This window comes from Conger conger, chromosome 3, assembly GCF_963514075.1.
Source record: "Conger conger chromosome 3, fConCon1.1, whole genome shotgun sequence".
NCBI lineage: Eukaryota > Metazoa > Chordata > Actinopteri > Anguilliformes > Congridae > Conger > Conger conger.
The window spans coordinates 40,141,462-40,368,704 of record NC_083762.1 but is presented as its reverse complement, the minus strand read 5'-3'; the positions used below and the strand labels follow the sequence as shown (position 1 = coordinate 40,368,704).

At 40.5% G+C, this 227,243-nt stretch overlaps 4 protein-coding genes and 1 long non-coding RNA gene across 12 annotated transcripts; all 5 read right to left on the bottom strand.

Moving 5' to 3' along the window:
- Positions 1-1,478: 1,478 nt before the first annotated feature.
- Positions 1,479-99,527, bottom strand: LOC133125038 (sodium-driven chloride bicarbonate exchanger-like). 2 transcript variants are annotated; one of them, XM_061236732.1, is made up of 27 exons: positions 99,393-99,527; positions 95,655-95,684; positions 64,547-64,628; positions 60,010-60,153; positions 59,242-59,380; positions 57,356-57,516; positions 53,844-54,032; positions 47,410-47,498; positions 36,038-36,195; positions 35,305-35,392; positions 33,769-33,915; positions 32,336-32,427; positions 28,651-28,825; positions 25,873-26,006; positions 23,684-23,929; positions 21,887-21,992; positions 19,406-19,567; positions 18,740-18,853; positions 18,388-18,549; positions 15,530-15,781; positions 14,979-15,047; positions 14,716-14,889; positions 14,112-14,234; positions 12,331-12,395; positions 11,864-11,974; positions 6,378-6,415; positions 1,479-5,222 (listed from the first exon to the last, which is right to left on the bottom strand). In XM_061236732.1, exons 1-26 carry the CDS (start codon positions 99,438-99,440, stop codon positions 6,403-6,405), a joined length of 3,273 nt encoding a protein of 1,090 aa, XP_061092716.1. In that variant the 5' UTR covers positions 99,441-99,527; the 3' UTR covers positions 1,479-5,222; positions 6,378-6,402. The 2 variants fall into 2 exon arrangements, with proteins under 2 accessions (XP_061092716.1, XP_061092715.1); XM_061236731.1 differs by lacking the exon at positions 6,378-6,415.
- A 3,631-nt stretch (positions 99,528-103,158) lies between these two features.
- On the bottom strand, positions 103,159-112,014 carry LOC133123110 (uncharacterized). Its single transcript, XR_009708198.1, has 2 exons — positions 111,827-112,014; positions 103,159-104,726 (listed from the first exon to the last, which is right to left on the bottom strand). It is a non-coding gene; the product is annotated as an uncharacterized LOC133123110 (long non-coding RNA).
- Positions 112,015-118,407: 6,393 nt separating this feature from the next.
- LOC133124599 (T-box brain protein 1-like) lies at positions 118,408-124,701 on the bottom strand. Its single transcript, XM_061235933.1, has 6 exons — positions 124,009-124,701; positions 123,302-123,456; positions 122,898-123,019; positions 122,362-122,520; positions 122,162-122,223; positions 118,408-120,182 (listed from the first exon to the last, which is right to left on the bottom strand). Exons 1-6 carry the CDS (start codon positions 124,698-124,700, stop codon positions 119,342-119,344), a joined length of 2,031 nt encoding a protein of 676 aa, XP_061091917.1. The 5' UTR covers position 124,701; the 3' UTR covers positions 118,408-119,341.
- Positions 124,702-127,623: 2,922 nt separating this feature from the next.
- Positions 127,624-158,887, bottom strand: psmd14 (proteasome 26S subunit, non-ATPase 14). Of its 4 annotated transcripts, none has more exons than XM_061236617.1 (11): positions 158,742-158,887; positions 156,467-156,518; positions 144,925-144,996; positions 139,271-139,390; positions 139,026-139,096; positions 138,297-138,447; positions 131,151-131,258; positions 130,022-130,096; positions 128,927-129,052; positions 128,228-128,290; positions 127,624-127,809 (listed from the first exon to the last, which is right to left on the bottom strand). In XM_061236617.1, exons 2-11 carry the CDS (start codon positions 156,512-156,514, stop codon positions 127,711-127,713), a joined length of 933 nt encoding a protein of 310 aa, XP_061092601.1. In that variant the 5' UTR covers positions 156,515-156,518; positions 158,742-158,887; the 3' UTR covers positions 127,624-127,710. The 4 variants fall into 4 exon arrangements, with proteins under 4 accessions (XP_061092601.1, XP_061092602.1, XP_061092603.1 ...); XM_061236618.1 differs by having other exon boundaries at positions 156,467-156,515; positions 158,742-158,877; XM_061236619.1 differs by having other exon boundaries at positions 158,665-158,875.
- An 8,844-nt stretch (positions 158,888-167,731) lies between these two features.
- tank (TRAF family member-associated NFKB activator) lies at positions 167,732-189,444 on the bottom strand. 4 transcript variants are annotated; one of them, XM_061235307.1, is made up of 8 exons: positions 189,254-189,444; positions 187,012-187,153; positions 186,292-186,403; positions 185,947-186,056; positions 179,749-179,816; positions 179,539-179,657; positions 178,350-178,720; positions 167,732-168,191 (listed from the first exon to the last, which is right to left on the bottom strand). In XM_061235307.1, the coding sequence occupies exons 2-8, from the start codon at positions 187,108-187,110 to the stop codon at positions 168,012-168,014; spliced, it is 1,059 nt and encodes a 352-aa protein (XP_061091291.1). In that variant the 5' UTR covers positions 187,111-187,153; positions 189,254-189,444; the 3' UTR covers positions 167,732-168,011. The 4 variants fall into 4 exon arrangements, with proteins under 4 accessions (XP_061091291.1, XP_061091294.1, XP_061091293.1 ...); XM_061235310.1 differs by having other exon boundaries at positions 179,749-179,818; positions 185,961-186,056; XM_061235309.1 differs by having other exon boundaries at positions 185,947-186,053.
- Positions 189,445-227,243: the final 37,799 nt, after the last annotated feature.

Sequence of the window (227,243 nt, the reverse complement as noted above, 5' to 3'; positions counted from 1 at the left end):
AGATCAATTATGGCTGCTAGCGCATTACTGGTAACAACTGGCAGGCGGTCAAGGTTTCCTTTTACTACACTGTCTACATTCTACATGGCAACTCACCCAAATTTACTTACAGCAGTCTAGTCGGTGAGAGTGTATATTCCTAGCCAGACAATACCCAGGTGCTCTGGCATAGGCTTAGAGGAACACGTCCAATAATTGTAAACTGCTTGCCTGCTTGCTTAAATGTACATAAGTACGCTGCAGTAATGTCAGAGCCAGTAGTACAGTATCTGAAGCCTAGAGAGCTCTTGCCCCAACTCCTCATTTGCTTTCTTTGTTGTTGTTGCATTAATACGTCTTACTTCTGAGTTGATCAGAAGTGAAGAACACAACAGGGGTTCTGGCATTGGACCAGGCAAAACGAAAGCCTGAGGAATGGGTCCAGCAATGCAATAATTTTCCTGCTGAAAAAAAACCAGCTCAAGCTAGGCTTTGAAATAGCTGGTAGCTGGTTGATCAGTTCAAGATGTGTTTTGAAACAGCTGGTAGCTGGTTGACCAGTTCAAGATGTGTTTTGAAACAGCTGGTAGCTGGTTGACCAGTTCAAGATGTGTTTTGAAACAGCTGGTTGGTCAGCTCATACTCAGCCAGACCGGCTTATGACCAGCTCATACCAAGATAGAACAGGCTCTTGACAAAGCTTGCCTGTGCTGGTTGACCAGCTCATACCCAGCTGGACCAGCTAATGACCAGGTCAATTTTCAAGGTGGTCAAGCAGGCATAGCTGGATTTTACACCAGTGTTGTTCTCTCGACACATTTAGTCTCATGGACTCATTCCTCCAAGGTCTTCCAGAGAGCTTTCTTATGTTCAGATATCCTCCTAACACCCAGCAATTCATTTTTGTTCTCTGTAGGTGACCTAAGTGGACTTAATCTCAAGAACCACATATTTTATTAGGCTTAACCCTACACTAACAGGACATTTAATAATAAAAAAGAAATAATATCCTAATAGGCCTGTGGAGCTACTTCCCATTGTTGACACTAGAACGGTCCAGATTCGATCTGAGACTGTGAGAGTCATGCATGCTCTGCAGTGTGGCGCCTTAACTGAATTCTTGCCTTTGAACATTCAAAGATAAACAGAGATCCAGGATTGGAAATTCTGTCAGAGAAAGAGAAAGTAAAGAAGACTGAAAACTATAATACTGAACATGGTACAGAAGAGTACCATGGTGCAAACAAAGACAAATGGAGCAAAACGGAGTTATGGCTCCACACAGATATGTTGGTCCTGTTTGCACTAATTGTTTTATATTTTGTAGTTATAGTTATATTTTGAGTTCCTCTGATGCCTAGGCAGCTAGCAAAACCCTTTCTGTTGGAACTCTGCTGTGCTTCTTTTTTTCATTTTAATGTACATCATACATTATTTACTATATAAAAACTGAAACCAACTAATGAGACAGGACAATGGTAATAAACAATAAGCAACCATTTGACTTCAAAGGTTTTTTTATGCATTTTAAAATTTAAAAGTTAGCAACACATTACATAAAGACATTTTATTTAGGTATTTGTTTCAACAAAGGAATTTTACAAAGGAATTCTAGCATTTATTTCATAAAGTACAATAAATGTAATATGTATTTGCCTGAATAGTAAAAATACTATTGCTTCTGTTTCTCTTGCCCTCTCCACATTTACAGTTATTGACTACAGTTAGTTCAGAGCACAAAGCCCCTTATGTCTATTGTTGTTCAAACACAATATGTCAGGCAAAGAATAGTCCTTTAACTAAGGCCTCTATTCAGTATAATGACAATATTCCACATCCTTATCCTTGAGTAACAAATTTAAGCAGTTTTTACATGTTTCTTACACAGCAGTTCAGTGACCATACAATTATTATTAACCAGAAACCAAAAAAGTAGAATTCATTATTCAGTTCTGAACACATAGGTCTAGGTAAACTGAATGGCACAGGTGAAATCTTGTGTCATAACAGTAAACATGGGCAGTTTAAATGATTTATCAAGGATGAACGCTATTGCTGAAAGCTGAACTATGTTGCTGAGGCTTGTACTTTTCCATTGTAAAACAATATTATTATAGAACAGGTATAAACGTTTTCAAAAGCCCTCATAATTGGACAACGCTTTTAGCTGGAAAATGCTCTATATAAAGCTTTATAGCATATTCAAGCAAATACAAACAACAGCTTAATTTGAATATGTAGCTGTGGTGAATGAAAAAAAAAAACCTCACTGGTCTGATCTGGCTAATTTATATGTCTGGATAATTTCCCATTTCTCATGTAGGTATTTGAAAAAGTGTAGCACTGGCACTGTATTCATCAATGGTCAATACAAGTTTGTCTCCTCTGCTTTGTGTGTCTTTACCTGTTGTAAAGAAGATGGTTAGACCAGGGCTTTTATAAACCCATAAAACTCATTTTAAATATACACTCATTGAGCACTTTAATAGGTTAACCACCTGTCCTGTACACCAGCTTCTTAATGCAAATATGTAATCAGCCAATCATGTGGCAGCAACTAAAGGCATAAAAGCATGCACATGGTCATGAGCTTCAGCTCACGATGGGAAAGAAATGTGATCTAAGTGACTTTGACTGTGGAATGATTGTTGGTGCCAGACGAGGTGCTGAATATGTTGAATATCTCAGAAACTGCTGATCTCCTGGGCTTTTCATGCACAACAGTCTCTAGAGTTTGCAGAGATGGTGAGAAAAACAAAAAACTTCCAGTGAGCCGCAGTTCTGAAAAAATGCCTTGTTAATGACAGTGGTCAGAGGAGAAGGGCCAGACTGGTCCAAGCAGTAACCACACATTACAACAGTGGTATGCAGAAGAGCATCTCTGAACACACAATGCATCAAACTCTATGTGGATAGGCTATAGCAGCAGAAGACCAACAATTCTAAAAAATAAGTCATAAATTCCTAATATAGTGCTCACTGAGTGTATTTTCAAAGGCAAGTTAAGTCTTTATTTTTTTGTCATTTTCATCATTGCCTGCTTGAGGTTGATAATTGCCACTTCATTAGCAAATTGCTTTATTTATCAAAGCATTACATCTACTGAATGAATAGCAAAGATTATTTAACAAAACAAAAAGCATATTCATATTTATGTAATTATTATTCTCACCTATATATAACACTTATATAACAAATAAAGCTATGATATATGTATAACTATGAGTATCCTCTTGATATATATTTGTGCAATTTTTACATTTACAGACTTTATGTTAAATTTAATATGCTAAACAATTTACGCTTAAGTGTGGAACAAGAAATTTTTGTCATTATTAGGGTCAGCAGTTTTTCAAAAGCACGTGACTGACAGTGATTTTAACTTGCATGACAGTGAATATATTGGTGAGGTCTCCTTAGGCACTGGGTTAGCAAAAGCATGTAGAAAATTATTATTAGGTGCGACCCTCATAAAAGCAATTTCATTTGTCAACTCATGAAGAAGAAGACTCATTCGATATTCGATATTCAAACAAAGGTATTTCAGTGACCAAGCGCACCTGTATCTGCTGGTTGATTCCACTGCATCACTAATAAAGCACACTACTTTACACATGTTCGAAAATAAAGCTTATGTGAATAACTGTATTATTATTTTAGTTTACAGTATTTATTGTGCACATTCATTCTGGTGCTAATAATTCTGAGCCCACTGGAGATTTTTTTTTTTTTGTTTTGCAAATATTCCACAAGAAAAAAATTCCACAATAAGCATGTAATGGCGGGGAAATCCCCTCTACAAAACCCCATAGGTGGCAGGCAGGTTTAGAACAGGAGTGAAGCAGGTTTGGGACTAGAGAAATCCGAATACATAAAATGCACAAGACAAATCAACTTTAAAAATAAATATCAAACACAAGTTCAGCAGATTCCCAGCACAGTCAAAAGGACAAAAAGCACAATACATAACGATAATCTCCTTGATTATAAACTGACAGCATATTACAAACCCTGATGCACTAAAAAATAAACAGTATCTTTTAGTATCTTCCACCAATACAAAAAATTATTGTGAGAGTGTTTGACCTGAAGTAAATCTAATGAATCACAAATGATTTTCACAAGAATACAAAACTGAAATGACACTCGGATAGTTCTGGGACAAAGGCAAGAAAATCTTTCCAAATGTTCCAGATAAAGCAAAACAATACTTTTCTGTTCCAAACTCCATCAATGCAGAAAGGTGTGCCTCGTCATATGAACAAGTTCACACCAAGCATTGTCAAGCAACAAAAGAAGAGGATAGCATTGAAATCCACAAAGTTTAAACATTTTTATTTAATTTCAGTACATCTGTTTTAATCTATTAGATGCTTTATTATATTACCACTCTTATTGGGGTTAATATACATTAATAATAATATTATTATAAATAATCATCTATTTTGTCATTTGTTTTGTGCAGGTGACATAACTGCACTTATTATGTGTGTAGGTTACTTCACACAGCTTAAATAAATCTTTCACAACACTATAAAAATATCTAATGCTATGGAGTTATGATAACTAATGCACATGGCATTATGGGAACTTTACTGCCAATCATTGTTAAGTGCCAAGAGGTGTAACGTAACTGTCAAGCACATGCAATCAAACAAGGCTCCACTGACCTCACACTCAGGGGTGATTGAAATTAATGTGACAAAACGGCTTTGGGAAAACTGGTAACCCTTGGCATTGTTCATTGGTTTTATAGTATTGAAACTACAGTCGATATGATCTTTTAAAATATTGTCGAAGGTATTTCCAAAGGATAGTGGCTAGTTTCTTGACTTTTGAAAGAAAGAAATACAAAACATACAAAATACATAGTACTTTGTTTCAAATAAAAACAGCTTTAAAAAACATTGTTTTAAGCGAGAGCTTAATCCACCAGGTCCAATCATATGAGGAAATATCCTAATAGCTTTTTCATCTCCAGATATTATTTCCATCGCCATCTGCCCCTTAAAGTTGCTGGTATTACTTGAAATTTACATACACGCACTGAGGAAGAAAAAAAAGGCTTCACACAATACACATACATGGATACAGTACATACTTGGCCTACTCAAATCTATACAGTGCGCACTACATCCGTTAAGGTGAAAGCACAGTGGAAACATCACAGACATGTCTCCCTGTCAAAGCCCTTCTCTTTGCCTGTTGTCTTGTCCGGTCTTCTCAAGATGCTATTGGGAAAACTGCAAAAACAAAAAAAAGAAACAAAGAGATTCTGTTACTCTGCGCGGCTGATGCAATGTCTTGAGGAAGACAGGGCGAATACCTTTTAACGGCCCAGTCCCGGGAGCCCTCGTCTATCAGGAAGCTCCACCATGTTTCAGTTAAAATGTAGGGCTTACCCTCAAACACAGCCAGGCAGTTAAGAGGTACGAAGAGGTACAAATGCCGGTCTGAGGCCTGAGACGATGTCAGTGAAAGGTGAGTTCCACCGCACGTCGAAGAGAGGACTGAACGATTACTGTAAGACCAGAGGCCTCGCGGCAGCCATTTCAGGCTCCGAGTAGTCTGGCTCTGCGAGCTCAGGACGGATTCACCTTTCACCGACATCGGCGAGGCTGTGAGGAGACCGCATGCCACTGGAGCTCCAGCGATAGAGCGCTCGACTCACTGCTCGATGTCGAGAGCTATCACCCACGCCCAGTGCCCAGTGCCACTGCAGCTGCCTCACTCAGCTTGCTCAAATCGCACGTCACTGTGTACATCCTTTCCCACCGGCGACAGAATGAAACCAGCGCCGGCCACGTGTTTGCATTCTCCACACAGCGAACGGATATTTAAATTCAACAAAAAAAAGGGATGCCCTGTTAGCATATCAGTATCAGTCATAGTCAAAATGCTGTTTGGTCTATATTGGGGATCATTAAATCGTGGTCCTTGAGGGCAGAGAACTGGTGGTTTCCCACCCTCCCTTTACCTGGGAGTCAGGTGTGAAGGCCTATCATTAGCAGAATTAACTGTTTTGTTAACTATCTGGGAGAAAAGAAAACTAGCTGGATTTGGACTCAAGGGCCAGATTAGATGATCCCTGGTCTATCTGATAAAAAGTCTTGTTTATTTCATGGTTGGCTTGCCGCTGAACATTTCCAAGTCAGAAACACAAGCCCTGCATGCAGACGAGACGCATGCAAAATTGCAGACAATGCAGAAACACCAGGTAAAATTCACATTGCTGGAAACTGCCATGCAAATGCCAACATGAAGGTAACCATGTTTAAATGTTGTCTTGCATCACACAAAGACAAACAGCATTTTCAGAGTATGAGCAGGACACGATACCAGGTTGACTGTGAACAACAAGCCCGGTCTATGACAGCGTAGAGGGAACGGGGTCTTACCTTTGGGAAATCAGCTTCTAAGAGGTTAGGAAAGGGAGCTTATGGTAGAAATGGAATGAAAAATTCAGTCAAGAAAGGTGTTAATGTTGTCAACCCTAAAAGGGAAGAGCTGCTCGATCTATTAATAACAGAGCACAGCTGAAAGGACAAAGCAGGATTAATACTCGTGTTACTCCAGCAACAGCTAAACATTAAAACTGGTGACTCAAATTTGCGCTGCAGATAAACAATGGAAAATCCTCTTAAATAAATATTCAGAGCATCCTGGGGAACCATAACCTGGCATACAAATTTCTTTGCTGTCAGTATAAGCTTGAGAACAAAAGCTGAAACTGTGTAGTGTGTACAGGTACAATAAACACCTGCACTGAGCCAAGTAGCCCTGGTCTAGAGAATATGATGTAAGCTTCTTCCTTACTTGCAAATTCACTTACAGTACATCTTATAAAGGACATGTATTTCAAAATATTCAACAAATATATGAGTTTATTTTGAAGACACCATTTTGCCCCTGCTTAGACAAACCTGTAAGTTGCTTTGGATAAAAGCATCAGCTAAATAACTGTGATGTAAAAGTAAGTTAACGTTCTCTGCAGCCCGTTGGATTTGAAATGAGACAATGAATATGAGGTACAGACCATCACCTTTAATTTGAGGGTATTTACATCCATATCGAGTGATCCATATACACTGTCCCCATTTTAGGGAACCAAAAGTAGTTGGACAGTTGGCTTCTGAGCTGTTTCTGATTAGTCAGGTGTATTCAGTCGCTTCCTTAGTGCAAGAACGCTTTCAGTATCTAGTCTTGATTAAAGGTGTTGCCTCTGTGATTGGTGTCTGTTATTGGTGTCTGTTAGTGGCAGTCAAGGAAGCCATTATGAGGCATATGAAAAAATGGGAATTAAGAAAAAAACCATTAGAGACATAGGCCAAACAATAGGCTTACCAAAATTAACTGTTTGGAACATCATTAAGAAAAAAGAGAACACTGGTATATGTTTTGGGATGCCTTGCTGTGGGATGAAGCACCATCCAATGGGAGCCAAGTAGCCCTGGGAGCCAGTGGGCCTCTTTTATCAATATTTTCGTGAATCTGTCTGTAAATTTATGTGCAATCGGAAACAAACGAACAAATTCCGCCAGATGTATCAAACATGCATATACACAATTGTTTTTTGTATCTGTGTGTATGTTGATGAATACCAAGTAATCTTACATCAAATGTGCAATCACATAATTGGTGATAAGCATACATTCATACCCTTAAAATATTATACAAGGAGCTTGGATATTTAAAGACATAGTCGAAAAAAGACTAAAGATAAAGCAGAGATTGAAGTTCTGTTAATGGAAGTACAAGCCACATTATATTCCATAGTGTAAGCAGTGGATTGTCAGAACTGGGGAAGGCTAAAGCCAGGCAAGATATAGCCTAGCTGTTGTAAATCCTTGTACTAGGCAAAAGATAAAATGAAAATGGTTTGACATTAAATGGGAGGCAAAAAAGAAAACTTGTACACAAATGAAGCACGTCAGCCACATGGGAAGGTCAGAGTTTGTGTACACTGGAGGAACGCATTGGCCAAATTATAGGAGATGTTGCTGTCTGGAATCCCTGTGGAGGATGAGAGCCTACATTTTCCCTGTCCTTGCACAGAGCCAGAAGGTGTCAAATACTTCAAACAGATCTTCTAATAAAGCAGTAAATGTAATGTAAAGAGGTCACCCATAGCAACCTAGTGTGTTCACATCGTATTGGAATGAGAAATTAAACACCTTCTGAGTTTTAATTCTAAGTAGAAAATATGAAAGCTTTGATGGCTGCGATATCTCCGAGATTCAGACTGTCGGTAAAACCTATACATACTGTAAGTCACGTGAATGCAGCATGAGAAATGGCTTCTATGACGAATTTAGCAACCATTCAAGTTAACAAAATTATGATTTTATTTTATATTTGCACCAGTTCACCTATGCACACTGTTTAGGATTAATTGTAGGACTACTAATAACAGAGGGAGCTACCGTCAGCTGACAAACTGCAACAGAGGCTACATGTAGAACCAGTGTCTATAATCTATAATAAATAAGTCTCGATATTGGATCAAGCACTATTTATCTTTTTTATTTCCCTGTTGTGTGTCCATGTTCATAGATGCCATCACACAACTGCAAATCACATCCATCACATCCATCCCAGCCATGTGCTAGGCATGGTACAATGGCAAATACTCCTATCTTTCCGCTTTCTCCTATGTGACTTGAACGCAGCAAGCTATCACCTCTATAGCTTATTTATTTATATTTCTTATTTATTTATATTCAACTTGTCACGTTCCGTGTTTCATGTTATCTGTTTTGTCTAAGTTTCCGTTTATTTTTACCCTCTGTGCACACCGTAGTCTGTCTGTCAGTTCATCCATTCCCTGTTATTCATTTTCCCACTTCCTGATTGTTTCCCACACCTGATAGTCATTTCCCTCTCATTACCTGTGTATTTAAACCCCTCTGTTTGTGTCGGTCGTTGCCAGATTGTCATGAGCTTTTGCAATACTCCAGCGTTTATTTATGTCTGATCTCCCATGCGACCTGTTTTGATTTCGACTTTTTTGATTTCCCTCTTGCTCCGTTTTGACCCGCTATGTTTGGCCCCCCTTTGGATTTTCGGATTTTGATTTTGGATTTTGTTTCTGTCTGGACAGTCTGTTTGTTTTCCATCTGTTCTGTTTGCAAATTAAGCATCACCCATTTTAATGTTTAATACAGTTGTGATTTTTATATATGTTTATTATAATATCACATTATTGATTCAAATAATTTTGCTACTCTTTTTTTATCAAAATAAAATATGAATGAATGGAATAATGAAAGCAGAAAAAAAGCTTTACAACTGTGTTTTTTCATTTATGAACACAATAACAGTTTAGAGAACTCGTGAAATCCGTTTGGATCCTACTAACAAACTGAAATACAAAAATCCCACATTGTTTGTGTAAATGCATTTCCGAATGATTTATGGTAAAATATTCAGCTCATGTTTGATAAGAGTTTGGAGGCATTTCAGTTAACTTCAGCAGATAAGATGCTTCTGTACATTATCAATGACGGCAAGTGAGCCAGCACCTGTGGGAAGCATACATGCCTATCACATCCCCACTACCACGTTTCACAGCTGAGGGTGGGTGCTTTGGTTCTTGGGCAGCTCCACACTTTGCTCTTACAAATCTCTTACAACAGAATTGTAAGGACAGTCACAGGTTTGTATAACATTAAACTATAATGGCTTCAGCATGTATTGAGACCCCTTCACTTTTTGCAAACTTTATAGTGTTGTAGATTTGACACAAGCTTGAAAATTACATACCCAAATTACATGCCCAAAATAAAATGGTTCATATTCTTGAACCCTACCTTCTGAAAGGTAACCCTTTGGTTTTCTATTACTAAAACAGAGTTACAGAAGCTCAAACACAGTGGAAGTGGAAGATATTTGAAGACTGAAAGGATTTTCTGTTGGATACAGGTTATTGTGGCAGTGCCTGCCGCTTAGAAATACAATGGAGCCACAGCCAAAACACTGGACAAATCCATTTCAAATGTGATAACAATATCTCCAAAAATGAGCATACTGCATTGTTTTTTCTAAACTAAAATACATAACCTCCATCAACACATTCCACAATTTCACAAGCTATTAATTATTCAAAAGTAGGCTTGTTCCTTATTTATAAGCATACTGAATAATAATAAAATATTAAGAGAATATATTTAGATGCTCAGTGATATAAAATGGGGTCACGTCAATGACAATGCCCTCTATGTATATTAGAGCCAAAGGTGTTTTCATGATCTTTCAGAGAAATATTCACTCCAGAATACTCGATTTTTTGTTGTCAAACGTCAACCTTTTCGGCCTTAAAATCTCAAGAATTGTTTTTGCCAGAGCGTAATATTGTCTCAGCGTGCATATCAAATATGCTATAGCTTCATTATGCAGTGTTGTTCTATAAAAGCCTAACAAACATCATTGGAAACTTAATGTCATTAGCTAAAATGCTTCTCAGTCTTTACTTCAATACCACACCACTAGCTGGAGTTATACAGTATTTTTTGCTCACAGATGGGGATCACACCTTTATTGTGCAACTGGATTACCGATACTAGTCAGATAAATTTGCACGTGTGCTCATCCTGTTCAAGAGAGCCTATACAAAACATAGATAAAGATAATTCCTCCAGAGAAATTCTAAGTAAAGATTTTTTTTTTTAAATGCAATCAACACTTCTCTGAGTTCGAGTTATAATTGCATTATTATGCAGTTGGTTCGCTGGACGCTTGCTGTGAAAAGGACACTGACATTTCCTTATTTCGTATAGCATATGGATTTCCAAAATGCAGAGATGGCGAGATCCACCAAATTTTTTGGCTCTATCTCTGACTGATTTATTCAGATTTTTCAGCCCACTGATGGCCTACTTTACTGGCATTGACAATACTTTGGTCATCATGTTGAGAAACAACAACAGAAAATGCAGATGGCACTCATCAAATAAACTCTAGACCTTTTGCTAGCTCTATTATGCATGAAGTAATGATGAAACTTAACACACCCGTCAAGAAACTTTTGAGCAGCCAATTATCCAATTACGTTTGGTCCCTATGTATAGAAACGGCTACAATTCCTATACTGTTCACTCAATATGAATGTAAAAACCCTCAAATGAAAGCTAAATGTCTGCTCTTTAACACCATAGTCAAACAACAAAAGATTCCAACAAGCAACTGCGTGTGTCACTGTCGCAAATTTATTGCATTTATCTGTATATCTAATATATCATATACTGTGAGTCTCATCAAAGCAGCCTCAGTGAAAATCACAACATTACAAAGGGCACCCAAGCTTGGGAAAAATCAGCATCAGATGTGTAGCAACCAAGTAAATTATAAATGTCCATATGGCGTATGTAGACCTACTCTTCTAGCAATTACATATTAGCTAATCCAGTCAAAAATAGAAGTAATTAAATCAATGGGGACACTATAATAATTATCAGAGTGCAGTTTCAAGAATTTCAATGAACAACATAATTACAGGAGGTTGTCCTCTTGAAAAACTTGGATAATATTACTTAGAAAAGATGGTTTCAGGTCATTAGCTGTACACAGGTATCAGAAAATACCATTGCTAATATTCTGTTTGTGAACCATTGCATTAGCTCCAGAAGATATGATTCTAAAGGCAAGCAGAGCCTTACTGTAGTGCGACTCTGGTTTTGAATGCAATAGCAAAGCTAAGGTCAACAAAAAAAAAAGTTTAAATAGTGACATGGAGTTTTGCTTGTCAGATTGACTTTTTTCCTATCTGCATTCTAGTACATTCTATCAGTTAATTAAGGTTAATTAATTATAGATTCATCAAAGCAGATGGATTGACATGGTAATCCAGGCATATTTAATATCCAACAGTAATGTTAAATTTCAAAACCTTTTTGAGCTTGGATCTTTTTGGGAGCTTTCTGAGCCGAGGGCTTTCCAGACGTTCCCGAAAGAGGTTTTGGACATTTCATCAGAGATGTTCACCGTGGAGGGGTCAGCCCTGGAACGAAAAACATAAACACTTTTGGTATTGTAACTGTTTTGGGTCCTGTTTTTCACAATTACAACACAAATGTATACATCTTCAAGAACCAAATATTTATGTACACACATTATTAGGTATTTATTTATCACCTCTGACGTCTCTCATTAACAATGAACTATTCTTAGCAAACTCTAGAGACTAGTGTGTGTGAAAATCAAGTAAAAATTTCCCTAATAAAGTGCTTGGTGGGTATATATATATATTAATTGACAATTGGCACCATCGGCTAAGAACATGAATGTATGTGCAATACTGTATGTTCCAGTGCTCGTTGACACAACACCAGGGGTTGCAGCATCAGGACAGCTCACTTGTAATGTCCTTCCAGTGGCACTTGTACAGTTCCCTCCTCCTCAGCCAGAATACTTTGCTCCTCCTGTAGATGGCAAGAGAGAAGTCACTGGAAAACTTTCAGACACAGTACAATGGGAGTGAATTTAGTAGTCTACTGTTACTGTTGTATTGTACTTGAATAGGTTATGTACTTGTTAAGAGTACTGAGTGAAGTGTATGGGTTTGAATCCTGGCTGAATTAGATGCTGTTGACTCTTGAGCATGGTACTCAACCTCATTTATGCAGTACTACTGTCCACAAGTGGTTAGTAAAGAGGGAAAATTAAATGAATTAACTGAAAAAAGAGGTCTGCTGTCTCGCAAAAACTCTTCCCATATACAGTGGGCTCCAGAATTACTGGCACCCCTGACAGGCAATGCATAAAAAATAATAAGACCAATTAAGGCACCCTATGGAAAACCCATAGGAATCACAATACATTTCAATGGTCATGTGTCATATGATCAAATACAATGCTGACATCGCATCTTTAAGGGAGATGTAATGTGCAGGTCACATCCGTCTGTTAAAGGAAATGTAACGCGCAGGTAGCATCCACCCATAAGGGGTTAAAGAATGTTTAAATGGAACCAACCAAAAACATACATTACTTTAATAAAAAATGTAGTACTTTGTACTTAGTAGTATTCACCTCTGGCAAGAATAACAAGGATACAGAGTATTTTCCTGTGATGCTTGACAAGGTTAAGGAACACATTTTGAGGTATTTTGGGCCATTCTTCTATGCAGATCCTTGCAAGATTCTTCACATTTTTGCGCATATCAACTGCCTTCTTCAGTTCAGTTGGACTGAGGTTTGGCGCCTGAGATGGCCATTGCAGAACATTGATTTTGTTGTCACAGACCCATTTCTGTGTGGATTTTGAGGTATGCTTTGGGTTACTGTCTTGCTGGAAAGTCCAACTACAGCCAAGTCTCAACCTTGTGGCAGAGGCAACCAGAGTGCCAGCCAAAATACCTGCCTGATACTAGGTGGAATCTATTATACCACTCATCTGAACCAGGGCCCCTGGACCTTTGGAATTAAAATGCAAAAACATCACTGACCCATCACCATAATTCGCCGTGGGTATGAGGCGCCTCTCCTTGTCTGTTTTGCTTGTCTGTTTTGACAGATGTTGTATTTGACCAAAAGTTAAATTTTGGTCTCATCTGACCACAGCATCTTCCTTCAATCATAATTTTACCAAATGAGAACAAATGAGGCCGAAATTGAACGTTTTGATCAGATACAGCATATGCATGTTTCAATATATCTATACGCCAACGTTTCCACTCTCCCCTGCAACCCCACTTCTGAGAACATTCTGAGAAATTCAGACCACCGATGCTCTGTTTGTAGGGCTGGGGAGCAGGTGCGTGTTGTGTTGACACAGAAGTCTGCGTTCTCATGTGCTGGACACAAACCCAGGGTGTACAGAGAAATGCTGCTACATACAGTACACATTTTCCACAACAAACACACTTTTGTCTCCCATCTGCCCTAAAGCAGGCTTACAGCATTAAGAAGCTACGCATACCCTCCCCATCACTAAATCAATCCGTCTCGATACCCGTGTAACGAGTTCATACATGTAATATTTGCTCTGTTTCATTGGCTCAGACATTGTTTTCTTCATTTTGACACGTTCCCCAATGTCTAGACAGTATGTTGTCAGTCAATTATTTTTAGAACAGCTGGTGACGAGGTGGTGCTAGGTGCGGACGCCCTGGCGCCTGTGTGCTGCAGGTCACTACCTCTCGTTCGGCGTCCTCCATTTTCTTCTTCTTACTCTCGGGCATGAGGTCATCCAGCCAGCTCAGCTCTCTCTTTGTGAAGAAAAAATCCAGCAGCTTCCGAATAAACACCAGGGCCAGAACCTGAGGAAAAAACCACCGGAAAGATTACACACCCACCAACGGCACACCTGTGACCTATCCTTGCATCAAGGTTTTTCAGTGAGTACAAGGCATGGTCTCTTTTGCCTCACGACTTTTGTGGATGTACGTCCTACTAGCACACCCTCTAAAAGTATGTAATGCTATTGTGATATGTATTTGTTTTGCCATATGCAAGACAAAGGGACACAGAGGCAGCGTGTAGAGTAGAGGCGCAGGTACATGACTGGGACCCAGTTAGTGGTTCAAGCCCTTGTGTAGCCATGATAAGATCTGCTGTTTGGCACTTCAAAAAGCATCAAAAGATGATTATGAGACAAAGGTTTTTATTTCATACTATTTACATGCACATATTTTACAGAAAAAGCTGTTGAGTTGCAGGCTTTATGTGGAAGAGGTCATTGAACCACCCCCTTCCCCAAGAACTGCTCTTACAGCACGAGTGAGTAGCAGGGAGGCTCACCATCATGGGGAAGACAATGGCAGCCCTGGAAGTCTTAATGACCCAAAGCAGGACCAGGCAGCTCAGCTGGATGACAGTGAAGAGGTGGACCTTCCTCAGGGGAACATGGCGCAGGTAGATGAAATCCGGCTGGTGCTTCGCTGGCATGCCAAACAACTTCAGTCGGTCAAAGAACTGGAGAACGACAACCACAAGAAATTCAAAGTGGAAACTCGTTCCACAAGGCCCTTATGATTTTTAAATCCTGACAGGCCATCGCTCACCTGAATCCCCCTGAGTGACGATGCTCCCATGTAAAGAAAAACTCCATACAGCACAGGCATCGGGATGAACTAGAGACACAGGGAAAGGTTCAGCAACACCATTTTCACATAGCAATCTTAAGCACATGAAGATCAGTTCATAATTCTCATTCAAACATTACTACTTTTACAATGTACAAGGAAGTAGTTCAGTGCCCACGTAACTGCATTTTTGCTTACTATACTGTATTTCGTACCATGTTTACAGATGCCAAGTCACGTCCACATTCAAATTTGTATGTTGGAAGAGAATCAAAAGCAATCAACATAGTTGGCAAAACAGCAAAACAAAAACCAACTTTTGGTCAGGTATGGGCTAGATAAGTGGCAGGGTTTTTTCCCCACAATGCCTTTCAATTTCATTGTATTGCGTCTGTTGAACTTCCATTGTAAATGGCTGTGTGACAACCCGTTTATAATTGCTGTCAAACTAAATTAAGATTGATCAATGGGCAAGACAGTCAGCTCAATACGGCAAGCAGTGACATGTCCACTGGGAAAGCAAGGGGGACCTTGAGGACGGAGGTCATGAAGACGGAGCAGCCCATGAGCAGGAAGATCATGAGTCCGGTAAAGCGCTGCTCCCGGATGCCCAGGAACTTGGGCTGCTCTCCAGGGGCAGAGCACTCCGACTCCAGCTTCAGGCTGTTGACGTGGGAGATGGAGAGCACGGTGGCTGCCACGAACCAGGGGAGCCCCATGATCGAGCACACGCCCAGCATAACCCCCACCACAAACAGGTCCAGGTGGTACCCACAGCCTTTCTGCAGGGCAAACCAACAATGGCCAAACAAATTACACCTTTAACTTATTCTCTGAAAAACTGTCCATACACTCTGATAAATAAAGCGGCATTTTTGTTCTTCAAGGACCAGATTTCCCAAATGTACCCTGAACGTACAGTAATGTTCACTTTGGATGAGTACATTTTCCAAGCAAATGGCCTACAGCCTATAGGCTAGTGGCTAGGTTGCTGGACTGGGGCCTGGACGGTTGGTGGTTCAAGCCCCAGCTGTTGGGCCTTTGGGCAAGGCCCTTAACCCCACATTGTTGCAGAGAGGATTGGACCCCACTTAGTCTAATCAACTGTGAGTCACTTTGGTTAAAACATTCGCTAAATAACTGTCAAAAATGTTTACAAATTAGTTACATATTGCTGGCTAGGGGTACAATTTTATGCACCCAATATTGCCCCAGCAACAAGTATTTGTATCTTTTGAGACAGTTTTTGTACCTTTATTTCTGAGTGTTTAGTTTCTCACAAGTCACATTTCATTATGTCGACATAAAGAGACTTTAGAATTGGCATGAACAGAATAGATTTCTGGAAAAATGTTTGTGGAACTTTAATACACCATTAAACAGAAGTTAGAGCAGCACTAGCTTCCGCGATATGATGTATATGTGAGTAAAATGGATCTTTCAGGGGGAGTGACCTGAAAGGACATTAATTGGAGGGGAACAGACAACTGACAGACATTTTCACCAACATACAGGCCCACCAGTACACAATGACATAAAATTTTCATTCAAATCTTTTTTCCGGGAAGTGGATGGAAAAAATCTTTAGATCTGAAAAGTATAACAATTTCATAGTATACTGTATGTTTATGAAGACTTGACTAAATTGAGGAAAAAGTTAATTTTGATTTCAGCTTGTCTAAGGAATGTGTTTAGTTAATAAATAATAACATAATTAGGTTAGAATAATAAATATTATTTGTATGACAATAGGCAGTTATATACAGGTGCGTCTCAAAAAATTAGAATATTGTGAAAAGGTTCTTTTTTTCAATATTATAATTTTTTGAGATGCACCTGTAGTTGCTGCAGAACAAATTGGTCATAGTTTTCTGAATACGTGCAACTTAACAGATATGATATACAGTAGAAGACTTGTGTACTAGAAAGTACATTGGCAATGATTATATGTGTTTATATGTATATATAACACCTTTGCAAGTGATATTGAAAAACCCCCACATAAACAAGAATGGTCTTATTTCTGCTGAAAAGGAAAAGGAAGTAAAAGGAAGTGGGGACAAAACTGTACATATTTACATAATCAGAAGGATTATTACAGTCAGTGAAAGCAGTCAAATTGTATGTTTCCAGAAAATGCTCTCCAAAAAACTCACCCTAATGCTTTCTAACCAACCAAATTAGGTTAACCAGAGCTCTGTTAGCCCTGTTAGCCAGTATAATTACAGGTTTATCTATAACAAGTCCAAATCCTGTAATTACGCATTCCTGATACTCATTCTGCTACGGGAACGCAGCAATATTCCTAAACTGTCCATGACACATTATACCTTGTTGAAAAGGGTAGGAAACCATGTACAAGAACTTTACCATGTTTTATATTTGCTCAGTACTGTAATGACCTTACCTTCATCGTTAGTCAGAAAACAGTCATAGCGTCATAACCAGGTGGGATATTTGGTTCCAAAAATATGTCTGTATCAAATCATTTTGAATAATCAAAACATATTTCTACCAAACCGGAAATATGTATGCCGGACTTGCAATAAAATTAAGCTGAGAAAGAAACCAACATTTATTCATGCAACTTCTGAATTGTATATTTTTGTTATTATATTGGAACATGATTTTTTGATGTGGAGAAATGGTATCAAGCATTCTTAGAATATGCCTTTTACTGTCTGGGTCTGTGGCGAGGTGAGGGTTGTAAACTGTGAGCGTGGTAAGGAGGAGGCTGAAGTTGTATTGCCCTGCTTTGCAAATAAGAGGCTGATAAGAATCTAAACTGCTGTTCTCACTAGCGGAGACTCTTTTTAATAATCTGGCATTGCCATTTTGTGGTTTTATTACTAAGTGCTTTGTATTCTATGAATATGAACACAACAATAACTTGGGATTGCGATGACTCAACCACAAGGGGGCAAAGTGGATAGGGTTAAATACAGCCTGAACTAGGTTTTGTTTTATACGCCTCAACCTATACAAGACTCAACTCAATATTCCATAGTTTGCCCCAGTCACTTAGCAACTTCAATGATTTTACTGCTGTTATCCCATGACAGATAGAGGGAGGGTAATTTGGGTAGAAACAAACAAGTCACTTTTTGCCAAGGTATTGTGTACACTCTGAAGTATTATTCTTATATCTCAATTGAGAGAGCAGTTATCAGTGTTTTGAAGTTACATGATAATGGGGGGGAGGCATGACAAAATAACGAGGGAAGTGGAAGAATTAAAAAGGTTCAGGTTTTAAGCTAAATTAGAGGCTAAAACTGAGATATGTATTATTTAAAAATGGAAAAGGAAACAGGAAAGAATAATTGCATTATTGTAAAACTGGATTTCCTGATTGGATGAATGAAGAAGAGCGTTGATTTTCTGTCCATACCTTGAGTTTGTGCTCCTTCCGGTTGATGATCACAGCTGTGATCTGCTGGTCCATAAAGATAAGTATGGTGCAGAGCAGGGCAGGGATGAACGTCACAAGCGTGGTCCACCAGGGATTGGGGCCCAAGGGGTTCACAAACCAACTGCGGTCATCTCTGGTTGGCTGTGGGAGGTTTGTTATTTACAACAAATTACAATCTGAAGGGATCCACAGTGGATTCCTTTTGTACATTGTGAGCCAGTTTCAGTTTAGCCATGAAGGAAATTTGCACGGCTCCTTCTGAATTCAACAGCAATGCGTATTTATGATGGAACACAACACAACCAATCTTCTGACTGATGACATAGCTCACCTTAAAGTTACTGGGGACTTGGAGTTTCGGAGATGGAACTCCTAAGGCATAGTCAACTAAAACCATTGTGAGGATGGTGATGAAGACAGCAAAGTCACTGATGATGGCTCTCACCTGAGGAGAAAACCATAGCAAAACACTACAATATTTGACCGTCCTGCTCCTCCCTGCCAGGGAAACTGGGCTTGCTCCTGGAAAACAACTACAATTCAATCCTTCAGAAATGTACTGTGCAGTGAGCAATAAACTTGTACACCTGTTTAAATTAATTTAAAGCTTCCAGGAACAAGTATTTTCAAATGACCTCCAGGGAAATGCAGATTGATACTTAAATACTGCATCCATAAATAGCAATGCAGTATTGGCAAACAGACTATGCAACAGTGGTCCTCGCTCCCGGTCCTGCAGGGTGTGGTGGTTTTTGTTTTCGTCTTAATAGCAGCAACCAATTGAGACCCATGAAACCAGGTGAAGTGAGTTAACTGTGTAATTAACTGCTTTAATTGATCAATTAAGTGCTAAGTAACAAAAAATCCAGCACACCCTGTGGTTCTCCAGGACCAGGAGTGAGGACCACTGCTATAGAATCTTTCCTGAACATTCCCAGAATTCAGCACTAGAGGTCGCCAGCAGGCTATGCCATTGAACAGGAGAGACGTGACTTGCTTTGGTGGGGAAGTAGCGGCTTGTCTTGAACTCCTTGAGGAAAGCAGACATGGCGACGGTAGAGAAGAAGAGCACGACGGACCAGAAGAGAACATCAGGGATGTATGGGCCGTGGGGACCGCAGGCGGTGCCCACAAACTCCCCCCGTTTATCTATGCAGTCCTGGAACAGAAAAGGGAACCTTATAGTCTACGTTTCTTCCACTGGGATCCACAGGATGTACAGTACAGGGTGAACTTCCTCATCATCCTTTTAAGAAGATTCTTATGTATCGTTGAATCGATCATATACAGCAAACATTTTTGTGGTGAAAAGAGGCGGTGCGGTGTTTTCCTCAATGAAACAAATAGAAAATATTTTCACATGATTATGAGCCCTTTTATCAATAGTAATTTTCAGTATGAGAAAGAATTGTGATGTGCCTTGTATGTTAAAAACTAGTGAATTCATGTAATAAAATATGGGACAGGTAAAATTGTTTAGGTAAAATTCTGGCTAAAACCTGAGCTATTGTGCATTTAACCTAGTCTGTTTATGTCAAAACATCAAACATCTCAAACTAGATTTCTACCCCTCTTGATGTATGCTCACATCATCAAATGTTAAGTTACTGAAGACACTCACAGCCTCTACTCAACATGCATGTGAAAGCATAAGAGTTTAAAATCTATAGTGCTGTAAAACCACTGAAACATCCACAGCAACCAAATGCAGTGAAAAATGTAGATGCCTAAGTAGAAATAAGTGCTAAATGTCAAGAGCAAAAAACATATGAATATGTATATTGAGGACTATATTTAATTTATGTACATACTGAATGACTGCGGGCAGGTACTGTAAACACGAGCAGATGGGAAGATTACAGAGAAGAAAGTAAGTACAGTATATATGATTAAGAAGAGGAATTGGTTCGTCATTAGCAACAATGCAGACATGCAGTGATCTTGGGGCTGCCAAAATCAGTTGTGTAATTACCTAAACACATTTAGAACATAAAAGATAAGACAAGGCTTCAAATATAGCATACAATATTTATTCAGCAACTTCCAGTGTGTATCATCACAATTAAAGGCACGGCAGCCCAAGGCAAAACAAATGGAATACATAAAATATACTTTTACAGTGATTTTGCATGGCTAATCCTGGGTAATCCGATCCACATGCCCTTAATCTCTTCTCTTGGTGCAGCTCCATCTGGGAGAACACGCCATGCGGAGGCGAAGCTCAGAAAAAGCCCTCTGTGTTTTCAAAACCGTTCCTGACAAGCAGCTTTTAATCTCTAAATAAAATCAGGTGACGGTGTGAAGTCCTTTTCCGGTTGTTAGACACTGCTGAACAATCACTAATATAGAAAAATTTATGAGACACATTGTATCTGTGAGCACAGCAGTGCGCAGCAGATACCTTGTTTTGCTAAGGTTTTATTCTGCATTCAAAGATAGATCACAGATCTGCCCTCATAGATGAGACAAATCACAGGGGCTTGTTTCACCTACAGTACAACTTGTTGGGCGATGTTTACAGAGTGGAAACCCACCCATTTCTGTTCCTTCTCAGCCGGTGCCTTGATGATGGGAAACTATATGTAAACTATCAGGTGCATCAAGGACTAAATCCCAGAGAGCAGAGGCTATTTAAAGTGCATTTTCTTTTTTTACTTTCCAGAAGTAAATGATTTTTAAATAATTAAAGTATACCTCTTTAGTATGCAGACATTAGAATAAATGGCACTGGCTACACGTAGGCTACGTATTACATGAAATACTTCACTGTTGGTAGCCAATAATAGGCTGAATTAGTTTTGTGAATTAGTCTACTTAAACATGTGAAAATGTATAGCCCTAACTTAAAAATAAATTTGACTTGGGCATACACAGCATATATAAAAAATGGTTATGTACCCTATTTTTGTAAGGGGACACTTGAAATGAGATAAGGTCATGCTCCTGTTAGTGACTGACCTAAAGATTTTTTCCAAGAAGGTTGCATAAACATAATATGTCATGCCCTAGAAATCTATATCCTCCATAAGTATTTAAAGAGAGGGCGTGATCACAGAAGATTCTTTCTGGAACCTGCCTCTGTCTGTTTCAGTACTATCAGAGGAAACTTGGGAGGGAAAAATCGCTTCTCCGAGAGGTCTGTAGTTGTTGCAGTTTTATTTGAGATTCGCAAGGGATGCATTTGAAACACATTTTGATAAGATATTGCGATCCTCACAAATTGCTTTGGTGAAACGTGCCCCAGATCTGCACTCACAGATGAGACAGATGACAAATCTGCACTCACACATGAGACAGATCACAGATCTGCATTCACAGATGAGACAGATGACAGATCTGCACTCACAGATGAGACAGATCACAGATCTGCTCTCACAGATGAGACAGATCACATATCCGCACTCACATAAGACAGATCACATATCCGCACTCACATAAGACAGATCACATATCCACACTCGCAGACATGCATTTTTACCTTGACCTCCAGGGCCTCCCAGTAGATCTCGGAGGCTGTGATGTTGTTGTCCTCCCAGTAGGACTGAGTGGCATTGCTGGGGTCCAGAGGCTGCTTACAGGCACACCTGCAGGGGAGGAGACACACCTGGATCACCTGTCCAATGCCATAATCGCCTATATTCGGATTAAAACTGGAAAACACTGCACAAATTTGGGATAAGCTTAGTCTACAACCACATTATGCCTGACCAGTGATGTAGCTCTTATTTCCGAAGTGTAAAATTGGTTTTTCACCCAACATTAGTTTTTCACACTTAAGCCTCAGCTATGTCATTAACTCATTATGATCAGCACTGTGCAGTAGAGAAGGGGGGATCTTCATAAGGATGGTTATGAAGTCAAGGCTGGCTCTAGATCGTCCAGCAAGGGCATGAGTTACAGTGATGCACAGTGACTCATCAGTGACAAAGTGTTTTCGGTAGCATTAACAACAGGTGGCTGAAAGACCTACAGTATACCGAAGCCGTCCCACTGGTGCTAGTTAGCAATGTCTCTCTACAAGACCAGAAAGTGAGCTTCAAAAATGAAACCTGTTGGTGAGAACTGTTATGCTCCCTTGCATTGGACTCTCTGCGTGTCTGGGGCTGGCTCCTGCAGGTGCAGCCAGTTGGCTAACTGACTAATTAGCAATTATGTTCAGCACTTTTCACCTGACCAAAAAGAGTAAAGGTGCAGTCTTAGGACACTTTTGAAAGTGCTGTGGGTTTCAGCTTTTAATTTAATTTTATCTTATTTTTTAGTGTGGTTCTTTCTAGTTTGCAGATGGCCAGGCATGTTCTCTTTTTGTTTGAGAGTTTAGGTCAGGGTAGGGAAGTTAACTTGCGGAAGACTCACACCTTATTGTTTTCTTGCAAGTTAGGGAAAGATTATGTGTTAGGTTAGGAATAGTTTAGCTGCCCTTGGCCATGTTCTGTGCATAGACCATCCGTCCAACTTAATCATGGTAATTCAGTTTTTCCTTTTTTTGAATATTTTGTAACGTTTCCTTTGTATTTTCATTTTTACTTTGGTTTTAGGTTGCGGCCCATTTTGTTCCCCCATGGTACGTGAGGTTGGGCCGTGACAGAACCCTATTCGGTGCATGTTGTCTGCATGTACAAACCACGTCAGCTGCAGTGCACTCCTCTGACACAATGACTGAGAGCTTATGGACAGAGTGAATGTGTAAACAGAGAAAAGAACCAGACAACAGCAGAAGGAGAGCTCCTCCTAAACTGACAGAAGAGGTTGAAACAATAAGACCGCTTTTGGAATAGAGTTGGCCGAATGAGGAGGAAAAAAAACAGAACTGGGTAAATTTTGGCCTGACATCGAAGGCAAAGACACAGCCAATTCACGGACTGTAACTTATTTAGAATTACTGTCAGGTTTGTTGGGCCTATTGAGCCAGGACCTGATGTTCCAGAAAAATTCCTGATAATAATTCCTCCGTTTTTACTAAATAATCATCAGACATTGATTGAAGAGCGCTTATGCATTCCAGAATGTATGAATAATTCAGTGACAGCAGCCATTTAATTGACAGATTGTCACAATGTGCAGGAAAACAGACTGAGCTAATAGACAAAAAAAAAGCCCACAGCACCTAATGATATCAGGCAGCTTGAGCTACCGCTAACCATCGGTAATTGGAGCAATTAATTCAAATTTAAAAAAATTATCAAATTGCGTATAATTATATAAGCGCGGAGGTGATTAAAGCACTTATCTGCACTTTGCGACCAAAGTTCCCATGGACTGAGCCGTGCACGCTTACCAATACTGGGTGAGTTTGTCAAGGTCATTGTTCTTGTTGATGGGGTAGGTTTCGCCCAGGTGCAGGAGTTTCTCCAAGGCCTCGTAAATGAAGATGATGCAGATGAGGGAGGCGAAGGCTTCCTCTGTGAAGCGGGTGATGTAGCAGACGAGAGAGCTAGCGTCCGTGGCCACCAGCACCAAGCAGAGCGCCGCCGTCCACAACCCGATGCACGCTCTCAGCGAGAGGTAGGACAGCCCGTACTCCCTGGAGGGGGGTGAGAGAGGAGGCACGCCACCACTGAATGCCATCTGCCTGCAGCCTGACTGACATATGTACCTGATCAGCGTAGCACGTTCATTGTGTATTACTGCGGCGCTAGGCCAGGCAGCGGTCAGTAACATTGGGTTGCCCTTCCTTTCCTCTATGGCCCGATTTGGCAGCAATTCCAACCCCCCGCTCTCCATTACGTTACAGGCGTTTGGCAGACGCTCTTATGCAGAGATAATAAACAATACAATAAAGTGCCAAATCGTAAGCAAGTGCGCTGAAAAGTACAGTTCCAAGTGCTAGAAGTGACAACATAGATAAAAACGTGATCTTGAAAACAAATTGACCAAAAACCACCAACTGTTTTGGCAAATATAACTAACACTAGGAATAATAAAAGAAGTATACATAAGTGGGAGAATTACAATAGGCAGTATACATGGCTAATTAGACATTACAGAGAGGTAGGGAGGGGAGGGGAGGGGAAAGGTGCAGCCTTTAAAGGTGCATCTTCAGTCTGCGTTTGAAGGTGGTCAGAGTCTCCGCTGTTCTGACCTCCAGACTGGGGCTGGCCAATCCAGCTGTGAAATGGTCAGTTTCATGTGTGAGAGACAGCCCCTCCCTGACCTATGTACACTGGTCATTGTACATCAGTTACACCAATCTACATTACATTACATTACATTGTACACAGTACAGTACAGTACAGTACAGTACAGTACAGTACAATCTAAAATGTGATCTTTTTGTAGATATGCCTCCTGTATGCAGTGACAGAATAAAACTAAAAGCACTGTATAAATATTCACAACTATGAGATCAATAATTCCTCAGGCTTGATTTTAAATGTCTATGTCTACTCCATGTAAGGTACAGACATCAGTGTGCAGCATTATAGGATGAAAGTGAGTTTTAGACTGCTGATTATTATCTGATAAGTGGTAGCAGTTACAGTTTAATTATCCCGTACACAGCCAACAAAACAATCCATATGAATGATAATATCATGTTCCGAACAATAGATCAACGACACGCATAAGGTCACATCCATGACGATGCGGTATGAGTCAGATATAATAGACTGGCTGTCCATTTGATTATTTCTGCACATTTCTTTCTGCACAGCTGAGCTACACAAAATGTGGTGGCACCGACAGAAGCAGCCATTAAACCCTCGTTCACAGCCAGGTTCCACAAGTAGGAAATCTGAATCTTCCCTTCTGAAGTTTATGCATCACAATATTATATATCTGTCACATAGAATTTGTGATTAAGATGAGGCAACTAGGTTACCCTGACATCTAATATTTAGAAAAAAAGAGGGGTTGTTGAAGGATGAAATCCTTGTTTATTTTGACTGCAAAATGTTGTTATTCTTGGCAAATGAATCGCTTTATCATAAGCGTGTACAGCCTCAAAACATATTCCTGTCAATCTGTATTTTGTGGGAGACAAAAAATGCTCTATACGCATTGAGCAGGTTATTTTCACGCAGGTTTTCAAGCATCTAGAGCCAAAGGATTTTTTGACAGCTTGTATCTGAAAAGGTTTTTTCTTTTTTTGTCTTGACCTCTCTTTCACCTGGTGCATGCCTATTATGTTTACAACTCCTATAATGTTTAACTGTTAGAAAAATGTTATGCTCACAGATACAGAACTTGAACCCACCCACACATAACATAATTATAGTTTTTGATGAGATTTGTATGCAAGAAGAAAGCCATTCTAAAAGAGAGGGGTATTTGACAAACTTATGAGCTGTATACACAAGACTAGCTTGTTAACCATATATGTCATGGTCTTTTTAGACCTCTTGACTCTCCTCCATTGTGGCAAATGGGAAGGCCATTTTCTCATGCCGGCTCCTGTGTCTTTAGGGTGTCAAAGCTGAACCCAGGTACACAAGAAAGCATGCAGCTAGACACTTGCAAAAGACTTACTTGCAAAATTTGAACAATATCTTCTCAAATACCAGGACAGGTCCTGTACTGCCCAGTATGGTGAGAGGTTGGCCTGCCAGCAGGGAATATGCTATCCCTGTCATGGAGGCTCCAAACAGGGACTCAATGGCACTCTGGAAGAAAGTCACAACCTTTACACTGTGTATAATATCAGGAAAACAGGGAATGCATATCTACATCTATGAAAAACAACCTATCAATCCAAGCCTGGGGACCACCTTATTACAGCTGGTCTAGCTACTGCTGGTAGCTGGTCAAACCATGTTGAGCTGGGAGCTCTGAGAGTCTGAACTTCTCAACCAGCTACCAGCAGTTTCAAAACCTAGCTTGAGCTGTTTTTTCAGCAGGGATATTTTCTATTACTTTGCAACATTACTGATGCAGTAATGGATCATCTACCATCAGTTTAGGCCAACAGTAGCATAAGCACCCACCAAAATGCATGTAGCCAGCTGCTGCTTCTTTTGATTCTAGTCTAATTGGCACAGCTAAACCACAGGGGCCCACTCAAACAGAAGAGTTATTATTGTGTGATGAAGTGGAAAATCCCCTACAGACCAAAACCCTCCCTCCCTGAATCATTTTTTCTTTCCAATCTTTGCTTTCCAATAAGGGAGGACAGAGAGGGCACAGGTATAAACAATCACAGTCTACTTTCTGCTCTCATTGGCCCTCATGTGAGAACATTTTTGTATTCTTATCTTAACTTTTCTTATTTCATTTGTACGATGGGCTTGTATGAGTGTGCCGCATCAAATGCTCATGATTTCAGAAAACTGTCCTAAATGACCACAAAACATGTTGAATCCCACCAGTTCACAAAAATGGCATAAGGCTAGGCATGTCCAGAAGACTCAGTCGTAAAAATGGCATCAAAAAAGAGCTTTATGCTTTTGGAGACTGAAGTCCTTCTTTCTGCAATCAATAAAACAAAGCACCATTTTTAGCAGTATCGTCAAATAAGGGACCTGCTGAAGCCAAGGAATGGGGAAAAATACTGATGCAGTTCAGACAGGGTTGCTCATACTGTCACTGAAATTAAGAAGAAATGGTTCGATATGAAAATGCCTTCTTCAATCCACTGATAATATTTTACATCCCTGCTGGAAAAAAAAGGATATGTTTTGAAACAGCTGGTTAACCAGTTAGACCAAAACCACCTGGCTACAGTTAATAGTTGACAGGTCGACTACCAATACACAACCCATCTCCATGAGCACCTTGAGTAAGTTGCATCGCAATTATTTTACAGAACAAAGGCCATCGAGCTTGCTTGCGAAAGAGGAAAGCCCTTTAATGCGTAGCAGCCTATTGCTCTTATCATTTTTGGTAATCAAGCGATGGCATGAAATTCTCTCTTAATTTGTATATGTTCAACAGCAGTGAATGGGAATTTGATGAACCCGGGTGAGAGTCTGATGAGGCCTTTGATGACTGGGGGAGCACATGAATAACGAAGGACTCAGAAACACTTTTCTCCCTTTGAAAGGTTTCAGCGGCCAGGAATACCATTGCAGTAAGTACTTGGAGATTTCGTGGAATAGGGTTGGATCGACATGTCTGTCTCCTAAGTTGCGGATCCAGAAGATTACAGATTTGTAGAAGTACTGGCCGTGGAAGTCTAAATTGCAACAATAATCATTTAATACTTTATGCAATCACCCCTCGCAACGATTTGACCGTCAGACAATACCACTCGCTTCCAGCCATAATTCCAATGATGTTTGGCAAACTCCATAAGCTTGGTTTTGTGTATTGTGTTCAGTAAGGGCTTTCGTTGTGCCACCCTTCCAAAGAGTTTGTTGATATGGTGGTAGCCTTTTATGTTTATTTTTGCAAACTGTGATTCTTTATGGATTCCCTCACCATTTTCCCCACTGTCCATGGGGACAGCATGCATTTGCTTCCTATTTTTGGCAAGTGTGCAACCTTTCCATGTTTTACAGGTTTGTATTATTGCCCTTACAGTGCAATGCGTTACTGTATGTTTAACCACTTATGAATTTTTTATGGCCATTACCAGACTTGTGACGGCCATTTACCATCTGCCTCTTTTGAATTGAGTTGTTTGGCTTTTCTCATGCTGATGGATGACAAAGGGATTTTACATGCTTGTTACCTCATTTTTATGATCTAGTGAAACAGGACGTCATTGAAACACAGTATGCTGTAGTTCCTAAATTAAGTAAAAACGTATTGACAACTTTGATTTTATTTGCAATAGAATTTTGGGGGGTGCCATAATTTTGCCATCTATGGTTTTCAGTAAAAAAATATACTACTAAAAATGTAAATATGACAGTACATGTATTGAAATAAAAGTTTATAGTTTTCTTATACACTCACAGAGCACTTTATTAGGAACCCCATACTATAGATTCCACAAGATCCTGTTCCATGTTGACATGATTGCATCACACAATTTCTGCAGATTTGTCAGCTGCACATTCATGCTGTGAATATTCCATTCTACCACATCCCAAAGGTGTTCTTTTGGATTTAGATCCAGTGACTGTGAAGGCCAGTGAAGAACATTGAACTCATTGTCATGTTCATGAAACCAGTTTGAGATGACTTTTGCTTTGTGACATGGTATATTATCATGCTGGAAGTAGCCATTAGAAGATGGGTACATTCTGGCCATGAAGGGATGCACATGGTCAGCAACAATACTTAGATTCAAGCGATGATTGATTGGTATTAACGGGCCCAAAATGTGCCCCACACCATTACACGACACAAGGCAGGTTGACTTACGATGCGGCCCTCTGTGGCCTCCCCGAGCAAGCCCCCAAAGGTGATGACAGGTGACATGCAGGCACAGTACAGGAACAGGAAGGAAGCCAAGCACTGCAGGCTGACTGCATCCGTGTAGTCCGACAGGTAGTGTGGCAGCTTGCGCTTCAGGTCCATGATGAGCCCGCCAAAGAGTCTAAAAACCAGACCACCCACAGCTCATGCATTACCCAACACTAAATATTTAATAAAAGTATATTCAGGGATTAAAATTCAATTAAGATGCTTTATTTTAGGGATTTAGTGAAGGCGGGTCATTTTTTACCATTAGGACAAGGGGAGTATACAGAATGTTAAGACTACACAAGGGTTAAATCACAATGTTCTGAACAGTGCAACTTTCCTGATGAATAAATAGGTAATTACTTCCAGATGATCTTTAGTTTTTGTATGTGTGTAAAACTAATTCCTTCCCCTTTCATAAAAATGTGGTATGAGATACAGTGGCAAGGTAATTGCCGCTCCCCTGTGACAGTGTGGTGGGGAAACGCTCATTGCTTATTTAAAATCTCATCAGTTTTTAATTAATGTTAATATTAACCGAATAATGATTGAATAGAGCTTTTCCTGCATAACAGAGTGCAAAACTGTAGTAGTTGTGCTTCGGCTATGCTGTTCGTAACATAGTGAGCTAACATGGTATTCCAAACACAGGGTAGTCCAGGTTTTTTGTATATTTCTCTATAATTAACTAACTTCTGGCTTCCCCATGTCTTGTTCAGAACACTGTGAGTCATCGTTATACAAAGTACAATGTTAATTATGATGAATTAAATGCCAATTTATTAATCCCTTCTGACACTGTGACATTACATCACAGAGTTCTCAAACAGGGTTGGGGGTAACTTAGCTCTCAAGTAGGAGTAGAGTTAATTCAGCTCTCAAACAAGTGCGGGGTTCACTCAGCTGACAAACAGCGGAGGGATTAACTCAGTTCTCAAACAGGAGCGGAGTTCACTGAGCTGAGAAACAGGATGAACTCAGTTCTCAAACAGGAGCAGGGTTAGCTAACTGCACTCTCCACTCAAAAGAGAAGGCTATTTGGACTGCACAAGTTGATGTTCTCTGCTTTTGTAGTTCCCACTTATCTCTGCAGCATATGTTTATTTCCATCAATTGCGCATTCTTGCGTACGGAAGTCCCTTCCGTTTTAGTAAGTTATCTGTGCGATTGCTGCAGTATAGCTAGCTTCAAGTCCAAACTTAAAACATATCTTTCTGACAGATATTTCCTTTTTTCTATTGCTCTTCAGGCTAGATGTGTGTTTAAATAATTTCATCAAAATAAACTTTGTTTTTATTTGTTATGTGTCATATGTACACATGGGGATCTTCTTACCTATCTGCACGTCAATGTCGGTGAAGCACTTTGTGCTGACTTTGTTAGAAAAGGTGCGATACAAATTTATGAGACTTGAATTTATCATATGATTGCAAGTATGTCATAAATCTAACATGGATTAATACAAAAACAAAATAGACTATTTCCCCCAGAAAACATTAAACCAAAAGAAAGTTTAAGAAACCAAAACCTTCAAAATCACACTACATAACCATGCATTGTCCTCTAATATTTAGGGTTGCGTTAGCATTAATGAGATGAATTATAGCCGGAGCCATCCAAAGAGAATGTCCTCTCAGGCAGGCCTGGCAGGGTTCCAGCTCAGCTCAGCGTTTCTCCTTCTTTTCAGCATTGATCTCAGGAACCTAGAAGCACTCAGAATTCAACCCTCCATGTTCCACAGAAGATGGACACCTGTCAACTTTCACTCGAAATGGAAACTTGCCACAGAAACCAACACTTTATTCAGGAGGGAAACCTATGGTTTTGCAAACTGAAACGGAATGTTCGTAGAGTTCTGCTCTGAATAGTCCACATACAGTCAGGTCCATAAATATTGGGACATCAACACAATTCTCCTCTTTTTGGCTCTATACACCACCACAATGGATTTGAAATGAAACGAACAAGATATGCTTTAACTGCAGACTTTCAGCTTTAATTTGAGGGTATTTACATCCAAATTAGGTGAACAGGATCGTGGTCGGGCTTGTGGCCGCCTGGGGGCGGGGGCCCCGGGACCCGGCCGGGGTGTGCGCGGGGGGCCCGATGCTTGGGGGCCACTGGTTGGCGGGGCCAGCCGCGCCCTGTCGCGCCCCTCACGTCCACCAACATTCCACAGGAAGTGACAAACCTGCTCACGCCCACGTACATGCGCGTATACACACATACCACTTTAGTGAATATTTGGTTCATCTTGATGCTAACCTCTTCTCTTGTTACAGCCAAGTCTTTAGTGTTGTAGTTGTCTTTGTACTGTCTTGAACGTATGTCTTGTTGTGTTTGGTGTCTCTCCCCATCACTTGTGTCCCCCTCCCTTCCCCTCTCCTATGCCACCCCCCCCCCCCCCCCCCTCCCCCTCCGGCCCCCCTCAATCTGCGGCGTGTAATTCCTACACCGTTCACCTGATTTGGATGTAAATACCCTCAAATTAAAGCTGAAAGTCTGCAGTTAAAGCATATCTTGTTCGTTTCATTTCAAATCCATCGTGGTGGTGTATAGAGCCAAAAAGAGGAGAATTGTGTTGATGTCCCAATATTTATGGACCTGATGCATGACACATATTTCATGACTTCATGCTCAGTACTAAACTATACTGGCTGTCAACCCCTTTGGTTGCAATGTAAATGTGAAACATTGGTTACCCATTGAGCCCACTGGTTACAATGTAAATTGGACCACCAAGGCATGTGAAATCACATTCCTGCTGCATGCAAAGACAGTCATGAGCTGTGCGGCAGAGGTTGTCCTAGCAACTGTAAGCTTGACTTCATATCTCAGCTGAACTGCTGCATGATGAATAGATCAAAGTTAAACTGGGCCTTTTCACAGCATTCCGGGATGCACATCTCACTTCAGTCCAGTAGCATCCGGCTGAACACTTTTACCTGTTGAAAATTTTTGAAGTCAGACAGTATGTAACTGAAGCACCCCTCTTCAATGAATAAGAAATGATTACTGTGCCTTTCCTTATTGAACAAGTCCCTGATATATCCTGGAGGCCCATGGCTACCTAAATGCACCATCTTGTCCCACTGAACTGCTTATTAATATGCATTTCCAGCTAGTTTAATATCTCAGATGACTGTTCCTGCACCTGTCCAACCCATTTGATTATTTGCTTTGATAGATGCCTCATTACATTTCTGCTACCATTCCTTTGCTCTTTACTATTACTAGGCTGGACAACAGAGGATTGGCTCCCCCTCTATAGCTGGGTTCCTCTCAGGATTTCCTAGTTTCTTCTTACTGGGGAGTTGTTGTTGTTTTTTTTACTGCACAAGCCCACTTTTTGGGTGATCAGGCCTGCTTTTTGTCCGATTTTCCTTTCGGTTTCTGATGTAAAGTCAACTCAGAAAACCAGAGTGGGAGAAAGAGGAGAGGAGGGAGAGAGAGAGAGTGTGGGCTGCTCATGGCTGAACAGCTGCATTAAACTGCTAATGAGGAGAGCGAAGGGCACAAGCAGCAGTAATAAATAATGTCCCCTCTATTCACACACCCATCCACACAGTAGGGCCCCTTCTCTTCATGCATGCTCCCACACAGTATAATACCCCCCAACCCCCCATCTTCCCCCCACACTCACCTGCCGGTGCGCTGCAGCTCTGGGCCACCGTGCCCACCGTGCTCGTTCAACTCTGCTGTGCCGTTGGGCACAGCTGCGATCTTACGTTTCTCCTGCGATAAACAAGCAGTGCGATAAACTTGGTGTTCTTCTGCAACAGCGCTACTCAACTCCGCGTCCTGTGTGTGAATGTGATCACTGAAGCTGACTGCGGGTCAGCTGCGGTAGACAGAATTTTTCTTCTCTGAATTTGTTCTTTCTACGATCAAAATCTGCCTTGGAAAATACACATAAAGGCATCTGCAGAAGGTTATTTCCAAGAATTACTGCTTGCATATAGGTATGTTAAGTTACAAGAATATTGTAGCTGTGATACACTTGGTTGAATTTGCATATTGTCGGCAATTTCGTGCCAACATTATTATTATATAACATTATTTCTGCTGATTTGTATTTTTGCAGAGATTGGTAGGCTGATTATCCTGTTAATGAATCCCGATGTTCTTTAAAGGAATTGGTCATTTATTCAATGGTATTCAAGCTTTATGCAGTGTGACTATAGACTAGTGTCAAGTGGTTGCAGAAAATCCTTAAAGTAAGCAAAACCAATTAAAGCATGTTTCCTGCTTGAACAGTTCTGCTGATAGGAGAGTTTAGGAAAACAGTTGCAAGATGACATAGGCAGACATAGCTTGACTTGGTTGTGTCAAAGTAATTCTGAGCCAAAAGACCCATAAGGACAGCTTATACATTTTTTAGTATACTCAAGCAGTTGTGCAGATTTATCAACATTTGAGGGCTATTGTTGAGGGCTGCCTGCTTATATACCTATGTCGGTATGCCTTCTACAGAATTACTAGGGTGTTTCCTAATGCATTTCAACATGAACGGTTGTGTGCATTCAATTTACATACAATTGGCATTCATCCCCGGATACACCTGGGATATGCACAAAATCAAAGGCCTGTGCATGTTTCATGAATCCCATGTTGATTTTTCATAGGAACTTTTATTCAGAAGAAAAGCAAGAAGAATTTAATAAAAGTTTTATGAATGAGGCCCGATGTCTTCTTTTCACTTTGCTTTTTTTTGTAGCAACACCTATTATTTGAAAAGGCGTTTAGCTTCCACATCCATTGGGCTCAGGTCTGTAACGGGGACTATCTGCTCAAAACAGAAACCTCCACTGTTACAGAAGTCAGGTCTGAAAGTGAAGCCGTCGATTGCCTCCACTGTAATTTAACAGCATTTCAAATGGAAAAGAGAATCTGTCAGATTGTGACTCATTCTCACACCTGCAGCTGAGAAACAGTTCATTTGAAACATTCTTATTCAAATAAACTGATATAACAGGGATATAAGCAGAATCAAAGCATTTTATGGAATGCAATGAATGATCTCCTGATCTGCTACTTGAAGTCATACAGCCGGCTGAGTGAAGAGTAAACACTGACCTGAGATGGGACATTTTTTGGTGGCTCTATCCTAATGGATGGGTCCCATTCTCCGGGGGGCAGCACTGTCACCTGGTCCAGGAACTCATCGATACCGGCCACCAGATCATTCCGGTCCTTGGCTTTGTACGCAACGTCATGGAAAACCTGAGACAAACATACTTAGACTCACTCTCTTGCACATGAAAGGCCAGAAATGAAGTCAACGTGTCCCGACTCACTAAGAACTGGCTCGAGAGGACAATGGGGACATAACACATAATAATACTGATAATCTTACTGAGTTGAGTTTTTACCTTAACTGGATGAGTGGCAGCTATTTGTTTCAGCATAATTGAATACACATTCAGAAAACTGATCTGAAATACGTGCAACATACACTCAGTGAGCCCTTTATTAGGTATTAGACTTATTTTTTTTGACTTATTGGTCTTTTGCTGCTGTAGCCCATCCACTTAAGAGGTTTGATGCTTTGTGTGTTCAGAGATGCTCTTCTGCATACAACTAATGTATGATTATTTGTGTTTCTGGCACCTTCCTGTCAGCTTTGTCTAGTCTAGCCATTTTCCTCTGACCTCTCTCATTAACAACACACTTCTGTCTGCAGAACTGCTGCTCAATTGATGTTTTTTGTTTCTCGCACCATTCTCTGCAAGCTCTAGAGACTCCTGTGCATGAAGGTCCCAGGAGATCAGCAGTTTCTGAGATACTCAAACCATCCTGTCTCGCACCAATAATCATGCCACAGTCACAATCAGTGAGATCACATTTTTTCCCCATTCTGATGGTTGATGTGAAGTTTAACTGAAGCTCCTGACCTGTATCTGCATGAGTTTATGCATTGCACTGCTGCCAAAGACTTGGCTGATTAGATAATCGCATGAATAAGTAGGTGTACAGATATTCCTAATAAAGCGCTCAGTGAGTTTATATGACTTAAATTTGCAAGTTAAAAAGAAAAAGTCTGTGGAGGTGCAAGGCTCCCCGCTCTAAATGTTCCCAATGCGGTGCCATGGAAAGGCATCAAGTGAGCAGATTTGGATGTCTGTGTTGATCACAAGAAGCGACAACTCATTAGCAGGTGGATGATTCCGCTAGTCATTACAGGACAGATTTGCATCATAATTCCAGGAAACACTTGGTGTTCCTCTTACCACCTCAAGTGTTTTGTGAGATCTGTGAAACGCTTGGGTCTGCTGCTCAGTGTGCACCGAAATGTGTTCTCGTGTGTCTGCTCGCGATGTTCGCTCTGCTCGAATTTAACTCCGCAACGTGCCTCGTTCACTGCACAAAATGTCTGTCTTAACAAGCGTTTTGGTCTTGTATTGAGACTTAAAATCTTATTTCTCTCACATAGAAAGTATTAGCTTGTTAAAAGTTACTGATTGCTTGACAACGGAAATCTTACTCCATTGGCAAATCTTGAAATGAGCCAAACTGTCTCACATCATTGGCAGTCCCTCGGAAACTAACTGCTCCAAAACACTCTGCTAACTGTGAACATGCCTCCGGCAGTTGCCATAGAGAAGGGCTTACCTCGTCTGTCATTAGAGTTGCGATTGATCTACCAATCTCGTGATACTGTGGCCCTTTCCCGAGTGGTCCAAGCAGAATGAACAGGAACCTTTCAGGGACAGAGTGAACAGTCAATCCATTACAACCCACGGCCATGACATTCAAGGTCAGCTTCAATAGGCCACAGCAGTCAATTCAGCCATTTTGTATTTTGCTGTAATATAGAACACAATTTTAAGTGCTGAGTGCAGAAGATTAACCAAACAAGACCTGTCCTAGTCTCACTGTGACCAAATAAACAAAGAGCTAAGCAGTTGTTAACCTTTAAAAAAGCTCTTGCAGTATATACAGAAAGTCCATTTCCAGAAGCACATCCATCTTACAGTAACAGAGTCAAGCAGCACACATAAGGATGTGCAATGTGTAAAGATAGATCTGATCTGGCGAAAACTGTAGGAGTGAGGGATGAAACAAAAGTATTGGCAAAAAAGGTTGTTCTGTCATCAGTCACTGATGAGCTCATCTGGAGTGTGTAGGGTCTGAGGAGTGAGCTCATCTGGAGTGTGTAGGGTCTGAGGAGTGAGCTCATCTGGAGTGTGTAGGGTCTGAGGAGTGAGCTCATCTGGAGTGTGTAGGGTCTGAGGAGTGAGCTCATCTGGAGTGTGTAGGGTCTGAGGAGTGAGCTTATCTGGAGTGTGTCGGGTCTGAAGAGTGAGTTTATCTGCAGTGTGTCGGGTCTGAGGAGTGAGCTCACCTGGTGGTGATGGGAACTTCTGCTAGTCCGTTCAGCAAGACCGCAGGGGAGAGGCGCACAAACGCCACCACAGGATGGTCCAAAAACTCCAGCTCTCCCACCAGGATATTGGACGCTTCAGCGCCCGGGGGAATCTTCTTCATGAAGTGAAGGTCTATCTGCATGTGCACATTGTGAAACATGTGTGTTAATACTTTCTACCATTTAAACTTAACTTAACTTAAACTTAAAGAGTCCATGTCAGACCTGGCTCAAATATGTAATTGTTTATGATTCAAATACTTTCATACACTTTATTGAGCTTGCCTGGTGTATTGGAACAATATAAATTGAGCACAGAAAAGCATTTGAATCCAAAACAATTACTTATTTCACCCAGGTCCATGGTCTGCCAATCTCAAAAGAAACTATCCTAGGCCAGAACAATGGGTCACTAAGTCACTGAGAGTCTAGATCTAAAGTGCTGAAACATTAGTGGCCCTATTTTCACAGTCAAGGTGCAACTGTAAAACTCTGGCAAATGAAAACTCAATTTTTGGCATATCATGATTAGAGCACAGTTGTGAAAGAGGTTGTTTTAACAGGAAGAAATTATTTGTGGATACGGTGGGTATTTGGTTTAATTACAGCCAACCAGGGGGGTATACCACAAAGCAGGATTGCTGTTCACAGAGTAAAGACCGGAACCATTCCATCCATCCATCCATTGTCTTAACCCGCTTATCCTGAACAGGGTCACAGGGGGGCTGGAGCCTATCCCAGCATACATTGGGCGAAAGGCAGGAATATACCCTGGACAGGTCGCCAGTCCATCGCAGGGCACACACACCATTCACTCACACACTCATACACTCATACATATGGGGAATTTAGACTCTCCAATCAGCCTAACCTGCATGTCTTTGGACTGTGGGAGGAAACCCGGAGGAAACCCACGCAGACACGGGGAGAACATGCAAACTCCGCACAGAGAGGCCCCGGCCGACGGGGATTTGAACCCAGGACCTCCTTGCTGTGAGGCGGCAGTGCTACCCACTGCACCATCCGTGCCGCCCCCGGAACCATTCCAAAACTGGAAATCAAACTAAAAAATTGGACAAAAGGGCTACCTGTTCATTGCATCACTGTTGCTAAATTATATAGCAACAGTGTTATATAAATTATATCAAATACAATGCCTGATGTAACTTGCAGTGAAATACAAGATGTGGTCAATGAAGCCATTGAGGCAAAGGAAGAAAAATACATGATCACTCTATGGACACTAATAATTAATTTCAACCTGCCATCTAGTAGAAAGATAGAACAAATAGAGTAAATAGTAGCAAAAGAAATCAAAGATTTGTCAAAAACTAAGGTTTATGACTGTGAAATGTAGTACAATATTTGCAATTATATTACAAAATTTGGGAACAGTAATTTTAGAAACAATCCAATTAAAAAGGTGTGAGCTATAAAAAAGGTACAACACTGGACAAATCCCCTTTCAAATTTGAGCAATATCACCAGGAATTAACATTCTGCATAGTTTTTTCCCTAGTCTATGTCTATGCAGTTTTCCAAAAACGCATTTGGAGACTCCAAAAGGACACATGGAAACTAAATTATATTATGAGTCTTATGAGGTATAAAATACTGCATTTTGTTTACTAAACTATACAACAGTTTTTCCCCCACCTGTCACCCTCCCCTACCTCTCTGTCTCAACCTCCCTCTCCTTGCACCTATCCTCAGAAAGCCACAGGTTGATAAGATCACAAAAAAGTACAATAATCACAATAATACCATCTTGTATACTAATATATTCATTGAGGTCCATTTGAAGTTTTTGTCAAATACCCAACCCCATCAACAAGTCAAACACATTCCATAATTACACATGCAATTTATTATTCAAAAGCAGACTGGGTCCTTATTTATGAAGCATAATGAATAAAATATTTAGAGAATGGGGTCATATGACTGAAAATGCCCTCTACTGTGGGGTCAGTGGGGAACACATCCAAAGGAAGTCCTCTATACAGATGTAGACATTGCAAAATAAATTTTTTGTTGTAAAACGTCAACCTTATTTGGCATAAAATCTCAAGAACAGTTTCGTTCGTAGGTTAATGATCAGATAAGCTTGTCCATGAACTCACAGTGTCCTAGAGCACCTAAACAAAATGTAGATAATGGCATTCATATGTAGAAGTACTTTTGTAGAAGTATGCATCAGCAAAACAGTGCTAATTCCTCCAGAGAAATTAATGAAACAATGGACATTCTATCGATGTTTCTCCTGGGCCGGTGAGACTTAAGGTCCTGTGCCCACTACACTCTTTTTTACACTCAATTGTTTTCCATAGGGGGAGAGCGCATATGGCCGCAGGCAGCGGCCTCTAGAGAAAACACCGAAGCTGCCATCTTTTTTCAGAGCACTCCGCTCAGTATCGGGCGCTTCAAGTTCAAAATAGTTCAAGTTTTCAGAAAGGCGTCAATGTCACTTTTCATGATCCAACCAATCACAGTGAGAGCTTGTTTTAACGGTGTCAGAGTATCCGTACTAGGGCAAGCATCCCTCGGTTTGTCGAACTCATGTAGAAAACGCTACATAAAGAAATAAATAAACAAACAAACAACAAGCGATATCTTCCGCAATGGACGGACAGTATATGTTAGAATGTTTGGTAAGATGTTGTCATAGATACATAACCCACGCTAACCATCTCAGCAAACTGAACTGCTCTGCCAGCACTTTTTCTGCTAGAAAAGAAGCCCGTGGACACCCTAAGGGGTTAACTCATGATTGAAAACTGCCTTCAACAGTTACAGTATGTGAAGTTTTAAGAGTTCTGGCTGTGGCTGCGATATTCTGAACCTCACTCTCTGAACCTATAGCAGAAAGGCATCCACACCTCAGCTATCTGCTCCTATTTGCATTCTGTTCCTGCCTGCACTGCATCAAACAGTTTAAAGAAGCAGTGACACAATTCACACACACCACTGTACGAGCATTACTGTGACCTTTATACAGCCAGCGCACATCACCGCATGCAGAATCACTGCATGTGGACCAGTCTGACGCCACTGTGAACAAACTGCTCCACAGACAGAATGCGCCCGTGACCTGACGTTACTGACATTACTCTAAGTAGGCACATTAAATGCCTTCTTGGCTTATGCACAGACCGCAAGCCGACTAAAAGCTGACCACACACCATGGTGCACGATAAATTTCAGATTGACTGTGAACCTACTGACGCTCACTGTATTTCTAGCCACACAGTATAAAATAAAACCAAATGAAAAATATTAGACATTTGAAATGTCATTGCCAAAGGAAATATTCTAAGATATTTAACAAAGGACTGTAGTGATATTAAAAATAAACTGCATAATGACACTAGCCTGGCCATAGTTATGAACATAAATCATTGAAACACAAACCGTCCAAAGGGTGAACGTACTGTCTAAGACTACAGATCTAGGTCATAGAACTGAATATGGAGCTCAATGCATCTGCATACTGCACATTTGAGAAGTGTTTTGAAGCATTTCAGGACAACCTACTTGCTTCACCTCACTCCACCACCTTACCCCTCCTCCCTCCTTCCTCTCCCTCTTCTGCATCTCTCCATCTCGTAATAAAAAATGACAAACTGGGATGTAACTTCCACTGGTGTCCCTGAGGATATGACCTCAATAATTCCATTACTGACTACATTTGGATTTTAGGTTTAGATTCAACCGGGCTGTCTCCATTCAAGCCTGGCTGTGTTCAATGAGCTGAATCTAATTCTCAATTAAATGTGGTTAATTGGTTGCATAATTAAGTGGGCAATTACTTTTTCACATGGGTTTTTGATAACGTTTTCATGAAATAAATGAATAATTATAAAAAAAAATGGTTTTGTGTTTCCCTTTGTCCAATATTACATTTTGTCTAATTTTGCGAAATATTTCTAAATTTTTGTCCAATCAGAAACCATCCATCCATCCATTATCTTAACCCGCTTATCCTGAACAGGGTCGCAGGGGGGCTGGAGCCTATCCCAGCATACATTGGGCAAAAGGCAGGAATACACCCTGGACAGGTCGCCAGTCCATCGCAGGGCACACACACCATTCACTCACACATTCATACCTATGGGCAATTTAGACTCTCCAATCAGCCTAACCTGCATGTCTTTGGACTGTGGGAGGAAACCGGAGTACCCGGCGGAAACCCACGCAGACACGGGGAGAACATGCAAACTCCGCACAGAGAGGCCCCGGCCGACGGGGATTCGAACCCTTGCTGTGAGGCGGCAGTGCTACCCACTGCACCATCCGTGCCGCCCCAATCAGAAACCACTAAACCTAAACTGGGCCAGTTGTATTCCATTTCATTGAGAACTCACACTACACACATTACAATGTCCAACTATGTCAATATCGAATCCACCTCCATTGAATGCCATGTTTCACAACTGAAACTGCAGATCAGATCAGTCACTGTCATGAAGGATGTGGAAATTTCAGATTAAGTTGTTAGGAGACAAAAAGCTGGTGAAAGTTGTTCAAGTAAAACAATTACAAACATCTGTTTTTAAGGTTTGCAGTAATCTCTTAAAGTGGCAGGACCATGGGGCATAATAACTAAAAAAATATTTGTGGAAGGGCAATGTATTATAAAGAGAAAAGCTTTTTGAATGCAAGTTATAGGAACTTGTGTTCCAGTTATACAGGCAAGTTAAATAATTTGGGAATTGCCAAATAATGGCACTGTGAAGTGCACCAACGGAGCAATGGAGATGTCAGGCTGGCCCTTTCATACAGAATACAACGGTGAGGAAGAGATTTGCCATTTCTCAATAAACATAAGGCACTATGATAAACTTTCAATAACCTACATAGTACAAGCAGATGGATGCATGGATGTAAAGAATTTCACCATAATCAATCATGTGCCTTGAACCAATTTATATAGAGCTGCTTAGTTTAAGCATTGCTTTATTATTATTATTATTATTATTATTATTAATTTAAGCTTGAGCTTTTTAATGAATGTGAATTTTAAAACAGCTTTTCATCCAGCCTGAAATAATATTGCCAGAACAGTAAACCTTCCTACACCGCAAACAGCAATTTTAACACTGTGTGCCAAAGTCAACACAATTTGGGTGTACATGTGGGACAATATAAATATATGTATAATAACACTTTTCTCAGTGTTGATTTGACAACATGCACATGAGTTCATATTTACTTACCAAGGGTTAAACTCCTACACTTAAAAAGTGTTGATATGACTATTGGAAGAGATAAAAGTAATTCCCTAAATAGCAAGTTAATAATCCACCATATGAACTCACATGAAGGTTGCACTAACTTAATTAAACAGACACTGCTAAACTGAAGCAAGTATCTTAATGAATAAAACCAATTTGAACCAGTCAGGAACACACAATTAAGCAGTTATTTAACAGCAAAGTTGTAAACTTTGACAAAAATGTGCAAAGCATTTTGGGTAGTCCTGCAACTGCAGTGCAAGTGATCTGAGAGCTTCATGGTTATATTTTCTAAAATGAACACCATTTTATACACTTATACACTTTTTCACCAAGAATGTAACACATTTGGATTGGCTGTAAAGGAGCACCAGTAAGGCCACTGTAACAAAATATAAAAAATATGGCACAACCAAAACACTACAAAGATCAGGCCATCCTACCAAACTGAGAAAACAGATGAAAAGAGAAACTGTCAGAGAAATGTCCAAGAGGCCAGCTACAACACTGACAGCATTGCAGAGCTCATAGGCAAAAATGAGAGAGATTAACAATCTCTTCTCTGCTTCAAAGATGTGCTCTTTTTGGATTACTCGCAAGATGTGGGAGATTAACCCCTGAGCCAGAGAGGTGTTTTTTGCATTCATTCTTTTTTATCAGGGTGCAATTTTCAATCAATATGGTGTTAGATTTCAGTGTTTTCAAGATGTAACTGAGCTAAAAAGTTGACACGCAAGTTCTGCTCCTATTCAAATGCATATCCCCACAATCACGTTGTTTTCCCCCACTCTATTACATTTCCTTTCCTGGCGGATTTGAGGTCTAGGTGCCGACAACTATTTGTCTGCACAACCATTTGGCCTAACCAGGAAACCTGTCAATAGACATTATCATATCTAAAGGAGTGTTTTGTCACCATGGATGAAGCATTTCCTTTCAGATACTGATATAAACTCTGTCATTCCCAGTAAGGATTGTGTAAGATTGGTGAAAGCTCAGGAGAACGTGCACACTACCTGGAACCACAAATAAAGAGCTGAACTTGTCTTACACCCTCGAATTTCGAGCAACGACTCTTTCTTTCCTGAAACGCGATTCGAAGTACCAGCAGCGAAACAGTTATAGTATTGAAGAATAAACAAGAAGTTCTTCAATGGTAACTGGATATACCCTGTGAAAGCATTAAAACTCACAGCTCTAGCTGTATTTTAAGTTCCTTATTTTGTAACATGTGGGGGGACAAGTGTGGGAGACTTCATCTTCTCTGCATTTTGGAAATCTACATACTACAAAAACATAAGGTAATGTCAGTGTCCTTTTCACGACAAGTGTCCAGTGAACCAAATGCGTAATAGCTTCTCATTCTAAAAATGTGCCAACTCGTTGAAACGTTGATAGAATGTCCATTGTTTATGGCAATTATCACTGGTCTCTGTATTGACATTGTATACTTCTACAAAAGTACTTGTACATAGAAAGCTATTATCCACGTTTTGTATAGGCCCTCTCGAACACATGTAGCCCAAGTACAACCACCTCTGTCCAGTATTTGTAATTTATTGACAGAAAATATCTGTTATCATGTGTAAGACAATTCAGCTCATCAAAGAACCGACTACGGTCATGTTATTGAAGTGACAACTAAAAAGCATTTAACTAATGACATTACGTTTCCAACAGTGTATACTTTGTTACGCTTGCATAAAACAACACAGGATTTCTTCGCCTGCGTAACAAAACTGTAGCACGCGGAGTCTGTTGTGCACCGGCAAAAACAGTTCTTGAGATTTTATGCCAAAAAAGGTGGACGTTTTACAACAAAAAATAATTTCGTAATGCCTACGTCTAAATAGAGTACCTCCTTTGGAGGACTTCCAAGGAATCTCTCGTCTGAGTGAATATTTCTGAGGAAGACAGTGGAAACACAATAAAGGGAATTTTCAGTGACCCCATTTCATATTGGTGAGCATCTGAATACATCCATCCATCCATCCATTATCTTAACCCGCTTATCCTGAACAGGGTCACAGGGGGCTGGAGCCTATCCCAGCATACATTGGGCGAAAGGCAGGAATACACCCTGGACAGGTCGCCAGTCCATCGCAGGGCACACACACCATTCACTCACACACTCATACCTATGGGCAATTTAGACTCTCCAATCAGCCTAACATGCATGTCTTTGGACTGTGGGAGGAAACCAGAGTACCCAGAGGAAACCCACGCAGACACGGGGAGAACATGCAAACTCCACACAGAGAGGCCCCGGCCGATGGGGATTCTAACCCAGGACCTCCTTGCTGTGAGGCGGCAGTGCTACCCACTGCACCATCCGTGCCGCCCACCATCTGAATACATTCTCAATATATTATTATTCAGTATGCTTATAAATAAGGAGCCAGCCTGCTTTTGAATGATAAATAGTATGTGAAATTATGGAATGTGTTTCACTTGTTGATGGGGGTTGGGTATCAATCAATCAATGGACCTCAATGAATATATTAGTATACAAGATGGTATTATTGTGATCCTTTTTATGATCTTCTCGACCTGTTGCTGTCTGAGGATAACTGCAAGGAGAGAAAGTTCAGGACAGAGAGGTAGGAGAGGGTGACAGGCAGGGGGAAGCAATGTAGTGTTTTACACCTCGTAAGACCGACAATATCATTTAGTTTTCTTTTGTTGTCTATTGTGTACTTTTGGAGTCTACAAATGTCCTTTTTGGAAGATTGCCTAGACATAGATAAAAAAAACATGCAGAATGCTCAATTTTGGTGATATTGTCCAGTGATGTATTGCTCCATTGCGTTTCTAAGCAAACCAGCCACAGCTACAATAATCTGTATTCAAACAAAAACAGAACATCTTTTCAGTGAGAAAAAAAGTCTTTTTTTTAGCTTCTGTAACATTGTTTTTGTAATATTTGGAGTAATTCTGACTCTTGGAAAACCTTTCAGAAGTGACCAGGACTATGCCTGTAGGGTTCAAGAATCGTAACCATTTTATTTTGCGTATGTGATTTTTAAGCTTGTATCAAGAAAACAGGCAATACATATGGGGTTAATGAATTCCTATGAAATTACTCCAACATGATTGTGTTAATGAGATTTGACTCCAGGACCAGAGCACACAAAAATACACAGCTCAACCATAGATTCATATTTAATTGTTGTGCAGCACAATCTACTAATTAACATCACAATGTATTTTTCCTTTTCTTTTCTTTGAGAACAATGAATGAGCTAGTAAAACACATTTTAGTTTGAAATCCTTTTGCAGAACATACCCAAAATATCATGCCTATTCTTCATCCTGGCAGTCAAAAGAAAGGTTATTTCTGCTGAGAAAACATCCTGTGTGAATCACATATGAAATGGACCAAAATAAAATGAATCAAGTTACAGCTGCTGAGGCTCTGAACATCCCCCAGGCTACACTGTCATGTTAAATGAAGGAGGCAAAAATGAATGGGGACAAGCAAGACTAGTTTGACAACACCAATAAAGGTAAAGGAATTGCCTTTTATAAAGAGGAACATTGTTATAAAAATGTTGTTGATACTTCACAGAATGATCATGTCAAATGGTTCTTTATGTGTCAGAAGCAGCAATATAGGTAGGCTACACAGTGGGCTCCAAAATGATTGGCACCCTTGAAAAATATGCACACAAATTGTTGTTGACTAAAAAAAGAATACAGTTATTAACATAAGCTTAAAGGTACAATAGGTAATTTTGGATTTCTAAAGATATTTTTTAGGCCTTTTTCAGCTTTATTGGACAGTATATAGTATAGAGAGACAGGAAGAATGGGAGCAAGAGAGAGGGGAAGACATGCAACAAATGTCGGACGGTCGGATTCGAACCGCCGACGTCGCGGCTCGCAATGAGCATGCGGTCAGTGCTCTACAGGCTGCGCCACCGAGACACCCGTAATTTTGGATTTCTAACGGTGGAGAGAGGAACTGCAGCTCAAACCACAACACTGTTTATCACACCCCTTCTCTGTGAACACTCTGTTGAAACGTTGAAACCAATTTTCAACCAATGAGCTTGAATTATTACAGCTATACAATGTTTTGGTACAGAGTGCCGAACAAGAATTCCTAGTACTTTGTTGAATTAATTGTGCCATTGATATTAAATAGTGCCCCTGGACCACTGGCAATGAAACATCTCCAAAACCTACCCATCCCCATATTTGACAGTAGGTATGAGGTTCTTCTCCTTGTATGCATTCTATGTTGCTGGCTCTCTTCCAGTAATAATCCCAATGAGGTTTGGCAAAATCAAGAGATTTGGTTTTGTTTATTATCGCTCAGAGGCACATCACCCAGAGAGTGACATGACTGTGAGATGTGAGACATGAGTCTTGAGTCTTTGATTTGAGTCCGCAACTTGGATTTCAGTCGCACTCAAGTCACTAAACAAATTGCTTGCAGTTTGACGTAATTGATTTGGGGTTTAATTGAGTTTTAAAGTACTTGTTAATCAAAGAGAAAAAACTAAAATGTCAATTTTTTATGATAGTCTTTTGGTGGGCTATTGTTTTCATAGCTGATATGACGATATGATAGATAGTAACATGTAATGTTAATCACAAAGCTGTTTGAGCAGTGCCACTTCACTCATGTTAAACTGTCACCATGGTAGCATGCATGCTTGCGTGTCTATACTGCTTTCATCATTTTGAGCATGTATGTCCACCAGGGATATACCTCAAATGATTGGGTTTGGATGTAAAACTTACCAAACAACAATCGAACGATCATATGTAAAATGTCTTCGACTGAAAGATCTTGGATGGAGGATGCACTAGATCAAACTTAAGGAGAGGCTAGTATTTAGACTCTCCAGACTGATACGACTTAGCTAGCTAATGTTATCAATCAGTTGCTTCAGAAACTGAACAAACGGCAGCTAACTGGTAGCTTTCTAAATAGTATAACCAATGTCATTCTAAAATAAACAGTCTCTCTGCTACAACGCAAAAAAAAAAAATCAAGATGATGAAGAAGTCATGTTAGCTAACATGAGCAGTGAGCTGCAGTATACAGTATGTTGGTTCAGTTGAGTTTGTTTACACAGTTTAATAAAATCTGTGTCCATAGCCAAGTGGTAAGCTAGCCCTCAGTAAACATTTGGTAAAAAGAAAAAAGTTTTACCCATTCTGTAAGATAGGCTACATGAGCTAGCTACATATCTGCCAAAAAAAAGAACCCCCCCCCCCCCCCCCCCCCCCAACAGCGATATCTGGGATATGTAACATTATGTGACATTTAAGCATAAAACCTTCTGGGAAAGATGCTATTCATACATGCCAGTGATTTTGTTGTACAAAGCAACACCATGACAATGGGGTGCAGTCACCTCGTTCTTTAATTCCTTCAGTACATGTTGGCAATGTAGAATGAAGTAAGTAATGCTGAAGGAATTTGGGTTTTTTTCTTCTCAGTTAAGAGGACATTTAAAGTCTGATTTAGAATGAATACTCATAGCTACTTACAGTATTTACAGTAAGTATAAACCTACAAACTAAGCCGGTTCATTCCTTAACAGAAATGCCTCTCGTAATCTGCCCTTACAAAGTTTATTTTCCTTTAAACGGTGGGTCATGCAAAGTCTTTCACACTCTTTCACAAGGCCATAAGTGTTATAAGATTTATAAGTGTTCTAAATTGTGTTTCAGCATTGTCGATCTGGTTAAATGGTTTCCTGTGTAGGGTCGGCAACAGTAGCCGTAGTGTATGGGTGGATTGCCCTCCGCGGCCTCGTTAATCCCCCCACACAAAGCCATTGGATGCCAGCCCCCCCACGATTAACCCAGCCATATCGGCCCATGCTGCCAATCCTCCACCCTCTGGATTTCCAATACAAGATGTATGCCACTTATTCCAACAGTTCCAGGTCTTGTTGACAGACGTTGCTCACTAGTGCCAGTGCAGTTGGCTTCAGTATAGTCCCTTTCATTGCAAGTCAATGGTAATAATATAGTAATTTCTACCCACAAGGAAATGTACCTAAAAACTTCAGGTCACGGTTTCTCACAAGGTTTTCACAAGGCCACGCAAGTCAGCGCAACATAGAGATGACAGCAGGGCCATGCTCTCCCTTGTCTTACCTTGCTGAAGTCCACTGTGCTGTTCTCCCGGCTGACATCACTCTTCCCCTCAGTGGAGAAAAGCTGAGGCTGAGGTGGTATCATTTGACCTGTGTCAAAGAGTGGACGCAATTACTCAAGTTCTGCTCCGTCACCCAGCTACACCACAGTAAAAAAAAAAGCATCACGGAAGTGTTGCCAGTTTTATTAAATCGCACTGATTTTTACATTCATCATTTGAGGGTTTATCGTGATCAGGGTAATGATGCATCTGGTCTGGATCATTTGCTCAGTATGCCTGAAGCATGGCATACTCTATCTAAGATTGGCAGCATCACTTTGATATAGTGAGGATCATAAAGAGAGAAAGCATGTGGATGACAGGTGTGATGTGCGGGAGAGGCCTGCATCCTCAGCTGTCATCCCTGCTTTGACTCTGCTTGAATATTGAGCTGGTGAAGCTGGTCATAAGCTGATCTAGCTGCGAATGAGCTGGTTAACTGGCGTGACTAAGATGGTCATAAAGCTGGTCGAGCAGGATATTAGCTGGCCAAATAGCTAGGGCTGGTAGCTTGTCGGCGCTGGTTGCTGGTCAACCAGGTACCAGCTGTTTCAAACCCTAACTTGACCTGTTTTTTTTTTTATAACAATGTCACAAAGCTTCCAGTTTTGGTACCGTACTGTTATGCTGAAACAGCCTTATTTGACAGCAGAGACAAACTTACATTATAAATATTACAATATAAAGGATTCCTATTTTACAAACGTATTTTCTGCAAACACATACTGAAAGAAAAAATAAGTCACTCCTGTGCTGTTTGTTGGAGAGGTGCAAGCAAGAATCACATCATGTTTAACAGAAGGAAAAACATGTGATAACTCAAATATGGCTGTTTTCATTTGTGTTGAGCATAACAACACACTATAAAATCTCGAAGCTTTGTTAGATTTGCTTTGTGCCATTGCTGTCAATCTTTGTTAATAGCTGCCAGAAGTGTTTCTCCCCCTTTTCCACGATCACAAGCACCTTCACTAGTAGCTTTCCTGCAAGGTTCTATTGTGCTGTGTGCCATTGTTGGCCTGTTACTTCAGAGATTGGTGTCTATGGAGTTCAGGCTTAAAATTGGCTAGAGCTTGCTGGGCTGATTCGGGTTGGGCCATAAAGACATTGGGCCTTGTTTCCTGCTTGATGCAGATCTCTAACCTGTGGGAAAGAGTGACAATAGGGTGGCAGTGTAGTATAATGGTTAGAGAGCTGGGCATCTAACCTGAACAATAAAGGCTGGTTTATACTCCGGAATGTTCAAGAACGTTCTAACATCGGCCAACATTTACTATGCTCGTTGTTTAATTTCAAATACAGTATTTAGGCAGCAAAGTTTTAGGCAGGTGTGAAAAAATTCTGTAAAATAAGAATGCTTTCAAAATGAGAAATGTTAATAGTTTATTTTTATCAATTAAAAGCATCTACGGTCCTCAACGTTGCCCTTTTCTTTGTGTAGAGCTTCAGAGAGCTCAACAGAGCTTGGACTGTCTGCCTGGGAGAGACCTTGCTGATGCAGTATAATTACCTGGTGTCTTGTTGCTATGCTCAGTCTTGCCATGGTTTATGACTTCTGACATTAAACTGACTTCAGCAACCTCACCTTTGAAGCAGAGTTTGGCTGTTCCTCACCCAGTTTTAACCCTCCTACACAGCTGTTTCTGGCTATATGCCTACAAAATCCCTGACTTTGTGCAAGTGTACCTAGAAGAACTGATGTTGATTTGAAGGCAAAGGGTGGTCACACCAAATATTGATTTGATTTTGATTTTTCTTCTGTTCACTCACTTTGCATTTTGTTCATTGATAAAAAATAAACTAAAAAAAAATATTTATATATTTTTGAAAGCATAACTTACTTTACAGCATTTTTTCACACCTGCCTAAAACTTCTGCACAGTGTTGTATGTATCTAATTTATGAAGTATAAACCGAATGTCAGTGGGACTGGCGACGGTTGCCCGACGGAGTACAATCCAGCCTTAAGACACTACACAAACGGTAATATAATCGCTTGATCTGAGCACAGGCAAGTATATGTAGCAACTGAGAGTCACGCCGATTGAGGTGGGGTTTACATGCTAAATTTAACATCAAATCAGTTATGGTTCACCACCCTGCTGAAAAAAAAGATCAAGCTAGGTTTTGAAATACCTTGTAGCTGGTTGATCAGTTCAGATCAGCTCTCAGCACAACATGGTTTAGCTGTTTGACCATTTCAGACCAGCTCCCAGTTTGACATGGTTTGACCAGCTCAAGTTATGTTTTAAAGGATCCATACTGGTTGACCAGCACATACCCAGCTAGACCAGCCTGACCTGCTCAAGTTTTAAGCTGGTAAAGTTGGCATAGCTGGATTTTACAGCAGGGCAGCCAACTGCAATTTAAGCACCCATGAGTAAACACAAATTTCACAACCCCTTTTGATAAAGAGGAAAAACTAATGTGCAACTGAACACAGCATCTTCAAATGCACATTTTTACAACTGTATTAGTCATTAGTCACTGCCCACACCCATTGCTGCTTTAAGCACTGTAGTGAAATGGCCATTGCACAAAATATACAAAAAAGTTCATTAAAATGTTTTTTTCAAAACAAATTAACTGAAAGGGTTTATGTGGTTTTTCATGTGTTGGAATTAGCAGTTGAATCATAAAAACATGGAAAAAACCGGGAAAACCTGCTTCCTAAACATAATTCCTGTAAAAGGTGTTTTGGCTTTTCACCAGATGAGTATTTCAAGCAATTTGCAAGATTCAAAATATTATTTACACAATATCACAGGTTCTCACAATATCATTTACACTGATTACAGCATTATAAAGATTTGTATGATATTAACAGTCATAATAAGCACCATAATCATCAACATTATTATCATCATCATTGTCACGGTCATAATATGAACATCTATAATCATGTGATATGTATAAAAGCTGCCTTGGCAACTTCACTGGAGGATGGCCATGGTGAGATAAATGCTAAGGAAAAATGTCTGGAGTAATTTTAATCTATTCATTTTGGAAATAGGAAATAGAGTGGAATTAGGGGCTCCTACAGTGATACCATCTGTGCAATCACCTGTGGCCTGCAGAGTCCTCAGAGAGGCAGATACACAGATGAGTTCTGCTCTCTCCCTGACTGAGTCTCTGGAAACAGACATTGGCGAGAGGCCTGGCACTACCCTTTACCCCCACAACACAGACGAACACATGGGCAAACTGGGAGAGTACCACCTTCACAAGTTATGTTTTAGGAAGACATAGGAGATACATGGCCAGATTCGCAGACAGATTAAGCCTAGTCCTAGTCTAAATTACACTTTGAATGGAGACCCTGTTGAAAAAAAAAAGCTCACGGTTTTGAACCAGCTGATAGCTGGTTGATCAGACCAGCTCCCAGCTCAACATGGTTTAGCTGGTTGACCAGTTCAGACCAGCTTCCCAGCTAGTTTGACCAGCTCAAACTATGTTTTGAAACAGCTGGGAGCCGGTTGACCAGATACCAGCTGAGAAGCTACCAGCACGAGCTAGTTGATCAGCTCATACACAGCTAAACCAGCTTTATGATCAGCTTAGCCATGCTGGTTGAGCAGCTCGTACCCAGCTAGGCCAGTTTAATAGCAGCTTGACCAGCTCAATGTTCAAGCTGGTCAAGCTGGCATGGCTGTATTTTACAGCAGGGGATTCTCCGTACAGAACTCAATTTAGTCCAGGACCAAGTTTAATGGGTGTCCGTGAAACCGGTCCGAAGTCTGTCAAGGTTTAAGTTGCCTGCATCAGGATGGGCTTCCTCGTCCAGGGGCTGGATATGGGAGATATCCACGGCACACAGGGGGCTGGGACTGCCGCTCGGCGGCCCGTGGTGCCCTTGGGCGGGGGGGAAGTGGGCGGTGGATGAGGGCTGGGGTGGAGTGGAGATGGAGGTGCAGCGAGGGCAACAGAGGGGCCACGGCACGCAGGACAAGACCTGCCTCTCTCCCCCAGACCCAGCTACCTTAAATGAGCCCCACAGGGAGGAGACGAGGGCAGAACACAGAGGTGAGCCTCCTGATAGAGACATACACACACACACACACATGCACACACACACACATACATACATACACACACGCACACATACACACACACACACACACACGCACACATACACACACACACACACGCACACATACACACATACACACACACACACACGCACACATACATACATACATACACACACATACACACACACGCACACATACACACACACACACACACGCACACGCACACATACACACATACACACACACATATACACACATACATACATACACACACACACACATACACACACGCACACGCACACATACACACATACACACACACACACACACACAAACACACACACACACACACACACACACACACACACACACACATACACGCACACACACACGCACACATACACATACACACACAGAGACACGCACACACACACACAGACACATACACACATACACATACACACACACTGAGAGCAGAAAGAGGAAAGACAAAGACCGTGACACTGAAAAGAAGCACAAATATTGACAATGCACAGTACAATGACACAGTACATCGTATAGCAAAATGAAGTGTCATCAGGAATCTTTCAATCTTTCAGGGATACTGATATTGTCATACAGTTTGTAATACCCACAAACATAAACACATATATGCACAGAACTACACATATACACACAAAATACATAGGGTATACATAGTGCTGTGATCCAAGCTAGGAATGACACATTAGCATAATTAAACAGCACTCAACATCGTGGGTGACAATAATATGTCTTTTGTTAAAAAATGCAAATCTGCTGAGTGAACATCAATGCCACTCTGCCCTGAAACCTTGGCTCTAGAACATCAAACACCCTGGCAACACACAGTATAGGCAGCTGGACAGCCAGTCACTGCTCACAGATGGGCGAAAAACTCTTGTATGAACTGCTTTCTTCCTACGCTGCATCTGTGTTTTATTGAAAAACAATAAACCCAGCATGGCGCAAGTGGACAGGCTTGTGACTAGAATGCTGAATTTTCTAGACTTGGGATGGGTAGCATGTACAGTGCTTAATCTGACATACTCTCGCTGAGCACTTTATTAGGAACGACTATCAATCGTGTGGCAGCAGTACAATGTATAAATTCAAGCAGATACGGGTCAGGAGCTTCAGTTAATGTTCACATCAACCATCAGAATGGGGGGAAAAACTCAGTGATTTTGACCATGGCAAGATTGTTGGTGCCAGACGGACTGGTTTGAGTATTTCTGTAACTGCTGATCTCCTGGGATTTTCACACACAACAGTCTCTCGAGCACATTCAGAATGGTGCAAGGAAGCAAAAAAGATCCGCCAATTCTGCTGACGGAAACGCCTCGTTGATGAGAGTTCAACGGAGAATGGCCAGAGTGGTTTGAGCTGACAGAGAGGCTACGGTTACTCAGATAACCACTCTGTACCAATGGTGGTGAACAGAAAAGCATCTCAGAAACACATCCAACCTTGAGGCGGATGGGCTACAACAGCAGAAGACGTTGGGTTCCACTTCTGTTAGCCAAGAACAGAAAGCTGAGGTGTAGCCTGGCCTGATGAATCTGTCATGGACCCAACCTGCCTTGTGTCCAAGCTGGTGCAGTGGTGTAATGGTGTGGGCAATGTTTTCTTGGCACACTTTGGGCTTGTCAATTCCAATCAATCATCGCTTGAATGCAACAGCCTATTTGAGTATTGTTGCAGACCATGTGCATCCTTCATCCTTCATGGCCATAATATAACCATCTTTTAATGGCTACTTCCAGCATGATAATGCACCATGTCACAAAGCAAAAGTCACCTCAAACTGGTTTCATGAACATGACAATGAGTTCACTGTTCTTCAGTGGCCTTCCCAGTCACCACATCTGAATCCAATCTTTCGGATATGGTAGAAGATTTGCAGCATGAATGTGCAGCTGACAAATCTGCAGAAATTGTGTGATGTAATCATGTCAACAGGGAACAGAATCTTAAAGGAATGTTTTCAACATCCATGCCACAAAGAAGTGAGGCTGTTTTGAGACCAAAGGGAGGCCCTACCCAGTATTAGTCGCTAATAAAGTACTCATTGAGTGTACATTATTGACTGTGTACATTTGTCAATGGATGTAGACAAGGTGCCCCAAAACCAGCTATTCATGTTGGTTATCATTTACCTTCGCTGTAACCATGGGCACTGTTAGGTAAAATACTTTTGTAACTGGGGCACTGTAACTCTGAAATACTTCTGTAACCAGGGATGCTGTAACACTGAAATGCTTCTGTAACCAGGGGCACTGTAAGATAAAATGATAAAACACTTCTGTAACCAGGGGCACTGTAAGAGGGTCAGGACCGCTCACCGTTTTTGTCCATGGAGTGGGGCTCTGACTGTTTCTTGCCAATGTCGGCAAAGGAGCGTACGATGGGGATGCGATTGGCCAGCTTCTTCTGGTTCTGGTGGTGGTGCTGCTTGAGGAGTGCATCTCGGATCTTCTTCCGCACAACCTCGTCCAGCTCACCTGAGGACTCCTGCTGGTCCAGGATCATATCTGAGGGCAAGAGAACCCATTTTTTAAATAAATAAAAACATACGCATTGGTGGATTTGAGGACAGTCCACAAATACAGTGCAGTAAACTCTAACAACATTATGACAGAAGGCCACAGTCCTTAATGCACATAGTCCCAAACTTTAGAAGCTCACCACAACACCATAACAGCCTATGAACAGTTTTGATGCAAACACAATGCAGGAGCATTCAATGTCTGTCCTGGGTGACCCCCTGAATGCTGTTTTTTGTTCCAACTATAATTCTAATCCTAGAATTTTAACAAGATCCTAATTTGTATTAATTACGTGCTTTTCATGCTTAGAGGGATTATTTACCCCCTTAAACCACATTACGTCAGAAATGTAGCTTGGCTTGCCATTAAAACAGTCCCAAGTTCACTTTGTGCTTATTGTGCTATATTGCCAAGAACTGCATAAAAATAAATAAATAAAATATTAAACTAATCAAATTCAGGACTGAGGTGAATCAATAGGCTCCTAATTGGGTTGTCAAATACATGTTGTCACATGTTATGTGACTCCCCTGGGAGGAAAGAAGAGCAGGACACAGGAAGATTGGCGGTCTATATTTATGAAGCAGTGGTTAGAGAGAGTGGTGGTTTATGAAGTGGTGGTTAGAGAGAGAGAGTGGTGGTTTATGGAGTGGTGGTTAGAGTTAGAGAGAGTGGTGGTTTATGAAGTGGTGGTTAGAGAGAGCCGTGGTTTATGAAGCAGTGGTTAGAGAGAGCAGTGGTTTATGAAGCAGTGGTTAAAGAGAGAGAGAGAGCAGTGGTTTATGAAGCGGTGGTTAGAGAGAGAGAGCAGTGGTTTATGAAGTGGTGGTTAGAGAGAGAGAGAGAGCAGTGGTTTATGAAGTGGTGGTTAGAGAGAGAGAGAGTGGTGGTTTATGAAGTGGTGGTTAGAGAGAGAGCAGTGGTTTATGAAGCAGCGGTTAGAGAGAGAGAGGGCAGTGGTTTATGAAGCAGTGGTTATAGAGAGAGAGAGGTGGTTTATGAAGTGGTGGTTAGAGAGAGAGAGCAGTGGTTTATGAAGTGGTGGTTAGAGAGAGAGAGAGTGGTGGTTTATGAAGCGGTGGTTAGAGAGTGAGTTGTGGTTTATGAAGTGGTGGTTAGAGAGAGAGAGTGGTGGTTTATGAAGCGGTGGTTAGAGAGTGAGTTGTGCTTTATGAAGTGGTGGTTAGAGAGAGAGAGAGTGGTAGTTTATGAAGTGGTGGTCAGAGAGAGAGAGAGCGGTGGTTTATGAAGTGGTGGTCAGAGAGAGATTTTTTTGGAATACAGTAACCCGACTCGCGTGTAGCTTTTCAGCTGGCTTGAGTCTCGGCTCTCTCCTTTCCTGTGTTTGTTCTCTGGACTCAGATGCCTACTGTGGTAAGAAGCATACTTTTAAAATGTACTGTACTGTGTTTAACTTGATCAGTTAAATCAGTTTGTGATCTCTTTTCATATAGTTGTGTGTAATATAGCACAATAAGCACTATGTTAACATGGGACTTTTATTCTTCATGTGGCTTAAGAGGGAAAATAATCTATCTAAAGATTAAGAGCACCTCATTAAAAAACAGCTTGTTAAAATTCTGGGATTGCAATTGTGGTTGGAATGAAAACCAATATACACAGCAGTCCCCCAGGACCAATGTTGAATACCCTTGCATTAATAGATGTCTCACTGTGATATAATGATGATAATCATTATTTATAAAGTATTTATTTTTTATGGTGATGAAACCACTTTCCTAATAAAATAAGACAAGAAAAGGGAAGATCAAGGAACAAATTATGTAAAAAGAAGAAAATATGAATATTATTGGAATTACTAATAAACTTTCACTGTAAATGAAAAATAAATAATAATAGGTAGGCGCTATGAATGTACAGGCAAAGGATGGGAAAGCCAAGAGGTACAGTATGTGTCTTTATTAATATCTGGTAATTGGAATCAGGAAATAAATCAAGCAAAACTGTTGCAGTGACACAGGGATCTAAGTGGGTGATTGCTAATTTAATGAAGACTTTAGCATCCTATTTCATGAATGGCGAAAAGGCCGTCGTTTTTTCATTATTTCATCATTTCATATGAGGGCAATGTAAGTTTAATGAAGTGGACATTCAGGGATTCTGGCAAATATCACTAAGCCACCTGAATATACAGGAAGGTCAATTCCTTTGTTTTTGCTATACACTGAACACATTTACAGTGACTAGATTTCCATACTTCCATTTCCATACTAGCAATTAAACCCCCAGTGATTTTACCAACTCGGAACTAAATTAAAAAGAGAACTAAAGAGAACTAAAATATTAAAAGAAAGAAAGAAAACCATAACTATAACCATTGTTTTGGAGGCAATACAGCACCAACTCCTTCAGTAGCTTGTAATCATTCATTTCATGGCAAAAAATAATAATGAGAAGTTAATAAAGAGTGAAAAAACATAAACCCTAGGGAGTATTATAATTTAGTAGGCAATATGTTTTCTGGGAAAATAATGTTGTCAATGGCCACTAATATGACCTTTTCATATTAATAAATCTTTAAATGCATAATCCAGACCCACAACACCCAGAATCAAGGCTGGAAGTAGCAAACCGGCTTAATGATGAAATGCTCAGATTTTTCATCTATGTAATGGATAAACAATCATGTTTTAGATTTTGAGATCATGTCGTAGAGTGAGTAGAATGAGTTCTATTCTGTTCAGTTTTTTTCTGTCTTACGAGTTTCATGCCTGAGCTGTCCAGTGCTTTCATCCATCACAGTTTTTATGTCCAAACATTTCAGGGAGCATCGTGCACCATATGTGAGACATATCAAGCCCGGAAACAGCGAGATCAATCTTTTTTTGTACTTTGGCAGTAATGCATCTAATAATGAGGTGGTTCCTACCCTATGCAGTATGTGCAACTGGAGGTTGGCAGCAGACCTGCAGACCTGGGTCAAATATATATTTGTTTTGGTTTCAAATATGGTTCTGTGGTTGACTGATCTTGCATGGTGCAATTAAGCCAACCAAGAGGACCAGAAGGCGGGGTTTTCATAGGTTCCAATACACCAGATATGCTCAGTAAACCACAGAAAAGTATTTGACCCAGGTTTGGTTTGTAGTAGAAGAGCAGGGGGTATTTCACAAAGCTGGGTAACTCACTAAGCTTGACGTCTGCACTAAAACCTGGAACCCCCTCAAATATGGTATATGAACAGAAGTAAAATAGCAATTTGGGGTTTTACTCAGCGCTTTGTGAAATACCTCCCAAGTATCAGGAGCAGTGGGGCGGGGGGTTACTGAAGGGCTGGAAATCCGTACCTGCAATCTCCTCCAGCGAGCTGGCCCTCATGTCCAGCAGCACGGTGCCGTTGAGGATGCAGCTGCGGAGCTCGAACAGGCTGTGCAGGGACAGCGTGGCCACGTATGGCTTGCTCCAGCGCTCCCCGCCATCCTCCACGTCCTCCTCGAACTTCAGCCACCTGCACACGCAGCACAGAGGTCAGCCAGAGGTCAGGGAGAGGTCAGCCAGAGGTCAGCCAGAGGTCAGTGAGAGGTCAGCCATAGGTCAGTGAGAAGCCAGTGAGAAGTCAGAGAGAAGTCAGGGAGAAGTCAGTGAGAAGTCAGCGAGAAGTCAGTGAAAGGTCTCTCAACTCTGGGTCAGGCTCGGTGCTGGGCGCTGAGATCAGTCGGCAAAACGGCAAGCACCAGAGAAAATGAAGCACTGGCATCTGTCCACAAACACAGCCTTCTCCTACAGCCACTGAGGCGAATGGATGAGGAGTTTGTTCTAGTGTTGTTGTTCTAGTTTCACAGTGCTGTCATTAGGATTGTGGACTAGGGTGAACAGTCCTGACCTATGCCTGTTTGAACGCAAATTAGCCACCATTTCGAGTCCCCTTTACATTTTGACTTCCACGCACTCTAATAGACCAATACATTTTAATAGAGCTGTATTTAACCTTCATCTCAGAGGCTAGACAACTCTCTCTCTCTCTCTCTACAACATTAACTCAATCAGGCAACAGCAGCAACAGCTGCTTGGAAGATATCACAGCCATCACACAATCTAAAAGGGTGAAGATCAGATCATTAGAATGAACTGAATTTAGCAATCTGCAGCACATGTTAACATGGTCTGTAAGTAGTAAAAATAATGTCTCCAATAAAGACACATACAAACAGAAATGATGTTCTTTGAACAGATTAGAGCGAGGATCAGCAACTCACGGTCCTCAAGGGCCTCTACCTGGGAGTCATGTGTGAAGCTAGTCTGGCCAATCAGTAGTACAAATTACCCAGGACAAAAATAAAACCAGGGCTGGATTTGTATTGAAGGGCCAGAGTTGATGATCCCTGGATTAGCGTATCACAGTACATAGCACCCAGACTCTTGATTCAGTGAGACCAGAATGTGATTGATGTTTTTAACTGAATTCACCATCATTAGCTTATGAATTCAGAGAATGATTTAACAGGGTAACCCAAATGGTCAACATAAATGGAATTAAGGACCAACAGAAACCAAAAGTAATCTGTTCATAACAGTCAGTTGTACTGACTAGACCAGACATGACAGGTGAGCTAAATGCATGATACACTAATATCAATTCCAAGTCCACTCTCTTTTTTGTGCAGACAACCCCACCCTCCTTTTGCATTTCTTGCTTTATTGAGACAGGGAGCATAAGACAGATATAGAGGGGATGACAGGGATCATGGCAGGGATCGAACCCCTGTCCAGGTTTTGGGAGTTGCATACGGCTCAAGAGTCAGCTGGCCTATGGACTGCACCACACGTCTTGCCCAAGCATGCTGTCCTTTTAAAGTTGGTGGATGAAGCATAACTAACCATTGCTACAGTAGATACTATCTAGTGTTTAGGTAAACTAAGTTTCAGATATACTCTAGTGGAAAGAAAATGGCAGGCATTGTTGAGCTGAATGTCCTGTTCTTGTCAGTATGTTACATTAAGTAACCGCAAGCATGACTCAGTTTATAACCCTGGTGGAAAACGCAGCTATGACCAGCTTGAAATAACCAGCTTCCAGCTGTATCAACATATAGCTTAAGCTGGTTAAATCATGTCGAGTATGGAGCTGGTCTGAACTGGTGAACCAGCAACCAGCTGTTTCAAAACCAAGCTTGAGCTGTGTTTTTCAGCAGGGAAGCACAGGGGCCTCGGGGCCCGGCGTGCGCTGTGCTACCTAGCGGTCTCCCTCCACTCCGCATCCTCCCCTTCACGCAGGCAGATCTCGTCTAGCTCGGTGAAGAGGTCGTGAGGGATGTGCTCTTCATCATCGTCTTCGGTCCCCAAGAGGAACTGCACTCTCTGTGATGGGGTGTCTGCAGTGTGCAGGGAAAAGGCTTTGGAGCCATCACTTAGAAATACATCCAAGGAGCTGTTAAACATACTCAAAAAGGCACCAGGGCACAATGTATTCTTTCAATGATAGATTTATTTTATTTTAAGACCTTGTGCTGTTTTTAAAGAAACAAAATGTATTCACCTTACAATTGTGTCAGTTATAATTCTTATCCAACTTCACTTTGAAATGACTGTTGATGTTTTGTGGATAAACTTGAAAATGACCTCCAAAGTAAAGTATTAAATTAACTATATTTAGTTTGAAGTCAGTTGCGATTAAAGTGCAGTCGTATAAATGTTTGGAACTGCACTGAGTATCAACCCAAACAAGTTCTGTGTTCTCGTAGAACACTTGCTGAATCAATTTACGATGACACGATCACAGTTGCTTTCATGTTTTCACACACGTTGAGTCAGAAACTTCCAGAACTCCAGCACAATCAGCACAACAGCCAGCATGAATCACTGCTGGTTCTCCACAAAACCTTCTGGAATGCGCAAGGCACAGCCTTTTACTGCTGAAGTGAATAACAAAATTCCCCTTTTCATGACTCCTGCATTAGCGCTCGGTTTAGACGCTCAGCACGACATGGGCGCCTGTCCTTACTGTAGCTGGGAGACTCTCGGCCGTCGTCGACGCCTGAGTCCCGTTCCCTGTCCCTCTTCCGGTGCCTGTGGCCATGGTGCCGGTGTCTCCGGTGGGGTTTCCGGCCCAGGGGAACGTGCACTCCGATGTACAGCGTCCGGTGACCTGTGGGTAAGTCAATATGACATTAGCAAATCAGAGGCGCTTTTAACGAGCAAGCCGCTAATGCGGCTCCAGCTCTTCCTCCACGCTAAACTGAAAAATAAAGAGATAAATAAATGAGCTTCGCTATAATCCGGATTTGAAAATTCAAGGTCGCTCCAGGGACGTGTAATTGAAAGCGTATACACCCCGGGCCGCAAAGTGGATTCTCTCCGACATTAACTGGAAAGACATTTGTCAGAAATGATTTAGCTGATGTTGTTCTACTTTCATTAGTTGGCCCTATCTTTATTAAAGCACAGCTGGGGATTGAAATAATGTTTCCTGTTACAAATCCTCTACAACATCTGGTGTCTTTCACCAGCAGGGCCAAAAAAAAGGGACATTCACCTAAAAGCATGGTATAACACTGACAGATCATTTTAAACATGGAACAGTGAAACCTTTAGTTGGGCTTGAATAGTAAATCAGAACAATTTAGGGCACTGCTGCTGTGGCCACATTAAAATTGTATCGTTAATAAATACTGTTTTTGTACCTCTTATACAGTTTACTTATGACATAACCAATAATGAGCTTAATTCTGTTCTGAATTAAGCAAATGGTGCAAAATAACCAGACTCAGAGATCTGCAGCTTCTATAGCATTAGAAACCCTGCAATGTTCCACAGATTAACAAAGAATATTGCACATACACTAATGTACAGTACTGTAAAAAAGAAAGTATACCCTCTTTCAATTTTTGGGTTTTGCATATTAGGACATAAATAACCCCCATCTAGTCCTCACACAGTCCTAACATCAGATAAATCTTACCGCACGTGACAACTAACATAACTAAATTAATTTGAAATGATGTGTTCAACCAAAAATAAGGCATCGTGTAGAAGCCATGTGTGGGAAAAGTCAGTGCTGTACTATAACGGGCTTGACTGTCTTCTGTGGCAGGGAAGAGTGACAGGTGTCACAGCTTGTGAAGGACGTAGCCTGGTGGCCAGTGTCTCGCAGTGACAGCGCGTCGCTTAGACTTCTCTTCGTGCCAACTCTCACCTGGGGGAGGAACACCGCTAAAGGGATCGTGTTTCTGAGACTCTCCAGCGACAAGCAGAGATCCGCAAACCGCTAGCCTCCCCTCGGCAAGCAGCATTACCTCCAGTGTCAGTCAGAGCTAGCTATTCCAAAATCTGTGTCAGAGACACTAGAAGGTTGAACAGAGTTCACTGCAGTACTGTTACATTGAAAGTTTCATTGCTATTGTTCAGTGCTGGTAGACAGCGAATTTGCTAAGTTTTCATTACTCCCAATAACTACTGTATGCCTATGATTGCCCAAGATAAAATGTGATCAGAACCTAATGCAAGAGTGAACCTAATATAGTTTTCGGTAACGCTATATTTTACAGCCCATTAATTACCTAGTACTTACAGTACTATGTAAATACCAGGTACGTATTAGCTATTTTGATTTCAGGTAAGTACTATGAAACAAGCTGTAAGACGTATCTACAGTAGTACTTAAATATGGTACTTACTCATTTTGTTTCATTGTACTTACCACTGAAATCAAAGTAGTTACCTGATACTTACACATGTAGCTGTGTACTTACCCGGTAAATACTAGGCAATTAACGGGCTGTGAAATGAAGCATTACGTAGTGGCTTGTATGTGACTAAAATGTAATGCCCCAAATATATAATATATGCAATGACTTTTAAGCAGTGTTTTGAACGGTTTGGCATGAATTAATGATACACAAATTCAGGTTAGGCTGTGCAGGAGCTTGCTTGGCTTCATCACGCAATGGTGACGTCTAAGAGGATTTGGAACAAGCGGTCGCTCCCCAAAGGAACTTGTATGTCACATCATGCATCACTATCCTGCACGCACGCACGCAATTACCCCCAAAATACATCATAACAGACCTCCCCCATGATCATCAAACACAGTCACATAACCACAGCCCACATACATGTACTAACGCCCATAAATACTCACGCTCCAATAATAATGATCACCATCTACATCCCATTTATTTCTATCTTACAAGAAGTAGATGACTTCCATTTCTCTCTCACACACACACACACACACACACACACACAGATAGGTACACACACACACACACGCATACACACAAAGACACACACACACATATATACAGACACACACACACACACACACGCCCCAGTTTGTTGGGCTCATGTCCTGCTGTACTGGTCTATGTCCAGTATTTCCGTTGTTCAGTATGTCAGTCTCGTGCCATACACACTGCATCCCGCTGGAGTTTGGGGGCTCTGCTGACATCATACTGTGCACCTATGTACAAGCCCACCCACCCCCCACTAAACATGACCCATTTCCATATTTGACAACAGGTACAATATAAGTATGCCTTCCAAAAATGTGCAGTAGATGGTATGTATGACCAAATTCCACCACTGAGGAACCTGAGGCACTGACTTGCCTACCACTGTCAGGACAGCAGAATCCCTCCCCTGCGGACTAAAAAAAAAGACCTTTTCAAGCTGTACCTTAGTCCTACCCCCCTTTCCGATATCCCTATCTGTCTTGTCTAACCCCCCCAAAAAAATATAATAATAAATAGAATTGCACTTATGATGACTGTATGTTTAGAACAGCATTTCATGTGTATTTTACTAGATGTGTTGCTTTAACTTGTGGAAGAACCTATGCACTTGTAAGTCGCTTTGGATTAAAAGTGTCTGCCAAATGACTAAAATGTAAATGTAAATGTAAATAACTCAATCATGGGGACAACATGCACTTGCATCTTCTTCCTGGCAAGTTAGCAATGATCCCATATGTTTAACTTTTTTATTATTATTGCCCTTACGGTGCTAAGTGGTATGTTTAACTGTTTAAGCATTTTTTTGTTCCAAAAATATGTGATGGTCAATTATCATTCCTCTCTTCTGAATCAACAGCTCTTTGGCTTTTCCCATGCTGATGGATAACAAAGGGATTTTGCATGCTTGTTAGCTACATTTTTATACTCTAGTGAAACAGGACGTGATGGAATGACACAGCAATTTCGCCAATTACACTTAGATTTAATTTACAATAATTGTAAGGGGTGCCAATAATTTTGTGGTTTTGAATTTCCCTTATTAACTGTTCTTCTGAATTATGTGCTCCATTTTCTCATATTTAATTGACAGTAAAATATGTTTCACCAATATTTAAAATGAGCAATTAGCAATATTGGTATAAAATAATGTGTGGCAAAATGAGACAATGTGATGAACCAAAAAACGCAAAAAACATAAAAGGAGGCATGTTTCCCCTGTTGTGTATGTGTGGGTGGGAAGATTTTAAAATAGAACATGTCTGGAGGTCGGTGTGGCGCTGACGTCACCACTCGGGGACCAGGAGCGTCGTGCTCTGTCTCATCAAAGAGCCCTGCTCTCTCCCCCTTTATCTGTGTCCTTTAGCGAGACTGTCACACCAACACAGTCCTGCTCTCTCCCCCTTTATCTGTGTCCTTTAGCGAGACTGTCACACCAACACAGTCCTGCTCTCTCCCCCTTTATCTGTGTCCTTTAGCGAGACTGTCACACCAACACAGTCCTGCTCTCTCTCCCTTTATCTGTGTCCTTTAGCGAGACTGTCACACCAACACAGTCCTGCTCTCTCCCCCTTTATCTGTGTCCTTTAGCGAGACTGTCACACCAACACAGTCCTGCTCTCTCCCCCTTTATCTGTGTCCTTTAGCAAGAGACTGTCACACCAACAGTCCTGCTCTCTCCCCCTTTATCTGTGTCCTTTAGCGAGACTGTCACACCAACACAGTCCTGCTCTCTCCCCCTTTATCTGTGTCCTTTAGCGAGAGACTGTCACACCAACACAGTCCTGCTCTCTCCCCCTTTATCTGTGTCCTTTAGCGAGAGACTGTCACACCAACACAGTCCTGCTCTCTCCCCCTTTATCTGTGTCCTTTAGCGAGAGACTGTCACACCAACACAGTCCTGCTCTCTCCCCCTTTATCTGTGTCCTTTAGCGAGAGACTGTCACACCAACACAGTCCTGGCTCCTCCCCAGGTGACATCTGCGAACGGACTCCTTGATTTCCAACCTGTCACCACTGAAACCCCTTTCTTTCGCCTTTCCTCTCAAAGTCATTTTATGACTTTTATTTCCCAAGATATAAGCGCCTTTCCTTTGTCCCTAGAAGTCTTTACTTTGTGTTCTTATTAATTCTTATGTAAATTTAAACAAATTTCCCCCACAAACTGTACTTGCAGGTCAGGGAAACCACGCAGCACATACTGGACAATAACACTTATTGCACTTATTTTCCTGTATAATATTCTAAACACATTGAAAATATCCCTCCAAGATTGCTCTCTCAACAGACAACAGGGATTAGTATGCATACCTTCCAATTCTTCCTTCTCAAAGTTGGTTTTTAGCAGTGACCGGGTCCCGCCTCTATCGACCACAGCCTCTTCATCGTTCCTCTGTAAAACACAACCAGAGCCATATTCAGTCCAGGACACTTCTATAGGCTAATGTGTAATGACACTGCACAATGTCTGTTTTTTTCAATGTTATTGATCAAAAAGACATTGGTCAACCTTATATTTAGGCTCCCAGGTCTTCAAGTGTCGGGCCCATGAGAAACCTTAGCTAAGTTAGAAAGTAATACCCGCACACTCTTCTTAATGATCCCTGGTAATATATTTATGAAAGTGAGCAAGACAACTATCAACCAGTTTGACAAAGACCATTAGCAGCAGTGAGCAGGTATTACTTTTTAGCTTTGTGTTCTTTTTTTTAACCAAGGTAGCACCTGCGCAAAATACTTTGGATGTGTGCTTGCCTCTTTTATATTAGTGAATCCTGAAGTGACATGATCTGATATAAACACTAGCACCTGCTAAAACTACCATGGCTACTTAGTTTATACCAGGTGACCTTTGCATTCGCCGTCCGTGGGCAGGAAGAGCATTCAGGAATACAAACAGTACGTACTTTCTAAGCCTAACTTCCAAAGACAGTTTCCATGGCAACTAATGTGGTCGATGGGAAGCTGGAGAGCCTTTCTCCCCCGAACGCAGATGAAATGGTTTCAGTATTAACGATGCTTCTGTAGCGTGTACCTTGTCCTTACCGATGCTTCACTCTTCAGCATGAAAAAAATTATTTTTAGACCGTATCTGATAGGAAAACACTTTGGTTCAGTCAGCCATCTTGCCGCACACAATTTATGAGACAGGAAGCTCTGCTTATTACATGCATTTCAGTTTGCGGACTGTTGACTATTTGTTTAATGATTGCAGAGACCAGAAATCTTGATTCAAATCAGTACATAATGCTGTATTTTTATTAAATCCGAACAACTGTGATTGCAGCAGACAGGCTCTCGCTACAACGGTCTCATCAAACCTTGCTGCCAGGAGATAGAGGCAGAGATAGGGAGTTGTTTGTCAATACGCAATTTCTCACTTGAGACTGGTGGCTCAGTCTAAAAAACATTGAAATGACAGCATAGTGGAATTTTAGTATTTTTGTGTGTGTGTCTGACTAACAAGTCAACCAGATTCAGGTCAGTATTGAAAAACTGTGGATATGAACAGACCAGTGACTCATATACCGTAACGTGTGCGTGCGCAGAGCATGCTGGGTAATACCTTCAATTTTAGTCAGCAAGGATAATATTTTTAGTTCTGGCAAGTACGTAACTTAAGACCGCTTCACCATGGAGGATGAAGCTTAAAAAATAAGCCCCCGATGAACCCCACTGTGGTGTCACTATGGTTCAATGTTGTACCCAGCAGGGCTTAAGAGCCACAGCTGACACAGGATACTCCAGCGAGAAATATTAGTATCACCTGGGAGTTGTATTGACCGTTGTAAACACACTGACCCACGACCAGTCCGACACAGTGGAATTTAAGCTAACGTGCTGACAAAACGACACTGTCAGGTGAATCCTAATGCTGCAACACACAAATTTTCACAAATTTTCACACAAATTACGAGAGGCAGGAGAACCTTAGGAAGTGTTCTCTATTGTAGCCCTGAACAATCTAATCCTCAGTGCAAGACAACAAAACTAAGGCTCCTAGATTTTCAATCTTTGGATTTGGCATTGCTAGTACCTGGGAATGTGTTAGCTGAATTGATCGCTCACTGTGGCAACAAACACAACTAATTACAGCCACTCAACCTCAGTCAACCTACCAGGTGATTAGGTAGCAAAATCAAATCACCCGGTGTAATCACTTTTTTACTTTTAAAGTATTAATTGATAAGAAATGGATGTATTAAATTTTTGTTAAGTATTTCTGAACAGAAAAGCTAGAGGACTGAGGGGGTGTGTTCCTTCCACTATGAATAATCATATTTCACACTTTTGACAGGCAGCCTAATGAATGAACTCACACTAGTGTTTAGTTAGCTAGCTAAAATGATATGGAAAATGAATCATTGCTAAGATTGGATTCACCTGTACATGTATGAACCAATAGTCAATACCAGTGATAGAAAAATGACCACCCTCACCATCACCAATGGGATTCGCTAAATATCAAAGCATTCATTTATATATACAGCATACAGTATACAGTATAAAGTATAAGGTACCGTATAAAGTATTTAAAAAAGGATTGTTTTGATTCTACAGTGCCTTTAAATCATTTGCTGCCTTGTACAGTACATTTTGAAGACAAATGTATAAATAGCACAACCGTCCATTTAAATAAGGAATGGGAAAGTATTCCTCCTGTAAGTGGGTCATGGACCAGTTTTGGAAGCATAGCAGTGCTGTTCTGGCAGTGGACAAACAAAAATACAGTGGCATGCCAGAAGTAATTACAATAAGAAGTGGGGCTGTAGCTCTGATTAGAGGAAGGACTTTGTAAGATTAATTGCGTTCTGCTGCTATTGCGAGCACCATGCATATGTGCCACTGTGATTCAGTAGGGGGCTTGAAGAGAGTGATGTCAGCAGATGCTGGTGGTTGTGGGGTGGGGTCAAGATGAGCGCAGTTTGAAGCACAGTACAGAACATTTTTTCTTCCAGTACTTTCCTTTATTTGTCATGGAGGTTAACATGTCAATGACATGCTGTGTCAGGAGTCACTTATGGGGGTCCCAAAGCTTTCACTGAAAGTAAACATATTTCCCCTATTCCAGCCCATTTATATTATTCCACACTCTCTACCAAACATGTTGATACGGTTTTCTCTTTAAAAGTAAAATCTCTGTATTTTAAAATATATGTAAAACCATTTCATTTTTCACACATACAGTGCAGCCTGTAAATACTTGGAAAGTGGTACAATTTATGTTTTTTTTGGCTTTGTACTCCTGCAAATCGGATTGAATATGGTTAAAGCGCAGACTGTCACCTTTAATTTGAGGTTATATACATGCATATTGGGTCATCCATGTAAGAATTACATCCATGTTTATACATAGCCCCTACAATCCTTCATCCAAGTAGAAGAAGGCTTTCAGTATCTGGCCATGATTCTAGGCTTTCGAAAGACTTTGGAGTCTGTTCTTGGCAATTGTCAACATGAGGACCTGTGTTGTGCTAATTGCAGTCAAGGAAGCCATTATGAGTCTGAGAAATAAGACAAAAACAGCCAGAGCCAGACCAAAAAATAGGCTTACCAAAACTGTTTGCAACATCATTAGGAAGAATTATCTCATGATGATGAAAAACCCGCAAGCACCTTGTCCCACAGAACAGAAGCACTCTTCAGGAGGCAGAAACTCAAAAGACTGCACTGTGTCTTTGCAGTGTTTTACAGACTCCGTTTAGAATTCGTAGCTCCAAAATGTAGAATGTACATGTACCGTATATTATGTTTTAAAATATTTCACAGCACAACATCACCTCCATTTATGAAAGATACTGGAAAGCCAGTATTGTGTACCTTGGGTGTGAACACTTGCACAAAACAGTGAACTGAGTCCCTTTATCTCCAATCACACTTCATTTAAGTAAGTGTTAATCTATTCTGCCACCCTACTGAGATAAAAAGCATATTGCTGTCTCCATTACAATAATGCTTTTAAAGCACCTTGCACATACCCTGGTTGCACACAGTATTCTTGTGTGGAAAAAAACGTGTGAATATTCAAATAGTCAGAGACGCACAAGGACATCTCGAGGGACGTCTCCCCGCCTGTGACTCACCTCCCCCATCTCCCCGGTGACGAATGAAGAATGCGCTGTTGATAGAACGATCCAGGAAAAAAGGTGGAATGACCCAGGTAAAAGACTGAATTTCAATCCTGTTCATACATACGGACGTCATGTGTCACTCTCCATAGAGGCACGGCGGGGTGGACAGCACAGCTGCAGACATCTTTCATACAGTGAAGCCCCAGATATGGCCACCTCATATATTACATCGAGCAAAGTACCAAGGACTCCTGGGATGAGAGTGCTATGGAGAGCAAGGAGAACAGGACACATGCACACAGACATGCACACACACACACACACACACACACACATATACACATACACATATAAAGTACACACACATGCACACACACAAGCAAACACATACACAACACCATAAAATAATAGCTGATCATCTATCATTTTGTCTCATATTCATCTTTTGATCTCAAATCCAAATTACTTCAGTATAGCAAAAATAATAACATTGCTCTTCCCATGAGTCTGTTTTGGAGGGCACTCTATATACTGTACATATTTTATCAAAGTAAATTACATTTATAACATATGTCAAAAATGGCAGCTGTATGTCACCTACAATAGACATCTCCATCTTAATTTATCTTTTACTCATGTCAAGACTTTGCACAGGCCACTAAATCATGTGGTCTTCTGCTACCCTGCTGTCTCTTTGTACACAATTTCATTCCACAGTCCACAAATGTAGTTCTTCCTCCACTATAACTGCAACGGATGTCAATAAAGATGGCCTTTCTTTCAAGTACACATCCCCAGGAAGATAAACATTCTCCCTGTTTAGAAATGTGCCTCTCACCCATCTGCCTGGATCACAAAGTCAGGCATGGGAAATTCATTGCAGTTCTTTTGTTCCAAGACAAGTGAAAAAAAAAAGTCAAGTAAAATCTGCCTCTAAATAAACCCAGCTGTTTCATCGACACCGTTCAGGCTCAGCACAATGCTTCAAAACACAAAATTCAAACAATGTCAGTTGTAATGGTAATACTCAAAACTGCAATAAATAGTAAAACCAGAAGCGCTGTGTCATTCTGAATGGACTCTTAACTGTGGCTTGAAATTAGCTCTCCACAGTACATTTCAAATCTGTTTATGATGTAAAAGCATGCATAGCTAGCCAGAAGATGCACTCCATATTCATAACCACACTATTCCATAGTGCTACAATAGAGTGGGTGGATTTGTTACCTTTTTCCATCATGATAAATGTTTCAGTCTATAATATTCATATCTTCTGTTAAAACAGACTATTTATTGGATTAATGGCAAGCTAAATTGGTAATATTATTATGTAACCGTCTTAAAATGTTCATACATTCTAAAACATTTCATATACACTCAGTGACCACTTTATCTGGTTGACCTGTAAACCAGCTTGTTGATGCAAATATCTAATCAGCCAATCATTTGGCAGCAATTCAATCCATGAAAGCATGCCGACATGGTCAAGAGTTTCAGTCCTTGTCCAGACCAAAAAATTTGAATGGGGAAGAAATGTGATCCAAGTGCCTTTGACTGTGGAGTAATTGCTGCTGCCTGACACTATTTGCCTTCAGATGGCACACTAAAGCCAAGCAATACACACACATACCACAATTATTTCTCAAAACTATAAACACTATGGACCAGTTTTCACACATTGTTGATCTGTTGAACCCTTTATGCTCTACACATCTCTTCATAAATCACATGAAGCACCATGTTCTCATTTAGGAAGTAGTGACAGGTAGGTAGCTCTGATTAGTGGCCTTTGACTGTGGATTGATTGCGGGTGCCTGACAGGATGGTTTGAGTAGCTCAGAAACTGCGGTTCTCCTGAAATTTTCACTCAAAACACCTCTAGATTGGACAGAGAATGGTGAAAAAAAACATCCAGTGAGCAGCATTTCTGTTGGTGAAAACACCTTATTAATAAGAGAGAATGGCCAGACTGGTTCAAGCTGACAGGAAGGTGACAGAAACTCAAATAACCAGGCGTTACAACAGTGGTATGCAGAAGAGCATCTCTGAACAACACATCAAACCTGGAAATGGATGAGCAACAGCAGCAGATTACCAATACGTCTAAAAAGTCAAATAAATAGCTAATAAATTGGTCACTGAGTGAGTGTATATACATGTAATACTAAACAGAACCAATAAAGGTATAACCATATAGGTAATATTGAATATACATACCCTACATTCCCAAGGGGAATTTTACAACTGTAAAAGTATAGCTAGTTAGCATCATTCTTTTCTATTTCAGCAATAATTTCGCTGTCTGAAATGCATTTCTTCTGTCAAATCTTAAGGAGACGGCAACTGTATGCCATCAACATGGTATTTGCATAGTACAGTTTCTCATCGCTTTGGCTCAGTTGTCGAATGACAATTAACATTCTCAAAACAATATGTCAAAACCTCCACACTATAACATCACTGGTTCACAGCAGAACCCCATTTCTCATTGCTTTCTACATAATTGCAAATATGAAGCACATTCATGCAAATGATTTAAGTACAATTGTCTACAATTGGCCCAAGTATCAATCGCACAAGTTTTGCCGATCAGAATGGATTATGCTGTTTTCTGTTGAATAGTTTTAATCCCAAACAAATCTATGCAAACCTTGGATGTTACTTATGAAGGGAAGTTTCCCACATCTGAGATCAACCAGTCACACCTGCGGTCAAATTACTGCAGAAAATGAAATAAAATGTAGTCATGAAATAAGAAAGAGCACATATATTTCTGAATTACATAACACAGAAATGGCGCAATGTAGCAATACCAAAATCAGTAGTTGGCGAGCCCACTGACATTGCAGTGGCAAAATGGCATTGAGATTGAGGTTTTGAAATGGGAGAGATATTGAGGCTACCGTACTCACTATAATAAACATATGGCACTTTCTTTTGAGAAGGTTCTGGAAAATATAAGAAACGTACAGCAACTCGATTATGCAGGAGAATGTTTGAATACACAGAGATGGGAATGGGAGTAAAAATAATATGAATTTTATTTATATTGAAAGTGAACTTTCAGTTGATCTTTCAAGCTGTTTGTAAAAAGACTGACAGAGGAAATCCACTTATTGGACAAAAATTATTTTTCACAGAATAAAAGTTTGTAAACTTATGAGCTAAATACAACACAAGGCGAAACTTATACTGAGGGTGCTTTGGTCTGAGTACGTCTGTACAATCCTGAGCTTCACAAACTAAACTGGCTGCAGCTATCAATTAAAACTTATATTATATGAAATAGACCAATTTGTATGCGGTGATTGAGGGTAATGGTGAAAGGTGGTATTTGGGGAGATACTGGGAATGTGGTCCATTTCAGTTACAGATGCATTTCCTGAAATTATGCTCCATTTTCCACTAACCCTAACAAAACCAAAAACCTCACATCGATCTGTGGAAACCTCAAACTCAAACAAAATAAAAATCAAACAATCAATCACGTACACACTAAAACTGGTTTTAAGAACAAACCATCCCAAACGATTGCATCAGTTACAAAAAGAAAGACTCAAAGACTCAAAATTATAAACACTATTTGCCTTCAGGTGGCACACAAAAGCCATGCAATACACACACTTCTGAATACCTATACCGATGAGATCTTTTTTTCTCTCAATCAGAACTAAAACTGATTCTATAAGCAAAACATCCCAAACCATTACATCAGCTACTAAAAGGAAAGGTTCATGATTTCTGAAATCTATAAACACTATGCACCAGTTTCCACACATAGATTTGTTGAATCCTTTGTGCAAAACTCAACACATCTCTTCATAAAGCACCATGTTCTCATTTAGGACTGACATTCAATATAATTAACTCAAGTCACCACAACCTTGATTCAACACAATTCTCTAGGTTCAACCATTGCAGCATACTATGCAAGATTTTCAGCATTAAACTATTATAAAACAAACAGTCATTACTGTGATACACTGGCAACCTGTGTCTGCGATTACTTCTACCCAATTATGTGTTTTCATGATTTACTGTATTTTTACAGTAATATACACTCACCGAGCACTTTATTAGGAACATCTTTACTTTATTACACCTACTTATTCATGCGATTATCTAATCAGCCAATTGTGTGACAGCAGTGCAATGCCTACGATCATGTAGATACGGGTCAGGAGCTTCAGTTAATGTTCACTGAGCTTCATGCTGTTGACTATCAGAATGTGGAAAAAAGGTTTAAGTGACTATGACCATGGAATGATTGTTGATGGCAGACAGGGTGGTTTGAGTTTCTCAGAAACTGCTGATCTCCTGGGATTTTCACACACACTAGTCTCTAGAGTTTGCAAAGAATGGTGCAAAAAACTAAAAATATCCAGTGAGCAGCAGTTCTGCTAAGAGAAACACCTTGTTAATGAGAGATGTCAGAGGAGAATCGGCAGACTGGTCAAAGCTGACTGGAAGGAGACAGTAACGCAAACAGCCACACATTACAACAGTGGTATGCAGAAGAGCATCTCTGAACACACAACGTATCATAACTCTAAGTGGATAGGCTACAGCAGTAGAAGTCTAATAAATACCTAATAAAGTACTCACTGAGTGTACGTACGTATGTAATCACATCTCTTTTGTTGAGAATATTAGCGCTAGATGCCATAGACATGCCACATGAGTTCATCTTCATTACTCAATATATACCATTTTAGTGTAACACTGGCACCTTTACATCATTTATGTAGTATTTAGTAGTAGTATGTTGTTTCAAAATGTACACCAATGAGCCATACCACTATGACCACCTGCCCAATATGCCATTCGTCCTCTGCATGCTGCCAAAACAGCTCTGAACCACTGATGCATGGACTCTACAAGACCTCTGAAGGTGCCCTGTGTTATCTGGCACCAAGACGTTGGTAGCAGATCCTTCAAGTAAATTGCGAGGTGGAGCTGTCATGGATCAGTCTTGTTCTTCCAGCACATCCCACAGATGCTCGATTGGACTGAGATCTGGGGAATTTGGAGGCCAGGTAAATACCTTGAACTCTTCGTCATGTTCCTCAAACCATTCCCAAACAAATACCACAGCCATGAAGGTGTACCTGGTCTGCAACAATTCTTAGCTACTGTAGCTGGCATGTGTTAAATTGACATCCACATGAATTCCCGGACCCAGAATTTCGTCCAACCCCCTGTCACCGGTTCATGGTTTGTCCCTCCTCAGACCACTGTCGGTAGGTACTGACCACTGCTGACCGGGAGCACCCCACAAGCCTGGCTGTTTCGGAGATGCTCCGACCCAGTCGTCTGGTCATAACTATTTGACCCTTGTTGAAGTCTACGAGATTTGACTACGAGAACCAACAGTTCTTAGTGTCTAATATATCCCAGACCTTGAAATGTGCCGTTCTTACAAGATAAACAACGTTATTCACTTCATCTGTGAGTGGTCATAATGTTTTGGCTCATCGGTGTATACATCCATCCATCCATCCATTATCTTAACCCGCTTATCCTGAACAGGGTCGCAGGGGGGCTGGAGCCTATCCCAGCATACATTGGGCGAAAGGCAGGAATACACCCTGGACAGGTCGCCAGTCCATCGCAGGGCACCATTCACTCACACCTCATACCTATGGGCAATTTAGACTCTCCAATCAGCCTAACCTGCATGTCTTTGGACTGTGGGAGGAAACCGGAGTACCCGGAGGAAACCCACGCAGACACGGGGAGAACATGCAAACTCCGCACAGAGAGGCCCCGACCGACGGGGATTCGAACCCAGGACCTCCTTGCTGTGAGGCGGCAGTGCTACCCACTGCACCATCCGTGCCGCCACTCAGTGTATACAGTTGATGGAAAATCATATGGTTACTGATTCAGCAAAGCTTTTAAATAGTCACTAGTGTATAGTAAGTATTCAGTAGTGCCTATGCATTTCATGGCTTTTTATGCCATCTGAAGGCAAAGTTTAATTTAGCTGGACACCTGATGAATGCTAGGCACATGTGGCTGTTCGTTGTCTAATGCAAACACTTGGGAAACAGTTGGCACAAAGTATGTATAGAAGGAACATCGCCATGTTTGCTTCATGCGGTCAGTTAGTCATCCGTAAATGCCAACTGTGATGTCCATCAAATCTCTATTTAAGTCCAAACCTTTACATCTCTGACTGGTCCACTTGTGCAATGCAACTCGCTCCTCTCCCCATGCCTGCGTTACACTCATTGCACACGCATTCTCATGCTGTTATGATGGAATAGACTGGGCTGTGATTATGATCGAATATAACACTGCAGACTTCCGGGTGGCTCATCCGGTTAAAGCAGTCAAGACTGTGCCAGTGCCAACCGCGGGGCAACACGCAACTGCTGACTGCATCACTCAGGAAAAGGAGGGTTCAGATGGTTAGGGGTCTCTAGTGACCCCTGATAGTCATTTGGGTGCCTGAGGTCGCCGTGCCAAAGCTCCGCATAGTGATGGACAATATCTTTGGGATCATTTTCAGAGCGATTATTTCAACTGCATGAACGATAAAACACTGACAGCCAATCAATATCTATCTGAATTAACAGGGTGACGCATCAAAAATGGCAGATGACATAGCCCAGAGTCTATTCACAGAATGTTATACTTAACGTTAATGCTCACATCGTTATCGTTAGAGTTATGGTTATAGTTATGGTTATAGTTAGAGTTCTTGTTGTGGATGGGCCTTTAGCTATACTTGATCTCTCAACAAACTCACAGGACTTCACATCAACCTCAGCTGTGACTCTTTACATGCCGGGTCACTGGGCAGACACGCACATATACAGCATCAGGGATCAGATATGAGCATATGCAGCATTACTGAGCAGATTATGTGCACATACAGCATCATGGGGGAGATATGGCCACTGAGGGCGGCATTGGCTCAGGCGGTAAGAGCAGTCATCTGGCACCAACCCTGGGTGTGTCAAAGTGTCCCTGAGCAAGACACCTAACCTGCACCTAATAGGTGAATGATCAATTGTACAGCGCTTTGGATAAAGGAACAATATGAATGCCAACCATTTACCATTTACCATGTGACATTCTAAAACCTACATTATTAACACCTCCCTAAACCACTAACCAGATGGTAGTTTCAGAAGGAAATAATCAGCAAGTAAATCCTTTCAGTTTTACACACACACACGCACACAGAGCAGACTTACATTTTACACACACCCTCACACATGCACATGTATACACCCATATTTAATGCAAAATAACATGTAAAACTACATTAAATCCACAATACACACACACACACCGCTTTATTGCAGAAAAACGCATTAAGCCTCATGAACTTTTCGGCAAAACCGATCAATGAGCACTCTCAACAGGACACCTTGTCCCCTACCAAGAGAGCACAGTATCCCATCTGTCAGACAGTGCTCCATCTCACAGATCCACATCGTCCTTGCAGCAATATATGGAGTTCAGCACAATTATGATCATCTCCCATTCTACAATTACCAGCACTAGAATACCTTCATGCCAAAGTAAACAGCTGCGGCTGTTTGAACTGTATCTCATTCCACTTCGTGGGCAAACCGTAACAATGAAACAGTTTTTGTAAAGGAGGTGGGGCTGGGAGGAACACCACATTCAAGCTGTCTATCAAAGCGCACCTTATTATGACAACAAATACGGTTTAACCTTTAAGTTTTCGCTCGGTGATATTCCAAAATCTAACATCGCTCTACTTTCAGAAATCAGAGATATAAAACAAACAACCTCCACGCTACTAAAACAACCGGCCTCGAAACATCTGCTGAGCCTAAGAGCGCTTCGCTGCTGTACCGAAGAGCACTTTGAAGCCGTGTGACAGAGCGGAGAGCCCTACCTGGCAGTTAAATCGGCCGTACGGGTCCGAGCTCCCCGGCTGCATGGCCTCCCGTGGGATCCGAAGCGTCCTCCTTTTTCAGGTGAGCGCAGGGAAAGTAGCTCAGCCTGAGCAGGGGGCTGGCACACTGCAGAGCACAGCCTACCCTCTCACCATCCCAGAAGGATCTCAAAATGCACCGGGTCCGCCGAACCACACAACCTCAATATCTTTTTGACAAGTGGGCATCCATTCCCCCCACCAATCCTGTGCGAGATTACAGCGGTGACATCACTGATGCCACAGTCCCTTATCTGATGCAGGCTAGCGCTAACGCCATCAGAGTTTCCCTTAAAGGTCGGCTTCGGTAATGAAGCCCTGTAGCGGCTCGCCGCGCTGGCACTGCGTCGCGTCTCCCCTGAGGCATGCTGGGAGTGCTCTCCGCATCAGCAGCCTCGACCTGGTGGATTGGCTCCTGCCTGACCTTGCTTTCAGCCGGATCGAGATGTCGGTAAAATAATACTTTGACGCAGGAGCAGCAGGGAATCACGTGAGGCAGAGCATCGCTCTCATTTCTGCAGCAGAGTATCACGTCCTCGACTATTTTTACCGCACGTCAATGAAACGTGGATCACTCGAGGGGGTACTCCAGGTAACAACGGGACAAAATAGAGGGGAGATGCAACATGGCTAGAAAACCTGCTTCCTGAGGACTGAAGACCAAACTGGTTTAGTCAAGGCAAGCACAACCATCACAGGTTCACATCTGCATGTTGGCTGTTGTGACCAGAGAGAACGGACATTCTGCATATCAATGATGCGTCATGTCCATTTCCTCCTCAGGAGTATAACATTACGCTTCAATAAACAAAACCTGAAGAATATAAGAAGAAATACTGTTGGTTATTCCTCATTTGTTTCATGGGACAAGTAACCTAGATTGATCAATTTACACTTGAACCTCACTAGGGTATAACTATGAAGAGGGGAAAGGATATGAAGTATAAAACCTTTTTGAAAAATGGGATGCATAAGCTATTTATGCGTTGTTCCATTATTATGTAACCTGGACCATATCCAGATTTTGAATTTGAATCTTCTATTCAAATTTTAATTATTAAGCTTAATACACAAATTTTAATTTATTAGTTTAATTGCTTCTGTAAACATTAACCATATAAATATCGGAAGTAACTCACACCTTAATAAGATAATGAGAGGTTATCTAACTATTATGGTACAGCATATTAAAATCAATGTTTGTTACAATTTCGTACACATATTTAATGTCTGGAAAAGACATTGAGCATGTGACCATCTGGGCTGTGAATCTGCATTTTAGCAGTTATCCACAGTGTTCCTGCTCAGCAATAGTTTGCCAAACAGCACAGACACTTGCAGACACATCAGAATGACTTTCCATGGAGCTGTGGAGGACAGTGGCATGGCTAGGGATGGGTTTGGGAGCAGGGAATTGGGAGAGAAGCAGCTCCCCAAAATTCCAAACAGCCCAACTTTGAAGCTTGCTGAAGTGTTACAGTAGTAACTTTTTCAACAAATGTTTTAATTTAATTATGTTTTAACTTTTAACTTTACAGTAATTACATCAACACAATAATATCTCTCCTCAAAATATTTTGTACATTTAAACTATTTTGGCTACTGGGTATAAATATTTTCTTAGTTTCAACATCTACCTCCCCTGTGGAGATGATATACTCTCTTAGTAGACAACAAATGTAATAGGTTAGTACACAGATTAAATTCAGAGTTGAAACTAAGAGGTAGATGCCATCACAAAAAAATATTTATCATGCAAGTGTCAGAAAGTAGGCTATGCATTTTCACACTTTCCTGAAAAAAGGCTAATAAAGAACACAGACTAATATATAATAGGCACATTTTTCCCTTGTGTAAAAATAATGTACATTATTGTACACTTGGAGCCATTTCAAATGTGTGCTGTTCTGCGGGGAGCATCGAGATATATATATAACTGTAGACAGCCTTCCCTTTCTGGTCCCATGGATTCCTATGGGAGCTGCTCAATTCATGGAGGCAGCCATATTGGACTATGGGGCTTTTGGCACCAGAGTATGCGCACTGGGTACATAAACGTGAAGGATCATGGTATACACCAGTAAACACAGAGCAATGATGTGAGCCACGGGGACGCGCAGTGAGAATTGAGTAGAAGTTGAAGCTGTCTGATAAACTGTTGCATATGGAGGCTAGCTATAGGACTTTATGCGAGAAAACAAGCAACTAGCTGTGACAAGGACATTTTTGATGTGGTTGCGCTAATTAGCTAACTCAAGAACTGTTATGTTTGACAAGCTAGCTATTGATCTATAGTTAAAGTCAAACAATAAATGATTGCTGCTTACTGAATTCAGAAGATGGACACAAAGAACAATCTATCAAAACATTCTTTTTAAGTTTGGTTGTCTTTCTTTGGTGAACTGTTATACGATATACAGTAGCCAATAATGTGACAAATACTTTTTTCTTAATTTGGCTCTACACCATACAGTAGTTTTAGAATTGTAATCAAACAATCCAAATGGGGTTAAAGCTTTTATGGCAATTAAAGGGTATTTTTTTACCGGCTACATTTTAGTTTGCAAAACCGAGCAAACTAAAATGTACGCATTAGGCTACAACCGAGAGTAGGCTATGATTTTTCCTTTTTTCAGCTCCCTCCGCAGTATTTGCCGATTGCGTCACAAATCTGAAGCCTATTTAAGTTTGGTGACCCTGGTTACATGCCTAATCATGGCACATTGCATATTTTATTTGTTTTCAAGTGGCAGGTATCCATTTTCGATGTGCATCCAATGACAAAATGGCATGATAAAGTGTTTGCATGATAGCAAAATAAAGAAAACAGTGTTTGAGTGTAGCTTGAGGTGTGTAACTATGGGTTGCTTGCTGAGTAACACGTTTATTATAGCAATAATCAGTCAGTTATCTCCTAGTGGCTTGGGGATTTGCATTTGTGGTGCATTAACTACTCGAAGTCTATGCAGTGGTGGTTGCCTCCTATACTATGACGAGTTTTAACGCACAACTTCCAGCCATTCAGAATATAGTATTCACTGAGAACACAGCATAATGTTATGGTTTTATTTCTGCAGGTATTAAAGGGTTATTGTTGCAACATCTTTCAGCTGCTTAAAATCCAGCCATGATTCCAAGGTAACTTGGGTGGGTTTCCTGATAATATTGAATCTTTGGATTAACAAGTGTGTTAACAAGGTTCTTAATCAAAGAATGTTCTCTCATTGGGTTGGTTACTCGAAGACACATCACTTTACATTATTGTCATTTGGCAGACGCTCTTATCCAGAGCAACGTACAACAAAGTGCATACCCATAACCAGGGAGACACTCGTTAGATGGACCCTTAAAAGGAACTTGACAACAAACTTCTTTGCCATGTATGTTCCGCTATGTGGAGATTCACGTCACATGTTTCTTAGCCAATCAACACTGGAAAATGAAGTGCTCAAAATGTTAGAACATCATTAAACTATTCCCATCTTAAACTAGTTTTTTTTAACTAAATGTAATAGCTACTAAATTAAAACAAAAAATTCCCAGAATAATAGACAAAATAATTACAGAAAATGTCCAGAACATTACCCACCCTAGGTGTCATCTGAGTGGAGTAGCAAAGGAACAACAAAGGCATGCACATCTTCCCGAAATAGCACACTATCATAAAACTTTGTATTGAGAATACCAGAACATAATTGTATAATAGATGTTAGCACTGACACAATAAACAATTAATTATGATTTGATTGGACACATTTTTGTTTGCCAACGGGCAGTAGGCAAAGGCGGGGATCCGGGCGTGCTGATCCTCGGCGTCGCAGACTGGTTCTGGGGACGTGGAACGTCACCTCTCTGGTGGGGAAGGAACCGGAGCTAGTGCGGGAGGCGGAGCGGTACCAACTAGACATAGTTGGGCTCACCTCCACGCACAGTACTGGTTCCGGAACCAAACTCCTGGAGAGGGGCTGGACTCTGTTCTTTTCTGGAGTTGCTCAAGGTGAGAGGCGCCGGGCGGGTGTGGGGATACTCACAAGCCACCGGCTGAGCGCCACTGTGTTGGAGTTCCACCCGGGGAACGAGAGGGTCGCCTCTCTGCGACTACGTGTCGCTGGGGGGAAGGCTCTGACTGTCATTTGTGCTTATGCACCAAATGGCAGTTCAGAGTATCCGGCCTTCTTGGAGTCACTAGGTGGCATCCTGGAAAGGGTGCCACCCGGAGATTCCATAGTTCTGCTGGGCGACTTCAACACTCACGTGGGCAATGACGGAGAAACCTGGAGGGGGGTGATTGGGAGGAACGGCCTGCCTGATCTGAACCCAAGCGGTGTTTTGTTATTGGACTTCTGTGCTGGTCATGGATGGTCGATAACAAACACCATGTTCGAGCATAGGGTAGCTCATAAGTGTACTTGGTACCAGAGCACCTTAGGCCAAAGATCGATGATCGACTTTGTGGTCGTATCATCAGACCTGCGGCCGTATGTCTTGGACACTCGGGTGAAGAGAGGAGCAGAGCTGTCAACTGATCACCACCTGGTGGTGAGTTGGATCAAGTGGCCGGGGAGGCTGCCTGACAGACCCGGTAAACCCAAACGTGTAGTGAGGGTGAACTGGGAACATCTGGCGGAGGCCCCTGTTCGCGAGGTCTTCGACTCCCACCTCCGGAAGAACTTCTCACGCATCCCGGGGGAAGCTGGGGACATGGAGTCCGAGTGGGCCATGTTCAAAGCCTCCATTGCAGAGGCGGCAAGCAGGAGCTGTGGCCAGAAGGTCATCGGTGCCTGTCGGGGCGGCAACCCAAGAACCCGCTGGTGGACACCAGCGGTGAGGGAGGCCGTCAAGCTGAAGAAGGAGGCCTTTCGGGCTTGGCTGGCCCGGGGGTCCCCTGAAGCAGCGGACAGGTACCGGGTGGCCAGAAGGGCTGCAGCTTCGGCAGTCGCTGAAGCAAAAACCCGGGTATGGGAGGAGTTCGGGGAGGCTATGGAGAAGGACTTTCGGTTGGCCTCGAGGAAGTTCTGGCAAACCATCCGACGACTCAGAAAGGGAAAGCAGGGCTTGAAGGGCTGCAGCTTCGGCAGTTGCTGAAGCAAAAACCCGGGTATGGGAGGAGTTCGGGGAGGCTATGGAGAAGGACTTTCGGTTGGCCTCGAGGAAGTTCTGGCAAACCATCTGACGACTCAGAAAGGGAAAGCAGGGCTTGTCTCAGGCTGTTTTCAGCAGGGGAGGAGAACTGCTGACCCGGACTGGGGATATTGTCGGGCGGTGGAAAGAGCACTTCGAGGAGCTCCTGAACCCGAACAACACGTCCTCTGTGGAAGAGGCAGAGCCTGAAGACTCGGGGGAATCTGCACCTATATCCCTGGCGGAAGTTGCTGAGGTAGTCAAAAAGCTCCTCAGTGGCAAGTCGCCGGGTGTAGATGAGATTCGCCCTGAGATGCTGAAGGCTCTGGACATTGTTGGGCTGTCTTGGCTGACACGCCTCTTCAGTGTCGCGTGGAGGTCGGGGACAGTACCTGTAGAGTGGCAGACCGGGGTGGTGGTCCCCATTTTCAAGAAGGGGGACCGGAGGGTGTGCTCCAATTACCGGGGTATCACACTCCTCAGCCTCCCTGGGAAAGCTTACTCTAGGGTACTGGAAAGGAGGCTCCGACCGACGGTCGAACCTCGGATTCAGGAGGAGCAATGTGGCTTCCGTCCTGGCCGTGGAACAGTGGACCAGCTCTTTACCTTGGCAGGGTTGCTGGCGGGGTCATGGGAGTTTGCCCATCCAGTCCACATGTGCTTTGTGGACTTGGAGAAGGCTTTCGACCGTGTCCCCCGGGGAACCCTGTGGGGTGTACTGCGGGAGTATGGCGTACCGGGGCCGTTGTTACGAGCCATCAGGTCCCTGTATAACCAAAGTGAGAGCTGTGTCCGCATTCTCGGCACAAAGTCAAGCACGTTTCCGGTGGGTGTTGGACTCCGCCAAGGTTGCCCCTTGTCACCGGTCCTGTTTGTGGTATTCATGGACAGGATCTCAAGGCGCAGCCGAGGTGAGGAGAGTGTCCGGTTTGGTGACCTCAGAATCGCATCTCTGCTTTTTGCGGATGATGTAGTTCTGCTGGCTTCATCGGACCGTGACCTTCAGCACGCACTGGAGCGGTTTGCAGCCGAGTGTGAAGCGGCCGGGATGAGAGTCAGCACCTCCAAGTCCGAGGCCATGGTTCTCTGCCGGAAAACGGTGGATTGCTCCCTCTGGGTTGGGAACGAGTCTTTGCCCCAAGTGAAGGAGTTCAAGTATCTCGGGGTCTTGTTCACGAGTGAGGGTAGAAGGGAGCGTGAGATCGACAGGCGGATCGGTGCAGCGTCAGCAGTAATGCGGGCGTTGCACCGGACCGTTGTGGTGAAGAAGGAGCTGAGCCGGAAGGCGAAGCTCTCGATTTACTGGTCGATCTACGTCCCAACCCTCACCTATGGTCACGAGCTTTGGGTAGTGACCGAAAGAACGAGATCGCGTATACAAGCGGCCGAAATGAGCTTCCTCCGTAGGGTGGCCGGGCTCAGCCTTAGAGATAGGGTGAGGAGCTCGGACATCCGGAGGGAGCTCGGAGTAGAGCCGCTGCTCCTTCGCGTCGAAAGGAGCCAATTGAGGTGGTTCGGGCATCTGATCAGGATGCCTCCCGGGCGCCTCCCTTTGGAGGTTTTCCGGGCTCGTCCAACTGGGCGGAGACCCCGAGGGAGACCCAGAGCCCGCTGGAGAGATTATATATCTCTCCTGGCCAGGGAACGCCTCGGGATCCCCCAGGAGGAGCTAGAATGCGTTGCTGGGGAGAGGCTTTGCCTACTGCCCCCGCGACCCGACTCCGGATAAGCGGGTGATGATGGATGGATGGATGGATGGACATTTTTGTTTGCGGAAGTAATTACCTCCTCTGTTCTCAAGCACCCTCAAGCAGCTGTAGCATCCCTAGTTCCCAGGTCTATAGCCACATAGAGCCAAATATTCGATTATGGAGTAATTATGAAGTGCTCTTCAGTGTAAAACAATAAATTGAGCAAAACACAGCAAACAGCAGACTGTTTCACTGATTACAAACTCAAGGCACAGGTCAAAGCAATAGACTGCACAGGTCACAGGTCAAAGCAATAGACTGCTACTTAAAGACAAGTCTTAGTCTTAGAATAATTTGGCAAATATGGTAAAAGCAGGAAAAGGTATACCAAATGTCTCACAGGAAATTTAAGACCATCAGCCATGCAAAAGCAGATTAGAAAATGTGGTATTCTGACATAAATAAATAGAACAGGGGCGTATTTAGTTTGTAGAGATAGAGATGGACCTGACATCCAGCACAAAAAGGTGCATTAACCCCTTAAGTTACATTACATTACATTATTGGCATTTGGCAGACGCTCTTATCCAGAGCGACGTACAAGAAAGTGCATACCCATAACCAGGGATAAGTTCGCTGAAAGTCCCTAGAGGGAAGTACAATTTCAACTGCTACCTGTACAACAAAGATAAAGACAAGGGCCAATTTTTTTTTTTTTTTTTTGAACAAAGAAACAAACAAACAGAGCAAAAGTGACCAAAGTTAACTATCCAAACACTGCTTACCTAGCCAACTAAAAATACCGATACACAAAGCAAGTCACAGAGGCAACAATTAAGGTTCACAGGGAGGTAGGGAGGGATGGGGAGAGGTGCTGCTTGAAGTCTCACCAGCTCCCAGAGCTATGGTAACAGTGAAACAACAGTTCCCATTTCAAAGCATTAAATCTCACAGTACTATCTGTATAACCTATTTTAAGATGGCACTGATTTAGCAACCTTATTTTGTAACATGTGGGTGGCAAAACAAGCGTGGGGGGGACCTCGCCTTCTCTGTATTTTGGAAATACATATACTACATGAAAAAAGTATCCTTTTCACAGCAAGCATCCAGTGAACCAACTGCATAACACTGAAATTATAAAAAGGTTCTAACTCAGAGATACGTTGATAGAATGTCCATTGTTTACTAAGAATGTCTCTGGAGGAATTGTCATTGTTGTCCGTTTCGCCATTGCGTACTTCTACAAAAGTACTTCAGTATACTTTTATACTGCTCAGCCTAGAATCTGCTAGTGGTTTGGTATTGAAGTAACGACTGAGAAGCATTTTATCTTTAGAATTTTGCCTGCGTAACAAAACCGTAGCATTTTCAATGTGTACGCTGAGACTGTTATGCTTCTGCAAAAACAGTTCTTGAGATTTATGGCCAAACAGGTTGATGTTTTACAACAAAAATGTATTTTGTGATGCCTATGTCTAAATAGAGGACCTTTGGAGGACTTTCAAGGCATCTCTCATCTCCCTAGCCTCTCAAGTATTCTTGAGTGAATATTACTGACGAAGACAGTGAAAACACCTTTGGCTCCAATATAGAGGGAATTTTCACTGATGTGACCCCATTTTATATCAGTGAGCATCTAAATATATTCTCTAAATATTTTATTATTAAGGGCGGCACGGATGGTGCAGTGGGTAGCACTGCCGCCTCACAGCAAGGAGGTCCTGGGCTCAAAGTTTGCATGTTTGCATGTTCTCCCCTCTGTTTGTGTGGGTTTCCTCCCACAGTCCAAGGATATGCAGGTTAGGCTGATTGGAGAGTCTAAATTGCCCATAGGTGTGAGTGAATGGTGTGTGTGCCCTGCGATGGACTGGTGACTTGCCCAGGGCGTATTCCTGCCTTTTGCCCAATGTATGCTGGGATAGGCTCCAGCCCCCCTGTGACCCTGTTCAGGATAAGCGGGTTAGGATAATGAATTAATTAATTTTATTATTAAGAGTATTATAGTATGCTTATAAATAAGGGCTCATCCCACAAATGTATGTTCCTTAGGGCTGCAATTAACAAATATTTTATAAAATAAATAAACAGTTATTCCTCTGTTGATTATTTTATTGATTGGTCGATTAATCTAACCAATTAATTTACTGGTGGGGGGGCAATTGATTTAATTTGCAGTTGAACATTTCAAAATGTGTTGACATTGACGTTTTTGACATGCGATACTACTATCTTTACATCACTTGGGTAGTTGCCTCTCTGACACCGCCTGTTGAAGACCCAGAGTAAACAATCTTTATTTTACAGTTGCATAATTTTTCAGGATAAGAAGTCAATTCTAGTAAGCAAAATACAGTATTTTACGTCATGAGATCCATAATATCATTTCGTTTACATGCGTCCTTTTGGAGTCTCTAAATGTCCTTTTTGGAAAACTACCAAATTTAGAAAAACCTATACAGAATGCTAATTTTTGGAGACATTGTCTTCAATTTCAAAAGGGGATATGTTTTGGCTGTGCACCAGGCACTGCCACAATAATCTACATCCACTCAAAAGCAGAATTTTTTTTTCAGTAAGAAAAAATCTTCCACTTCCACTGTTTGAGCTTCTGTAATTCTGACTTGGAAAACTAACCCAAAAGTTTTACCTTTCAGAAAACACCAGGATTATGCCTGTAGTCAAAAGGGTTCAAGAATAGTAACCATTTTATGTTGGGTTTGTAATTCTCAGGCTTGTTTCAAGAAAAGGGGTGATACTTAAGGGGTTGAAGAAGTTTAGGACATTGCTGGAAGACAATAACAGTTTGGAGAAATAGCTTTGTCTCATTTCACATTTTGGCATGGTCGGACATGGTCTGTCATAAACAATCAATGCATTAACACATTAAACAATATAACAGAAAAGCACAGAATCCTACTATACATCCCATCAATGTACAGTCAAGATTTTTGACTCTCAACAAGTCTGCAGTTTGAATGACGCTTCATTTGAGGTTTGATGAGGGTTCAATCACTCTAAACTTCAAAATGACAACATTCAATTATTGATGCATTGTCTTACACATTACAATGTGATAAATCTCAACAATGACACCGAATTGTCATTCTTCTTTTGCACCTCAAGTGGTAATGATTTAATGATTATCTCAGACTGCCACAATTAAATGAATGATTGTTACTTACAGAAAGGTTCTATAGACCCCCTGGTGGTGGAGCGCTGAAGTACATTGAAATGAAAACCTGAAATCTTTACCCGTTCTGGTGAAACTAGATAGTTTAGAATACAGAACTGCACGCTGTTACAGCTTTGTGAGACACGATTTCTCAAGGGCCCTGAGAACCAGGTTAAAGGCAAGTACTAGAACCATGAGGCCACGGTTTTAAAGGTTTAAATGGTTTAAAGGATTAATGGTTTGTCATAGACGAAGCAAAGGTCAGTGTTACGATTCCAATTATGGTTGTGATTATAGCAAATCTGATTCAGGCCATTTAAATGCTCTCAACTCAGCCGAATTTCACCACATGCCCAAATGCCCTTATCTGTCCTTGATACAAAGAGCTGAAGCCTCAGAAGTAATGATTGCAAAGAGCTGCTACTTTTCCATCTGGCTAGCAGACTTGAGAATGTAAAACGCTGCAGTCCTCTGAGCTGTCAAGACTCCAGCTTCTGCTCTCAGCAAGTATAAAATGTAAGCGCTAGGAGGGAGAGCTTAATTGGGGCCTCAATTTTAATAGAATCGTGTTACTCACACATTTTGACACCCCGACAGGCCAACAGCCTTGGCCTGGCCCTGGGGTGATAGCGTCAATAACTACAAGATGAAGCTTAAGATTGAAATACAAGGGACTGTGTGTTCATGGCAACTTCATTAACTCGAAACTGTTATTACAGGAGCACAGGTTTGAGGGGAATTGGCAATCCGGGTCTCTATTTTCAGAAAGGCTGTTAACAAGTAAAATACACAGGCCATACATATACAGTAAGAAGTAGAAGGATCTTGTTTCAATGCCAATATACTGACCATACTGATCCCATGGATTAGTGAAAACTATTATGATTTACTGTATGCACCTCTGCTTTCAATTTAATGGCAAAAGTAAGAAAGAGTGCAATTTCCAAACCTACAGTACCTGTATTGTCAAATCCTGGTATACAAGATTCATAATATGTAAAGTGCATAGCAAAAAAAAAATTGAGATACGCACATCGCCTATAAGTAAAGTAGAGGCTGTACACCCAAACTCAATATAATTATTTATTAGTATGTATCAAACAATTTTTCGACCCATAGTGGATCTGGTCAAAACAAAAGTAACCATTTCCCTACCCATATACATAGATTCATCTGTCTAATCGGTCACCTGGTCTAGATCACCTTATTTCTGACCATTAACTACTTTAACTCTGTGAAATATTTTGTACACCATTATTCAGTATTTTGTAACATTACTGATATCATCACATCTAACATCAGCCATCAATATGTATAGGCACATGCTATAAATCTTAAAACAGTAGCATACAGACCAATTCTCCACCATCTACAGTACATGACTAAATTAATTTTTTGATTCAATCCCTTAGGGTGTAATGCCTGCAAGGTGTATATATGGTCATTTAGCAGTAGATTGTCTATATTGGACATGGACATTTGATGAAATAGATAACATTATTTTGTGTAGGCCTACATGTGATAGTCCCATTGATTTTGATGGGTCTTCCTGTATGTGGGTGATTATAGGCAGTACATCTGAAGGTAAAATTACACCGTGTACATGACGCACACCTGTAATTGCCCTCTGGAAGATCATATTGAAATAGATTTTTTGGATTGGGGGTAAGTTTGACTACCATTTGTTTTATGTTGTGCACATAGACCCAAGGCAGAGACTGGCAGTGAGAGAGCTGAGAGAGCAGGTTGCTGAGGTGGCACGTCAGCACGCAATAACATCGCGACCGCTCGCGCGTTTATAGGTTTACATTATCTCTGCTCGGTTCAGCTTAACGAGTCACACCGCAGCGTATGGCGAACGACCTCAGCTCAGTGTGAGAAACGCCGCAGCACGGCAAGGGACACGGCAAGAACCGCAAGCTGGAATCTCTTCAGCCGTGGCAGATGTCACACGGACATCTCATTACTCTTGTTAATAAAAGCTCTGCCGTGAACGTCGTCCTCTGCTGTCGTGCCTCGCCACGCAACGTGACCAGCCTTTAGCGCGATGTGTCTGATTGCCGCTCTGAGGAGAAATAAAGCCAAGATCATAGTGATTGCACGGGCGCTACACGCAGCCTGCTGTCTGTCGCGCCCAGATTAGACCCAACACCCACTCACCAGAAATCACAGTTCAGGCTCTGGGCATGCCTTCATTTCACTGGAACTACGAGCTCCTCTTCATTGGAATTAAACATAGTGTTTTTGAAAAAAACCTTTCTATTTCTGAAATACTTGACTGAGACAACAAGAAGCATGCTCTGTGAAAAGCAGGCCACCATCTGGGTCAACCAACATATGGGCCATTTCCACAATTATACGCTAGTCTAGACCAGGGGTCGGCAACCCTGGTCCTGGAGAGCCGCAGGGTGTGCTGGCTTTCGTTGTTGCTTGGCATTAATTGATCAATGAAAGCCGTTGATTACACAGTTAACTCACCTCACCTGGTTTCTTGGGTCTGAGTCGCTTGCTTATTTTAAGGTGGAGACGAAAGCCAGCACACCCTGTGGCTCTCCAGGACCAAGGTTGCCGACCCCTGGTCTAGACTGTACAACTGAGTCAACCCATTGTCTTATCTCATCTCAATATCTCTCTGCATTGAGATTGCCTCCGCCTTTTTTTTCCAGTGATGGAGATGCCGCCCCCCACACCATCACACTGCCTCCACCAAAAGGTGTTACTCTATCGGTGCAGCAATCAGCATAGCAAGGATTTGACAAATATTTAATGAGCGCAACCCACATACTCAGCTGTGCTGCTCATCCCACAAATGCATGTTCCTTACATGTGGGGCGACATGGCTCAGGCTGTAAGAGCAGTCGTCTGGCAGTCGGAGGGTTGCCGGTTCGATCCCCGGCCTGGGCTGTGTCAAAGTGTCCCTGAGCAAGACACCTAACCCCCAAATGCTCCTGACGAGCTGGTCGGCGCCTTGCATGGCAGCCAACCGCCGTCGGTGTGTGAGTGTGTGTATGAATGGGTGAATGAGAAGCATCAATTGTACAGCGCTTTGGATAAAGGCGCTATATAAATTCCAACCATTTACCATTTACCTTACAAATGGGGCACCATTTAAAAGGGAAATAAACAGGCTTTCCAACGGTATAAAATGTATTGCCAAGAAGCATTGTTGAAACAGTGGTCCCAAATGTCCACTGATGCTTTTAACATAACATATGGCAGAGAGGGAAAAAAAGGTTCTTCATAGTTGTCCAACAATGCTGACTCAGAAGGCAGATCGGTGGCCTGAACCTAAAAGAGAATCTGTCTGGTAGAACAGATGCGAGTCCTTATAATGCCAAATATAGAACTGGTATAGAAGTGACATTATTATTTACTGAAGAAGTACAGAGAAAGAGCCATTTTATGAAATGGGGAGGGAAACCTCTCAGAAGAAGAAGAACAGGACGTCCAATAAGAGTGGCACAGACAGGGTCTGGCTCTAATCTCACAGAACAGCACGCACAGCGTACACACAGGACTGTAATTACGGGGGTTGCTGAGACAGAAATGCTAAGCCCAGGTTGAGTGAAGATTGAATCCAGAACCCACTGTCTTCAATGATTCAACTGACAGAAAGCACTGAAAATGGCTTAGCTCACAAGGATAGCAGAGCTACACCTGTATGCAGACTGACCACTGGAAACAAAAGCTACACCACTGGGCCATGTGGCGGTAGTGTATTGTTTACCTAAAAGCACATCAAACGCAGGGCTGAGTGCAACAGAAGCTGCGGCAGATAAATGCAAACTAAATACAGACTTATCAAGAAGACCTGTTAATACTAGGGTAGGCAGCGATACATAAAACAGGGCGGCTGAAAGAGTGTCTCAGGCTTGAAATGTGCTTTTTCTGAACACAGGCTGAGTGCTATACTCTGTACACGATGTACCCTACCAGACACCTACAGATTGGCAGGTCTTGAGAGACACTCCTGTGTGGTTTTATTGCAGAAGAAATAGTCACTGGTGCATGCAGTAGGTGTATGTCTTAAAGGAGTGCAAAGTAGAAAAAGAAATTGTTGCGCTCAGTCGATAAAAGGTGGTGCAGGTGCGTGTAGTCAGAGCCGTTAATGAGAAAAGAGAGATGCCAGGCTCACTCTGTAAAAAGAATTGAACAAAAACAGTCTAGCAAAAATATATATTCAATAGAATAACAAACACATAGCAAAAAATTTTAAGAGTGCATGAGTGTTCGTGGTCAGCTAGGCCTTGCTTAGGTCTTTGGAGATTCCTAATAAGAGTAACTCCACCAACCCCATCCCCCCTAACCCACTACCAGTGTTTTAATCACCTGATACATGTAATGTAAACATGTAATGTGTAATGAATATACGGTAATAACCTTAAAGAGAGAAACCCTAACCCCTTCTCTGAGGTCAGAATTCTGGCTTCTGTGGCCTAATAGCTAGTAGTGAAAGTGACATATAGAAAGAGGTCAAGTTTGTGCAACAGCACCCCGGTCGCCTCGGAATCACGGTCACGGGCTATGAGACGAGATGGCTAGAAGAAGGCATGTTGTTCTCAGGATCGGCAAATCCATCGGGGCCGCCGAGGGACAGGGTCGGAAGCGGTGTATCCCCAGCTAACACTAATTGGATTAGATAGGGTACAACTGGCTACCAAATTGGGAAAAAAGATTCGGAATTCGGAAAAAAACTTTTTTTAGAAATAAAACCATGGCTTTTAATTTTGTGATTGCCATCTTATTTCAGCTCCTATGTCTAGACAAGACAAAATGCAGGTACCTGACTGAATAGAAGAGGAGGTATTGGTGAGAAGAAAAACAGCAGATATGAAACAAGAGATGTGCATTTCCTAAAGAAAATACAGTGTGATTGCAGTAAATCGGTGTAGTATTGCTACGACTGCTAATACTATATATTGTGGATATTGGCACAGCTAGCGGGGTGGTTAGGCATGACGCGAACTGTTACACCCCCTAGCTGTGCCAATATCCACGATTTACCACAGGTTCGAGTTCCATACGGCTTTTATACAACGGTTACCACTTTTATCTTTCAAAATCCCACAAAAGAAAGACAGAACAAACTTTAAATGAAGTATTTTTAATGGTAGCTACTATGTTTTATGGAAACGTATTCTTCCACTGAACAGTAGGCTAGTGTATTGGTTGCTAAGCAACAGTACTGCTAATGTTCGATAGCAATAATGCATCCCCACTGCACTAGTTAAGCACCATTAATGTTCGGTGCACAAGATGAAAAAAAATTTAATTCTTTTAAAATTTCGAACTCATACGAATAAATATATATCAAATTCTTATAAGGTAACCTATGTTGTTTTTACATGCAAATCATAACATAAGCGGCCAAAATAAGAGAGGAACTGGCAGGTATTTGCAGATAAATTAAATTCGCAATTAGGCTACAATTAAACATCCCACTCCCACTTATCCTGAACAGGGTCGTGGGGGGCTGGAGCCTATCCCAGCATACATTGGCCAGTCCATCGCAGGGCACACACCCCATTCACTCACACACACATACCCACGGGCAATTTAGACTTTCCACTCAGCCTAACCTGCATGTCTTTGGTCTGTGGGAGGAAACCAGATCCACGCAAACACAGGGAGAACATGCAAACTCCACACAGAGAGGCCCCGGCTGACCGGGATTCGAACCCAGGACCTCCTTGCTGTGAGGCGGCAGTGCTACCCACTGCACCATCCGTGCCGCCACCCAATTAGACATTAAATTATATACATTACATTACATTACATTATTGGCATTTGGCAGACGCTCTTATCCAGAGCGACGTACAACAAAGTGCATACCCATAACCAGGGATAAGTTCGCTGAAAGACCCTAGAGGGAAGTACAATTTCAATTGCTACCTGTACAACAAAGATAAGGACGAGGGCCTTTTTTTTTTCTTTTTTTCTTTTTGAGAACAAAGAAACAAACAAACAGAGCAAAAGTGACCAAAGTTAACTATCCAAACACTGCTTACCTAGCCAACTAAGAATACCGATACACAAAGCAAGTCACAGAGACAACAATTAAGTTTCACAGGGAGGTAGGGAGGGATGGGGAGAGGTGCTGCTTGAAGAGGTGTGTCTTCAGCTTGCGCTTGAAGGTGGGGAGATATTCTACAGTTCTGACCTCAACGGGGAGTTTGTTCCACCACCGTGGAGCCAGAACAGACAGTAGTCGTGAGCGTGATGTGGAGGTTCGGAGAGGGGGAGGTGCCAAGCGGCCTGTGGAGGCTGAACGAAGAGGTCTGGCAGGGGTGTAGGGTCTGATGATTTTTTTGTAGATAAGCTGGGGAAGACCCTTTTACTGCTTGGAAGGCTAGCACCAATGTTTTGAATTTGATGCGAGCCATGACAGGCAGCCAGTGGAGGGAAGTAAGCAGAGTGTGTATGAATGGGTGAATGAGAAGCATCAATTGCACAGTGCTATGTATATATAGTCCATGCATATAGTATGACTAAACTCTAACTTAACTGTGGTTTATCAAACCTGAGTTCAATTTCTCTAGCCACACCCAGGCCTGATTACTGCCATACCTGTTCTCAATCAAGAAATCACTTAAATAGGACCTGCCTGACAAAGTGAAGTAGACCAAATGATCCTCAAAAGCTAGACATCATGCCGAGATCTAAAGAAATTCAGGAACAAATGAGAAAGAAAGTAATTGAGATCTATCAGTCTGGAAAAGGTTATAAAGCCATTTATAAAGCTTTGGGACCCCAGCGAACCACAGTGAGAGCCATTATCCACAAATGGCGAAAAACATGGAACAGTGGTGTTCCCAGGAGTGGCTGGCCGACCAAAATTACCCCAAGAGCGCAGCGACGACTCATCCAAGAGGTCACAAAAGACCCCACAACAACATCCAAAGAACTGCAGGCCTCACTTGCGTCAGTTAAGGTCAGTGTTCATGACTCCACCATAAGAAAGAGGCTGGGCAAAAATGGCCTGCATGGCAGAGTTCCAAGACAAAAACCACTGCTGAGCAAAAAGAACATTAAGGCTCATCTCAATTTTGCCAGAAAACATCTTGATGATCCCCAAGACTTTTGGGAAAATACTCTGTGGTCGGACGAGACAAAAGTTGAACTTTTTGGAAGGTGTGTGTCCCATTACATCTGGCGTAAAAGTAACACTGCATTTCAGAAAAAGAACATCATACCAACAGTAAAATATGGTGGTGGTAGTGTGATGGTCTGGGGCTGTTTTGCTGCTTCAGGACCTGGAAGACTTGCCGTGATAAATGGAACCATGAATTCTGCTGTCTACCAAAAAATCCTGAAGGAGAATGTCTGGCCATCTGTTCGTGACCTCAAGCTGAAACGAACTTGGGTTCTGCAGCAGGACAATGATCCAAAACACACCAGCAAGTCCACCTCTGAATGGCTGAAGAAAAACAAAATGAAGACTTTGGAGTGGCCTAGTCAAAGTCCTGACCTGAATCCTATTGAGATGCTGTGGCATGACCTTAAAAAGGCGGTTCATGCTCAAACCCTCCAATGTGGCTGAATTACAACAATTCTGCAAAGATGAGTGGGCCAAAATTCCTCCACAGCGCTGTAAGAGACTCATTGCAAGTTATCGCAAACGCTTGATTGCATGGTTGCTGCTAAGGGTGGCCCAACCAGTTATTAGGTTTAGGGGGCAATCACTTTTTCACACAGGGCCATGTAGGTTTGGATTTTTTTTCTCCCTTAATAATAAAAACCTTCATTTAAAAACTGCATTTTGTGTTTACTTGTGTTGTCTTTGAATAATATTTAAATTTGTTTGATGATCTGAAACATTTAAGTGTGACAAACATGCAAAAAAATAAGAAATCAGGAACACTTTTTCACACCACTGTAACTATTTTGTTACTACCTTGCAGCATTCCTATAAAGATGACTGCTAACCTAGGATGTTTGTTACCCATGATCTCCCCCTGCAAAAACAAGTCTCTAGATATTTTCTTTTTAATCCACACTGTCCCTAATGATAGATTCCAAGATTCGACATGAAATTGTTGAACTCAGTCCCATAGTTTCCTGGATCAGTATGGTACCCATTCTGACATTATATTATCTTGCTTCCAATCTTTTGACATTTGTTCAGTTTTTAGTGATGTAAATACCTGTCAAAGGTTTATAAATAATCTCCCCTCTGTTTTAAGCACCAGGGACAATGAGATGATATCAGTAACATTTTATTAGAAAAATTTGTGCAGCATTTGGAGTAGGCTCAAAGCAAGTGCGTGTATAAAACCTAACAAATATTCCACAGCTCGATCAGCTAAAACATACGACATGTGGGAGTTCATTGCAGCATCACAAAGGCACTGGCATGAGTAGATATGTAATGTACCTGTTGGTTACCAATGTACTGTCATAAATACATGTTCTGTTCTCCTAGTATTTTATCATAATTATTCTCCAGTTTAAAGCATTTTCTTAAACAACTGTGAAAAACAATATACAGGCATTTTTAAAACCAGTAGCCAAGTTGTACCCACAGAAATGAGAAACAGTAGAGACACCAGTCTCCAACAGACAATGGCTTACTTGCATTCCGAACAATTTAACACACAGACCATTAATTGAAGCCTGTTTATGGTATATTCCAATAAAGCCTGCCGTAATTCTCAGTCATTGCATTTCTTATGACTTAGCAATGCTCCAAAGCATTCTGGCATTCTTGGCATATTTGTAAACTTCTCCTTGGTATCATCAATATCTTTCTTATAAAGCAAAGAAAAACTCTTTGCTTATTTTTAATGCACTAAATCTCTCCCTCCTTTCAAAATATTGAATAAAGTATTGGATTACTCTTTGCAAAGTGGATAATTTGTAATTAAAAAAGCATTTCAGTAGGGATGCACAATTTGATAATTCTGGGCAGATATCCAAAATCAACATTTTACTTCCCATAGAGAATGATGCTGATACCACCCTGTCTTACATTATAGCTTTAAAAGGATACTGCAAACAAGCTGCAAAGCATGCTATGTCTTTGAATTTCACAAATGGTATAGTGTCTGTGGCCAGGTGTCCATAATTGTAGATTGACTCCAATGATTTCCCCCCTCAGCCTAAACATTAATCAAATTAAACATATAGGGCCATATAAAGCACATTACAGAAAGTGAAATGTTAGGTGATGGGACTGATTAAAAGTCCTGAAATAGGAATATGTGACATTTATTCTTAATGGTGTGTACTACTGAGAGGGTCATTGTGGTCAATTGGAAATTCAATAAAAGACTAGATGTGATTACATGATCTACAGTTAAAATCCAAGACATGTTATCTAAATAGCCAGTGGTGTACATTTCAAATGTATGTCAGGTGATCCAAAATTCCAGTGTGATTGTTTTAATGTTTTATTTGTGTACTTTTATTTGAATAGGAAAAAAAGGCCAAAGCTCAAACTCACCACATTTCTACCCACCCCAGGAGAGAGTACCTGAAAATAGAACAACATGGTCAAAACATGGTCAATAACGGTTTCTTATTCAAATACAGTATACTGTATATAACCATTTAATTAGGTATGCAGATTCTGGTCCTGACACAGCCCTAGTGGAGACTGGCATTCAATGATTCATGAGCAAAAAATATATATATTTTCTTCATGCAGTGTCAGGCTGAGTGTGGGAGAAGCAGCGATTACTCATCACTTTGCATAACTTTGCAGAACCCAGAGAATTACACAGAGCATTATATTACACTGCATTAAGCCCTAGAATGGAGCAGTCTTTCCTGCCTCTCAATCAGTATGCTAGGATGTGTCTGACGGTTTTAACCAAAATCTTCTTTTCTGTCAAGCAAACGGATAATGAATCTCTGAGGAAGTGATTAGAGCCGTGTCATCATCAGTGGTCAAACACCAAGCTGATATTCTAACTCTGGTTTGAGCTGGTTGGTAGAATGTGGTCTCATCCATGCAGCTATAGTGCTCGCTAACGTGCTAAATCAGATCTGACTGCTGAAACGTGTGAAGATGCTTGGTTTTCCCCTGAAGGTGCTTTCAGGTCATCCATCTCTCATTTTCTTGCGGTGTAATAAGCAGCATGTGTCTTCTGTGTTTATTTGAGCCTGTGAAAAGTATTTTCAGGACTTATTGCTTCAACATTGTTCTCATTGCATTAGCCACATGTGTCGTATAATTAAGGAGACAACTGGTCCCCAGAAGCACAACAGTGTTGCTTCTCTCTATCATCAGCACACAATTAATGAGAAACATTAGCCATGAGAAGACCAGCTGGACCTCACTGAGTATTTATGATGATGACAAATAAAAATCTTTTTTTGGTTTTTGCCCACAGAACTGCTGCACACTGGATGTTTTTTGTTTTTCGAATTACAAATGTCTGCAAACTCTAGAGACTGTTGTGCATGAAAATCCCAGGAGATCAGCAGTTTCTGAGATACTGAAACCACCCTGTCTGGCACCAACAATCATTCCATGGTCAAAGTCACTTAGGTCACATTTCTTCCCCATTCTGACATTTGGTCTGAAAAAGAGCTGAACCTCTGGACCACATCTGCATGCTTTTATGCATTTAGCTAAATATTTGCATAACAAGCTGGTGTACATCTAATAAAGTGATCACTGAGTGTATATTTAACAGAAAATACAGAGCGGCTTCCTCCACTACATATAATAGTATTTTCCCACTCTACTTTTGTAAAGCCTACTATCACAATTCTTCCATCCTTCCAAGTTAAAGCTGTGTCCTCCCAACAAAAGTTGTTACCAAAATTGTCAATGACATTACAACCATCAGTCTAGCATGGTGGAGTATGAGTGCAAGTTCGGGGTTGTTGAGTTGTTTTTTATTGAAGACATCATGAATTGCTGAAGGCGGCACGGATGGTGCAGTGGGTAGCACTGCCGCCTCACAGCAAGGAGGTCCTGGGTTCGAATCCCCGTCGGCCGGGGCCTCTCTGTGTGGAGTTTGCATGTTCTCCCCGTGTCTGCGTGGGTTTCCTCTGGGTACTCCGGTTTCCTCCCACAGTCCAAAGACATGCACGTTAGGCTGATTGGAGAGTCTAAATTGTCCATAGGTATGAGTGTGTGAGTGAATGGTGTGTGTGCCCTGTGATAGACTGGCGACCTGTCCAGGGTGTATTCCTGCCTTTCGCCCAATGTATGCTGGGATAGGCTCCAGCCCCCCTGCGACCCTGATCAGGATAAGCGGGTTCAGATAATGGATGGATGGATGGATGAATTGCTGATAAATACAAACAAATGTTAACATATCATGCAATATCCCTGATTTATTGGGAGAAAATTCATTATCCAGCAAGATAATGACTCCAAACATGCTAAAAAGGTCAAGCTGCTGGTGTTCTGGCCACCCTAAAGTACAGACCTCCGCATCTTTTAATGTGTTTGGAATCACTTGGATCAAGAGAAGCAGATCATGTAACCAACTTCTATGATTGAACTTTGGAGGTGTTTACAAGAAACATCCCTGCATATTTCTTTGAAAAAGAAATTCCCCGGTACTGTACACTGAAGCAATTCCGGTCAAGTACATTATTCAAGGGTACAACAGCAGCATCCATCATGGGAATAAAACTGGCAAGCTTTTGGTCACAAGCCCTGGCCCAGTTTTCCTTATCCTGAAACTACATTCCCACCTTCATAAGAAATGCTAATTCCTTTGTTGTACAACAAGTCTGCATTTTAAGCAGTCCTTGAAATTTGTAACATTCCACCATTCTTTTCACTCACAAACCACTGTAGGCAGTAAGTGCCCCATGTACAGTATAGCACAGTACAATACAGCACAGCCTCTATGAGCAATTACCTGTATCGAACAGTTACATGCTCAGAACCAGAAAGTAGACCATTAACCCCTGCAGAACTGATCCATTCCATCCCAACAACATGTGCCAAGCTGCTTGTGGCACAGCAGGTACTGGCAGTCTAGTTTGTGGCCCTCTCTGTATGAGAGAGCGAGATGGAGGGAGAGTGAGACATCCAGGCTTTGTCACAGATGCTCTATGAGCCCAAAAGAGCAGGGGAAACACCGGCATCTATCCGCAAGGCCACTATGCTCTCTTAAATACATATTTTTTTATCCAGTGGAGGCATGAAACAAGTTGCAAGAACAGTATCCTAAGTTACAGCCTCTTTATGGAAGGGGAGAGGCCACTAGGTGACACAGGTCATACTGGGAGGTTCACAGAATTTGGATAACCTCATGCCTATGTTCAGAATTCTGCCAAGCATACAAGATTAAGTTAAGCCCCAACACAAGTGCAAAGGACACTGTGCTGGGTACTGACGTATGGCCAGGGGACAGGGTGGAGTTCACAGCTTTAGTCAACTTCTACACAAAATCTGTGGGATGCATTTATTTGTGTGCAGTAATTTGCAGCATGTTTTATGACAGGATAAGGATAAGCAGCAGGGTGTACAATAATAGCAAAAAATACTAATACACGTGTGTATATTTATTTACTTATTCCTATTATAAGCTTAACAAAAAGGCGGAAATAAAAGTGTTTGCAGATACTGAATTGTAGATCTTTACAACGTAACGTTTTGGGTACACAAACGTTTACAGGTACAGTATACTATTGCTGACACAAGAGTAACTGATTATCCACATACTTCGATTGTTATGTTCCAGAAACAAGTTCATAATATGTACTGGAACGTTCCCGGGGTATTATTACGACGTAGGAGATGAAAACCAATAAAATATGCAAATGACAGTGAAAGCAGTACGCATAACGAATGAATGTGGGCTTCTCGTGTAGGCTATCTACCGGATACATATGTAAAATGAATAATAATAATTTTAAATATAGGCAACATCGTTTTGAGGCAGTTTTTTCTCAGTTTATCAAACGTGACTTTTTACATGGTCAAGATCAACGTCAAGTATTTGTTTTTCCACAGGTGACAGTAATTAACGCAAATATAGGCAAAGCTACACATAGTCATGACGAACGGTCATTTATTACATCAATACGGACATTTATTTTGTTGATACACGGCGCGTTATTTGTTCTCTGGTTGGAAATGTTTCGCTTATTTATTTTGAAAAACGCCGTTGACGAGCCCACTGCAGCTTGAATTTCTCTCGGCACAAAACCGAAAACAGATATGGACCACAGCGGCAAAGATGTTCAAGTAATGAAATTAGGTTCTTACCGTTGGCAGAAGCGGCTCCATTTGAGCTCCTTGGTCCTTAATGTCCATCTTTCGTTGTTTATCTGCCTATGTTCTTGTGATAATGAGTATCTCGAACAGTGGAGTCGTTATAAATTTCTCATAAACCGGCTCGGTCCTGTCACATGTGGTAAAGCGCCCTGGAGCCTGCCCACATATGATCACTCCTTGCTAGAGCCTACAGTAGCGCATTTCATTAACACGCTCAATCTATGAGCGTAGAATGGATGTTCTCTTGACGAGACGGGCCAAGGAGTGTGTCCAAATACATAATGCAAATTGGAATAGCCTGTACAAATCCCCAGTTTGATGTCAGACGGTCCAACTACATAAAGTTCAGGCGTTCACAACTCATGGTTCAGGTCGACACATTTCGCGGTTGAATTATGAAAAAAATAAAATAAAATGCGTAACGCGCAAGAATGCACACGAACCTCGATATTCGAATTTCTCGACTATATAGTATTTTAAAGTGGTGAGAACCTTTAGGTTATCTGAGCTGAGCCACTTCTCACAAGCTGAATTTGATCGATTGTGATACAGTCATTATATTAAACTACAGGACATGCCTCCTGTAGGCTATTACAATTTTATGAATTATTGTAATACAGGAGGTAATGCCCAACATTATTTATGTCACCTTACTACATTTAATAGAATTAAAGGTTGCTAACATCTAGACAATCAGCTGTTAGCTAGAGTGTCAGCTATATACACTCAGTGAGCACTTTATTAGGTATTTATTAGACTTATTTTTTAGACTTCTACTGCTGTAGCCTATCCACTTAGAGTTATGATGTGTTGTGTGTTCAGAGATGCTCTTCTGCATACCACTGTTGTAATGTGTGGTTATTTGCATTACGTTCCAGTGGATTCATGTGACAATCACTCAGTATATAACTTAAGGTAAAATTAGGTAGCAATTGTCATCACTTTTGCTGCCTAGCTAGCCATCATTTTTCTAGCATGGTTTAAACAGAGAAATAACAGTAGCCTATCTCTGTTGGATTTTGTGTTTAGATAAATATTCCTTCTAATTTCTGTTGCGCTTACTTGAGTGCAAGTTTGCTGGGTGACTATTTCTGATGAGCTTACTTGAGTGCAAGCTTGCTGGGTAACTATGATGGTATAACACATTGGTTTTGACCATGGGTATGCTATCTCCGAAAATTGCAGTTTGTGAGATTAGTGCCGTGCAATCTTAATGGTTCTAGCAAGCTTTAAGCTGTGATGTGTTATAGGTCAACGGTTGCTTCGGCTCGAGTCAGGCCTCCACCTACGCATGATTGGTCGGACTTTACTGAACAGCGGTGTATTAACAAAGCACAAGTTTTGACCTCATATCAGAGCGTCAACCGGTTCAGTATTGTAAGATTAAGAGAGGCTAAAGTAAAATATATATATATATATATATATATATATATATATATATATATATATACAATGAGCTACAAAATCACAATTTCTTAGTGGCTATTCTATTCCCTGTGACTGGGTTCAAGAAAACAAAACTGACTTGGTAAAAAAAAAAATAATAATAAAAAAAACAACGATACTGATGAGAGTGGCAAACAAAACAGTTGAGATATAAATTAGAGAGCTCTGAGGGCTGAAAACATGCAGCAATGTCCATCTAGCTTCTCCCAATGAGGTTTAGCTCTTCCCAATGAGGTCTAGCTCTTCCCAATGAGGTTTAGCAGCTAGCTCTTCCCAATGAGGTTTAGCAGCTAGCTAACATGGGTGTTCCCAACGGAATGCCCATTCCTGTTTTCACTTGTGTAATTTGCTGAGAGAACACATTTTTAAGGACCATAATTCATGTGGGATTTGACAAACCTTTTCACCATTTAACTTGTGAAGGAAATGTCCAAAGGAGTGTTAATGTCAAGGAAAGGAAATACAACTATTTGAGAAGATGCAAATATTACCCCAGACAGAATTTCTGAAGAAATGATTACCTGTACATTTTAGTTGCACTAAGAGATTTCATGACCTTTCTTAAACATTGAATTAGTGACTGATTGGAACAACATTTGTTGTTTTTTTATTCAAACTAACTATAAGAAGAACAAGAAAACATGTACATTTTAATACTGCTGCCACTTTTGAACTCTATTGGGTTCGAAGTAAGGAAAAATTGACATATAGAGTGGAGGCGATATAAGGCAATGTTAAAGACACCAGGGGAGAGAGAAAAATGTAAACCATACAAAGCAAACTAAAAAGTTCCATTATGTTTGTTTGCTTTGTATGGTTTACATTTTTCTCTCTCCCCTGATGTCTTTAACATTGCCTTATATCGCCTTATGCCTTAAATATTTTTATTTTAAATGTGTCTTTTTAAAAATCAATTCATATTCACTATTAATCTTAATTTTACATTAAAAAAATATAAATTGCACTAATTCATTACAAGCAAATGTTGCACTATAATAGCCTTCATATATGTATGACAGCAATAAAAGGTTCAAATTGAATCAAATTGTAACCCCCCACTTGTAAGCAATTATAAACCTATTATCCGTATCATCTCTAGTATATCAAGCCAAGATCGATTCTGCAATGCATAATTTAAGACAAATAAATCCAGTTTGATTATTACTGGCTAATGACAGATACTTCACAGTACAGTTTATACTCAGTCATATGCACTCTTAGGCAGCTGCAGATCATGTCGACTTCTCTGATTACTGATTGTGTAGTCTAGCTGGTGGACTTTGGAGTCAAGTGGAGATTGGCAGCACACTAATGATGATAGACCAACTGATATAATTTCACATTGAAAATTATGACAGGTGTTTTGTGCAGCCCTTGTGCGGCCTCATCTAGAAACAAAAGTCCCATCTGTATAGGCAAAGTTTCAGAAGAACCGATACATTTTGGGCCTGATTTACTAAAAGCTAGCATGTGCAAAACCAATATCATGACGTATGATTAGTCATGGTGTTCTTTTCACACCAACTATTGGTTGTATTATTAGTTTAGCGTTTGTTAAAAGGTCTTAGTAAATCATGCCCTTAATGCGGTAATAACTTCTCAAGTTAAATCTGGGGCTCAAAACTAGATTCAACAGCGACATCTGGTGGTCAGGAAACAAAACAATGAGTAGTGCAACATCAGTGAGGTCAGCTGATTATAAGGTGTAGATATGTGAATGCAAGTTACTCCAAATAAAAAGCTTGACCTATCTATGGTCATTTGTCTGCTATACATTCATTGAGAAACCTTACCTCAACCTTACTTTGAGTTATGTTGATTATACAAGGATGTACACAGCCTACAAGATGTCAAATGTTTAAGAATAATAAAGTGCTCACTGATTGTATGTTAAACCTATACTATTGTTGCACGTTTTCCACTCAACATTTGTTACTTATTGAAACCACCCTGACTATAGGAATGATGAATTGCATTTCACCTCATTCTCCACCCAAGGAACAATTAAGATGAATTGGGCATTGCCAGCTTCAACACAAATGCACGCGCACGTACACACACACACACACACACACACACACACACACAGGGAACACACACACACAGGGAACCTCCCCACACACACACACCCACACAAAATAATAGAAACACCCCAAGAGAAAGGCCTAAAAGTAGCTAAATAAAATTACAAGGGCAGCCACACAGGCAAGTCATATTAAGTTGAATGCCAATTAGCAGTATGCATGAACCATACAAGATCTCCAAGTGGCCAAGTAGTCAGTTCCTGAATTGCAGGCACATTGGTCACAAAAACTGCAAAAATATTTAATGAGGTAAGGACAGTGTCAAATGTTCTGGCGACATATGCCAACCACAAACAAACAGCATCAGCAAATAACAATAGGTATAAGAAGAAGCTCAGAAACAGGGACAGATGGATGCTAAGATAATTTCTCAACACACAAAACAACAAACTTAAGAATGACCACAGAACACCACTCTTCCAAACTTCCAAACACTTAAACTGTTACATGATCTGCTCACCTTGCAAGAAGCACGATTCAGTCAGGAAACAGAGTGCACTCCCCTCACAGTAAAGACTTGACATACATCATGCTTTTACTATTGTCAGGAAATGTGCATCCAAACCTGGCCCAACTGATTGTATGCACTCATGGTTGACTCCCATGGATTTTTTTTAATGGACATGATAAGTGATGTTCTCTCCTCTCTCTCAGATATCCTACACAAATTGAACCACCCAGAGTTTATTCTTTTCAGGGACTTGGACTAGCTGGTGTCGGCCTCGGAACCTTTTAAAGACATATGTAATCCCTTGAATATTACACAACTGATTTCTGCCCCAACTCGACCCAACCCTAAAGTGCTGCAAAATTCCATACTATTGGATATTATTTTGAAAAATTGTCCACACAATTACAAGGCCATTGAGATTGATCATTGTGCAATTGCGTGTATAAACCACATTTTATATTTTAAATACATTTTAAGAACTTTGAAGAGCAAGCTTTTCTGCATGATGTTGATGCTGCTGGGACTACTTTAAGATTACATTTATCTCTATATGTGACAAGCATTCCCCTGTCATAAAGTACAGGATCAGAGGAAGAGATAATCCCTGGTTTTCAGATACCATATCAACCTCACTTTGACAAAGAGATGCTGCATGGGCAAAGACTAGGATATCTAATGCCCCAGCAGATTGCATCTCTTTTAGATCTCTCAGAAATAAGTGATGTTCTATTGATTAGAATTTCAGAATTATATCTGAAAGCAGTCCTTTAAAGCCTGCATAAAAACATGCATGTTATCTCACTGGAATAATGGCCGAAAAAGAAGAAAAAAAGAAACATGACAGAGTGATGTTCTTGTCACTTAAGTAGAATCAAAACAAAATGTACTGGTTCACTTGGTGTAGGGATAACCAATAAAAGAAAAACTGCTGTATGGGAGCAAGTGACAGATTCCGTTAATTCTGAATCTTCTGAACAGAGATGAATATCAGAAGTTAAAAAAAAATTGTTTGCTGTCAAACTGTCTGGTGAGAAGGGAGTTTTGAAATACACTCTCCACTTTGAACACACTGATTGCTAGCGTCATTGGTGATACAGCGCTGTATGGTGTTCTAGCACATGGAGACAGCGACCTCAACATTCACATCGCGCTGGGCCATCGAAAAAACAAATTGACAGTACAAATCACTTTCGTTGTAAACAAATTTGACAAATGTAAATAAATTTGACAGACAACTCAGCGGAGTTGCCCAGTCCCGTGGTCACCCAGGAGGAGCAGGGAACGTCTAGACCCCCTTTGGCGCGCCGGGAGCGAAGGGTGTTGACTGACGCAGTTCTACAAAATCTGCAAGACACACAATAATTGAAATTTAGGACAAGCTGACAGACATTTGCAATGTATTAATGGAAATAAATGAGTCACTGAAACAAATTGCTGCCTGTGCAACCCAAATGGTTCATAAAAACCAATATTTTACGCTTCAGTTGAGTCATTGTGATAACCATCCATCCATCCATCCATTATCTGAACCCGCTTATCCTGATCAGGGTCGCAGGGGGGCTGGAGCCTATCCCAGCATACATTGGGCGAAAGGCAGGAATACACCCTGGACAGGTCGCCAGTCCATCACAGGGCACACACACCATTCACTCACACACTCATACCTACGGGCAATTTAGACTCTCCAATCAGCCTAACCTGCATGTCTTTGGACTGTGGGAGGAAACCGGAGTACCCGGAGGAAACCCACGCAGACACGGGGAGAACATGCAAACTCCGCACAGAGAGGCCCCGGCCGACGGGGATTCGAGCCCAGGACCTCCTTGCTGTGAGGCAGCAGTGCTACCCACTGCACCATCCGTGCCGCCTGTGATAACCATGCTACAAAATAAATCAGATTTTCTTTGTTTTACGTTTTTTAAAGGTAGCTTAAGACCTTGCAAGGGTAGATTTACTTAAAACTTATAACTGATCCTAGCTCTAGCCTAAATTCCTGCAGTGTTTGGAGGTGGATGCTCTGGTCTGGCATGGAGCTGTCAGGGGTTCCTGCAGCGGGATGCCATGTTTGATGGCCAAGTTACGGAGCACACTGTAAGCCATGATAAGGCGGCAAACATTTTCATGCCGGTACTGCAGTGTGCCTCCCATGCCAGACAAGAAAAGTCATCGACCTTTCAGCAGGTCAATTACGAGCTCTACAGTGGCTCTTGTGCAAGCCTGTGCCCAGTTATAATTGCGCTCCTGTTCGGTCGTTGGGTTGGTCAGAGGGGCCATGAGCCATGCCTTCAGTGGATAACCCTGATCACCTGCAGGTAAGAGATATATCGTAATTACATTGATATATGAGGACCCTGCACTTTATATCTGCCCTTTAACCACATAGTCCGTGAGCCAGGGGGTGTGGTAATTCCCACTTGGAGGGAAGATGTCTCATAGTGATTTTTTGGATGGTCTATATCTCTAGTATTAGAAAATATGGTAGCATTGAGCCAATGGTATCTGCTGTATATGCTATCACTTGTTTTCTCATCCCTCCATCATTAACTGTTTCATGTTTACTCGTACAAAAACAAAGCAGAATGTAATGAAGTCATACTGGGCACTTTATTAGGAACACTATACTAATACTGGGTATGGCCCCCCTTTGCCTCAAAACAGCCACATTTTTTGTGGCATGGATTCCATAAGATGTTGAAAACATTCCTTTGAGATTCTGTTCCATGTTGACACTAATGCATCACACAATTTCTGCAGATTTGTCAGCAGCACATTCATGCTGTGAATCTCCTGTTACAGTTCTATTGGATTAAATGAATGATGGATGACAGACATTATGGAGGGCACTGTAGATTCCAATGCAGGTCCCCAAAAATTCCATCAATTTTAAATTCTTCTCATGAAGAGTTTTTTCTGCTGATATAAATATCAAACATAATTTCAAAGCTTATCATGTTCTTTCAACTTACACCACTGTTGGTGGCACCAGTTGTGAAGTGAATGGTTATTAAGCCTCATCTAGAGGCATTCCTAAAATTGCATCCTTATTACATCACAAGAGGTGAAATGTCATGTTCTGTTGAGTTTAGGGTACCAAAAATAACACTGTGGGATAGACAGGATTGTAAGCTTTACATCCATAAACATGTATGTCCTTGCTTAGCTGTTTTTATATGAGTTTTAATTGAAAACTGATTTAAAAAATTAGGAAAAAAAAGAATGATGGAGGGATGAAAAAACGAGTGATAGCACATCCATTGCTACCAGAAAGCTACCATTGCCGCAATGCTATCATACATTTTCTAATACTTGGGACAGAGACCATCCAAAAAATCACTAAGAGACATCCTCCCTCCAAGTGGGCATGATGGCCAAAATGTGAGGGTCTGGCTCATGATCTATAGAAATATTTCTTCTTGATTTGGTTCTGTACTCATTTTAATTCTAATTTTAGATTCGTAATCAAACAATTGACTTGTGGATTGGACAATGGAATTGTTCCCTGCTTGGTATGATCAACTGTAAGTCCCTTTGGATAAAAGCGTCAGCTAAATAACAAACTATTATTATTTATTATTCTCAGAAGTTCTGTGTAGAGCAATGGTCAAAGATCCTTCTTAAAGTGTTCCCAAACCTTTCATCTTTGCTAGGGGTGTTTCCACAAAGTATTAAACCAGGGGTGCCAATAATTGTGAAGCCTGTTTTTTGGAGAAGACCAAATGAGACCAAATGAGTCTGGTTTAGCCAGACCCTGATGTAGCTAAGGGGGAGTATGTAAGGCAGAAACTATATGGGTTGACCCATGCCTATCAACACACAAGTGGAACTGGACCTTCTGTCACTTGTTTATTAATAATACAAATATATGACATGATATTGGTGATAAAACAGCTCTTCCATGAAAGCAGAAGCGATATTAAATATAACTATTTTTCCCATTGGCTACATTCACTTCCTTCATTGAGCATTTCCATCTCAGTAGGCCACTTGTATTACTACAGAATGTTAGAAAATGTGTCTTGTGGCTAAGAGCATTGCATTGTGGTAGTAAGCTTTGAGATTGCCTTGGCAGAGAGAACACTACATCTCTTTTTGAATGTATTGATTCCATTATCTAAATCGAGAATACTGTGGAAACAAACAAGCTGGCAAATAAATACCATCTGCTTCAAGGAATCAACGCCGTTTCTCTCTTCTCTCAGTGGAGTTACCTCAGAATTCGACTAGGCATCACCACGTTCTGAACCTGGAGTTTCTACGCCAGTTAAATTCTCGGACTGTCTTCACCAAATCCAATCTTTGTTTGCGTTCATGTTCTACCTCCACATCAGTTAGGAGGCCAACCTAAATCACCTGTAGAACAGAGGTATGTCCTGCTGCCTGACATCACAGCAGCAAGTGCCAAAACTAAAATAAAAAAGGGGGAAACAAGGAATGCCTGTGTGTATAATTCCTAGTCAATAACAATATAAATCATATAAATAACACTGTTTCAGAGATTAAGCTTGTCGGGGGCTATAATTTTGAGGGAATTAATGGGAATGAATGAATTGTACTGCTAGGTGTAATGCTCATTGCCTTAATCTGTTTCTTGTTGACACTGTCAAAACAGTCACAGAAAGGCTTATTTTCTCTTGTGCAAAAACTATACATGTTTATGTCTGGGTCTCACTACAGTGGCTCAACAAGCAAAAAGAAATGTATGATGGGGCACCAATAGAATTGCAAAAGCTAAGTGCCACAAGGTGGACCTGTCAACACAAGGTTAGTCATACTATTCTTGATAGACTGCATGCTGTTGTCTGTGTCCTTGGAGAAATAGATGAAGAAAATAGTGGTGATAGGTTAGTTGAAGCATGAGGCCTGCTAGCTCTAATGGACCTGCAGTTCATAGGACTTCTGGTCACTCTGACTCTGGCTTTTTGGTGAGGCAAGATGCCTTTCTTATGCTCTCCAGTCTCCAAATTTTTAGATTTAGGTTTAGCTGTGTATTTAGTTGGAGCTCTTGTGCAGACTCTCAAACACTGTAGGGATGAAACCTACTTTGAAGAGCTCTGGAACCAAATAGTACATACTTCTGAACAATGCAATATCAACACAGAACCATCAATGCAAAACAAAAGGCAGGAGGGACATAGTGTGATGTCTGAAATAGGTGGGTGTCCTGAGCAGAATGAGGACACTTTTTGTGTAGGGATATTTTACCCTGTCCTTGATAATATGCTCATTGAGAACGACAGACAGTTCTCTAAACTAAACTGTGAAGTAATGAAGGGTATTCAAGCCTTAAATGTCACATATGCTACATTTTGTGATGACTAAGCTCAGTTTTCCTTTGCATCTATTTATGAATGCAACATTGAGGACCTCAGACATGAATTACACCCATTAAAAAGAATCCAAGAGAGGAAAATCCAAGCAGGCATAGAGAAAGTCTGTAGCATAGTTGACCTCACAAAATTCATTGAGCTGTATCATGTGGTGTTTCATGAACTCGTGAATTTGCAAAAGAGCGGTCACCATACCTGTCAATACAGCTGTATGCGAAAGGAGATTTCATTACTCAATCTCATTAGTCTAGACAAGCCAAGTCCCTTGACTTGGATGAATTTGCTAATTAGTTTTGCCTTAAATCATAGCAGCCGCAAAATACTACTTTTGCAAGTTTGTTTGACATAAGTGTCTTACGCGTAATTATCTTAAGAAATTGTAATTAACTTATGAGCTTTATCACCAGTTAAAAAAGCATAACTTTAACAGCCGTTCAAGATTTTAGTTTTTTATCAATTGAGGGTTACATAAAAAAAGCGTATTATACATTATATATATCATATATCCTCATGGTGTACTTCTACATGGCAGTCACTGTTGCCTGCATAAGCATATGATAAGAGTGAGTGATCAAAAAATGGACTATTTGGCCTACAGCGACTTGCCATGCAGAAAGTCGCTTGCACTTGTAAGTCGCTTTGGATTAAAGCGTCTGCCAAATGACTAAAATGTAAATGTAGAAAAAATAATTAACAAGACATTAGTTTCTGGGCCACCCCAATGTCAGTAATGGTCTCATCCTGGTACCCATATAAATATTGCTTCCCCACTGTCGGCAGAACACTGTTATCTCCATAGATGTGGTCTTGATAACTACACAGGCTACACACTAATTTGGTATCTCCAATTGGGTCCAAACATTCACATTTCACATTGTATATATTGGTTCTATATTAGTTCTTAATGGAATTCACTAAACACTATAGCTAAAAAATTGTAATGCTGAAAATGTTGCCTAGAAATTTGATCAAATCAGAACATGCACTGTGTTATAAGATCCTGACCAATCAGCTGTATCATTTAATATAAAATGTGGATAATATTTATCGCTACAACAACAGCATTTTATTTCCAACATGCAGAGGTTTACATTAGCTAGCCTAGGTATTTACCTACTGCCTACTAAGCCAATTTTAACCAGTTTAACTGGGAAAGCTATAGCTACCCAGGTAACATGGAATTCAAACTAGCAAACTATTGAGGATAAGGATTAGCTGAGGTTATATTAAATGATAAGATAAAACCTACATGTAATAAGCAAGCAAGCTAGCAACAGCAAACTCAAAAGCAAGAAAATATTTCCACTTTTATTTGTTAACCTAGCTACCTGTGGGCTACCAAAAAAAACGGTCAGGTTTTCATGAAAAGAAGCATTGTATAGTACTTGCAGAGTTGAAATTAAAAGACCACTATCTAATTTTAGCTGGGGCGCTGATATATTTTTTTCTGCAATACCACTGTTGTATAAATTGGACTTGAAGTGTAAGCTGACATGGCATAGCTGTTTGCTCTGCCATCTTGTTCCAGTCTGTGGCTGCATTCCATTATCTTTCACTCCACCCTCCTTTACTCCACTCTCCCACTACCACTCCTCCACTCCAGTAGAAGTATGTGGAGCAAAGGAGTGGAGTTAACGAGCGGAGCAAAGGAGCAAATGAGGGGGAGTGAAGAACCTACCATCGGGACAAGATTTTTGGCTTCACCGTCATCAAAGTCGACATCCTGTGTTGAGGAAATAGCCCTATCATAATCATTATTCCACACATATTCCCATAGCCAATTACAGATCTGATATGTGGTCTGGCCATTTAAAGATACAAAATTGCTTGTAAGTTGCATGGTAGGCTACAATCACCTGTAAAAACACGAATCTGACATTGCGGTTTACCTCAAGACACTAATTAATATTGTCCCTGTTCTCTTTCTGTAATCTTGTCAGATGTTACACCTGCGTCTCATTACCTGTTCTCTATTTTCACACCTGTTCATCATTTCAGCTAATTTCATCTGTGTATATATTCCCCCCGTTTTCCTTTATCCTTTGCCAGATTGTAATGTGTGTTTGCAATTCTTTCCAGCGTTTTTTTTCTACCTGTCTGTTCTGTGTATTGACCAGTTTCTTGTACCCCAATCACCGCCTCTTGCTTTATTCTTCTGCTTGAGTTTTTATCTGCTGCCACCGGATTGATTGGGCTTTCGCTTTACAAGTTTTGGCTTACGTTCTGTACCTCTGCCTGTTCTGGTTGCCTTCCTGTGTACAAACTTTTGCCAGTGACCCCGACCACAAGCCTGCTTACCTCTGATATTCCAGTTTGCCAGCTGCTCAGCCCACGACAACTGTGTCCGATTATTCTATTTAATTTTGCACTCTGCCAGCCTCTGCAGGCTAGAACCATGAAGCGCATATGGCGCATTCTATCATGGCTCATCTCACCAGATTCAAGATTAACTCACCACAATTATGACAAATAATTCTCCTTCTATGTTATGATGTTACCACATGTTCCTGTGGTTCAGGGCTGACCCTGGCTACTATGTTATAACCCACAGATTGAGTAGGCCCAAGGGACTATCACAGTCTGGAGGCCTGGCTCTCATGTTTCCTGCCTCTATTCTGCTTCTGGCTCGTCTACTCCTGTTCTGCCCACTGAGGAGGCACCCTCTGACCTGTCCAATGTGCTGTCCATGTACTACAAAAAGTCCCGAGCCAGCTCCTTACCACCTCACCATTTTACTCCTGTGCCATCATCCTGCAACCGGCCACTACAACCAGAGGTGGCCTTTTTTCCCTGTCTGCACTTGACCACAAGCAATAGAGAAGTATATCAGCGTTATTAACCTTCACGAGTCCCTCGTCCTCACCCACTGGGGCAGGGTTAGTTTTTGTGGCGACAACAAACAAATACCTGCACCATCGCATTGATTACCGGGGATTAAAAGACATCAAAGTTAAGAATCACTACCCCATACCACTCATCTCTTCTGCGTTCTCCTTGCTCCAGAATTGCAAGTTCTTTACTAAACTGGACTTTAGTAATGCTTGCCACCTGGTAAGTATAAGAGAGGGGAACGAGTGGAAGACTGCCTTCAACACCCCAAGCGGACAATATGAGTACCTGGTGATGCCATTCGAGCTCACAGACGTTCCAGCTGCGTTCCAGAATGTGATGAACAATGTCCTGAGGGACATGATCTCCAAGTTTCTGCTTGTGTATCTGGATGACATCTTAATCTTCTCCTCCTCTCAAGAAGAACATGTACAACACATCCGACAAGTCCTGTGACTCCTATTAGAGCAGGGGTGTCAAACTGAATCCCCAGGGGGCTGCAGTGTCTGCGGGTTTTTGTGGTTTCCTTCAATCAGCTGCCAATTAAGGCCAATTAAGGCCTTGAGAACAAGGTGTGTGGATACTTTAACCAATCAATGACTTGAATGAACCCAGAACACCCCAAAAACCAGCAGACACTACGGCCCTCCAGGACTGGAGTTTGACACCTGTGTATTAGAGAATCAGCTACTCATCGGAGCAGAAAAGTGGGAGTTCCACTGGTCTGCAGTTCAGTTTATGGGATTTGTGGTTTCCCGAGGCCAATTGGAAATGGACCACGGCAGTCGCAAGCTGGCCATCACCTGTCAACCACAAAGAACTACACCGGTAACGTCTAGATTTTGTACTGGTCTCAAGAAGCCAAAAAGGCTGTACTCAATCCAGCTTTCACCCCAGACCAATGGCCAGACTGAGGAGCATGAAACAGGAGCTGGGGAAAATGCTGCGCTGTGTGGTGGAGAAGTCTCCCATGTCCTGGGTAAACTTGCTCCCCTGGATTGAGTACACCAATAATTCTGTGGCTGTCTCCACCATGGGACTGTCTCCTTTTGCGTGCTGCTATTGTTTTGCAATATTCAGTGTTAAAACTATTATTTCCCACTGTAACATAGGCAACAAATTTATTGGTATGAAATATGTCATTTGGAAACGGTTGCTTGAATAAAGTTTACATAGGCAACTTAAATAATTGTAGCTGCCGTGATTATTTAGTCATGCTGGTTTTATGTACAAACAGATATATAAACCCACTTCCCTGTTTTAAATTGCCGAGTTTGTTTGTCGGATAAGAGCCACAAAAACAAACTGACATTTAGCATTTAGCATTTTGGGTATGATGATATGTGTGACAATAACGACACAAAAATTTGGCTAAATATTTTGCATAATTGCGGGAATTCAAGTTCCTTGCCATCTCCCCTTTCTGGTCCTGGACAGTTCCAGATTTTGCGGGTTGGGTTTTTAAAGTATGTGGGCATGAACATGAACTCATGCAGAAATATGAAAAGACTTCCACCTACCTGGCGCATGCATCGTAGTACACTAAGGTGGGTAAGTGGAGGAGGGTGGAGTCGAGGTAGTTTTGTTCGTACATTCCGAAAATGGGGCGGTGGAGAGAGGGAGTCCACAAAGATCGATTTCCGGGGGACAGCGTGGAGGAGGGTGGGAGTAGTAGTATGGGTGGTCGTATGCACCTTCTGGCTAATGGGACACACCCTGTATCTTTATACATACTGTGTAAGCCATCTCGCACATGTGTGTTTTAACAAGGTATGTAAGTCAATCGATAATAGAAATGAATGTAATGAACTCAAGGGTTCCAATTGTATTTATATGGTCACACTAGTACACCATACTGTCCTCTAGGGTCCTCATCACACTTGTCTCTGTGTTCGATCTGCACTTTGTTGTGTGTCGCTCTGGATAAGAGTGTCTGCTAAATGCGTGTAATGTAACGTAGTTGAGAATGTAAAAATGTAAGACTTTGGTTGGTTCGATTGAATCATTAATAATGCACACTTTACACATGTTTGAAAATTAAAATAATTGTATTCTTTTTTAGTTTACAGTATATTTATCAAGGTTGCCAATAATTCTGGGGCCCACAGTATATAAACAGGATATGTTGAATTTGCAGAATTATTCTGACCACATAACACTGGTGACAGAGGTTGATGCCCCAAATTTTTACCTTAATTTTTTTGCTTCATTTTTACCTCTTACCATTTTTTGTTATCTCCTACAACAGAGTTTCCCCATCCTGATACATCCTGTTACCGGGAAAGCGTAATTCGTAATGGTCCTATTTGACTTTTATAAAACAGGAGTCAGACTAATTTAAACCTAATTTCCAAGAAAGAAGCATGCAACAAAAGGCAGAGAAAAGCATGAATGAACACAAGCCTGTTGCACTGTCAAACTCACGCAATAATTCTGTAGATATTACGTCTACTGAAATGGGTCCATGTCCAGAGTAGCTGGGTTCTGCTATAAATATATTCCATAATTAGCTTGGGCTGAATAATGGGATAATTGCACTTATTTCTGAAGAGTAAAGACAATTACTGTTGTTCTTTATCCCTTAAACACAATTTGAAGAATCCATCCATCCATCCATCCATTATCTTAACCCGCTTATCCTGAACAGGGGGGCTGGAGCCTATCCCAGCATACATTTGGCGAAAGGCAGGAACACACCCTAGACCAGGGGTCACCAACCCTGGTCCTGGAGAGCTACTGGGTCTGCTGGTTTTTGTTTTCACCTTAGAAACAGCACCCTGTTAAGACCCAGGTAACCAGGTGAGGTGAGTTAGCTGTGTAATCATCTGCTCTAATTGATTAATTAAGTGCAGAGTAACAGCAAAAACCAGCAGACCCAGTAGCTCTCCAGGACAAAGGGTTGGTGACCTCTGCCCTAGACAGGTCGGTAGTCCATCGCAGGGCACACACCCCATTCACTCACACACTCATACCCATGGGCAATTTAGACTCTCCAATCAGCCTAACCTGCATGTCTTTGGTCTGTGGGAGAAAACCGGAGTACCCGGAGGAAACCCACGCGAACACGGGGAGGCCCCGGCCGACCGAGATTCAAACCCAGGACCTCCTTGCTGTGAAGCAGCAGTGCTACCCACTGCACCAGCCTGGCAAGTTCATTTTTGTTTTATCCTTAAAATAAGCAACAAATATTGATCAAGGATACTTGTATAATCAACTGACTTAATTGATCATTTGAATTAAGCCACAAAAACAATAAAATGGTGCATCTCTCAAAGACCAGTGCTGGGGAGACTGACCAGACATTTCTTCTTCATATGACCAAACCTATCCTTCCAGGCAGGATTTCTAAATTCCTATAAATGCTCAATTCGGTGTTTGTCATTCCATAGACCACGGGTCGGCAACAGTGGTCCTGGAGAGCCGCTGGGTGTGCTGGCTTTCGTTGTTACTTGGCATTAATTGTTCAATGAAAGCCGTTGATTACACAGTTAACTCACCTCACCTGGTTTCTTGGGTCTATTGAAGACAAAAGCCAGCACACCCTGCGGCTCTCCAGGACCAGGGTTGCTGACCCCTGCCATAGACCATGGTATGTCCATACTTATCCAGGCTTTTATTATAGCCCAACACTAACACACCTGATTCTGCACTGACACCAGCTCTTTTCTTAGACGCCCCTGCCAGAGACCATATATAAACAAACAAATAGCCTAGTACTATGCTCATAATGCCCACGTGCCACTGTTCTCTTTTTATGAAATCCAATATATGATCATCATAATTTAAAACATATCTTTCCTAAAACTGTCAACAGAAGAATAACAAGAAATGCCTTTCCTGAATCTGACCTCAGAAACCTTCAACGTGTATTTCAATCCCTATCCTCAAGGTGTCACTGTAGGCATTGTAAATGCTGCAGCGAGTCAAAGAACCTGACCAATAATGATGAAAGCCCAACTGAAGCTAAGCCCAGAATGCTCAAATCTGGTAATGTCACTGGATTTTCATTTCTCAAGCAGGGACTGTTTTCAACCTGCTCCAGGTGAGTGCATTCTGTGGTCAATCAGTGACCAACTAATGTCACCAATCAGTGACAAGTAATCAATAGGAGCGCAGTTCATCAATTGAATCTGGTGCCCTAGCGCTTAAGGTGTAAGGTACCACAATGTGTCGATTGCTTAACAACTGCCTTCAGAAATTATTGTAATTAAGATTGAACTACGTGTTAATAAGAGAACTTAGAAATAACTCACAGCCCTATACAAAAGGAAGCTCACAGATAATAATATTTTCGAGAAAAAATTATTTATAAATGATAATATAAATTATAATACGCTAATACAGGAAACCAAATGACTCAGCTGATTTTTTTCAGTGTTACCGGGTGATTTCAGTATGGTTGACAGATATATGGTCGCCTGCCTGTTCTGTGATCTAGAAATCAGTGGCAGCGGGTGAGCTAAAAACTCGGGAAGCCAAACCTTTCCTTTAAACGAATCATTGTTCTCAGCCTGTTTTCAATTAGTTTCCTCGAGTAACAAGCGCGCCGACGAGCGCACGTAAATGGCAAACTACACACAGTTCCTTCACATGGTGTTTGGGAGATAAATAATAAACAATTAGGAAATAATCTTCTTTAATCGCTTGTTACTGACGGTAGACCTATAGATAGGCTGAAAATTGATAGGGCCCGCCCCCCGATCTTCCTTGATTATTGATTGTATACAAAACACAATCAGATTGAGGCCTCCCCAATTAAGCAGTTTTACAAGACCTAATACATTTATTTTGATTTGCTTTGCAAAATTGTGCAGCCTATATTTTATCACGTTATTTGCAAATGTATGTGGACCTCTTCCTTCTATTAATTGCTATTAATTGTACATTTCTGCAATGCATAGATTTTAAAAAAGAAATAAGATTGGTATATCTTTTTCGTCAAGTGTAGTGATAAAAACACATTTAACTGATAAATTGACTACATTGAATCTATCCTTTAATCCCCTAACACGTGATGTAAAGAACCTGTGTCTTACTTGCCTATTGGTTCATGGAATCGTCGGCACACTTGTTAATCAAGAAAACTTCATGAAAACAGTTTGAGATCAGTGATCAGTTTAAAGGAAAGGTTTTGGCTTTCCAAATTTTCAGCTCGACACCCGTCACGACTGATAGAAGCCACCACACCCAATTGTGAATGCCAACCTAGGTAGTTCTGGTCCATCAAGTTATGTGCAGGCCCAACCGCATGAATACAGTTGGCTACTTCTGATAGGCTGTTGCCTTGACACAAGTTAGAACATGCAACACACTGTCATATGCTCTCGGATATAGTGAACAAGAACTGTGCGCATTTAGTTTCATGCTGCTACACTTATCGCAATGACAAAATAATCAACAGCCTACTACTGCCATTAGCCGTATTTCTTTCTGTCACACTTTTATGCCAATAATATATTTAATCTAATACACTTTTTCAAATGGCTTTGAAAAAGTCAAGTGATTACGACTGGATATGGCATTAGCCCTATCACGTGTTCAGAACACACACAAAAATGTTTGTCACCATATCCAGGAAAAGAGACGGTCAAAACGGGGACAGTTCTGTGTAAAACACGTTAAATATCAATAAAGTATACATAGCCTACTGAATAACGTTAATATAAATTTTATCGGAGATACAAGTACAATCAAGTGCAGCAATGACCGCAAGGTGGCAGTGCAGTACAGTACACATTCTGTTCATGACTGGAGATAAAAAATCCTCAGCCTAATGGCTTCCATGAGTTCATGAAAAACAGTCTTCAGGACAGTTCAGGAGAAGTAAAAAATACTGTGAACTTCACCATGAGCCAAATACCAGTTAGATGTATGTTATCTGGTTGACATCATGCTTACATACACATTTCCTATTTAAATGTCAATCATGATGATCACGGCGAGCTATACATATTTCCTAACCGCTTAAGGGGAATAATATTATATATAGATTTATCACCATATTGCACTTTAGTGTAATTCTGTGGGTGGAATGGGAGGGGAGGTTCTCATAACTAGTTTTTTAATTGAGTGTGCCTTTCATAAACAAAGACTTCTTATTTATCTGAAATAGGCTACATTTTCATGTGTGTGGGATGCGAAGCTGAATAAAGCTACAATAAAGATGCGTTATGCTTCAACATTTCGCAGGCAAAAGGACGACTTTCTCCTGAAAACGACGAATACGTCGTGTAAGCTTGATAATACAGCAATTTCCATTTCAAAGGTTCGCGTGATCAATGAGCTCGCCATTAAATTTGGAGCCAATGAGCCAATTCTCCGATTTCCTATAATGTAAAATGAAAGCTTTGTTTATTTATCAGTGGCCATCGCGATGAAATATCACGATGTTAGAACTGAAAGACATTGTTATTTGTTGCGCTTTTTTGGCTTGCAATAAACATAGCCTGCTGGGGAAGCTATAAAGTCACAAATGTACCTGTCATAAAATTTGGTAGCGCTGACTTTATTGCAAATGCGCCGAAAGCACACACGAAATGCTCAGTGTTGCTCTTTCAAACAAAATGTTTCTTAGAGAGCCCACATGTACTCCATCACCCTGAACATTTTACTGTACAGATACACTTGAGACAGGGACAAAAATCTATAGCTATATTTAGTGTAGGTTTTAGAATCTGAGGAACACTATTAATATAGATACCACCCCTGATTACGTGATTTCAAATGTTTATTATCTGTTTATTAACTGACGGATTTCCTTTTAAAAACACAGTATGCTATTGATCACATATATTTCAAGAACTGTGCTTCAAATATAAACATTATCAGATTCTGTATGTATTTTTCGTCAAATGTCCATGAACAGACAATACGTTTTATGAATTTTTAATTTCGTGTTTGCACTATGACAACATATACATTGTTAACCACAACATTCACTTTGAAACACAGACTAGCCTAAAGTCGAAAAACGCCATAAAGCCGAAAAACAATATTTGTTCTCTTCACACGACGGATGAAATGGTCAAATACGGAGATATTTTCAAGATATTTATAAAATAATGTACAACTGAGAACAAGTAATATTCTATAGGCCAAGCAATTGAACGCCGCTAAAATCTAAACAAACATAAAATGAGGCTACATATTCAATGAGGTCGTTTTGACTTTTAACTAACGCTTCGATCTAAATTGTGATTTACTAAACAGTTTCCTTAGTCCTCGTATCCTTACATTTATTTAAACAAGAAAACGGTACACATCACTCTGGTGACTATACATCTGCAGAAAAGCGATAAAAGTTTTTTAATATAGATTTTGAAATATCAAAATGCCAATCAATGACTTTTACATACTTCTACATCTGACACAATATCACTACAAGCTAAAGATGCCTGTGCATTGTTTTCCATAATTACAATGACATTCGAATAATGAAAAACATTTGTGGGAAATTAATGCATTTTGATGGTTTCGAGGAAATTATATTTTAATTTGGCCTTTGCAATGAGAAAAAAACCTAACAAGTAGCCTATTATCTGTCGGGCGATCTAATAATAATAATAATAATAATAATAATAATAATAATAATAATAGTTGATTTAAGATCTCGTTCGAAAAGCTCTGGATCAATTTAAAAGTAAGCAAATAGGCAAACATACAAACGAATATATAAATAAGAAATAAAAATAAATATACAATGTAACCATGCTACTGCGCTTTACAATATTTAACATTTGTCAATTTCCCATTTAAAAAAAAAAATCTTGACAACGGCCACCGTTTTACGCATGGAGTCATTGTCTAACTGTGTGGGTAGAAACTGTAGTAGCCAATGTCTTTGGGGCAATTCTTCTCGCATTCCCGCGGTGTTAACATTTCGCTTTTCAACGGAGACGCAGTTTCAGAAACCGGCGTGGCAGAAGGTGATATTCGCCTCCGTTTCGCCTGCTCAAAAATTCCAGAATCACTTGAATCGATCGATTTAATTGAGGAAGGCGTCTCTATCCAGCTGGATTCCGACAGGTCTTTAGGTTTGGCATCCTCGGACGCACTTAGTGGAGACCTTTCCGTTGTCATCGTGTCCCCCTCATCCACCAGGTAATTTGAGGTTCCAGTCCTGCTCCCACCGGAATTTGTTGGCCAACAAGATAAAACTGAACTGGATTTACTACAATACTGGGGTGGAGTGCGCGTGCCCCAGCCCGAGGGGTCGGCGTAATAACCCAGAGGTCTACCTGAACACCCCGCAGTGGGCAGTGGAAGCGCCTTGACTCCAGCAGCTGCGTATGACAGCAGGGTGGCCGCGTTACCGGCAAAATCAGCCGCGGCAGCGGCATCGTATGCCGAGGCGGCAAAGTCCAGTCGATTGTTGGCAGGGGTGACAAACCATCGCTGCGGGGAGGCTGCTGCGGTCTCTTCGGCTTGTTGCGGGGATAGCAAGCTGTTGCTAAGTGGGACGCTGCGGTCCGTGCCAGGACCGGTCCCGGCGCCAGGGTGGAAGCGGGATTTGGCATAAGTGCTGACAAATTGGTCCTGCAGGAAAGAACCAGCCATGGCATATCTCGCACCAGGCACGATCTGAGAGCGAGGCGAGTCACCAGGCGACGGTGTCAACCGGTCAATGTCGCAGCCTGTGTAGATGCTGAAAAAACACACAAACGGGCCAAATTATATCAACTTGCGCAATGTTAATCAAGTACATTTTACTACACGGATATATTATGTATCTTGTTATGTTGAGCAGATGGACCTGGCTATAGTCGAAAGAGAAGGCGCACTGATTACATCAGTCACACAGAGATGTTATCTCAACGACGAGATCTGAATAGGCTATCTATTAATATTGAGGCTATAGAGAAAAATATCCAGTGAGCAAAGCGGAGAGGCTGTAAAATATTTTTGCGTGGGACACACGTTTCCCTGATTTTCATTAACAACGCTATGGCAGCATTTTATCCAGCCACAATTTGAAAGAATTGTATTTCATATGAGTTACGACGACACCATGCGAACAAAGCACCAAAAGGTCACGAATTGCTCTTTGAAGAGTTAGCATCCTCCCGCATTTGAAATATAAGTTGGCGCACAGACTTGACTCACGGTGGTCCCCACTGGGGGGAAATGACATGTTTACTTTTGAATAGATTGAGCTATGGTTAATAAACATTCACAATGGCATTTTGCTACTGTCCTGCAAAATTCACAGATAGAATGTTTATTGCCGAATGCGATATTCACTCTCTCGCGGCCGTTAACGTACCCCAATGACGCCAGCCTAGTAATCACATAACGTTGGAAATTACATGTTTGGAGTAGCCGATAATTAGTAGCCTAGGCTACATTAGGTTTTTTAAATTAACCATTTAACATTTTTATATCATATTTTATATTATATATATTATATATATATATATATGTAGACATGTATCAAATTATCAAATACTGCAAATGGACTTGCAGTTTTCGAGAGATGGTCCGTCGTAGGCTATATTTAAAAGAATGGTGAATCAATGGTGAGTCAATTTCACGTTCACATTTGACAACCTGTAGAAACCCTGTTCCATTTTCATTTCGATTTGCGCCAACGAATAAACAATAAACAATCTCCTCAACAATACAAATAGTGGATCTTTTAAAAAATGACACTGCATGCATCCTTTAAACAGATTTGCGTAATTTAGCATTTTTCTTTTCCCGCATTGGTTACAATATACACCGCTTGTGTGGAATTAATGGAATGGCACTTACACGGAGATTGCCTCGGTTTCTGCATATAATTTTAATCTTGGTAACGGACTCAAAGACTGGCGTAATTTTCAAGGTCTGTTTCAGAAACTATTTGATCAAAATGTATTTGAAATATAGCCTATTCATAACTTGACAGACTAATGCAGAGTTGAGGCCCCCCAAATTAACTTTTTCAAATTCAAACATAGGCCTACAAGTGCGCGTTTACATCAGTATTCCAACTACATTATTTATTTCGGTCTAACAAATGTAATCTAATCTAATTTAATTTTATCACAGACTCCCAAAATTGGGTATATAGGCCACTACATGGATGGACGCTGTCAATTTCGTGTACAGAAAAACCTATACTAGTATGAAATTCAATTGTCAAAAATGTGAGTCAGATTCGACAGCCTGACATCATTTAATAGCGGAAACAGTCATCATCCTACTAAATGCAATCTTGGTCGTAATTTGATTTTATTTGATAGAAATTTGGTCCAGCATGCTGGAGATAAATCCCCTCTCATCGGGAGCATGTGTTACTGTAATTACAACGAGATTCACGGAAAATATTGGCCTTGATCATGATGTGTAGATCGAAAATAGCAATATTTCACTCGATAGGGGCAGGGTTTTTTTTTAGAAATATAATAATTCGCCTACATTGCATTTGTCCCATAATAAACTAGTGTATAACACTGAAAATAGTTTGTATATATTTAGATCCCTTAGCCTGTGGTATGTAGGCAAAACCTATGGTAATATTTACATATTAGCATTGGATAATTAAACGTAGGCCTAGCTACAGCATAATAACACAAATTACAAAAAAACAAGTTAAACCATTCTCACTGCTTTCATAGCCAGGAGTGTTAATAATATCCTTACGTGTCATAGTTGTCCCGAAATCCCTTTGCGAAGGGATTGTGGTCAATTTTCAGCTGCGTTATCTGCGGAGAGGGAGAAAGAATTATAACAGCAAATTTATCTTGGAACCAAAACAACGGCCAATATACCAATATACAGGCCTACATTACTCCCCCCCCGCCCCCCGTAAAATTGACTCCCGCATGAAACGCTTTTCTTACATCGGTATTTTGGTACGCTGTGACTGCGATGAATTGTGTTTCTGGAAAAGTGAACGTCTGAATTCGGCCAGGTTGACTGGAATCCTCGGTTCCATCCTCGTTCACTTCAACTACGTGCAGTCTGGGTTGGTACTTGTGCAGTGACTGTAACACCACCATCTGCAGGGAGAAAAATTAAATTCGTAAGCAAACAAGGGAACCTAATTTATCAAATACACTTTGCTTTTCATGTCTATCGCACTATTATATCAAAGTGTCAAGTCTTAAAAGAAACAACTCGCTTTTGGAGCGAATGCAGCTCTATTTTACAAGCTTTCTTAGGAAAATGTAATACAAAAGCAAATATATTCTATGGGAAATCAGTTTTCATTATCTGCTACATTCCATGATAGTTATTTGTTATGACCTACCGGTGCCTTACATTATTGGGTAAAAATCTATAGAAATTGTGTTCAAAATTTGTAATGCCAACCAACATTGTTAACTCACTTGTTTTTAAATGCAAAAAAAAAAAAAAAAATGTAGTGATAACTGACCTGCCCTGTATTGTTAGATGCTCCTTTGTTATTTGTTAGCTTAAGTTTTCCAAAGGATATTTCTTGGCGCATCCAGTGCGCACCGGTGTTCGGAGAATCTGGATGCATGTATACCCGATTCCCTGGAGAAATCGCATAAGTCAAATTAACATAAATAACGGATCTGCAATAACATAAATAAAATGCGTTATTTACTCATTATGGGGTGCTGTAAAATAAATAGTTTGTCAAAACGGGTGTTACACATTTCTAAAATATATTCGTTTTCATATTCTTTGTGTTCATTTATTAACTCTGAATGACCTAGGCTTTTTCAGTGCAACAGTCAATATGGCCCACAAAGATTTCTTGGTGAATAATTCTCACCTATACGTGTTCAGAGAGTGTTAATTGGAAGAACTTGCCTGTCACATTCGTGTCCGCTTTGCCACATGGAACCCATTTTCCTCCCTGAAATCTCCAGTGATTGGGGTCAGCCAGAATTACGTCCACAAAAATATTGTAATGTGCCGTCGGATCAAGACCAGAAATATTAAAACTTAAAAATGGGAACATCCGTCTAGAAATGAAAAGAAAGAAGCATAAATAACTGCACGGCAGACCAGGCTGTGCATTAAGCCCGAATCAATGCGCCTGTTATTTTAATCTCGAAGTCCAGAAATTGTTTAAATGTATTAATCAATTGTATTAACTTGTCACTATAATGCAATGTATCAGGCTATGCTATTTTCAATAAAGTATAAAACATTGCGGTTGGCCGATTGATATCAAATAATACACAAATGCCGTATGCTTTAGTTGAATGGGTTGGAGAATAGCCTATGCCTTTAATAATACATAATAAATATTTCACATTCAAATGATTAAACACGGTATTTTAACAAATTCTTTTCGGATTGTGGCCAGTTTGTTTCTATTTTAACCATATTATTGGATAGATGCGCATTAGTAAATACAATCAATCACAGTAAGCGTTTTAACAGCCATTTACTCCCATTAGCCTTTATAAATTATTTTTTATTTTGACTGAACAAAAAATACAAAAATACCCCCCAAAAAATCGACTTAAGGTTACAGTGGTGAGAAACAAGGTGTTATGATGTGTACCTACCTCCCTTGTTTGGTGATTATCATTTCTGTTTGATGCCTGTGAAACTTTAGCCACAGAGCCCTGTTGCAGAGATAGACCTGAGCTTTCCCAGGCACGAGGCCGGCTTGCGCCGAGGAGAACTGGTAGAAAGCGCCCCCTTGGTAAGTGTGTCCATACTGTTGTGCGTAAGGATAACCCGCGGTTGGGTAACCTTGTGGAGAGGTGTTGGTCAAGAGACTGTTGTACGCTCCATTGGTTATTACCGGGTGATGAGCCATGTAGCGGTTCGGACTCCCAATAGAAAAAGCTGGATGCGTTGGTCCATGTTGACTTGGGTAAGGAAACATGGCAGTAGGAGAGGCAGAGACTGGCTGGGCTTGGCTAGACTGAGACAGAAGGTACCTTTCTGCAGCAGATCCATCGAAATTGTGACGAATTTCAGAGACTCCGTCCAGAACAGGAGAGACTTTGCTTCTCTGGACGTCCCCTGGTGCGTCCTTGGAGTCAGGAAAATTGTCTGCCTCTAACTGATTCGTCATCCCCCTGGAAATTTTTTTCAGAGGTGAACTTCTATCCAGGTTGTCACTTAAGGCTATAATAGGATGGTCCTGCAATGCGAGCTCCGATCCGTCTGTGTTGGGATAGCCACTGCCCACATTAAGAAATTTCTTGGAGAGCATGATTGATGGCGAGATGCAATGTTCCAACTGCATAGTTCAGTTGCAAACAGCGATGCACGCAACCTTTGTGAATATCCACTCGCCTAACTTAACGCCCCACGAATCCAGCTTGAGAGAAAACGCCTTCCTATGGTTTGAGCTACTTTTTTGTTAGACGGCAAATTAACCAATTGACACTATGCTGCAATCAGGAGCGATCCGCTTTTGATCTTTCTGCCAGCAACTCTAATGAAACAACTTTTGCTATTGGTTAGCTTGTGACAGTAATTTAATTAGACAGACATTAATTAGGATAATCATCTGGGTCCTAATCGCTACGTATATAGCAAATAGCAAGAGATTCTGCCAGATGCAATACATGGGCTCTTCGCGGTCATCGATGATACTTTGGGTGCAAATTTTAGTCATAAAAGTGAATATAGCCGTGAGGTTATAACAATGTTTTTAATTAATTTCTTTCTGTTCTGTGGAGAATGCATTTTTTCAGGGTCCGATTTATATGAGGAAAACAGACGATGTTTACCTATTTATGTGGTAGAAGTAGCAAAGTATGTTTGCCAGTAAAACGAGAATTTATTATTAAAACATTGAAAATGACAGTCAGTGCACTTCATGCTTTAAAATGTTTGTGATATAGCGTGAAATCATTCAGTACCGAAAAAGATATGTTTACTGGTCCCAGGGAAATAAATATTTTATGTTAGTAGCCTACTTAGACGTATGAACCATAAAGTAGTCACCTAATAGCAAACGCATTTCCAGAATAAAGAGATAGTGATAAAAGATTTTTTTGAATATAAAACTAAACGAAATGTTTGTGCGTGAAACTTGAAATATTTTTGTTCAAAAACTGCAATTGTGGCAATTCATGTCAACCAGGATGCGCGCGACACTGTGTAGCCTATGCGAGCGATGTCCTACGTATCGCATATAGTAGAATTTGCCCCAATTATAGACGAGCAAAAATGTCTCCAATTATGATTATAATTGTAATTTGTAATAAATTAAACACTTAAAGATGTTTGGGTTAACAATAACTTTAAATATATATATATTTTTTTTAAACAACCATATAAGCTCGTGCTTATAGTCTAAACTTACTTTTGCCTACCTATGGAAAATGATTCACGAAACTGATGCAAATGTTAGTGGATATCACCAACGCGCTTAAAAAAAATAAAGTTCCATTTATTTCGAGGAGAAATCGCGCTCCCCAGTGAATTGGAAGATCGCAGCAGGATGTGGGCCAATTATTTTTCTGTGTGAGAGACTTCTTGATGTGGGGGACTGTGACAGCATCCCTTGCCAAAACCCGAACAAAAAGACTGCAGTCCAGCCAATGTCTATCAGAGTCTGATTGTCAAGTATTGCTCCGCAACATCTGGTACAATCACCTTAAAGTTATTTTATTTGTTCATGGAATTACACCAACCATATTAACATTTATATACCTACAAAACATGTGTAAAAAAAGAAAGAGGCTCCCAAGTCCGTGCCAGCTTTCTAGAGAAGTGTAGGGCATTGTTTTCCGCGGTGGTGCATATTTAAGGGTAAAATATGTTGTATCCATAATGGAGATGTGGTTCTATTTGAGGCCCAAATACATTTTGGATTTTTACCTAAAATCTTACCTTTTAGCCTACTTCTCGCATGTGTTTAGACTACATTTGTTGTTTTTGGGCGCTGTTCGAGAGGGCCATTGTACCCAATGTGTAATTTCGCCAGCACCATGGTAGATTTAAACTTGTATATCGTCATTCACGGGGCCCATAAAACGCGGGTTGACAACTCTTGAGGCAGTTCGTAATTTCAGATTACACACCGCAATTCCAAACACGTTGTTCAATTTGGCCTAGGTCATACCAATTTTCATTTAAAAAGTACAGGCCGTTTCTGCACGTAAATTCAACGTGCTCAGACACATGCGAATTATATATATTATATAGATATACATACACACACATTTCAAATTCAGTGTAATATGCATTGCGATCCTTTACCATCGACTCATTACCATCCCTGCCCAGTCAACCAGTCGGATTCCATAAAATGGATGTATTTTTGCGAATTAAAGGAACTTTTATTCGGTTAAACATCGTTTTTTATTGAACGATATTTTAACATCTTCAACTACGACCTGCGTCCAAGCCCCACTCATTGACAAAGCCAGTTTTCTAACCTGTCATATCTTTTCATTTGAGTAAACGGAAAACCATACATGAATGTCAAAAAGTCTGTTTTCCACGGAGATCTCAGAACTAAGACACCAAAGTCTACTTGTGACGATGTTAAGTTTGTACATGGCGATGATAGCAGTGTTTATAAACTATGTAAAGAGCAACAAAACATGACTGAAACGGAAAAAAGAAAAAGAAAAACACTTGCAGAGCGAAAGGCGGACATCTCTGCGGACTACAACCGCTCTTGCATCAGACATACTCTTCCTGTGTCGAACGTAAGAAGCAGCGGCAATGCGAGAACGGAGCAGGTGCACTCAGGATGACATAGTCCTAGCCTATTATGGCTGGCCAGGAAGGCTGCGCGTGGTTTCAGCACAATGGTGTCTAGTGTTCATGTACTGTAGAAGCAAGAAAAGCCAACTAATGCCGACTGTACAATGAACTGGACTCCTGGAGAGAAAATTAACACCTATTCAGCAAATATGTGATACTTCACTTCAATATAACATTTTCTCAAATTGTACTTATTTGGTTTTATTTAACATTTGTTATACAATCCAAAATGAGAAATAAGTATCAAAAGGCAAAAAATGGTGGAAAAAAAATCCTGCTCCAGATCTGTAATAAATGTTTGCTGAAAGCATTTAAATATGATTGTATGGACCTTTTGTTTGACAGAGGAAGCAGAAAAGATCCATTTCAAAATACTGTGAAGGAAATGGACATATATAATTGCATACTCTAAATTCTTCTTCAGAGTAGACCAGTAATCCAAGTTCAAGTTTTAAACTTTTATGCAAGTTTATTTTTTGAATAAAAATAAAACAGACAAAATTACATAAACGATGACCCAAGGACAAACTTCACTGAAAGACCACCGTATCCAACATGGCTGCCAGGCACTGCACAATATTAGACGTCATCAGAACATCTACGTGCTCTTCTAAATGCCGCTTTGGATCCTGCAGGGAAGAGAAAGGGTGTATGCATATTAGGTTCTGTTATCAGGCAACATATAACAGTATTCACCAGTCCACCACGTCTAACCATTAATTTGCTTGGTCCATTTGAATATACTTTTGCGTTTTTCATTTGCTGGAGGGACGACTGAACTGCCTGGGAAAATGTAAAAATGTACACTGATGGACAGTATACTGTATAATACATTACAATCTTAACAGATAATCTTATCCAGAGCAATGTATGTGGCAGGTTTCTCATGAGAAAGTTTCTGGTGGAGCACCCGCAGACTGACCCGTGAGGAACGCCAACCAACTTCCACACAGATGAACGCAGCGGCCTAAAGATAATGTCATTCCAACAATGCGACGCCCATCCAATTACAGCCTGACAGGCAGAATGATGTATGCAGTGGCTTACCTGCTTTCCAACATTCTTAATGGCCAGCTGTTCAGGTGTCATCTTGTCCTCCTCCTCAACAGCCTGAAAAAGAGGAGCAAGACTCAGCCTGGGGTTGTGTGCCCAAAAACAGTGCAGCGGAGGTTCTGTCAATCCGCCCTACGTAAAAGACCGTTTCATAGGTGACCTGTGAAATGCTCCTTCTCATGCCGACGTGGCCATTGCGCTATAACCATTTTTTATGTTGCCGAAGTGGTGTTAAGATTTCTTTCAGTCTTTTATTTTATCATACCTGATGCGGGAGCACACCTCCAATTTTCTGAGCCAAAGTGAAAAGACATCACTTCAATGTTGATATGATAGCATGTGGTTGATTAAAAACATGACTACAAGGATAATGAGTGAAAACATAAGCGATGTGTTTTTCAAAACTAACAGGTAAGTTAACCAACACTGAATAGATACAAGTGATGTTCCTTCTCCCCCGGAAGCATTTCACCGAAGTTTGGAGATGTGTTGCAGTGTCAAGTATGTATGATTAAAGACGAAAAGGAACAAACCTACCGCCACCTACCAGAGATAGTATTTTAGCACAATAAAAACTATCCAGTGTACCGTGATAGCAATATCGCGCAGCCCTTGTGACCGGAAATGGAAATGGTGGTCAAAGTGACACACAGCTCTGCTCCGGCCACAGCTGGGAAGGCGCCGGCCGCTCACCTTGTTGTAGTTCTTGGCCAGCTCCAGCATCTCCTTGACGATGGTCTCATTGAGTTTGCAGTGCTCGCTGTAGTCTTGTAGGGTGAGGCCTTCCATCCAGCTCTTCTTGTGCAGGTTTAAGAGCATCTGCAAGACGGAATGAGCCACAATTCAAACCAGTGAGAGTTTCTTAAGAGACAGTAACTGCAGTCACCGACTGGCCTACTGAAGTGCAGACCACTAAAGTTGACAGGTCTTCGGCATTTCATGGTATAATACTACCCCCTCAGTGACAGCAGCAGAATAGGATTTAAATCGGATTTGATATAACCTTTTTCGGAAACTGGAGTGACAACTTTAAACATTAATGATGCTCTTCACTTCTTACATGACATTTGCTGGTCAAGGTACTTAACTGGCAATGCTGTGCGTCAAAATTAACTAAAGTCTTTTCTTCTTTTCACACAAAACATATTGATGTGTCTGAAAAGCAACGGTCTCGTAAAGTTCTGTGATTTAAGATTATTATTATACATGAACCTGACAACACAAATAAATAAATTCATAAATAAAACACTTGTATTAACGCCCTAATGCCTTCAAGCCCTTGATATTTTACCGAATTGACTTTTCAGGAACTCAATGAGGCATGTACAAACATTAACACAAATATACTACTTCTATTCGCACATTTTAGTGTATATAAAAGTATACTACAATTTTTACTATCATTACTATTACTAATAATACACACACTTATTGATATATTTATCTATTGGCAGACACGTCGATCCAGAACTTAAAGCGATTATGACATCATACATGTAATCCATTGCCGTAACATCAGATGAGCATATCACCCTTATGAATACAAGCAGCATTATATAAGTAACATATATAAGTCAGTGTTAACATGGTGCCAAATCATGAATCATACTTACGGGCCTTACTTGCATACATACAATGACTAACAATGACCTGGAATGGAATATTATGCCATATGTCTATAATGAATAAGGATGCTTTAAAATTTTCAAATATTCCCTTATACATTGCAGAATTCAGAATATTTTTGATGGTGTAATAGCGAGAGGAGACGGAAGAAGAATTCCAAACCTTTTGCTCCAGTTCGTTCTTCCTGTAGTTTATGGTAATTGAGTAATAATGTCTGTTCAGCCCATGAATCAAAGCCTGAAAAAAAACCCCAAGAAAAACAACACCGTTGAGAACATGGACAAGAGCGCAAAGTGGAGGCTCTTCGCATTCACGATAACCCAATCGTAGTCCTGAGAACACCACTATTCCACGACGCCCTGTGACAATTTGCAGACACCATAAAAGTCAGTTAACCTTCGGATGACTGAAAGCATTAGTACTTGTGAAAACAATGGCAGAAGAAACAACCAATTCTCACCACGGACACAAACATATTGCTTTTTTTTTAATACTCATATTAAACTCTATTATAATAAAACTGTAAACAATGCAAGTTTTTCCCCTCCTAAATGTGTGCTGAAGGCTGTGAATCCGAGAGTTGCGTCGCACGGGTTGTGCGGAAAGGTGGAGGTGTTTGTGTTCTAATGAAGGGGTTTGCATCTGTGAGGCTAACGAGAGAGGTCATTACAGCAATGCATTAAGGTCCAGTAATCTGTTCTCCCAGAGCGTACAAGCATGGACTTGCCTCTGCCCAATCAAGAGGCAGGACCATTTCCTCCTCATTACAGGATTATACTTCACTTTCATTTCATTGCTTTAACAAGCAAAACCCAGCTAGCCTTTTCTTTTAACTGCTTGTGGAACAAACAGGCACCGTGTCCCTGTGCAGCTTTTTTTGTTGTTTGTGTTTACTGCATTAGCTCTGGTGCATTACAGTTATTAGCCCGGTTTGAGACCAAAATTACAGAAGAACACGTGCGGCTATCAATTGCGAGGCTGTCTGGCCTCTTGGGAGTTAGCCTGTGTGTTAGGGATCTGCAGCCCTACCAAGCTGGCCTTATAAACAGCCTGTAATGACTTAATATGGGTACTAGGTCAATATATACAATTCCAAATATTCTAAAATATTTTCTACTTTCTAAAAAATGGTAATGTGTAAATTTAGCAATGCAATTGTTCATTTAGAAGCTATTCCAATTTTCACTGTTTTTCCCCCACTTATATTTGCGAACATATTAAGAGTTTCAACTTCACAAAACGCATCCAAGGAAAGCATTGACCTTACATGTCCCACCCCCCGTCCTGTTACCTGGATGGAAGGCTTGTTCAAATGCCCGAGATTGGAAGTGGTTTGCCTTGGTTCGTGCCCCAAGACCATCATGTTGGCATTGATCAGCCTGAAGGCGTCGATAACGACCTGCAACGACAAGGCAAAGCGTCAGATACGTTTCTGCAGCCGGCGAGACAGAGGGCGCCGCACCTGCACATCTGCCTTTGGCTGCCCGCCAGTGGTTTTCGATAATAATTAGAAACACGAGAATCCTGCTGACTCTTCCGCGGAGCAAACCATTATTCAGACCGGAGAGAGACGAACGCAGATTTTAGCGCAACCGTTCTTTTAAATTTTTTTCATTTTTTGGGGTGGGGTTTAGACAAAGAAAGTTTGCGAGAAAAGGACCGGAAACCCCGGGAACTCTCCGGAAGGCGACTTCGACGGGCCGGGTTTGATCCGCTCCGCACGAGCGACCGCGGGCGCCGGTGCCTGAAAGTGAGCACTAGCCTGGGGACTCTACCTAATGCCCAGCACTGTCACATCAATGATGTGATCGCCGCACGCGAAATGACAACAAAATTAAGAGCTGGCGAGGATACGCCGCCCCAGTCAGATGCTATTGCTTTTTCTGACTATAAAATGGCTTCTCCCGTGTCAGATGGATAAACACGGCCCTGTCAGCGGCGTGATACGGGCTGAGACGAGAGAGCAGGGGCCAAGGTTATCCACCGCTCGTGACAGGTAGTGGCTTATGTTACAGCGCCACTAAAAATTTCATGGGGGGTGCATTCGAAATGGCCCTTAAGTTATTTATATGTTGTTTGCTAGATGTCACATTGAAACCACATTTAAAAATGAAAGGCATTAAAAAAAAAAAAAAGAAAAAAAAAAAGAAGGGCATAAATTAAAACCTATATTTTAAGAAATATATACATTTTGGAGGTTGTTGTTTATATACAATGCAGATAAATGAGCCTAATTGCGCATGTACTCAAATCTTTGGGCAGGACTTTATTGCAGGCTCTTGACCCCTGTGGATATTCACTGTCAGGAAGAATCAAGCTGCACTTTGGCTGACAGACGGCCTGCGGTCTACAGAGAGCCACCGGTACGGTTGTCGCTTTTAAACCCTTATTAGCTAACGCTCCATAGATCAACACCCCCGTCTTCCCGAGAAAGGATCCCCTTACTTATCCTCCTGCGGAGTGTTCCTGAGCCTCGCGCTCACATAAATCCTTCACATTGTTTCAATCCTGCCCACTGGAGCTCTTTTGCAGCCCTACCTTTAAGCCTGCTCGATAAAAAAAATATATATATGTACGCAACACTTTCCGCAATCCCCGCCAAGAGCCGCTTGATGAAATTAATTTCAAACCGACAGTAACCAATGGAATCAGTCGTTTTTGACTGTTTAGAATCTTTTGATTTGTCTATTATTTTTTTATCTTAAAAAAAAAACAAACATCTTCTATTCAACTGGGGACTTTAAGGCATGGACGGATTCTTGCAGTTCTCAAACCGATGATCCACCTTAGTCTTGAACAAATATGCATACATTATTAAGATAAGTGAATACAATCCTGTTCTGATTTTAATGTAGCCAGTATTATATTTTTAATAGTATGCACATTACTATGTAGCTCTGATGTGATAATTGTGTTTCTCATACATACATCGATCAATAAAATACTAGACAACTAGATAACTACACATTGCAGTAACAATTAATATGCTAATTTACCAAATTTTGACAGAAGTCATTTGACAAAAGTCAAACAAGCATACTGCATAAGGCTAACTACATTGCTAGCAATAGAAATCCACTCTTTCTTGGCCAGATTATTATCATGTTAATATTAATAAATATTAAGGTGACATTTCAAAATGTGCAGAAATTGTATAAAATTTTTTTTTAAAAAAGGTGCTTTGCACTCACTGCATCACAACTTCGCTGTACCTTTTAGTGGTGTGGATTTAATGCTTTAAACACATTGCTATTTTGCACCAGTTAATTTGCAGGTTAAAACGAATACACGGCTCACCTAAGTGATAATTCAAGCAATAATATATAAAAATTCCTATTTCTTGGAATCATTGGTGAGTCATTTATTACATGCAATATTTCTAATCATTTACAAAAGTTTGGTTGGGTTTCAAAACTCATAGCTAGTCATTTTTCCCTCCCAGTGGAGCTGGCTGTTACATTAAGTAAATTAAACTCTGTGTCCCTTTTTATATTTAAAACTATTTTTTATTCAATTGTGCCAAATATTGGACATCTGGTCATGTGGTGAGTGCTAAACCTAATGTTGTGTAAGAAATGTAGAAACATAATACTAGTCCATAGTCTATTAAGAGTGCTCATATCACTGCCTATCCAAAATGAAAGACACGCAATTCTGTTCAACCATTTCATAAATACATTATTACCAAATGAAATCTGACATCTAGCTGAGCTTGTTACCTCTAACCTGATACCTACAATAAATGACCACTGGATTACAGGGGTGAAAAAAAAAAAAAAAAGCAATGTATCAAGTGAGGCGCTAAATATAACCTTACTCTTGACAGTGGTTATCACCTACAAATCAAAGGATTGAACATGTTGATCATTCTACCAGCAATTCCACTGCAGCTGAAGTGGGCAGCCAGGCTGGAACAGAATCCTAAATTACAGTTTTACAGCCGGTGGCGGCGATATGGAAGCAGTCGATCGCTGTACAGTCACAGGCGATTGCAACATTTCCACCTGGTCCTATGCCCAGAGAGACTAATTACAAACTAAGCGTAACACGGTAGAAAAGCAGCCACATCCCGTTAGAATATGTTTTTTTTTTTTTTCCTCCCTCTATCGCACAGTTTAGATTTGTGGACATCTCTTTCAGACTAATCATGCATTCACACCTGCACAACTATAATGTAACGGGGACTATTAAGGGCTCGGCTAAAAAAACGGACGTGATTGTAAATAAGAGCTTCCCGCAAAAACAATGTTCAGATGGACACGTTCACATGACGTGTCTAGAGTTTTGTTCCTCGGTCTTTTTATTGAAGGGAACGACAGTGCTGGAAGCTTGCCGTACTTTCTGAATACGAGTGAGAGCTGCTACTCGGTTGTTACTCTGTCCTTCCTACTACCGTTCGGCTTACATCCTCGTATCTCGGCAGCATTTTGTCTGCACTTGGCTCCCAGATCAAAACAGAAGCGCAGTGCTGGGCTCAATCTTATTTCCATGTGTTTTTCCTGCTGTCTTTTTCTCTAGACCTCCAATAACAGAATCCATCAATCGTCTTTCTTATTAACACGTATTTAAAGGCAAGGTACTGGGCAGCAACCCCTTGGATTTATAGGTTTGCAAATCCGCGAGAAAAAAAACGCATAAAAACAAACTGCAAACAACTCTGAATTATGCAAGACTTAGCACAATGGATGATGGTGTTTCTTGAGATTAGGTGTTGTGAGGAAGATCAAACAAGCTCTTCAGAGGAGAAACAATGGAGCTAAGTGATATGTACACATGCACTAATCACGAATGATAAAAATCAGGAAAAAAATTAAACTGATGTAAGCGAGAGTGGCGTCACAAATCTGGTCTGCCGCTCATGTCTCCCATGAGTTCAAGTCGACCGCAGTTAGCGCTCACACGGCCCGACTTTTGCATAATGTATATGGAGAAGAAATGAAAGGCCTCGGAATGTTCTGGAACAAACGGCTGAGTCTTCACTCGGTTCAGACAGCTGTGTGACCCGACACGCGCTCCTTGGTTCATAACCAGAAAATTCACGCCATGCTGGGCTATGCGGCTGGCTACGACAAATTTGAGGGAGACCTGCATATCTTGAGCGTAGAAATGACAAGGAATGAAATATTTGCTGTTCAACGCAGTTATGGGCTGCTTCTATGTTGAGCGTATGACCATTTTTGTGTTTGGTAGCTAGTTAATGTTCATGGGTTTTAAGGCGGGGGGGAAAACACTGGGACTGTGGCACCATTTGTGCAGAGTATTTCTCCACTCTTGTTCAACGAATGAAACAAACCTACTTTTAATACAATTATGGTGAGAATGCCATAGCTAATTTAATATTTTACTGTTAAAATAAGCAAAAACATGGATTATAATGATATACTGTTCCATTAAGCAAGCTTAATACCTCACTCCCATATCTTTCATGTTCCATTTAAAAAATGTGATTCATCGGCAAAGAATTGGGTGTTCTAGACTAGCTAATGACTTCTATACTTGAAAAACAAAATTGCAATATCCTGCCATTATACACGGTAGCAAGCTGCCAGTAATAGCACAATACAGCTACTGTCTCTTTATAGACAATATTATTGTACTTTGAATTTCTTATTATTTATGCTAGCCAGAATAATGGATTGTAAAGAATTGGCAGGTGCTTTTGTTTCTTCCCTTCTTGGCAACTTTGTTAAATAACTGAATCACTAATGTGCGTGTTTGAGGTTCAAGGTGCTGGGTTTGGGGAAAGGGACACCAGCATTTTTCCAGTGAAGACTGAATACTTTTATAACGGACATGTAATTCGACAATGACGCGGTGTCTTCCAATGAAAAAGGGGCCTGGAATGACTATGAATATTAAAAGACTCAAATATTAAATAATGCTACAAAATTACTCAACACTGCGCAATATGACCTGCAAGAGCACAGTGAACAAAAAGTTGTGACGAGGAGGTAAAACACACCAACATGGTATTGCCATCTCCTCTTTGCAGGCTGCATCCCTGACGTGTATTATTTGGGTAAAACAGTGAGCATATAATGTCAGAAATCACAGACTGAAGAAAAGGGCTAATGTCCCATCTAAAAACTCTTATCACCTGCAACTGACCGGTTATCAACTGTTGGGCCTGTCGCTGGTCTGTTTAAATATTAAACGCGCGGGGTGACCCTGGGAGTGCAGTTGGGGTTTGCGACCATTTTGTTACTTCTGCTGCCATGCGCTATCAGACGTCTACAAGTGAATAACATCAGCCACTGCCCCCAGTAAGCCCAAGGCATAAAAAATTCAGGGAAATCTTACTTTTCCTGCCATTTCTGATGAAAAGCACCCAGAAAAGAAACTGACTTATGCCAAATGAATATCAGTGAATCGCCCTGATTGTGGCTTTTGATGTTTGTAACGTTGAAATTATTTATAAAACATCAATTTTAGCTTAAGAAGAGCGGTGCCATGGAGTGTGCGCACTTTTCCTCTGCTCTCCTTAGAGATTTTCCACATAAAAATAAATAAAAAAAATCTCTCAACCGTCTTCAGCACTTCTCTGTAAGAAGGTCAGAATGGCACGCTGTTTCTCACACAACTCAGACACTGCTACAGCTCTGAAATCTGCACAGGAAGCTTAGGCCAAAATTACGGAAAAGAGCATTGCAATTTTATTAGCTAACTTTCCATAAAATACAAGCTAATAACCAGTAACGGTAATTCTGTTAAATCTAAATAAGGCAGTAATTTTTGAAAGCCTGTGAATATCCGAATGTGAATCAGTGCGACGTCAGTTAAAATCGATACCGTTCCAACGGTGTTAGACGCGAATAATTCTGCAGGTAGGGTTCTTAAAAAGAACATATGGGTGATATTTCACCAATTCGCAATTCCCATACGTGTTGTGCTGTGAAAACGATTCTTCTCGGCTCAGTAAACAAATGTTGACATTTTGCGCAAGGAACTACACGACAATAAAGAAAGGAAATATGGAGAAAAAAAAAAAGAGAAAACAGGCGGCTGTCATGTTACGCGATTATAATCTCAATTAAACTAGCAGGCAGCCACGGCAGGCCAACGTGCCACTCATTGAGAATGCAGTGCGAAAAGTCAGGCCCACGGATCCCTGCTTTCGGCTCATGTTTAATTCATGGCGGTGCAACGCGCTCGGATTCTCTCCGTTCTAACACCAAATCCACCGATAAAAGCCCTGATGAAACCCAAAAAGGCACGGAACTGCCAAATAGGGGCGTACACCCAGCAGGCAAAAAAACGGCTGAAGGAGACGCGCGGGAAGCGTCTTGCCGTACATTCCACGCATCTCGGTGGAGTGGCGGAACCGTTTTCAGTCAATATTTCACGTACGTATGCCTAAACGGACCAAACAAACACGTAGCTCGGCAACCGAGAGCGGCTGCACGCATAAACTACGCCAATTTACAATTTTCAGTCAAGAGGAAGAAAAAGAAAAAAAAGAAAAGAAAGTCACTGTTGTACATTTGGACCGGCGCGCGCCTCGAAAACGGGAGGCGCGTCTGGTTTAAAAAGCGGTCGGGATAATTCCTGGGCGAAACGTGCAGGAACACAGCTACCCCGCAGCCTTGCTCTGATACGGGGAGCTCGGAGCCAATTTCTCTGTGTTGTGCTGCATTTCCTTTTCCTCCTCCCCATGGCCAAGTGAAATCGAATTGCCTCTCACATTTAGAGACAGCTCTGAGAAGGTGATAATAGAGCTGCTCCCTGCTGTCTGCAGGCAGGAAATAGGAAAGTGGCATATGGGGCCAGGAACCAAATACAGGAGGACATGCGACCAGGCGAAGGGGAGAAATGAAATTAAAGGTTAACAATCATTTCAGAAAAAATGGGGTGGGGGTGGGGGCTGGGGAGGAGGGGTGGGGGGGCGGTTGGAGTCTTCTCAAAAGTTGATGCAAAGTTAAACAATTTTATGCCACATTTGTCACAGGTTGCCGTGCATTCGAGAAGCCGCGTGTACACAATGAAACCCGAACCGCATCCTGACGTCTGTCATATAAACACGTCTCTGCAGAGAGGACGTGAAGTATACAGCTTTTGCGAGAATAGATAGCCCTGCCAGATTATTGAGAAACATACGGAAATTACTTATTCATCAATTATGCTATGTCCCAAGTCACCCGCATTACATTAACTGGGGACTGCGAAGGAACCCAAAACATTGTTTTTTTGTGGTGTCTGACAGACACAGATACTGCCTTCAGCTTTAAACACCGAAATAATGACAAATTTTGAACTTTTAATACTTCATTTTATTCATTTCTTCATTCATTTTTACCGCGTAGCACCTTAACCGATTTTCTATTACGCAAGAACGACATAAAGGGCTTCAAGGCTTTGCATTACCATGTGAATTGGGAACACAGCACAACACGGCCTCGGAGAAAAAAAAAAAAAAAAAAGGTGGAACGAAGGCGATTACCTTTCCTTTGACGCTTTGAATGGGGTCCACCACCACGGCGACGGCACGCTCCGACAGCGCCTCGAAGCTTTGCTGGGTGTTGATGTCCACTCCGGACAGCCAGCAGCCGAACCCGGGGTGGCTGTGGTACCAGCCCACCACCATCTCAGGCCTGTGAGGACACGGGGCGGGGGGGAAACGCCGGGAATGAGAACCGATACAGACCGGGCAGAAGGAGGAGCGAGACGTATGCAGGCGTGAGAAGGAGAAGCAGGGTATGGACCGTCATGGCCCCCGATGAGGAAAATAGAAATGCACACGCTGTGGTGAAAATCTTAAGGAGAGCAGACAAAGGAGTGTTACCATTAAGGGGATGTGCTTTAGCGCAGGAAAAGCTCGATATCACCCTGTTCCCACTCCTCGGCTCTGACAGCTTTACCCTTTCAGCACTTCAGATTGAATACCTACCCTTTCAATTATCAATTAATCCGGTGATGGGGCTAAGCAGTCCGTCAAGAAGCAATTTACACAGCGTTTCTGCGCCGCTGAGAATTTCGTTCCCGTTCGTACAGCGGCCGAGCTGCCCCACAACAAAGATAAAAGCAAGCGCAGAACGGCATGAAGACGGTACAAGAAAATGGCCGCAAAAACGCTGCCATTTTTGCCTCGAGCTCAAATGGACAATTTGGGATTCCTATTTGGGAACGCAGAGAATTGAGAGAGTGGTGAAGTCAAGAAATTTCAAATTACCGTCCAGTCTGCTTCAGCATATCCAACATCTTCGCCTGGAAGACGGGGTCTACGGCCTCCACACTGACACCCTGTTAAAGACAGACCTCAATTACACGGTACATTTAACACCGGGGTTAAGACATGGAGATATAGACATAATGGAGTTTGGCTTACACGTTCTTGACGCTGAGAACTAATCCTCAAAATGAACCGCACATGCTATCAAACGGCCATTAGTATGGATTAATTTTATCAGCACTCACGGTTCCTGACTGAGGCATGGCGAATACGTCGATCACTCGCACGGTGTAGTCGTCGACAAATTCGCCCAACATCAGGCCCATGACTTCCATGGGCACGCCAGCACGGCCGTGTTTCAGCATCTAAACACAAGGAACGGGCCATGAATACAACACAAAACTGCTACTATACTTATTATCGGTTACATTTAGCAGATGCTTTACGCAGGCTGTCTGTGGCCCACTGCTCTCTAGTGAGCATGCAACATTACTAATTATGGTGGGAACTGGCATCAATATTTAGTAAAAAAAAAATTATAATAATTTGAAATACAATTTTTTTTACTTGCATTAATAGTAACAGATAAAAATGCAAACGGGTCAGTTCAATTTCAATGCGTTCAATTCAGGTTAAAACAAAGGACTGAAAAGTTGCACCAAAAAGTTATTGAATAAATCAAAGGGCAAAACAACAACCTTATACACACAATATAAAAAAACAAGGTAAAGAAAATAAACTCAAACTTTCTTTAGGGATTAAAAAAAACAAAACTTCTTTCCAGTACCAACATTAAATAGTGTGTTTAGCTTATGTCGCTAATTAATGGAAGAATTTGGACACCCCTGAGGTCCCAGGCCCTTAGTAACGGACACTAACAGAACAATTCCATGAGGTGATGAAAATTTGCAGTGTACTTAATTGCTATACAAATAAAAAATGATAGCAGCTGTATTTTGCATGACACCAACTTATGCAAAGGGCGAAGAGAGGCAAAACAAGTGGTGCTCAGAGCTTTCGGTAGAGCACAGCAGACAAATCTAAGGCAATTACAGCACAACTTGAAATTATTGCAGAAAATGGTGAGCAGGATAACGAAAGCTGGCTAATGAGATGCCTGCCTGGCTCAGTTTGGCATCTACTTCGCCAGCCAGCCTTGGTACCTATGCAGATTAGCACTTGCTCTACTCACCTGGTCAAAAACAAAGCTGGTTAGCCACCTAGCATTTTATTAGCCAGCAATGGCAGTTAATTGTTGTACAGTTAATCAATTGTAAATGAATCTCAAGAACCAGAAACTGCCCAAACTTGGAAGTATCCGGAAGCTTGAAGGTTGCTGGGAAATTCAGCTGCAAGTCTGTGGATCTTAATGGACATTTGGAATGACAAATTGCTTATTAGTAATGAGAAATCTACAGAAACTTAAGAGATTTCCAAATAGCAATAGCAGCTGTATCTGTTGCTCCTGACATCATATCAGTTTATTTCATTACTAAAATCTATGGATTACAGTAATAGAAAAATACCAGACTAACTTAAACCAGAAGTTAATAATGTCAATCAGTATATATCTGATTGAACATCATAATTACACTTAATTTGTGATTAATTTTATTTGAATTTTTTACATTATTATAACAAAAAGTAAACCTCATTATACTTGATTTTTCATTCAGTGTTTGCATGCCTGGTTTCTTTCATTATAGGGACCAATACAGTATCTCATATTATTGAGATAAGGTTTTATTTTTCATCTATGGGACTGAAGTCAATTTAATCATTAACTCAATCAAGGAAGACATTTTACCCAAACATCCTCCCTGCCTCTCCCCCACAAAAGAAATGGAAGGTTCTGGCAGGGCTATCACAGTCCCCGATTGAAAATCTGCAGGGAGATCTCAAGCATGCAGTGCATGCAAGGACACCTAGAATATTTTCTGCAATGTAGAGTGGAAAATGTTTTCTCCAAAAGCTGTAACAGAGACTTAGCTGGCTACAGGAAATATTTGGAAGCTGTTATAGATCTGCCAAAGGAGGTGTTACTAAGTACGAACCGACAGGGTGCCCAAACTTTTGCACATGCCATGTTCACTTCAGTTAATTATTTTGAATCTGTAATAAATGCAAATAAATACTAATCAAGCTTTTAAATTTGCCGAAAGATGTCATGTTTAATTTCGTATCACGTAGAGGCAGGGTCAGCTTCTGTTCACTGAGAGATTCATAGTAACATACACTTTAAGCAGGGGTGCCCAATTTTTTCATACAACTGTAAGTGCATGCATTCTTGGCTAACATTAAGCATTAAATTATCGAAAGTGAGAAAAGTGGCTTGATTAATTAAATGCAAATGACCGTTTTATCTTGTGGTATTTTGTGTCCAAATGGATAGGAAATACCATTAGATGAAAATGTTCCGCAAGCATACTGAGCCATTTCAAAATATTATCAGTCTATGTGTACGAGAGGGTTAATGATGTGAGGACAGCATCAAAATTATGCGTCAAGCAAAGAATTATATTAGGTTTTTCATAGACTTTTCAATGGCTGTAATAAAGGGGCGGGAGAGGACAGGTTATGTGGGTAAAACCCTTTGTGGGTCAGTTCAGACCAGTAGATCTTTATTGTCCTCAGGGGACAATTTCTGTACACCAGCAAACTTAACCCAAATGTCTCTAACTTCTCCCAGGATATGAGTTTCGACTGAGCAAATCAAATTTTGGATTCAACCCGTCAAACTTATTTAATAAATCTCTGTAAAAATGACATGGGTGTACAAAAAGTTTTTGTTTTTTTTGCTTTGCTTTGTGTATACACCAATTACAAAATTGATTGCAACAAATTCAATGGGTTCTCATTGAGAAATACAGTGGCATTTGAATTCAACTAGCCATTTGGTTATTTCTGGAAGGGGGGGGGGGTTAATCTTCAAAATAGCATTGAATCATATTAAAATATTTTATTATTTACTTCTTTAAAGCAGTAGTTGACAAAATACTTTTCATTTTAACAAGTTTAACAAACTACATTAGCATACAACATACATGAACCTACATCCACCAATGGCTAGCATGGTTAGCATTAAGGTCCAAGAACAAGTGGAGTCTCAGTAACGGACAAGCAGCATGCTTGAAGCCACAAAATGTCCTCCCAGCAATTCCCAAGTCGCTGAACCATGTGGTTCATTTGGTATTTAAACATGTATTGGCAACTTGAGCGATATTTTTGCAGCATATATTTTCTAATATTACAATAATACAATTGTAGTAGGAAGCATACACAAAGCAAACAAGTTTGGTAAACATTTGGTAGCCAGAAATGATTTAAAAATCAAAAACATTAAAAAATTAAGTTCATATCAGAGAGAATGTTGTCTATTCTGTAAATTACGGAGAAACGGCAAGCTGCAGCAGTCTTCAGAAGCACAGGCTGAACTGCAGCTCAACTTAAACTGCTTACGGCACTGACAACGAATAAATCCATTGATAACAGCCTTTAAAACTAATTATGATTTTTTTATTTTTTTATTTACATAAAAAATGGTTTGGGTCTTGTCACTTCTTCCAAAACATGCTCCCAAATCACTGACTTTATATGAACCCAGCAGAATTAGTTTCTTAATGAATGCAAACTCGTTTTGGGTTTAGCGCTGGGTAGGACCCCTTTTGCATCCAGAACAGTCTGAATTCTGTATGGCATTGATTCAACAAGGTATTGGAAACATTCGATGACTCGATAGCAACACATAGTTACTGCAGATTTTTAGGCCCAAAGATGATCTGGGGGGACTGCGCATGTCACTGGAGTCACGGTCATGTTCGTAGAACCAGCTTGAGATGAGATGATGCACGTATTCATATGAAAACATTTGGAAAAGGGTAGACTACGGCCATAAAGGGTTGCACAGTCAGCAACAATGTGTAGGTAAGCTGTGGCATGACGCTCAGTGGGTATTAAATTCCCCACACCATTACACCACCACGACCAGCCTGCATCATTGACACAAGGCAGGATGGATCCATGGATTCATGTAGTTTATCATAAATTGTGACCAGAAAATGTGCATGTCACAGCAGAAATTGAGATTAGTCAGGCAACATTTGCCCCAATCGTCAATCATCCAGTTTTGGTGATGATGTGCCCACTGTAGCCTCCTCTTCCTGTTCCTAGTTGACCGGAGTGAATGTGGCGTGGCCTTCCGCTTCTGAAAGCCACGGATTCAGGTTTGACACGTTGTACATTCATAGATGCCCTTCTGCACAGCAATCTTGTATATATTATGAAAATAAATAAATAAAAATAAATAGTCGCGGCCTCTCTGTTAACTTGAATGTGTCTGCCCGTTGTACGGACGCCTTTTCATTAACAAGGTGTTTTCACCCACATAACTGCCACTCACTGGATGTTTTTTTTGTTTATCGCAAACTCTAGAGACTGTAGTGCATGAAGATCCCAGGAGGACAGCCGTTTTGGAGATGCTGGAACCATGTCTGACATCAACAATCATATCACAGTCAAAATGACTTGCATCATGCATCCTGCCCGTTTTTGTTTTTGGTTGAACAACTAAATCTCTTTAGCATGCCTGTAAGCTTCACATATACAGTTACAGGCACAGGATTCGCCGTATAGAGGAGCAGGCTATTGGCTTGAACGAACAGGTCTAACTAGTAAAGTAGCCCCTGGATTTATGTACCGTGTACTAAGGAGGCTTGCGTTAATTACAGGTTCATGTCCTGCTCAGTCAGTCCGTAGTTCAGATTCATATCAGACTATTCAGTATAAAAACATTAAGTTTTCCTTAATTTGGAAACTGCTTATCATAAATAATGCATATCATACCTCTCATCTGAACCATAACCGTTTGGTCTGATTGTAAACACTTGAACCTGGAAGGCTAATGCTTATAATGTGGCAGGTGGACACCGCTAATAACACTAATTACGTGTCCTAAGACGAGTGTAGGATGAGCCTACTACAGCAGACCAGACGGTGGGCTCTGAATCCTGCCTTGTCTGCCGTTTCAGATGGTCCAATCACGTGGTCCGAAACCTTCTCCTTCTGGAATCAAGGCCAACAAATGGCTCAACTGCTGAGCAGTTATAGCAGGACTGTTTCAGCTGTAAAAGGAAGTTACTCTCACAAGAAAGGTGTGTGTGTGTGGGGGCCGCACTTTAAACACATCCTTCCCAAAAAATGAAGTAATGTGACGACAAAACAAAAGGGGATTCCCCTCTTACTCTCCACCAGACTTTTTGGATGTGCTCATCGCACGCGTCGAGACGACCGTGAATCATTCTAAAAATCATCTGAAGAGAACATAAATTTGGCGGACCTGCAAATGCAAACACATGGACAGGCTCCCGCTTTAATTTACACGGTTAAAAGGGACTTCCGCTGGAAAATGCATCCGGAATGATCTCTGCCGCCGCCTTTCCATCGCCCGCTTTCGCCGCTGCATCTGTTGTGCGCCGAGTGCGAGGCGCGGAGGGATTCTGACCCGAACCTGTTTATTTATCCTGGACCAAGAAGACGAGCGGAGAAAGCTGCTGTCCAGCCTCGCGGGGTGTTTACGCCGCTCTCCCCGCGCGGAGCCGGCGACCGACGCGTCCGCCCTGCTGCCTCCGGCCCGCATTCGGCTGGCTGTTTTAGTAAAACGCGCGTGCGGTTTTAGTCATGTTCGCATATGCCGCCTTTACACCGGCCTACGTTTAACCGTGCCTCAACCTGGCCGCGGTTATTTTATTGAGTCGGTTAACTGGTCGTTTCAGTGAAGTCGCTGATAGGATGGGACAGAATGTTGTGCGTGTGCAATCTCCGAAACGTGCGGCTTTGAGGACTCCCTAACTAAACAGAAACTACGTTGTTTGGGCGTCGCCGTCCCGGCCTCCCTCCTTACCTTGAGCAGCGCCAGCGAAGAGATGTACACCTGCTCAGCTGTATCCACAGCTGGGGCGTCTGTGGGGGGACCCTGGGAAAAGACACACAGGCGCAGCGGTTAAATCCCTGTTTGTTTCAAAAACTGGCACAAGGCTCTTCTCTATTACACAAAGAGCAGAGTGAGCCACCGCCTGAAGTCATCGGCGAGCTATGAGCAAGCAAAGTCCTGGCAGTGTTTAAAATTAAATTCACATTGGGTAACCGTACAATGGTGAATGCTACACTAAAAACATACATTATTCTGGTGGAGGTGCTTGATGCTACGCGCTGAATAAATTTCCAGTGGTATTCCTGTTACATGGCAGTGGTTCATAATTAAAATGTGAATAATTATTTTCCTCAGATATCACCAGATGTGGAACACAAGCAAACAACTGGAACACTCACTGGCCAGCAACAATTGAGGAAGAAAAACTGGGTGCGTTTAAACAACCAGGATTATTGCACATTATAGGCCCAATCTACAGCACCGTGATATGGCGTTCACACTAATTTAGAGCCACAAATGTCAGCGTCGAACAGGCCTTCACGTTTTTCCACTCTCCATGGCCACCAAAATTCTGTACAGCTTTCTTCAAACATTCAGTGCCCATATGAAAGCAGTGAGTTGAGTGCAAACAATTAAAACACTGTTCCTGAGAACCCAACCAGCTGCCCAGACTTCCCTTTTCCATCGGTGATATCGCAGAAAAACCGGGCGGAATATCGAGGAGGGAGCTCGAAGACGAGAAAGGAACGCTTACAGGCGGGAAAAAAAAAAACCTTCTCCGTCTCCCCTCATCCTGTCGGAGGGGCTCGGCTAACAAGCCGGCGAGGGGCTAACCGGTGACGCAATCCGCTGTCGTTTTCCCTTCCATTCCCCAATTATCCATGCAATTCTAATGATGGTGTGAAAGAAAAACTCCGGAGGGATGACGAGCAAATCAACAAAGCAAACAACCTCTCCGACAATGGCAGCGCCGCATCTAAAGATAACTTGCATATTAGGGCGCAGGGAACGCTTTGCAGGTAGCTGTCACAGGTATGGCAGGAGAGAATTGCACTCCATGTCCCCAGGTAGATAAAGCTGTGAAGAAAATACTCTGGCTATTTGTCTTCCACCAAATCAAAATCAAGCAAAATAAATTTTACATCCCCCCCCACCTCCCCGTGTCCAGATATTCGGTACCATTGCCGCGCGCTGATAAATGTTTTTGCACATTTTTCCAAATGCATATCTTCATAATTATCTCTTGTTATGGTCGTACGAGTGTGCGTACACATTGGAGAAATGTGCTAAAATAATTGTTTTGTATCCTAGTGGGTCTGATCACCTACTGCAAGGTGCCACGTTGCCTTTGGTGCCTTCACACATAGACATTGTGTGGAGATCAAATCCCATTGCCACTTGACAGATATATTGACTCATATTGTGCATGTACACTCAGTGACCACTTTATTAGGCATTTTAGTCCTCTTGGACTTATTGGTTTTCCTGCTGCTGTAGCCCATCCACTTAAGGTTCAATGTGTCATGTGTTCAGAGATGCTTTTCTGCATACCACTGTTGTAACGTGTGATTATTTAAGTTACTGTCGCCTTAAACCAGTCAGCTTCAGCCAATCTCCTCTGACCTCTCATGATTAAGGTCTTTCTGCCAACAGAACTGCTGCATACTGGATGCTTTTTGCATTCTGTAGGATTCTCTGTAAACTCTGTTTTGACTGTTTTGTGTGAAAAGTTCAGGTGATCAGCAGTTTCAGATATACTCAAACCACTCCACCAGGCACAATCATTCCATGGTAAATGTAACCTAGATTGCATTTGCCCCTCCCCCCATTCTGATGTTTGTTTACTGAGAGAGCTGGCAATACCACTTGTCGAACTGAACTGGTCAAACATTTGAAGTGACCTTACAGCACAGCTGTTTTAATTTCCCATATTTTCAACATTTTAGTCACGTAGCCTATACCGCCATCGTAAGGGAGGTCAGCCGTCAGTGGAAAAAGTAACGTTACATACAGCAAGAAGGTCGGATTTTATCTACCCAACATTATCTTCGCTGTAGCCTGTTCCTTCCCAACCTGCGCTGTAATGATCTTGCGCGAAGGTATATTCTGGCTCTAACAAAATTCCATGGGAATTCCAATTCCAAAGCTTTTATTTAGCTTAAATGAAGAGGCAACATGTCCTTAGTAATTGTACAAGTGACGCGCTGTGCAATATGTTCCTTTCTGGTTGAATCACACTCGTGTTTAACTTGCATTTAGAGGATCGCTATTGCTATATGTTTGAAGTGTCACATTTACAGTGAGGTTTTTACAGATTATCCCCTTAAAAATGTTAAATTTAAACTGCAAGAGAAAGGTCTGTAGGCCTTTGGACTCAGATTAAGAATTTGAATAAGAAATATTGAACAATAGTGATTTTCTGATTGGGTTGTAGACTTATATTTTGAACTTTGAATTGCACTTTGAAATGCCATGGACTGTGGCAATTAGATCAATTTTCAACCAATGAGGTTGAATTATTGTACAGCGATATGATGTTTTGGCACAGAGTGAACTGCATATTTTGAAACTCAAATTTAAGGACTAAAAACACAGACAGTCAACGTGCCAGTGAGCCTCTTTCAATGATAGGAAGGGATTTACACTGGTCTTGTAATAATGTTTTAAGACAAAAATCTTACCAATTGTACCTTTAACAACTTTGCAAGTAGTGTGTCATGTATCGGTCAGTAATTGCGACCTAGATTAACCACTTTCCTGAACTGCCATTTAGGTTCAACATTCTGGGGCCCAGTCCAAATTTAAACAAACAGCTTAGTGATTATTGATTCCAATGTAGGCCAACCAATTCATTACTTAAAAAATAATAATAATTTTTAAAAATAATCATGAAGATTGGTACACTTTTAGACAAATACAAAGCTCTCCTGCAGCTTGGAGCAGAAAGACAACGCACTAATGAAGCTTTATCCACCCACTAAAGTGAGGAGGCATCAGTCGGGAAAAAAAAAAAAAGGTCCACTAGAATAGCTTTCAACTTTGCCTGAGCCAGATGGTTCCTTAGCACTGAATAAATAGCTGGACTGGTTAGCGAACCTCGGTAACAGGGTTCATGTACAGGACATGTCTGCAGCACAAGTGTACAGCCGCCAAAAAGGGACAACAAAAGCATTGCTCTGATAAACTATGAGGAAATAAAACAAATGGAGGGAGGAGGAAAAAAGAAATTAAGTGGTTTCCAGAGATTATAGGACCCCCCAAACAACATTTCAGAGCACTTGAGTGTTATGTTGACAAAGTGTTAAGACAAGGCATTTGCCATCGTAACAGTACACTGTTAACAGCTCAATGTGTTACCCTCTCAGTCCTTCTTGGCAAATTTGTTAACACAATTAGATAGATTACCTCACCTGTCCCATGGTGTGAACTGGTATCAATTATTTAGCCATCCTTTGATTATTATATTTTATTAAAATACCTGCTAATGAATTGTGAACCTGAGTGTTAGTGTGTGAGCATGGATTCACCACCATTATTTGTTTTACTGTGCATTTGCGTTGGTGTGCAAGGGTCTGTTTTAATTATAACCCTTGTTTCTTCAGCATTTGAAACATTCGTGTGCTGTAGATGTGCCCCTGTCACGCGGAAACCAACGGTTTTGATTTCGCAGTATTTCCAAATCATTAAGGACCGCGAGCAAAGCGGCTTCTACCTGTAAAAGGGACTCCAAGGAGAAAAAAAAAAACCCCACAGCGATTTTCACCAGGTGTTGGAAAATTCACACCCTTCTGAGGTGTTGTTTAGTAGTCTGATAAACATGAGCTGAAAAGTGTAGAAGTGCAGAGAGACTATTGTGGTACATTCTATGACAAAAGCTAATGTTAAAATCCGGTGTCCGTGGCAAACGTCGCTCCGGTACGAGGTTTGGTAAGGCCGCAACCTAATTTAATCAAAAGAGAGCATGAACTGCCTTCGATTCATGCCTTCAACCGTGAAACAAAAGACTGAGAGTGTATTATTGAGGAGTGTTTCTTGGAAACCAGGCTCAGTTCTAATTGTAACTACACAAGGCCATATGGACATGTGTGAAAATAGAACACCCAAGAAGTACACAAAGATCCATGGAAGGAAATTAAGAGAAAAAAAAAAAAAAAAGAAAAAAAAAGAAGAACAGGACTAATGTATCCTTAATTTTAAAACTTTGCCTCTGGGGAAACAGAGCTCTCGTCGACAAGAAAAACTAACAATGTGAGACTGAAAACAAAGGCTCGGTATCTTTCCGCAGCCTTGTTGTGTTCGCGGCCCTGGCTTGCTCGCGGACGACGATGGCGCAAGCCCTGTCCGATTTCCATTTGAATGCAGAAATTGAAGTTTTGAATGGTAAGGGAGAGGAGAGTGAAAAACAAAGTGCATGGGAGGTGCTCCTCTGCGCTGCCGCTGTGGTGTGCAGAGGCAGTCTGTTATCGGAGGTGTTAATTGGCAAATTCAGTACAAGTCAGGAGCATGTTCCCCGTCGTCCGTACCCAGCAAGGCGAGGTCATTAAACTGGGAATGAATTCTTTCATGCGGCCTTAACCCTTGCTAGACGAGCTACGTTTTTTTTTCTTCTTCTTCCCCAACGGCACCGGCCCTCCCCCACGATCTCCTTTTTCCAGATGCTGTAATGAAAAACCTGCTAGAGTCCGCAGAGCGCAGAGCTTCGCGGAAAAACAACGGTGCCACTAATTAACATCTCACATCTCCTTAGCTATGAGAATGAAAAGCAAATGTTTTCAAGGTATTTAAGGCTTCTGACATTTGCTTTAGTTTGGGTTCATATCAACGATGGTCAATTGATAAGAGAGTTGATTAAAAGAGCCGGCTCTTTAAAAAATAAATTGTTTGTTAAGACGACGCTGATGTTCTTTAACTTCTTTTTTTACATTCTCATTCAGCATGACACACAGAATTAAACAATAATTGTGTCTCTAAGCTGCCCTCCATCAAACCTTCCACCCCGCAAGACTTCCATCGGACACACAATTACAAAAAAATAAAGAAATAAGTCATGAATAGGAACGCACAAACACACACACACACACACACACACACACACACACACACACACACACACACACACACACACATATATATATAAAGTTCTTGAACTCCTAAACACACCTTGTTTGTATTAAAATGGTCTCATCTCATCTGCCACTTTGCCTGGTAAGGCAATTAATTACAAGTGATCACACTGAATAGCATAATGGAGAACAATTAAAATGTTCTGCTTTTTATTAGGGTTTAAACACAAAGCATATTGATGCAGCATTGAAGCTATATACATTAAGCGGTTCTGACAAATGTTTACATGGCATCCAGCTTCCTGCTCCCCAGAACTAGGGAGTCTCCTCTGGGATTCCGAGTGTGATCTCACCACTGCCTCTGTCACCACTCGCTATGACTGCCAAATATTCCCTCCAAATAAATAAATAAATAAATAAAAATCAAGACTTTCAAGTCACCACAGAAACAAATACACTTCTGAGGGGGCAGGTCTAAGTTTCTCCAAAGGCAGCGATGGCTCCAACGCATTTCACGAGCTAATTATTGCCCGCATTACATTGCGGCGAACAAGTTTTGGTTCAGCAACGCAATTTTGGATCCAAGCTCGAGGTAGAGCCTGACACATATTGAAGAAACAATATATTGGGCAGATTTATAGTATGAATTTTGACCATATCTGCAGTGCAGTCCGTAAGTATTTGGACAGTGTCATTGTCCAAATACTTATGGACTGCACTGTATATCGATAATCAAGGACGATGGGCAGCCGATAAATTTGACCCCTTTTTTTGTATTTCATTATTTTTAAACACCGACATAGGACTCCATCTGCCCACATCATGGTTCATTTGACCTAGAACGTTCCCTATCGATAACTCTACCTTTACACAGAGAGCACTGCTGGAGGAAGACAGTCAAGGCTAATATATACAAAAAGGTGTCACTCAACAAAAAAAGGTCCAGCGCCCATTTCTGTACCAAATACAGTCTCCACATCAATTCTACCTCTTCGCTAAGAACTCAAACAGAAATGGGCGTTGGACCTTTCTTTGTTGAGTGACACCTTTTTGTATATATTGAAATGCTGGGAGTCAACATCATTAACCCTTCCACTGTCAAAGGCACACGCTGGATTCCTCATGTTGAAGAGGCATTGCATGCACTACTCAAACCAGCTGGACAGGATGAACAGGGCAGCGGTCAGAATGCTGCAACCCTCCAGCACATGAATCACCTATCCGCACCCTCTCCCTCTGCTGATGTGAAAGGAAGGCCTAATAAGGCAATCCATTTCAAAAGAAATGCTTGCTTCGAGCTGCTCAATCTTTTCTTAACCATGTTGTTTCAAGAAATGATGTAATTTGCCGCAATCTGTGAAGTTATTTTTTAGATGAAGTGTGAGATGTAGCGTGCAGATTTCCGCGCCTTCAGTCACTTTATGGCAGATGTTTTTGCAGGACTTGGAAGCCTTAGCCGGATCCTACAGGGAAATGGCTTGATCCTACCCAACTACAGAGGACAGTGGCTGAAATGGAAGGGACGACGTTGAGGCCAAAGCTATGAGAGATGTTAGAGAGTATTCAGCCTTCCAGGTGTGATACAATAGCAAATAACAGAAAATATTTTTCAGTTCAGTTATTGGTATTTGCATTGTCGTGAACATGCTTTTCAGGGTATGGCACGGAAAGGGAAAGTTCCCTTGGCTGACGGTGTTCAGTAATCTCCACGTGGCAGCTGTTGACATTGCAGGAGAAGAGATGAGATCGCGCTTCAGCTGGTTGCTGAGTCAGTCAGGGGAAGGTGGAGTTGACTGCCTCTGAATATTCAACCATGATGCATGGCCAGAGAGTCAAGGTGCACAACTGGACTATGGCATATAACATTTTGGCAACCTTCTCAAAAACTGAGAAGATATAGGCAATACTTCAAATTCTCAGTATGGATTGAAGTACAGAAGTACGACCAAGATTAGATGTTATAGATTAATTAAAATACATAAAATACATTTACATTTCTCACATTCTAAATGTCCCCATACCTTATTCCCTCCCCTAATCTCTCTTCCTGTATCACTATTGACAAAGTAGTAGATGCCAGCCTGACCAGGTCCATCAGGACTGGCAGCAGCTAAAGCCCCTCATCAGGACCACCTTCGCAGACAAGTCAAACCTAGGGCTGCGGTAGACATTCCTCACCAAGAGCCATATCGTACAGATTTTGAGGTATGAGGAATACATAAATATAAATTCAGGTTGACATGGTTACGTCTATATAGTTACTATATGTTTTTCATAACTTCCTGCACTTGGCTGGAATACTTCTTGTGAAGCCAATCTCCTCTGCTCATGCCTCCACTGCTGAAGACTTAATCTGTATCAGCATGGAAGGCTGCCCATTGGAGAAACTCAACCCTAGCCAGGTAGCAGTGAAATGGCCAAATAGGAAGGCCAAATAGGAAAAAGTGGCCAACAGACAAGCTAGCAGGCACACTCACGCACAAGTTATTGGTTTAAATGTTAGGAGGTATGTTTGTAAATATTGCTGGTTTTGTATTGACTTTAAGCTGTTACATTCTGTGAAAGATCAAATTAATCTTTTGGATAATGGTTTTTAGTTGTTACACCGCTTCCCAGGTTTTCTGGGTGGTTTTGTCCTCTTATTAGTGATTTACACACCTTTTAAATGTAATATAAATAATATTCTTTGTATGATCATATACATTTACTGAGATTTGCACTGCTTAATTGAAGCGTAATAGATTAATTTTATACAGTTATGTCCCTACAGTTTACCATTATGAGCAAATAAAGAAAATGTTTCTGAAAACATTTCTTGTTAAGGTTATGGATTTTGTGTGCCCTGTATGCAGTATTAATGTCTTTTGCCAGTCATATACCCATTTAAGTGATGAACTGCACTACTTGCGGTTCTTTTTAAGAGATGGTAACACATTTTATACTCATGCTACATTTTTGCTATGAAACCATCAACCTCTGTAGCACCAGTGCTATGTGCACAAAATATTAACATACAGCCTTGTCTACAAAGAGCCAACCCGGTGTTTGGACCGTTCGACTATGCATAAATTTATGAGATCACAAGTTTGTGAGATTCTGCGCTTAGCCTAAATGCATAAATTGTGGGTAATCCCATTAATGTCAGATTGGGGTTAAAATAACTGAAGCAGCATTTCATCAAGTGGGAGTTTTCATACCAGTCATTTCCTACATCATATGACGCACACCCCCTTTCCCATAACCCCAGGTAGGCGGGTCATAACAGCAAACAAGCAAATAGTAAACATGTTGCCCCCCCCCCCACCCCCATGCACGGTTGCCACCTCCGATTTTACTAGGTGGGGTACAATTACTTCATGCCTGATGTAGTATGAACACATAAGCTAAGCTTTTCATTCATAAACAGTGGACTAACGTGAAGTAGTTGGCTAAAATTGTGGAGTGGCATTTGCTCTTGATGAATGCACGTAGGAGATTGCAGAACCTGGCAAAGTCATCATGCAAATGCCTATGTAGTAATATTTTGAGTTACAATCCAATTCTTAAAAGAATTGCTGTTGTGTTTAAATCTGTAGCTGTGGTTCAATTATAGCTTATTGTACGGCGTTTTAACGTTCACAGAGCATTCGCAACATGCAGATACAAACTACCGGCAAACAGAACGTAACTTCCCACTATGCCGTATATAAATAACAATGTTGCAAATAAAGCAAATAACAAATAAAACATCCTTGGAGAAATGTTGCATGTGACATTACTAAGTAGACAAGCTGAAAAATAAAGGCTATAATTACGTGTAACCACGGTTCATAATTTTACTAAAACTTTTTTAATTGAGTATAAATTAATTATAATGCAATCACTATACAAAGTTTTTTTAATGTTTATCTAATGTTGGCCAGAGGCAGCTTACCTACATTTTCCAGGACCGAGTAGCTTTAACTACTTCTACAATCTTGTAGACTTGTTGATATAAAATAAATCCTGAAATCCATCGAATATTGAAAAACGAAAATTCCCTGTTTTAAATGGACCACATTAATCATGTCATCACAGAGATTGCCCCGTGCCATATAAAATCAAATGCATTGGCAAAGTTTACTGTTACATAAAAATATAAGCCAAATGGAATAGAAACTATTGGCATAAAAGTAAATTAGACCAGTTGACTATGGTAACTGTAAAAAATCTCATTTTTATATGTTCACCATTTTCCGTCAGATTCCCTACCTAAAATAAACCAGATTTATCGTGTCGTCACCATTACAGTGTTACTGTAACATGTTAGTGCATATCACGCAAATATTGGACATTAACGTGACAACGGAATTTGGAGTGCACAACCCTGTCTGTAACAAAGTTCTCAATAGCAACAGATTGGGCACATTTCATGCCAATCAAGTCTTTCAGGCAGAAGCCATAGGGAAGAGGGATGAAAACACAAAGAATGATCATTTTAACAGATGCATTTTAAAAACTGACATCCGATCGACCAGCATGCCTGGACGCAACCTACACAGCTTTGAATACAGACATCTGCGAGCATGATGTCAATGAAAATGTAAATCTTTAATCTGCCAATTAGGCTATTATCTGACTTACAATGTGGACAAAAAAACTATTTAAGCCGAAAACAAATTTTGAAAATGGAATTATTGTCAGTAGGTTACTCTTTTATTTGTGTTTTTATAAGATATGACCCCTAGTGGTCATCAACAGTATGGGTTACATTGTTCATGGTACAAATTGGGATGGTAACGATTAATTTGTTGATTGAGATTTGTCACATCCCGAATCCATAGCAATTTACAATGCAAATACATAACGATAATATATTAATAACAGCACTGATGGTTTGGTGTTTGCATCATCACTGGTTTGGTGCTTTTATCATTTTTAGCAAAGAATAAGAAATCCACTTCACAGCGGGTGTTGCCTCAGCAATGATGGTTAGCAACTTGCTTACTTTTCTAAAGCCTAATAAAATTAACAGTTTGGCCTGCTGATTATGATTGTGCATGTGTTTGTTTTTTTGCCAGGAAAAAAATAAAATAAATGCTCACGATTTGTGGAAATTAAACAATATAAACAAGCGGCCAAACCCGGACTTGGTTTTTCAGGTTCATTTCATGGTCTTGTAGAGAGCCACTGCTCAGTAGGGCTACCACGTTTGGCTCCAGTATAGGCGTTTCCACTTTCAATGGTGATATTCTTTAAGCTATTTAGTTATTAGGCCAATATAGGTAGTAATACTTTGTGGACGAATCTGAGGCAGTTTGCATAACTGCCACATGCTTAGAAGAGGAGCCGTATTCAGCGGACTTCACGCTCATATAAGGGCTTCTTCTTTCCAAATTGGAGAACATGGCGGCACATACAGTTTCAAAACACTTTCCAGAAGCCCATGAATAATCAGTGGGCGAACTCACAGGCACTTGGGTCCATATTTTTTCTACAGTCAATGGTTTTACATCGTCCTGGCTATATTCTAAACTAAGCTACAATACCCCAAGGATGTTCTGTAATTTCCCATATGAAAATATTTTTAAAACTCGCTAACTAGCTATATAATTCAGAAACTGAAGGCAATTAAAACTGGTTAAATCTTGGCAGTGCACAGTAGGCTACATCTTAGTTAGCTAGCCAAGTTAGCAAAGTTATTCAATCAAACACTGCAAGCAAAACCGTGTAGCTCGCCCACATCTCTTCTGGACTAACATGTAGCCCAACAATTTCATGATGGCTAAAATAAATAAATATTTCAACGTGAAATAAATTAATTACTAATACATGCTAGACGTGTGACTCAGTACTAAAAACGATTGCAGCTAACATCAGCTGATGGTCAGTCCAACCAGCAATGAGCAAAGTTATAATGGCATCATCGCCTCCTTGAGGCGGATAAACAAACCCTGATTTCATCGGGTGGGGGACAATTATATGCCGACCTGGGTCAAATAGTATTTGTTTTGGATTAACATAATGTGCTCTACTGATTTTGCCTGGTGCATTTGAGCCTGCAGAGGAGAAAATGGGTGGGGTTCACACTTTCGGGATAATTGAATTTGTTCCAATACACCAGGCAAGCTTAGTCAAACAGAGAAAAGTATTTGAATCCAAAACATATACTATTTGAACCCAGGCTTGATTATAATGCTCCTAAAGGGACTCCAGTGCTAGAAGTGGCAGGGTCAGGATTTTGATCGATTAATACGATTCCTCACTACACAAAGAGTAAGTGACTATGTTAGGTACAGCGATGAACTGTGTGCTCTGAGCCTGTATATAAATTTGAATCTAATGTTGGTGTGTTCACGTGTGATGTCAGTTTAGTTTTCCTCTTACTACATTTATCTGTTGAGTCTTCCCTTCCATTACATTTTGCTGCTTAAGCCTTTGGTTTAAACCAGATTAAGGAATGGAAATAGACAACAAAATGGAGAGCATACCTGCCCGAGTCCTGGCATCCCACTCCCAAGCCGCAGCAGTCTGTCCATGCTTCTGTGGAAAACACGCACAGTTCTCACACTCAAAACTTTCTGCACAACTATGCATGCAACTCACCTCCAGTCTTTAAACGTCAAAAATATTGGTGGTAATTACAAGACGGCATCAGACTTCCTGTTAATTAACACCACATGCTAATTCAAGATTCTGTCTTCCTTTTCTAATTAACAAACATTTTTTCTTTGTGTGTGCATGTTTTTTTTTTTCTAGCCTGCCCTAGTTTGCAGTAGAGTGATATTTCTGGATCATTCTTCACTGAATCAGCTGTCAGGGACTAGCTCGTCAAGACTACATATCCCAACAAGATGGGACATATTCACATTTGTACTCTAGACTGAAACAGACTGTACAAAGTCAAGTGGCCACGCATGAAAATAATGTTTATTAATAGTTATTAGCTATCTCAGTTATTAATAACTGTAATCTGAACAGCATTAGTGCTAATAGAAATAAACAGTCTGGTCAGGTGAGATTTGTAAATTCTTCATGGGTAAGTGCTTTCAATTAATTAAAAAAAAAAAAAAACACTAACAGTATGAGAACAGTATGAGAACAGGTTAATATTAAAGCCAAATTTAATTAGACTCTTATACACTGATTTTGATGAAATCGTATGTTGATCAACTTGACCCCCCAAAAGAAAACATATTATAGCAGATAACAAAATTAGTAAAGGTCTGCTTTGATGAACAAAGCATAGCAACAAGACAGATGTACCTATGATTTGTTCATCAAAGCATACCTTTACTCTTTTGTTAATGAATCAAGATTTTAAAAAAAGGTTTTGGATGTATATATTTTTTTAAATGCTAACTCACTGTTAACTGCAAAGGCAACACGTGTAAATGAATTGTCTATACTCTGTCATAACATATATCGTACAACAACAAAAAGATAACGAGATACGGTCTAAGTTACAATCCATTTTGACTTAAACTTATTTTGGGAAAAAAGAAAAATCACACCAATTTTTTCGTGCGGATTGCCAACAATGGGGAATGCTGGAGGACAACTCAGCAATTCCTCAGTTGGCCTACGTTGTTGTGCAACTAATGGCTAATCTTGTCATTTGTTCCAATGCGCATTTATAAGCGACATAAAATTAACTGACGTTACACTGAAAATTGATCGTTAACTTCATAGTCAGGTCATCCCAAAGTGCTCTTTAGAAAGCCGAAATTCGATATTCAGTATCTGGCTAGCTAATTCGTTCTGGTTAAAGTAGAAAAAAGTATTAAGTATTAAAGTGTCATGTGCTAGCGTTAGCTAACTTAGAAAAACTGAATTTGGTAGCTGTTACGCGTCTTCAACTTCAACTGTTGGCGTTAAATTCGAACATGTAACGGTATGCGCTGTCCAGCTAGCTATAGTTAGCTAATTAGCGAAGTTGTAGCGGGGGACAAGATGCAATTTGCAGAGTAGTTTGTGCTGACAGCTAGCCAGCTACTACGCTAGCTAGGTAGCCATGATGCCATAGCAAAATTCTAACCAGAAACACATCGGTTTTACTCTCAAAGCAGCTAAGTTAGCTAGCCAGTGCGACAGGTTCATATGTTAGCCGTAACCAGTCAATGTTGCTTCGGATGTTAGCGAGATAACATCGCTAGCTAGCCAGGTATATAGTAACGTTAGCGAGCAATTTAACGTTAGTTAGCTACATATCGGTGACAATGAATTACCGCTCCTGCTTTAGCAGCTAGCTAGCATGCCGGTAGTTTGACAACCTAACGCCAACTAAGCACGTTTCTTTTTCAGCTAATGTTAGCTATGGTTGAGTAGATGCTTCATGAACTAGCAAGTTAGTCAAAGCCAGCTACACCTGAACGACTCATGAACAAGACTGACAGTAAAACTTAAGCTTGGTGACGTTACTAAATTAGCCAACTGGCTAAACAAGAAGTTCATAGCCTCTGACCAAACTAATCGATACATGCAGCCACACGTTGCCCTAGCCATATTACATTAGGCTACACAAATAACAAAGCTAGCTAACTAAATCTAACCAACAGAACACAGTAAAGTTACCTTGTGCTGTAACATCAGTTAGCTAGCGAGATAACGACGATAGCAAGGCCCTGTTTGGCTATTTGAGCTGGCTAAAAATGTTACACATTGCTAGCAAGCTACGTTTGTTCCTCACCAGTTTCAACTCTCGACTACTATTTTACGATTCAGAAGAAAAACACCACCGTATAAAATTATGATTGCTTCCATTACCTGGTATATAGCGTAAACGTTAGCGTTACTCCTAAAACGTATCAGAAGAAAATGTAATGTCCCGTGTAAACCGTTCTAGCATCAGCAATGAATCAGCCCGTTTGCAATCAAAGCGACAAGCTGCTACTACTTCCGGAGCATTCCGGGATCACCCACATAATTGTAAGGATAAGATATAATTATGTAGCTACCTAGGCCTAAATGTTATACATCATTAAAAATGGTATTGTTGAAAGCTTTGCTCGGAAAACAGTGTTTTAATTTAAAAAATATAAAACGAAAATGTTTGAATTGAACCACGTTGCTGCACGGTTGATGGTTTTGACGTCAAATGTTGAATATTTCTGTTTATTAGCTGAATTTCATTTCGATTAATTTGATATGTACACTGGATAATACGAAACATGTAAGGAGCCTATATCGTAATCTTTAAAGATCTTTGGTTCTGCGGAATTGTATGAATATGCGCATTAGTGTTGATCCGTTTGTATAATCCAGCAGAATGCAGCTGTGATTTGAGAATATGGATGGCTTCCATTTGAAGAGACAGTTGAGTGATAGATTATTATAGACCTAAGGTTAGCTACTTATTAGACGCATTGTTAAAATGGTTTACTATATGGTTTAATATATTTAATTTACAGTATTTGTATCCATGCACAATATAGTCGAATTATTTATGATTATATATATCCATTAGATATTTAAAGGATTAATGTAAATCCACATTAATAAAGTCGTCTTTCAGGTATGCTACTCTAGTTTGTATGAATGTTTTTTGCCTTTTTCCTGTAATTGCTAATTTGCATGTATAGGCAGATGCTGCCTTGGCTCTCATCTCTCCCAGAAACCTTGCTGAAGATGCTACACTTGGCATTTTTCCCAAAGCCGGTTTTGTTCAACTCCACAAGGTCTGATAGGCCCTTCATGGCAAAATAAACTTTTAATACAGCTTTTACAGTGATGATGATTCAAGGGTTCATACAGATGTGCCAACACTTAGGAGGAATGGAAATTCAGTTGGAATCGCCCTCATTCTGAAGGGCATTAGAACTGAGCGAAACAATAGTACATGCTTCAAACAATAAGAATGGAAACCTTTAATTATGCTCATTGCTGTACAATGTACATGCATTGTGTGTTTCTTCCTGCCTTCCTCAAATCACCATGTATTCAGTAATGTATTCAGAAATGGCAAACCTTAATATTAATGTAATTGGCATCACAATTTAAAAGTTAATTTCTTTAAAATTGACTTAGCCACAGCATAATTTTTCATTTATTTTCCAGATGTATTGAATTAAGGATGAAATCACATGCCAAGAAGAGAAGAATTGCTGCTCATACTACTGAGTGAATTTGGAGTAATCTGTTCATTATACGTTACATGAAATCACTTGGCAGCCACCCTTACCTAGTACATATAATTCAGTGTTTGTCTCAGAATACAAGAATGTGGTATCACCATGACTCTACAGTGGCTCATTTATAATCAATAAGTGTAATGTTAGCCAAAAAAAATCTATTTCCATAGAAAGTCTGTCAAAACTATTAACAATATGAAAAAGGAAATCCAGATAACGAGAAGAAGAATATCTAAATGGGGTCAGGGGACTCATGGTTCAATATGAAGAGGTAAGTCTTCAGTCTGTGTTGGAAGATGGGTAGGGTTTCTACTGTCCTGACTACAATGGGAAGCTTATTCTACCACCCGAGGGTGAGAGCAGGCAGGAGACTTGACCTGTTTAAGTATGCTGCAGAGAATCTCATTGGAGGTGACCCGTAGTCAGCACTGAGTTAACCAGCATTCTAAAGGTGAAATCCAAGTATGAGTCAGAGAATGATCTTATTTCAGATGGGTTTAATTTATTACAAGCTTGAATTACATTCTACTGAGTTATAGCCTCTGAGAAATGTCATGATTGTGTGTGTAACAAGTATTTGCCATCCAAAATAAGGAATGTACATCTTGCAGTGCAAATGTTTCTGCTACCTATAATAATTTGTAATTTGAAAAATGACACTAAATTTAATCCGTAGGTCTGGTTTTTCTAATTATTAATTAAATGTAATAATGACATCTAATTACATAATTTCTTTGATAGATAGATGGCTTACCTTTAATATACAGAATGTTGCCATTCCACAACTGCATGAGTAAAACAGCTGTTCCCCTGCGGGAGACCAAAACTGCAGCCCTGTTTGGAAGTTGAACCACTATACCACATTGCATGCTAAAAGGTAATCCAGCCATATTTTAATTCCACACAAAACATTTTCCTGTTAGTTGTGAAAATATAATGATACAAGACAATTTTGCAGGATAGTATAAAATAGTAATTTCAACATAGCTATCCAAAGTAAACTAAACAAGAGAACCACGTTATTATGCGACAGTTGCAAGCATATGTGAGCATATGGTTTTTCAGATATTGATTTAATCTGTTTATTCATTGTCAAACAAAAAAAACACAGAACACATCCAATAACACCCCCCACCCCCACCCCCCCCCCCCCCACACACACACATCTATAATACCAGTTAGTAAATTATAAATAAGAATACCTTCTTAATATACTGAATGAGCAGACATAAATAAATGTATCTTCTTTTTTTATCCACTATCAAGCCATTTTGCAAATGCTTAAGTATAATGAAGTATGAATTAGACAACAACAGATGTTTGATTGGTAAAATATGCCAATTTAATGCAATTATATTACTCACAGGCAAGTTATAGTGAGCCTACAATGATTTAATTTCCCATATGAAAATATACATTTAGTGTCTTCTACATTTTCCCTCTCAAGGGTCCAATAATGCTTGATTCTAAACAGAGTAGTGAAATCTGAAAAATCTATACCACATAAAAAATATTTATCATTTGCTTGATAGGAGCAAGACATACTAAATAGCAATCCAGGCACTTAACAGTTTTGTCAGGCACACAGGCAATAATTCCATACACTCAATCGGCTGAGAAACATTTCCTAAATCAATGTCATTTACAATATTGTATGTCCGGACAAAACAGACCACACTCAAATGGACTTCTTGGCTCATTCAAGCTTTGGAATAGCTGGTGTCAATAATAAAATAAAATAAAAATAAAAATCTGTTGAATTTTTCTCTTTTCCACCAGTCTGAAATGACAGAGGCCACTGCATTACCCCGAAGCTGCCGACTTACAATTTCTTGGTGAACTCTCCGCAGTTGGGGAAGGCAGTACATCAGCCATTCTGATTAGCATGCAGTAATGATTGTGAGCTGGGCCCCATTGTTCTAACACCTCCCCTCTCCTCCGCACCAATCTGTCACCGTTCAGCGGGCGAGCGTTGCCTCGAATGCTGCACGCCACAAATGAGATGGATAATTAGTTGCCCCTCACGAATGCTGCACTCTTCTCACCCCTGATTGCTTTCACCTTTTTGCTCCTGGCAATTTTGACACCTCGTAATCAGCCTGCTGCTTCATCGTTTCAATCCATATCCCTCTCTCCTTCTTCCTTTTTTATTTCTCAAACGCTCTCCCCAAACGTACCTGCTGCAGTGCAAGAAAACAACACTCTGAACAACAAGATGGCTTCCATTGAAGAGACGAGCCACAAGGTGGGCAACACCGGACTCCCGAGAGCCAGAATATTCCGAGAACGGATTCTCCCCCCACCCCCCTTGCTTGCTGCCTACATTATTTTATTAACAACTGAGTAAACATACAAAAGAAAAAAACATGGACCCGGTAACTGTCAGTGCAGCTTTTCTCTTCCAAATAACGAGCAATGACAACATAATTATGTGCAAGCAGCTGTCCTTGATTCCAGAGAGAACACCATACTGCCTGTGCAAGCCTCACCATCCCTTCACAGATTTCCAAAGCAAAATCATTAGGGAGACTGGTTATCTTGTATTTGTTACATGCTCGGAATAAATACTCTTTGCTGGCCATAAGTCCATGTGAACACTGAGACAGCGAACATTAGACATATCTGTATATACACTAATTCAGCTCATACCAATTCATCCATGCATTATGCATGAGATCTGTATTGTACATGCTGTAAATGAGTATAGCTTCAATAAGTAGAATCTCTTTTTAAAGCAATTTTGACTCAATCTCTCTATGCTTTGTGTTATTTCAGGTCTTCAGAAATGGACGTTTTTTTTTCTTAAATATGTGGAGAAATAAGATGTTCTGCTGATAATCTGCTTATGGTTGTAAAATCAAAATAAAAGAGTTTGTGGCTCGTTTTTGCATTATATTTAGATTCTGTTTTCACAAAGGTTAAGTTCGGAATTACTTCAATAACCCAGTTTTATGTGTTAAAACACATTCAAATTGCATAATACAGACATTTGCTCTGAAATACTCATGATGCAAAGACACTATCAAAATGGAAACAAAGCACAGAAGATATCATATAACTGGCAATTCAGTTGTGTCTGCAATTTCAACAGTGCTCTATTTTGCAACTTCTTTATTTTGATTGGTTAAACTCCTGTTCAGTAAAAAAGGTTAAACATGACAGGGGCTCATAATTATTATAATAAAAAATTAAACCAGTTTTGTTAATGGTCCATTGAAAAGTAAAATTACAGAATATATACACACATGTATATATATAGAGATCATTTTTTTTCCCATGACCTCCAAGTATTATAAATAAAGGCCTTGAATTATCAGCATGCCAAAGCCACATATATAAAGCTGAGCTAATAAAACAACCAGTTAGCAATCTTCACACCAGCTCATCGACACAACACAAGTGTTACCAGCCCGTATCCGTGGGGCTGCAAGGTCCTCTCTGCACAAGGCTGAGTTTAAATACACATATTTTTTCCATATTTCCTTAACACATCTTCTCACAAGTTTGTGAAAATTATTACATTTGTTTGCTAAGCTGTAATAAACATGCCCCTTAATCAAGCAGTGTTTGTAGGCAGAATGCTAAAACCCACCATTAACCGATTTGTTTCTCTGTTTCAAGCATAAAAATTGTATATTCCACTAAGTGGAAATTCAGTAGAATAAATTGATAAATTCATCAACAAAATAAATTCAGAATTCATATTCAATTCCTCAACTGAACAAATAAGTAAAGGAGATATTTACATATTTGACTTGTCATATGATTTTGAGAATATGTTCATTAGAAAAATAAAGTTTAGATTTTATATACACTCAGTGATCACTTTATTAGGTATACCTGTATATCAGATTGTAATTCCAATCAAATATTTCCAATCATGAGCAAGCCAGTCATGTGGCAGCAACAAAATGTATAAAAGCATGCACACGTGACCAAGAGGTTCAGCTGTTTTTCAGACCAAATGTCAGAATGGGGAAGAAATCTGATCTAAGTGACATTGACCATGGAATGATTGTTGGGGCCAGATAGGGTGGTTGGAATATCTCAGAAACAGCTGATCTGTGATTTTCACGTACAACAGTCTTCGGAGTATGCAGGGAATGGTGCGAAAAAACAAAAAACATCCAGTGAGCAGTAGTAGTTCTTTGGGCAAAAATGTGTTGTTAATGAGAGAGGTCAGAGGAGAAGGGCCAGAAGAGCATTTCTGAACACAATGCTTCAAATCTCTAAGTGGAGAGGCTACAGCAGCAGAAGACCTTAAGTAAAAAAAATATGTCTAATCAATACCTAATGAAGTGCTCTGTGAGTGTATGTAGTGCAGTGAATATTGGTCCCCTTCCTGATTTTCTTTACTGCATATTTGTTACACCAAATGTAAACAGATATTTAGACGAAATGTAATATTAGACAATCGGAATCTGAGTGAATCCATCACAAAATTTTAAGCTATTTACTTTATTTAATGAAAAAAGTTATCAAACACCCAAATCACCCCTGTGAAAAAGTTGCCCCTTGAAATATAATAATTGGTTGCACCACCTTTAGTAGAAATAAACGGTTCCTATATATCAGTTTTTCACATCACTGTGGATGAATTTTAGCCCACTCGTCTATGCATAAGATAACTACTTAAATTCATACAAATTGGTAGCATGAACTGCTCATTTCAGGTCCTACCACAGCATCTCTATTGGATTCAAATAATGACTTTGGCTAGGCCAATCCAAAGTCATATCTAAGGCTCTGGGACTCCACCAAACTACAGTGAGATCCATTATCTCCCAATGGAGAACACTTGGAACAGTGGTGAACTTTCCCAGGAACGGCCAGCCTGGAAGTCACAAAAGATCCCAGAAGAACATCCAAAGAACTAGAGTGTCAGCTGACATCAACTAGTGTCAGTTGACATCAGTATTCATCACTCCACAAAAAGGAAGACTAGAGAAGTGTCAAAATCTTTGAACCCATTAAAGATGCTGTGGTAGAAACATAGCATTTTCTTTGCTCAAAAACCTACCAATTTGTCTGTATTGGTAGGTTTTTACATTTTATTTATTTTTGATATTTTTTAGGCCTTTTTCAGCTTTATTGGACAGTATAGTATAGAGAGACAGGAAGAATGGGGGCGAGAGAGGGAAAGACATGCGACAAATGTCAGACGGTCGGATTCGAACTGCCGACGTCGCGGCTCGCAATGAGCGTGCAGTCAGTGCTCTACGGGCTGCGCCACCGAGACACCCCAGGTTTTTACATTTAAATTAAATTCTGGGTTTTGCCGTATAAGACCAAGATATTTACTAGACCTAATCTCTAGTTTTCTTTTGACTGCACAGCCAAGCTCTCTAGAATTTTTTTCAGCAACGGTTAAGTGCCTAGTACTGCCTACCCAGTAGAATACTAATACTATGCTACCCCTGAAACTGAAAAAGCTAACCAGGTAATATGGAATCCAAACTAGCTAGACTGTAGAAGATAACAATTAGCTTATGGTATAGGAAATGCACAAAAAACCTATGCTAGCTAACATCAGCAACAGCAAACTCAAATAATAGCAATAATTGACCCCCGGTTGACCTCCATGAGGTGCCATGAGATAAATGAGCCAGTGTATTTAGACCTGGAGATGGCAGTATGATTCCTGCAGCCATTTAAACAAATGGGCAGGCAGTCCAGCGGTGAAGCTGGAGCAGCATTCTCCCTCACCCACTCACATTTATTTGTGGAACAGTGTAGGCTGGCTAGAGTAAACAGCTTCACATAGTACCCACAATCAATTATCATTAACAGCAAATTCCAATAATAGCTAGCAGCTATTTCCACATTATCTGTCAACCTAGCTACCAGTAAGCTAAGTTACCTGCAAAATGGCCAGCTATTCATTAAGAGAAGCATCATGTAGTACTACATTATCGGCATTTGGCAGACGCTCTTATCCAGAGCAAAGTACAGTTCATTAGACTAAGCAGGAGACAATCCTCCCCTGGAGCAATGCAGGGTTAAGGGCCTTGCTCAAGGGCCCAATGGCTATGCGGATCTTATTTTGGCTACACTGGGGATCGAACCACCGACCTTGCATGTCCCAGTCATTTCCCTTAACCACTATGCTACTGGCCGCCCGTGGTACTAGTGGTGTTAAAATTAAAAGGCTGTTTTTTTTCTCTCGCTTTTTTTACTCCACTGTTGGATGAATTGCTTGCTTTCTTCTACTGGGCATGGCAAACTTGTTCTGATGTTAATAATGTTAGCTAATCATTATCCAGGAGTTAACTGTTTGGATTTCATGTTAATGAGCTACCTACCCTTTTCTGATAAAACCGACAGGAACAATTGCACACCTCCCATCCACACAAGCCCGCTAACAATCACTGCAATCCCTCAACTAAGAGTCTTCCCTGCCATCTTGTTACAGCTGTAGCCCATCCACTTCAAGGTTTAATGTGTTGGGTGTTCAGCGATGCTCTTCCGCATACCACTGTTGTTAGCCGTGGTTATCTGAGTTACTGTCGCCTTCCTGTCAGCTTGAACCAGTCTGACCATTCTCCTCAGATCTCTCTCATTAACCAGGTGTTTTCACCCACAGAACTGTCACTCATTGGATGTTTTTTTGCACCATTCTCTGTAAATACTTGCCTGCTGTGCATGAAAATCCCCAGGAGATCAGCAGTTTCCGAGATACTCAAACCAGCACCAGCATCTGGCACCAACAATCATTCCATGGTCAAAGTCACTAAGATCACATTTCTTTCCCGTTCTAATATTTGGTCTAAACAAAAACTGAACCACTTGACCATTTCTGCATGCTGCCACATGATTGGCTGATTAAATATGTGAATTATTTTATTTTCTGTGTTTTAAAAAAGATGTCAAGCATAACAAATATGAGATATGATAGAAATTGTTGCACAAATATGCAGCACAGTACACCAGAACAGTTTTAAAATCAATTTATATAATTTAGGCAATTAGAATGGTGCCTCAGTAACTTTTAATTAAATGCTCATGACCAGCATAATGAGCCAAGACATATGAGCCAAACCCATATGTCTGCATGATCCTTAAAAATCACTGCAGAGTGCATTACAAATATTTGAACTGATGTATAATACATTCAATTAATGCACCAGGCCTGTGATTTCACTGGATTATCTGACAAGGATAAGGATAAAAATACAAAAACAAAAAGCCATGAACCCCATGGAAAATAAGCTTTGTATTTACCGGCAAACAATGTGTGGGGTTTGCTCATTTAATTTAATTCCACGAGTACGAGTATTATGAGTAAGAGATCAGAATGGATAAAAATGTGTATGCTTCTTTCACTTGCGATACAACCCCTGAAATCTGTGCCGTCGTGTCATTTTGTGCGCAGAACGCAATTCCCGCTACTTCTTAACTCTCTGTAACATACTCTTCACTCTTCATGTTCGTACTATGCCCCGGTACCTCGGCAAATACAGCCTGATGTAGTTGTAGTCCGTGAGAAATCCCGTGTAGTATTTCATCTGATTGGACCACTGCTCAGGATCCACTTTACACCCTTTAACATCTCCAGACACTGCCTGAGGCAATTTCAAGGTATGCTTTCAGTCAAGAAATGGACACATTAATACAATATACAGGTGATAAAATTAATAAAAGCATGACTTTATTACACACAACCACTCAGGATTTTCTCCACACCGAGGCGACTTTACAATTTTTTTTTTTTAAAGACAAACACTAAAGTCATTCTACTCTTACAAAGAGACAAATTAAATATGTATACAGGAAGAAACTACTGATTCTTGTTTCAAGGCATAATGTGTTGGTAAATGTAAAAAGACGCACTACAAACGTTCGCAGGCCGTTACGAAGAGACGTGCAGTGCGTACCCTAAGTAAATCCATGGAAGACCTTGTGTCTGCTAGTGTCCGTTGGTTTCGCTGGAGAAGTGTGAATTAAGGTGGCTGTACAAGTTGGCAGAGGGAACAAGGGCATCGCAGAAAGCACAGTTACCGGGGCTCATTTTCTGGTGGGGGTCAGTGTTGCTGGGGGTCAGTGTCTCCAATCCTGTGGCCTCACACAGCTCTGGACTCCAGACAGGCTGTATGAGAGAGAAACATCTCGCTTAATACCTTTTTGGTTTTTTTTTGCCTTACATTCTCTCATTTGTGAAATTCTTATAAAATCCTAAAGCCTTTTATTGAAGGCACAGGAGCAGTGTCCCCACTTTGGAGTGAAACGTGTAATCCTCACACGAATCGCACTTACTGCTACATTGTGCACATGCATGTTCTTCCGTGTTCAATAATTTGCATTTCCATCATACGTTTGAGGAGTTAACATACATTTTCTGTTTTCCCATGCTCAATTTTGTCAGAGACCACAATTATGTCTCTACCAATGGGTCCATGCCTAATTTCTGTCAGCATAAATTCTGAAAAACACATTAAACATAAAGTTGTTACGTGTTGTGAAAACAGTTGCGTTTGCATAGGCATAGGACTTTTACTAACACCATTCAGCCCAATGGCCATTATAAAGGAATTTCTCCCAGGGCCTAAACCCACAACCTTGTGGTTATAGCCCCAGTTCCAATGCAAATATATCTTATGTTATAGCTACAATAGTCAAAGAAATTGGCTGGTAACATCCCATTTTGATACTGCATGATTCCAGTGTTTTTCTGCTGCCAGTTCACAAGAACAGTATGTCGCTTTTGTTTTTGGTGATGATCACATCCTTATGTCTTTGGAAGAGCCGTTCAGTGGCCTCTATAAGGTGCCCTGAGAAAAATGAACCAGTATATCAACCTGGAGACTGAAGATGGCAGTATAATTCCTGCAGCCATTTAAACAAATGGGCAGGCAGTCCAGTGGTGAGGCTGGAGCAGCATTCTCCCCCGCCCACTCACATATATTTGTGGAACAGTGTAGGCTGGTTAGAGTACACCACTTCACATAGTAACCACAATCAATTATCATTAACAGTATAGGTGAGGACACCGCATATTTCCTCAAGATGGAGCAAATATCAAATGTATGTGGTTGCTGTGTTATCCCATCCCGTCATCCCAACACCACTGTAATCTTCTCAACCGGGTATTTTACCTTTCCTGACCTTTTCTTTAATACCCTGATGTTCAAAAAGGTCTCTTTTCAATGAAAACGGTTTTGCCATTGCCTGTGTCAATCAAAGGCTTTTTTAATTATATGCATTATCAATACATTAATCTAAACTCAGCCAGATGCACACTGCACTAGCCCTTCCCAGCATTTGCACTACCTGCACACCCTTCCAGCCAATACGGGCTCATGTGATGAAATTCACATTTCAATGTTTTGCATGGGTTGCAGGCTCTACTGAGGTAGTGTCACATTGTGAGATTTGTGAATTTATTTGATAAGAGGTTTTAAGTATAGCTTATAGTAATCTGCCTTCTGAAACGGACAAATCTGAAGAATGAAGTGCTTCCACATAGAAAACCTACTTTGGTGTTAAGCAATAATATTTTACCCGCTAATTTAATATCCCCAGTCCTCTGCAAGTGGATACTGCCCACTTTTATGAATACAATGAGCAATGGCTACGAAGAAGGGTGCTAGCTGTTGAGTTTTAGACTGTACATTACACCAGCTCCCCATGGATCCAGCCGTCCAAAATCTCAGCTTCGCTTGTTTGCTCGGCGCATTTCTTCACAAGCAATATTGTAAATGAGATGGGAGTTGGTTTTCCTCCAAGCTACAACTAAAACCAGGAGCTGTACCACCTATACAAGGCCTGTAGCCAGGTTGTCTTGTCTGTGCTATATATAGCTTACAATGTTGAGCAAGCTTCACTAACTAACTAGCTTGTTGTGAAAGCACAAACTGAATAGAACGACCCTAAGATTTACCCCGCATGATTTCAAGCACAACTGCTGACTTGTTATTGACAAGTTATTAAGCAAGTTAATAAAATCCTGTATCCTTTGGGTCACAGAACATGCAAGGCTCTACTGTATGACAGGCTGCAATGAGCTAGTCAGCATTGCAGTGAGAAATACAGTAGTATGCTTCTGTGAAGGCCTGTGTGGGTCGGTCATCAATTGCCTACTTTTAGCCAATGGAGAAAGGGGATGGGAAATAGTTGATCTAAAATGTGCAGAGACAAGTGACGTTCCCAAATCAGAATACGATATTCAGAAAAGGACATCCAAATTTCTTTGATATCATTTGTATTCTGAGGCATATCTTTTCATCTACAAGAAAAAAGTGATATATTCGACTCAAAACAATGTGTTTTTCTTAACTAACTTCAGATGGGAGGGGGAAGGGTTGTATGATCTGCTCACTCCTTCTGAAAATTAAATGACCATCTGTACATTTGTTTATTTCATTATTGCTTCAATATCATTTTGGTTATTTACATTGCTGAAAACCGAATTTGCAAAGCAGCCAACAGCTTTTTAGATTGTTGAATTTGTATTTTCTATCTTCAGGCCAGCCATTGGTTTCCATTCATTCCATAAGGTATCGACTCGTATAGTTGCTTGAGATTAACCCATCATAGTGAAAATGACGTCCGAAAAGATAAAAAGAGGTAAATTTAAGTACACGTGGAGTATATTCAAAATTATTACATTCTCTGCACTTTGCTATCTGTCAGTCATAACACCACCACAGCAGAGTGCTTCTTTGCCTGAAATTAGGTTAGTCCATGGAGTGAAATTCAAGCCAGCCCGAGTCCTTAGTCCCGACATGATTGTTAGCAGCTATTTTTCATAACCTTCACAAATTTACTTTAGACACTCGAGAATAATTTAAAATGGAAGATAAAACTGCTTTATGGGACTGTAAATGTTTGTCAGAAGATGGTCACTGGGCTATTGAGGACATGGCCTAATTTCAATGAGTCATTTCTAATATTTGATGATTTTAATAACAACGGACAACTTAAATAAATTAAAGCTACATGCAAGCGATGTATTAAAAAATAAAGACAACTGTACATCTTAATTTAATCATAATCATTGCTTTAAAACGGTGCTTTAAAGATATTGATATTGCATTTTTGAAATTGTGGCTGTTGGGAACAAATCTCCCTTTATGCAGGAGCCAGTGGTATCAGTACAGTGCAACATTTGCTGATTTTTAAAACGGCAAAGAATCTGTGGACAGTATCCTCCCACAAGTGACACAGAGGTCTTCTATACAGACTGTCTGAGGAAAGAGAAGAGGCAAAACCATAATGCTTCTACAGACAATTTTAAGATTGTATCCTCTGGTGTATACTGATCAGCTACATTTAGAAAGCTCTTGCTATTACACAAATAGATGAGTCAAGTGGGGAATTTCAAAGGCAAGAAATATTTTTTTTTTTTGGGAAAAAACCCACACAATTCAGGATATCACCATCAATATAAGGATAGCAGTCAGTCTGTCCTGCCTTTTGCTTTAGAAAGCAGAATAGACAGGGTTGGATTACAATTCGACTCCCTATTCGATTCTCATCTTTATAACTTTTTTGTTTTGTTTTTTGGGGTGGAGGGGTTGTGTTGTCTTTGGGAACAACACATTTTTAACAACTATTTGTTTACTCTTATCACAAATATTCTCTTTTCAGGTTTCACCAAAAAGATCAGAAAAAAATGAACTAAGAATGACAGATTCTTCACTAAAACGACAATAACAAATCAACAGTTCTTCTGAAGGAAAATGAACTGTGACATTCCTCCGTTCTCTCCTGGCTTGCATTCCCTTGTTTAGCTCGAACGAAATGGTTTTGATGTTCATGGCTGGGAGGAGTAGGGTGCAGGGTGGCTGTTGCTGCTAGACAGTCTAAAACGGATATGTTAAAGAAATATTTGAAAATGTATATTTAAAAAAGTAGCTTATCTACTACGAGGCTGATAGTGACACAATAGTGTAATTATATGATGACGAGTCAGATTGAGTACTGGCAGCCAGAGAAGAGACAGTGTTATCTTTAGGCATGCTATCAAACACACTGCATTGTTTTAAATGGCTGTGCTGTGACTGTAACTTTCAGTTCCATCATACTGCCCATGTTTCCTTACTTGCAGACAACAGCCTTTCTGGAGACAAAGCGTTTAGCTGCGTTTCTACCAGTTTTGCTGAAAGGAACACAAACTTTTCAGCATTTTTTTCTCAAGGCCATAATGGTAGCTAGCTATATGGAAGTGGTAGAAATAGTGAAGAACAGATAGCAATGCAAGCAAAATGCTTCAGCAGCTGTCGATCTGTAGGGATGAGAGGTTTTATTCTGACTTAATAAACGTGATGATGCCTTTTTAAAAAATAATTAAAAAGTTAACATATGGAACCAAAAGTGGTTCAAAAGTTACCATTCTTGGTATCCAACCCTAGTAACAGATAGAGCAGTGAGCACTAAGGACTGATGGTGCCACCATCATTATCAATGGTTGTATACATTTTCTTCATACCCTAAAGAAATAGCTGTTAAGAGAGAACAAAACTATGGGACAAAGGTTATTTTACATTCTTTGTGCCACTTTATGCTGGAAAGTACTAGGGATGTACTAGGGAATTTCTTAACCGGTTAACGCTTTAAAAAATAAAATAAAATGAAAAAATACAGCATTATAACAGTAGCTATAATAATAATACTTTTTTTACGTTCATAAAAATGTTTTAAGACTATTCTATAGCAGGTAACTTTGTCTACTGATAGCCTATGTTGTTCCGTGCCATTCCTCAGGTTGTGTCATATTGTAACAATATCTGTTGTTCAGCGAGTATCCTATTGCTCAATATCTTACTACTGATGTATAGAACTGCCATTTTCATGAAATCACTCCTTGTCATTGTCATGCCTTTGAATATTTAGAGTTTGGAAATATTACTGGTGATAGACATATAGACATCCAGTCTTTTGTGCAACCATAAATCCCATAAAAGTCCTTTTTTGCCCAATTTTACTGTTGTGCAGTAATATTTCTAATTAATGTGCTTATACTGACTTTCATTGTTTTGGCTGTGGTCCAGCCCATTGCAGCAGCCTATTACGGGTTCAAAAAATAGATTTGTAATCGGTTAATCGGTTACATTTCAGCAGGTAAACGAAACATGAGCATACTGAAAAAGCCCATCCCTAGAAAGTACATAGAACAATAAATATAAATTACGCTAGGCCCCAGCACAGAAATGGTGGGAGTCAGTAATTTTAAATGAAAAGGAGGTACAAAAATGAATGGTTTTGTGGTAATTTTTAAACGTTTAAGTTTGCAGTGGTGTGGCCGAACTCAAACAACAAAAGAAAGGGAAGAGGCCAACTCAGGATATGCCCAAAAGAACAAACAAACCCCTGCACCAGCTGGTGGGGCTCCCCAGGGTAATTGCGATGGCCTTTACTTAGCATGCTGAAAACAGCAGGACTTGCATGGGATAACAAAACTCCTTAAACCACAGCAACGATATGATCTTGCATCAATTCCATCCTCTTGGGATGGTTGCTACAGTCTTTGGAGATGTTTTCTTGTTGTGGTTTTGTTAAACCCAAGCTAATATGGTACTTGTTTAACAACAAACAGGTGGAAAGGCTGGCTGGAGTTAACCATAACCGCATGTAAACTGACCAATTCATTTGAAAATATAAAGGTGTGCACCTATTTAAATAGTTTAAAAAATTGAAATCAATTTCCATTGTTGCTATTGAAATGGAAAATAGAAAATGGCACATCATTTATCCAAAGCCAAGGACACAGTCTAGCATCTGAAACAAATAGCCTACCAGTAAGCTATATCCAATACATGAGACTATATACATAATATGTATATCAATCATAATGTCTGGGACCCATCATTTATCAATTTGAAATTCGTAATAAAAAGTATATCACATTGTCACACTTTAATAAATGGTATTTTTATACATTTGGTTTCACAAGTTAGAAATGACAGCGGTGTTCATACATAGTTCCCCCATTTCAGGGCATCATAATGTTTGGGACACATGGCTTCACAGGTATTTCTAATTGCTCAGGTGTGTTTAATTGCCTCCTTAATGAGAGATCTCTCAGCACCTAGTCTTTCCATCACTTTTGGAAACTATTATAGCTGTTTATCAACATGAGGACCAAAGTTCTGCCAATAAAAGTCAGAGAAGCCATGTGTCCCAAACATTATGACGCCCTGAAATGGGGGGACTATGTCTAAACAACACCATCATTTCTACATGGTGAAACTAAAATGCATAAAAATACAGTAATTTAATAAAATCTGAGAACCCGCCCATCAACAACATGTTGTGTGATTCCAAATCTAAAATTGTAGCAAATCAGAGAAAAATCAAGACATAATGTGTCTTCATCTCAAACATTATGGAGGGCTCTGTAGCTGTGGCATGCGATTGCAATACATTCCATAGCCAGTTTGTGATGGTAGGTTTGCTTTAACTTTCAGAGAAACAAGGTTTTAAAAAACATTGGCAATAACAGTTAGCAACTTTCATATGATACAGCCCCATCAAAAAGCATTGGAACAGCAGGGTCAATTCCTTTGTTTTTGCTATACACTGAAAACAAGTTTGAGTTTGAGGTCAAAAGATGTACATGAGATGACAGATCCTAATTTCAGATTTTATTTCCTGGTATTTTCATCTAGATTTGTTAAATACCTTCGAACTTAGACAGGTGTTGCTTGTTGCCCCGATGTGTCCTGTTAGATTGACTGGTTGAACAATAAACAGTCTTCTCTAGGTTTTAGCCTTGGGTTTTGCCTGTGAAGACTGCATTTGTGTTAGAAAAGATAAACAAGTATGAAGACCTGAGAGCTGTCTTTGGGAGAAAAGCAAGCCATTTTCAAGATTAGAACAGGGGAACAATTGTACAAGCATTGGGGATAGCTTGTACAACAACTTGGAAGCTCTCAAAAAGAAAGAAATCGCAGGCGTACTGAGCAAAATGCATAAAACAGGTCGACCAAGGAAAACAACAGCAGTTGATGACAGAAACATTGTTAAAAGAAAAACAATCTCAAAGAAAAATCCCAAAACATCAGTCAGTGACATCTCAATCAATCTCCACAGGGCAGGGGTGAAGGTATCTCAATCAACCATTCAAAGAGGACTTAGAGAGCAGTAATATAGAGGATATACCACAAACGTTTTATGGACTGATGAGACCAAGATTAACCTTGGAAAGGCCTAAGTCTGGAGAAAGAAGGCATCCACTCATGATCCAAAACTCATCTATGAAGCACGGTGGAAGAAGTGTCATAGCTTGGGCCTGTGGAGTGGGCTCACTAATCTTTATTGATGATGTAACTCATTATGGTTGCAGCAGAAAGAATTCAGAAGTCTTCAAAAACATTCTGTCCATCAACTTAAGGAGAAATGCATCCAAAATAATTGGGAGGAACTTCATCATACAGCAAGGCAATGACCCAAAACACACTTCCAACAAAACAAAGGAAAATATTAGTAAGAAAAAGTTTTTAGACTGGCCAAGTCAAACACCAGACTTTAACCAAATGGAGCATGCATTTCACCTCCTGAAGAATAGAAGGGAGAAGCCCACTGAAACAAACAACAAATGAAAGAAGCTGCAGTAAAAGCCTGGAAAATCATCACAAAGGAATAATGCAACAGTTTGGTGATGTCAATGGGTCGTTGATTTGATGCAGTTATTGCAAGCAAGGGATATGCAACCAACTGTTAAGTGTTATTTACTTTAATGTACTTACTGTTCCAATACTTTTTATCACCTAAAAAAGATACCAAAGGTGCTAGGTTCTAAGTAGTTTAACACATCTTGGTGTAAATACTAGGAAATAAAAGCTGAAATTCTGAACTCTTGTTTCGTGTTCATCTTTTTATCTCAACCCCAAATATATTAAGTGTATTGAAAAAACAAAGGGATTGGCCTTGCTGTTCCAATACTTTCTGAAGGGACTGTATACCTCTATATTTTGCAGCAAGCATTGTACAGAAGTTTCTGTCAGTAGCTTCAAGCTACTGACAACGAAACAGGCAGAGTAACAACAGGGAACACAGAGTTCAATGATACACTGCACATGCAAGTATTTTTTTCGTGTAGATACAGTATTTGCACAAGAGACTGGCAGAGCTATCTGAGCTCATTAGCTCAAGTTCATTTCGGAAACTCACTGAATTGAAATGGAATTGACACCATCCCTTCTCATTAGGCCTGGTCTTGGTGAGAGAAGAGTGTTTTAAATCAGGCTCTGAATGCATTAATTTAGGATTTTAATTAAATTGAACTGAATAGTCTAAAGGCTGCTTGGCCACCCACCAGTGTAGAATTCTCATACGGGAATGCTTCCATACTGCCATCTATAACGCTCATTCTATTGCATCCTGAGATGAAGAGCACATGTAGTTAGAGGGAGTAAACGTGTACGCAGCAATGTTATTCAGGAGTACTTTCATAGTTTAAGACAAGGTAGCTACTTTACCCATAAGATATAAAAATTCAGTCATAAAACAATAAAACATCACATAGCAGTAATTGCTTATCATAATCGATATTAAGGTGTCTTAATTAAAAGTCCAACATGCAGGTGATGCTCCACAGCAACTAGAGGTTTTGTAACACATGATTCTGGGAACTTCAGGGTGTTTAAACATCAGTGAATCCATTTTTTGTTATTGCACTACTAGAGAACAGTTCAAGTATTGGCTTAGAGAGGAAAGGAGTGAACCATAGCTTAACTGCTGCCAGTCAAAAGTTTAGCATTTTTGGGCAGAGTGGGATCATGTGATTTGAGGGTACTATTTCAGTCATATGGGCAAAAAATATCACTTAGGATCTTGTGCTCCAAATCACATGGTGGAATGTCTCACATCGTAGACAGAGTATTTGAAAGGACATTGGATTTGGGCCTGAGAGATATTTAGCTGTAATTTAGCACTCATTTTTGCCAGGGGTTTACTCAGTGTAAATTTCACCCACATTTTGTTTGAGGAAATATCATTTCCCTGCACTGACCAAAAACTAGAAAAATTGGTTTTAGATTAATTACTGCTCACTGGTTTCACAAATCCTAATTCACAAATATCTCACTAGGATGGCACACGCAAAGGTATTGTTTATAGACTTTTATAGACCACCAATATTACATCCCTGGTGAAATATGAAATATGAATCTCTAATGTTCCTTCTTTTATATCCTGCCACAAGACAAACCTCAGACCTTCTTTCCTACACAGGTTTAGCTAACCAATTACAATGCCTGGGGCAAATGGGGAAATAGGGAAGCCTCCTTTGGTGTAATTCGCCATTAAAATAGTAGTTCAGTATTGCTGAAATGGAAACTGTAAAGCAACCTTTGTATCAAGATCCATTAAAATATAACTGCATATTTGTGACTGAAGCAATAATTTCATTGATGCCTAACTGAGATAGCTGCATGGTGATCATTGCAAGGCCGTTCGTCTTGCAATTTACATGCAGTCTAGCATAACGCAAACAAAGATCTTGAACAATTCTACTACATTCCATCATTAACATGTCCAATTATCTTTTCATGACAGGGGAGAATTTAACACATTATTATCAAAGAAATTGTCAATGACCTAACCCCTAGGTCCACGCTGTTCAAAGGTTAAACACCGTCTCACGTTTCCTTTCTCATTGTTACCTTTATAGCAGTACCTCTGATTTAGTGCAAGTTGGAAAGTAACCGAAACGGCTGCATTTTTCCATGAGGGGTTTGTGAGTTTCGATACGGGGAGCTAGTGGAGAGGAAACGCACTCTGAAACACGACGGCACTGGGAAAAGAACAAGCGAGGGAGAAAGAACGAACATGTAATGTAATAGAATGTGTGTTTCACAGCTCCCCAGGCCCATGACAAGTTATGAATGAAGCAGCATAATTAAGTTTGTTAAGATTGGGCTCAGACACAAAAAAGATATTCAAGAACGCAAAACATATCTGGGATTTGCATCCGTGGTTCCAGGGTGTTTTTCAGATCTCTGCAGTAGTAAGCAGACTATATCCGAGAACCTATTAACAGCATCTTTTTATTAAATATATCTTGGTGCAGATTCCATTTTAATGCGAATCAAGACTGGGATATTTCTGGGATATTTCTCACCTTTGCCCAACCCCTCCCCCCCATGGTTTTTATATTATTCCTTTCTTTAAAAAGTTATCTCATTCATTGAAATTAAAATAGGATCCAACAGATATTTGACGGACAGGTGTAAAAGACAGATCCCTAACACTTTATTTGCACACCACATACGACACACAAAGGAAGCACACGCTTCACGCTTACCTTCTGGGGACCTCGAATACTGTCCGGGTTGAGCGGACCGGAGGGGGACCCGGGCACGAGGAGAGGGTACGGAAACCTGTCGTCCGGATCATCGGCCACCGCGGCCTTCCCTTCCCTCCCCATGACCGCCTTCAGGTGCTTCTCTGGGGCGCTGTTGAGGAACTCGTACTCGCTGTCCGCGGCTGGCGGGAACTTGACGCACAGCTTGGCAAGGGAGTCAAACTCCCTGTCCTCAGGGCTGGCTCCCCGGGAGGCCAGGGAGGCGCCGGCGGGATCGTCGGCCGTCTCGGCCCGGATGGAGGACGAGAAGGGCCCCTCGGCCCGCTCCGCCGTCACGTCCGTGCACTGGATGGGCATGGAGAACTGCTGATCTGAGCGACAGGCAGAGAAAGCTCACCTTCACTCACGAGGGCTTTTGCCACCACAGCGAGACAAACCAGAGGTCGGGACAGACCCAAGCTTTTCGGCCTGGAATTAAGCGCCAGCCTCAATATCAGCCTCAATGCGCAAAGTGTTACGGTTTTATTTTGGTATGTGTTGTCATTTACTTAAGGGATGAAACTCAAAATATTGTGTAAGACACTGAAGAGAAACATAATTCAAGTGAAAAGACATTGAATGCTTGTGAAAAAGATTAAGGTGTCAGTAAATGGGGGAATACGTGCATCTCAAAATATACATGTTTTTTTTGGGTTTTTTTGGGTTTGTTTCTACATTAAAATTATCTTATGACTCCGTATTCATGGAACAATTGTTTATGAACAAGGAGAACATTCCCCTGAGTAATTACTGTTGACCAACCAACATAGTACAACTTCGCAATTCAGATAATTAAACATATTTACTTCAGTATTCTATTTTAATACAGGTTAAGGGACATAGTTCAACGGAGCAATATAGCACCAAATAAACTGTTGTGATTCAGGTGTTGTTCTGCTCAGGAGATAAGAGTGTTTCAAGCACAGCAAAAAAGCAAAAATATATTATTATTTTCATCATGTTATGACAATTTGAAGTAATTGTAACTGAACCTTTTCTCTCCCTCGTAATTAAATTAGCGTCAGATTTGGTTTGCATTCAGGTTAAGTAGACGTTCATCCTTAGCAGGCTATTACCGCAAGTCAGTGCAAAGCAGTTCTTGAAGGCCTTAAGTGACTTCAAATTAAATAAGGAAAAGCTGCAAAATTACCATTCGCTGGATTGTTTCCTGAACATATTTTTCTCAGATGATCCTTCTGTTTTTTAGCTAATGTCCGGATCAGGGCGAATTTCCCCTGAAGTTCCAGAAACGCATCGAGAACATCTTTACTGAGAGGAAGAGAGCAGAAGTTAGACAATAGTTTGCAGAGAAAACTTTAAGGAAGCGATTGTTGCCGAGGTCCCAGGGAGAAGCACATACTTCTCTGTGCGACTGGACCTGGGTAGCGTGTGTGGTGACACTGCTGCAGCTTCCAAGCAGTCGTTCCCCTAAAGAGAAATAACATTTTGAGGTAAACACCAAGGAATTCATCAGGTGAGGGTATGGTATAAACGTTCAGACCTCAATGACTTAATTGAATACAAGTGAATAATGCCCCAGTACATGTTTCATGTCAATAAATATATTTTACAAACAGGTGTATCTGTACAATTCATGCAAGTACTTTAGTGTATTACATCTGAATATATGTAAGACTGGTTTCATGTTATGAAAATAAAAAAGTGAAGGAAGTGCAAGGGCACATGAATAAATGTAAATACTAACAATACTTCCAAAGCTTACTGTGCATATGTCTGGTACGCACATAATCTCCAAAATGCCCAAGCCTAAAAAAATCTCACTGCTGCACAGAACGCGGTGTTTCGGTCTGACTTTCATCTGACAGGGCAGATGTTGTACTAGAGTGCCACCTACTGACCAAAATTATGTATTTTGTGAGAGGCACACATACGCTACAGTATCATCATTACATTTCATTCCTGAATTAGGTTTGAACGCTTCTTGACTGTGACATGTGTGATAAATGGCATGAACATTCTGTGAACTCCACACCTGATAACTGCTACTGTAAGAAATATGACCCCTGAGAAAAAGACCCAACATGGCATAATAAGGAAGAATATATAAAATAATATAAATATACATAGTAAAAATTCAACTCCACAGTGCAAACCCTCATTAGACTGTATAGACCTTTTCACTTCATACACTATACACTCAGTGAGCACTTTATTAGGTATTTATTAGACTTGTTTTTTAATTATTGGTCTTCTGCTGCTGTAGCCTATCCACTTAGAGGTTTGATGTGTTGGGTGTCCAGTGATGCTCTTCTGCATACCAATGTTATAATGTTTGGTTATTTGCATTATTGTCACCTTCCTGAGTTTTGACCAGTTGGGCCCTTCTCTAACCTCTCATTAACAATGCATTTTGCCCACAGAACTGCTGCTCACTGGATGTTTTTTGCTTTTAGCACCATTCTCTGCAAGCTCTAGAGACTGTTGTGCATACAAATCCCAGGAGAACAGCAGTTTCTGACATATTCAAACCACCCTGTCTGGCGCCAAACAATTATTTCACAGTCAAAGTCACTCAAATCTAATTTCACAAAGATCAAATGTCTTCCCCATTCTGATATTTGATCTGAAATACAGCTGAACCTCTTGACCATGTCTGCATGCTTGTATGCATTTAGTTGCTGCCACATGATTAGCTGATTAAATATTTGCATTAACAAGCTGGTGTACAGGTCTACCTAATAAAGTGCTCAGTGAGTGTATACTGGAGCTCAGGGGAACGCACAGGATCTGAGCTTTAGGACTTGTGCTGTCAGTAATAAAAAGTAATGGTAATAATAGATACCTCAACAACAGCAATAATAATGAGAAGAAAATAAGCACCACAAACCAACGGTAGTGAAAACAATATCATATATACAGTTGGCTCCAGAATGATTAGAAACTAGATTTCACCGAAATCTAGGTTTCATATGTATTGGCACCCCTGGTTTAGTACTTCACCTCTGGAATTTTACATGGAATCTTCTCATGTAATGCTGTATCTGACCGAAACCTTAAATTTTACTATCATTTGGTGTCATTCAGTAATTTAAATTATGAATGAACGAAGGTGCTGTGGTCAGATGAGGCAAAAGAAAATTACGTTTTGGTCAGATACTGCATCAGCATTTTTTGGCACCTCATACCCACGGTGAAATATGGCAGTGGGTCAGTGATGTTTTGTGGCTGTTTTAATTCCAGAGGTCCATGGGCACTGGTTAAGATCAGGCCGAGACTTGAGAGTGTCGGTGGACAGTGTCCAGCAAGACAATGACCCAAAGCATACCTCAAAAACACAGAAATGGTTCCATGACAACACAATGTCCTGCAGTAGCTATCTCAGGTGCCAGACCCCAAATGTTTTCCTTAACCTTGCCAAGCATTACAGGAAAGGCTCCATGTTGTTATCCTTGCCAGAGGTGGATGAACCAAGTAGTAAACTAGGGTTGCCAATAATTATGAAAACTTGATTTTGGTTAAATTCATTTTTTATTAAATGAATCTTTGATTTTGGTTGGTTCCATTAAAACATTAATAAAGTACAGTATTTTTCACATATTGGCATTTTGAGTTTATCTCAATAATTATATTGTGCTTATGTTTGTGCACTGTCAGATAGGGGAGACGATACTTCTGGAGCTCACTATACAGTCCCCTCTAAATGTATTGGAACAGCAATTCTTTTTTTTTTTTTGCTAGATACTGAGTTTGAGGTCAAACGATGTACACGAGATGACAGATTTGAATTTCAGCTTTTATTTTCTGGTATTTTTATCTAGATTTGTTAAACAACTTATCACCTTTTATATCAGACCACCCAATTTTTAGGTGAGAAAAAGTATTAGAACATGTGACTGACAGGTGATTCTTGTTGCCCAGCAGTCCTGTTGATTGGTTAAACAATAAATTGCTCTGAATGGTTTTAGCCTTGGGTTTTGCCTGTGAAGACTGCATTTGTGTTAGAAAAGATAAACCAACATGAAGACCAGAGAGTTGTGTTTGGGACAAAAGCAAGCCATTTTGAAGCTTGGAAAAGCTTGGAAGCAATCAAAGCCATTGCTTTGGAATGTTCCGAAAAAGAAAGAAACCACCGCCGTACTGGGCAACAAACATTGAACAGGTCAACCAAGGAAAACAACAGCAGTGGTGACAAAAACAGTGAGAGCTGTTAAGAAAGATCCCAAAACATCAGTCAGTGACATCTCAATCAATCTCCACAGGGCAGGTGTGAAGGTATCTCATTCAACCATTCGAAGAAGAGAGCAGCAATATAGAGGCTGTACCATAAGATGCAAACCACTCATCAGTAGTAAGAATCGGAAGGCGAGATTAAAATTTGCAAAGAAGTACAGAGATGAGCCACAACAGTTCTGGAACAAAGTTTTATGGACTGATGAGACCAAGCTTAACCTCTACCAAAGTGATGGAAAGGCCAAAGTGTGGAGAAAGAGGGGATCTGTTCATGATCCAAAACATACAAGCTCATCTGTGAAGCACGGTAGAGGAAGTGTCATGGCTTGCTTCTGGAGTGGGCTCACTAATCTTTATTTATAATGTAACTCATGATGGTACAGTGCTCTGCGTAAATGAGTACACCCCCTTTGAAAAGTAACATTTTAAACAATATCTCAATGAACACAAAAACAATTTCCAAAATGTTGACAAGACCAAGTTTGATATAACATCTGTTTAACTTATAACATGAAAGCAAGGTTAATAATACAACTTAGATTCCACATTTTTCAGTTTTACTCAAATAAGGGCGATGCAAAAATGAGTACACCCCACAACAAAAACTACTACATCTAGTACTTTGTATGGCCCCCATGATTTTTAATGACAGCACCTTCTAGTCTTCTAGGCATGGAATGAACATTTTGCTACATCGATCTTTTTCCATTCTTCAAGAATGACCTCTTTTAGAGACTGGATGCTGGATGGAGAGTGATGCTCAACATGTCTCTTCAGAATTCCCCACAGGTGTTCAATTGGGTTCAGATCAGGAGACATACTTGGCCACTGAATCACTTTCACCCTTTTCTTCTTCAGAATTCCAACAGTGGCCTTAGATGTGCGTTTAGGATCATTGTCATGTTGGAAAAGTGCATGACGACCAAGGGCACGGAGTGATGGTAGCATCTTCTCTTTCAGTATAGAGCAATACCTCTGTGAATTCATGATGCCATGAATGAAATGCAGCTCCCCGACACCAGCAGCACTCATGCAACCCCACATAAGGACACTGCCACCACCATGTTTCACTGTAGGCACCATGCATTTTTCTTTGTATTCCTCACCTTTGCGAAGCCATACAGTTTTGAAGCCATCAGTTCCAAAAACATTTATCTTGGTCTCATCACTCCAGAGTATAGAGTCCCAGTAGTCTTCATCTTTGTCAGCATGGGCCCTGGCAAACTCTAGGCGGGCTTTTTTGTGCCTGGGCTTTAGGAGAGGCTTCCTTCATGGACGGCACCCACGCATGCCATTCCTCTGCAGTGTACGCCGTATTGTGTCACGAGAAATAGTCACCCCAGTTTGGCTTTCTACTTCCTTAGATAACTGCAGTGAACTTGCATGCCGATTTTCTTCGACCCTTCTCATCAGAAGACGCTGCTGTCGAGGTGGTAACTTCCATGGACGGCCTGGACGTCTCTGTGAGATGGTTGCAGTTCCATCTTTTTTACATTTTTGTATCACTTTTGCTATAGTATTCTGACTGATAAGTAAAGCTTTGCTGATCTTCTTGTAGCCTTCACCTTTGCGGTGTAAAGAAATTATTTTCTTTCTCAGGTCTCTCGACATTTCTCTTCCATGTGGTGCCATTGCTAACAACATGAAATGGGAAGGGAAGTAACACCCTTTTATAGTCAACAGTCTGCTGGACACCCGTGTAATGAATAATTAGACTCACCTGTGGTTCATTATTGTTAAATTAGACATTTGTAGTCTAAAATTTAGCTTTGCTCCAGAGACTTTCAGTGGGGTGTATTCATTTTTGCATCACCCTAATTTGAGTAAAACTGAAAATTTTGTTATAAGTTATGTTATTAACCTTACTTTCATGTTATAAGTTAAACAGATGTTATATCAAACTTAGTCTTGTCAACATTTTGGAAATTGTTTTTGTGTTCATTGAGATATTGTTTAAAATGTTACTTTTCGAAGGGGGTGTACTCATTTACACTGAGCACTGTAGCAGCAGGATGAATTTAGAAGTCTACAAAAACATTCTGTCTGCCAACTTACAGAGAAATATGTCCAAACTAATTGGGAGGAATTCATCATGCAGCAAAACAATGACAGAAAACACACTGCCGACATAACAAAGGGTCCTTTGGGAGAAAAAGTGGAAGGTCAATCTAGGCTAAGTCAATTACCAGATCTTACCCCAATTGTGCATGCATTTCACCACCTGAAGAGGAGATTGAAGGGAAAAACAAACAACAACTGAAAAAGACTGCAGTAATAGCCAGGAAAAGCCTCACAAAAGAAGAAAGGAAAAGTTTGGTGATGTCAATGGGTCGCAGGCTTGATGCAGTTTTTGCAACCAAGGGATATGCTACCAAATATTATGTGTTATTTACTTTCATTTACTTAAATACTCTCTGTTCCAATACTTTTGCTCACCTAAAACTTGGGTGGTCTGATATAAAAGGTGATATGTTCTAGGAAGTTTAAAAAATCTAGGTGTAAATACCAGGATATAAAAGCTGAAATTCTTAACTCTTGTCTCATGTTCATCTTTTCATCTCAACCCCAAATGTATTCAGTGTATTGCAAAAACAAAGGAATTGACCTTGCTGTTCCAATACCTTTATATATATATATATAAAAAGTTTAGTGAACTAGTAAGCACTATAAATAAAGATTTATTAACAGAGTGTACACCATATACAGTAAATGAATAGGCAAGACAAAAAAAGCCATCATCGCACACAGCCATAAAGAGGAACCATATATTGTGGAGTGCTAGGGAAGGGGTACCAAGCTACTGAACAGGAGGGGGCCTGCACTGCATGAAGCTGGGCTGTTTGGACAGTTCTAAAACAGCACTGGAGAAACAGATTTTATCATCACCATAAAATCACTGGGTAACACTTTACAATAAGGTTCCATGAACTGGGCATGGACTAATGTAGTTGTTAACTAACTACTTCTGAGAAGTTAATCTGTAGAGCTCTGTTAATGGATGTGTACATCATTAATTCATGATAACAACTACATCAGTTATTGCCAATTCTTGGAAAATGTAACGGTAATGTATTTGTTAATGGTAAACTAATTATAGGTTCATCATATGGTTTGCTAATGTATAAATATCAAGTCAGTTGTATGTTAGTCAGTTAAATGTATTAAGTAATTACTAGTTAATTTCATGCGTAAGTAATGTATTTGTCCATCATTAATAACTACATTAATTAATGCCAATTTATTAACCTTACTGTAAAGTGTGACCAATCCATTTCCCAGGAACACTGCAAAAACTGAATGAGAACCACTAGCAGTGGAAAACATACTGTAGACTACTGTCACACAGAATGTGGCTGAGACATCAAACCTGTTTTCTTCCCTGGGAGATGCATGGCATCTTGTCAAGGTGCTGATCAGAGGCTGATAAAGGTTCTACTTCCTGTTTCCTGAGACCTGGTTCACAACTTTCCCCCTCTTCTGAGAAACAAAAGCATCAAACAGCCCCCATCAAAAAAAAATGAGCGCATATTGTCGCAACTACAAATTTTCTGTAGCAGAGCTGGTTAAAATGAGAAATATTGTTAAATATTGATTGCCAACATTGCTTTGTTGTACCATACAAAAATAACAAATGGGCCACTCAATGCCATATAAATCAAACAGAATAGTCTGTTTAGCTGAAAGTTCTGAATAGAAATGAGTTCATACTAACCTGAAGTATGCTTTGTTGCCAAACTCAACTGAGTTTTAAGTTGAACAATTAACAGATTTTGGTCCTCTATCTTTTGTTCAAGTTGTTTGGTGTACTTTTCATAATATTCTTTCTGCAATGCACAAAAAGAGACATCTGTGAAATAACAGTTTGGAATATAAATCGCATTACCATAAATACAATCTTTCAATGACAGTAACCAGCTCAGCTGCTATAGGCTACAATTCTGTAACTTCCTCTTAGGTGTCTGAGGCGAATTGAGGCTGGGCCTGGTGTTTACTTGGATGAGACATCTGGAGCGGAAACAAATACCCCTAACCAAACCACACAAACAATGCACAAATAAATTAGTTCCTCAGTGTAGTGGTTAACCAATGGTCATTAAAGATCCTACTTAATACTAAACTATTGGTGTCCTACAAAAGTATACCCATTTAGGTTTAACTTAAAAGATAGAGGAAGTGTGCTTGATGATCTATGGATTTCAGCTCCCATCAGCCACATTGTGAACCACTGGCACAGTAGGCCTTTTGAATGTTCTTGTATGGTTCCTTGACAAAAAAATACAGTACATCGCCCGCTTGGGTGCCATGTCACAGTATTGGTTGTATAAACACAGTGCTCCCTATATTATTATTAAAGTGCTCTGAGACTGTACAGAAATTATATGCATTGTTATTATTGTTAGTTGCTTCCTCAAACGATGGTCTACACTTTTACCTTTTGCTTGAGTTCCTTTTCAGCACTATATTTTTCAATAGAGGCTTGTCGATAGGCTTCGTAGGCTTTATGAAGCTGGTCTCCCATATTCCTCTCCATGCTTTGCGCTTCAGTATCATTACTGACACAGCCGACATGAGCCCTGCATTCAGAAACAGTACCAGTTATGCCAGAGCTTCTACCGTTCTACACCAGTGTGTTTTAGAGATGATCTCCTGCATACCATGGTTGTAACTAAGTCATTTGAGTTATGTCGCCTTCCTGTCAGCCTGACCATTCTCCTCAGATCTCTCTCATGAACAAGGCATTTTGGGCCACCAAACTGCTGCTCAACAACTGAACTTCTTGCTGCATGCTTTTATGCATTGAGTTGCTGCTATACAATTGGCTGATTAGATATTTGCAGCAAGAAGCTGGTGTACTGATGTACCTAATAATGTGGTCACTAACACACACACACACACACACACACACACACATATACACACACACACACGCACACACAAATTTTTCAAAATTGTTCCTTCCCAACCATTGATAAACATAACATAGCTAGCTGTTCACTTGCAAGGTTATTATAAGGATACAAACAATCAATTTGATCTGAAGTTTCAACAAAAAAACTTTCATTTAGTGTTACCTGATAATGTTCTTACATTTAATTCCTAGAAAAGGGGTCTTAGAGGGAGGCACCACAAGTGAAAGGGGCAATTTTGGCTGGATTGGTACATTTTTCAGCAACTACTGTTTTTTCATAAGATATATTAACCAATGATCAGGAACAGGTTTAAGTAGTTCATTTAGAATGCTTTTATACCAGCTGTGTCAAGTAAACTAAGCATAAAAAAAAAAAATAATAATGGGCATTTCCTAAATATTCCTGTACAAAAAACTATTATTTTTAAACTTAAAAATATATAAAATATATACTTGATGTAGCTACCATATTTTACTTGTTACTTCTTAGCCAAAATATCTGGGGAATTACAGAGGTTTTTTCAAAAATATATTTTCTCATATCTATTTTATGGGGTATTTTAAGAAGAAAATTGCAAAATATCTGAATTATACATATGCATGTTTTTAAATAATTCATCAATAAATTTGAAAAACCCCTGTGTAATTCCCCAGCTATTGAGTCATTCATCACATTGAAAAATAAAAAAGAACTCTATTGAGACAAAACTATTCTATTGAGACTTGAATGTGAATTTGACATTATAGTGATTGACATCAGAAATAAAATATGTAGAAAGCTAAAAATGATATATCCTAGTGCTCTGCATCCTGTGATAGATGATCTGCTGAAAATACACATGACTATAAAGCCCATCTTGAAAATGCTTTTAGAAACTAAATAAATCAAATATGTCAACTATAAAGCTACATGATGGATGTGCTTGTTAACATCTGCAAAATATTCTTAAATCTGAGACCAAATCAACGAACACAACCAATGGGAAGCACATGCTAGAAGTATCACCGAACTACATAATTAAACAAAAAGACAATGTAATGTAATGTAAGAATGATGTACAAATAACTTTACACTAATCTTGTGGAGTTAAAGATGTGTATAATAGAGAAAATATCACAGGATACAAACAGCAAATTGGGCTAGGTTATGTACATCACTTCATCATAGTATTCTGGCGAAGTTCAGTATGTTAAGGTTACAAACCAACCAGGAAGCCACTCAACAATTCTTATCATGTAAACAACTTTATCCTATTCTGTTGCCTACATTCTGAATACTGTACCGTTAACATGGTTCATTTATAAAACTAATTTCATCAACTGAGCGCACTAGAATTTGAACATGTAATATTAATAAAAATGTTCAAAGGTAGGGCCTTACCTTGATGTCCTGTAATACAAATGCAACCCTATAGTTAGCCTAGCAAGCAAGCGACTAGTTAGCTAGCTACACACCATCAATACCTTAAAGCTAATAACATTGCTAACTAGCTAGCTAACAAACTCTATACAACTGTTCTAACTTTAGTAACTACCAAGTCAAATATTGAACCAAATAATCTTAAATACATACTAACTGTATTAAAAATGTACAAACGTGAAGTTTCGTTTTCTGGAGTCGATATGCGTTATAGCCCAATGCTTTCAAGTAGTGTTAGCTAGCTAAATTAGAATGCTTCTAGCTCAGTTGCCGGCTCACCTAACTTTGCTAACTTACAGTAAATGGGAAGACTAGCCAGCTGTAGCTAGGCTAACGATATCTTACCTTAAATCGAAAACTCTCAACAAGATCTACATTTATTCTGTTTTTTTGACACTGCGACACGTTTTGATTCTTCAAGTTCAACTTTTTTTGACACAAGCGGGAGAGGAAACAGTATTTCGTTCAAATGTATATTTTACATGTTTATAATGCGTTGGGAACTTCCCACGGGGAATCCCCCTTACGCCGTTGACTTCCGCCTTGCTGGAGCCTGACCAATCAACATTTTAGTAGCATGCTCAAGCTTGAGAGGTCGTCGTCTGAGCAGAGGGACTTCTGAAGAACCTGTCAAACCAACTGCCATTGTACAGCAAATAATGTTTATTATTTTTATGTACATTCTCATTCAAAGTAATATTGAGTAAACGAAAACGACTCGCACACTACTAAATGTAAAATTGACACATGCCAACATTTCTATAAAAAAATTACTTGCATGCATTAAGTTTGCATTAAGCTGTACAAATGTCTTGCTAAAGTGGACCAGTGCAAGCTATTAAAAACATGTCTATTCAATGGATTTCAGATTTACAAGTCTATGCCATTCCCAAACAATAAAGCAGTCATTACCTAATTAATAAAACAGCTGTTTGGTCATTTAAATAGGCAGATCTTAAATAGGCATATCTGTAAGAATTTGCAACATTTCCGTTGAAGGAACACATAGACTATTTGTTGATTTTAAAAACACACAACACATTTAGACAGAAATACAGGTACATTTCTGTGAAATATATCCAAAGAGAAAGTTGCAGTTCTAGCTCCTGTGCAGGTTTTTGCAATTACTCTGGTTCAAATAACTAATTACAAAACATCCTTAATGGATTAAGACTACAGTGATCTCTTTCATATATGGACACAAAACAGTTTTCATGTGTTATTTATGAGCTCATTTTAAAACTAGAGATGTGCATTTCATGAAGAAAATGCAGTGTGATTGCAGCAAATCGGTGGACTATTGCTACTACTGCTAATACTCTGGTTTTGGTAGGTGGTTGCTAGGGTGTTGTTAGGTGGTTGCTTGGTGGTTGCTAGGGTATTGTTAAGGTGTTGCTCGGTGGTTGGTAGGTGGTTGCTATGGTGTTGCTAGGTGGTTGCTAAGGTGTTACTAGGTGTTTGCTAAGGCAATGCTAGGTGGTTTCTATGGTGTTGCTAGGTGGTTGCTAGGGTGCTGCTAGGTAGTTGCTAAGGTATTGCTTGGTGTTTGCTAGGGTGTTGCTAGGTGGTTGCTAAGGTGTTACTAGGTGGTTGCTAGGTCATTGCTATGGAGTTGCTAGGTGGTTTCTCAGGTGTTATTAGGTGGTTGCTAAAGCGATGCTAGGTGGTTTTGATGGTGATACTAGGTGGTTGCATTAATGGCAGATGCCTTATCCAGAGCGACGTACAGTTGATTAGATTAAGCAGGAGACAATCCTCCCCTGGAGCAATGCAGGGTTAAGGGCCTTGTTCAAGGGCCTAACGGCTGTACGGATCTTATTGTGGCTACACTGGGGATTGAACCACAAACCTTGCACGTCCCAGTCATGTACCTTAACCACTACGCTACAGGCCACCCTGGTTGTTGCGAGGGCACTGAAGGAGATGAGGTGTTACTATATAACCAAGGCGCATTATTGTCGGTTTTAGCCCTTTATTGAGTTACTTATTAATGTTTTTTCCAGATATGGGCACTCGAGTCAGCGACTCGGTCGCGAGTCATGCTTAAGTTGCACATGTATGGACTCCGGACTAGACTCAGACTTGTCCAAGAATGATTTGAGACTCGACTCAGACTCGTTAACAATAAGAGTCTGCCAAATTCTATTGTGAACAATGTCACAACCAATCATTTTTCAATGATTTATATGAAAAATAATCCTTGCTTAAGACACCCAATGTCGCTTTACGTGCCACACCATGCACTTTTCAGTTGCAACCATAGCTAACATTACAGTTCCGTATGTTGTGACCTTTGGGTTTCAAGAATTCAGGCTCATTGAACCAAACAAAATGATTGCAACTTGCAAAATGCGAGCCATTACAATAAAAGATGCGGGAACAACCATGTCAGCTTTCATCAGTCATTTGAAAAATCATCCGGAAAGGTCAGTCAGTTTACTAGCACAGGAGCTGATGCCACCGCTTTTCACTGTTGCGTAACGTTAGTTAGCACAATTTAAAAAGTTGTATCTTAACTCTGTGTCAGAATGAAATCAGTTGGTGCAACCTGTTTAATTAAGTTATGGGCTTACTCGTACGAACTTACATTATACTGGTGTAACATGCTGCTGTAAAACGATGAGCCTTGTGTATGGGCAATTCCAGCATTATGGATGCGACATTTGGACACAAAATGACAAAAAAAAATCCCTCCGAAAAATTACAGTTCTTACATGATAAAAATGTTTAATTCGTATTATCATAGCACCCACTTGGCCATATAATCAACTGTCACCACTCTAAAAACGGAACATTCCACCATTCATTCCTATGGGACTTTTTCCCTCTGGAAAACCTTAAATATCTATGACATTATTGGGAATATCTATGAACAAGCACACCATTTGGGACCAAGTCTGACATTTTCCAGTTGGTTTCAATATCTTGAAAACTGTGGGAGGAATAGGCCATCAAAAAACCCAGCATAATAATAAACGTAAACTTTCTGATAACAATAGTCACTGCTGCATTAAACCAATGGGCAACATGGTTTCCTCCTCGGGATGTCCTCAATCTTCCAAACAAAAATTCAAAATTTAAATCTCAGTTTATAGCAAGGGAAGAGCCATGCACAAGACATTGCGGTGGGTATTGAGAGTGACAATGAGTCTAGCATCGTCGATGATGGCAGAATTATCTCAACGGCTGACTACCCTGCACCACTTATTCTAGCAGGTGATTTGTTATTTGTACTGCCTTAACTTGAGTTGATCTGTAATTGTTCAACAGATCAAGAACACTCTCCAGGATGTTGGCGTTGATGTGTCAAAGACGTCCATCAAGAGGCTGCCTGCCAGCATAGCCTCAGAGGGTTCAGCATAAAATGCAAACCGCTGGCAAGCCTCAAGAATATAATGACCAGGTTACAAAAACATACATTAAAAACCTGTTCTGGAACAGTGCTATGGACAGATGAGATGAAGAAGAACCTGTACCAGAGTAATGGAAAGACCAAAATGTGGAAGCTAAAAAGAACTGACCAAGAACCAAAGCACCCCTCCTCATTTGAGAAACATGGTGGTTGTGGTGTTCTAGTTTGGGCATGTATGGCTGCTGCAGGTGTGGTTCGCTTATGTCTATTGATGATGTCATTGCTGATGACAGCAGGATGAATGCCAAAGTATACAGAAACATCTTGTCTGCTCAGATCCAAGCAAATGCATCAAAACTGATTGGACAGCGCTACATCATGCAGCAGGACCTAAAACATACAGTCAGACTCGGGCCAAACAGTGTAATGTTCTTTACTGGCCAAGTCAATCACCTGACCTCAATCCAATTGAGCATGCATTGCACTTGCTGAAGACCAGACTGAAGGCAAATAGCTGAAGAGGGCTGCATTATAGGCCTGGTAGAGAATCGCCAGGGAAGATACCCTGCATCTAGTGATGTCTATAGGTTGCAGACTCCAGGCAGTCATTGACTGCAAAGGATTTGCAATGCAATAATAAATATGTTGGCTTTATTTCAGTTTGTGTTAATTTGTCCAATTGCTTTTGGTCCCCTAAAATTGGGGGACTGTGAATAAAAATGGCTGTAATTCACATGGATCACCCAATATGGATGTGAATACCCTCAAATTAAAACGTGTGCACTTTTTTCAACTGTTTGTTTTCTGTTTGTTACACAGTGAAAACAACAAAAAATCATCACTGTCCAAAAACTTACAGACTGCACTGTATATAGGTTTTATTTACACATGCATTGGTTAGTCATTTGCGCACATATGGTTTGTCATTGATGTTCTTATATTGGTTCATTATTTACAAATCTATTGGTTTAATTCTCACGTATATTGGTTTCGTAAGCCTATAGATTATTCTTAATCACATGACAATTTTCTTGACATGATGTGTTGGAGGACAAGTGGCCATAGCATTTCAACCTATACCAGTGCTCCTTTAATCCTTTAAACATCTAGGCTTCATCAAAAACACATACAAAAGTGGAGTACAGACAATATTTTGACCATGTGCACCCCTTCATGGCCACACTGTACCAATCTTCTAATGGCTACTTCCAGCATGATAATGCACCATGTCACAAAGCTGAAGTCGTCTCAAACTGGTTTCATGAACATGACAATTTTTTAATGTTCTTCAGTGGCCTTCCCAGTAATCAGATCTGAATCCAATACATTATTACATTACATTATTGGCATTTGGCAGACGCTCTTATCCAGAGTGACGTATAGTTGATTAGACTAAGCAGGAGACAACCCTCCCCTGGAGCAATGCAGGCTTAAGGGCCTTGCTCAAGGGTCCAACGGCTGTGCGGACATTATTGTGGCTACACCGGGATTAGAACCACCGACCTTGCGTGTTCCAGTCATTTACCTTAACCACTACGCTACAGGCTGCCCTGTAGAATACCTTTGGGATGTGGTAGAACGGGGGATTCACAGCATGAATGTGTAGTTGACAAATCTGCAGAAATTGCGTGATACAATCATGTCAACATGGAACAGAATCTCAAAGGAATGTTTTCAACATCTTGTGGAATCCATGGCATGAAGAATTGAGACTGTTTTTAGAGGAAAGGGAGGCCCTACCCTGTATTAATATAGTGTTCCTAATAAAGAGTGTATATATGCATGGTATGACAGAAAATGATGACAGTATTCCTATAGACCTTCCATACAATAATGAAGTTGAGCAAAGATAGGTCACATTTAAGTATAATTCTGTCCAGATGACTTTGTAAAGTACATTTCAAATAGGAATATCTTCTACAGAGGCAATGGTTTCCCTTGCCATCTGTGTAACAACAGAATTTTTGGCATAGGTAACAGGTGCTCTGTCACCAGATGGCATGTACTGTGGACACTTCAATAACAGCTGTTGCATATAACTTCCTAGACTTATGAAGTGTAGCATGAAGTGGATAATTGATCCATTTGGGGACTGGCATGAAAGGGAAGGTTTGAAAGGTCATTTTTCATAGACAAAACAGATGTGCTAAAGAGCTCATGATATTCCAAGACTTCCCACATTGTAAGGCAGAAAGAAATGCACAAAAGAATCACAACACTGATTAAAAAAATAAATAAAAAAAAGTATACTCTTTGTGGTGTTTAATACATGTAACCATGTTCTGGAGACATATTCAGTCTCTGAATAATATGATTTGTTCACAAACAAATTAGCTTTATTTTTTGTTAACCAAGATTCCATGTTTTCATGTGTGAGAAAAATAAACTGTCAGCATTTATGTAATAATTCTTTGTAATTTGATAATATTACCTCCTTTTATGGTACCTTTTTGAAGAAGCACCCTATTCCATCTTAAGAATATAACATTCCAAGACCTAAGACTCATCAAAACAGAACAATAATAATTATTCAGAGAAATCTTCAAACAAAAAACTTTGCTTGCTGTCTACCTAAAAGTGTAAATAATTTTAGTTTCAGTTTTTATATTACATTTGACATTACATTTCATTGGTCAATCTCATCACTGCGACTTGCCCTGCCAATTCAGGACAGTACATGTCTCCTCCACATGTGGTGCCATTATTCAATCAACAACCATCTGAACTGCACAGCCATTGTTAGAGAGAAGCACACTACAGGTGTGGCTACTAGTGTACTGTTGGTTGACCACAGGTCTTTAGTGAACAGCCCTTTCAATTCATCGTGTGATTAGAACTGGTACAAATGTTAGCTGACAAAAATTCGTATAAGCATATGTGAAATGCTAAAGCAAAATGCAATCTTCAGTAGTGACTACCCCGGAAGCCTGAGCACAATGTATTTTACACTCACCATATCAAGTAAAGACTGACTGACATTTCAGAGTTCCTTAGGACCAAAAGACACATACACAGACATATGCCTAGGGAGATATACAGTATATACTGTACCTTGTCCTCAATTAGCAAATACAAATTGTGCACATGTTCAATATTGAAACTAGACAAATGAGAATGTCTGACATTTTGTCTTATATTATGAGGATTCCTGGCAACCTCACATGAACAGAATGACAGAAGATACAACATTCAGAAATAAGACAAGATAAATAAGTTACTTGGATGTACAGATGTTTCCCAGATATAAAGGCCATAATAATTACAAAAAACACAGAAGACTATGTTTTTTGTAAACTGACTCAGTTAATGCATTTGACAGTATTTAAAGTTTGCATCCAGTAGGTTTCTCAGTGGGCCAATTTATTTGTTGCATTCAGTGTCCTAGAATTTTGAAGAAAATACAGACTCATAAATAACATTTCATGAGCCACAATTGAGTTGTCCATTAACGTTATTGAATCCCAGCCTGGAGCCTTTCTGTATGGAGTTTGTATGTTCTCCCTGTGTCTATGTGGATTTCCTCTGGGTGCTCTGGTTTCCTCCCACACTCTAAATACATACAGGTTAGGCTAATTGGTGTGTCTGAATTACCCATATGTATGAGTGTGTGAAAGAAAGATGTGTGTGCCCTGTGATGGATTGGTGACCTATCCAGGTTGTACTCCAGCCTCTCATCCTGCCCCCCATGCACGACCCTGACCAGGTTAGATAGCGGATCAGACAATGGATGGATGGACTACATAATAGCAGGAAGGCTGCATTTTGGTGGCATAAAGAGGGTGTGATTCAGATTAAAACTAACACTGTGCCAGGTTATTTTAACAAACACACCCATGTTAATGCCAGCCTTCCTATGCCAGTGCAAATGTACACTTTTAACAAAGGGAAACTTACCATTTCTTCAACAACAGATTTTCCGTCAGATAACTCATAGGCTTCCACATGCTTGTTATGAAGTACTTCAAATTGTAACACAATGATATGATACTGCTGTCGAACCCAGTGTTGCTCAATATTACCAAAGACAGGAACACAGAATGAGGTCAAACAAAATGGTCATTACAACCTTTTACTGAAGTGAACAAAGGAGGGAAAACCCATCACCCATTGGAGTCTAACCAAACTTAGGCAGGGTATTACCCATAGGCTAGCTTGGAAGGTATTACAATTTAAAAAATTTATCTTCAGACGTTGAGGGCAATGAGCCATCTCCCTAGTATCATAGTAATCCTAGTATCCCATAGTAATTAAGGGGTAATAGGTCATAATTTCAGGCAAGCAACCTAGTCTAAAACAACAAAAAAACTGAACAGAAATAGCATTACCCGTGACAAAATGCGACAGCATCTTCGTCTAACAAATAAGTAAGTAGCAACATAGTGGGACTCCTCGTGGTAAACACATTCTTCGCATTCTCAAGAGACACTCGGTCAACGAGGAAGAACATGTTTGCCAGGAAGGCTCAGGAATGCCCCAAACTCAAAGAAACAGAGAAATATTCTGAGAATAAATTCTCCTTGTGTTTCTGTTTCAGTGTAAACCATTCTCCTTTGTCTCTGATAGATCAGGTCTGATGGAGTCCACAGTCTGTGCTCAATGGCAGCTTAGGGGAGACGACAGGCTTTGCCAGTCCCTCCTCAGATGATCCCTCATAGTGGTGAATGCTAGGAATAATCAGAATGATCCATGTAGGAAGAGGGAAGTAGACAGTAAGATTTCAACTTTAACTGGAGAACAGCTTGCAGATCTGTTGGATCTAAGAGTAAAAAATGCAGGTTCCATTACCGGGTTACCATTGCCTTATCGGTGTATCACTGGTCCACAGCAGGTGGCAGTATGGGATTATGCCACATCTGTGTTTATCTACAGCTGAGTGTTAACAATACGGTCTGTCGTGTGTTATGACCTCCCAGTACAAGCAACTGGAATGTTCAGAGTCAGATTCAAACCATATTCCCTTGCATTCACTCATATTCAGCAATAACCTAAATTAAATTGCCAAAGAGTATTACTTGCTTTGATTTGTGAATTAAATCTAGGGACAAACATTGAATGAATCCAAGTTATGTTCAGACAGGCACAACTCTTGCCTGGGTGAGAGCTTGTGTATGTGTGTGTGTGTGCGTCTGTGTGTGTTTGTGTGTGTGCATGCGGGTGTTGGGGGGGTTGGGGGGTGTGATTGTGGATCGGTTTGGTGCAACCTGGATGGATGTTGCAGGGGGACAATTTTCTCTTTTCAATGACTTGACTTTAAAATCAGTAAACAGGGATGACACACTATATTGATGTGAAAGTACCCAAATAGCACAATGGAAAACAAAATGGTTGGTTGGTCTATTATTATGGCTGGGAGAAGAAACAGATTTTCTCTGCTGCTGCAAATATCTGAGCAGCAAATTCTTCAGGTAGCCTTACGTCAGCCTCATGTGCTGATTTTGTACCTGTGCATAAATGGCCCACTCAGCCGTTGTTGTCTACAGCAATGTAATTATACTGCAGCATTTCTGTTGAAGGAAAAATACTCTCTCCCGGAGGAAAATGCTTTTGCCCACTAATTTCATTGACATGAAATCACACAGCCTATAAGAAGTTTATTGCATATTAGAGTTACAGATTAAATGTGACTGGGGTAATAAGAATATTATGCAATTTTCCTACCCTTAAAATATATCTATATTGCATTTATATAGCTCTTTCCTACACAAAGCCTCTGGTTTAAATTCAATAAAGCACGTAGACCGATATATCTAGACACACTATACTGCAATGCATTGATAATTAGGCCTTGACTGTTACAATGTACTGCATAATGTATGTATAAAAAGTTATTAAACTCTTGTACCCTCATACCTGAGCATACTGTATCTAGTGTATGCTAGGAGGAAGAATAGATTTGGTACATACTGTAGCATTGACTCTTATTTAATTGACAGCACTTTCTCCATATAATCAAAACAGACATACAATCAAGGAGGATGGCATAGAAGAGTATGTATTAATGAATTGAATCCCCCAAATGATCAATGGAGTTATGTGGAATGGTGCCCAGTGGGATTTTGACCTGTACTGTGTGGCTAACAGCTGCGAACCATTAGATTATATCATTAAAATCCTCCCTTCCCTTCGATGGAGGGATCTTTTTCATTTTGTTTCTAATGTTTAAACATCTGGTGACCTCTGAAGCAAAACTCAACAAAGGAAGAAAAGAAAACAACAGGTCAGTTGTCATGATAGTAAAGGGTAATGGCAAGGATACGCATGCTTGTCAACCACTGATAAGAAGTAAGTCAACTACTGATTTGAAGTAAGTCAACTACTGTGTTTTGAGGCTTTATCAGTTGAAGTGGGGACATGGCTGTTTATCCAGGAAGCTGGGAAAGGGTAGAGTCGATGTCCTTTGAGTTTCCCGAGCAGCACACTGGGCTTTCCCCTGTAGTCTTCATTAAAGCTTGTAATCAGTCTGAGATGAACAAAGATTCCTTTGAGGCAGTCTTCTGTGGCCCATGGCAACATTCCACTGGTGACCTCTTCACCTTCAATGTGACACAAGACACAAGCCCGTAACGCTCCAATCAGAGTCACATCGGTGGAATGCTCTGTAGTCAAGCCAAGTACAGCCGATATTTACATTACTGAAATGCAAAAGCAACTATGAATGCACCTGACGCGTGTTGTGAGGAGAATACTGCAGAAGTGGGAGAGTTGGCTGTTTCACCAGCCACATATCCTCCTACGACCCCGCAATTCGTTTTTGTCCGCTGTAGGAGACATGAGTCTCTGCTGACCTTAATCTGAAGAACTATATATTCTACTATGCTGAGACCTATAATGCAATAATCCTTTTTTTCATTTTAATAAATACAATTTTTACTGCCACATGTATTTGTCATCCATGACAATTGTATTGTCAGAAATGAGGAGGATATCAGAGAATTGTACTGTGTGTTTGAAGATCAGTAAATTGTAGTATATGTTTGGAAACTGTTACATTTTACTGTTTGTTGTAAATTGTGCTTTTACTGTGTCTTCAGAAATTAGGGAACTGTGCTGAACCCACTTCAGCCCCAATACAGTACACTCCCCATTGCTCTCTTCTATCCAATATAAACATTGGCTTGGAACTAACATTATCTCCATGGTTTCTTTTTTTTCTTTTTACACCAGGGCTCTCACACTGAATATTTATATGGTTTTCCAAGAATATAAAGAGTCTGCAGAAAAGGCCATAGGTGCATTTTATTATTGAACTTTATGTTGATTATTTGTATTGGCAGTTGATAGTCACTGTCCATTACACTTGATACTAACAGCTTCGGAGTTGCTGTAAGGTGTATTACTTCACTTTGAAGGAGGTAAGCTGCTGACTTCAATAGGTTTCAAGGCTTTATGCTAAGCTAAAATGTTTTGCTAAGATTGAAATAGAGCCAGCGAAGGCACAAAAATGAAAATGAAATCAAACATCTCGTCTAAGTCTGGGTAAGTCTGAAAAAAGGTATATTTCCCAAAATGTTTTCCTTTAAGCTGAGGTTTAAGCTTCAGCAATGACAGTAAAATAATTAAATAAATAAATACATAAACATAGCAAGTCTAGCAAATAATTTAATGATGGATAAAACTATAATACTGGGCATGGGGAATGCAGGTATTTACAAACACTTCCTTTCAATAAACATTTCTGAACAAGGTGGAAAAAAGTGAAAACCTAACAGTTGCTAACAAAATGTTTAGAGCTGATAAATGGGAAGAGATGTGACACTAAATCCTGAAACCAGATGGCACGAAGCAATAATGCATATGAAAATATGTACTTTCTTTTAATGTTTAAATGGCAAGTGCACTTTTGATTTGTGGAAATTCAAAACACAAAGTCTTATTTATTTTTCTTTCTTACATATTTGGCTACTAATGATCAAATCTTTTAGGATTATTTGATTGTCTGTATGATCAACTGTATCAGAGTTGTTTCTGCATAAGAAATGTGGTTTTAAAATGCTCTGATTGACTGAATGACATCAAATAGTTGTTTTATTAATGTTACAATGTTACTAAGAAGATGTCTTATTTTCTGATGTACAGTATGGAGTTCTGATTATTGAACTTGCTTTATTTTTGTTAGGTCTGTTTTCATTTGTTTAGCCATCCAAGGGCTGTCTAAACAAATAGGGACTAGATTTCTCCAAAGCAGCTTCAAGTAGAAAACTGAAAATTATTTTTATATCCAATGTCAAAAAGCAATACATTAAGCTCCATTTATTCTGTGATTCAGGAGCGGTCGTTGAGTGAGGATTCCGAGTGATGTCCCAAATGCTCTGAAATTGTGCTCCCAGGCTAGTTAAGTAATTAGCACTTGTAAAGGAACACAGATGAGGTCGTTACTACAGAGATTTCTAGGTCAGAAATGTATACTGTGTGATATTTAGATATTTGGAGATCTGGACATGGTGATTTTGGGTTCAGGAGCCAGGGGAGGGAAATGAGTGCATGGTTTGTGTATTGAGTTGTCTCTTAATCTTTAGAAATTCTCTGAAGAGTTCAGATGGTATTCATGTCTGTAGGCAATACTAGCATTACCCACATTAATTATACTGACTAAAAAGAAATAGGAAAGAAAGACCCCCATTCAAATAAGTGTGATGATTGAAGGTCTGAGCTTTAGGCAGTCTCGATGCACGTCACATTCAATGCGTAAGGCAAGATGGCTGAATCACTTAGTTTTTTTTAGACTTCTCACTGCATCTAATGTACCAATAAAACATCATTAGAAAGTACAAATATGGCTGTGAAAAGTCATCAAAAGTGATTATTTTCCCACACTCCCACAAATTGTAGGAACCAGGAACATTTTATTTCAGCTGCATTGTTATTCTCAAGAAATTGGAAGGACTTTGGTTTGGACCCCAAGAGGAGATTGTTTACTCTGTTTATTCCAAGCAGTTCCAGGTGTTGCTTTAGAAATAGGAACACAAAATGAACAGTATTAGATTTTTTACAAATTGGTTCAATATAAATGAATGTCCCCCCGATTTAGCCAATCTCAAGATCTTAAAGAACAGCTACTGCAAAGAGTGCTGCAGGATTGTGATATTAACCATAGTGGGATTAAGTGCATCAATAAAAGAATGAATTAATAATTTATGAGCATTTATGACATACCATTTATGGTCCTGTGTATGAGTGTTCTGTTAGAAATGGAAGCTCTGCCTGCCAGCTAAAATCTAAAAGGATGGATACATTTAAAAAAAAAAAAAAGTTTCCCAAGACTTATGGAACTCACTGTATGTATAATAAAATAATAATAATAATAATAAATAATAATACATTCATTTTTGATCAATAGTGCTGAAAAGCAATAAATGGCAGAAGCCAAAATTTAGTGAAAAGCAAAGCATAAGAGTCAGGATTGTGGGACAGAGGAACCAAGTGCAGGCTCAGGGGTAACAATTAAATGGCAGGTTTAATAAAGTGGGCAGATCAAGGGGCAGACAGAGTGAAATCCAAAATGCAGGCTGGTTACAAAAATTCGGTAGTCAGTCCAAACAGGCAAAACCCAAAATAACAGGCAGAGTTCATTAATGGAAAATCCAAGAACCCAAACAAGCAGAACTGATAACAGAAACACAAGGCTAGCACAGACAACAAACACCTAACACAGGGAAACAGAACTGACAAACTAGCCACCAAAGAACAAAACAGGCAGGTGAAAATATACTAACAGATGAACTAAATGATTAACAGGTGTGGGTACAGGGGAACAGATGATGAAAAACAAGGAGAAACAGCTGGGACAAGACAGGAAGGAAACACATATAAGGAGTGGGGGGCGGAGACATGTAATGGGAGAGACGTAAAAACGAGGGCTGGAGTGAAAGCAGAGAACATAGAAAAGGGAAAAACAATAGAAGCACAGATGTGACACAAGTAGATATTAGGCTTAGAGAAAGGGCAAGTTTTTCAACATTGTGGGGACACAACCACATGACCACTTTTTGCAGAAGAAAGGTAACTTAGCTTGATCATTGATTAATATTTGTACCATCGCTTTCTTATAACCTAATTCTACATAATTTGTCTAATGTTACTGAAACTTATAATACTAGCTTCTTTTTCTATCTTTTTTTTGATGTTGCAGAGTTTTACAACAATACAAATGTCAGACACTGAAGACGATTGGTTCAAAGAAACAAGAGTATTTTGCTGTGGTAAAGAGTACAAAAACACTGGTGCATACTGTATTAAAGTACATGCAGTACAGTGCAAAAGTTTTAGGCAGGTGCGAAAAAATGCTTTAAAATAATAATCCTTTCAAATTGAAATGTTAAGTTTTTTTTTTTATCAATTAACAAATGAATAAGAACTGAATGAACAGAAGAAACATCTAAATCAAATCAATATTTGGTGTTACTTACATACAGTTTTTGAAGGAACTCGGCAGGTAGGTTGTTCCAAATATCTTGGAGAACTAGCCACAGTTCTTCTGTGGATTTAGGCAGCCTCAAATGCTTCCGTCTCTTCATGTAATCCCAGACAGACTCGATGATGTTGAGGTCAGGGCTCTGTGGGGGCAATACCATCACTTCCAGGACTTCTTGTTCTTCTTTACGCTGAAGATAGTTCTTAATGACATTGGCTGTATGTTTGGGGTCATTGTCCTGCTGCAGAATACATTTGGGGCCAATCAGATGCCTCCCTGATGGTATTGCATGATGGATAAATATCTGCCTGTACTTCAGCATTGAGGAGAACATTAATTCGGACCAAATCCCCAACTCCATTTGCAGAAATGCAGCCCCAACCTTGCAAGGAACCTCCACCATGCTTCACTGTTGCCTGCAGACACTCATTCTTGTACTGCTTGTAGGGTAGGGGCAGGGTGGAGGGCCAGTAGTGACTGAGGTTCGACCCTTGAAGGCGAACTCACAATACAGAAAGTGGTATACAACAATAAGACCTTCTCCCGGGACACAGAGAGGAACAGAAACTAACCCGTAGGTGGTAATTGGAAAGAACAGAAATTAAGCCCAAAAAACAGCTATAGAAAATAAAAACAACCCTCAGAAAACAGGGCGAATACACAAACCAAATATAGTGCTGGGAAGTGAGCACTCTGAGTAATAATAGTGAATTTCCTAAATAAAAGTACAACCTAACAAAAACAAACAAACACCACAACCCAGCGCCTTCCTTACCTATTTTTTGGTAGTCTCAGAGAGTTCTGATAAATAAACCAACACCATACCTGACTCTACCAGTACAGCGTCTACCTGGTGTCTTACCGGCCTTGTGCAAGTGCAAACGTTGAACACAAAAGCACTGAAGGGAGTCAGCACTGGCTTTAAATACTCTTGGGGAAGGTAATTCCCCAGGAGTTAATGAGGAACAGGTGGAACTAATGATCCTCGGCCCTCTGGTGGACCCACCGGGTACTACCTCCCACCATGACACCGCTCTCCAGCCCTTTGGCAAACAAACTGCCTTCTGCTACAGCCAAATATTTCACATTTTGACTCATCAGTCCAGAGAACCTGCTGCCATTTTTCTGCACCCCAGTTCCCAGTGTTTTCGTGCATAGTTCAGTCGCGTGGTCTTGTTTCCATGTCGGAGGTATGGCTTTATGGCCGCGATTCTTCCATGAAGACCACTTCTGACCAGACCTCTCCGCACAGTAGATGGGTGTACCTCGGTGCCACTGGTTTCTGCCAATCCCGAGCTGATGGCACTGCTGGACATCTTCCGATTGTGAAGGAAAGTCAGCATAATGTGTCTTTGATCTGCTGCAGTTTCCTTGGCCAACCACTGCGTCTACGGTCCTCAATGTTTCCTGTTTCTTTGTGCTTCTTCAACAGAGCTTGGACAGCACATCTGGAAACCCCTGTCTTCCTTGAAATGTCTGCGTGGGAGAGACCTTGCTGATGCATTATAACTACCTTGTGTTTTGTTGCTGTGCTCAGTCTTCAGCAACCTCACCTTGGAAGCAGAGTTTGGCTGTTCCTCACCCAGTGTGTTTCAACCTACATATTAAGCCTATTCCAGAAATTTTTGAGAGTAATACATCAAATAGACCAAAAAATGTTGTCCTGTGTTTATCACACTCATATTCTTTTACCCAGAAGAAATAGGAATGCGAGAAAATATTTTCGTACATGGTCAATGAAGATTATTGAGATTCGGGTTGAGCTGCAATGAAATGCCTAGACGTCTGGGGGGTATTTTAACAGCCTTTCTGTTTTGGTGTGAAAGTATTTCTTTGTGTGAAAAATCACAGATATATTTTGCAACAGGCTTAGTTGTTGTTGCATGCAAAATGTATTTCTTGTCATTTCAAAACTAGAGTACACATTGTGAGTTCAGTGATGATACACTGTTGTAATGTTTGGCTATATCTGGTGGTTACTTGCTTCAAACAGTCTGGCTCTTCTCTTCTGACATCTCTTTTGAACAATCAATGTTTTTCCTACAGAACTGCTGCTCACTGGATCTTTTTTTTTTGGTCAGCATTCTCTACAAACTCTAAAGACTGTTGTGTGCGAAAATCACAGGATATCAATAGTTTCTGAGATACTCAAACCACCCTGTCTGGCACCAATAATCATTACACAGTCAAAGTCACTTAGATTACATTTCTTCCAAATTCTGACATTTGGTCTGAACAACAGCTGAATTTAGTTGCTGTCACATGATTGGCTGATTAAATATTTGCATTAACAAGCTGGAGTACTGGTATACTTAATAAATGCAGTAACTGACTGGTCACCTTCCAAGGCAGGTCCCCAATCTTTACAAAGCTTTCTCTGCCTGATTCCCCCATGGCGCACAACCCACCCCCTAAACCTCACAATACAAATATACTAAAAAGATAATAATAATACAAATAATAATACAAATAATAATACAAATAATAATACAAATAATAATACAAATTAATAATAATAATAATAATAATAATAATAACAACAAAGGGTGTATTCCTGCCTTTCGCCCCAATGTATGCTGGGATAGGCTCCCTGCGACCCTGTTCAGGATAAGCGGGTTAGGATAATGTATGAATGAATGAAAAATAATAATAACAATAACAACAAAGACAAACATATGGAATGGTTGCAAACTTGCCAGGAATATATGCAAGTGTTTTTGTCTAAAAAAAAACAAACTGCACTTCCATACCAAATAAATCTTTGAACAAAGAAGATTTTACTGAGTATAATGAACAAAACCAAGCATCTTGAGTTTGCCAAACCTCATTGGAATTATGACAGATGGAATTATGGTCAGATGAGACCAAATTTTGACATGTTGCCCATACACACCATTAACATGTTTGGTGGCAAATGGAATGAGGTTGAAACACCTCATACCAAATATGGTGGTGGGTCATTGATGTTTTGGAGATGTTTTGCAGCCTGTGGTCATGGGGCACAATTTAAGATCAATGGCACAATGAATTCCACAAAGTACTAGGACAGCTTGGCAGAAAATCGGGTTGCCTCTGCAAGGAAACTGAGACTTGGTTGTAGGTAGATCACTCCAAAAGATCATCAAAATCAATTTACGTTAAGTAAAAACAACAATCATGTTCTGCAATAGCCATCTCAGTCTCCAGACTTAAATCCCATGAAACACCTGTGGTCTGAACTGAAGATGGGAGTATCCCAAGGTATTCTGAAAGGTTCTGCATGGAAGAATGATCAAAAGTCCCTCCAAATGTGTTCTTTAGCCTTACCACAAATTCTAGGAAAAGACTCCTGTCATCTTTTCCAGGGGTGTTTACACAAAGCATTAAACCCAGGGCGCAAACAACCCGTTTTTTGGGGAAATGCTTATTTTATTTTAAAAAGACTTTGAATACTTTTACACTGCTTTACACATGTTGGAAAATAAAGCTTATGTCAATACCTAAATTAGATTCAATTTCCAGCGTTTTGTGCATATGTATCAAGGGTGCCAATAATTCCGGAGTCCACTGTAGCTGCATATGAGAGTAATAAGGAACAAAACAGAGAGTACAGTCTTTTATGGCAAAACAGAAACATCTTCTTCTCCAAATGCATTCATGTCTGGGCCATATGTTTAAAACCAGGCATCCCCAATTAACTTAACCCCTTAAGTTTTGCCCCTTTTCTTAAGCTTGAAAATGACATACCCAATATCAAATGGCTACTATTATTGAACATCACAGGCATAATCCTGGTCTCTTTTGAAGTGTAACTCTTTGTTTTCCAAGAGTCATAATTACTCGAAGCATTACAAAGAAGCTCAAACTCACTGAAAATATCTTTAGTCTTTGAGTGGATACAGATTATTGTGGCTGTCGCCGGTGTGCTTAGAAACACAATGGTCACAACACGGGACAAATCTCATTTGACATTTCACGACAGTATCACCAAAAATTAGTATCCTGCATTGTTTCATCTAAGCTATGTCTAGGCAGTTTCCAAAAGGACACATGGAAATGAAATTATATAATAGGTCCTATGAGGCAAATTTAACTATTTTACTAAATTATACAAGACGTTTTATCCTGAAAAAAGTGTTTCCGCCACACACACACACACCTGTCATTCTCTCCCTACCTCTCAACCTCCCTCTTCTTGTCTTCTCAGGTTGATAATATTGTAAAGAAATAAGTGCAATAATCACAATAATAACATCTTGCATACTAATATACGGCAGCACAGATGGTGCAGTGGGTAGCACTGCCGCCTCGCAGCAAGGAGGGCTTGGGTTCGAATCCCAGTCGGCCGGGGCCTCTCTGTGTGGAGTTTGCATGTTCTCCCCGTGTTCGGGTACTCCGGTTTCCTCCCACAGTTCAAAGACATGCAGGTTAGGCTGATTGGAGAGTCTAAATTGCCCGTAGGTATGAGTGTGTGAGAGAATGGTGTGTGCCCTGCGCTGAACTGGCGACCTGTCCAGGGTGTATTCCTGCCTTTCGCCCAATGTATGCTGGGATAGGCTACAGCTGCCCTGTGACCCTGTTCAGGATAAGCGGGTTAGGATAATGAATGAATACTAATATATTGATTGAGGTCCATTTAATTAAGTCTTAGTAAAATACTCAACCCTCGTCAACAAGTCAAACACATTCCACAATTTCACATGCTATGTATTATTATTATTATTATTATTATTATTATTATTATTAAAGCTAAGCAAAGATAAGGACTTAGGCCTATTTCAGTAATCTGACAATGGAAAATATCAAAAACTTTTTTCTACAGCACAACGTGATATCATTATTTACTCTTACGTTGGAACAATAAACAGCTTACATAGCGAAACGAAAGTAGCAAAAAATACCATCCTGGCGAACACAAGTTATTACAAGTAGTGACACACTATTAAGAACTGAAAAACAACTTCCAATCAATTAGAGATAACAAAGCGCAGCTTGATGAGATGTGTCTTCAGTCTGTGCTTGAAGGTGGTCAGAGTCTCTACTGTTCTGACTTCTACAGGGAGGTCATTTCACCACTGTGGAGCCAGAACAGACAGTATTCATGAACGAAGAGGTCTGGCAGGTATGTAGGGTCTGATGATCTTTTGGAGGTAAACTGGGGCTGACCCCTTAAGTGCTTGGAAGGACAGCACCAATGTTTTCAATTTGATGCGAGCCATGACAGGCAAACAGAAATATTCACTCAAACAAGATTCCTTGGAAATCCACCTCAGGAAGTCCGCTATTTAGATATAGGCATCACAAAATATATTTTTGTTGTAAAACACAGAAATTTTTTTGGCATAAATTCTCAAGAACTGTTTTTGCCGAAGCGTAACAGTCTCAGCATGTGTATTGAAAATGCTACGCTTTCATTAGGCAGGTGAAAAAATAAAAAAAATACTGTTGTTTCATGCAACCCTAACGAACTATACACCGTTGGAAACGTAATGTCATTAGCTAAAATGTCATTACCTTATTTCGTGTAGTATGTGGAGAAGGCAAGGTCCCCTCACGCTTGTTTTGCCACCCACATGTTAGAAAATAAGGAACTGTTATCGCTAAAGTAATGGCATCTTAGAATAGGTTATACAAATAGAACCATAGGTTCTGTTTTAACGTTTTTTCATGATATATCTTGTTACCACAGTGATTGAAAATTGCAAGGTTAAGCCACAGTTAGGGGTGGAGACAAAATCTCTATCTCAGGGGCAGTCAAAAGCAACACTTGATAGCACATGTTCTGCAAGGCAATGAAATTAATCCTGCTCTATAGTATAATATTGTATAAAAGTGCACACGAACCAAAGACTGCAACAAAAAAAAAACGGAAGAGAAAAATTTGTCTAAAGTTCATTTACACCAGCCTCACAAAACCAAGTGCAGCACCCAGGAGCCAGACAGCACATGTAGAGCAGTCTGTTGCATTGACACTTCACCCCCAGCCCAGTAGTTGTGAATAACTCATTGTGGAGATGCTGGGACTGATAAGCAGCGAGCCAGATTCTCAGAGGAACGCTGTGTTCCCCTTCTCGCGCACACCCGCGGTGTTTGATCTCCATCCCTCAAAGGGTGGGTTACAGACAGCCCGCCTCTTCACAGCTTCATGATCTGTAGCTACGCGGCACAAACACAGCCATCTGCTCTCATCCCCAGTCTCGGTTTCTACTTCTGTGCTGCAACGCGTCTTGCACACATGCCCTAACTTAATAGTTGTACATTCTGCGTATGCCTTCAGCTTTTCTTTGAAATGTTTTCAGCAGTTCGCTTTTAAAATAATCTTTTAAGAAATATAATTGAAGCTCAAAATTAAATAAAAAAACACATAGACAACTGAGGACTCGCCAGCAAGGGCCTCGTTGGGTTAACCAAGTGAAATCAAATCTTAAGACCCCTATAACAACCTTTCTCAATCAGCTTTATTTTCATCACACAACAGAGTTAGCATGTTAGTGTGTTTAACCTACCCCATGTTGCCTCCTGATTAGTTGTTATATTGCTGCCTCCAAAAAGATATCACTATATACTGTACATACAGGCAACATAATTGTGAAATCTTTTTTTTCTAGGTATTTAAGAATTTGCTGGCTGTAAAAGTAAACAGTCCCACCCCCTACTTGACCATTGTTTCTCTTTTCCTATGCAGTTTGTGTTTGACAAATATTGTTGTAATGTTCAACACTGCTCCCCTTGGGCCATGAAATAATATTGCATGTTTGTATCCAATGCACCTGCAATTCAGGCAGATTGGGACTGTTAGTTGCTTCATGTTGCTTTGTTAAATCAAATTTTTAACTGCTGACCTCTTTAGTTTGGATAGGTGGATTATATTTGAACTAATCAAGGGGAGGTACCACAGGTGAATAGAAAAAAAAATCCCGTCCTCCAATCAAAATAACATTTTGAATGTGGACACAAATGCAAACATTTTCTGTATTATGACTTTTATTTGTTTTTTAGGAACATATGCAAATTCGGTGAACAATTAAAAATACTTATTGAATAATTGATGAATAATTCAAAAGCCAAATGTGCATATTTGCATAGTTGAATCCCTTTTTGTCTGAGTTACTTTTTCTATTTCAATGTGATGAATGACTCCATAGCTTGGGAATTACAGATGGGTTTTTTTATTTATTTTGTTTTATCAATGAATTATTATTTTTTTTAAACAACTTACACTCACTAAGCAATTATAAGGAACACCTGTGCACCTACTTATTCATGCGATTATTACATTACATTACATTATTGGCATTTGGCAGACGCTCTTATCCAGAGCGACGTACAACAAAGTGCATATCCATAACCAGGGATAAGTTCGCTGAAAGACCCTAGAGGGAAGTACAATTTCAACTGCTACCTGTACAACAAAGATAAGGACGAGGGCCAATTTTTTTTATTTTTATTTTTTATTATTTTTTTTAAACAAGAAACAAACAAACAGAGCAAAAGTGACCAAAGTTAACTATCAAAACACTGCTTACCTAGCCAACTAAAAAATACCGATACACAAAGCAAGTCACAGAGATGACAATTAAGGTTCACAGGGAGGTAGGGAGGGATGGGGAGAGGTGCTGCTTGAAGAGGTGTGTCTTCAGCTTGCGTTTGAAGGTGGGGAGAGATTCTACAGTTCTGACCTCAACGGGGAGTTCGTTCCACCACCGTGGAGCCAGAACAGACAGCAGTCGTGAGCGTGATGTGGAGGTTCGGAGAGGGGGAGGTGCCAAGCGGCTTGTGGAGGCTGAACGAAGAGGTCTGGCAGGGGTGTAGGGTCTGATGATTTTTTGTAGATAAGCTGGGGAAGACCCCTTAACTGCTTGGAAGGCTAGCACCAATGATTATCTAATCAGCCAATCGAGTGGCAGCAGTGTAATGCATAAAATCATGCAGATATGGGTCAGGAGCTTCAGTTAATGTTCACATCAACCATCAGAATGGGGAAAAATTGGATCAGTCTCTAGATTTTGCAGTGAATGTTAAAAACAAAAAGCATCCAGTGAGCAGCAGTTCTGTAGGCAGAAATGCCTTGTTAATGAGAGGTCCGACAAAAATGGCCAGACTGGTCAAAGCCGACAGGAAGGTGACAGTAATGCAAATAACCACACATTACAACAGTGGCATGCAGAAGAGCATCTCTGAACACACAATGTGTCAAACTGGGAAGGCGACAGCAACAGAAGATTTAGGATTAGGATTCAGACAGGATTAGGATTTGTGCTATTTTTAACTCAATTTTTAACAATTATCTCATAATTGAGCTATCCTCACCTGTGGTACCTCCCCTCAAGCTCAATTGCCGCTTTCTAACCTTGAGTTTGTTAAGTATAATAGTTATTTGGATACCATGCTCATCGTATCTATTCATATTCATGTAAATCTGAACTGTTAATAATATTTTAAAGTTCATGTTTGGTGACCCAGATATGATTAACTCCATTCCGCATTACCAAGAAAATTCTGCCTGGCCAAAGGACATTTCTCCCAAAAGTTGTTTGGTTGTGGACATCAGGAGGGAATTTCAGTGTGTCAGTATGAAGATGTGTTAACCTTCCGAAGGGGCAGTCAGTGGATTGCATTTGATCGATCCCCATGATTACTTTTGTGAAAGGCAGCCGACATTTCTCCTTCTTTCCAACCGGTGGCCTGTGAATCATAAGCCAGACCAACATCTATTGCTTTATCTCACAACCAAAGCTGTTTCAGCCACTTATCTATGTTGGATTGCTATATAAGGATCAATGAAAATAGATCAAAGGTGCAATGTACCTTTTATTGCAGATATGAATCCCTGCAGCAATGGTTGTCTGCTTTCAGCAATCTCTGCACATGAATACAGATTCAAATCCCTTATTGTTCATTTCTAGACCGCTCTCTGGTTCCTTTATCTATGCTGCAGTATATCTGTAAACATCTCCTTAGCAGCTTGTGAGACCTTGATGACTTTCTTGTTTGCCATGAGAGCACGGCTCACTTAAAACTTATGGTCAGATTAACTAATCGGTCAGACGATTTTCAGGTGCACATATGATGCATTGTGCCCAGATAACATGCGTCTTATGTATGAAACTGGTGCACAGGGCTGGAACCGCAGTCATCTAAGTGAGTAATCGCAAGGTGCGCTTCTCTCCTTAATGCATTATGCATTTAAGGGTGGATTGCACAAATAAAGGGTGGAGATATTAAAAGTGTGGCTGATTATGTATTCAGTTGAATTTATTAAAGTTCACACACTTAACAAGGGTCTGTTTGGAAATAATTTTTGCAAAAACAAATCACATTATTTAAACTCCAAGAAATCATCAAACAGATTGTTAATATTAAATATTAATGAATGATTTCAGCCAAGCAATTCAAAGGACAATTTCAGCCACAGCTGGAATATGTACATGGCACGAGATACATGGATATTGCCACAATAAACACGTGTTTTTACTGCTCCGTTTAAGTTCTGCCTCTTTCGCAAAATGTGATTCGTAGGCAGTCCCATCTGCTGATTGCGTAATGAGCTGTAACCTTTGTAAATAAGACGTTCATTTCAGGCAGACTGCGACCGCACCAACATACCCTCATCAGGCAGTATTTTGCGCTGTGCGCTTCCTGTACATAAATCAGGCCCTTACTTTTCCAGCTGTTAGGGGGTCTCCTGTCTAAGGCAACAAATTCTGGAGCCTATTCTGATCATGCCGGTAAAACTCGGTACTTGTAATGTTGTCTCTCACATCTCTAAGGTCAGCTAAATAAACAAACTGATGTAGGGGATCAGGCAGAGGCAAGGCAGAAAGTCCAGGCAGGGGTTCCGGGGGAAGGGGGAGGGGGTATCTTTTGTGGAATGCGGAATGAAAAATGCACAGATATTCAGGGAGTCTTGAGGACGGCTTAGGAATTATCCGTAATGGAGGAAAGGCTCCCCTAATCATGTATAATTTAATAAGAGGAGTCAATGACTAGCCCAGCCATTCTCTAACAGTGAAAGGAATATTTCTGATTTAATTTACCACTTTGTAAACAGACTTGAAAATGACAGTCCCTTTTCTTGCTTTTTCTCCCCAACTGTTCACACGGTATGTTGAAGAGAGGTTGTTACATTGGCGTCATTGTTTACCCTGTGTTTATTTTTCTAGTTTAATGCCTGGCCTACTCCCCTAGTTACACTCCAGAAAGCCTCTTTTGCAATTCTGAAACAGGATGAGGGCATGGACAAAACTTCCTAGCATTCCAATACATGTCAAAATCATGCTGATTCATGCAAACGACAAGTACATTTTTACATTTTAGGACAGAATGTGTTCACAGAGAAAGTGGTTCCTATATTTGCAGATGGATAATGGTGGGGAAATTTTGTAGTCTCCTTCCCCCAAGGGAATTCCTGTCATTTCCAAAAATAAGATATTCTCCAAAGACACAATGGACATTCACTAAAATATTAATAATATATACATTTATGAAAAAAGCTTCAATTTGTCTAATGTTTTGTCATCCAAGACACTTTATGATGTAAAAAGTGAAAACTTTTTTTTCTCTTCTTTTTTCCTCCTGTCTCAGAGATATGGGAGTCAGATAAATTGCACCAACAAGGAAGAATACAGAAGCACCAGCAAGCCTCTCCCTATGTTGCTTTCTGGCATCAAAAAGCAAAGCGCAAATAGGTTTATTTTACAGCATATCTTCAGATCAGACTATATGTGTTTTATTCATCCATAAACAGGCATGTGCAGCCTCCCTCTCTGACCTGATTTGTTTAGATCTCTCTGACACGGTCAACTACTCCATCCTCCTATCCTCCCTGGCAGCTACAAGAATCTATGTCCCCCTGTCCCATTCTCTTCTCCATTTACACCATCCCCAGCATACATCCAATTCAATTTCATTTTATTTGTATAGTACTTTTCACAGAAGGGAAGAATACCGGCACCAAGGCCCCAAATAGCATATGAGGTGAACGACTCCCTTATGGGGAGAAGAACCCTCAAACAGTGGCGAGAAAAAACTCCCAGATGGGAAGAAATCTCAGGGTATATAGGGAAATGCCCATCCTTTGCTGGCCTATAGATTGAGATGGCAAACTTTGATGCATTAAACTAGTAGGTAAACTAGAAAGCCCATATGGATGGATGTAGAGTCTGGACTTCAGAGGGTAGGGGGATGAGTCTGTCGCTCCAGAATGTGTCAAAGCATGGGCAGGGCTGGAGCAGGGTTGCAGCAGTCCATAACCTCAGACATAAAATGTATTAGTACATAGGAGTACCTAATGCACAGAACAAAATGCATGTATAGCAAATAGGGCAGGAAGGGGTGGCATCCTAACCTGCATCTTCCAAGAGGAAAAACCCACCAGAGCTACGGAAACCCTCAAAGAGAACAACCCAGAGGAATGCATGAGATGGGGGGTGGGAAGGGGGAATGAGCACCCAAACAGGAAAGAGTCAAGGTTAAAAACTCAAGGACAATGGGCGGGATTTGTGGTTGTTCCAAGGCCTGTAAGAAAATTCACCAGGCCAGAATGAAATGCCGGGGGCAGGAGAGAGCAACACAGTGCACGGGAACAACTCCTGGGGACTCTGGCCTCAGCCCCAGAGTCACCCAACAGTGCCTGGAACCTCCAAGCACCAGAATCTCCCACCTTGGGCAGAGTAACAGAACACTAACGGGTCAACTGGCCAGCTGCCAACAAAAAGCACGATTAGCTCCAGTTGGATGAAGATGTAGTGAAGGGGGCGGTAGACTAATGACAAACTATGTCAGCAATTATCGTCAGCCTTGTGTGTAGGAGAGGAGAGAGCCACCAGAATCCTTACATCAAGAATCGAGAGCAGTGTTGATCCAACAACTGAAAGTAAGGAGAGACCACCATTGGGGGTACATCAAGGTACATCCCTGGGACCCCGAAGATTCAAGTCTGTGTATAGCCATGATAAGATCCACACAGCTGTTGGGCCCTTGAGAAAACACCCTTCACCCTGCATAGCTCCAGGGGGGGAGGGGAGGGTTATCCACTGCTTAGTCATAAATAACAAATTATTATTATTTAGCATTCCTTGTCTGAGTTGCAGGAAATCCTCAGAAAGAAGCTACTGACTTTGTGCAGAGCCAACTGTCACAGGAGGAAGGGCAGAGAGAGAGCAAGGAAGCAAGCAAACCTTCATAGATAACCCCTTTAGGCTTACCAAACAACTGCTTGGGCAGAAATGTAGTGGTCATCACACCTGCTCCACGAAGAAATTGGATAACTACCTCCAGATCAGCTAGAGTGAGACCTTCTGAGAGCAGGACCTAGGAGATATCAAGACCCTAATACACCCAGCAAGCCCCACAGTGGAGTTCAACTCAAGAGAGCACAGCAGAGTCTAAGTGATTATCAAAGCCCAATGAGGTGTCTCACAAAGTGTACAAATAACGCCCAAAACCACTTGGATGCCTTCAAGAACATCTTCTGGCATCTGGCAGAGGGGTGAAGTTGCTCACCAGTGGAGAAGAGCAGAGAGTGTCTGGATGCCTGAAGAGGAGGACTAGAAGATTGAGCAATTCAGAACCATCTCCCTGCCGAGCGTCAAGGGCAAGATATTGTTCAGTATCTTAGCAAGACAGATATCAGAGTTCCTCATTAAAAACAGCTACATCAAAACCTCAGTGCAGAAGGGTGGGATCCCCAGAGTCCCATGGTGCTTGGAACACACCGGTGTGGTCCAGCAGCTCATTAGTATACAGAGGCACGTGAAGGCAAGGCAGACCTGGTTGTGTTTGGCTTGACCTCACCAACACCTATGGCTCAATTCCAGACAAGTTGGTAGAGTCTGCACTAGACCAGCACCATGTCCCAGGGAAGACCTCATCATCTTGGATTACAATGGTAACTTTAGGGTGAAGTTCACAGCAGGGGCAATCACATCAGAATGGCATCAACAAGAGAAAGGAATTATAACCGGCTGCACCATCTCAGTGACCCTCTTTATCCTCACCATGAATTAGTGGAGTACAGAGGCCTGCTGCCCAAGGCTGGAACATGTCAGCCACCAATCATGGCTTCCGTAGTCCACCCTATAGTAACAACTACCTCAGTCCCGTGAAGTATGTGGATCCTCAAGGCCTGGAGAAGCTCATTTCGTGGGCACAAATGAGCTTCAAGCCCACCAAATCAAGATTGCTGGTGTTAAAGAATGGCAGAATGACTGACAGGTTCCACTTCTCCTTAGGTGCTACAACAGTTCCATCAATTACTGAAAAGGCTACAACTACAAGAACAGGGCAACAGGGAGCATGGGCCCTATCTACAACATCCTGCTAGCCCTATCTAACCTCCTCTTATGGAGCAGAAGTGACACACCAACATGTCAGCTGTGCCTAGGAAGAGGGCTGGAGCACATCCTTAGCTCCTATCCGGTATTGGTGGTGCCACAATCAGGTGTTGAAGCCTGTGGCTGGAAACAGCTGCAGAGCTATTAATAGCAAGCGGCTCTGCCCAACAAACAGACAAAACACTGCATTTGTCAGAGCTGGGGAACAGCTGCAGCCAAAAACATCAGCAGTGTGCTGCAGGTGGGGCTGGAAGGTGAGGTGTGAGCCAGTGGAGGTTGGATACAGGTGCTTTGTTGGCAAGTTACTCTGTAGTACATACATACTCCTGGGCATCGCTGGACCACGGGAGAAGAAGCCTATCAAAACCACAGAAGAGACAGCTAAACTTGCTTCAAGATGGCTGTGGATCAGGAGGCTGGTTCTTGGGCAGGTAATACTACTTGGACATAGATTCCTACATGTCACATCGATGTCAATGTATCATGACAGCTGCATCATGATGCATTGTTTCAGTACTGACACACAGTTGCACAGCCTCTCTTAGAGGGTATAAAGATGAAGAATCACTGCAAATCATGCTTTTGAGTATTCTGTTGACTTTGTCTGCAGGCAGACTCTTTCTTCAGAAATGAGGACCCTTATAACTGGATAAAGTGTGAAGTGTTTTCCTGACTGGATTGCCTCTCTATTAAAGGACCATGGTGCATTTTCTTCTCTTCAACCAAACACTAGACTCATGAATCTTCAAATGTTTACATCAATTTGAAAATTATATCTGTACACTCATTTCCAAAATGTTAAGTATTTCATGAATTTGCACAGTGTGATAGCTGTGTCTTACCATTAAGAATCTTTCCAATTCAGTGTCTGTCACCTGCTCTTTTTATTCTGTGTTTAATTTGAATAAATACATGAGTGGGTAATACCAGTTTCCTCGAAGCATGGGAGAATGTGAGATATGAGAGCCTAAATGTGACTGCTCGGCAGTCATTTTAAACAGCTCACAACCCACTGCATAATGTATGCAAATTACAGTGCAGACTGGATACCTAGTCATGTATAATAAATACATGTACAAATGGTGAATTTTCTGCTTGTTAATCGCTATTTGACTTGATATTAAAATGTATTTTGTAGTGCATCTGTTATTTAGAGTTGATAGTTTCTTTAGATACATTGAGACGGGCGCGTTTCAACAAAAGGGGTGAAATAAAGTCCCGTCGGGGCTTTATTCAGGGAATGTCCAGTGAGCGTAGTCAAAAAACAAGCAATGTTCATACACGTAAAATCCAGCCAAAACCAAAGTACAGTAACGAGGGAGAAGGCAGTCTCGTAATCGGTACACCATGCAAAAAGTCCAGTAGCCAGGAAAGCTGTCAGAGGAGCAGAAGTACAGGCGGACGGTAGGCAGGCTCAGGGTTGATGACGGCGCAAGTCTGCCCCGCAGGGCAAAAGCACAAAGACAGCAGGCAAAGTTGTGGTACAGGCAGGCAATGGTCAACAAAACAGAAGTCAATAATCTTTGGTCTATAAACAGGCTTGGATCGTAACGGGTAGACAATGGCGTGACAAAAACCACTAAAGAGTGCAATGACGAACAGGAGGCAACAATTTCGTAAAGACTTGAAACTGAGCTTATACGCAGGTGTAGACAGGTGTAGACAATTAGCTTGAGAGCAGCATGAGACTGGAAATCAGATGTGGAGGATTGACAAGTTAACAAGATAATTAGTAATAGTTAGTAATAAACCAAATTCTACTCTAGCGTTAGTAAATTACATGCACAAGAAACAAGGTAAACATGAACACATGGTTAGAATGTTAGTATTACCCAATCCTGATCTAGCGTTAGTAGATTAGTAAGAAGACAAGGGAAATTGAAACAATTAGGGAAGCGTGAGTAACAGAAAGGGAGAGAGAGAAAGCATGAATGCAAGGTTTGCAGAAAGACATGAAAAAGTGTATGCTAAACAGAACAACATAACATGAAACAACATAAATCGTGACGTAAGTTTGCAAACTTATGACAATAAACTATATAACTATATATTAACTATATATATATATGACATGGCAAGACTAAGAAATAAATGGTAAAAAGAACTAAACATGAAACATAACATGACATGAAAATTAAATGTAACAAGAAATAAAGCATAACAACATGGCGGGGCTAGACTAACATAAAACATGACATGAAAAAAACGTGACTAAGACAAGAACTAAACTTGAAACATGACGTGACAAACATGAAACGTGATAATTATTACTTTTTTTACAAGAGATGCATAATGTTGAATATATAAAGTGATTTTTAGTGTAATGTCAGTGATCATTCATGGGCATGTAGAATGGTAATAATTGTGGATGCAGCCAATTCACTGCCAAATGTCATTGGCTTTGAGTAGTGAATATAAGCAAGTATTGTATTATAACTTATTACAAATGTGTAAGGTTTGCATGAGTTTCATTTATGTTGATCCAGTAACAAGTGTTTAAAAAACAGAACCTGAGTTTAAGTTAAGTGCCAGTGCCAATAGTCTTTCATTCTTATTGCATAATAATCATAAGACCCTCGATGTGTGATGACATGATCTGTTCTGACATCAATTTTCCTCCCTCTGGTTCATTAAGTAGTCATCAGAAATAAACAAGAGCACCAAGAATGCAGACCTGGGTCAAATACGTAATTCTTTTGGATTCAAATACTTTTCTGTGCTCGATTGTTCTTGTCAAATGCAACTGAGCCAACAAAGAGGACCTGAAAGCGAGGTTTGCACATTTTGAGAGTATTTAATATGTTACAAGACAAACTCAGTAAACAACAGAAAAGTAAGATAAAATTACACATAAAATAAAGCCTGCCATGACCTTTTGAAACCAAAGAATAGTATGACCATACCAGCAATGCAGCACCATGTTGCTCACATTCTTTCTTGTAACTTGAGACATTTTCATTCAAGGAAATCTGCCCTTTCACATTTAATCTGTTACATCAAGTGTGAAATTCCAAACTACATTCAACCGACCCACCAATCAGTCTAACCACACACGCCTTAAAGAAGAACATATAGTAAATGATACATAACACCAACATCAATATCATTTTGCAATTATTTTTTCTTTTTACAAAATAAAGTAAAGCAGAAGATTCAGAAATTAAGAAATGACTAAAATAAATGTAGACTTGCATTTCTACAGACACTATTTTGAAGTATTCACTGAATGGAGTGAACAGCATACTGTACATCTAAATGCACACAAAGTGCATTGTTGTGCATTTAAGGATGGCTCAGATAGTACATGTATGCAATAATAGCACAAAGTCATGTTTGGAGACTGATCTCATTCAACAACATCATCTTCTATACATTTTTTTATAGTGCAGTCCGTAAGCATTTGGACAGTGGTACAATTTCTGTTTGTTTGGCTCTGTACTCCAGCACATTGGTTTCGAAATGAAAGAATGAATATGAGGTTAAAGTGCAGATTGTTTCATTTCAAATCCAATGTGTTGGAGTACAGAACCAAAAGAGCAGAAATTGTACAACTCTCCAAATGTGTATGGACTGCACTGTATATTGGAACCAAAAGTAAATTTCCTTCAACGCCAAAATTGCTAATTCTGAATATGACTGAAAGGTAGACACTGTCTAGCAGGCAAATTGACTATTTTATGACAAAAGTAAAAAAAGGCCTAAGTGCCCAGACTTGAAGGTGAATAAAACAATCTTGGTGAACAGAAAATGTGATTGCAATGTGCAATTACATTTCATGTTCATGTACCTAGGCTATATGTGTGGACATTTTACATACCGTGGCAAGAAAAAGTGAACCTTTTAGAAATACCTGCATGTCTTCAAATGAGGTCTGATCTCCATCTAAGTTAAAATAATATACAAACTGTTTTAACTCATTTAAATGTTATTTTCCAGATTGAATACATCATTAAAACATTCACAGTATAGGTTGGAAAAAGTATGTGAACCCCTAGGGTAATGACTTCAACACAGGCTACAATGAGTCAGGAGTTAGCAAACCTGGAGTCCAATCAATAAAACAAGATTGGAGGCGTGGATTAGAGCAACTTTCAGTCATAAAAAACAAACATTTTGAGTTTGCTATTCACAAGAAGCATCTGCTGATGTGAATCATCCCTTGGAAAAAAGAATACAGTAAATCCTCAAATTGTGTCCGGGATTCTATTTGAACCCGGGCCTCGGATAATAGCCGGGGGTGTGGCCAATTCGGACAAATAAAGGCCGGCCCCCAAATACAAGCCGGGGTAATATTGCCTACCAGTAGGGCTATCAGTCCATGAGCACTAGAAGACATTGTTTCGATTTAACTCAAGCTCTTCTTAATATTTTATATTGTTGGTTGGTTGAATACTGTTGCCAATGAAAAGTTGTTGTCCTACACCATGGGTCTCCAACACGTTGCTCTCAAGCTACCAGTCGCTTGCCGCCCCCTTCTAAATAGCTTGCCAAAGGCTGAAGCAGTATACATTTAAACACAATTGTTGCAGCGAGGCATTCCAGCCTACGAATTTAATAAAAAGTTAATCAGGCAAAATTAAAAATTAAAAATGAATTGGCTACTTGGCTACACAATAAGGTTTCCATGTATTTACAGCACAGCGCACGTTCAATGAATGAATGAAAGCAGCTGCCTTGGCTCGCAATAAACAGACGGGTGGAAATCCCGACACTCTTTCAACTACATAAAACTTAACAGTGAACCATCAAATACCCCCCAGATTTCAGTGCCCATCAGTCCCAACATTTAGCAATAGAATCAAACAGTCCAAAAGTAAATCCCAAACCAAAGCGAAAATCTTTTGATAGCCTACCGGTATGCTGCTCCAAACGAAACGCATGTCTCACAATAAAATGCACTTTAGGAAAAAAAGATCCTTAACTTGCTATTATCTACGCTAATTTGTGATTGTTCATGAAGGTGTGTCTGGCAAGTTGTTATTTTATGGATTCTGGACTTGCATGTGATTTATTGTGTTTGAGAATATTTGCAATAAACTAAGTCTGTTAAGACTGACACTATGACTTACCAAACGGTGTTTCCTGATTAGCCTACACTAATTGATTTCTGAACGGTTACAGGAAGTGTTGAACAGTGTTGGCCCACTTTAAGTGTAGCCTTTTACTTTATTTCTAAGAATAAAATTCTACACCAGAAGCCTAATTAGAAATAAAGGCCTGCCTCGAATACAAGCCTGCCCCAAATAAAGGCAAGTGCTTTGTGCAGCCTAAGTAAATAAAAGACCCCGGACACAATTTGAGGATTACGGTAGATGATTTGCCGAAAGCTGGAAAGGCTTACAAAGTAATCTCAAGTATTGATATTCATCAGTCCACAGTTAGGCAAATTGTCCATAACTGGAGATGATTAAGAACTCTGCCTACTCTCCCTAGAAGTGGGGGACCAGCCAAGATGACTCCAAAAGCACAACACAGAATGCACAGAATTAGTCTCTGGAGTGGAGAGCCATACCTTGGGCTGATGATTGACGAAAGGAAGTTGATGTGTTTGACCATTCCATCCACCCTAGCTAAAACCTCCTGGTACAGAAATAGATGGGAAAAAAAGAACGCGGATGACTGTTCCAAGTGGAAAACATCAGGAATGAGCTGTGTCTCTCCACGCTTGAAAAGCAACAAAAATAACTAATATATCAGTATGAGTCCCTGGTGTGGAGAGCCACACCTTGACTGGATGGTTGACGAAAGGAAGTTACATTACATTACATTATTGGCATTTGGCAGACGTTCATATCCAGAGCGACGTACAGTTGATTAGACAAAACAGGAGACAATCCTCCCCTGGAGCAATGCAGGGTTAAGGGCTTTGCTTAAGGGCGCAACGGCTGTGCGGATCTAATTGTGGCTACATGGGGATTCGAACCACCGACCTTGCGTATCCCAGTCATTTACCTTAACCACTAGGAAACGGGCCGCCCTAAGTTGGTGTCCTTGATGATTTCCACCCTTGCCAAAACCTCCTGGTTGTAATTAAAATGGTTAACAAAGAACGTACCTGAGTCGTCCACATGTGGAAAACGCCATGAATGAGCTGTGTCGCTGGAGAAAGTGATGTGTAGCCAGTGGACACTCTCTTGAGGGTGAGGGCCTACCACCAAGAAAAGAACAAAGAAACAACAACCCTCTTCAGAGACAGACTGAAATAACTGAAAATAATGTAAAACTTGAAGCTGTAGAATCTACACATCTGAGGTCAAATTAATGGCTAATCATTGCATCACGGGATATGACTCCCTCCTATAAAAGCAATAAAAAGCACTAATATATCAGTATGAGTCTCTGGTGTGGAGAGCCACACCTTGAGTTGATGGTTGACGAAAGGAAGTTGGTGTCCTTGACCATTTCCACCCTTGTCAAAATCTCCTGATTGTAATTCAGATGGTTAACAAAGAACGTAGCTGACTTGTCCACTTGTTGAAAACATTTTGAATGAGCTGTGTCACTGGATAAAGTGATGTGTAGCCAGTGGTCACTCTCTAGAGTGTGAGGGCCTACCACCAAGAAAAGAAGAAAGAAAAAACAACCCTCTTCAGAGACAGACTGAAATAACAGAAAATAATGTCAAACTTGATGCTGCAGAATCTACACATCTGAGGTCAAATTAATAGCTAATCATTGCATCATGGGAAATGCCTCCCTACTATAAAAGAAATAAAAAGCACTAATATATCAGTATGAGTCTCTGGTGTGGAGAGCCACACCTTGAGTTGATGGTTGACGAAAGGAAGTTGGTGTCCTTGATGATTTCCACCCTTGTCAAAATCTCCTGGTTGTGATTCAGATGGTTTACAAAGAACGTAGCTGACTTGTCCACTTTTTGAAAACATTTCGAATGAGCTGTGTCGCTGGATAAAGTGATGTGTAGCCAGTGGTCACTCTCTCGAGGGTGAGGGCCTACCACCAAGAAAAGAAGAAAGAAACAACAACCCTCTTCAGAGACAGACTGAAATAACAGAAAATAATGTCAAACTTGATGCTGCAGAATCTACACATCTGAGGTCAAATTAATGGCTAATCATTGAATCACGGGATATGACTGCCTACGATAAAAGCAATAAAAAGCACTAATATATCAGTATGAGTCTCTGGTGTGGAGAGCCACACCTTGAGTTGATGGTTGACGAAAGGAAGTTGGTGTCCTTGACCATTTCCACCCTTGTCAAAATCTCCTGGTTGTAATTCAGATGGTTTACAAAGAATGTAGCTGAGTCGTCCACTTGTGGAAAACGCCATGAATGAGTTGTGTCGCTGGATGAAGTGATGTGTAGCCAGTGGTCACTCTCTCGAAGGTAAGGGCCTACCACCAAGAAAAGAAGAAAGAAACAACAACCCTCTTCAGAGACAGACTGAAATAACAGAAAATAATGTCAAACTTGATGCTGCAGAATCTACACATCTGAGGTCAAATTAATGGCTAATCATTGCATCATGGGATATGACTCCCTACTATAAAAGCAATAAAAAGCACTAATATATCAGTATGAGTCTCTGGTGTGGAGAGCCACACCTTGAGTTGATGGTTGACGAAAGGAAGTTGGTGTCCTTGACCATTTCCATCCTTGTCAAAATCTCCTGGTTGTAATTCAGATGGTTTACGAAGAATGTAGCTGAGTCGTCCACTTGTGGAAAACGGCAAGAATGAGTTGTGTCGCTGGATGAAGTGATGTGTAGCCAGTGGTCCCTCTCTCGAAGGTGAGGGCCTACCACCAAGAAAAGAAGAAAGAAACAACAACCCTCTTCAGAGACAGACTGAAATAACAGAAAATAATGTCAAACTTGATGCTGCAGAATGAACACATCTGAGGTCAAATTAATGGCTAATCATTGCATCATGGGATATGCCTCCCTACTATAAAAGCAATAAAAAGCACTAATATATCAGTATGAGTCTCTGGTGTGAAGAGCCACACCTTGAGTTGATGGTTGACGAAAGGAAGTTGGTGTCCTTGACTATTTCCACCCTTGTCAAAATCTCCTGGTTGTAATTCAGATGGTTTACAAAGAACGTAGCTGACTTGTCCACTTGTTGAAAACATTTCGAACGAGCTCTGTCGCTGGATAAAGTGATGTGTAGCCAGTGGTCACTCTCTCGAAGGTGAGGGCCTACCACCAAGAAAAGAAGAAAGAAACAACAACCCTCTTCAGAGACAGACTGAAATAACAGAAAATAATGTAAAAATTGATGCTGCAGAATCTACACATCTGAGGTCAAATTAATGGCTAATCATTGAATCACGGGATATGACTGCCTACGATAAAAGCAATAAAAAGCACTAATATATCAGTATGAGTCTCTGGTGTGGAGAGCCACACCTTGAGTTGATGGTTGACGAAAGGAAGTTGGTGTCCTTGACCATTTCCACCCTTGTCAAAATCTCCTGGTTGTAATTCAGATGGTTTACAAAGAATGTAGCTGAGTCGTCCACTTGTGGAAAACGCCATGAATGAGTTGTGTCGCTGGATGAAGTGATGTGTAGCCAGTGGTCACTCTCTCGAAGGTAAGGGCCTACCACCAAGAAAAGAAGAAAGAAACAACAACCCTCTTCAGAGACAGACTGAAATAACAGAAAATAATGTCAAACTTGATGCTGCAGAATCTACACATCTGAGGTCAAATTAATGGCTAATCATTGCATCATGGGATATGACTCCCTACTATAAAAGCAATAAAAAGCACTAATATATCAGTATGAGTCTCTGGTGTGGAGAGCCACACCTTGAGTTGATGGTTGACGAAAGGAAGTTGGTGTCCTTGACCATTTCCATCCTTGTCAAAATCTCCTGGTTGTAATTCAGATGGTTTACGAAGAATGTAGCTGAGTCGTCCACTTGTGGAAAACGGCAAGAATGAGTTGTGTCGCTGGATGAAGTGATGTGTAGCCAGTGGTCCCTCTCTCGAAGGTGAGGGCCTACCACCAAGAAAAGAAGAAAGAAACAACAACCCTCTTCAGAGACAGACTGAAATAACAGAAAATAATGTCAAACTTGATGCTGCAGAATGAACACATCTGAGGTCAAATTAATGGCTAATCATTGCATCATGGGATATGCCTCCCTACTATAAAAGCAATAAAAAGCACTAATATATCAGTATGAGTCTCTGGTGTGGAGAGCCACACCTTGAGTTGATGGTTGACGAAAGGAAGTTGGTGTCCTTGACTATTTCCACCCTTGTCAAAATCTCCTGGTTGTAATTCAGATGGTTTATGAAGAATGTAGCTGACTTGACCACTTGTGGAAAACGCCATGAATGAGTTGTGTGGCTGGATAAAGTGATGTGTAGCCAGTGGTCACTCTCTAGAGTGTGAGGGCCTACCACCAAGAAAAGAATTAAGAAACAACAACCCTCTTCAGAGAAAGACTGAAATAACAGAAAATAAAGTAAAACTTGATGCTGCAGAATTAACACATCTGAGGTCAAATTAATGGCTAATCATTGCATCATGGGATATGACTCCCTACTATAAAAGCAATAAAAAGCACTAATATATCAGTATGAGTCTCTGTTGTGGAGAGCCACACCTTGAGTTGATGGTTGACGAAAGGAAGTTGGTGTCCTTCATGATTTCCACCCTTGTGAAAATCTCCTGGTTGTGATTCAGATGGTTTACAAAGAACGTAGCTCACTTGTCCACTTGTTGAAAACATTTCGAATGAGCTGTGTCGCTGGATAAAGTGATGTGTAGCCAGTGGTCACTCTCTCGAGGGTGAGGGCCTACCACCAAGAAAAGAAGAAAGAAACAACAACCCTCTTCAGAGACAGACTGAAATAACAGAAAATAATGTCAAACTTGATGCTGCAGAATGAACACATCTGAGGTCAAATTAATGGCTAATCATTGCATCATGGGATATGCCTCCCTACTATAAAAGCAATAAAAAGCACTAATATATCAGTATGAGTCTCTGGTGTGGCGAGCCACACCTTGAGTTGAAGGTTGATGAAAGGAAGTTGGTGTCCTTGACCATTTCCACCCTAGTCAAAATCACCTGGTTGTAATTCAGATGGTTTACGAAGAATGTAGCTGACTTGACCACTTGTGGAAAACGCCATGAATGAGTTGTGTGGCTGGATAAAGTGATGTGTAGCCAGTGGTCACTCTAGAGTGTGAGGGCCTACCACCAAGAAAAGAACAAAGAAACAACAACCCTCTTCAGAGACAGACTGAAATAACAGAAAATAATGTCAAACTTGATGCTGCAGAATCTACACATCTGAGGTCAAATTAATGGCTAATCATTGCATCACGGGATATGACTCCCTACTATAAAAGCAATAAAAAGCACTAATATATCAGTATGAGTCTCTGGTGTGGAGAGCCACACCTTGAGTTGATGGTTGACGAAAGGAAGTTGGTGTCCTTGACCATTTCCACCCTTGTCAAAATCTCCTGGTTGTAATTCAGATGGTTTACAAAGAATGTAGCTGAGTCGTCCACTTGTGGAAAACGCCATGAATGAGTTGTGTCGCTGGATGAAGTGATGTGTAGCCAGTGGTCACTCTCTCGAGGGTGAGGGCCTACCACCAAGAAAAGAAGAAAGAAACAACAACTCTCTTCAGAGACAGACTGAAATAACTGAAAATAATTTAAAACTTGATCCTGTAGAACCAACATATCTCAGCTAAAAATAATGGCTAATCTTTGCATCACGGGATATGACTCCCTACTATGAAAGCAATAAAAAGCACTAATATATCAGTATGAGTCTCTGGTGTGAAGAGCCACACCTTGAGTTGATGGGTGACGAAAGGAAGTTGGTGTCCTTGACCATTTCCACCCTTGTCAAAATCTCCTGGTTGTAATTCAGATGGTTTACAAAGAACGTAGCTGACTTGTCCACTTGTTGAAAACATTTCGAACGAGCTCTGTCGCTGGATAAAGTGATGTGTAGCCAGTGGTCACTCTCTCGAAGGTGAGGGCCTACCACCAAGAAAAGAAGAAAGAAACAACAACCCTCTTCAGAGACAGACTGAAATAACAGAAAATAATGTAAAAATTGATGCTGCAGAATCTACACATCTGAGGTCAAATTAATGGCTAATCATTGAATCACGGGATATGACCCCCTACTATAAAAGCAATAAAAAGCACTAATATATCAGTATGAGTCTCTGTTGTGGAGAGCCACACCTTGAGTTGATGGTTGACGAAAGGAAGTTGGTGTCCTTTATGATTTCCACCCTTGTCAAAATCTCCT

Bases quoted from the DNA above. Each gene is read 5' to 3' on its own strand.
- LOC133125038 (XM_061236731.1), bottom strand. From the start codon at position 99,440: ATGGACATTAAGGACCAAGGAGCTCAAATGGAGCCGCTTCTGCCAACG. The intron at 64,629-95,654 runs GTGAGTTTGAGC...TGTGTTTTACAG, and splicing joins CTGGGGTGGGTAGAAATGTG to AGGAACGATGAAGAGGCTGT. The intron at 57,517-59,241 runs GTAGCACAGCGC...CTGCGTGTGCAG, and splicing joins GAGTGGAGGGAGACCGCTAG to GTGGCTGAAGTTCGAGGAGG.
- LOC133124599 (XM_061235933.1), bottom strand. From the start codon at position 124,700: ATGCAGTTGGAACATTGCATCTCGCCATCAATCATGCTCTCCAAGAAA. The intron at 122,521-122,897 runs GTCAGTTATCAC...TTCTCCCTGCAG, and splicing joins CATCTAACAATACAGGGCAG to ATGGTGGTGTTACAGTCACT. The intron at 122,224-122,361 runs GTAAGAAAAGCG...CCCTCTCCGCAG, and splicing joins CAGCGTACCAAAATACCGAT to ATAACGCAGCTGAAAATTGA.
- tank (XM_061235307.1), bottom strand. From the start codon at position 187,110: ATGGAGAGGAATATGGGAGACCAGCTTCATAAAGCCTACGAAGCCTAT. The intron at 179,658-179,748 runs GTATGTGCTTCT...TCTTCCTCTCAG, and splicing joins AGGTCCAGTCGCACAGAGAA to TAAAGATGTTCTCGATGCGT. The intron at 178,721-179,538 runs GTAATTTTGCAG...CCTGTCGCTCAG, and splicing joins AGGAAACAATCCAGCGAATG to ATCAGCAGTTCTCCATGCCC.
- psmd14 (XM_061236617.1), bottom strand. From the start codon at position 156,514: ATGGACAGACTGCTGCGGCTTGGGAGTGGGATGCCAGGACTCGGGCAG. The intron at 144,997-156,466 runs GTATGCTCTCCA...GTCTTTTCCCAG, and splicing joins GGATGCCAGGACTCGGGCAG to GGTCCCCCCACAGACGCCCC. The intron at 128,291-128,926 runs GTGAGCGGCCGG...CCTCTTTTTCAG, and splicing joins TGGCCAAGAACTACAACAAG to GCTGTTGAGGAGGAGGACAA.